The sequence below is a fragment of the Chroicocephalus ridibundus genome, chromosome 13 (genome assembly GCF_963924245.1).
Source record: "Chroicocephalus ridibundus chromosome 13, bChrRid1.1, whole genome shotgun sequence".
Taxonomy (NCBI): domain Eukaryota; kingdom Metazoa; phylum Chordata; class Aves; order Charadriiformes; family Laridae; genus Chroicocephalus; species Chroicocephalus ridibundus.
This window is the reverse complement of record NC_086296.1, coordinates 4,154,237-4,386,522: the sequence shown is the minus strand read 5'-3', so window position 1 is coordinate 4,386,522 and position 232,286 is coordinate 4,154,237. Positions and strand designations below refer to the sequence as shown.

General features: G+C 44.6%; 10 protein-coding genes and 1 pseudogene across 21 annotated transcripts; 6 read left to right on the top strand and 5 right to left on the bottom strand.

Annotated features, from left to right (window-relative positions):
- Positions 1-9,983: 9,983 nt before the first annotated feature.
- BRAP (BRCA1 associated protein) lies at positions 9,984-25,827 on the bottom strand. 2 transcript variants are annotated; one of them, XR_010073220.1, is made up of 13 exons: positions 25,693-25,827; positions 25,325-25,483; positions 24,366-24,567; positions 23,341-23,530; positions 21,704-21,817; positions 21,069-21,217; positions 18,760-18,835; positions 17,987-18,125; positions 17,389-17,498; positions 15,621-15,710; positions 13,596-13,699; positions 10,833-12,345; positions 9,984-10,561 (listed from the first exon to the last, which is right to left on the bottom strand). XR_010073220.1 is itself a non-coding variant. In XM_063351597.1 (12 exons), exons 1-12 carry the CDS (start codon positions 25,772-25,774, stop codon positions 11,985-11,987), a joined length of 1,776 nt encoding a protein of 591 aa, XP_063207667.1. In that variant the 5' UTR covers positions 25,775-25,827; the 3' UTR covers positions 9,984-11,984. The 2 variants fall into 2 exon arrangements, 1 of the variants encoding a protein (XP_063207667.1); XM_063351597.1 differs by having other exon boundaries at positions 9,984-12,345.
- On the top strand, positions 25,773-40,961 carry ACAD10 (acyl-CoA dehydrogenase family member 10). Of its 3 annotated transcripts, XM_063351596.1 has the most exons (16): positions 25,905-26,002; positions 26,395-26,632; positions 26,904-27,070; positions 27,591-27,739; positions 28,569-28,763; positions 30,336-30,494; positions 31,118-31,277; positions 31,720-31,861; positions 32,662-32,730; positions 33,540-33,721; positions 34,301-34,451; positions 35,683-35,828; positions 36,642-36,815; positions 37,743-38,098; positions 40,198-40,266; positions 40,553-40,961. In XM_063351596.1, the coding sequence occupies exons 3-16, from the start codon at positions 26,905-26,907 to the stop codon at positions 40,628-40,630; spliced, it is 2,196 nt and encodes a 731-aa protein (XP_063207666.1). In that variant the 5' UTR covers positions 25,905-26,002; positions 26,395-26,632; position 26,904; the 3' UTR covers positions 40,631-40,961. The 3 variants fall into 3 exon arrangements, with proteins under 3 accessions (XP_063207664.1, XP_063207666.1, XP_063207665.1); XM_063351594.1 differs by lacking the exon at positions 26,395-26,632 and having other exon boundaries at positions 25,773-26,002; XM_063351595.1 differs by lacking the exon at positions 26,395-26,632 and having other exon boundaries at positions 26,860-27,070.
- Positions 40,962-43,939: 2,978 nt separating this feature from the next.
- On the top strand, positions 43,940-53,599 carry ALDH2 (aldehyde dehydrogenase 2 family member). The gene is made up of 13 exons (XM_063351598.1): positions 43,940-44,120; positions 45,234-45,338; positions 46,693-46,833; positions 47,115-47,194; positions 47,402-47,513; positions 48,391-48,519; positions 49,009-49,122; positions 49,501-49,603; positions 50,274-50,458; positions 50,814-50,978; positions 51,284-51,441; positions 52,211-52,325; positions 53,279-53,599. The coding sequence occupies exons 1-13, from the start codon at positions 43,989-43,991 to the stop codon at positions 53,309-53,311; spliced, it is 1,572 nt and encodes a 523-aa protein (XP_063207668.1). The 5' UTR covers positions 43,940-43,988; the 3' UTR covers positions 53,312-53,599.
- A 1,118-nt stretch (positions 53,600-54,717) lies between these two features.
- Positions 54,718-81,397, top strand: MAPKAPK5 (MAPK activated protein kinase 5). 4 transcript variants are annotated; one of them, XM_063351482.1, is made up of 14 exons: positions 54,718-55,331; positions 59,924-59,997; positions 61,291-61,366; positions 62,571-62,668; positions 64,151-64,259; positions 66,935-67,024; positions 67,631-67,726; positions 68,979-69,059; positions 72,860-73,047; positions 75,354-75,474; positions 75,785-75,915; positions 76,539-76,654; positions 77,020-77,124; positions 78,119-81,397. In XM_063351482.1, exons 1-14 carry the CDS (start codon positions 55,296-55,298, stop codon positions 78,211-78,213), a joined length of 1,416 nt encoding a protein of 471 aa, XP_063207552.1. In that variant the 5' UTR covers positions 54,718-55,295; the 3' UTR covers positions 78,214-81,397. The 4 variants fall into 4 exon arrangements, with proteins under 4 accessions (XP_063207552.1, XP_063207551.1, XP_063207553.1 ...); XM_063351481.1 differs by having other exon boundaries at positions 76,539-76,660; XM_063351483.1 differs by lacking the exon at positions 61,291-61,366 and having other exon boundaries at positions 55,316-55,331; positions 76,539-76,660.
- Positions 81,398-81,635: 238 nt separating this feature from the next.
- Positions 81,636-86,982, top strand: LOC134523059 (disintegrin and metalloproteinase domain-containing protein 21-like). Its single transcript, XM_063351480.1, has one exon. It carries the CDS (start codon positions 83,390-83,392, stop codon positions 85,712-85,714), a length of 2,325 nt encoding a protein of 774 aa, XP_063207550.1. The 5' UTR covers positions 81,636-83,389; the 3' UTR covers positions 85,715-86,982.
- Positions 86,983-86,987: 5 nt separating this feature from the next.
- Positions 86,988-89,056, top strand: LOC134523060 (disintegrin and metalloproteinase domain-containing protein 20-like; annotated as a pseudogene).
- A 310-nt stretch (positions 89,057-89,366) lies between these two features.
- On the bottom strand, positions 89,367-103,020 carry TMEM116 (transmembrane protein 116). 3 transcript variants are annotated; one of them, XM_063351488.1, is made up of 11 exons: positions 102,596-102,746; positions 102,279-102,325; positions 102,090-102,153; positions 98,146-98,277; positions 94,101-94,205; positions 92,541-92,590; positions 91,758-91,841; positions 91,538-91,676; positions 90,905-91,049; positions 90,717-90,790; positions 89,467-90,186 (listed from the first exon to the last, which is right to left on the bottom strand). In XM_063351488.1, exons 1-11 carry the CDS (start codon positions 102,641-102,643, stop codon positions 89,986-89,988), a joined length of 1,089 nt encoding a protein of 362 aa, XP_063207558.1. In that variant the 5' UTR covers positions 102,644-102,746; the 3' UTR covers positions 89,467-89,985. The 3 variants fall into 3 exon arrangements, with proteins under 3 accessions (XP_063207555.1, XP_063207558.1, XP_063207557.1); XM_063351485.1 differs by lacking the exon at positions 102,090-102,153 and having other exon boundaries at positions 89,367-90,186; positions 102,596-103,013; XM_063351487.1 differs by lacking the exons at positions 89,467-90,186; positions 102,090-102,153 and adding an exon at positions 90,200-90,536 and having other exon boundaries at positions 102,596-103,020.
- A 1,508-nt stretch (positions 103,021-104,528) lies between these two features.
- Positions 104,529-108,545, bottom strand: ERP29 (endoplasmic reticulum protein 29). The gene is made up of 3 exons (XM_063351489.1): positions 108,380-108,545; positions 106,408-106,546; positions 104,529-105,305 (listed from the first exon to the last, which is right to left on the bottom strand). The coding sequence occupies exons 1-3, from the start codon at positions 108,497-108,499 to the stop codon at positions 104,803-104,805; spliced, it is 762 nt and encodes a 253-aa protein (XP_063207559.1). The 5' UTR covers positions 108,500-108,545; the 3' UTR covers positions 104,529-104,802.
- Positions 108,546-109,300: 755 nt separating this feature from the next.
- Positions 109,301-141,819, bottom strand: NAA25 (N-alpha-acetyltransferase 25, NatB auxiliary subunit). Its single transcript, XM_063350957.1, has 24 exons — positions 141,735-141,819; positions 138,368-138,453; positions 137,287-137,425; positions 135,432-135,550; positions 133,461-133,535; positions 132,480-132,587; positions 131,955-132,033; positions 131,300-131,411; positions 130,166-130,255; positions 129,638-129,807; positions 128,747-128,859; positions 125,817-126,024; positions 125,149-125,235; positions 123,920-124,100; positions 123,165-123,264; positions 118,564-118,715; positions 118,190-118,315; positions 117,635-117,878; positions 117,289-117,412; positions 116,871-116,936; positions 116,290-116,387; positions 115,960-116,070; positions 115,374-115,520; positions 109,301-112,637 (listed from the first exon to the last, which is right to left on the bottom strand). The coding sequence occupies exons 1-24, from the start codon at positions 141,790-141,792 to the stop codon at positions 112,515-112,517; spliced, it is 2,916 nt and encodes a 971-aa protein (XP_063207027.1). The 5' UTR covers positions 141,793-141,819; the 3' UTR covers positions 109,301-112,514.
- A 226-nt stretch (positions 141,820-142,045) lies between these two features.
- Positions 142,046-152,700, top strand: TRAFD1 (TRAF-type zinc finger domain containing 1). The gene is made up of 11 exons (XM_063350958.1): positions 142,046-142,213; positions 143,903-144,038; positions 144,112-144,165; positions 145,349-145,622; positions 147,113-147,382; positions 148,100-148,173; positions 148,367-148,582; positions 150,403-150,529; positions 150,783-151,089; positions 151,667-151,739; positions 151,940-152,700. Exons 1-11 carry the CDS (start codon positions 142,167-142,169, stop codon positions 151,982-151,984), a joined length of 1,623 nt encoding a protein of 540 aa, XP_063207028.1. The 5' UTR covers positions 142,046-142,166; the 3' UTR covers positions 151,985-152,700.
- A 751-nt stretch (positions 152,701-153,451) lies between these two features.
- On the bottom strand, positions 153,452-230,548 carry HECTD4 (HECT domain E3 ubiquitin protein ligase 4). Of its 4 annotated transcripts, none has more exons than XM_063350953.1 (76): positions 230,101-230,548; positions 217,738-218,255; positions 215,106-215,195; positions 214,628-214,758; positions 212,236-212,344; positions 211,443-211,581; positions 210,310-210,480; positions 208,851-209,043; positions 207,334-207,495; positions 207,125-207,238; positions 206,141-206,281; positions 205,523-205,755; positions 204,941-205,086; positions 202,889-202,959; positions 202,109-202,214; positions 201,355-201,475; positions 200,349-200,477; positions 199,014-199,138; positions 198,182-198,335; positions 197,776-197,876; positions 196,535-196,733; positions 195,031-195,177; positions 193,737-193,841; positions 192,765-192,928; positions 192,158-192,391; positions 191,715-191,907; positions 191,439-191,543; positions 191,264-191,352; positions 190,490-190,665; positions 189,891-190,026; positions 189,596-189,737; positions 189,315-189,481; positions 188,592-188,738; positions 188,091-188,275; positions 187,405-187,558; positions 186,795-187,075; positions 186,375-186,564; positions 185,185-185,266; positions 184,288-184,490; positions 183,969-184,104; positions 183,108-183,290; positions 182,664-182,834; positions 182,078-182,247; positions 181,529-181,644; positions 180,683-180,786; positions 180,244-180,405; positions 179,972-180,120; positions 179,621-179,700; positions 179,340-179,503; positions 178,566-178,803; positions 177,985-178,121; positions 177,685-177,811; positions 176,933-177,070; positions 176,668-176,804; positions 176,334-176,494; positions 175,593-175,774; positions 173,933-174,138; positions 173,495-173,625; positions 173,063-173,268; positions 171,883-172,062; positions 170,262-171,565; positions 168,326-168,533; positions 167,247-167,470; positions 167,014-167,165; positions 166,692-166,798; positions 165,691-165,814; positions 164,700-164,890; positions 163,926-164,072; positions 162,640-162,759; positions 162,341-162,496; positions 160,333-160,436; positions 159,153-159,374; positions 158,532-158,698; positions 157,855-158,050; positions 156,849-157,071; positions 153,452-156,399 (listed from the first exon to the last, which is right to left on the bottom strand). In XM_063350953.1, exons 1-76 carry the CDS (start codon positions 230,269-230,271, stop codon positions 156,263-156,265), a joined length of 13,284 nt encoding a protein of 4,427 aa, XP_063207023.1. In that variant the 5' UTR covers positions 230,272-230,548; the 3' UTR covers positions 153,452-156,262. The 4 variants fall into 4 exon arrangements, with proteins under 4 accessions (XP_063207023.1, XP_063207025.1, XP_063207024.1 ...); XM_063350955.1 differs by having other exon boundaries at positions 195,031-195,150; XM_063350954.1 differs by having other exon boundaries at positions 200,355-200,477.
- Between the last annotated feature and the right edge of the window lie 1,738 nt (positions 230,549-232,286).

Here is a 232,286-nt window from a genome sequence, read left to right as displayed (position 1 = left end):
TGGTAAAAAGATAACAAATATTTAACAGCTTTCTTAAATTAGCATTTTTCCCTACAGTTTTGACTGTTGAACTGCTTGCTTTGTTTTACCTTACAGGCCCAAATAACCTTGTGGTTAACGCGTTATTAGCTAGATGACAGATACCAGCCAAAATGGGCTCAGCACAAAGAATTTTTCCGTTGAAAATACTTGCCCTAGACAGAGCCCGCGGTTTTAAAGAAAATACATTTTTCAGTCACTTCAGTGGACTCACAAGACACTCTGTTATTTCACAGCCACGGAACCGAGAGGGAACAATACCGAGGATTTCCGCAGACCAAGAGTTTCTGTAGGAGACACGAGCAGCCGTGGAGCTGGAGGCGGATCACGCTACCACTGGCACAAATTTTAGGACCATTTACTGTAAAAGCAGAAGTCTGTTTGTCTGCACGTGATGGGATAACTAACATTACCTAAGAGAAGCTAAGAAAAGACCTTTAAATATATATATACACGTGTAAAATCCACTAGCATAAAACCCCCTTGCATTTAACCGACCTTTAGGATACTGTTTTGTACATTTTCTATATCTTTTGGTTGGTCCTACTGGACCTCAAGCGGAGGGTCTCCAAGTGCAACCACGCTAGGAGAAATGCAGCAGGGAAGGAACTTGAAGAGCCAAAATATGACTTGAAACTAACTCAAGTAAGCTACAGGCAGCAAAGATTACTTACTCGACAGCACGTGTCGTCAGTGCGCTTTGCATTTTAAAAGAAAGTTAGCGAGAAAAAGCACAAGGAAGTCTGGTAAGAGACTGAGTAGAACGTATCCAGGTCACTTAATAGCTGGGGTTTTTTAAAAGGACGTTACTTCAATGCTTTTTCAGCTAAGAATATTTACAGTGCACAGCAATTAGTCGCTATTTCTGTGGCTAAAGGTTAAGAACTATTAAAGAGCCTTCAGTATTTTGAAGTGGCAGCCGTGCTGTGGGGTCCTGCTGGCGAAGGTGGAGCCCTTCATATTCAAAGATGTCAAAGATACAGAAATAAGTTCCACGGGCAGAGACGGTTTCCAAGACATGATATCAACATACTAAATTATATTTTGGGGTGGCATGACATGCTTGGAAAGCAGTGTATGAATAAGACTTGTGTTTATGTCTGCAGTAATGACTCAAGTGCAGTTGCAGTTTGACTTGTTTTCTCCTTCAATGTAGTCTTTGTTTTGTTAAGCTCTGTTTGCCTGTCGTTGTGCCCTCCCTTTTTTGTTTGTTGAGCATCTTCGTAAAAAAAACACATTAAAGTAAATATGGAAGTGACCCAATATCAAATAGCTCTGGCAGAAGTGACCACCAGAGAACCTGCGGGTTGGTTTCCAGTAACAGCCGGCTTTTTCAGTGACCGCGGGCACAGACGCTGCTCCTCACCTTTCTGTTGTGAGCACACATCTACAGTGGACTACCCAAATTTCCAGTGTAATGGGATTATACTGACAATTAGGGCACATCATTCCCTTTACTTCTACCTGCACATGTTCTTCTTTGATAGCCCACCATTCCCAATATTCTGTATTTATTACTTTATAGTTTGATTCTCTCCATTCTCCCTTTTTTTGGCTATTCCCTACCATTATAGCTACTAGTTTGGCTGCAGATGAGATTGTGACAAAGGACAGCCAGCAGTCGATGCAGTGGTCTAGCTGTAGAAACGTTCAGGATTCGGAATCACTTCCTCTGTGGTTAAGAAAGAAAAGCTACAACAATTTCTAAGGGAGAATCATGTTCTGTTTTGTGCTTTCTGTCCACGTTCCAGATTAGAGCTGCTCTTTTTCAAGACTACTATTTTCATTCAGATTTGTGACTACATGTGCAGGCTGGATTTGCATACGAAGATGAATGAGTCTGATAAGATCATAATTTACCAGGAAGTGCTACGTGATGTAACATTTCCTTGATCTAACCTGCTGTTAGGTGGTGTGCTCTCTTCCTTGAGCTACCCAGGGTGATCCTCAACAGCATTCAACAAGATGAAACACGCATGCCTTCGGAGGGACAACCGGCACGGGCACTCGGCATTTATTTTAAGCGAAAATCAGCTGCTCGAGAAGCTCACAGAACTGAGCATTTCTATACACGTGTTTTCTCTTCCCTGAAGATTTCTGTTATTTAGTCCCATTGTCCCTAACCCTGTTCTTGGAGGCTAAAGCTTTGTGAACAGTGCTATGGGCACAGGGGTCTCCGAACACTTGGAAAGACATTAGGAAAACACATCAGGTATTCTAACAAACGAGAAGCATTTCCCAGAGAGAGATGATATTAGCTCGTCAGCAAAGCTGACATTAGTTTTAACTGATGAACGCTCTACTGGCCGAAACAGAGGGAGATACATACATGACAAGGACCATAACCAAAGCCCAGGTTCCAAACCGAGCAGGCAGGACAACTGCTGCCCACCTCTGCCTTTCCTCCCCACCCTGGTGTCTTCTCATTGCCTGCAGCCCCTCGAACTCACAGCTCGGTTCCAAGCAGAGAACAGCTCCCATCAGATACAGTTTTTGATCCGCACTTGCACTTCTATCGTAGAATCACAGAACAGTTTGGGTGGGAAGGGACATTCAAAGGCCATCTAGTCCAACCTGCCTGCAATGAGCAGGGACATCTTCAACTAGATCAGGTTGCTCAGAGCCCCGACCAACCTGACCTTGAATGTTTCCAGGGATGGGGCATCCACCACCTCTCTGGGCAACCTGGGCCAGTGATTCACCACCCTCCATTGTAAAAAATTTCTTCCTTATATCTAGCGTAAATCTTCCCTCTTTTAGTTTAAAGCCATTCCCCCTTGTCCTATTGCAATAGGCCCTGCTAAGAAGTCTGTCCCCATCTTTCCTATAGGCCCCCTTCAAGTACTAGAAGGCCACAATATGGTCTCCCCGGAGCCTTCTCCTCTCCAGGCTGAACCCCCCCAGCTCTCTCAGCCTGTCCCCACAGCAGAGGGGCTCCAGCCCTCCCAGCATCTCCGTGACCTCCTCTGGCCCTGCTCCAACAGCTCCATGTTTTTCCTGTGCTGAGGCCCCAGAGCTGGATGCAGGACTCCAGGTGGGGTCTCCCCCGAGCGGAGCAGAGGGGCAGATTCCCCCCCCTCGCCCTGCTGCCCACGCTGCTGGGGATGCAGCCCAGCATACGGTTGGCTTTCTGGGCTGCCAGCGCACATTGTCAGCTCGTGTCCAGCTTTTCATCCACCAACACCCCCAAGTCCTCGGCGGGGCTGCTCTCAGGCCCTTTTTGTGGCTATTTCTTCCTGGTTTCTCCCAGCCCACCAGCAGCCCCCTCCAGCTCAGTTCAGGCAGGGTGTGGGTGATGGACGTGCCTGCTGAGCCATGCGTGCCACCCGCTTCTCCCGCAAGCAACAGGAGAGGAAGGGAAATGCTGATGTCCACGGAGCTCAGGAGAGAGGTACAGAAGTGCCAGGGCTCCTTTTACCTATAACCACCATTTTAATGAACCTTGGTCTCAGTTTCCAGTGGCCTCAGACACTAAATAGGGGCATTTCCTTCCTCAGGCGGCAAAGCTCCAGGACCTGTACGGCGATGCTCCAGCTCCGTAGCAATCGTTTCGGGACAGAGCTGCAAACTGGGAGACACCAATTCTGCCCAGCAAACTGCCAGGCAATCCTCCACCAAGCACTTTCTGCTTTTCGATTTTGCATTTTTACAAAAAAAGGTGGGGGGGGGGGAGCACAGCCTAGCTCCTGCTCAGCAGCAGCACACAAAGCAATCGTTATGCCAAGATTTAGCTCTTAAATCCCTCAAGATCTGGTGCTCACGGAGCATAAACAGCCTTTGCCTCACAGCCTCCTCGAGCTCTACCTTCCATGTTTCCCGAGCGCAGCCACACAGACCTGCCGCTACCCACCCTCTCCCCGTCCCTTCGCCGAGACAGGCATGCCAACGAGAAAGCCAGTTGCCATGGCATTTTTTTTTTCCCCCTACAGACAGATGTCCATTAAAAACCAAGTCAGCCTCAGGTTTGCTTCACGGAGCAGCTCTCGGTTATTATTACCAGCCCGCGAGGAATTTCCACTGTGCCCCTTCACCTCAGATGTTTCGATGCGCTTCAGTATTAATCCCCGGGGATTAGAAGGAAACTACTCCAGAACAGGCACAGGTACATTCAAAGGACAAATTTAGGATTGTGATCTTGTTTTATGTTTTTGGCAGATGACTACCACATGACCGCGTTTGGAAAGGGTTGGATTTTTTACCTCTGGCACTCTTTCCCTTGTTTGCTAAGACCCTGTGCTAAAATCATCAGGCAAATTGGAAGCGAGATGCCGAACTTTTTCCCCCTCCTCTGACACGTTACACCTGGGGCTCAGATCTGGGATTTTGGCTTCAGGAGAAACGTCCCTGCCCCAGCCAGGAGCATCATCCGAGCCTCCATCCACGGAGAAAGGACTGCCGCCCCTCCGCACGGCCACCCCGGCCTCCGCAAGCAGGGCTGAGCGCTTCCAGCAAACGCACGTGTGTCAAGGAGTGATGTCTTCTTCCTTGGCTACAAGGCCGCGTTTTTATTTAAGATTGGAAAAAAAAGCTTAATGGATTCCATACTCCTCCTCAGCCCATCCTGCCTCTGGTGGGGGCCAAGGGCTCGTCCGAGGTGTCCCTAGGGAAAAGCAGGGGAGCTTCCTACTACAGTGCTGGCAGCACATCTCCAGCATCTCCGCGGGGGGAGATGTTCAGAGGGAACAGCCCCCGCTCCATCGTCGGTGGGGCATTTTTATTTGGCCGGTATTTTTATTTGGCCGGTAACAGCGGTGAATACGTGAGAATGAAATGCTTAAACTGAACTACACAGCGAAATTAGTTTTCCTTGCTAAAGCACCGCAGTGCTAAGACAACGGGTAAAGAAATCCTCTTAGTGATGTCCAGGGAGGGATCTCCCCTCTCACATCTGGGTCTGAACCTGGCAGAGCTTCAAACGTGTTCTTCCTTGAGGCTGTGGCACTTGGGAGACGTTGGCCTTCTGCGTGGGAGCTGACATTTTGGAGACGTTATTGCAGCTCGGAGCCCTGCATCCGGGCTGGCTCGCAGCGCGTTTTCCACAGGAGCCTGGGTCTTCCAGGGAGCCAAACGCCACCACTTGGGCTGTAGGAAGGACAAATCCTCGCAGCTCTGTCAAACCACCGGCGCTGAGCGCATACCCAGATGTGGGGTCCCGAGGGAACGCTCCTTTCCAGCCTCGGAGTCACTTCCCAAGACGAAGCGTTTAGATTTCTCCTCTCGGTTATGGCTAGCGCAGCTGCAAATATGATCAAAAATATCTAATCCTCTTAACTGCTTCTGCAGTTTGACTCCCATCGCCGCAGAGGAAAATGCTGTGATTTCAGCACGCTGCCTGCAAACCTCGGCTTTTACACCCTTGTTCGTTCCTCCCCGTTGATTTCTTGGAAGGAGGAGTAGGTGTTTGGCGATGATGCTGCCGGGGTACGTTAGCAAGGGAAGGAGGCCAGGAGCTCCCGGGTCCCGGGGCTGTGCTCAGCTCTTGGTGCTCCTTCCCCGAACAGACAGGATCCAGTTGGGGTTTCTTCTTTGCTCCAGCGAAGCCGGAACATGTTCGAAAGCTGCCAAGAAGAACTGTTTGGAAAAAGACCTCTTTGCTCCTTATGCAACCTCTGCACTTGCAGAGGGAAACTCTTGGCACGGCTGTGCTTGGACAAGATGGGCCGGTTCCCCCTCTATCATCACGGGGCCGTTGGCTGCAGCAGCATCCCCATCTCCTGAGGGCAACTCCAGCTCACCCATCTCGAGCTGCTGCATCTCCCGCTCAGCTCCTCCAGCCCTCACAGAAGGTTTTCCAACCAGGACTCCACATAAACCATGGATTCAAGCCAACGGCACTAGGAGTTTCTCCAGCCTACGTTAATTCTGCTTGGACTAAGATTACCAGTATCGTAGAGGGATTGTTCTCGGAGATCCAGTCACGTTTTACACGCTAAACAGATTTGCTGAGGTTTCACTTTAGGTTTACAGAGCTCAGACACGGAGACCATGAAGTTGCTCACACCTGTAGTGGGTGCCTCCCCGCGCCCCAGGGAGAAGGAGCCCACCAAGGTGGGTTTGTTCCATGTGCGCAAAGCCCTCTGTTTTACAGGGCAGGAGCATTCGTTTCGTCACCTAATGGCGTCACACATCAATACAGGGCACTAAATATCACAAAGTCACATATGAATAGAGACACGAGGGAAGGGGAGGCTGGGAGGCAGAGGCATTGTAAACGGATGTCGAGAACATCATCTTTGCACCTTTCCATAGGACCCGGCAGAAAACCAAGGTGGGTCCTACACTGACACTGTCCTCCAAGGCCAGTGCCAGCACATGGGGACACTGATAATAGGCAAGACAAACAGCCAAGCTGCAGCCTGCCTCCAGGAAAGGCCCTCCTTAAATGCATGAAGGCAGCCCGGCCGCTGGGGCTGGGGCAGCCGGGTGGGTTTTGGTGGATGTTTTGCAAACTCCCCTGGCATTAGGTGGAGCACCCGTAGCTCCCTGCCCAGCCCAGGCTCCCGCACACCCCCGGGCACAGGCACGGGGGCTCCACAGCTCAGTTTAAGCACTTGTGAGAGCACAACCCCTTCAGCAGCGCGCAGAAGAGAAGCGTGGCCGCTGAAGTGCCACCTTCAGCCGACAAGGAACGTGCAGGGCCCAGCCCCAGAGACCAGCGCAGCCCCGGGGATCTCAGGTTGGGAATAAGACACACACTTGGCACAAACAAGACAATGGCTCATCCTCCCCCCGCCACCCCCAAACCCAGGTAACCTGTACAACCACCAACCCATCCCACTGCTAACTCTGTGCAAAAGACCAAAACCTCAGTCTCCTGGGGAGCTCACAGGTCACGCCAGTGAGCAGCAAAGCTTTCCACTGCTTCCCAGCATCAGAGCCGCTCAGGAAACCGCCCCCCAAGGACCCCCACCTACCCCAGGGCAAGCTCCAGCTCCAGCAAGGCAGGGGCCGCCCCAGGTGCAGCAGCTTTATAGGAGCTGTTGGCCCTGAAGGAGGTTCAACAGGGACCGGTTTCCTGGTGGGGAAGCAAACATCGCGCTCTCTGGGGTGTTGGATGTTTTTAACCGGCTTGGGATGGGAGGATTTTGACTCTCCAGCTCCCTGCGAGAAGGTGGAAGGAAACCATGTGAGCGTCTTGAGGTTTGTTGGCTAACTCAATTAACCAATTACTTCCAGGTCAAGAAGGGGCAAAGCTATAAATGCTGCTTGCTGCTATAAATAATGTTTGCTCAAGGGGGGTGCGGGAGCAGGAAGTGTTAGGTGTGGGGCTGTAACGTGGGCTTGAAATGAACGCAAATGTCACAAATTGCTTCCTCCTTCAAGCAAAGCTGTCGCTATTTTGCCGTTGCTCCTCGGAGGCTGAAGCGAACCAGCACAGAGAGCTCTTGCCTTGGGAAACGTGGGCAGGAATTCAGGCTGGGGAATGGATACGCAAAAGTCCTTCCCCTGCTGCGAAACTCCCCCCCGAACACCGCTGACTGTCCTGGTGTAGGACCCGCTCCGGGGAGCTGCACCAGCCGGATGTGCCTGCCTTTAAAATGCAGTTATTAGCCCAAAATGCTCACTTATGTAAAAAAAAATATCAAAAAACCCCAAAAAACCCACGGGGGGTGGGGGAGGGAAGCCCAGGAGAAATTGATGTGAATTTCTCAGCGCTCAAACAAGAACAGACAAGTCGGTTGGTGCAAATCAAGGCAGGAATTTTCCACGGGGGCCTTAGAGAATCGGGCTGCGGTGAAAAGGTAAAGGGAGGGGAGAGCAGGCGGTCGGGACGGCAGCGGGCCCCGCAGGGAGCGCAGCATGGCCATGGGTGCTCCAGCTCCTCGGGTGGACAGACAGGCACCCGCGGACCTCTGCCGTTGGGGTGATTCCGTGTTTGCTAGTGGCACCACGGAAAAATTCTTCTAGGGCACTAACCAGAGAGACGGCACCTCACCTGGGTCCTCAGGTCCTACAAGAGCAGAACCCGTGTGACGGAGGGGATTAATTGGTGCTGAGGGACAGGCTCTTCCCAAGAGGCAAATTAGCCCACCAAAAAATTAATGAGTCCCTGGAACCATGTGAAACAGAGCGATGTCAGCCAGGCGTCTCACCCCCAGCTGCGGTACCCGTGGCCAGTGGGGCTGCGCTGGGGGGGCTCTGCAGGCTGCTGCTGGGCTGATCCCGAAGGGGCTCATGGAAACCCACCAGCAGGGAAACCGAGGGCTTCTGGAGCTCAGGTGGCGGCGGGTCTCATGGGCCACGAGTTCCTCTCCCACCCCAGCAGATCCTGCTCGGAGCTTGGGGGCGTACCCTGAGGGTGCTGGAGGTGGCGGGGGGGAAGCCCACCTCGCTGTTGAGTCCCACCTCGCAGCGCTGCTAATCTGGACCTGGTTATTTGCTTGTGGGGAACTTCCCAAGGCACGAAGCAACAACAGCTGAGCCCTGGGCCCCGGCTCACCCCGAGCTGCCCTACAGTTCCCTCCCAGGGAGGGGGACACGGTCCTTTCTGTCCCTGCCGTCCCTCCGGCTGCGGGCGCTGCTTCTCCTGGCCGATGAGAAGCTGTGCTGACCCCTCACCCCGTCTTTCCGCCTCTCCCCTCGCTCGGGAACAGCTGCTGGAGTGAATCATTTCAGCATCCTCAAAGCGCGGAGGACTCTGCCAAGCTTCGTGCGACTTCTGGCTGTCACTCCGCTCCATCTGTGTTTCTCCATGGCCATTTTAAATCCCACAGCCTTTCCTGCGGTCCCCGATGACCTCCTCGCATGAGCGGGTGGGTGCTCTCGCTACAGAGGTGCAGAGCTGCCGTCGGAGCTTTTTGGGTGTTTCTGTTACCGTCCTGCCCACGTGTGCAGAATCACGACTCGTTTTGCTGTCCCGTTCCCTCTCTGCCAGCCTGTGAATCATGGACCTTTCGTGGAGGGAACAGCAGGATCCAGTGAAGTTTACAGAACGTGCTGGCCACCAGCAGCCCTTTGGGGGACAGCAGGTTCCCCGTTTCTCGCTCCTGCTAGAACGTCTCTCCATTACCACCCTGTAGCCAGGGCCAAGGCAGGCTTTGTCCTAGAGCTCTCTTTGATACCACTCCAGCCACCCGACGCAGCACCGATGGAGACAGTAAAACCCCTTTGCTGTTCATTTGGGGGGGGTGTGCGTGTTTCTTTCATGATTAAAAAAAAAATAAATAATAAAATATTATAAGGAGCTTGGTCAATCTCAGCTGTCCAGTGCTTGGGGGAAGTTTTCTTCTGCTGCAACCCTCTACTGTGGTGACACTGAGTCATCAGCCACGAAGCTGACCTGCTGTTTGAGACACGGATGTCAAAAGCTGATGACAGGCCGGAGCGGTCTGAGCACCGCTGCTTTTTCCAGGCAGTCGGGTGTCCGGGTGGTGGGTAAGGAAGAGTCACAGACCAGCCTTCGCTGGGACTTTTCCCTTCACCACAAGCCACGTGTGGGCTGAAGCCACATCAGCGCCGCTTCTGCCCTGCGGCCAGGTCCAGCGCGGTCCCTCCGCGGGGGAAGTCTCGCAGGGGAAGGTGCCCTCAGCCACCCCCAGCAGGAGCCCGGGGGGAGCCCGGTGCATCTCCAGCGGAGAATAAACACCCAGATGGACACTGGAGGGTGCTTCGCCACCTGGGATGATTTTAGGAGAAGCTGGAGGGGACTCAAGGACTGAGGGTAATTTGGTTGAACACAAAAGCATTCAACAACCCTTGTTTTCTCTGCATGAGCTGCCCCCTTCTCGTGAGCCAGAGAGAATTACCCTGCCTCCTCTGCTCATAGCGGCTCAGCTGAACCGAACCTCCCCCCAGCCCAAAGATGACAAAGAGCCCGTTTGGGCAGCTTCGCCTTTGAGTGAAAAAGCAGACGACTTCAGAGAGAATAAGGCGCATGTTTTGTCGTTGTCCCTGCCATCTCCTCCCTCCACTTCCAGTTAAAGACACAAACAAAAATACCGCACGCTGTTTTAATTTTCAATCACATTTTTTGAAAACGAATTCCAAGATATAGTACAGCATCTTAGTGTTCTACACAAAGCAAGCTTTCAGCAAAAGGTCAGAGGATCTTAGATGGTGTAAAAATATATCTCAAATAAAATAGTTTCTATAGGAGAGCAAGCTGTGTTGTACATCTCTAGGTCCTTAGAATAATTTACAGAAGGCAGAGGCCTGGTTGTACAATCCACACACTAGAAAAGAGTTAGTGTACATTCATGCTACAAAGGTAGAAAAGGTCGAAGTTCCAGGCGATTGGGGCAGATCTCCAAACCCAAGCAGAGGATGCAACGAGTGCACGAACAAGCGCCCTGTATTTCAAAGTGAGGAAGTTCAATGCTTCCAGTCCATAACGTCAGGAAGCAGATTTCAACGACTCACCTTCCAAGAATCATTCTATTTATTGTAACTCATTCCTTTCAACTGGCCGAAAAAGAACAACTTCTAGCAATAAAGGACTAGCTGGTCTATTTCTGTGTTGCGCTTTGGAGCTGGTAAGTCAGAGCAGTGTTTTCAGCACTACAGACCAAGATCACGGCTGTTCCTGCGGTTCGAACAACAGAAAAGGATCATACTATGGTCTGGAGAGACAACTGTGGGGCTCCCCAGCCCTTTTTAATAGAGAATCAGCCTTTAAACGCTCCGATTGCTGAGCGCAACACAACAACCAGGACAGGCACTTCTCCAGCCAGGGTAAAACTCTTCCCACCCCAGAGCATCACGCTTGATGTATATTCTAAAGTGAAAACCAACCAAAAAAAAGCCACAAAACCACCCAGATTTGTCCTCAAATTTCCCTTACGGGATCTACATACCTTTGGGGCAAATAACATGAAAGTTTTGCCAGCCGAGATTTTGGGCAGAGCCACGTTTCGGAGCAGAACGGGCAGCGCGAAGTGATGGCAGTAACTGGATACAACAGCTGCATCTAGCGGCGAGGGTCCGGTCGTGGGGCAGCGCGCGCGGCTCGGCCGCAGAGCCAGCACAGCAGCTACTGCGAGGGCTGGGTACAGGCAGGGAGGAAGAGAGTTTTTAAAAACGCCGCGTTAGTCATTCCCCTCACCTCGCTCTGCGGAGAGCGGCACGGGAGCTTATGCCAACACATCCCTCCTGCAGCTCACGGAGGGAAGGCACACACGCCCCGCTCCGGGAGGATCAGGACACCGTGGCAGCCGTTAATACAGAACGTGTACCAGCCTTCGCAAAGATCGCTCTATTTCATTTGTAGAAACGCCTGTAAAATAACCACGTTATACAGTTTCCAGAATATAAAACTTTCACGCTTTCTGCCCCAAAGGCAGCAAGCACCGGCCTTCCACAGGCCATCTTTAAAATGAAGAAAGAGATAGTAGCAAAGTCCCTTAAAGCGTTTAATATCCTAGGTTACAAGCCTGGAGGACTCGTTCAGTTTCTTACGTCACTAAGATGGTTTGTTTTCCTTTTTGTTTCCAAACTACAGTTCTACTCCTGCACTAGCAGTTCTGCAGCATCAGGCCTGCACATACTAAAAGGAGATGTATACGATCTAATTTACACTGTTTATTAAATAAAATCATTTCTTAGTTGAGAATACTTTCAATCCAGGAGAACTGGAGAAGCCTTACACGCTGGGCTTAGCCTACTCTACAGCATCCCCGTAGGGAATGCGATGTTTAACATATACACACCCACCCCAAACAGTACACTCTCCAAGAAGAAAGTCAAACGCATGATGGGAGGGGCTTTGGAAAGGTAGGAAGGCAAAATGGTCATTAAGATCTGCCTAAAAATAGCTAAATAGTGCAGTGAAATGCTTTTAAATAACCACAGACACCTCCACTGACTGGCAGCCAGTTTTATGAGCAGCTCTGAAGACAATTTCTAGCTGAGCTTTAGTGAACTGGGCGTCCCCAGCTGGAGTCCCGAGGGTGAGCCTGGCCTACCACCAGCGCGGCCAGTTTCAGGATGGGAGCAGGGCATTCGGATTTTCATTTGCCCCTCTTGCCGCGGCCTCTCCTGGAAGAAGGCTTGCCCGTGCTCCCCGCGGAGGAGCTGGCAGAAGACGCCACTGCAATGTTGATCTGTCCTTCCTGAATCTCCTGTCGGGTCTCAGCTGGGAGGTGATTGATTTTCTGTTGCGTCTCCAAGTAGAACATGACATCCCGCAACTGCTCCTGGATCTCAGAGATCTGCAGGTCCTTCTGTTCGCAGGTTTCCTTTAACACTCTCTCCTCCTCCTTTAGTTTGTTCTGAAGCAAGGCTTGATTCGCTCGCAAACACTTATTCAGTTCTTGCTCCTCCTTCAGCTCGTTGGAAAGTTTAGCCACTTTGTTGTTCAACTGAGAACACCTTACAAATAGAAGCACAAGTCAGGAAAGCAGCGCACGGTACCAAGATCAAACACCGCTGCATCCTTTATTTCCAATCCCTTTGGGCAACTGACCCCCAGCTCTCCTCAGCCCCACCAAGGCCACCTGGAACTTGGTTTTCTGGCAAAAGATGGGCAAGGGGGGCCAACACAAGAGGACTCTGAAATCCCCCCCCAGGATTTCCCACCCAGCTTAAGGCTTGTCCGTATGGTGTTACCTGCACGTGGAATAGGATGTTGTGAAGCAGAATCCCTTCCTTTGTCCCTCAAACCGCATAACCCGGGAGAATCCCTTCCCTTGCAAGTTGGGCAATTCCATCTGGTACCAAAGGCCAACAGAGGCAACAGGCGGGGGGTGTGGGGGAGCACGGGACTGTAACCTTGAACACACGCTGCAATGCGTGTCACCGAGAAGGGCACAGAGATTACACGGGGTCCTTAGAGAGCTCAGGGCAGTCAGGGACTCCCAGATGCTGGCTCCCGCCACACCCCGAGTACAAGACCCTGAAGATACGACTTGACTGGGAAGCATGATGCTCCCCGAAGGATATCAGTAGCCTCCCGTTTCACAGACAGTGCTTCCCTGCTCCTAACAACCCAGTGCTTTTGCTCTCAAAGTTTGCTGGCATCGTACACAGCCCGGTTTCCACTCAGCAAGGCGAGCCGCGTGAACCACAGCTCACCAGCCCGCGCCTCCCGGCTCCAGGCAGGGCTGCCGGAGGGGCAGCGGTGCCAGGGGCCCGGTGGGCTGGGAGGAACAGGGCCGGCAGTCCCACCTAGGGAGCTGGAACGCGCTGATCTGCACAGCTCCCCACGCTTGACATCTTTCATCCAGGCACTTCCTAAGGTCTACGTTTTTCTCTGCGCTGGGTGAGATGCCTCTGCTGAGCTGCCTTTCTTCTCCTCAGACGTATCCGCCAATTGCAAACCAGACTGGCGTCTACTTCTGAGCAGGCAGAGGAAGGATTACTGAATGCTAAATATGCAGACCATGTAAAAGGAGCCAAGCGCCCGAAAGCTGCGTTCCGCTCAACAGGCACTTTCAATTTCTGAACACCTACAGAAATGAGAGCTTTTTTTAAAAATAAGCTGTGCTCTCAGTATACCAGTTTAAATAGCTCAAAATTGCCCCGAAATAGCAAGATTTTTTTTTTTTTTTTTTTTTCTTTTTGGATGTCAGTGCGCGGAGTTTTAATGGCTGCATGGAGCTAAACCTGGCAGCGGTACCCACTTCCTTTCGACAGACTGCTTTTCTTTGAGCAAGTCATTCAGCCTCTGTTCCAGACTGTCACACTTCTCAATGGTCTCTTTAAATTTGCTCTTCATGTTGTTAATCTGTAAAAACAAACACACAGGCATTTCAAAGAGATCAAAGTCCTCTGCGCTTTCATTATGACATTCAATTTTTCTGGAGTGGTTTCTAGACTTTGCCCAATTACTATATGCAGGTAAACAAAAAACCAACCAAACCAAAAAAAAGGCTTAATTTTGATGAATTTTGATGCGGCCCCTCTGCACTACACCTCGCAGTACCCCAGCGAGGAACCACGTTGCCGTGGAAGCTGCTCACACAGAACAGCAACTCGGGCTGCAAATCTGTGCCAGGAGGCACTCCATTCACACGAAAGCTGCAACTTCTTCTTGACTGCAGTTAAGCATTCCTTTAGCCATTCTCTCAGACTTTTTTTGTATCCGTCAGCAAACTCGAATTTCCATCTTAAGGCTTTACAATGCTGGGCTTTTGCTCATTTTACATTAAACTTCAAATAAATATGGGCAAAGTCTGGAAATTAACATGCTACTTTGCTCAGCACTGACTCAGCAGCCTGCTGTCATAAGGCAGTGACCTACTGACACGAATATCTTACTCATGCTAAACGCCAACTGAAACACACGTACAGTGGCTTCCTCTTCCCCTCTGCTTCACGACTCAGCACTGCTACCGCTGAAAACACCCAAGCTCTCGTTCTCTAGGCACCGCACAGAACACGCCAAAACCTCTAACATAAGACTTACAGGAGATTTATATGCAGAAATACTTGTTTCCTCTGTATTAGTGTCAAAAGCGTGCTTGCATGTAGTGGAGGCAAGAATTTAAAGGAAAAATGCTTTCCTGGAGGAGCAATCTGGATAAATGTCAGTGTCAGCACACATGGTGCCTTCACTGATGCCAGAGTCAATGCAGAGCAGGTTTTAAGCCTTCCGGCCTTAATCACCGAATGTTTATGCAGCTGATGGTTAATTTGGGGAAGTAGCCTGAGCACTGATAATGGAATACACTGCATAGTGGCACCGATCCAGACAAGGCTTACATGGAGGGAATGCCGTGAATAAAATCGTAAGGATCTTTAAACATGAAACCACATTTGGGGCATGTATCATAGTCGTTTCACTTTGAAGTTTTTTTCTGGATCGTGTTTCCTGGTCATGCGCAAGATGATTATTGCTATAGTTTTTCCTTTTATAGGGCCCTCCAGAAGATTTCTGGGACTGTTCTTTAGACCGAGGTCAACGACCACTATTTCAACAGTCCTGATTTCTACATTTACGATGCTACTTAACTGCAGATACTAAATGGTTAATTAAAAATCATGCAGAAAGTTCAGTTAAGGACTCAACCCTAAATCCTGACTCACGTTAAACCTAGTTGAAAGGATCTATGTAGAGTGGAAAGCATTAAAATATTCTCAGTGGATTTTCGCTCGTGACATTTTGAAGCAGTCCTGCCTACAGAATGCTTTATAGGAGGAGACTCTGAACTTCTCCCAAAGGGTGATGAGGAGAGATGGGGGATCAAAAAGAAAGGGCAAATCAATATGCATTTGGAGCAGAAAGACAGCTTCCACTTTCTGCAGCCGAGCAAATTAAAGTCATATTGTCTATGCTACACTAACCATCCCTAGAGACAGACGTCAGTGCGAGACGGATGGCATCGGCAAGCAGGGATCCTGCAGCAGCACAGACTTGTTTTCACCACTGCTGCTGTTTCCTGAGCAGCACATTTAAATCAACCTTCAATCTAGGTGGCAATCTACCTACTTCTGCACCACTGAGCAGCAAATTGCTAGATCTGAGCATGGAGATAAGGGATACGTCTTGGAGCCAATTTTCTCAGCTGGTAGCGAAACAGGCTATGCGAGGCCACGTCACGCAACAGTCAGGCTGTACGAGAGGCTGACTCCATCTCCCATTCAACTGAACAGTGTCCAGGGGCCTGTCTCAGCAGAGTTTCACACAAGCCCACAGCAGAGCTCACCTCTTCCGCTGTATCCTTCTCTATACGGACAATCTTGTTTTCCCAATAGATGCGCTGCGACTCCAGCTGGCTTGTTAGCAAATACGAGTACTATAAACACAGAAGACATACACAGAACAGTCAGCTTTTCCATACGGGTGGCTATGCTGATTAAGAAGCCCAAAGGACTCCAATATACAAATCAATTTAATGAGATGAAATTGAGCATACAGGACATTCTGAACATTCGTGCAAACTGCAGATCCAGCAGATGCGTTTCACCGATTTGATTTTAAAAATCAACATCCCTTGATTTTTTCTGAAGTCAAGAAAAGCCTTTAGAGCACAACAGCAAGGATCAAGTAAAAGTTCCGCCAAGCCATACCCAGTATCATGCCAAGAACTTTTTAAAGATGAGACAGATTTTTCATTGTAGTAGCAAAGCTCAACAAGTTTTACACTCCACAGGAAAAGGAAGCATCAACCATCCCTGTCACGAGAGTCTGAGATCCCAAAGGTTGCTGAGGTCCCCGTTCACAGCCCAAAACCCAAGGCAGAAGGGTAAGTGCACATATCTAGCTTCACTGTAAGAACATCTCTGGGAAAACATCCTCAGCTATGTGTAACTATTCACAATTATTATTCTCCAAAAAGTACGGCCCATTCCAATGTTATTTTGGCATCTGAACAACGATATATGCCTTACATCCCATCTTTTCCCTCCTGGTTCTGCAAATCAGTTACGAGAAGGTTGGAAAACGCGATCATTTCTTATCATCAGGCTAATAAGCACCAAATTAGGCATTCACTACACAATTAGACATGTGCAAAAAGCCTTGAACAATCTCAGCAATATAAGAGCCAAAATACACTGATAAATTAATTCTGTCTAGAGACATTTGGATCTCATAAGCTAGAGAGGTCTCACACTGTTTAAGCACCAACCTCCCAGAAAAAAGGGTTAAAAATAGCTGTTCTAGCATCTAAGTCTTACTCAGAAAAATCACGGAAAAGCAACCAAATATTTATTTGAGCAATAAGCTCACGAAGTCTGGTCTCTATGGGCTGTTCCTCCTCAGATACCCTTGTGTCTAATGCGGCTGAAATCATGCTGCAGTGTATCTGCTCAGCGGAGCAGTAATTTTGAGTTTCTCTCCTTTACCCTTCTAGTTAGGATAGGAGAAGCTGGCCAACAGGTACAAAATAATCATTACCTGTTCAAGTGAAGGGAACAGAACAGGGCTGGTATCAGAGAAGCCTGTCAGCTTTCTTTGATAGCCAAGGTAAGCACACAGCTATGGATTCCTACGTACTTGCCCAGTTTACAAGCTAAACTAGTCGAATTGACAGTTCCGTGCATGTCCTGGCTCCTAAACCACACTAGGAAGGGTCTGGTGAGCGAGTTCGGGCATTCTCAGGGGCATTTCTCTCTCCAGTGACCTGAGTGTTTGTAGCAGCGTAACCAGCTAATCTTCAATCTACTGGTGCACACAGGACGAAACTGCAGCCAGCTTACGCTTAGCTGCATTGGCTCTGCAGAGCCAAGGAGAGGGTGGGTTTTTTTAAAAAAAAAACAAAAAAACAAAAAAACAAAAAAACAAAAAACAACAAAAATCCCCAACAAAAAACACAGCAGTAAAAGCATCCTGCTTCTGCCTGAAGATGATTGCCTACACGCAGGGAGCAGGTCTGCTGCATAAGCTGATGTAATTTTCCCATAGTCATATCTGGATTTGAAACACTTCCACACAGCAGCACAATGCAGAGCCCAACAAGCCAAAATATTTACCTCTAATTGCAAGGCATCTATTTTCTCTTCCTGACACATATCTCCCTCGCACTCATACTGAACTATCTTCCCATCAGTTTTACTTGCAACCAGTCGATGGACGTAGTTATCTGAAAAGAGAAAATTCAACCACAGGGAGTTTTAGCTTCAGAACACCCAGGCTGACACCAGTGGAAATACTTTATGCAGCACAATTAACCATGCAGACTGCTGCAACAGCATATTAGCAAGGCAGAAAGCCAACAACAGATGTATTTGTTATTTAGCAGACTTCACACAGACACCTTACAGGATATTTATTACAACAGCCCATTCCCATACCTCAGGGCAAATTGATGGAAAGGGAGTAACAAACACATTCCACAGAGACTACAGGACCGCCCCGGTTCATTACGGAATCATGTTCTCCCTCCTCCATCTGCTACAGACTCACAAAAACTGCTATTAGAGAGGAGATAGATGTTCCCAAAAGACAAGGTATTAGTACAGATGCAAACCCCTTAATCTCCGAGCAAACTCTACCGCAAGTACTTACTGAAGGGTCCTGAAAGCTGTTTTACAAACAAGGTCATCCTACAAGAGAAGACGGAAAGCTTACCTCCGGCATAGTCCCAGACTCTGTGGTTGGTCAACTGCATTGCGTAGGTGTGCTGGGTCTCCTCAAAGTGTTTGTAAGCGTGCCGACTCACGTATCGGCCACAGCCTATGTGCCCACATATTAAGCAGATCCAAAGGTTCTGTCAACAGAATGAGAAAGCTCTGTACATACAACGCTGTCAAGCAGTGGTATCAGCACTCTGAGAAAGCGTGATCTGACACCGATGGCCTGCTGATGCTCTGCACATCCAGTCACTTCCTTAGAAACCAAGAAGTGTTTGCTTTTCTCCCTCCTTCTTTGAAGCCTTGCTCCGCTGAAAGGCTGAAGAGAAGGAGGTACCTGCTCATCCAAGCCAATTACAAGCCTGCAGGTGCTGGGTACGCATGTGGGGCATGGATGGAAGAATGGCCTCGGCTAACAAACAAATGAGGCACCTCAGCAGGGCCACAAAAGCAAGTCTGAAGAGCACAGACTAGAAGGGACCACTGAGTTCAGTGTTGGTTTAGCTGCCTCCTATCATACTTATCACACACACTCTGATCAGCTTATGTGCTAATACTTCTTTCTAAGAATCAGAAACATTTGTCAGAACAGGAAACCTGGGAGACAAGATCCCTTCCCACTACTGATTCCAACTCAAAAGGAAAGCAGATATACCACTGACTGGTAAAATCAGCCTGAAAGCAGCCACAGAATTAACCCCAAAAGCAACTAGAGCAGCTGCCCAGCCCGATCCAGTCTAGATCTCACTCACCATCCACCCACCTACTTACTTCTTGAACTCCACACTCAAAACACTTGTTCTCTTCCACTGGCTCGGGCGTTTGGCAGTATCTGCAGACAGGACACCTAGAGGGCAATAAGCATCATGATTAGACACAAGGAGCTCCATCTTAATATTACAGTAATTAAAAAGAGAGCCAGAGAGCTCAATGCCTTATGCAGTGAAACACTCCTTATGTGCATGCATCTCTCGGCTCACATTTACCCCACTCAAATTTGCCTCCATTCCACACAAGGCTACTGTTTTTAAAGTCAGTAGGTGACAGAAGAACAAAGAACAGTTCTCCTGAAACCATTTCAGTCTCAGCTTGATCAGGTTTTGCTGCAGTCCAGGTGTAGAGAACATCTGCAACCAAAAGCCTCAGTGAGGCTGCCAGCAACCTCAGCCTCTGCCAGTAAGCAAAAAAGCCAAAACCGAGCTCTAGAAACACTTCCCTGCCTCAGCCATAAACATCGCAAGAAGCACTTGTATAGATGTGTTACACATCTCTAAACATTGCTCCTCCGGACTGCTGCCAAGTGACATCTTCAGTTCTCCATTACCTGCAGGGTTTTCTGCAGCAGGCACGCACTGCTGTGGGAGGATGCTGTAACTACACTGCTGAGGACAGCTGAGTAACAGAGGGAGGTACCGACGCTTTGTAAACATACCTTACTACTTAAAACGACCGTAAGGAGATGAGGAGATGTTTCCATCGCACCTCACCGCAACGGATTCAGTCTCAGCCCTTCCAGGAAGAACGTCCCATAACTGTACCCTTAAAGAATCAGTAGCAGCCCCCCCACTATCATTTCTTTTGAAACTATAGCACTGTGCTGCCAGAAAGACAGAAGACCCAAGACCAGAAGGAACCTTTGTCCAGACCCCAAGCACGAGAAGCTCAGTTAGGGAGCAGGGTAACTGAGGCCGTGCATCCTGTTGCCAAGACTGTTTATGTATTTTTCATTAGCTGCTGGATAAGCTACAGAAATATTCAAGGGAGGAGACAATTGGATTGCAGTCAGCTTTCTATACAAATTCAGGCACTTACAGCCTCCATGGCGCCTAAGCAAAGTGGACAGGGATTTTCTTTTATCGTTCCTCTAGACTGGGAACATAAGTCCTGCTTAAATTGTATATTAGATATTCAAGTGCTATTTTGGATCTTGCTCCTACACTAGCTAAGCTCCACTGCTTCAAATTTAAACTGGTTTTGATTTATGGAGCAAAGCAGCCCATAAACTTGAATAGCTACAAATTTGATTAATCTTACCAAGGTTCTGTTACTTTGGCTTACAAATGATATACAGAGAGCTAAAATTTTCCTCACGTTCCATCATAGAGAGAGAATCAGACAATCAGAGGTACCAGTGACAGAGAAGAAAACACAGTGAAGATCAGCAGCCTTCTGCTGCAGTATCTATGGCTGCCCGATGTGCAGTAAAACAGCAAACAGTGTCCAGAAGAATGTAAAATACGCACAACTGAGAGCAGCACTTGGGTGCCAGCTGGGGGGCTCTGCAGTCTGGAGCTCAGACTCACCAAAACCCCCATGTACAGGGATGTGAAGGATGGTAAGAGCAAGAACAAGAAAGGGTTAGCAGTAGCAAAAAGAAGAGCTGCTTTAAGGACAGAGGCAGGTGTGACCCCCAGCACTGCCCAGTGCCACAAGAGGGTCTCCTTGAGCCAGGGACACAGCCTCCCATCACTCAGCCCATGCTCACCTTGAATAATACAGCTTGTATTATACAGCTGCCTCCCCTTCCCCGTTTACTGAGTGATTTTGTCATTGTCCCTTCCTTCCCCACGTCCCTTCCATCTCACTTTCCAGTCCTGTCCCCCTGCACACCTGCTCCTGGCCAGCTCTTCTTCATCCTCTCCCAGCATCTAAGTAAGACAGCAAGACTGCAGGGCTCCCAAAAGGACTCCTAAGCTCCAGCCAGCTGTGCGCATCTGCCTACAGTGCACCACCAGCTATGCCAAGGGAATAAATGACCAAACAGACACACAAGACTGAGTGAAACAGGGCTGTGTGTGCATACAATACTGTTTACCCCAGTATTTTTATCCTGCAATATTTTAAAATAATCTGCATTACTCTACAACTCCCTTCCTGCCTCCGCAGTGAGGCTCACGGGAAACACTGTTCAATTACTTTTGGTGGGGAGATTTCTCTCTGGGAGTCACTTAATGGGAAAAAAGAGCATTAGAACTGGCAGTAATTCCTGCCCCCGCACTCTGATGAGCAGAACCAGTCTTGTCAGCATGTAACCACCACACTTGGAGTTTTAGATGTGGAAATAAAGAAAACCCTCTTACGTGGTGTCCTCCCACCGCTGCAGACACTGGCTATGAAAGCTGTGGTTACACAGCGTGGTAAGGATCCCGTTCACGGACTCATCCATCCTCTCCAGGCACACTGTGCACTTTGGGAGCTCTGTCAGATCCATCACAGGCAGGCTGGCCCCCTTCAGAAGAACAAGCAGAGACAAATTGCTCAGCACCTTCCAATCATCATAAATTAAGCACCCACGTAAGAAAGTCAAACTTCTCTCATTAGTCCTGGCACTAGGGTACAAAAACACTACAAAGTAACCCTGTGAGATAACTACACGGAAGTTAGAATTTTATCAAAAAAGAAAGTGATCCACCACGACCATTAGACCACAACCAGGATCCTCATCGCAGCACAGGCTGCATCTGCCACCAGCCCCATTCTGTTTTCTGGATTCACTAGATCTACTACCCACGGCAGGTTTAGGTGAGACGCTGCAGTGGTGAGGCATGAAGCCCATGAAGTCACCAAATAAACTCTCCCAGGTAGAAACAGCACTGGAACGGGAAATGGGGTTTGGGCTGACAGAGTTAAGCAGCTCTTGCAGCGTTCTGCCCAGTCCAAATAATCCTGTTAAAAATCTCTGAAGCGCAAGGAAAACAAAACCAAACAAACTTACATCTTCTGATTTGAAGACTTCAGCCCTTTCCACGTACACCAGCTGGCAAACATCCTCCTCTATCGAGTTGAACTGCCGGCCATTGCATGCCATATAAAAGCTATCTGCATCAGCCTATGCGCAAAACAAAGGCAGCCAGTTAAAAAGAGAAAAACTCGCAGCTGATACAACAGAGGAAGAGGAGCAGAAATCTGCTGTATCGTCTCTTCTCCCCTCCACCAAGCCCTGTAATACCAGAGGAGATATTTCAGACAGTCAGCTCCTGCCAGCAGGCATCGCATCTTGGCACTGGGTTTGGCGTTACCACTTGAAGACAAGAAGTTAAGTTCGCAGCAGTGACAGCTACTCCGATATTTGAGCATGCAGCAGGAATAACGGATTTCCCTTCAGCATCTGTTTTGCTCTTTGTCAGCAATTTCAGTGCAATTTGCAAAGCAAATTGCGAACTGCAAAAATTTAAGAGGGCCACATTGCGGGACACTTGCGTTAGGGAAAGGAACAACAATTTAACTGCGGGAAAGGATCCATTTCACCGGTCACAATTGAGGCGTGCTCGGAACTGTGCCCGAGAGTCATTTGCAAAGAGGCAGAACCAAAACAAAACCTGATGATCAAACAGATCATCCATTTTCGCTCAGTAACATCCCCAAACCCCTTTTCTCACAAACGATCGCACCAGATTGAGGCAAATTAGCTGAACGCCACCTTCCCATATTCCTGGTCACTCCTGCCAGGAGCATAAAGGCCCATGAGATCTGCTTTCGCTGCCTGTAGACACAGCCATTAGGGGTCACTGGGGAACAGGACTTTGGGGAATTTCCTCAGAAACAGGAATTTCAGGGTGAATTGAGTAAAAGTTTACGGATTTGCTGCAAGACTGCTTAGCACTAGATATTTGCCCATGTAATTTGATACAGCGATATACAAGATGCATCTTTGCAACTCCTGCAAATAGCACAGATGTTGTACAGATACTGCATCTGTACAACAGGCATGGGAAATATCTCACGCAGCATTCACAGCTGGGGAAAACCTCTCTCCCAGGTCCAAAATAGGTCATTTCCAGTTCAGAGAAAAGAAGGTACCAGGGAGAGGGTCCACACAGGAACTGGAAGGGGGAATGCTCAAAGCTACACAGTGCAAGAAGACCCGTGAGCAGCAAACTGTTATCTGGTTACCAATTCATCCCCTAGACTCTCAGCTTTGTGGGCAACTGGCCTTTTCACACTGTGCTGGCCGTGGCTGGGAGACCACCCGGCTCCTTTGAAAAGCAGAACAAATCTTTCCTAAAATGCAAACAAAGCCCCACTGGCTTGGTCCTTTCTGTTCAGTGTAGTACAATGCACCACTCTCTTTTTGAATATGCTGAGATAGAACCATATATCCTTAATATATTTTTTAAATACCCTGCCAACAAGAAACAGGATAACTAGAACGTGGCAGACACTTGCCTCCAGGTCAAGGTGTGGGACTCATTACAGTCAGCAGCCCCAGGAAAGCTCTGGGCCATAGGACAGGACTGTTTCTCCGAGGGTAAAGTGCAATCTTGGCTCCAGTGAAGCCAGACAGCACTCCTAAACAGCAGCTGTATGTGACAGTGCTGTCCCTTTGACAGCAAAGGGACTTCCAGCTCTTACCTGCGAGCTGAACTTTATCAGCACCATGTACTGGTTTGGAGTGGAATCTCGGATGATTTTCATGTGCTCAATTACTTCGTAGAAAGAAGCCACAAACTTCATCAGGTCGTGGCTGGTCATCGTAGCAGGGACCGTGAGGATACACAGCATGGCGCTGCGCCTTACGTCTTCTTTTAAAGAGGTCATCTTGCTGATGAGACAACAGTGACACAACTTCATGTCATTTCAGACAAGACAAAGGCAGAGCTGGATACATCACCCTTCCAACAGCCACAGTTAAGAGAATAGCTTTGTTGTCAATCTTAACCCTCTTTTGCACAACTGTAAAGACTAAGAAAGAGAAACAAGGGGTTGTGGCAAGCGTCCAGGGTACCCACGTAAAACTATCACTCTTTGGCAAAGGATTAAACCGGGCAGCTCCAATAAACAGTGGTTTTGTCAGGAATAATTTAACATCCGTTTTTCTATAAAAACAGTTGTAAGTTGGCAAGCCCCAGACGCTCAGAACTATTCCTAGAACAAGTGAGCGATGTTTGTTACTATTTCAAATACCCATTTTATGTCTCCTGATAGCTTTCAGGAAGACCCAAAATGGAAGTTCTCACGCAATTATAGGAATGGCATGGAACTGTAATCCCTGAAATATGGGGTGAAACTTTCTGCCTCAGACAGCTCCTCAGGCCTGCCACCAAGACCCCAGAGATCACAATTTAATTGTGGGATCCCCTGAGAAGCTACTTTCAAACATCATTTTTGAGGATCCCACATTTGTCTTATGGTATTACAGCCCCTGGGACAAGCCCTCTCCACCTGGAGTGGCCTCACCCGCCGCTGGGAGACCTGGACCAGCCTCAAGCTCCACCGTTCAGGCATGGCACCGTCTGCCCTCCCAGGTGCGAGTCACCCTTCCTGTTTGTCCCAGCTCAGGAGCCACAGCCCCAGGGTGACCGACTCACCCTTCCGGCTGGCAGCATTATTCAGGCGCACTGTTCCCACTACAGCCGCAATTAGTGAAGCATTCTTACTTTGTTTTGTACAGATGCATAATGCCGTGAACGATTTCAACTGAGGGATTCCCGCTGAAGAAGGAAATCTGGTCAGGGAGCTGTTTTGAAGGCGAGTCTGGAGCAGTCTCACGCTCTTTACTTTGATCATCATGTTTATTTTTGTCCTCGGCAGATGCAGCCTCTGAAGATTTTCTTCCTTCCACGGCAGCTTTTGTTTCATCTTTTACAAATCAAAAGTTTCCACATTACTAATGGCGCACCAGAAATGTCTGCTGTTCCCTGAACACAGCCTGCATGTACACAACAGCACTCCGAAAAGTCAAATTACAATCCTGGAAAGCAGCAGAACGAATCACCTCTCATCTCTGCTGTTCCAGGGGAAACTCCAGAGCTGCCAGACACCCAGTGCGAACCCCTGGCAGACCCCAGTGCTGCGGATCAAGCTGTACTGTGCCAGGTGAAATCCCAACAGGCACCAGTACCAACACAAGGCAGCCGGGACAGCATTGCTGAGCAGAGGCAAGGAGGGGGCTGCTCCTCCTGCGCTGCTCTGATGGCAGCTTGGATGTTTGACAAGACCTGGTGTTCCCATCTTTAAAATTCCTCCCGATCAGGGAATTTAAACATCTACAGAGCTGAACGGTCCCACTGCTATGGGCCAGCAATACTAACAAGCAAAACACTGACAAGCCCGCCGCATAGCCCAAAATAAATTAATTCTTTATGTTTGCCAGCAATAACCAGCTCTCCTGTCCAGACCCCAACGCGCATTCCTCAGCTTCCCTACTTCTTTTCCAAACCACTCGACTGACTCAAAACTCACAAACCCGGCAGCACCTCCACCAGCCCCACACGGACAAACAGTTGTCATCGGTGGGGCCAGCGCCTGGGAAGCCAGGGAAGGGGCCACCACACAAGCCGGGTGGTCGACAACCACAGACCCGAAAACCGGCGCTTTCCCCCCCCAGTGCCGGTACCTGGCCGCGGCTGGATGGTCTCAATGATCACGTCGGTCATCTCCCTGCGGCCGAGGTGCTGGTGGAGGATGGCCGCCCGCTCCCCGGGGCCTTTCCCCTCCAAACAGGCCGGCACAGCAGCCGGGGCCGCCCCGGTGCTCTCCGCAGCCATCTCCGGAGCTGCGCAGGAGAAAGGAGCCGTTGGCACGGGGGTGGTAGGAGCGGAGCCCCGGGACCGGGACCCACCGGCAGCACCGGGACGGCCCCCGGGCGCTTTGGGGACAGGGCACAGCTCCCTCCCCCGCCGCGGCGGAGAGGGCTGACCCGCACCCGATCCCTGTCCCCCCCCTCGGTGTGGAGGGGACCGGACCCGGACCGGCGGGACTCACCAGCCGCGTCGTAAGCGAAGCCCGCGGGCAGCGGGGAGTGCTCGGCCAGCTCCAGCCGGATCACCACCAGGGACACGCTCATGGGCCCGGGCACCGCGGGCCGCTGCCACCGCGCTCCGGGGAGGCCAACGGAGATGAAACACCGCTTCCGCCTCCCGCACCTTTCCCCTCTGACCCCGCCGGGGTCACGCCGGCGACGCGATGACGAAAGAGGCGGCGACAACGACGACGCGGCAACGACGGCGGCGGAGGAGGAGGACGGTGAGGGGGTCCGCGAGCGGCGCCCGGCTGCTTCTCGCGAGATTTCCGGGTGAGTTCTCGCGAGACTTGGGGGTGAAGCCTGCCCTCTTCCTGGCAAGGCCTGGCCTGGACTAGGCCTAGCGGGGGCCGGGGCGCGGACCGGGGGGCCCGGCCCTTCCGGCCCCCCCCCTCCGCGCCCCGAACCCCCTAAGGGTGACTTCAGGAGAGATGGCACACTGGGGGTGGAAGTGAAGGGGGTGACAGCCCTGCCTGTGCAGGCCTGCCGCAGAGTCACAGGCCCTGTTACCATAGCAACGCAGCCAAGCCAGAGGGCCCAGGGCCCAGGCCCCATCCCTTTAGGCCAAAGCACCCTCCCCCCGCAAAAAAAAAAAAAAAAAAACCGACCAAAAACCTTTTCTTGTTTTTCTCTCACACCCACCATTTTGGTATTTTGCCACTCAGGGTCGTGCCAGGCTTTGGGATTGTTCATGCTTAAGTAAAAGAAACTAAAGGACAACCCGGCCCTGGAAATAAAGGCTTTGCTTCATGGCTTAGAGCTGTCTGTGAAGGATAAAGGATACCCCTGCACAATCAGGATAACACCAGCGTGCTACAGCCGCTCTAACGTGTCTTTGAAAGCCTCCCAGCATCGTCTGGCGTCATAGAAAATTAACTCTAGCAAGACTGACTGCAGGGACAGGCAAGCAACAAGAACATTGCAAAAACATGGTCGCTTTGCAAAGTTCTGCTGTGATTAGTAATCAGTAGTGTGGGTGTTTGTGATTAGTGAAATTGTGTTTTACCTAAACGTTTGGAGGGCGTGAGGACCCTGCGTAAAACCACGTTCAGGTGCCTCAATTTCAGGACACTTCATGTGCATGAATAAATATTTACTTTAATAAAGTAATGCTATACTTTGTGTCCCAGTCTCTCTCCTCTGTCAGCATGGGCCTGTTGCAAATTTTCTGCAGCATGTACCTGAGGGGCATTGCCCGCACCCCTTACCTGCTCTGTGCTGGGATCCGGCAGCACCCGCAGGGCTTAATCCGGCGGAGGCGATCTGGATGGTGCCATTATAAAGCTGTGATCTTTGACGCCAGCGGAGTGCTCCTCCCGTCCCCTTACAAGACAGCTGTGGGTGTGTATTCTCATTTCTCATTTGCTCCTCTTGTTTCTGTGCATAGAAGGAAAATAAATTTCAGGTGTCCCTGCCAGCTGTCTCTGGTTCTGGTAAGATATTCAAGAACTTGCGAAGATGACAATAGTACCTTGTTGTGCCATCAGAAGTACTAGAACTGATAGCAACGGGCAAGGGCGCTGGCAGCTCCAGATCAGGGCCTGAACCCATCTCGTAATGAAACAGTCCTGTAATGGCACTGGCTGGTACCGCCCAACATTGGTATTGTCCTTCAGGACACTTTAAGAACTCAGTGTTTTCACCCCAAGTGCACCACACCAAATATAGAGGTGAGGTGCTTCATTTGGGGGAATGCCAAAACTTCTTTTCTTTGTGTCTGGGTCAATTACCCTAGTCCAACACGTCAGTTCTCATGAGTGCTGGTCGATGTATCAGACTTCAGAGGGATTTCAAGCTAGTTTCTCAGTTCTGATGATGCCATACATGCTCTCTCCTGGCTTTCTTACTTTTTTCTGTATAGACTGGGAGGCCCGGAATTGTATTCCAGCCGGCACCATCCAGCAAGCTATGCTCTCTGGAGGGGAAAGTAGTCCCTCTCTGAAGTACACAAGAGGAGAGCTGACGGCTGTGGAGTTTTTGCAGGAATTGGGACAGAAGTGCTTTGAGATTGTAAGCCACTTCCCTCTCCTCTCTTTGTGCTTCCTGACTGCAGGGAAATGGGACCCTGCAATGTGGGAACCTGGTGGTTCAGTGAGGAAAGAGGAGCTTTTTTAAAAGGAATCCTTTGATGGAAGGGTCTGGATTTACCGTCTAGGAAGCACTGCTGTCTGCTCAGGGCAGACTTTTCACTGCCATCATGACTCTGGTACACAAGCAGGATGGTCAGCTGAATTTGCCTTGACTTCCATGAGCCTCTTCCTGCTTATTTCATAACTTTTATTTCGATACACCTCTAGGATCAGCCAAGATGAGAAGTCAGAGAGTCAGAGACCAGCTGCGAGGCTTTTGCTGCTCGTACATGGGCACGCTCAGTGGATGGAGGCCATGGTCTCCAGGGAGGGTTCTAAAGATTGGTAGATGCCCCTCCACCACAGCTCCAGGAACACAGTGCAAGAATCCTCTCTTGAATAAAGTCTTTTTTGAAACAGCTCAGTCTAAAATGCAGTTTCCTTTCCTGCCTGCTGAATGGTAAATCAGTATTTATTTCTGACCTGCCTTGATTTTATGGCAGGCACAGTCCTAGTGCATTTCTCTTTCCAAAAATCAGACTTTTATCACTGCTGCTGCTTGTGTAGAATTAGTAATGTGAGAACACTAGTTTATTTGGTCTGAGCAATTTAGCTGGAAGACTGCCTTGTGCTGCCAAAGGAAGTAGGACAGCAAGATAAGATGTTCAGGCAACCTTCCTACCCAATCACTCTTATTTTCCTCTCTACTTAAAAACAATTTGTGGCTAATTATCCTTCTTGGGGGGGGGGGTGTTTCTCTGGTTTCTCAGGCAAATGTCTGTGTTCCAGTGGACTCTTTTCTCTTGGACTTAATCAGAAATGAGATGATAAAACAGCTCCCCATAATGGCAGAAGCAGTACAGTGTATCCGTGCAGAAGGTCTTAAGACAGCTCTTCTAAGCAACAGCTTCTGTCTGCTGAATGGAGAGAGCTTTCCGCTGCTGGACCGAAAGCACTTTGATGTGGTAAGCCCTGATGGATTCCAAAATGCATTTCTGTAGCTAGCTCTGTAGAAACCTGCAACTGAAGTTCTTTACGTGCAGGTACCAAATGAACAGCAACCAGCAGCACATATTAGTAGACATAAATGTAACAGTCTGTGAGAATGTTTAGTGGTATAATTTGTCGTAGTGATTCAGCCTTGAAGAGGGTCTCAGTGAGTGGCAGGTACTTGTGCATTTGAAAATTCATTGCAAAATGCCCACGCAGCCACAAGTCTACGTGTACCAATGTCGATAAAGGACTTGGAAGCTGGAACACTATACAAGAACTAAATGTTCTTGCCCAGTGCTTGCTTTATATTCAGTCTTTACTCTTTTAAAGCTTGTTTCATCCCAAAGAATTGCAAAGCAGCCCCCATATTCGAAAAATCCCACTACCCCAACGTGCCGATCTGACCTGATGAGCAGGCAGAGACCCCTCTCCCAGCACGCTTTGCTTTTGCAAAGATGAAGCAGAAGATTAGCCTCAAAGCTGGTTCTTGTGGCTTCACTTGAACAGGCAGCTACGAGGACTCACCTCAGCATGGCAGAAAATTTGCTTTTTTGTGTGCCCCAACTCACATCTTTGAATTTCAGGAGTTTATTCGTGACTTAAGTTTGTTTTATAGCCTTGATTGAGACAACAAAATAGGCAAAGAATAATCGTATTGATACATTTAAAACCTGGGACTGCTTAAAGTCATCTTGTCAACATTATGTTATTATCAGCTCGGCTTTCTGTGCATTCTACTAGTGACACCAGTGCCTATGAAGTTCTCTTAGTGGAGCGATGCTCTGTGATACCTTTCATCCCAGACTGTTTCAAAGCACTTTAATAACCACGGCCTATCTGGTGTCATCATTCACGCGGTGTGGCTCTTCTGTAACAGCAGGCAACAGGACTGCACAGTAATTAGTGGGAAAAAAATTAATTGAATGTGGATTTCCATTATCATTGGCTTTTATATCTCTCTAATAGATTAATTTCTATTCCTAGAGTGTCTTTCAGTGCAGGGGTGAATTACTGCTTGAATTTTTGATGGTTGTGAGGCAATGTGAGTATTCAGAGACTGTCTCAAGACTTCTTTGATGCAAAATTGGGCAGATGATTATGGTCAACATCTCTGCTGCTGTGAATATTGCTTTGGCGCAGTTGATAGGTGCGATGGTCAGGACATTGCTTTTCCAGACCATTTGGAAGGTGGTGCAATCCAAGGCTTTCTTGGACAGCATTGAGCAATTGGTTCAGCACAGTGTGGGATATCCAGTGAGTCTCCCACATCGTGACATCTCGTTGGATATCTTCCATCCAAGGACTGGCCGATCCTGTTTAGCTTATTTGAGCTGACAGAGCCACAGCCAAGCAATTGGCACCCACGCGGTCGCTTGAATCACATCCTATCCAGCTCTGTCAGCTCTCCATTCCCCGTGTCCCTTATTTCACATGTTAATTAGACTGTCAGTCTCTTTCCCACCCTCCCATCCTCCATTTCCAACACTGCACAGATGTTTGTGGTCACAGTAGGCTCATGCATAATCCATTTGTTGTTGCTGTAGATGGTTGAATCTTATCGGGAAGGAATGCACAAGCCAGATCCTCGTATCTACAAGCTGTGCTTGGAGCGGTTGGGCGTTCAGCCCCAGGAATCCATCTTCCTCGACAGCAGCAGCCAGAACCTAAAAGCAGCAGCCCAGCATGGCATTAAAACAGTGAAGGTACAAAGCAATGCAACCAAGGCAGGCTTCGTGTATGGTTTCTAAGTCCAGAAGCTGTGTTTGGCTTGAATGGCTCAGGATTTTCAATCGCAGTGGCAGACTCGTGTCGCCAAGCCTTTTGTTTCAGCTTGTCCGTATTCCTACAGGATGTGGCTGGGCTAAAGGGGAGGGTTACTGGCAAAGGCTGCGCTGACCTGTTTCATTCATGGCTCTAAACCCTACAGCCAGTGTAACCTCAGAGAAGTTGCTTCTCCTTTATGCACCTCGGTTCCCTATTAGAGAAACACCCCTAACCGTATGGTTGAGACAACCACATCCATCTGATGTGAGAAAATAAGACACACGCTTAAGACATTTCTAGAAGCAGCTGTGAGGCTTCACGGGTCTTTCAGCTGGGGATTGGTTAACCCACAGGCTTTGGAGATAGTGAGCACAGGGGTTTTACTTCGGTGAGGGGACCACTGGGGGAAGGACAAGCATGGGACTGGTGGGAAGAGTGAACTCTACTCCCCTGGACTGCACACAGGGGATTCCAGCACTTAGCCCAGCCCAAGCTCACAGTGTCTGTGCCAGGCAATTTTATCTTCTATCACCTGGTGTTTCTCCCTCCCTCCTGCTTTCAGGTCAATGATCCAGAAGTAGCATTCAAAGAGCTGGAAACCTATCTGGGTTTTCCTTTGCAAGGGTTTGTTCCAAATACTCGTTCAGTGAGACCAAGCATGGAAATCCCAAAAGATCGTCTGCAAAAGTACCTTGAAAACGTTCTCAGTGACCAAGCAACAGGTATCACAGTGCTTTTTGTTCTTCAGCCTGAAAGCTCACATATTCTGGAGCCATTGGCTCTTTCCATCATATGACAGATGGATTGAAAAATACTATTAATGACAGGCTCCTAATCTCCAAGCAAATGTTGCAGCCATTCAGGTTTCAGTGATCTGTCACTGTTTCCCAGAAATGGGAAACAACACTTTAGGACTTCCTCATTTGGGAGGGGCTGAGCACAAGTTGCCAAAGAGGTGCCAGGGATATTCCTGGCCTGTGAGCCATCTATGAGTGATTGCCATGTTCCCCAGGGGTTTGGGACACAGGAGCAAAGTGTAGGTTCGCGATTGCTGCAAGTGAGATCTCAGACCCAGGAGCAGGAAGGGGAAGTAAAACCTGGGGAAGTGGTGAGAAATAATCCCAGCTCATGCTTCTGTCTGCTGACCTGCTCTCAACTCTTCAGGCCCGCTAGCGTTACGGCAGTTTGGCCACGGACAGTCTACCCAGACCTATTATGTCAAGTTTGGAGATCGCTTGCTAGTGCTGAAGAAGGAGCCCTCTGACAGGCTGCATCCCTCGGGCTCTGCTGTCAGAAGGGAATACAGGTAAGAAGGAGCTGTGCTCCTCATGCCGGCTGAGCAGGGAAGACTCTCGTAGGAGATCCCAAACAACCCCCGTCCTAGGAACAGTGCTCATTCCAGCCTTGGCTGTTCTGTTCCACATCACACACACAGTCCACACACCCACCTCCCGCATTTTCCTCCCCTGTGTTTTGCACAGCTCCGTATCCCAGTCTGTGATCTGTCCGTTTGCTACAGCTTGGGTGAGTAGTCCTGGATTGAGATACGAGGCTGCGCTACCACCCTGCAGCTGGTGGTGAGCGTGTAGTTAGGACCCTGTGCCTGTGAAAAACACTCTCCCCACTCCTGCGCTGTGATCCTTCCAATTCGCAGAGCACACCACAGCTCTCCCGGCACACCTCGGGAGACGCAGGATCTCACTGTCGCGTCTGGCACCTTGGGTGGGAGAGAGATTGCAGCACAACACTGCAGCTGGGCAGCGAGGAGCCCCGCCAAGGGCTAGCCCCGTGCTGGAAGGGTCATGCTGTGCCAGAGATCTCTGCCTCGGCAGCAGAGCAGCAGGACACTTGTGGGGGGGACAGTTGTGATCTCCCCTTGGTTTTTCAGAGCGTGTTAGTCTCAGAGCCCTGGAACATACAAAGATTTTGGTGTGCTGCTTTCCCCTGCCCCCAGCCATGTTATTTTAGCGTGTTTAAAACTGAGCACAGGACTCTTTTTTTTTTTTTTTTTTTTTTTTTGTGCGTCTGCCTAGCAACAATGCAGTTCTAGTATTGATTCCCTAATGCCTTTCTCTGCTGACACGGCTCTCTGGCTCGCCCTGGCAGGGTACTGAAGGCACTCTCTGAGGCTGGTGTTCCTGTTCCCACTGTACTTGCTGTCTGCGAGGACAGAAGGTAATCTTGTCCCTCAGTTTTCACTCTGTGCTTGACAACTTCAGCCAGATTCCCCCAAAGACGAGGAGAGAAGGGATATAAGGAGCCAGACCTCACAAAGTACACCGGTCTAATTAGTGTTCGCCCAGTCTTGGGCTAGAGGAGCCTCTAGAAGTTCAAAGGACAGTAACACTTTCATTTGGCTTGTTTGAGGTGTGTCTTTATTTTAGCAATTAATCAAAATGCTGTCTTCCTTTGAAAAGCTGCTGTAAAACAGTGTTGTATGGCTCCCTGCTGACTCAATATGCTGAGGTTTCCAATAAGGAGGAGGTTTTTCTAACTGCCAGACGTCAGGTTTGCCCCAAGATCTACAGCTGCGATAGAAGCAAGTCTGCAACCAGGCCACCCTGTGCAGCCTGTAGTAGCACGGCTACGCTCAGAGCTCTGCTGGCTGCAGTAATAACGTCTCTGCACTGCAGTTAAATGCGTGTCCGCTGTTCGTGTTGTTCGCATGCAGTCTGACAGCCCGGCTGCAGAGCCCACTGCAGGGGAGGCAGGGAGACGGTTGGTGCTGTAGCCCAGCCCTAAGCTCAGGTTCCTGGGCTGGAGGGAACAGGGCTGGTCACGCCACAGCCGTGTGCCACTGGCTGGCAGCCTGAGCTGGGCTTGAGCCCAGGCCACAGCTGGGCATGGAGCTGTGCTGTTGAGGCTGCTCCTCACCTTGCCATGTGGGTGAGGCCTGGGGGCATGTTGAAGGTGCAGGTGAGATCTGAGGGATGGTAGGTAGCAGGATTAACCTCAGACCCACCAGTTCCACCTTGCTTCCCCAGCACTCTTGGCACACCTTTCTACCTGATGGAGCACTGTGCTGGCCGCGTCTTCAGGGACATCTCCCTCCCCACACTGCAGCCTAGCCAGCGGAGAGCTATTTATGCTGCCATGAGTCAAGTCCTCTCCAAGATCCACAGTGTAGACCTCAGAGCAGCCAAACTGGAGGACCTCGGGGAGCATGGTGAGAGAAGGCTATGTATCCTCTATCACTGTTTTCTTCTCCCGTGTGTCAGCGTTTGAAAGGATAGGCTTGGGTACAGGACTTGGGCCAAGCTTGGGGGCAGCTGGGAAAGCGAAGATGAGTAGCAGGGTGTCTGAATCCCTAGGCATGGTGGGAAGGTGTGGAGAGCTGCTTCAGATCCTCCAGGTCTGTGTTTACTGTTAGTAGTCCCCAGAGCTTCCTGCCATGAGCAAGAGCCGCACTGTGGGTGCAGGATTAACTTGTTTGCTGCCATCTCTGACCAAACTTCCTCGGCTCCTCCAGTGTCTCAGCAGGGCTGTCCCAGCTTTTTGGAGTCAGTGGAGAAGTTACGTTTTTGTCCAGGATCTGGTTATTTCTGCCAGAATATCAAATCCAGTGCCAGTTAAGAATGTATGAGAACCCTGGAAATCACAGTTAAACTCTTGGAGCTTACCTCAGGGTGCTGGACTGAGATCTGCTTGACTGTTTGACTTTTTCTGCATGCACCTTTCGTGCATCTCTTTTGAAGCTTCTTTGTGCCCATCCTTTTCCCTGAGAGCCTTCATTCCCTTTTTGCAGCTAATTACATTCAGCGACAAGTTGAGACCTGGACAAAGCAGTATCGAGCCATGGAAACTCATGTTATCCCAGCCATGGAGAGGCTCATCGAGTGGCTGCCTCTGCATTTTCCTGAATCTCAGAAGACGACAGTTGTGCATGGTGATTTCAGGTACTGCTTGGCTGACAGCACTTCCCTGGAGCATATCCCAGACAGCAGAGAGGGAGAGAGGGTGTAAAACAATACGCAGACTGCAAAGAGGTGATGAGTTGGGCTGGCACAGCAGCTTCAGAGCAGTCTGAAAGCTGGGCTCTGGGTCGTGTTCAGCATCCCCCAGGTAACAAGATCTAGATGGCCACAAACCCTTTGCATCTGTCATGAGAAGCATATCCCGAGAGCTCTGACTGGTTCTGTCTTGCACCCAGAGCTCTCGTATTTTCCCCAGTGTTTATCTGCATAGTGATCTGTGGAAGTTTAAAAACAGTCCCCATTTGAGAGCAAGGAAGCTGGGGACAGGAACTGAAAGCCTGGACTCCTGATGTCCGATTCCAATCCTGCTGCTTCATTGGTGTTTCAGAGTTTCTTCACCCAGCCACTGCAAACACTGGGGTATCATCAGCTGTTTCTGCAATACTCAGAAATCAGTTGTGGTGCACGTTGCTAATGATATTTGGTGCTTAAAGAGTTTGGGTGGCTGGTGAGATGCTGCAGGATGTATGGCAAAACCTGCCAGTGTTACAGGTGAAGTCATGCCGGAGTGTGATGGCTGGGGGCAGAGGTGAGGGATGCTGAGATCATCTTCTGTGTTGTCAGCCCCTGTCTGCCAGGACTGTGCAGCTGCAGTGTAGCTGTGTGCCAACTCTGGGCCAAGGCTCCTTCCCGCAAGGTTTGTCACACACAGTCCCAGTGTGACTGGAAGCTGGTGAGCTCTCTGCACCCTGGCAGGATGGCTGCCCTCTCTGTTTCCTCCTCAGTAGGCTGCTGCCCTCTTCTGGGGCTCAAACGGTGAAGGCTGTACTACCCATAATCTACAGCACATGACAACGCAGGGCCTGGGGTTATTGTGTGCTTTTGAAATGACCCCCTGGACAGTGACTTCCCTGCTTCACTTTTTGGCTAGCCTGTCCTGTAACATCTGTTCATGATCTGGGGCTCTGAATAACTTGGTTTCATTCTTCAAAGCACAGTTCAGTTCATCATTAACCAGAGAGTTCATTATTGAGTAATCTCCGTCCTCCCTGTCCTATGCTTGCAGAAATTAATCTTTCACTTGTGCAGCCTCCCAAAGGACTCAGCAATTTTTGAAGAGAGTGAAGAGCACTGGAAAGCACCTGCTGCTGCTGAGCACTGGGATTTTTTCCCCTCTTGAGACTTTGCTGATCTCTTTTTCCCTCTGATACAGGATGGACAACCTGGTCTTTCATCCAGACAGGCCAGAAGTCCTTGCTGTCCTTGGCTGGAAGCTTTCAACTCTAGGAGATCCCATCTCTGATTTGGCGAATAACTGTATGGCCTACTTCCTGCCACCTCACTTTAATGCACTGAGAGGTACAGAGAGGGGCAAAGTCACATTTTACACACGGAGAGAGGAACCAGAGTTCAGAAACAGATTAGCTCCTGCCCAGAGAGCTCAGCCGGCAGTTGGGCTCATTGCAGCTGGGAGGGGCTGTGGGTCTCGCACCATATTCCCAGCTCTGCCCTTTCCCCCCTCCCTCCAGGACGGAAAGTGCAGTGATCACTGTGCCATGGTCACCCCGTCCCCAGCTTGTCACATATTTGCCACCCATTTGGCAGATACTCTGCCGTGCGCTCCCTGTCCTGGTTGGTACCATCACCCTGTTCCTGCGCGTGGATCTGTTAACAGTCGTGTCAGGGATGGCCCCGGAGAGGAGGGCCCTGCTTCACAGCTTGCAAAACTGCGTTTAAAAATTTGTTTGGATTATTTTCCCTCTCACTTCAGCTGTAAAGCTGGGGAACTCTTTTGGGTGGGAAAGCTGTGAACCAGGCCAGCGCAGAAGGTGTTTTTCCACAAAGTTATACACTCGTTGAAAAGAACAGTATAGGTGTAAACAGAAAGGAAAATCACTCTGTTGTTTAGGAAGAAGATCCATCAGTCATTGCTTTCACAATTTCACCCCAGTGAAGTAAACTGCCCTGTATGCATTTCACCTATGTGGGTTGGTGCCAAACCCCCGTTGTTATATATGGAAACAGCGTGGCAGGAGTGCAGGTGTTGGATGGGTGCAGGTGTCTCTGCTGCTTCGCAGCTGCGTGGCTCAGCCACAAGCCTCACGGCATCCCTAGAAAGCTCTGAGCTCCTTGCTGTCTGCTGCTTCACTGTTGCCTCTTCACGTCTTCCAGGCTTGAGGAAGTGTGATTTGGGACACCTGGGAATCCCTACAGCAGAGGAGTATTCCCAGATGTACTGTGACCACATGGGAGTGGAGCACCCTGAGAACTGGAATTTCTACATGGCCTTTGCCTTTTTCCGACTGGCTGCAACGCTGCAGGGACTCTACAAACGCTCTCTGGCAGGTGAGGAACGCAACAACCCCGGCCCTGTGCTGCACAAGCCTCCAGCCAGAGCACAGACACAGGAGCACTGGCGTGGGGGGAGCCGGAGCGCTCTCACACTGAGCCGGGGGAGGTCAGACCAGCAGCATGTGCTGCAGGGTTCAGGCACTCCTGGCCATGCACCCTGAGAGCTCCAAAATTCCAGGGGGTAGAGCAAAGCGTGGCATTTCTGGCAGTCTTGTGCTTTCAGCATAGAGTTCCCATGGGAAACAAGGGCTCAAAACAAGAGATTCACCTCTTTGTTTGGAGATGAGTGACCTGGGAGTAATCGTGCATCAAGTTATTGCTGCATGTAGACAAGAGGTATGCGAATAGTGTCCTGTAAAGCACAGAGCTCCCTCCCTGCTCCAGCACAGGCTCTGGAGGGTGTAAGGCTGCTGTAACCTCTCAGGCAGGCTGTGTTGTGTAGTCAGGTGTGTCCTGCAACCAAAAAAAAGGGCCAAAGGGCTACACACACAGGGCATTTTCCCAGCGGCTGCTTTTTGCTGGATGCAAGGTCTGGTCTGTTCCTGTTTGCTGCTTGTGGCGATGGGACGTTGCTGTGTGATCACTTTTATTTCATGGGAGAAGTGAGCAGAGGCCAGAGTTCAGAGCTCAGAGCCGTGTCCTACAGGTGGAGCTCTCAGACCTTCAAACTAAGCAGCACCTTCGAAGAGAGACTCCAGGGAGGTGGTGTGAATTCTCGGTGCTGTTTATCTGCAGACATCAGATCTGGACCGGGAGTCTTTATCAGAGAGAACCAAGATGTTATTTTCGTATTCCATAGAGAGGAGTCTCTCCGAGTCCTGCTGGGCTGGCCCAGACCAGGGCACATGGTGCTGTTTGGGACGTGACTACATAACACTGGCTCTTTCAAACAAAGGTGTCCTGTTCCTCTCTTGTCCCCAGGGAGGCCAGCTCCAGGTGAAGGCAGCCCAGAGGATGCAGAGTTTGTGGCCAACCTGGCTTGGGATTTCGCCATAAAAGAAGGATTCCGTGTCTTTGACAGCCTCCCCACCACAAAGCCTCTCACACGTTGTTACAGCACCTTGGCCAGTCGAGGGCTGTTCCTCCGCAGGAGCTATGGTACCTGGCCACGGCCTGGGGCAGCTCTTGAGCCCAGAGTTGCCCTGGTCACACCCCCCAGCAGCCTGCTGGGGATGGCCCAGGGTCTTTCCTGCAAACTGGAAAAGATCATGGGTGTCCAATGGAGTTTTCTGATTTCCCAGCTCAGATGGACTCCACGTCCTCTTCTAGAGTTGAAGGTGAGACACCTTCCTCCCTAAAGCAGCTTTGCTTTGCTGTGCCTGCACGGGGGTGGGGGATTGTGGCATGCCTCTGAGCACTCTTGCTTTCCTGATCGCATTTGACACTTGGCACTCCTAGAGTCCAATGGCTTGGAGAAAGGGAAAGGGGGCTGGGTTCCCAGTGCTGGCTGCATTCGAATAACACAGTTCATATTCTGGGAAATAGCAATTTCAGAAGCCGGCAGTCCCTTCAAAGATGAGCAGATTAACGCCAGCGCAGCTGTCATCGCTGGTGCTGCTCCACCAAGGTCCTGCCGTCAATGCTGATGGAGTCCCCAGAGCTTGGCTGGGCTTGGGCTTTTCAACGCCTGACAGTCCATTGCTTGTTCGTTCCCTGGAATGGGAAAAGCCTCACTGCTACCTCAGTGTGGGAAAGGCTAAGTTAATTCTCTTTGCAAGACTCCCTCCCGCTGCTTCCTTGGAAGGTCCCTCAGATAGGGCAGGGAGCTGCCTGCACCTCCACAGCTTCATTTCCTCCTTTGTGTTCTCTTATCCTGCCTTCCCTGGCAGGGGCTGTCCCTGCAGACCTCCCTGTCAGCAGACAGCCGCCTGCCCAGTGATAAGCCAAGCATGTTCTGCAGTGCAGGCTCTGAGATGCCACTTGGACTTTGGCCCTGCCACCGCCCTGGGCTCTCCTGTGCAGAGCAGGTGCCGCTGCAGCCCTGGAACCCTCAAAACGGAGGGACATTGGTCATTCCTGGTATGGTGGTGAGGAAGAAGAAACAAGCTACCAAACTGACTTGCCCGTGGTCATGTGGTGGGCCAGTGGCAGAGATGGGAGTAGCATCAGGTCTCAAACTGTAGAGTTTTAATTACATGTCTCTTCTTTCTGCCAGTGCAAGGCAGGTCAGGTCAATACGCAGGTGTCAGCACAACTGGGTCCCCTGCCCGGGCTCTCCAAACTGTCTGGTTTCTCTGTGCTTCCACTTCCCAGTGCTGCTTGTGGCCACGGTGTGGCTCAGTGTGCTCGTGGCTCTGGGATGGCTCCTGCTGCAAATAGATTTGCTGGGAACGGTGTCAGAAGTAATCATTCACAGAGTGCGTCATGAAAGCAAACATCTCTATCCTTGGGTTGCTACCGAGATTATATTCTTAATGTATTCTAGGGACATTATAAAATTCTAGTGGGTTACTTAACCGCCTTTTAGCTGCCAAAAAAAAATAATAATCCCATCTGTTGTTCAGCCCTTCAGAAGCATTTCCTTGTGCTCTGGCAGAAACCAGCAAACCCCAACATTTCAGGGTGCTTAGCAGCTGCTCCCCTGAAAAGTTGGGAAAGGAGGGAAAGCAGCAGCTTTGGGGAATTTGGAAGTGCTGAGATGGGTAGATCTCCTTGCCCTTCTTCCAAACACTCATCTTCAGAACTGGGAGAGTCACCAAGTCTCCAAACATCAGGACTGCCATGCTCTCCCTATTCCATGCCCTGGGCCTGTGGTGGAGATGCTGCTCTGTGTCTGAGGGACCAGAGAACCCCCTCATCCCTGCCATCTCCCCATTTATCCCACTGTTCTTTCCCTTGCCATTGGCCCTGCACTGTCAACGTTTGCTGTGGAAGCGTGGTGTGAAAGCCAGGGGAGGAGTCTTGCTGCCCGCGGCAGAAAGATAATGCAGTGGAGCGTTAAACAGCCAAACAGTCCTGGCCTGGGAGTGTCAGGGCGCTCATAAGCTGGGCAAGGGACAAGGGAAGGGGCAAGCCTGCCTCGTGCCAGCTGGCACCGCAGGGGTGGAGGTTTGTCCCAGCGAGCTTGGCAGCCACATGCCCTTGGCTGAGGCACCCTCAGCTGAACAGGGCAGCGTCTCGGCTGATCCTGCCACATCCCACGTAGGGAGCCAGCAGACTTTGCACGCTGGTCCCAAAGGCTGCCTGTCCCCGCAGTTCTCTGGGAAGATCCTCTACAAGGGAGCAGAGCAAAGCTCAGTTTCTCTCTCAGCGAGCATAAGCACATCTGGCCAAAGCACCTGGCACACAGTTGCACTTCCAGCATCATGCCTGGGAGGGCCAGCACCAGGGAAGGGGGATGTAGGAAGATGTAATGTGTCCTATCCTCTTCCATCAGGCAGAGAGTGCCAGGACCAAAGCAGCGGCTCTGATGAAGACTGTACAGGCTATGGATGAGGATAACCAGGTGAGCAGAGACATGCACCTAATATTTAACCCTTCTCTGGCCCAAATAAAGCAACACAGGGGCACCTCCCTTCTGGGGCCTCCTCCACAGAAGGAACGAGGCATTGCAGTATGGGGCTCACGAGGGGTGATTTGTCCTGTCTGTTGTGGGATCCAAGGTGAGGATATTTCCCCAGCACTGCGTTCCCCAGGGCATTTGGAAGGGGCTGGGGCATTTGCTGCTGTTTTTCCCTGGTCCTGCAGCCCCTTACTTGCCCTGCATGGGCTTTGATCTCGCTCTCGCGCAGGTCTCTGGAGCAGAACATCTCAGCGGTGCAGACCCCAGCCTGGTGCTTCACTTGGACCTGAGCTCCATGTCTGGCTGAAGGTCCTGCATGGTTCACAGGACAGCACTCTCCAAACCGGAGCTGAACCACTAGCCACAGCACTGGGGAGCCTCGGACGCGAGAACAAACCAGCCGCTTTGGCATGGGAGAGGTCATGCTAACAGCAGCCTGGGACCTTCTGAATTTCAGCAAACTGTTATCTCCTGTCTGGGCTCAGTGCCTTTATTGCCAGGCTCAGTAGAGAATGGGGCAAAATCCACCCCTGGATCATGCGGCTGCAGGCAGTCACTTGCAGGGGGATGGAGCTGGTCAGGAATGACCGGGTGGGGGTGCAAGACTTGGTTTTGGGAATAAAGAGAATGGAGCAGTGTGTCTCTCCTTCTTCAGCACAACACCTTCAGCTGCCTGCAGATGCTCGAAGGACTCCAGTCACTGGTGGGGGGAACTGAATCGGGTGCTCGAGGACTCTGATCTCAGGGGAGGCTCCAGGGCTGAGGCAGTGCCTGCCCCTGGAGCTGGGAGGAACTGGGAGGACTCCATTATTCCATGGCTTAGTGGATCTCTCAGAGTTTCTTTGGGCACCACAGAGGATGGAGACTGGAAAAATGGGGTCTTTCAGTGCTTCACAGAGGCCAGCAACAAGGGGGTAACTGTGGGAACAATCATGGTAATTCATGTTTACATGAATTACACATGGCTCTTTATGTGTAGTCTAATATTAATTCAGTATTAAAGTGATGGGCACACTTCTTTGAATTCTTCAGCTTCTCCAGCGTGGGCGCAGCCGCACGGCCCACTTGCACAAGGCCACATCCGTCTGCCCAGGGTCACCACCACATCCCTGCTCTCAGGGACACAAGGGGTGCTGCGGAGGAGCCCTGGGGCGGCCGCGCTGGCTGCTCAGCACCAGCTGTGGGGAAGCCTCGTAACCTGAGCTTTCATTTCTTGCAAGCTCCAGGGTGAAATTCTACCTCAACCCCAGGCACTTGGCTCAGCTGTGGGAGAGGGAGGGAGCCTGTATCTGCCCAGCCCCGGCAGTTGGGATGATTTCCGAGCAGGCACCTGGCCTTTGCGCCTCCCACCATCTTGTCTTTCAGGCAGGCTCAATCCCAGCCGGCTATTGCTGAGCTGAGAGCTTGAGGCTGAGAGCTGGGGCTGCCGTGGAAGTGTTTCCTCCATTGCATGTGGTTTTAATCCTTCTGGGTTTATCTGCTAAGGCCCAGGGAAGGGAAGGGTCCTGCTCAAGAGAAGCAAAAGCATTAACACACGGCTAATGCCCGATGTCATTGGTTGTCCATCCAGGTATCAGCAGAAGACACAGAGGAGCTTAGCCCTGAGCGAGGCTTGGCTGGAGCTCAGCTCTGAGAAGTGCCCTGTGGACATGCAGCCTGACCCGGTCCCTCTGGGAGAGGCAGAGTGCACACAGACATGTCTCTACGGGTAAAACAGGTCTTTCTGGCATCTCCCAAAAATGGTTTAATGCATGTGGGTCTGCAACAGGAGGAAGAACGTGTTGGAACAAACGGTCTTCAGGAGTGCCACCTTCTAAAGGGCTGCCCAGGACCCACAGGGGAATCAGCCACCCTTCGGGGGATATGGGCAGCCAAGGACGAGAGAGGCTGAAAGCCAGCGCAAGAGGATTTCTTTCAGCTGATCTAGGAAGCCCACAGCCTAATCTGAGTCCTGCTGGGTAACCTTGGGCAGCGTTTTGCCTCTCTGTGTTTAGTGGTTCCTCCCTGCAAAACAGGGCTGATAAAGCCCTCCTGAGCGATATGCCGGAGACCTGCAGAAGCAGGAACTACCACCAAGACTTTCAGTGACCTGGGTCTTCCAGGACAGTGGGCTAAACTGTTTCTGAATTGACATATTCTACAATTTTTCTGGCCCTTTTAAGAAACCGGAGCCATCCACCCCCGTGACTCTTCACTGACCCCTCACTAAAGAAGCCAAAGAGATGCTGTCAGATACGGGGTAATTACCACAGGTTTATTTTGGAGATTAAAAGCTCTTTGTATTTTTAGTCTGTGGATTCCTTAGTGATGGTGGTGATAGCTTGAGAACATCTCTGCTCCCTGCATGTGAATCTGCACTTTGTCACCCTGATGTGGCACGAGGCATCTTAAGCAAACAAGCAGAAAAGGCCTTTAGCTGTTGTGGGGAGAATTTTTACAAAGCCTCTCATTTGCATGCACCCAGTAGTGTCCTGTTGAGAGCACTTTGCTGGCATCGTTCCATGTCCCCTGCACACAGTAGTTTTGTTTTTTTTGATTCCTGTGCACACACTGACAGCGGCGTGTCCAGGTAACCAGGAGTCCCCAACCATTTACCTCCTCACACCACCTTCCCAAAAAACGAACCAGCGCAACAGAGATGTTTCTGGTTTTCTGCTGCCTTTCTCCTCCTTGTTGCCTGCACAAAGTTCCCTGGGCACAGACACGGTCAGGGACAGTCAGTGCTGGTGCTGGTGCACCAAAACCAAGCCATGCCAGTGTGATTTGATCTGAGCTGGGCTGGCCAGCAGGTCGAGGGAGGTGATTCTCCCCCTCTAATGGTCTCTCATGAGACCCCACCTGGAGTACCGTGTCCAGCTCTGGAGTCCTCAGCACAAGAAAGACATGGACCTGTTGGAGCAGGGCCAGAGGAGGGCCATGAAGATGCTGGGAGGGCTGGAGCCCCTCTGCTGTGAGGACAGGCTGAGAAAGTTGGTGGTGTTCAGTCTGGGGAAGAGAAAGCTCCAGGGAGGCCTTATAGCAGCCTTCCAGTATCTGAAGGGGGGGCCTGCAAGAAAGCTGGAGAGGGACTTTTTAGAAGGGCATGTAGTGATAGGATGAGGGGTGATAGCTTCAAACTGGAAGAGGGCAGATTTAGATTAGATATCAGGAAGAAATTTTCCACTAAGATGGTGGTAAGACATGTGAACAGGTTGCCCAGAGAAGCTGTGGGTGCCCCATCCCCGGAGGTGTTCAAGGCCAGGCTGGATGGGGTTTTGAGCAATCTGCCCTAGTGGGAGGTGTCCCTGCCCAGGGCAGGGGGTTTGGAATGAGATGATCTTTAAGGTCGCTTCCAACTCAAACCATTCTGTGATTCCATGAATGTGGCCGAACTGAGCTGTGCCAGGCTGAGCCATGCCAGGCTGACCCCAGCAGCACCCAGCTGATCCAAACCGCGCTGCCCGAACCAAGCTGAGCCCACCCAATTCCACCAGAACCGAGTCGTATCCACTCGTTTCCCCTTGGGCCGTGCCGATGCGGGCAGAACGGAGCCGGGCCGTGCCGAACCGAGCCCAGCCGGGCCCCGCCGCGCCCAGGCGGGCGGAGCGGGGGCGGTGCGGGGGCGGTGCGGGGCCGCCCCGGAGGAGCCGGGGCCGCTCCGTCTGCCCGGCCCAGCGCAGCGCAGCATGTTGCGGGCGGCGGTGAACGTCTCCCGGCTGTGCCGGGGCCCGGCCCGGCTCGGTGCGCCCTTCTCGGCCACCGCCGCCGCCTCCCCCATCCCGGCGCCCAACCCGCGCCCCGACATCGCCTGCAACAAGGTAGGGCCGCGGCGGGGACCGGACGGGGGGCGGCAGCGGTAGCGGTAGCTTCCCCCGCGGCGAGCTGGGCTGGGACGGGGAGGGGCTGGGGCTCCCCGGCTCGGCCGCACCGGGCTGCGAGCCCGGTTTGGGGCGGGGGACAGCCCCGGAGGCCCCGGAGCAGCCGGAGGTTTGGGCCCAAAGTCTTGCGTTGCAGGAAATCTTGTTGTGAAATAAAGCAACTCAGGGCGCAGCAGCTGCCGGGGGGCAGAAGGTCGTGTGTCCTGCTTTGTCTCTGTCCCCGCGGTTGTTGCAGCTGACCGCTGCCATCGGCGCAAACAGCCGAAGGAGAAAACCGTGCGAGAGGGCGTGCGGAGGGAGGGGAAGGTGCCTGCCTTGGTGGTGGGTATCTGGGTAGACGAGAGCCCCGCTCCTTGCTCGATGCCCTGGGGAAAGCACCGTCCCGTCACCTGAGCAAGGCACTGGTGGAGGGCGAGCGTTCGTTCTCCTCCCCAGCCGCTCCTGCCCGCCACGGTGACAAGGCCCTCGGCCGTTGGCGGAGAGTTCAGCAAGTTCTCGGTGAGCACCACGATCTTTGCACTGACGCTCTCTTGCCATGGAGCTGAAAAAAACAAATTCAGCCTTACTGAGGACAAAAGAGTTGGATAAGCTGCTTGTGCGCCTGGTTCACTTTCAGAACGGTACACGGGGAACCTAAAATCAGCTAATCAGGGAAGTGCTGCCAAAAGCTCTAGTGCTGTTTACAAAATCAACTGTATCATCCCTGCCTGAAGCATTTTCCCAGTGTTCAGTCTCCTGAGCCTCCCGGTGTCCCTGCGCAGCTCCAGCCAGGCTTCCGGGGCTTGCAGGGACCTACTGAGACGGGAACCGCTTCCAATTCACGTGCTGTTTGCTGAGATGTGAATTCTTTTGATGAACTTGAGGCTGTGTCTGTTGCTGTGTACTTTTAGGCTAAAATATCTCCTTCATATTGGCGTGGTTTTGGAGCCCACACAAGTTGAGTCTGTTTTAATTAAACAGCCTGCTAAGATGCCATCAGACAACTAAAGCTCTTAGCGATTTCGCCTAGGTCTGGCTCCAAGGCTTAACACTGCTTTGCTTTCTTCATTGCAGATTTTCATAAATAATGAGTGGCATGATGCAGTCAGTAAGAAAACCTTCCCTACTATCAATCCAGCAACAGGAGAAGTCATCTGCCAGGTTGCTGAGGGCGATAAGGTAAGTGTTCTCTTGATGAGATTGGTTTGTTTTCCGCGTGAGCAGGTATATGGGGATTGCAGAGGAAGACACTAACTCATCTCTCACCGAGGCAGCTCCACCAAGTGCTGTGTTCGCAGTACTGCCTGACCTGTACAAATACCACGTCGAGTGCTGCTTGTGTTCTTCCTCGGCTACCGCTTTCCACAAAAACCCTCTGGCTTTGTCTCTTAGCAGTGGCAAGCCGGGACTGGAAAGGGCGGAGAGGAATAGATGTGGGGAGGCTGGGGAGCAGTTGCGGGTGGAGGTTGCTGGGGCAGGCGGGGATGAAGGCAGGTACCTTTGCAGTCCCATGGGTGCTGTGCTGGCGGTGTGACCCAGAGTCATGGGAGCAGAGGAGACAAAAGGTCAGCATTCACCTGAAGAGCCCCTTTCTGCTGTACACACGCAGTGGGAGACTGTCCCTAGCCCTAGGAAATTAAAAAAAAGAGATGGTGGGGAATAGAGTCATGTAGTCATCCCGTGCCTTATGCAAGGCCCTTCTAGGAGTCTGTGGCAGAGCTGAGGTGGTGTTTCCCAGCAATTTTGGGTTCTTTCTACAGTCTGGAAACTTGTCTGTATTCCCCAAGGGAGGGGTGAGTGAGGGAAACCCTTTGTTGTTTGCTTGTCTGTGGTAGACTGGCTTGTCCTGGCGTGACCATTACAGCAAGCCAGAACAGAGAACCAACTAGAAACAAGTTAATGCCCTGACAGGACAAAATGATGGATTAGAGATATTTGATCAAGAAAAAAAGTTCTTTAGACTGTGTTGGTGAAATCAAAGCCTGAAAAAGTATCAAAACCACACTTCTGGAGCTTTTTCCATGCCTTGTTCTAGGATACAAATATTAACCCAGCAGATGACTTTGCGGAAATACCTTGACAATATTTGTGCTCCACAGAGCTGAAATAACAGAGAGTGTGAGAGCAGGCAGAGGTGGTGGCTGCGCGGCTGTTACACCCTCTGTTTCACTGCCACATCTGCTCCCTCCTCCCCGCGGATGCAGACTGGGAGAGAAAGCTGCCTCTGGTCCAGCAGCAGTGTTTGTGCTGAGGCTGTGCTGCTGTGCCTGGGTTGGTGCTTGTGGGGCAAGTGGGGGTTCAGGGGCTGCAGCCTGTGCGCTCCCCTGCCCTGGGACCAATGAGTGTCTTGCAGTGAGGCATCTGTCAAGGCTGCAAGTTCTTGCCCCTAAAACCATGGCACTAGCGGCCACTTATGCTGTCTGGCTGGAGGCTGTTTTCTCTTGGAGACCAGGGAGGGCTTGAGCTGTGTTTTGAGAGAGTGAGTGGGGGCTGGTTACTCCTTTCTCACCCTCTTGCCGGGACTCCTCTGCAGGCAGATGTGGACAAGGCCGTTAAGGCAGCCAAGGCAGCTTTCCAGCTGGGCTCGCCTTGGAGGAGGATGGATGCTTCTCATCGGGGGAAGCTGCTGAATCGTCTCGCTGACCTGATCGAGAGGGACCGGGCTTACCTGGCGGTGTGTATCGCGCTCTGTGGCTGAGCTCCCACTGCGATCCCTAACTATGGGGAGAGGGAGGCAGAAATGGGTGGTTTGTGCCCAAGGGGTATGATGGGGATTTTGGCTATTGCTAAAACTGTGAGAGAGAGCTACAAAGGATGGGGAAGTAGTTTTGGGAAGCTGAAAGCAAAAAGGCCAACATGCAGAACTGACCTGAATTGCAACTGAGAATCAAATCTAAATCTATATGCCTGACTTTCCCCACCTCACTCTTCAGGCAATCTCATTGGTTTTTGCAGGCGCTGGAGACTCTGGATAATGGGAAACCATACTCCATCTCCTACCTGGTGGATCTGGACATGGTAGTCAAATGCCTCAGGTAGGCATGGAGGCTAGAGCGACAGCACAGGAACTCTTCATGCTCCACGCTTGTGCTCAGCTGGCCCGTGGTAGTTGAACCTCTGCTCGTGCAGAGAGTAGATGCTTCTGAGGAGGAACGCAAGCGGCTGGAGGAAGTGTCTCTTATTTTCTTTTGATGGGAGACTTGTTATTCTAAATTCAGTAACCAAAACTTCATTGTTGCTAGATACTTTGCAGGTTGGTCGGATAAATTCCATGGCAAAACCATCCCGTTAGATGGAGACTTCTTCTGTTACACAAGACTCGAGCCAGTGGGAGTTTGTGGACAGATTATCCCGGTAAGTGAAATGTATCAGTAGTTCCCGCAACATGTCAAGAATTCAGTGTTACCATGAAGAGTTGTCTTAAAATGCAAGTTATTATCTGTTGCGAACTGCTGCTTCCTCCAGTGGTAAGGAAATTATGCTTGCACCAGCTGGGAGGGCTGTTACTTTGCTCTGGCAGTAGAGAACTACCTGTTGATTTCATGGACTCTGAGAGAGATTTACTTTGTATCTGCTGAAAAAAGATTAAAATAATTTAAACCCCTTTATAGGAGTTATCTGGCTCAGAACCACAATTAGGTTTAAATTACTACCTAGCATTAAAACCAAAAATTCTGTGTGATAAGGAAATAGAGAACTAGCGTGCAAAATTCAGCTTTTATGTACCTGATCTTATTTCTGTAACCGGTAGCAAGCCTAGCAAGCTGGTTTGTCAACAACAAAGCCATATTTACACAATGGTCTGTGGATAGTGTTACCTCTTTATAGGAGTAGCCAGATTCTGCTTGTTGCATATTGTATTTGCATGTTTTTCATATTTGCATTGAGCAAGAACTGAATGTAAACGCCTCACCGGTCTGCACTGCCCTGTCATCACAAACAGAATTTCTTTCAAAATGCCTCAAAAGAGGTTAAACTGACAGTAAAGATTAATTCCCCAAAAGTTAGGGTTTTGCAGCGGTACTGAGAGACCTCATACTTCAGAGTACACTTTTCCTGGACAAATAGAAGGCAGTGCTTGAAAAGGAGCCAAGCGTTGAGGAGCAGCTAAGGAAGGATCAAAGACTGCTTCCATAAGTGCTGCAGCTGATTTGAACGAAGCTCACTGGCAATTTACTGATTAATTGGAAACTTTCAAGTTCAGACCAGCAAACACCTCCTTGTTTTTCAGTGGAACTTCCCGCTGTTGATGCAAGCATGGAAACTTGGGCCTGCCCTGGCTACTGGGAATGTGGTTGTGATGAAGGTGGCGGAGCAAACTCCCCTGAGTGCTCTCTACGTGGCTAATCTGATCAAAGAGGTGAGCGAAAAGGCTGGGTTTCCATCTGCTGCCTCGCTGTCGCTGCTGGAGTGCGGTGTGATACAGCCAAACTGGTGAGCTGTGGGGGGCATGTGACAGGAACAGAGAGGGGCTGTCTGATCCGAAGAAAGGCTGGATTGTCTTGGGTATCTTAGCATTTGATTTAGCAAAAAAAACCCACACTTGTCCTTAAAAATGCATATGCAGAGGACATAAATCTTGATTAGGGAAGGACGCTTTAAGGTTCAGTTAAACAACAAACTTCAGGGCAATTAGAAAGCTAACATATATAGCTCCAAACTACGCTTAGGATGTGGGGCAGGGAGTTGTCCTGGTTCTTGCAAACTGAACATTAAAGACCTAGGGAATTAAAGTGAAGGCACTGTTCTTTGTGGGATGCCTCCTGAATTGTTCCTAACAGAGGAGGGTAGGTGAAATCCTTGATTTGTAAAAGGAGTAACATTGCTCTTTCCTGCTCTGATCGGGCAGGCTGGATTCCCACCAGGCGTGGTGAACATCATCCCTGGCTATGGGCCCACTGCAGGGGCTGCCATCTCCTCCCACATGGACATAGATAAAGTGGCCTTCACCGGCTCTACAGAGGTAAGGGAGTACCTGAACCTTTAAGCCCTTGGGATACAGAGGTTATCTCATTGCTCTAATACCCTTTCTATATAACATACTGGAGGTGCCTTGCCTTCTACACCTTGTTTCTAAAAATACAGCTGACTTCAGAGTGTGATACTTATTTTTACTTTACATAAGACTCTTTTTAGGTGCCTTCTTTAGAATACTTCCTGTTGTTTCCCTTGAGCTCCTTCTTACTAGCGGAGAAACTCTAGGCAGTCTTCAGTTGTTCCTGTAAAGCCCTGACAATGAGGGGATTATTATTAAACTGCTGACTGAGATCTAAAACCAGCCGCCGTGCCAGGTGTCGCTGTCTGTAGGAGTGAACTCCTAATACCTGTTCTCACGATGCAGGTTGGACATCTGATCCAGAAGGCTGCAGCAGAGAGTAACCTAAAGAGGGTGACACTGGAGCTTGGAGGAAAAAGTCCCAACATAATCATGTCTGACGCAGACGGTAAGCACCTGCTAGCGTAATATTTGGTCTGTACCTTTTACGTGGGCTTTCTGCAAGCAGAGCTGGAGGTGAAAGGAGACCTCTCTTGTGTTGTACGAGTCTCCGTCTCTGACACCACCTGCCTGTTCTCACCCTGTCTCCGTGCCTCCAGCTGTAGCTGCTGTATTTCTGTATCAGCAGTTCTTCACTCCCACTTCTTTCTCAGGGCTGTGAAGAAGTTCAGTTATCAACAAATAAGAATTGTTTCAGTATCTTCCCTCAGTCTTAGTTCCATTTTTGTTTTCATTGCTTTCTCTTTCTCTTAGTGCATACTGCTTTTTTCTAGTCTTGTGAAGTTCTGGTTCCCTCATCTCTTGCATATAGACTTGGAAGGAAATTCTTCTAGATCTAAAATAACTTGTCCTTACTACCTGATAATTTCAAATGCGAACTCCAATCTCCTTCAGATGAGATTTTTTTCCCTAGTATGGGGGCTTTAATAGACCCTCATACTAATTAAATCTGTATGTAACTTCTGCCCTCCCAGAGCATGGAAAATACCTGTCAACTGAAAGGACTTTGTATCACTGATACTCCAGCAGTCTGCATGATAATTGTTCAAAAGAAGTTACTTACTGACTCTGGTTGATTTTGTTTGCTTATTGGTTTTCTTTCCTCTCCCCAATCTTAGTGGACTGGGCTGTGGATCAAGCCCATTTTGCCCTCTTCTTCAACCAAGGGCAGTGCTGCTGTGCTGGATCTCGAACATATGTCCAGGAAGATATATATCATGAGTTTGTGGAGAGGAGTGTTGAGAAGGCCAAGTCCAGGGTGGTTGGAAACCCGTTTGACTTTAAAACGGAACAGGGGCCTCAGGTGAGAGCAGGAAATGTCCTGAACTGTTATCTTATGAAATAGTCCCAATCTTCAGTCGTTGTGCATCAGGAGATTAGAATGAAAGGTATCCTTTGGTCTCTTGATTAATCTCCTTTGAACTGTGCCAATTATCTCCTTGTGCAGGAGAGAGAAGTTAATTAACTGATCTGATTATTCCAAAACCTCCACTTGACACTGGCATTTAAAAATTATCGTCTCCCTTTGAAGCTGGCTCGGCAGTCTGTTGAAATGAGGAATTGCTAGAGCACAGTCACATGCACAGCAGGTTGTAGTCAAATCTTTTTTTTACCGCCAGTAAAGGTGAAGCTGATCTGTCTGTCCTCATGGCTCCTAGGTAGATGAAGAGCAGTTTAAGAAGATCCTCGGTTACATTAGTACTGGGAAGCGTGAAGGAGCCAAACTGCTGTGTGGCGGGAACCCCGCTGCAGACAGAGGCTATTTCATCCAGCCAACTGTGTTTGGCGAGGTGCAGGACAACATGACGATTGCCAGAGAGGAGGTGAGACCCACAGCGCCTTTCTTTTCTGTCTGTCAGCTTTGCACTTCCTTGTCATTTTGCCCCCTCTGATGCAAAAAACCACAGGTCTACAAGCACTGGACATTCATGAACTGCAAAACTTGATTCTTAGAAAGTTACCATGTTAAACTTCCCTCCAGGTTACATCCTGGGCACTTAGTAATATGGGAAGTGATACTTGATGTCCTGTGTGACTTCTAGGACACATGCATAACTCCAGCATCGGCCACAGCCTCCCCCGTGATCAATTTACACAGATTTTCACCTGCTCTGTTTGGATTTTGCAGATATTTGGGCCGGTCATGCAGATTCTGAAATTCAAAACCATTGAGGAAGTCATTGAGAGAGCAAATGACTCCAAGTACGGCCTAGCAGCAGCAGTCTTTACAAAGGATATTGACAAGGCAAACTATGTGTCACAGGGCCTGCGAGCTGGAACAGTTTGGTGAGCCTTGGCACTTCCTTCTCCCTAAACTGCTGGAAGCTTCCTTATGTGCTGCCATTTCTCATTAAGTTTGCTCTTTGATAGCCTGTCTCTACTTTGGATCCAATTTGACGTGTACATCACTGAATGTAATGTCAGACCTCCAACTGTAATGCTAACTGTTGGTAAAATTTAGGTATATTAAGCTTCCATGCTCCCACTGCGAATTAATGAATGGGATGGGGGGAAGCGAAATCCAGTCCTGCAGCTGGCAGTGAGAGCAGCTGCTGCAGGGCTCTGAGTGCGAGCAGGGATTAGATCACCCAGCACGTCCGCGCGGTCCTGGCTGCGCGGTGGCGGTTGCTCTGTGTTCTGAGGCCGTGCTGAAGACTTTGCCAAAGTCAGTACTTTGACGCCAGTTTACTGTTCTAGCACAAGAGATTTTGGAGATCCAATATTTCACTGTTGTATTTTTTTTTAATGGTGCTGAGTGAACAGATGCTTTTGATATCTGTCCTCTGAAGGCGGTGTGGGTGGCAACCTGGAGGTTTGGTCCTGTGATAATGGGACGTGAACTGATTTAATGATCTTCTGTTTCCTGGTTGATGAAGATAAGGTTTCAGTATTGATTAATTATGTTGGCTGAGAGAACTGACAAATACGGAAATTCTGCCTAGAAATTCAGACGTCCCTCTGTTGTAAACGGCCAAGGTGTCCCTTTGCTACAAACGGGCTCTTCCATTAAGCAGTTCTGAAACTGCAGGTGCTTAATTCTTGTTTTCCATTTCAGGGTAAACTGCTACAATGTGTTTGGTGCGCAAGCCCCATTTGGCGGCTACAAAGCTTCTGGGACTGGGCGAGAGCTGGGAGAATATGGTCTGGAGGCATATGTGGAGGTGAAAAATGTGAGTATGCCTGTATCCAAGGTCTTCCCAACCCTCTGCCACAGCTCCAAATCGTATTTGTGCCTGCTGGTGTAGGCTGGCCTGAGAGTTGCAATTCTTCCTTCTAATGCTTGAATCAAAACTGGAACTGGGCTTCTGAAGTAACCGCAAACGCAACTCCATGTAACTGTATTTAAAACAGAAAGCTAGCCTTGCTTTATACTGCTGAGGAAAATAAGGATAGGTGACCGAATAGATTCCCAATTGCCTGCATCACTTGGCACTATTTAGCTCTTTCTCACTGTAAAGAACGCGAGTATATGGAATTCCCCCTGCGTTTATTTTGTGGAGAACAAGAAGAGCATGTGCTGGGGGTGCGTGCCAGATGGATAGAAGCTTCTGCAGGTACGGACTGGCAGATGAACGCTGGGCACTCGTCAGTCAAGAGGGGGAACCTGAGCAGTGACCAGTACTCGATGCCGCTCCCTTGAGTCTATGTGGGAGATGGAGGTTCCTGGTGTTAGGCAACCCCCTCGCCTCAGGCTGAGTAATTTCCTGTAAGACAAGGAGAAAGGCTGTCAGGCTGTCTGCTTGCAGCTGCAATGTCTAAAGGGTGACGGAGCTCTTGGGCAGAGCCCATGCCCCCAGAGTTACAGTACAGCAAAGTGGATAATGGTTGAGGGCCTCCAGCTGGTGACTGGCAGGGGACTGGTCTGGTACAGGAGCTCCACAAACAAATGTGCCACTCCCACCTCTCAAAGAGCAGTGGCATCTCTGGAGAGATGCTGTGACCCAGCCTTCGAGCTTCTTCCTCTCTTCGAGCCTTCCAGTCTGGTCTCCAGACCAAGGTGATCCCAGTCACTGACTGGGATATACTGTCCTCTGGTTCTGGTATTGCCTCTTGGCCTTCAAGTGAATATAACTGACCACTGTCTTCAGGAAAATAACTTGTGACTTTTTTTTTTTTTTCCTAGGTGACCATGAAAATTCCACAGAAAAACTCCTAAAGGACAGCAGCCTCCCCATGCGTTCGGAAACACCTACGCAGCTTCATGAGATACAAAGCAAGGAAACCTCTTCTTAACACGCACAGAACTTAGGTGGAAAATATGTAACTCTGCGTTAAGAAATGTTTCTTTAAAACGTACCTGAAGGAGCTTTTGTTAAAAAATGTTACTTGTCTTTATCTTTCTAAAATACCAAATACAGTTGAGTACTAATGCATTACATGGGTGTATGCTTGTTGCATCTGTATCTGATGAATATGCTTTTTTTCAGTAAATCGTTTAAATGCTTGTCTAGTCTGGAGGAGGTTTTATAATAATTCTTTGTTGGTTTACACAGGGAGCTCTATACTCCTTGCCCCAAACACCTAACACGTACGTCTCCCTTCTGTAAGCAAAGCGAACTGAGGCCGAGTTGCGTAACCCAGCAGGAGAGCAACCCCTCAGCGTGAATCTGTGAGGTGAAAGTTTGCTCCGGCTGCTCCCATTGTACCTACTCACAATAAATGTTTTTGTATTAGCGAGGTTAACCCTGCCTTTGTCGGAGCAGTTTGTCTCGGTGAGCTGAGCGGGAGCTCAAGCGCGTGCACAAACGCAAGACAAGAGGGAACGGCCTCAAGTTGTGCCAGGGGAGGTTTAGGATGGTTATTAGGAAGAATTTCTCCACCGAAAGGGTTGTCAAACATCAGAACAGGCTGCCCAGGGCAGCGGTGGAGTTGCCACCTCGGGAGGCATTTAGAAGCCGGGCAGACGTGGTGCTGAGGGATGTGGGTTAGTGGTGGCTTTTGTCAGCGTTAGGTTGATGGTGGATTGGGTGATCTGAGAGGTCCCTTCCAACCTAGACAATTCTGTGATTCTAAATTTGTATTTTCTTCCACACGTCAATCACCCCTTGCCTTAAGCAATTTTTAACTTTCTGTGAAACGTTAAAGCCAGCCCTACATCTGGTAACTCTGCCCAGCAAAGCAAGCACAAGAGCTGACCGTGCCAGAACAAAGCAGCGGGGTGGGGGGGGTCTGCGCCTCAGTGAGGGCGTTGGGGCTGCGGTGGGAGACCCCTCTATCGTGTAATCCTTAGAGTGAGCCCTGCGCTGGAGGGCTGGTGCGCTGTGAGGGGGAGACGAGCCCGTGGAGGGCACGAGGCGAAGGCGGAGAGAGGTTTCTTCGCCCCCGTCCGCCCTGTCCCCTCAGCCGCCGCCCGGCCGCTTCCTCTCAGCCCAGAGGGCGGCCGCTCGCGCCGAGATCTCGCGATGCTTCGGTCCCCGAGATCTCGTGAGGCTTCGCCTCGTTCCGCCCCCTCTCGCGGCGCTCCCGCCCGGGGGCGGGGACTCGCGCCCGCGGGGCGGGGCCGGCGCGCAAGGCTTCGCCCCGCCCCTCTGGTCGTCGTTACGTCATCACAAGGCACCCGGCTGCTCGAAGGCCCCGCGGGGGCTTCGATGGCGGCGTCGCGCTTTTAGGGCTGCCGGCGGCCGCCTGTAAACTGCGCCACCGCCGTGGCGGAGGCTCCTAAAATTCCCCGGTGGGCGCGGAGAGGAAGCGGGGGGTGCGCGTTGGCCTCCCTTGCGGGGAGCGGCGGGGTCTGGTAGGGCCTCGGTGGGTCGCGCCGCCCGGCGGGCGTGCCCGGCTCAGGGTGCCGGCAATGCCTGGCTCCCGGGCGGCGGCGGCGCCTCGGCGGCGGCGGCTCCCGGGCTGAGCGGCGGCTCCGGGCCCGCCCGCACCCTCCCCGCGGCGCTCCCCCGCCTCCCCGCGGGGCCCCGGACCCCCCCTCGGCCCGCCCGGCCGGGGATGAGGCGGTGCGGCGGTGGCACAAAGGCTCCTCCGGGGCTGCCCGTCGCTTAGCGCGGCCCAGCGCCCCCGGACCGGCCCCGCCGCCGCCCCCGGCGCCCCTCGCCGCCTCCCTCCCTTCTGCCTCGGCCTCCGCTCTCCCTCGCTGGGGACGGGCCGGCGGCTCCCGCTCCCCGCCCAGCCACCCGTAGCCCCGCGGGAGGATGTCGGAGGATCCCGAGATGGACAAGATGATCAAGGTAGGCGGGAGGCAGCGGGTCCCCTGCCTGGCCAGGGGAGGTGGCAGCCCGGGCAGGGCCCTGAGGCCCGGCGGGGCCAGGTCCCCCCTTCTCGGGCTGAGGCTCTACTCCTCGCTGCCCCTCCGCCGGGACGCGGCTGCCTTCGGGCTCCGGTGTGGAGCGCCAGGCACCGGGCAGGGAAATGGGAGCTGCAGACAGACGGGCTTCCACGGGATCCGGCCTCGGGGGATCGGTGCTGAGACTCTGGGGAGCAGAACCGGGAGCCGGGGTCTCTGCTTCACAGCAGTCCCTGGCTGTGGAGGCAATGCTGTTGCCTCAGTCCATCTCAGAGTTCCTGTTCGGATGCTGTCATGAAAACAAATCTGGCGTGTGGGATGTTTGTGTTTTGAGTGGTGGTGGAGGAGCTGAACAGATTCAGATTTCTTTTTTTACAACGAGAATCAGTGTGTGAGCTTAGCGCTTCCCGGTGAATCCTGCTGTGACCTGGCGGAGCGGATTTCCCGAAGAAGCTGGGGAAACCCTTTTGGGATAAATTGCAAAGCATTTGCTGTCACAGACTCTGGATGCCTTCAAAAATGCTTACTTTAAAAAGATGAGTGGATTTCTTAAGGATGTAGGTAAAATGACCATGTATCTTGGCATTTGCCACCTTTCCTTGGCCCTGCTGTCTACTGCTGTGGGATTTGTCTTTACAAAGCTCATTGGGGGCAAAAATCAATGCAAGAGAAGTAGCAACACAGTCTTGTGTTGTTGAAATCTGGATTGATTTAAAATATGTGGGTCTTGCCTTTTGAACTAAAAAAGCCCAAAGTAGAAGGAAATCTAAGCACTGTGTTCAGGCAACTCAGGTTGTAATTAAGCTGCGAGATCAGGTATCGAAATTGTATACTGTCTCTTCCTGCTTCATTATCAGGCTTTGTAGGTGAAGTAGCTATCCAGGAAGCTGTCAAAGAGGTTTTTCAAGTATTTCTGTGGTATTTCTTGTGAAGGTGAAGATCTACATCAGAGCCGAAGCAGTTGTGTAAGTGTAGGGACAGTCCCGTATCTGCTCCTGCCCCTCAGAACCACACCCCTTGGAGTGGTTCTGACTGAGAATGGATTCTGGGCAAATCTTTTAGGTTATAGGCATTGTCTGAATCGAGAATACAATTTAGTACTTTTATATATTATGCTGATTTTTCTGATACTCAAATACTTAGTTATTGTTCAAGTTTGATTGGTTTTCACCTGCGTCTGCAGGTTTAAGGTCTGTGATTCAAGATAGCAATCGCTGTTTGAGGCAAACTAGCTGGGGCTGAAAGGCTGTGTGTTGGAGCAGTGGTGGTGAAGTAGCGCTGGTTGTTGGCATTTCACTTGCTGAATACGTGGAGTTTGTCCAAGCAGCAGTCTGGATACTTGTAATTGACTGTAGTGAGTATGCATCACTCTTAAAATACCTTCTTTCAAACCTTTTCCCGTTGGTATTCAGCGGAAACTGAGAAGCGCCCGAGCTTTCCCCCGTGCAGTCCTGATGCATGTCTAACTCCGTCTGAAAGCAGTTTGCTGGAGATCAAACTAGGAGAAGTCTCAGAGTGCCGCGTTGCAGGCTGTCAGCGTCCCAGACTGGTGACTGCATGGGAGGGTGCTCCAGCTGTTGTTTTAGGTACCCCGAGCTTGCTGAAAGCGAATTGTGCTGTTGAAGAGAACTCAACTCTCAAAGTTTGTGTGAAACTTCTTTGTCATTGAATACATTTCAGATTAGTTTAATCCCTTTGCCCCCTGGAAATTAATATAAGGAGTGATCAGAAGTTTAAAGCTCCTTTCACAGTAGGAACAAAAAGGTTTACTGTAAGAAATTGCACCACTGCAGTTTTGAGTTTTGGTTTGGTTTTTTTTTTTTTTTTTTTTTTTAAGCGCTCTGTCTGGCACTCTTCTGCCTCCTCTGTTCCCAGACGCAGCAAATCAGTTCCAGCTGACCTGTCAGCCAGTCTACAAGTTCAGTGCTGTGCAGCAGAGCTACTGTAAGGCATTTTATTCTCCAGATGTGGGGCTAAGTACAGGATACCGTACCCTCTGCTGCCTGCATCCACAGCACCTTAATCTAAATGAAGAGGCAAGGCATTTAGGCTCACCAGTTGAAATAGATTTTGATATTTTCAGAGTGCAGTATTATATCTGTACATTTTAAATATTTCACGCTGTTTGAGTGTTTTAAACTCCTGTTGATTTGCAGCTATGTAGTCTTGGTGCTAGATTTGGAGCTCCTGTTTCTGAACTAGGAGGTGTAAGCAATTTTGTACATTGATGGACATCAAAATTCTCAAATACTGTATTTCATATCATTTGGAAATGGTGAATAGTGTTTCTCGATCGCTAGATTATTAATTTTTACTTCTAAGTTGTAAAGCTGCTTTGGAATGAAGATTGGAATCCAAATAAAAATGCAGAAAACAAAAATGTTGGCTTTTTATTTAAAGCACTGGCAAATATGCAGAATATGAAAGAGGAACTTAATTTTTATTAAAAAAGGACTTATTTGTAGTTGTTGACCTTGTCTGTCAGGAGTTGAGAACTATCAGATCTTATTCCCACTTCATTTGATTCATAGATCACAGGCTTTCCAATTCCTAATCAGCTTCTCATTTCCACTCATTCAGCTGGAACGGAGCAAGCTGTCTCTGCGCCACCGCAGAAGTGGCACGAGGCAGCAGAAACCGTTTAGTCAAGACTGTGCTTGTATGTGGAGACAGCATCTCTTTTTACACCAACCTGTGCCGTTGAAAGGGTGGGGTAAGCGTTGAGCCAGCCAGGCCCTTCTTTGGTTTTGGAACAGGAGCAGCAGACTTCAAAGCTCTATATAAAAAAAAAAAAAATAACGAAGAATTGCTATCACTTAATCACGAAGTTGCTCCAGAGTATTTTGGCATTTGCTTCTCCAGTTCGGTGGTTTGACTTTCTTCAAAACACTAAGCGTGATCCTGAAGGTGTGCTGAGGAGGTACTTGCCAGTTCAGAGAAACGCTTTCTCTGCTCATTAATCCTCCTCTAAAATTGTGTTTTCATTCCAACTATGATGCCTTCGATTCTCGGTATCTGAATATCAGGCAAATTAAATTAGTTTTTCCCTAATACACTTCTCACACGTGAAATTTATGTTAGTTGAATTGATAAGGAAGTTTTTTTGTCCTTCTACTTGAAAACAACAAACCGTGCGTGATCCACTATGCTTTTCTTCCCTTTTCGTTTGAAACCCTTCATAAAACTTCTCGTTAACTGTAACTTTTTCCTTTACAGCTTTCGCGCTAGTCACTTATGATTTATGTCATACCCGCTCCAGACTCCGTTAAAAAGCAATTTTTCCTTTCATGTCTGTCTTTTTGCGCTCTCTAATCCCTTAAATATCAGCTTTCCTCCCTTGCTTTGTTTTCTGTTCCTGTGGCTTGGGGTCTGGCTCCAGCCTGGCAGGAGCGTTAATCCATGGCTATTGTCGCAGGGGCTGACAGCCAGGTTAGGGGCTGCCCTTTTCAATACCTTGGTTGAGAGCACGAGTGTTCTCAGTTTTCTCATGGTTTGTAGAGTGAGCCATTCCTGAAATGCTGTGTGTTTTGAATCAAAGTTAACAGAAGGGGAAAATCTGGTCCGAATAAAGTCGCTTTGCGAGCGGTGCGCTCCTCCATTTGTTTTCGGTGTATTTGGGAAGTATTTTACCTCCTTGCTTGCGCTTCTCCGCTGCTAGGTTTTGTTACCACCTCCTTTTCTTGCAGTTTATCAGAAAGCGGGGCTTTCTGAAGGATTAACATAGGTAGCAGCATTCATAAAAGAACAAAGGCAGGTTTTCATGGCGTGTTTTACTTTGGCTTGTATTTGCCCACAGCATTTTCACCGTGCAGCCCTGCTCTGTCGTTAGGTCACTGTCTGTGGAGCAGCACGTGGCAGCGGCGTTAATCAAGATGCTGCGCGCTGAAGCTTCGTTTGCATCCCGCCTTGTGACATGTTTAAGCATGATAGCACCCAAGCTGTGTCATAACACAACCAAACCCTGTTTGTATGGATTTGGACAAAGGGATTATAAACACGAGCCTGGTTCATTATCAGACAAGCTAAAACTAGTCATGCAGGGTTTAATTTACAGGGTAATGGTTCCAAAGGTTTCAAAACCCTAAGAAAGCAGCAAAATAATTTTCCATTGTAGTGTATGACCAAAACTTACATAATAACGTTGAAATAGGGCTCTTGTGTTCAATTGTGATTGATCATTTATAGGTAGGAAGCTGGATTTTAAAGTCAGGGGAAAAATGCCCTTGATACACTTTCTGTATTAAAGGTGCAAGACCTCATTTACTGTTCTCAATAATCCTGTTTCAAAATGTGGGGGTGAGCAGTCTCAGCTGCACAGAAATCATTTTAAATTGAGATATATTATTATGTCAGCATTTGTATTTATGTTTAATTTTCCTAGGTGAAGCAAAACTCCAAACCCCGACTCTCTCTGCTCAGGTATCTTGCAGATCAGGTCTGCTGAGCTGGTTTTTTTGGAAGGGATGTAGTGATTAATTATATACTTTTTTTTTTTTTTTTACTCTCTTTTCCCTCCCCCTGCTCCTTCTTGAATAGGAAACCTCCATTTTAGAGGAGTACAACATTAACTGGACTCAGAAGCTGGGAGCTGGGATCAGTGGTCCTGTTAGGTAAGACAATACACCTGGGGATCTGTACGTAATCTCAGCCTGTTTCATTAGCTGTGGAGAAGTGAGTATGTATTGTAATTGTGATGTGATATATGGAAGCCTCTCTTTATAAACAAATAAATGTCTCTGTACTCCCTGCGGGTGGCAGCTGATGTGCGAGAGAGGTATTGTCTTTTATGGGATATGTTTGAAGTAAAAACTCTCCTCGCCTCTCTGCCTTGCCCTGTCTCACTGCCGGATTCCCCAAGCAAAGCAGGAACGGGGGGTGGCTGTGAAATGGTGGCAGCAGAAAATTTACTGGGACACCTTTGTCCTTTTGATACTAGTAGTGTCAGTGCGGTGCAAAGGTCGCTGCTCCCGTCTACGGTATCATCACTTGGGGCATCAGCACTGTGCGGCCGTTAGCTATTTTTACCAGCTATTTTTTCACATCATCATGTGAGGCCAAAGCAGATAGCGCCATGAGCGCTGCATCTCATACCAGACTTGCCCATTGTGAATTTCTAACCCCTGCAGGAACCGGACGCTTTCTGTAAAACAAAACATACGTTCCCTTTTCAACTAGAACTCTCCCTTCTGGGACCAGGAATTTTCGCAAGCACTGGAAAACAAATGTCTGTGCCTCTCTGTTTCTGGACGCTTGGCAGGACGATTGTCTATCGCCACCATTTATCTTCCTGTCCAAGCAATTGTTTCTCCTCATTCATTTTCTGTTGCTGTGTTGCCTCTGATCTTTATTTAAATATCCCTTTGTCTTTTTATTCTTCTAGCTGCCTGTTAATATGTGGGCCCTTCCCTCTGACGCAGTTCAATTGTTAATGTTAAATGGGGGAAGAAGAGAAAAAAACATGTGCGGCACAGTTGGTGGCCTTGCTAAAACAAGGCTTTCCATTCAGAAACGCTTTATTTATTGCAGGCTCCACCCTCCGTTGGAGATATTCAGACTGCCACTGTGTGGTTTGGGTTTTTTTCATCAGAAGTCTCTCTTCAGGCTGAATGTCCAGAGTGCATTCGGCTTGTCTGCAGTAACCCATTGCTCTGAAGTACTTTTTCTGCATTGCTGAAAATATAACTTTGTGTTAGATGTTTCCGCATAACGTGTTAGATTGTTGTGGAAGGCTGAAAACTGAGGCCTTCAAGCTGGGACGTGGTGACAGGTGCCCAGTATATTCCAGCTTGCGGGCATTCCTGTTCATTCCCATGTGGACAGCAAACTCGTAACTACAGATCAATTGCTTGAAGTGTCTCTTTAACATTCTTGCTGACTGAATAATTTTATTGCTGTAATACTAGAGTCTGCGTGAAAAAATCCTCTCAAGAACGCTTTGCACTGAAAATTCTTCTTGATCGTCCAAAAGCTAGAAATGAGGTATAGTTCCTGTTTATACTGTCTGCCTTCTGACACACCGCAAAGTCTTGCCCTTTTGGTGAATCGTTGTAATGTTTTTTAATTAAAAAAAAAAAAAAAAAAAAAGAGAGTGTTCCGCAGGTCTTGCTGGGCAAGATTCCTTGGGTTTGATCCTCTAGCCTTGCTGTGCTCGGCTTCTAGAGGATGAGGTGGTGGGTGAAACAGGGTCTTCCAAACACTGAGTTTACTGTAGGTGTTAGCTGTGTATGTACAAGTGTGATTTATAGAGATAGAACGTTCTCCCTATGTCCCGTATAACGTAACATGAATAGATGAGAACCGATTTTGTTTCCATACATCTCACTCTTGGATGTCACTACTCTAAGAATGCTTCAAGTTGCACTCTAAATGGTATGGGTTTGTCTGTGCACAAGAAACTCGATAAGCTCACTGATGCCGTTTGTGACTTACTGTGGGTGGCAAGAGCGTGCCAAGGTACCAAACTGTCAGTCTGTTGAAAATGATGGGCAGTCATTCAAGTTGTCATGAAAGTGAAAGAAGCGATAATTGTCCTCAAGGCTGAGGCAACTTCCATTTCTTCTTGAAGAGTAAATGTTAATGAGCAAATTCTCATTTAAAATTCCCAGCGGGGGAAAAAAAATATACAGAGAGCATCAAGCCTTGACTTGATTTAGCAGTCCAGGTAGCTTTAAACTGGGGAAAATTCCTTAGGTTCCTGGTTCAGAAAGTCGGAACAGGAGATGAGGCTTCACATCTTTTGAGTGCTAGATCTTGAGGCTGTAAAAGGAGCCAAATTATGGCATTTCAAGTTTTATTCATGAATTTTCGGTTTCAATCATATCTCTATTGCTGCTTGAAAGCTAGTTCTAGCTTTAAATATATTTTAAAATCCCAAAGAAATTAAAGATTGGGCTTTTTCTGGAACTGTGCTGGGTTTGATTCCATGGTTTGTAACAAGCAGATTGGCAACGTATGATCATTTTGTCCTGCACGGTCCAAGTAGTGTAATGGCTCTTGGTCACTCACATGAACGCTTGTAGGCATTTCTTATTTTTTGACTAGTTAAAGTGGCACGGGATGGGCGCTGAGCACAGCTGGCAGCGCAGGGGTTCGTGTGTGCCGTAGTTTTGGGGGCAGAGGGAGGAGCAGAACCGGTCAGGTGCGTGTCACTGTGTACAGTAACGTTTCTTCCCTTCTCTTCAAGGTACGTCTGCACATGATGTGTGCAACACATCCAAATATTGTTCAAATTATTGAAGTTTATGCTAACAGTGTGCAGTTCCCACATGAATCCAGCCCAAGGTAAGATTACATAGGGTGATTCATTCCCACAGCTTGCTTTCCATGTTTAGGCCAAGGTATAGTGGAGTTTGCTTTTTTTTTTTTTTAATCACAGCGTGACCAAAATGAATATTTATAGGGTGTTCCAGATATGATATTTATACTTCAGACTAAGCAACGCTTGCTTTTTCCCCCGTCAATGCCAAGACCTTTGCATATTTAAATGAATTTGCGTCCTTCACTACTGGTCTTGAATACATCTTCATTTCTTAGGTTTTTTTTTTATTGGTTCAGTCTGTGATACCTGCATTGTCTGAGAGAGTGTATTAGCTTCTAGCTACTGTCCTGCTTTGATATTGCTTTATTGCCTTGAATTGTAACCGCCGAGCCTCCTTCTGCTTTCAAAGCACTGTTAAAGCAGGATTGGAGCTGTGACTTTTGTTGCAACCTAGAAGTGAGATTGTTTTACGTGTCGGTGGTGCCTGTGAGCCACTGGGAAACTCGGAGTTCCAGTCTTCACTGGGCGGGGGGGGGGAGGGGGAAGAAGGAAGAGAAAATTATTTCTAAAAATACTAGGTTCTGCCCTGTAAACTCTCAGTACATTGTCCTGCTGAAAACGAACACAGCAAAACATGAAGCAGACGTCTTATTTTTCATATATTAATATTGCTTGGGATAAAAACGTTGTCTTCAAATTGGATATTAGTTGAGGAAAAAAAATCAGAGCTGGGAGAATTAGAGAGCTGAGACCTGTCTTAGTCTCAGATGTATCTGATTTTGCTGTGTGGCGAGAAGAACTAGAAGTTAGTTTCTTGAGGCTCTAGCAGTCCTGATCTCCACACTTCCTATTCGTTGTCCTTCATAATTATGTCAATAAACCTGTAAATTAAAACAACGAGGTAGAGTATCCAGACTCAAAAGCATTAAAGATAATTCCTCAACCTTCTGCTTCTAAGTTCCCATGAACATCTTTAGCGCCGAGGCAGATCGGCACGTCTACAAGGATGGGCGCAGACCAGTGTGCACTCTGCTTTACACCAGCTCCAGCCTGGAAGCTCTTTAGCCCGTTTAATGCAAGACTCTACCTGCTGTGTTATTCTTTGAGGGCAGAGTTATACATGGATGCATCTAAATGGCTTCCAGGTCCAAACTGGCTTGCTGATGGAAAGCGTGGGTGGAGCTTGCCTGTGTCTGTCTGAATGCACCCATGTAGACATGTCCACGGTGTTTGTTCCAGCTGGATGTGGGAGCCCAACGTCAAGAGCAAACGGTAGATTCCTGGCTGACAGTGAGTCAGGTTGTGCTGGGAGCCAGAAAATCCTGCAGCTTATGTGCTTAAAGTCAAAATTACGGAACCAAAATAGCTAGAACAACTGTAGAAGATGCAAGTACATGTCTCTCTTCTGGCCTGCGTCAGTAGATATGAAGTATGCATTATTAGCTTAGCAATTCTGTTATTTTTTTATTATTTTTAATATAACAAAATGAAATGCTTTTGAACAGGGCTCGGCTCCTAATTGTAATGGAGATGATGGAAGGGGGAGAGCTATTTCACAGAATCAGCCAGCACCGGCACTTTACTGAGAAGCAAGCAAGCCAAGTAACAAAGCAGGCAAGTTAACACCCATGTATAAGCAAATCCGTGAATGACAATGGCTAAAGTATTTAACAATTTCTTGGGGTGGGGGGGTGGGAAAAAAGGAAGCTAAAATAATCCTCAGTTCTGATCCAATGATCATTGCCTGCTTTGTTATAACCTGACAATGCCGAAGTTTTTTAATAGAAGCAAAGAATTGGAAGGTGTGGGCTAGTTCTGGGTTGGGACCCTGGTGTCTCTGCTGTCCGTAGTGATGGTTTTCCTAACCTGGTCTACAGAACACGTCACCAAAGAGAGCTCTCTTCTTGCACAATCCTCCTGCTGTGTCCCTCACTGTTGTTCTAAAAGTGTTACCTCCAACAGTCCACAGGCTCTCACCAGACCACGCGAGGCTCCTGAGCTCCAGTCTGAGAATCGCTCTTGGCCGTGACACAGACTTGGCGTTTCTCTCGCCTCTTGGGCCGGGTAGCAGACGATAACATACATGTGTCCTGGGCCAGTGGTTTTCAAGCAGGGTTCTGTTATTTGGTTTTATGAAAGTCCTGCCTATCATGGAAGAGAACAAGAGGAATGTACCACTAGAGTGCATGTGTTCTGTGCTGTTTGTTCTGATGTCACTTTTCCCTCACTATTTCTCTAGCCAGCTCAGTCTTGAATGTTGTGCTTTACAGCCTTCACGATATTTATCACTAGAGATTTTGGTGTCCATCAGGCTCTTTGTTGCTTAGCAGTGCATCTGGTGTGCCTAGCTTATATCCTGCTAGAGTGGGCAGGATGACGAAGTAGAAGGGCCTCCATGGGATCCAGTGCGGGGATCCCCAGTGTCAGGTCCTCTCAGTTCTGGGGTGAACTTGTTCCCTTTCACTGTCAAGCTGTTGGATGACTTGTGGTGCCCAGTCAGGAAGCTTGGATTAATGGGGAGGTTGCAGGAAAGAGAATATGGCTCTATGTTGGGATAGCCTTTCTAGGGAGCTGCAGCATGGGACCAGCAGGTTCCTGTTAAGGAACCACAACCCAGAAGAACCTTGCTGTCAGAATGGCTGAGCTCTTCTGCATGGCAAATGGCATCATGGCATGAAGCCAAGGGCTGGAGTTGCCTTCGTTTGCTTCTTGCAGAGGTTATATTGGCATTCCAAATGAAAGATACATGAACTGTAGGTGAGAGGCTACACTAGAGATACTAACAGTAAATGTCCTGCTCCCACACCAGTGATCGCTGCAGTGAATAAAGGAAAGAAAACATGAGACAAGAAATTACAGCGTTTGTTGTAGATTGACATGACTTTATGAATATATCCATATCCCGATCACTTGCTTCTCCTGAAGCTGGGGAGATAGTGTCTGGTACTGAGCAAAAACGAGGGCCAAATCATTTAATCTTAATTATCTGTCTTGTGCTTTGACTTGTTTCTAATTAAATGGTGATTGTGTTGTTACCTTTTTGGCTCCATCCAGCAAAGAAATTAGGTGGAAGTACACAGTTATTCTTGACGGTTTGTTTTCATGTCCTTTGGGCCATTTGATTTTTGTCAATGCAAAGCATTCTCCAGGATTAACATGTTAGGGAAGTCTTTAGAAAATATACCAAAGACAAGACTTTGAATTGGATTCTGACTTTGTGTACACTTAAGTTATTCATGTGTCAAGTAACTCTTTAATGTTTATACAGATGAACTTTGAAAGCAATGCTAAAGTCTTATTCTTCCCTCTGGTGGTTCTTCATCACTGTCGAATTAAGGGTCTTAGTTCCTTGTACCCAGTAATAGTTAAAACCTTGTCACAAAGCTGCCCCGTTTTATCTGGGAATGTGTTTGTATTTGTTTCTGAGCTAAGTTAACACTGAAGTTGTCTTGTCACAGTAATTTGCATCTTATAAGGACTCAGCGCTTCACCCAGGGTAGGGTTTGGGGTAGGATCCTACAGAAGCCAATGGGAATACTTTCAAATAAAGGGCCGTGTGGCTCTGCCTTACTTTTGTTGCAGTAATGCTGTTGAAGTAGTTATGCTTTGGTTTTCTTTAAATGAATTGCACTTTCAAATGTACACTCTGAGCTTTCATGGCTGGGTTACTGGTTTCTAAACCACAGCAGGGTAAGAACCTGTCTTTGAAAGAATCAAGTAACGCATTTCTGTGTAGTATCATATGAAATGAGTAAATTGCCGACAATACCACCAAGAATTAAAGAATAAAACTGCCTGAATGTTGACTCTTAAGTCGGTAACAAGTGCAATAAAATATTCACTGGAATATTGAAGCAGGAACTCGCTGTTGAGCACTAAACAGAAGGTAATTGCTGGAGTGCGTGCAAGCAAGTTGAGTTACCCTGTAGGCCTAGCACAGCATGTGAAAGGACACTGTTGTGATCTGTTTCACTTCTGGAGGCGTTAATAACGCCCCGAGTTAGTCAAACTGAAATGGTTGGGAAGCCCAGTACAACTTAGCTTTTATTTTCTCTTTGCCTCGAGTGAAAAGAAAACAATAGGTTGGTGGGTTCCATTTCCCGATCGTTGCTTCGCAGCGCTATTGCATAGTATGGCCTGGCTTGTCTTAACTCAGAATTCTACACAAGTGGATTTAAAATATTTGGGGTCTAAGCTATGTTGGCAATGTCCTTTTTAAAGCTAATATAACTGTCCAGCCTAACGGAGGAGTTCTGTAATTGTAGTTGATTTATTGTGCCCTTTTTCAGATAGCTTTGGCTTTGCAGCATTGCCACTCACTAAACATTGCACATAGAGACCTCAAGCCTGAGAATCTCCTCTTCAAGGATAACTCTCTGGTAAGATGAAGACTTGGTGTTCTTTGTTTACTGCTGAATTCTGTAAAATGGCCCAATGATGATTTTCAGAATGGCTGTAAAATGACATTAATGCAGTGTTTTGGTGACAAAAATTGATGACCTTTTTCGGCTTCGTGCTTTTCCATACTCTGATCTGCTTGGAGTGCGGGCTGTCCGTGTTGTTGCTGTTAAATATGGGTCAGGGACTCCACCTCAACATAGAATCCTGCCCCGTTTCCTCCCCATGCGTCATCATGATGTTTTAACATGCAGTACAGGTTCTTTGACCGACATCTGTAGCACTTGCCTGTTTCTTTCTTCTCCTGCTCTTAACCACCCTGCATATGCAGTGGCCTCCCTACAATGTGCTTGGTGCTTCCCAAAGCTTAGAGGAGGACTGCTTTTGACCCAGAGCACCCAGGAAAACAAAAATGATGGTTTCAAAGATCACTTTATGACCTTTTAACTGCTTTGTGGAATGGTAAGGGTTTAAATACAAAAGAGGAATAAGTGTGGCAAAGGTAAGATGAGTACAAGGCAAGAAGGATGTATTAGAAAACTTGATACAATGAGATTTTGTAATGAAACCTCTTCTCGTCATTTTAGGATGCGCCTGTTAAATTGTGTGACTTTGGATTTGCCAAAGTAGACCAAGGTGACTTGATGACACCGCAGTTCACTCCATATTACGTAGCACCTCAGGTAACGAACGATTACGGTTCTAGGCTAAAGGGCAATAATTATCTTTATTGCCTGTGCCTCCATAACCATGTCATTTTAAAAGCCGTTGCTGTCCTACTGAGTACTTCTGTGTGCAGGAATCTTGAGTATAGTAGCCACCTTTCAAGATGGAGTGCCACTGTGATTAGAGCAATGTAGATAAATCATGAGACAAATTTCCCAGACTGTGTTCATAGCCCTGACTTATTGCTGAAGCCTCCTGACTCTCCCAGGCTTGACTCCCACTGGTGAGATGACTCCAGGATTTTGACAATTGGCCTTTAACCGTATTAAAGCGGTTGGTTTGGAAAAGCTCCTGCTTTGCAATCCTTCTTCCAGCTCAGGCTCATTCAAGATGACGTTAAAAAGGGCTATGCTGAAACAATAAGGTTCTGTAAAGGCAATTACTCGTAAGGAGGGTGGTGCCGGTGGGTGATCTGTTCACCTTGGCCTGGCCCCTGTGTCAAGACATAACCTATAGTTCCGGACAGGCTGTTTTTTGTAGTGCTGCTTTCCCTGCTCTCTTTTGTGCTTTGTGTTGGAGTCTTGAAGGAAATTAAAAGAAAACTTCAGGTAGATACTTAATTGCAGAACTGGGCATGTCGGCAGCCTTTAATGACTAGAAAGAGCAATTGCAGAGATCAGACCATGCAGCCACAGTCGAGTGCCCTCAAAATGCCTCCTTAGCTGGAGCCTGCTGGTGAAGGGCCATGTGCATTCCAGACAGGGCTTTTTAAAACAAGTGAACTACTAAACCTGTAAAAAGCTTTTCTTGAGCGTATTTAAACTGAGATTTTTGTAAGAACCCAGATTTTTGTAAGAACCCAGGAACACAGATTTGATCAGTGAGGGACAAGTTTGATTTGATTTGCTCATGGGAGAGGCTTTGGAGCTAGGGTTACACCCCAAACACAGTTTAAGTTCTAGTTGCAAAGCATGGAAGTGTTAGAGTTTCTTAACAGGTGTGAGCTATTGATTGAATTCAGGCAAAACGGGAGTTTTCATCCAGAGCAGCAAAATGGTTAAGCTGAAATTTTCCCCCATGTAGAAAGTTCCACTCTTAGGAAGAATAGTTTGAATTTGGCAAAGTCTTCAGTAGCTGGAATAAGTCCACTGAATGGAAAAGCATCAGGCATCTTTGGCATAGGTATTGCTGTTTGTGGTGCCAGTAAATGGGATGTATTTTGCCTTTTTTTTTTTTTTTTTTTTTTGTTCCCCCCTCTCATCGCACCAGGTATTGGAGGCACAAAGACGACATCAGAAAGAAAAATCTGGTATTATCCCCACCTCTCCAACACCTTACACTTATAACAAGGTAAGTTATGAAATAGTCCACGAGTCAGTATCTTTAAAGCACAGCGTCTTCCCCACCCTCGCCCCTCGGTGTGTCTGCTGTAGAAGTAGTCTACAGATGAAGTTAATCACCTAAGGCAATAAAACTTATTGCCCTGAAATTACATGCTTATGGCCAGGAGCAATGAAGTTGTTCTGATCTCTGTGACAGGAATACGTCTGGCTAGCCAAATATCTAACACTGAGTAAAAGCAAGATCTACAGAAAGAAGTAGGAACGGTCCTGTTGCTTGCTGTTTTGGGTACACGTGTATTTTCAGCTGTAAGGAAGTAGTGTCTTTGGGGCTGTATTTCTTATAAGTGTGATTCATTCAGCTTTTCTAAAAGAGAGTGACCAGATAGACAGTGGTATTTCTCCTCTAAAATGTATCGGGTTCAGACCAGGTTTCATTCAGTTGAACTGGGAAACTAGAAGATAACAATCTGTGCAGGTCGCTGTGTTTCTCGGTTTAGAAGTGACACGCTGAAAGGTGCTGCTGGCTCTGCATTCTTTCTGATGGAGCGAATAAAGAAACGCACACTTGGTCCAAGCCTAATTAATGATCCTCTAATTAAAGGAAAAATATAACAAACACTGTTAAGGGGAGCACTAAATATTGATTTTGGAGAGAGTGGAATGATTCTGCTGCAGTGTGACCGTGTGGGAAGTTCTTTCACTTCCACAGGAGGCTGGTTCAAAGGAATCCCCTTTTCTGCTGTCAGCCGGAGTTTCTGGATATGCAAAGCCCTGTTTAGGCTGTCTTCTTCAGGCAGCTGTGGCGGTGCCTTGTCTGTATCGGGGATCTCCTGCAAGATGGCCAGTGGTGTATTGTGTGGTCCATAGCAGTAGCCATTGGCAATAACAATTGCTGCTGGAGTCTTGGCAAAGTTACGACTGAAAGTGCCCTTGAAAGGTTGTAATCCTTTTTGGTCATTCCAAAACATTTTCCTGTGTATCATTATCACCGTCGCCTGCCAGCTTAGCAGTGTTTGAACCACTGAGCGTTTTTCTTTCAGAGTGGCAATTTTGATTAAACTTAGCTGGTTTCTGATGGCAGTGCTAAGTATCTACGCTGATTCCAGCTTCGAGGATGGTTGTTTAACCCACCACGTGCTAGAGGGAGTAGTTCGATATATAGTGTTAGGTTTTAGTAGCCTTCTGTAGAGAGCTAAAGCAAAGACAGAGATAACTTTCACTGAATAGTCCACGTGGGTTTCCTAATCACGAATCTGCTGCCTTCAGGGTTGTGATTGTCTCTTCTCCATCCTGGAGAAACAGCCTGATGATTGAAGCCAGGCATTTCTTATAAACAGAGTTCTTGGACAGGTGCCAATGGTCTTTTCAACACAGAGTTTCTTCTGCCTTCTCTCGTGTGAACCCCAGTCACAGGGAAAGTTGTTTTTAATAAATTTTGAAAATCTCACAGTGCTCAAGAGCTCCACTTCTGTGGATTGAAGCAGATTTACTCTCCAGTAACAGCCTCCTCCAAGGGACCTCCCTCTCTTTTGTTGTAAGAGGGTAGATGCAGTTCCGGAGACACCTGGAAGTGGTTGCTCATGCTCAGTGTTGTTCTTTTTGGTAACAGTTTGGCAGCTGTTTTGTTCTTTAATGAAACAAAGAGCCATGGCAACTGTAGCAAAATATGGGCCATATTCTTGTAGAGAATGGTAGAACCTTGAAAACAGATACCAACTGGAGTATCTCACATACCAACAAGGTTCAGCTGCCTTGATCTTCTGGGATTTACAGTGTGATACAGTGATTTTCTTTTCATGTTTCGTTTAAAGAACTGATCGGTCACTCTGAAGTGCTTTCGGTCACGGTGGTACTAACTGGAAAGGCTGCTGAAAGAAGCAGCCTCATCCTTACGTTGCCAAGTGTGACTCACTGCAAAACCAGCATCTGGCATACGCCTGGTTCCCCGAAATAGACTGTGATAAACTCGCAGGTACGCTGTCCTTCCACAGCAGGTCAGAGCCTGAGTGGAAATGCCTGTGATCCACCTTCATGAACAGCAGCTCTATCCCACAGACTTAAATTGGAGGAAAAAACACATCTTTGATTCCCTGAGTATTTTTATTAAGCTGTGTGTGTATGGGATCAACTGGAAGTGTGTATGTCATGGCTGGAGGGGGTTGACTCTTGAGAAACAGAATCTGGCAGCCATATCCACAAGGAGTTTAGACACCTGTTTCCTACTTACATGCCTAAAGTCCCATTGATTTCATTAGAAATTATCTCCGGTCACCAGAAAAATTATAAGAATTTAGGTACCTAAATTGAAATTGAGATGTCTAGAACCATCTGAGATTGGCTTAAACAACTTGCCAAAAAGCATCCATACGTGGGGTAAATCCTTGGAGTTTCTTTTGTTACAAGCATCCACATCTTTTGTAGAAGCCACAGGTATGATTCAATGATCAGTATGAGCTGAGCTCAGTGTGTTCCCTCCAGAAGGAAGCAGTCTTGCCTTTGAGGGGCCCCTTCCTGGGTCAGTGTTTATCCAGTCAAAAAACAGTTACTGGGGTCAGGGATTCTCTCTTTGCTGAGTTTGTCTGTGCAGCTTCGTGAACACCGGTGCTGTCCCAGAGTAGGCGGTGGAATATACAGCCTGGGGCAGACAAGGTGGTGCTGAGGTTGCTTCAGTTGGCAGCTGCACAGACTTCTGGCTGTGTAAAAGGATTGCAGAACCTCCCCTGTTACCCAGATCTGCCCTTGTGGGGTTTTTTTTTCCACAGTCACCTGAACCTGGCTGGAGTTCAGGCTTCTGCTTACACTTAGCTGTGTGTTCCTGTCCATCCTTGTGCTGGCGTCAACCTTTGGGAGTCCCCTGGAGGACTGATAGGGCTGGAAACCAAGCCAGTAAAAATAAATAATTAGCTTTACAAATGCTAGCGTTGGCACAAAAGAAACATTGGGAATGGATGGTCAGGGTCAGAGCAGGTCCTGCCAGCCCTAGCCTGCACCATACCATAACCAAGTGATAACAGAGCTGTGTCCTTACGGATGTGGTCCAGCAGAAGCTTAAATTGCAGTCTAGGCTGTTACGGTCCTCTTCACTTCTTCCGAGTAGGCTCTATGTTGTGTGACTGCACAGAGATCCAGATGGGGAATAGATTTGGCATTCACCTTCTTTACTGAGCTGGTTTTTGGCTGGATGCGTCTCCTGAACGAACTTGTTCTGTATCACACGGGAGCTAACACTCGTGCGAGGGCTGGGGTGGGAGGGCAGGAGGGAGTGCAGCGTGAGCAGCCCTGAAATGCTGCTCCTGGCTTTCTGAAGCTTCTTCATCTCCCTGGCTTTCAGGACATGAGTTTTTCATTACAGACCTCTCTGATTAAACATCTCTGCTAGTGCGTTTGTTTGGTGGTGTTTCTTTTTTTAGTCTCACATTCTAAAAGATGACTGCATTCTGTTTTATGTTGTGATATTGAGAGACTAGGAATCAAGTACGCTGAGAGATGTAATAAATGCGCAGCTCGCTCACGCCTCTGATGCACTGGCTGTTTCCAAACAATTTACCACTGCGGAGCACAGACGTACAGGAGCACTTTCTGTGAACAAGCTGCTTTTGGCTACTTGAAGTAGTCTAGCTTGGCAACATGGAGTTATCTTGTGCTTACATATTTGCCGTATTTATCCATGAAGGTCTTCAGATGGACCTTTAGGAGGGGGCTGAGCTGTGTTTCTGTTTTCTTAGGGAATCGCGTAGAACTTTTAACATAGCTACACCACCGCTTGCTGCAAATTGCGCCCCAAAGTGATCGTTTCCTTGCTTTCAGAGCTGTGACTTGTGGTCCCTGGGTGTCATTATTTACGTGATGCTGTGTGGATACCCTCCGTTTTACTCCAAACACCATAGTCGGACAATTCCAAAGGACATGCGGAAAAAGATCATGACAGGAAGTTTTGAATTTCCAGAGGAAGAGTGGAGCCAGATCTCAGAAATGGCGAAAGACATTGTGCGAAAGTGAGTCAGTTGAGGAGAATGTTGTATTGCTCTTTGCTTATATTAAGAAATTGGGAAGTCACTTGAAAGTGCCTTGTCACAAAGGCCTTATTTTTCCAAAAGCGGGGGGAATTTTCTGTCACATTCAGCACAAATGAAGTCTCATAAATGTTTTTCTTTCCCTCTCTTTTTATTTTTTTTTTTTCCTCCCCAACTGTTGTGTTCAATTTTTGATGTCTCCTGTCTCTGAAGTTGCTCGAGTGCATTGTGCATTTAGTCCTAATTGGGAATGGGTTCGCTACCTTGCTGCAGAGCAATATAGACAACTGGCTGCCGCATCTGCAAGTGCTCTCTAGACACGTATCTCCTATGATAAAGTTTAAACCCCTGTTCAAATCGGGGGACATCTAGGTAGTGTAATAGGATCTGGTAGATCTGTCCATTAAAGCCCCGTGCACGTCATACACAGTCTAAAAGGGGTCAGGAGAGGCCTGGAAAGGGAGGTTAAGATCTGTCACAAGGTGTCAGACTATGAGATAAGGTTTTGCATTGATATTTTATTCTAAACGCTAATGGAAACTGTTTTCCATGCAGTGCACATCGCTCAATTGCAAATGTTTCAAAGACGGGGATCCCTTAGTCCCGTTTGAAAGCAAGAATGTGGCACTGATGAGGTCCTGACCTCACTTATTTTTTTAAAATGTGAGAGGGACTTACTGCTGTTGGTTGTGTCACCAGAGGAACTGGAAGAATAATAACAGCATATATAGAAAAAAAAAAAAATCAAATCAGTTAAATAATTTTAAACTGTCATGGTCTCCTCTGACGTGCTGTAAAATCTCCACGGACTTAACATTGTTTGGGAAGGGTGCCGGGACCTGTTTATAGCAGTGCAGGAGAGCCCACAACCTTTCACCAAATAAACTGTAGATTATGTTGCAGTGAAACTTCTGCTTATACCAAGGTCAACTCTTTATTTTCACTCAGAAGCTTCACAGTCAAAAGATTTCATTGTCTTTTAAATGGCCATGAAACTCGGCTCACAGAAGGTTGTTACTTGGATTCAGTTGACTTCACCTAATTCTCTCACTAATGTTATCAGGACTCCCTTTCCTGCTTGTCTTTTCCAGCCAGTGAGCCTGAATCTGCGTTTATGGTGGAGGAATACACTTAGACTTTATAGAATTCTAGATAAGTTTACATTTTATTTATGTGGACAGCTATTCATGTGCGGTCTTGCCTCTGGAGGTCATATTTTGCATTCAAGCAGCTGCTTCCTTGCGAGCATGTCGAGCTGATTTCTGACCTCAAGCTTTATGAGCTGGAGCGCTTGATAATAGGTTAGGGCTTTGAAAACCTACGGGAAGGGAATGCAGGGATCTTGGGTCTAGCATCAAAACAGAACTTACCCGTTTGGCAGCATGGCCTCGCAAGTGAAATTTATGAGCTAGCCTGTGGTCCTGCTGACATTTTGTGCAAGTTATTTCCACTTTCTTGGTACATTAAATGATTCTGCTTTGCAGCCAGGGAGCTGATTTAGAGTATTGTCTAAGAAAGTGTGACAAACTCATCAAGTCGTTCTGTTTCTAAATTAGACTCATGGGATAACTTGCCAGCACTTTGTGTGAAATTTTACTTTTTTTTATTAAACAGTTGTGATTATCATGACAAGATGAGTTTGTCTGCAAAATCTCTTTCCAGGGTTTCATTCTAGTAAAATTTAAACCCATGGAGTTTTCAGATATCTCAGAATAAAGTTCCTTCTCGCTTTGAGGTGCTGTAGCCTGCCAAAGTGTCCGTTACTTGATGCTTTTGCAGGGGGAGGAAAGCTAAGGAGTTGCATGGAGTTAATTCATCAAGCAGGTTTCCAACTTTGAAACTTTGCCTTACTTCACCATGCCCAGAGTCCTTGGTTTGAGCATAGACTATTACGTGGATGAGCTCTAGATGTGCATTTCCAGAGAGTGTCGGTCTGGATCACTTCCAGTCCATCTGGAAGATAATTTCCCAGCTGGGAGGATGTGAGTGTAGAGTTCAGCAGAACACAAGTATTACTAAAATGGCCGTCAGCACCTTTCTGTTACACTGAGTTGCTGAGCGTAACTGAACGAGCTGTGATAGCATTAAAATATCACTGCAGCAAGGGTCAGTGAAGCTGGTAGAAAGTCAGACTGCCTTTGGGTCAGCTTAGTGTTTCAGATGTTAGGAGGAGTTTCTTTTTTGGCCCCTCTAATGCTTAGAGATTGCGAAGTGCTCTGATCCCAGATGGAGCAGCACACTGTAAATCAACAAAGACCTCTTTATGGACTGATTGATTCCTCTCCCAGGCTGCTGAAGGTCAAACCTGAGGAACGGCTGACCATTGAAGGTGTGCTGGACCATCCCTGGCTCAACTCCACCGAGGCACTTGATAACATCCTACCCTCTGCCCAGCTGATGATGGACAAGGTCTAAACCTTTTGTTTGATCAAGAATGTTGCATAGGAGAGCTGGGTAGCTCTTGGGTGGTTTGAGTGTTTTCTTTCATATGATAGACATGATCCTTTGTCCTGTTCAGCCCTTGTGAGGTCGGCATGTGTTGTCCCACAGTCGATGGCTGTACTTCCAATCATATCTTGCATAAGGCAAACCGGATTTTTGTTATGCACTACTGAAATAAATAGGATTTTGTTTTGTCCATGGCTAACATTGTCCATATATTGTTCTTTGCTTCACATGAAGCTAATTAAAACATCGAGTGCAATTCTTTTCATTCCAGGCAATGGTTGCAGGGATACAACAGGCTCATGCAGAACAGCTTGCGAACATGAGAATCCAAGACCTCAAAGTCAGTCTCAAACCCCTTCACTCTGTCAACAACCCAATCCTGCGCAAAAGGAAATTACTGGGGTAACTCTAAAGCTATTTCTGAAAGATCGAAGTGTAGGCAGCCGTGATGCACGGAGAATGACTTTAAGCATGTTACAAGTTGACTTGATTGTACCCATGCTCCTGAATTTCTGATTTGGCTGACACACTCTTCGTGCTGACGTGGGTAATACACGCTGAAGTCAAGTGATACTTGCATAATATGTTGTGCCTTCCGAGATGTGCCAGCGAGGGCAGGAAGGAATTATACAGGTAGAGGAACAGGTCTGTTATGAGAAGATGGGTCACACGTTGAGTAAGGTAGGGCAAACTGGGAGAAAGAATTCCAATATTTTTTTCTGATCCTGACATCTATTTACTGAAAAAGTCAGGTAATCTCTCTTTGTTCGGGTTACCTATCTGAAAAATAGGATAATGCATTTTAGGATTACCCTTACTTGAATTAATTTGAAGGAATGTTTATTTTTCTTCGTATTTAAAGTGGTCTCATAATGCAGGACGTTGTTATAATGCATGCTAAATCTAGCTCCCAGTGCCAGCTTTCCAGAGAGTGAAAGAGAGCATTATACTGATGTAGTTCTGCAACGAGTAACGGACTTGAGCTGCATTCCGATTGTAATTGTTTCCTCCTTGTTCTTTTGCAGCACTAAGCCAAAGGATGGTGTTTACATCCATGACCCTGAGAATGGAAGTAACGATTCCAACGTGGCTCTGGAAAAGCTCAGAGATGTGATTGCTCAGTGCATTCTACCACAGGCTGGTAAAGGTTGCCACTTTTAAGAAAGTTACATTCCCAAACGTGCAAGGCACTGACATTTTACTGTGCCTCAAGATCAGTCCCTGTCAGTAATGAGGAAGGATAAAGAAAACTCCTGTTGTCCTAGTCAGTCTCAAGAGGAAAGCATTGTCTGTGGACTGTAATTTTGGTGCATGCCTAATATTGGCGTCAACAGTGACATGTAAAGCTGTTAAAGTAACGTTTGAACAGGAGTGTCTGCTTTCAAACAGATTTCCTAGTTTGCGTGAGGCGAGGAGGAATAACTGCATGAACTGTTTACTGAAGCTCTGAATGTTGCTGCGAGGCAGAATGACAAACCGCCTGTTTATCTTTGTTCTCCTAAATAGGAGAGAATGAAGACGAGAAGCTGAATGAAGTGATGCAGGAGGCGTGGAAGTATAATCGAGAGTGTAAGCTGCTGCGAGACACTCTTCAGAGCTTCAGCTGGAATGGTGAGGAACTCTTTCTCTTCCCTGGGGAATGGTGCTAATGCTGGGTGAAAGAGGGGAAGCAGGGACCTTTTTGTATGGAAAGAAAAACAAATTTCTTGAGTTTGTGTCAGACTGATTTAGATTTTGACACTGTTTAAGCCCATCTGCCAGTATGGGTACTCTAGAAATACCTAGAGGTATTTAAGAAACGTCTAGATTTGACACTTCAGGGCATGCTGTAGTGGCAGAGATTGTAGGTTGGTTGTTTGTGGGGTTTTTTGTTGGTTTGTTTTTTTGTTTGTTTGGTTGCTTGGTTTTTTGTTTGTGGGTTTTTTTTTGTTTTGTTATTTTGGTGTGTGTATGGTTGGACTCGATGATTTCAAAAGTCTTTTCCAACCATGAAGATTCTATGATTCTATGAGGTTGAAATTTCTGCTTAAAATGTCTATTTGAGGCTCAGGGTAGAGTTTTCGAAGGCACCAAGCCACGGAGGAACGTAACAGCACAGATGGATCTTTAGAAACCACTGTAGCTGTTCTGAGCTGGTTTCCTTCCAGCTGCTTATTACCCTCTTTCTGCTGGAGGCTGCTGCTCTCATCCGTGTCAGCGCGACACCTTTTCTGCCCAGTTTGTATAGGGATGGCATTAAAGTAGGCCAGCTGCCGTGAGGCTGTTCGGATGGCTCCGTGACAAAACAAGGTGGCAGAGGGGTCAGCCCCCAGGAGCAGATGCTGATAAATATAAGGGGACCAGGGCATCAGCCAGGTTCACAAGGGCTTGGCTGTGCCTCTTCCCTCATTCTGTTTTTTGTTTGGTTGGTTTTAATTTATGTTTTTAAGTGCTCAATTTTATTTTTTTTTAATGGGACTAGAGGCCATAACTCTTTTTGGTTCCCTTGCAAATGTTGTCCTACATTTCTGTGTGAAGTGTTGTTTTGTGTTCAGACAGTGTATGGCTCCAGCCGTGATTGCTTTCCTCCTTGTGCCCAGCTGACTACTTACTCTTCTCTTTTCAGGCAGAGGATTCACAGATAAAGTGGATCGACTAAAACTGGCAGAAATAGTAAAACAAGTTATCGAAGAGCAGACAAACTCCCATGACTCTCAATAGCTGGAGCTTCTTAATCTTATTTTTTTTACCATTTAAGATTTATTCTTTAACTGTAAAAAGTATTTTTATGTAAATTAATAAATCATAATTATTTCATTAAATTTCCATACTGCTTGAAAATGCTGTATAGTTGTAGATACAAAAAAAAAAATCATTGGTACTGTAATATTTTTTTAAAACTCAGTTCCTCGAGGTATATATGATCACTTATGTACTGTTAATCATGAGTCCCCCAGAATGGGGCAAATTATATTGTTAAAGACCATTCTTTTTCTTAATAACCAGTTGCAGAAGCTGCCTTCCATCTGCTATACGTACAGCCAGCTGCAATGACTATGTATGTGAACAAGACAGCCACAGTTTCCCAACACCCTGCTCAGTGAGTACTTGAAGCAAGTGCTGTGAAGCACAAACTTCATAGCTACCCTTTGCGCCTAAACTCTGAGTCTTTATGTAGAGGCAACTGAATAGCCTTCTGTTTCACTAGATGACCCAGGAGCCACGCTTGGCCTTGACAAGGGCACCAAAGTCCATACGCTTGCTGTATTTTTTCAGTTCGAATCAGTAGCCCTCTTTTTTTCTTCTTCCCCATCTTCCTCGGACCTTCGTTAAGGCTTAGCCCTCTTTCTTCTTCCCCATCTTCCTCAGACCTTTTTTAAGGCTGAATTGGCCATTCAGCATAAAACTCTTCTTTTTATCATATTGTTCCACGGCAGAATAGAAGAATGTTCCAATTACTTATGTACAAGTTATTTTTATTTTCATGGTGGGATCTTCTACAGACAACAATAAGGTCCATTTGCTTTGACCCCAGGTCAGCAGTCGTGTGTGTTCCACCCATGTACTCCGTTCTTTCCTTTCTAGAAGATCCAACACTTGGTTTCAAACTTGTCCTCTTGTTTGAAAGAGGTCATCCTGGCAAGGGTCATAGTGCTGCTGTGTGAATCCACTGGTGATCCTTCTCTTGTGTCACCCTCTGGAGTCCAAGCTCCTCGTCTCTTCGATGCCTTTGAGCCCCTCTGGGGGAGCAACAGATGCAGGGCTGCTCCTTGACACACGTCCTTATGCTGCCTGGACCATCTGCCCAGGGCAGATTCTTACACTAGTCTGGAACATTGGCTCCAAAAGCTGCTTTTTTTTAATTTTAATTAAACAAACAAGTGAAAAGAATCTGTACATATTTCTAGTTTTCTACCTTCTGACGCTTTTCTTTCTTTTGAGACTGGTTGAAGGCTTTTTATAGAGATATTTTGGTACCAAACCCGTGCAGACGTTGAATGAGTTTGGTCTGCAGACTGAAGTGCCAATTCAGGGCTATTAGTAATGACTCTTGAACATTATTGTTGTATTTCATAGCTCATTAATTTTGGGTTTACGTTTACAAACCTGAGCCATGAACCTCCCAATTTACTCTTACGGCAGTCCAGCCTTGTTCTTTTTTTGTCTTTTTTCTATACCAGACTTCCTCGCAACCTTTAGCTTGGATGGCAAACCAGCGTCTGACTCTTTCTATAAAATTTTGTAAGCAGTGATTTCGTTTTTCTACATGAAGGAGATACTTCATTTCCCATCCTTCCTCGGCACCGTGTCAGCTTTCTCGTGACCCTCTTGACAGTTTTCCAATGCCTGATTTATTGCAGAGTGAGAACCACAGTCCCTACTTGACCATCACTTTCTCTGATGGAAACAGGGAGTTTTTGTGCAGGCCAGAGTTGTACCTCTGACACTACATGGAATATTTGTGCACTGACATGTATCGATGACAACTGATTTAGCAAGAGACAAGAGTATTTGTAATTTCTTGATAGTATCAGCAAGTTGGCAGGCCTGATTATATGCATTTTTGTCCTTGCCCTAAATTCTAGGTCATGTCAACATCCACACAATCTTTAAACATGATAGATCATTTTCTATTTAACTTGAAATCCATGGGTTTTTTTTCTGGGAAATCTCATTGGTTTGGAACCTTTAAGTGTGGCAAATATAGAGAAATAAACAAGGATATCACCTTTGTTTGAATGGAAGTGCGAAAAATTCCCCCACGAAAGCTTTTTGTAACTCTGCCTCCGAGGAGGAAGGCACTTGGGCAGTTTCTTGGGAGCCAGAACTTCTTAGCAAAAAATGGATCAGATTGTAGCTACTTCCATAGTCAACGCAGAGCGCAGTCGGCAGGGACTACTGCCACGCCATGGCCTGATGTGATCCAAGCACCTTGTGAGCAACGTGGGGTGTAACACGCTGGGAGCTAGTTTTTCCTCTGGCAGGTTGCTGTAGTGTTAAGGATGAGAGTAGTGAGGGTTTTATGCTGCTGTGTGGGGTCTCCAGGAAATGGTTTCAGCCTGTTTCTGCAGTACCAGTGTGCGTTTGGTACGGTGGGGAGCATCTTGGGGTGCGAGAGCAACTGCTGCTCGCCGACATCCAGGGCAGGTCGGAAATAAGCAGAGGAGATGGATCTGATTTCGTTAGAGGGTCCCTTCTCTCTTCATCCTCCCGTAACTTACACAACAGAATAATTTCAAGCTGTTACTGGTAGTGAGGTGGGTCCATCTGACCGTGAAGTATTTTGGTGTCTGGAGGGAAGTCGAATTTCTAAAGGCTTTTGTGAATAAGGAACTGCTTTTTATGGATTTACTATAGATTTTTATTGTCTGTGGTTAATAAGAATGGCCTGATCCAAAACAGAGGTAGGGAGGGACAGATTAAGAAAACACAATTTGAAGATTCAAGGTCAAATGGTTTTATTTCTATGAGAAAGTTGGTTGTTTTACTCTTTAAAAAGTTACGTTTTAGATCTCAAAATTAAATACACTTTAATGGATTCACTTACATATTTTAAAGTAGTATTTTACTTTCTCCTTCCTGTGTTTTTAATTTTTCAGTTGACATAAATGCAAGATACCTTGTCTTGATTATATAAGGTTTTACTTGGTGATAAATCTACTGATCCTTTATAGCAGACTGTGAATATTGTAAATATCTTGAGATGGAAGGGTCGTGTGGGATCAAAGATGACATTCTTTGTATGAACACTAAAAGGGTATGAGAAAGCTCTGTAGGGTTTTTGTTTGTTTTTTTTAGAATTTTATCTGAAATCATTTGACCTTCTCAAAATTTTATGTATATCTGACTTCTCCTGTGACTTGATTATTTTAAGCTCTATATATATATTAAAAAGTTAGAAGGACTTGACTAGGCGAAAGAGTTTTCGATTGGAAATAGCAACATGTCAAAGTTTTGCTGTCATTACTTCAGGTTTTTCTTTTGGAAATCTGAGTCTGTCCTCATACGCCATGTTTAACTTCTCTGTATTAAAAACGTTTTCATTTCTTCTTTTCAGTGTTACCTGTAATATGTTAGTTTATTTTGGATCAGTATTATATTGTAAATATTACGCATCGGTGTATATAAATGATTTTACTAAACTTAAAAGTTACTGGCTGCTTTTGTTTGGGTCCCAAGTCCCTGTAGTACAGAAGCGGGGGAGGACGGCTGTGACCTGGAGGGCTTCTCCTGCCACCCCCGGACCTCTCCTGCCCTGCTCAGTCCTCCGTCCCGTCTCCCTTTACACGTGTGAGTAAGCACTTTGCTTTGTATTTTGCAGGAATGCCGTGAGGCTTTGCGATGAAAGAAGGGCTGACAGGATAGGCTGGATAAAGCCCTAGAAAATCCTGTGCTCTGCCTGGCGACATGTACCCTGAAATTGCCTCTTTCAAACACCGCTCTCCATTAGATGGCAGCAGTACGTGCCCAGTGCCACAGGTTAAAGCCCCCCAGCTCTATAGGATTTTTCTTGTAGCTGTGACTTTGTGCTGTCAGGGAAGGGGGGGGATGAGTTGTTCTGTGTTCAGCGTTCGACATTTCCCCTGTCAGATAGAACAACTCCGTTCTGCCAGGCGTGTTCCTTGGGGCGGCACTGGGAACCAGTATCTTTAGCGTGTTGGCCCTTGCAGGGCGCTGTGCTTTGCTGAAGGTGGCTGAAGCGGGAGCCCTGTGGGGACTCGTGGCCGGACTGGCAACCTGGGAGGTGCCGGTAGATGAGGAAGGGGTTGGCTGTCGTTCAGGCTGGCAGTGCGCTTTGCCGGGGAGCCCTGGAGTGCTTCTCCACGCCTCTTGGGCAGTCAGCCCTTCTGAACACAGGGTAGCGCTCTCAAGTATGGCACTTGTACGCTTCCTGGCTCTGGAAATAGCTTTATTATCCTTGAGCATGGTTTGGCTGGCTTGTGGACAGCAACCATGTAGATGCTTGTCACATGAGCATTTCAGAACAAAAGTGGCACGAGAAGAGGCAGGGGGACACCTGTGTGCACCGGGCCACCTTGTTTGTAAGAGTTAACGTCCATCTGTTTGGTACCTCTGGGGAGTTAATAGTGCGTTGGGTAGTGAGTGACTGTCAGAGCATCCATAGCATTAGGAAAGGGAGAGAGAGAACAATTTCCAAGCATCCTGGGAGTATCTAAGGCAGCCAAACCAGCTGCCAACGCTCTATAGAAAGTGGCACATGAAAAGACTCTCCCCTCCTCAGGGAGGATGTGTGACCCAAAAAACGCTTCTCCCTTTCCAGGAAGAAAACTCCCCTCAAATAGTTAAAACATGCAGTGACATGTGTGAGGAGCCCTGCAAGGACATCTGTCAACAGGCACGGAAGGCTCTCACCGCGGCAACCAACCATTGTTTCCCTGCTGTGTTGCTTTCCACTTATGAAGGCTTAATCCCCTTTTAAACAAATTGCTGCGGCAGCAGTGGCTCCTCACGCTCTCAGCAAACGGGGTCAGCTCAAGCAGGGTGCAGCAGGCTCTCAGCCATGAGATAAGGGGTATTTAACATGCCTGGGGTGTGGGTCCCACCATCCCCGTGGAATGTTTGTGTTTGAAGTGGGGCTGGAGAAACTGTTGCCCCGCAGGCCCCTCCGTTCCAGCCCCAAGAGCAGCTCCCCCCCCGGCTTCCCAGCCCACGCCACAGCTTTCCCTGCGCTGCTTTGCTCCGTTGCAGTTGGACATCAGGCTGGCTGGTGTGTCCTACCTCCCTGGTGACAGGTAGCCGAGGAAGAGCTAAGAGAAGGCACGTTGGAGGAAGGCAGCAGGCGGCTTGAACCTGTCTGTGGGCTGAGCAGGGAGAAGAGGACAGACTCTGGCCGTGAGAAGGGAACTTTGCTGCTGAGTTCCAGGCAGCTTTTCTGATGTCTCCTTGCCCGTGTTTTCCTCTTGTTCCTCCAGCCTGGGAGGCAGTGACCCTGGGTCCAAGCTGGACACAGCCAAGGTGCACCCTGATGGGCCGTGGGGTTCTCCTCCTCGCCCTGGGACTCTCTTTCCTGCTGTGGGGAGTCCTGCTGCCTTGCGCAGACTGCAGCCCCCAGCACTCTCGGGGCTACACAGCCTACGAGATAGTTGTTCCAAGGAAACTTGGCCCCAGGGCAGGGAAAGCCAGCCAGAAGGTAGTGTCCTACATCATCAGCATTCAGGGGTTGAATTACACGATTCACCTCAGGCAGAAAGACTTCATAATAAAAAAATTCCCTATACTTACTCGTGACTCCCAAGGAGAAATCGTGGTCGAACAGCCCCGTGTGCCAACAGATTGCTATTACCACGGCTACGTGGAAGGCGTCCCAGACTCCACGGTGTCTCTGACTACCTGCTCTGGGCTCAGAGGACTGCTGCAGATTGGAAACTCAAGCTACAGCATCGAGCCCCTGGCGGGTTCCACCATGGCTGAGCATCTTCTGTTGCTGAGGGAGGAGGTGGTTCCTGGAACAGTGATGTACAAAATGCCCAAGAAAGGCAAACAATTTCCAGGTCCTGGTACAACGACAGGACAGTTCCAGCCCCGGAGGCACACGCGGTATTTGGAGCTCCTCGTCGTGGTGGACAAAGAAGGTTTTGACGCCTTTGGCAAAAGTATAACTAATGTGACACTGGAAGTTACTGAAATAATCAATCTGGTGGATGGACTGTTTCATTCTTTCCACCTTCGTGTTGTGGTAACTGCACTAGAGGTCTGGGCGGAGAAGAACCCTATCAGTGTTACTGCAAACATAACCGAGGTCCTTCATAGTTTCAATCTTTGGCGGAAGCAGCAAAGCCTTACGCATGATGTGGGGTGTCTGTTTGCCTCGATGGTCTTTGACGACGGTAAGAGAGCATCGCATGTGGATGGCAAATCCAACTTCGCCAGTGCCTGTGATAGACAACGCGCCTCTGCTGTTGTATCGTTTGCAAAAGAGCCTTACATGGACACGGCTGTCCACGTCGCTCGTGCGTTAGGGTATGTCCTTGGTATGGAGCACAATGACAGAGACTGCAGATGTGGAAACACATCGAAATGCATCATGAGCCCAAATGGCACAGTCAACTATCAGTTCAGCAACTGCAGCAAAAAGCACTATTTTGATTTTATAGCTTCAGGGCAAGGATCCTGCCTTAATAACATCCCAGAATCGGTCATGACACTTGCACTGCAGCGCTGCGGGAATGGCGTCCTGGAGGCTGGGGAAGAGTGCGACTGCGGCTCAGAAGTACAGTGTAAGTTGGACCTTTGTTGTGACGATACCTGTCACAAAAAAAAGGGAGCTATTTGCACTTCTGGTGGCTGCTGTAAGAACTGCAAGCCCCTTCCAGAAGGACACGTGTGTAGGGAGAGTGCTGGTCCGTGTGACTTGCCGGAGTATTGCAACGGGATATCTGAGCATTGCCCGGTGGATGTGGCCAAGCAAGACGGGACTGTGTGCGCTGAGGATGGGTACTGTTATTCAGGCAAATGCCAATCTCGCACATTACAGTGTATGAGTATCTTTGGCAAGGAAGCAAAGCCTGCTCCGCTAACGTGTTTCCAGGAGGTGAACATGAAAGGGGATCGGTTTGGCAATTGCAGGGGAGATGGGCTAGATGTCGGCTTTCAGAAATGTAAGGTAGAAGACGTCCTGTGTGGGAGGGTGCAGTGTGTGAATGTTAGACGTCTACCTAAGCTGGAAGATCACACAACCATCATTCAAACCCTGGTGGGCGATACCTGGTGCTGGGGCACAGACTACCATTTGGGTGTGGATGTTCTGGATGTTGGCGCCATTAAGGATGGCACGCAGTGCGGGGAGAAGAAGATCTGCGTTAATCGCACGTGTGTACCCGAGGAGAAGTACTTGACATCCCGCTGCTCTGCCAAGAGAACGTGCAGAGGAAAAGGTGTCTGCAACACTAGAGGAAACTGCCACTGTGACAACGGCTGGGCACCCCCCTACTGCGAATTTACTGGCTTTGGAGGAAGCGTTGACAGTGGGCCTGCCTTGGTCACTACAAAGGGGCTTTTTAGCTTCATCATTGAGATTATTGTAATAATGGTGCTCGCAGGACTTGCCACTGGGCACGTGAGAAAGCTCAGAGTAAGCCAAGGATTGAACAGACTCGTCAGATGCTTTCGGGCTAGAGACCAGGCTCCTGAGGAGGATGCGAAGGACCAGACAGAAGAAGACAGCTCAAAACCAGCTGAGGGTAAAAACCCGCCCGAGTAGGACTTCACATGGCAGCGGTGGAAAGCTGGACCCAGTCAGTCACTAGATTCAGACTCCAGCTGCGGTGGACTCATTTCAAATTGATCCAGCTGCAAGTGTAGAGTTAGGGGACCTCGTTTTTATTTGGTAGGATAGAATAGATTAGCAAATATAAAATAGGAAAATTAAATTGTTTTGCTCGTTCTGTAGAAGAAAAAAAAAAAAAAGTCATTGACAAAAATGACAGAAGCGCTCTGGTTAATTTGAAATCTGCCTGCTGGTTCACGCTGACAGACACAAGGAGGATCCCGCGGCGGCTGAGGCAGAGCCTTTTGCAAGGCAAGAGCAGCGGCCAACTCTCGGCCCAGAGCACGGGGGGCTGCAGCAGCGAGTCCCCCCCTCTGCTAATCCCCTAGTCCCCAAAGGACACCTGCTCTTCCCTCGGAGCAAAGAAACTTCTGGGTCACCGAAGGGGTGCGAACTGTCTGCCACCAGTGTGTAGGACTGTCCCCACAGCCTATGGCCACCTCCACTGACGCCGGGGTCCCAGGCAGAGCCCCACCTTCGAGCCCAACCAGGCACCGGAGCCCAGGAGCAGACACCAAAAACATCAGGCGGTGTTTAAGTAGGAGACAGGAGGAGGGAAAAAAAGGGTTGGGAGGCTCGATTACAGGACAAAAAGATGTGGAATGGATCTGAAAGGAAAGAAGGAGGGGGGGGAAAAATCATTACTGCTCCTATCTGTGGCATCTGTGAAAAGCACAAAGCCGGTGGGATCGTTTGAACAGGAGCTTTCAAGGAAGGCTTTAAGCAAGTAAAGAAACTACTGGCAGCACCCGACCCCTGCCAGGCTGAGCTGGCAAAAAGGCCAGGCGGCCACAGGGGTGTCAGTGCAAGCCAGGAGCAGCACTGAATAGAACGGGGACGGTGCAAAAAAAAATTAAATAAAATCACTTCAGCACATCCCAAAGCAGCAGATGAACACGGGGGAGCAGCAGCCCTTTGTGCTAGAAGAGGGGAATGTGCCCCACTGGAATGGGCTATTGCTCACCTCCAGGTAGACCTGGTTAATGATAAATTCGGAGCCGTGGCGGCGGCGGCTGCTGCCCGTGCTCACGTGTACGTACATATGAAACGTGTTTTTCTGTGTACAACAGGTGCCTGGCACAGGCCGGGCGCGCGGGGCAACCACTGACCGATGGCTGCCCCGTGGGTGGTGTTTACAGCAGGAGTCTCCAGAGAAAATATCAGAGCTATAGGCATATAATTTATAAATAAACATACGTATATTGGGGGTGCATGCTGAGAAAAACTTTACTGATGGGGGGTGTGATTAAGAAAAATAGCTGGAGCCCACTGGTTTACAGACTGGCAGACGAGGCGAGGCGGGGGCCAAGGGGCATCGCCATTTGTAAAGTTAATTTGCTGCGAGGAGTGTTACGGTGGTTAATTCTCGAATTCACAATCCACAGGCCATCGTAGGGCAGGGATCGCCCTTGGGGAGGAGAAGGGGGTGGTGAGGGACGTCTGGCTCCCCCCATCTCACTGAGGAGCAGGGGAGTCGTTCCGAACATCGACTGCAGCTCCCCGGCTGTGATGGCCGCCCCACGGTGCCCCGGTGAGGGAAGGACAGCAGGGATGGGTGCCCTTCACCCCTGTCACCTCACACGAGCACCCACAGCCCCCATGCCACGGCCTCGCTCCACCCCAGCCTCGTGTCACAGCCGGCTGGCAGCATGGCAGCTGGGAGAGACGGCAGCGCTTCCAGAACCTTCTCAAGGGGAATGGCCGCCCCTCAGGGCAGCAGGGTGCCACAAACCCTCATCGGGTCCAGGAACAGCTCCATCACAGCCACCACCTGAGCACCTCAAGGGAGAGAGGGTCAAGATGTCTATGCGAGGGTTGGCAGGACCCTCCCTGAGGTGTCTTACTGCCATTTTGAAGGCGTTGGCAATGAGATGGCTCCAGGCACATCATGGCAGCTGGGGGAAAGCCCTTTTCCTTAGGCCGGGGGTCCGGGCAGCGCTGGTGGCATCTCTCCTCCCCAGGGCAGGCAGCCATCACCTGCCGCCGGGCTATGCTGTCCATGAGATAGTCCGGCTGAGGAACCTGGCCCTCGGGGTGGGAAAAGCCACAGGGGGAGAAGTGTCCTCAGGGTGGAAGGAGAGAACTGCATCATCCACCTCATGCAGAAGAGAGGACTTCTTGTGACAAACCTGCCGGTCATCTCATAGAGCCTCAGGGGGACAAGGGTGGTGGAGCAGCCCCACGTCCCTGAGGAGTGCTACTACCTGGGCTACGTGGAGGGCAGCTCTGGCTCCCTCGTCACGCTGAGCAGCACCTGCCCGGGTCTGGAGATCGGGAACCTGAGCTATGGCATCAAACCTGTGCCTGGGTCCCTCATCTTCCAGCACCTTCTCTATCAGCAAGAGGAGACCCAGAACAAGCCCTTGATGCGCAGATTGATGGATGAGATGATCCAAAACCAACCAGGTGGGACAGGAGCTAACACATCCTTAGGAAAGCATGACTTCTCTCAGAGACTGAAGCACACCAAGTACGTTGAGATATTTGTTTCGGTGAACCACTATCTGTTTTCCTTCCAAAGGAGCAACAAGATCTCCGTGCTCCTTCTGGTTACAGACACAATCAATTTATCCAAAACATACTCTTATCCTCTGAAGATTCACATCTCCCTGATCAGGCTGGAGATCTGGATGCGCAGCAACTTCATCAGGTACAGCCAGGATATAGAAGTTGTTTTTAAAAATTTTAACAAGTGGGGAAATAGGGATCTTTCTCAGAGGATGGAATACGACATTGCACATTTATTTACTTACACGGACTTTGGACTAACTGTTTGGCTGGCATATGTAGGTAGCATCTGCCACCCTGGTTATCAGTCGAGCGTTGTCTCACGCATACGGAGAGATTTCATAAGCTTTGCAATTATTTTTACCCACGAGCTGGGTCACAACCTGGGAATGGAGCACGTGTGCGGAGAAGCCACCAAGTGCTTCATGATGGGGGACTCACTCGATGGCACCAAGCCTTTCAGCAACTGCAGCCGGCAGAGATACTCAGAGCTGATCGGCAGAGGGGACGGTAACTGCTTGTGCAACATCCCAGAGCCCCACAGACTCCTCCATTTTAAATACTGTGGCAACAAGGTGATTGATGAGGGAGAGCAGTGTGACCGGGGGGGGTGGCAGGACTGCCAAGGCCACAGAGAGAAGCGAGACTCCTGCAGATGAGAAGCAGAGTATGGAACAAGAAGTTGTTGTTTAAAATAACGTGAAAGTAGCAGGAAACCCACCAGGTGAGGTTTGGAAAGGACCCCAGGCCCCCTGAAGCTGGACTGCTAGTCCCAGGAGATTTTCCACAAAGTGATTTACACAATGTAACTGTGTAAACTGTACGAAAGTTAATTACACAAAGCTTGAGTATTTCCTCTTCTTGTATTACCTACTATGTAAATAAATTGGGGTTGGACCCAAAAAGTGAAGCTGTTAGAAAACAGGGTGTAAAAGTTAGAGAGTTGCTTTCAATGCTGCCAAAGATCTGTTTTATTTTCTATAGAACGGTGGGACCCTAGTGAATAATTCACTTGCACATCTAGAAGACTATAGACAGATTCATGCAAAGTCCTGCTCATCTGGTTCACGAGAGATGCTCCACTGTGTTGAAGAAGCTTATTTTTGTGTGTATCTATCTTAGCTGGGCAGGAGTTGGCATGACGAACAGAAGGGAAATGTGCAAAAAGTCAAGGCACGGAAGTGAGCACTGATTTTTTGATGCTACTTTACAATTTTTCACTCCTTGCAGTTGACTATTAGTATGGTACCCGTTCTTATTTTTACAGTGAATTAAAAGTCAGAGATTGAAAAATATTCACTTTTGCTTTACTGTTAATTTGTAATAGCATATTACTGAAATACTTAGAGAAGTAAAATATCCTTTGACCTCAAAGGAGCTGTACCAGATCTCTGAGCTGTTACATATAATTTGCTGCACTTCTAGAGCTATTTCCATAAGGACAAAGTCTGTACTAAAGACTTACCACGTTTAAAGAATCCATTTACAGTCCATACAAACCTGAAAAATAAATAGCTATCTTCACGGAAGTGTCTGTCCCTGACTGATCTGCCCAGGCTCCTCCAGCACTACAGCTAACTTTGCTGCTGGCAAGACAGTTCACAGCAGACAGCCCGATATCGGGTCTGGCTGACACTGCTAAAACATAAGGAGGTCTCGTTAGGACGCTGCCTGTTCTCCTTCGACGGAGGGATTCATCAGAGCAGGGTGGACGTGGACCCCTCTGTGTCCGGCGGGCTGGCGGGGAGCGTGCTGGCGTAGAACTTCTTCTGGGAGCGCAGGAGAGGAGTCTGAGTGTCAACGTCCCGGCAGGCGTTGCGTTTGAGGGAGAGGAAGACGTGCTGTGTCCAGCCGTACACGATGCAGTTCAGAAGCCCCTGGGAAGCTGCTGTCAGAGCCTGGGAGAGACCAGAGGGGAGATCAGGGCTCTCCTGCCAGCCAGCACGGCACGGCACTCCGCGGCTCCCTGCCAGGCTGTCAGACCCGTCGTGTTATGCCAAGCCTCCCACTTCCAGCATGATTTTATCTATGTGCATCCCCATGTGATACAGGAATCTCGCGGTTATTTTAATAATCTTTGCTAAATGCTGCCTCAGGCACGGCAAGGAGCCGGACAAGTGTTGGGGAGGAATTGCATTTGGAGACTTTCATAGAAAGGGAAAAAACCTGACTCCTGGGGATCCTTTCTAGTCCCGTTTTCTACAGTTTCCATGATGCTGTGATTTTGGTTGCCGAGACCTTTCCAAGCCTGTGAAAAACATAAACCAGCTAACAAAGATCTCTGCCAACCAAAAGCATAAACCCATCAGACTTATGATCTTTGTGGCTGCAAACATGCTTTGTCTAGCAGAGATCAGAAACAGGCAAACGCTCGTTTTCCTCTTCAAGCAGAGAAGGCAAGACATAGATCACAGAGAAAGATATTTACCTGTAGAATTAGAAGAGCCATGTAGATTTTGCTGTTGGTTGAAACAGTCAGCTTCAGTATTCCAAGGAGGACAGCTGTGAAAAGGGATGGACAAGAGGGTACTGCTTTAAGCCCGCTTCTTCCGAGTTTCATTGCCGGGCACTACGTCCTAGGGGAGTATTGTGAGAGTAACTCAGCTCTCTGCTAACCTGGGGCCCAGCAGCAGAAGAATGCGACGGGGTAAAAAACCACACGTTGTTCTACCATCTTAATCATGGCCCACTGCTGATCCCCCAGGAATCCCGTGGAGTTTACAAACCTTTTGTACAAGCCTCGGGCTTGACTGAGTATAACCTGAAAAAGAAGAAGCATCCATCATTGTTTGTACTTTGTGCACATGCTCTGAGCTGGCTTCATCTAGGACAGAGTACCCCATTTCAATCTATCTAACCTTCTCTCGCCACAGCGTGCTCCCTGGGGGAGAGCAGTTGCTTTGCACGGGACCTTTTCTGAACTGAAGGCTCTGAATTGTTTTGGGCTCTCGTTGACTCATGCAGTAGGTGATCTCTGCAGCCACACTCTGAGCCTCCCCTACCTGCTAAATCCTTTTTGGGATGGGTTGACAGAACACAGGACTCCAGATGGATTTATATGGAGGCACCATGGTATCTTCTCTCCCTGACCGCCCCTTCCAAAAGTGAAGCAGCACCACACAGTTCTTCCCCTGACATTTCCTGGCCTCTGGTAGCACCCAAGCAAACTCGTAAAGACGAAAAGAGGAAAATTTTCTCACTCCGATCATCCGAGTGCAACGACTACCGCGCAAGGACTGAGTTCCTTACCAGAATGGCTATGAAGCTGATCAGAAAGGAAATGAGGAAGACCCCAATGCCATAGAAATGCATCGCACGGCAGACAGAGCCGCTCAGGGTTTGTGGCTCGTTGCTGGGCACGGCTATTTCTGTGTGCATCAAGAGACACCTGGGGGGAGAAAGGGAACAGCCTGAGCTCCTGCCATCATTCATAGGCAGGGGGGCTGTTTCAGAGATGCGTGAAGCTTACCCGTGCTTCTGGCTGAAGTTCTGGTAGCAATTACTGCTGTTGCCCAGGTGAAACACAGGCACCATGAGAAGGAAAGGGATCAGGCTAAGAGGAGAAAGGACAACAGCAGTTATTAGTTACTGCGTTGCACTGCGCCCATCCCCAACTAAACACTACTTGGTTTTTCTCCTGTCACTATAGAGGACTTAAAAATTGCTTTTATCGACACTGCTCTGGAAGAGCATTTTACCAGCTTTACTGACTTCTGCACTTTCATTCACGCAGGCAATATATTGGTAAAGGGAGTGCTTTCTAGAAAACTACACATAGTTAATATAGTTGTAACTAACTTGGTTAGAGAAAGGCCCTTACATCTGAGGCATAGAATCATAGAATGGTTCGGGTTAGAAGGGACCTTAAAGCCCACTCAGTGGCACCCCCTGCCCTGGGCAGGGACACCTCCCACCAGCCCAGGTTGCTCCAAGCCCCGTCCAACCTGGCCTTGAACCCCTCCAGGGATGGGGCAGCCACAGCTTCTCTGGGCAACCTGGGCCAGGGGCTCACCACCCTCAGAGTGAAAAATTTCTTCCTAATATCTAATCTAAATCTCCCCTCTTTCACTTTAAAACCGTCACCCCTCAAGGATCTTGCTCTGAGTTTGTTCGGTCACTCTGCTGTCCCTGATGAGCACCCTGGCAAACGCAGGTTTTAGTAAAAGTCACTTCAGAATAAGTAGGAAGCAGAGATCAGCACGCTACTGTTTACCAAAACCACATAATTCTGCCAGAGAGAATTAAATCTTACCTGGACGAGATCGTTGCTATTCGGCCAATGCAACTGGCATAATCTCCAACCTGCAAAGTCCAAAGAGCTTAATTAAACGATGGTTTCCATACAGCCACTGTTCACAGGAACCAGGTCTCAGGGAGCACTTCAGCAGCTGAGGGTTCTTCAAATGCTGATTAATCCCCAGACCAAATACAAAAGTTTGCTTCCACTTTGCCCTGAATCAACACCCACAAATTCAGTCTGTGCTGATTTGCAGCAGAACCAAACAATGCTTCCACCTGCGAATTGGCTTGTTCTCCTTCAGGACTAGAGGATTTCAGACGAGAACGTGGAACTGGACAAGGAGCAGACTCTTGATGAGCTCCCTGGTGTAACTTACTCATTTTTTGTACTGTTCCTCCACTTAACCTGGCCCTGTTCCTCAGAAACGTCATGTTCTGATGAAGAAACCAGTGTACTTTGGCAGCTGGAATCCACACACCAGCTACGACAACACAACATGGGCACAGCTGTAGTGGTGGGGAGCTTACGGTAGGTGCTGTGTTTTGAATGGGGGTCTGGCAAGAAGAAAACCAGTCCTACGCGTGGATCCAAACCCTATGGACAAGAGCAATTGAAATATAGAGTGATCTGCCCAGCCTGCTGCTCCCGAACCAACACACGGAATAACTGGGATACAAGGTTTGCTGTGCATGGAAAGTTTCTGGGAAAGAGAAAGGCTACATAAGGAAATGGGGCTGATGGGTTCAATGGGAAGAGCTGCATAAGGAATCTGTCGTCTCGCAGCAATACAGGAGCAACACGTCGCTTACAGCGATGACGGTGCCTCGCTGTTTAGCCAGGTGTGAGGAATGAAACAACTGCAAGGAGAGATTTTGGTCATGCGGTAACGTGAAGTGTTTGTTTAGCCTCCAACGTAGAGAGTATTTTTCTGAGTACTATGTCCTTGTTCCTCGGTTCCCAGCGATTATACCGGTTCCCCAAAGGGCTTTTGTAAAGGCCAGCGATGATGAAGTGAGGACTGGCCACCGTTCCCAGAGCCAACTGGTCTTTTTATCACTAGCTCACTTCCGTCACACCTCCTATCTCAAATTCCTAAAATACTTTACTGACGCTCTCAAACACTGTATGACACCTGAGGAGGGCAGAAATTGTCAGTACTCGGTTCCAGGCTGTCCAGGCACCCTCTGCTTTCCTGTCCCTCTGCCGTGCAGTGGCAGAAGGCAGTGACAGCACCAAACCGCTCAGCTGGTGCCAACTGCTCTTCTTCTAACTGTAGAAGAACTTCACCCATACCCAGTCCTGAGCTTTCTTTGCTGGGATGGACACTGCCATTGGCCTTTGTCTGCTTTAGTCTTGCAAACCTAATCTCCCACTGAGACGCTACAGCAGACCCAGCAGTAACTCTGCTGACCTCAGCGGGCAAGATACATCAATTCACACAGCCGTGGGGCAGAAGGGCCTTCAAATCCCTTGTGGTGAGATACACTGTTACGTGTGCACCTCCTAAACCCCACCACAACCCCACAGTTAGACCTTGGTACCCAACAGTTGCTGCACTTCAGTCTTACTCACCTGGGGGGGCATCCTGAAAAGGTTCTGGTTGTATTTCATCTTTAGGTCCATGTACAGATGCCAGGTGTAGTTGACAGTGTATAGAAAAGAGGCCACGTAGAATACCTGAGGAATACAAACAGATAGTGTTTCAGTCCTACAATAATAGCTCCTGTAGCGCTGATGAACTCAAAGCCCGCGGGCCAGGGGCAGGATGCTAAACGGCCTAGCGGACTGCCAGAGGTGAGGTCCCTGCACAGCCCCTGTGCTCACGTCTACTGGGTTGCAGTGGGACACCAACTGGGAGGAGCCAGGTAGAGGAGGGGTTCCCACCTTAGACCACACAAAGGTACCTTCACTTTGGCCTCAAACAGGGGCCAGGAGAATGAATGACAGCAAGACTGCCTTAAAAATACACATCTTTATGACTCAGCTCATTTTTTTGGCCCAAATCGTGGCAACAAAGGGTTCAAAGGCACTTGATCCTTCTCTGTGCTACATCCATTAGGAAACACAACACAGATGTGGCATTTAGATTTGCTTCTCGCATAACAAGCTCACTACACAGTGAATTGACGGAAACAGAAAACAATAGTATATTTAAAGAGAAAAGTGAGGGCAGAAAATATCTGCACTAAGCCTGAGTTAACTTCCCAAGAGCCCTTTTCTCTCCATCGGAAAAAGGAGAAAAGAAAAGATACAGAACACTGCTTCACAGCCCTCGATTCCAACTTGAGGTGATACCAAATATGTAAAATCTCCTGTAAAAAAACCACAAATCTTTCTTGCGTTTGTTTCTGAATCCATGGTTGCTCCAGGCAGTCAAGTATAAACAGTGCTGCCTAATCACACTATATATATGCGTGTGCTGGGTTTGTTTCAGGAAACACATGCTTCAGTGGCAAAAGCAAAGAGGAAGGGCTGGACAAGTGATTTTTTTCCTGTGGATTTGCTATCCTTTGCCAAAGAGGCAAGGAGCACAGGTTTGCCACCCTCGTATCATCTAAGTCCAGGAAAGTAGGCACTAAACAAGCTCGGTCTTCTTCACTGAGGTTGCAAACACTCTCGGCTGATTCTGAAGAGGCTGGAGTCCAAAGGGCTGCTACATTGCAGCAGGAACATTACAGTGACTTTCCAGCTCATTAGACGAGGTTTAATGAGGGTTTGTTGCCCTTCAGTTCCTTCCAGGGAAGGTCATCAAAACAGTCCACAAAGATCGTTCTCTTGCACTTCAAAACGCCTTAGAGAGGCTCACAAAATGTCAGCACTGCCTTCTTTTTTGGAAGAGGGAACCAAAAGCCATTTGTGAAGTTGCCAGCAGAAAGCGAAGGGAGTTCTGCTCTCCTGAGTCCCAGCTTCGGCGCCCTGGACAGCCCTGCAGCGCTCACCACGAGGAGATAAAGCAGGGGCTGGGATACACGAGAGCCCCTCATTGTAACACTTCTGCGGCTCCCCATTGTGCTCACCAGCGTGAGCGGAGCCTGCCAGGACTTTATTAGGCCACTGGAACTGAACTGGAAGAATGTGGAGGAATTGTGCAATTATAACCACAATCTCTATTCTGGACTTTATTATTATAATGCAAAGGCAAGGCAGGGAGGCGGAGAGAACAACGTCAAGGGACAGCAGAAAGGAGCAGTATTTACACTTAATATCAACCAGGAGTCTGGGGCTGAAACAGGGAAAGCCCAAGAAACAGAGCAATCTCCTCCTTTATGACATGGTATGGGTGCTAGAGGAGTCCCATCTGCTGTAACGTCAGCCCTTGGTGATAAAGTGACGGTAAACAGGCTGAATAAGTCAAAATATTGTCCTGCTCCTAAGGCAATACCTTGAGACAACCACATCACACGGACTGTGGCGTGAGTCTCTCCAAGGGCTGCCATCTGCAAACACCACTGCTGAGTGGTCTTCGGCCTGTCCCCACCCTCGTCATTCAGTGCATTTTACATCTTCTAGGTGTTTGCGTGCAAAGAAGCCGTGTGTGTTTATGAGACACCCAGGAATGCAACCCTTGTGAGACTTCTCCGCTCAGTGAGGGCAGAATGGGGCCAGGAGACATTTACTCCTTTCGGTCGGTTACAGATCACTTATGCTCTGCAGAAGCTGCTGGCTAAACCTGTTACGGCTCCTACTTACGCACAAGGTGTGCCCACCACGCAAGAGCATTGCTGGGGTGTTTAGTAAGGAGGTGTCCTGCACCGTGTGACGTGCACCGTGCGGGCACGGTTGCTATGGCAAGTGCTCCGTTTGTTTTAATTTCTTCCCGAGCAAACAGCAGTGACAGCTCTTGCCAGACGCAAGCCGGCTCTGCCGCCCTGGCAGTCCTCCGGAGGTGGTCTGCTGGCGGCATGCAGGAGAGAAGACCTATGCCGAGGTCGGGATGTGGCAGGCACCCTGCCCACCCCACCACAGCACCCTGACTGTCCCCCGTGGGGCGCAGGCAATGACAAGTCCTGCAAGGGCTCACCCAAGGCCAGCTCTGCCCACCCACGCTGCCTTCCCCAGTGTGGATGTAAAGCTCCCGCCTTGCCCCCATCCTTTGCTGGTGTCCCTGAGAAGCGTGGCCACGGGCTGGAAAAGCAAGGGCAAAAAAAGAGCCAGGAATGCATGGGAGCATAGCATGCTCCCAGTGCCTCTGCTGGGACATGATGGCGTACTGTCTACATCCAACCTATATCCTCTAGCAGTGCAGCCTCTCTTCTCCAGGCCATAAAAACATCACACCAGCATTAAGAAATGCTCCCCGGGCAAAGCTGCAAGGGAAACAACTCAGAAATGCCTTCGGTCCCGCGTGCTCCTTCCACCTTCTGGCTCTGAAAAGCCTCTCCCAAGCTCTTCTCATTTTCCCCTGTGCCATCATCTAAAAAACATCTTTGATATTGTTCTGTGTCATTCCCAAGTGGCCAAGTTGCCCCCCCCCCCTGCACTGTTTCCTCTCTCGACATGAACATATTGCGGTGCTTCCACGGCGGCACAGGGGAGCTAGAGAAACCAGAGATAAGCCAGGAGTGGAACAGCTGCTCTCGCCATCATGAGTATTACGGTTTTATCCACAAGAACAGCTGTTGAAACAACCCTGGGCGCCCATGCCCAGACACACAACAGCGCGAACACTTCCATACCGCACACGCAGCTACTTCTCTGCCCTCTCCGAGGTTCGTGGAGAAGCTCTCCAGATCCACATGCTGCCGCTCAGCGAGGACAGGTCCCATCTGTGGGTACCACCACGCTCCCAGGCAGCTGCCTGAGCCCACACAACACACATCATGGCTCCCGACAGCCACATTTTTGTGGGTCCTTCAAAAGGAACCTGTTAAGCCCAGCGATCACCACTTGTGAACCACCGCTCTGGCCCAAGCTTGGCCGTATCCCACAGAGTTTTTTGAGAGCAGTGATTTGCGAAGCCTAACGCTGAAATGGGAACTCAGTGAGACAAAAGCAAACTGTCAGGAAAACGGCATTTCACTCACTCCACTCCAATTAGTCTCCGGCACATGGAATCAGCTGGAAAGCTGCCGAATCGCTGGGGCACGGGGCTGAGCTTGTGCTGATGGATCCCCTGAGCATCCTTGGGATTGTTTGAGAGAGGATAGGGCCAGGTCAGCAAAACCAGGGCTGTTTATATGAGTCATGTTGTGAGTCTGAGCTCAAGCGAATCGCAGAATGTGTCTGTTCCTGCCCAGGATGGAGGAAACATGAAGAGGAATAGAAAAGCAGCCATGTGAGAGGCAGAGAGACCATCCTCGGCACGGGTCCAACAGGAAATAGATTAAGACCCATCTACTCACTTTACACAAGCAACCCAAACGCAGCAACCACAAAATCCCATGCTCTCTTTGCCTTCCTCATTGCCTCTCACAAACCAGAAGTACCTCAAACCAAGCACCGTTATCTCCAGTTTACACACAAGGTGACGAGATCTGATAAGTCAAGTTCACACGGGGAGTCGCTGCCAAAGCCTGTCTAGAAACAGCCCCCCGCCGCCACGCACTGATTACTAGCGAGGCTAATTAGGGAATGGGTGCAAAGTAACAGCATGAATGGGGATGTCAAGGCTACTCACTTGTCCCGTCGCTTGCAGGTTGTAGCAGATGAGATCCTGCTTGGAGGTTGGTGTGCTATAGAGAAGCGCCCCAGCGAGCCAGCACATGCCCAGCAATAGGTCAGAGAGGCTCAGGTAGAAAAGAGGACGAACCTGGGAAAAGTGAAATCGGTCAGCAGGTCTGAGCGATGGTCACAACACTCCCATGACCACCTACAGCAGCAGCTTTACCCCCTCGACTAGATATGCCTTGGTCCTCCAGCTCTTCTGGCAGGGCAGCTCTCCTCGCATGCAAAATCCACGCTGACTCTTGCTCTCAGGAGCTGTTTCAATGCCAATACCCAGCTTTAACTGCCCTTTCTCCCACTAGCAATGCCCCAGGATCCAAGAGCAGCATCAAATCTTACAGAAAATATCTCAAAGGTCCAGAATGTCACAATTTTGCGGAACGGGGCAGGTTGACAGGAAGAAGCGATGTTATTTCTTAAATCAACTGATAGAGAAATCAGACTTTTGATAAACACGAAACCTTCTGCAGGTCTGAAATCACTTGAAACAGACATTTTTCCTATGTGTTTCATGTCGTCTCAGTTGGTGACTAAGGCTGAATCTATTTTACATGCTGGATTAATTTTCACTGTGAGAGCCACTCTGCCGCACTCTGCATCTTGCTGGAACAGAGTCGCATCTCCTCTAATGGCAGTTTCCAGCCTGTTTCCAGTTTGCATGCGCTGGCCAAAAGGACTGTAAACAATGTAGGAAAACATTTGTGCAAAATTCTGGCCAACATTTTTGTTGTTAGTGGGAAAGCAGACACTCTGGAAAAGCAGCCTAATTATCTGGATTCTTAATTGTAGTCTTTGGTACCTAATTTTCAGCATCCTGGAGAGAAAATGATGGCTTTTTTTTTCCCCCCCTACAGAAGATAATAATGCTAAACGCAGCATGGAAATATATCAAGAGGCCTTGATTTTAAGAAGATTTTTTTCATGGAACTGAGTTTTTGGTGAGATTTGCTTCCATATTGTCCTTTAAGTAGAAGTTTGCCACCCGTCGTGTTATGTGATACTTGTCTTGTTCCCGTGAGCAACGAGGAAGAGCTAAGTAAGACCGATAAGCAGTAAGGTAGATCTGATCGAACCAGATGTGTCCTTATGGCACAGTTTGAGGGAGATCTGCCTGGTGTCTTCCTGGTCCCCGCACTGCCATGCAGCAGCGTGGCAGGTCCTCTGCCTTCTGCAGGGTTCATCTCCTCAAACAGCCTTGCCTCCCCACTTACATATTTGTACCATCCAACCCAGCAACACGGCAAATCAAACTGCTACTGCTAACTACATATCTGAAGCTAGTTTGTACATCGTTGCATTTACAAATGCCTTTTTTTAACCATGTTTTTCCTTGCTGGTGCAGAATTGGAGCCCCAGCAGGCAGTCACAGGCAGGAGAGGCTGGGGATATCATCCAGTTTGCGAGCACAGCAGGTTAAAAACGAAGCAGCTCCCAAATAAGCAAAGCAGCAACTTTTGCAATCGAGCAGGTGACCCCTTTCTCTAGCAACAAGTGTCCTTGGAGCAAGGCACCGCTGTTTGGTTGAGGAGTTATTTTGGCACAGACCTAAATAAAGAAGGAGGTGACATAGCGGCAAGGGAAAGGCAGCATGGCTCTTACTTGCAAAACAAAAAAGAAAAAAACAAATGGTATTTATAAAATAGAGGAAGGGAATGTAAAGACGTAATGATTCAGATGAGCTGCCATGCCAGAGCATACATGTTGATTTAGCTCTGTCTGGCCATTGCCCAGGGACATCTGCCTGCACAGAACACGTTGACATGACAGAGGAAATTCTCTGTTGCTTGCCATCATCTCTTCTGAATGATTTAGCTCAGGCTGAAGAGTTTTATTGACCCCATAGAGACAGAAAACAAGCTTCAAGAATGCAATATTTGATTTCCTAGGCTGGGGGCAGGAGGGGAAGTGTTTGTAACATTGTTCTCCTCCCAGCCCCCGGAGCCGTTTATTTTCAAACATTTCACTCTGGAGCCTCATGACTCAGGGAATAAGCTGTTTGTGGCAAGCTTTGATATAGATCTCTTCCAGCCCCTTTGTTTACAAATTTCCACTTAAGGCCAGAAATATGGGGACAAGGCGATGGGGAAGTTACTGAAGATTTTGCTGCTTTTGAAACACCAGCAACAGATCTCTCCTGGCAGCAGAACAAGAGCCTGGAAGCCCGATGCACATGAGTTGCTCCAGCTGGTATCCATCCCTCCTATCCGGATTTGCAGTAATAATCTGAGCAGAAACATCTGGACTGCCTCGAGCAGGAAAGGTCCATCTGTGACCTGGAGCCACGCGTGTGGTTCACAAGCAGCTAGAGGACGGCTCCCACGCCACAGCCACATCATATGACTAATAGCACAAGGGCTCCTGAGTAACGCAGGCTGCTAGCCATGGAAGTAAATGGGACGAAGCTGCTGAGTCACACCGGGACATCTCCCAAACCCAGCTCCATATCATACCAGAGTGGAGGACCCCAGGAGAGAAACCTGTCTGGAGCTCTCCAGGTGCAGGAGATGTGGTAGAGGGAGACTTTGATATGCCCCTTGTGCAGCACAAGCTTGGGAAGGGTTTCCACCCCAGCACTAAGGTGAAGTCCCAGCCTTCATTCTTCCCTGGGATGCACGGAGATCTCAGCAGCTCATTATCAATGTGCTGGGCTGAGCATTTCCAGGAGGCTGGCTGCAGCAGCAAGACTGCCCTGCATGCTCTAAGCAGTGCAAATTTGCCCTGCAAACCTGGACGGATGTTCTCCTCCCCACCCTGCCTCATCCAACGAAGTGTCAGTCGTTAGCTTGACTGCATGCCTTCCTTCTCTGAGGATAACTCACTGAATTCCCTGGAAGTCTTGTTCTCTGGGCTGTGGATCAAACCCTCGATGTACAGAGAACATTGAAGATGAAGGAAGTACAACTACAGCATTGTTACCACATGGCTACTACTGTCCTACTGCTCTTAGCAGTAACCTGTTATCTGCATGGTCCACAGACTGGGCTGCCAGACATCTGCAAATCCTGGACAACAAACCCCACAGATCAGCTCTGTGCAACTGCCCCCGGTAAGTCCTGGACAGACAGAGGGACTTCGTGTGGACAGCAAAAGCCTGGCAGGCTTGGGATGGAGGTCTACGGTTACTGCGCAGGTGCCAGCCACCCGCTCAGCACGTCTGGTACCTCCCAGACACGTGGGGTTCCCTGCACACATGACCTGCACGTGTGATGCTCTCGGGATGTGCCGGGCACTGCATCCATCTCAGACCTGCAGTGCATGTGTTGACGGTCCCACCGTGAGGGAAGTTTGCATCCTGCGAACTGCACCTGATTCAGCATTAGAAATGTTCATGGCTCCTGCCACGTCCAGTGTGAATCCTCCAAAGCCCCACTACGGAGCCAAGCTCAACAAACAGCTTTTCAGCCTGCCGCCTTTTTGTCTGAACTTTGCAGCATCTTTGAGTTGTATCGGCTTTAGTAGTGCACCTGCCTGGAAAAACTACTCAGAGATACCCAGAGATGGACACTCATAAATGCATTTCCAACAGGGGCATCTCCAATTTGCACTTCAGCAGCTTTGTACACAGCTCCTCAGCCCTCCAGGCGTTTTCCCCTACAGAGGGGGACACACTAACAAATCCGCATTCCCAGGAATGACTGGAAGACAGAAAGCACGGGGCCAAGGAACCTGCTTCTCCCTGCCTGGCTGGCAGGTCAAGGTTAGTCATATCACGGATGAAAGGCCAAACACTTGGCAAGCCCTTTGCCTCCCTCCCAGCTGTTAAATGAGGTTTAAACACAAAAACCTGAGACCTGCAGTTGCTCCCAGCAGGGTGCCTGACCCACCCGGGTCCGTGCAACCCACCTGCAAGGAACTGACACCCCGATTTAGGGAGGGAAAAGGATGCCCCGTCCTTACCTCGGGGGACCGCACTGCATTTTGAAAGATGGCATAGGCAATAATTGAGCTGGAACCTATAACACTGAGAAAACAAAGCACAGGTTGGAACTGGGGCACATGTGCCTCGCCGTTTGTCTTTTTCCGGAGAAAATTGTCGTCGCAACAGTAACTCCGTCCCGGGGACGCGGGTTTAGCAGCGCGTTGTACCTGAGCATGGCCATGGTGAACTGTATCCACTGGAGAGCCGAGTAGACCTGGGGAGAAGGAGGGGTGCCCACTCAGCACGACACGCCGGGGAGCGCCCCGCAGACCGGGGAGCCGCCGACCGGGGGGTGCCGGGGGCCGGACCCAGCCCGCAGCCCCCGCAGAGGAGCGGGCAGGGCTGCCGGTGCCGCAGGGCACGGAGCGGGGCTGGCCGGGAGGGGACGGTGGCGAAGGGGCGCTCACGGAGGGGACGGGCAGGGTCCCCGGAGAAGGGACAGCCGCTGCCCCCGGGGGTCCCGGTGCCGGCGGGGCTCGCTCACCTCCTGCCAGCCCCCGTCCAGCCGGGCCGCCTCCGCCGGGAGGGCCATGGGGACCCTCCGCCGCCGCCGCAACGCTCCCGGGGCTGCGGGCACCGCCCGCGCTCCGCCCCGGAGCCACCCCACGCCCGGCCCGCCCCGGGCCCGGCCCCCGCCGTCGGGGCCGGCGACGGGCAGCGCTTGGTCTCAGAGAGGGGCTGAAGAGGGCCGGAGCCCCGGGGGAACAGCGGGACCGGGGATCCGCGCCTCCGCCGCCGTTCATCCCCACCGGGATGCAGAGCCCGACCCGGCCCTGGTGGGGGGGCTCACCGGGGTGGAGCAAACACACGGGGGTCCTGCATCCCCGGTCGCCCCTCCAGGGGCCGACCCGAGGCGACCCTGCTTAGCTTCCCCCGCACGGTAAGTTGGCATGGGACTCCCCATCGCACCGCCCCTCAGCGGCGTCACGAGCGGGCGGGGGCGGCGGAGCTGCTTGAAGGGGCGCGCGGACGCCTCTGAGGGGGCGCGCGAGGCCCGCGGCGGCTCCTCTCTCCTCAGGAGCCCAGCGAGGAGCGTCCTCACGCAGGTGAACTTCTAACGAGCTTATAGATGGCCCAGCCGAAGCCCACCCTGCTTGGGGTCCTTCTTCCTCCCCTCCTAAGGGGCGAGAGGGAGCCAGGCCCGGGGGACACCCTCCCACCACTTCATGTAAACCCCTCATCTCCGGGGCGTCCCTTTCGCTTCTAGGTGGCATCATCGGCCTTTGCCTTCCCCTCCAACTGAAAAATCGGCAGCAGTTTCTCTACAAAGCAATTTAAGAAGCAGCTATTAACTGGAACCATTTTTTTTATTATAGCATTATTAATACATTTTATCTTGCAGCAATATCTGCTCTGCCTACCCACCCCAGGATTCAAAAGGCAGCAAAGCTCCCACAGAAATCAGTTTTGCTTAGCTTAGTGTAGCCTTAAGGTAAAACACACAGGTGTTAAATCTTCTCAATGCTCTATAACCCTGATGAGGAGTACAGCGTCTTCCAGTGGCCATCTGAACTCCACACAGCGTGAACAGCACATGCAGTATCAAGTTTTAAGGACTGACTTGATCTATGGGCCAGGTGTCTCCATTAAAGTTGTACAGAGGGGGCTTCTAAGGACACAAATACTGCTTCCTGTTACAAGACCTCATTTTCAAATATTTAAAACTACCAAATGCTGAGGAAGCTTTAGTTTGACGGTGTCAATCGCTTCTGAAGATGAGGCTGGAGAAGATATTTTGTTTGTGTTAACTATGGCTTGAGACTTTCATATGTCCTTACTGGTCTCACCCCCCCTTATTTTGAACCTGGGAAATGAAGCTTGGATGGGAACGACAGGCAAAACGCACAGCCATTGCATGTGCTCTTCAGCTGTAAGAAAACTCACACAAATTTACCTCTGAAAAAAGACGTTTTTGCACAAACTGGCGAGTCTAAGTGTAATAGCACCTCAAGGAGACTCTGCCCTTGCTCAGAGCTCAAATCACTCGCTCTGTCAGGGTATCACAAAGGATTTCAGGAGAGTGTTTGCTGAGATGGCTGCTCCGGCCAGGAGATGAGGGGCAAGTTGTGATACGCGGAGAACCTGTCTTGACTATGCCTGCCAGCATTTGGCCGGTACCCAAGCCAAACAGAGACAGGAGCCACTGAAGGAGAAGGCAGAAAGAGGAAACTCTGGGTCTCTCAGTCAACAACAGGTAAGGAGAACAAGACTCGGGAAAAGGAGCCCTATTGGGAAAACAAAAGGTAGAAGGTGGGGTAGATTAAAGAGCATAAAACCCAAGGACACTAAGAACACGGAAAGGTGGGGATGCGAGGGGCTCCCAATCTGTACCTTTTACATCATGTAAGATGGAATGCGAGACCGAATTTTGTTATTTGTTTGCCAGGGAATAGCTGTAAAAACCACCAGGAATGTGCTTCAGGCCAATTTAGTATTTTTTTTTTTTTGGGGTCTACTTTAACACTGTTATTGAATAGTATTACACAATACTGGCATCTTGCTTTAAGATGATTTTCCCAACATTTAGAATACTGTGGTTTTAAGGAATATCTTCCTCTCGATCTTCTAAACTAAGAATACCAGAAGGAAATCTGCTGCTCTCTTGAAGTCAGCGGGAAGTTTGCTTGCATAAGGAGAACTGGTTAGGACTCTTGACAGTGTTTCACAGCTTGTACAAAGTTCTCCAACATATTAGAGCTCATCTTTTTCATTATTCTTCTTCAGGAAAGAAGCAAGGATATTGAGGCTTTTCTGGAGCTCCTCCTTTTTTCCATCACTCATTTTGTTCTTCTCGATCAGTTTTGTGATTCGGACGACTTCGTTAGCAGCAAACTCTTCTCCCTGCTCCAGTATCTTGCTCATAATTTTCAAGTATTGCTCAGCTGACTTCTTCTCGGTTTCTTTTGTTTTTTCTAAACTCTCTTGCCCCTTTTTCAGGAGGGACTGGCGTTCCGATTTCTCAGTGGTGCTCACAAACTTGCTGGCCAGCATGTCGTACTCTTTGAGGCAGCCTGGCATCCCCAGGTAGATGCCGTTACTCTTCAGCCAGCGCTGAATAGCCCCGGCCTTGATATGGCCGCTGTAAGGTAAGGGATTGTCAAAGTCACCATCCTGGAACAAGTAAAAAATAGGGAACTTCTCCTTATCCAGCTTGTACTTTTCTCCCAGCTCAGTGTTCAGTTTATCACCGTAATCTGTCAAAAGAAAACAAAAGACACGAAAGCACAGTACGTTAATTAAAAGCAAAAATTCATTTAGGATTCTCTCCTACACAAACTGATAAATATTTGTCTCCAGAGTTTCAACATGTCCTAATAACCTCTAAAAACACCTCAGAAAATCATCTGTGGAAGGCAAACCATCACTAGGTTTTCCAGAGAAAAATACAAGACTCTAATGGCGCTTTGCTGTCACAGCATAAGACATTGGCAGGACCTCTACGTACAAACCCTGTCCCTCCTTTTGGGAGACTAATAGCCATTTTTTCCCTTGTTTTGCTCTATCCATTGATTTTATTTGATTTTACAGTTAAATGGATTTTTTTCCTGATCTACGTGCGAGAGTGTACACTCGTATGCTTTAGTTCTGACAGCATGCCAAGCTACAAGATGTTTTCTCATCTTACATAAACTGCATTTATTTTTGAGGACAGAAAACATAACTTAAAGACATTTCAACTATGCCACTTAGCTAAATCCATGTGTGTTTAGAGACGTCAGTGTGGGTGAAACTTCCCAACTTCACAATTCCTGTACGCTTAAATTCATAATTCTACCTATAAAGCAAGAGTGAGTAAGGTGACAGTGATCCATTCCCCGCTACTTTACTCACAAAACCAATTACAAGAACATGAAGTTACACCAGCCATAGCACAACAGCCACCTTCTGTGCTTTACCAGCGATAAACAGAGAGTTTGCTACAATTAATCAATCATACATTTGCTTTGTTTGACCGGGCTTGTGGCTAAAGCATGACTCTTGTAATGCCTAGAAATGGATGAAAAGGTTCCTCCCAGCACGGAAATGATATTAAAAAAGACAAAAAGTGCTACAAATGAGGGGGGTGGCATCCAGTTTAGCAGTGTGGGCTGACTTGCTTCATTACCCAGGAGATAAGCAGCACTCCTACGCTCCTGGCGGGAGGCAGAGCTCAGCGACCAGCTGGAGCAGGTGCTTTGCTCTGACAGGGCCCGGCCCGTCTCATTTCTCACTACTGGAATTACCTCAGAGTCTGCTTTCATCGGAAATCGCAGTGAATTTTATTTTCTCCACACCAGTCTGTTCAGCGTTCCTCACCTGATATTCCCACTTCAGCCACCAGAAGATCCTCACTGGAGCCTGAGCTCTCTGCCAGCTTTTTAAACTCATCTTGTTTCTCACCGTAAGGATATTGTGTGTCGAATTTCACAAGGACAAACTTATGCTTTGGAATGACCTAAAACAAGAAGAATAAGGGGAAAAAAAAGCCAAAACTTTAATGTTTCAGGTTTGAGTAATCTACACGTCACCTAAGGTTGCTTTAGCTTGTTCTTTTCCCGTGCAACGAGTAGATGCAGAGGGAAAATGGGAATTCTCTAATTACGGCCTTTCAAAAATGACTCACTGCAGTGTGGAGAAAAGACTGAGCTTTGGGTGTAGGTAGTCCTACACCAGATGATAAAGATGGTAAGTCGTAGGTTTGGGGGATCTGATACTGCCTTTAATTATACATGATTTGCTTTTTGTAAATCTGATTAGCATCTTGGAAGGAAGTCAGCCAAACAACTTCCAGTGGGACATTAAGAGGATAGAGGCCAAATCTAATGTCATTCTGAAGTGTCCCAGCATGAGAGCTGAGCTCTTAGCTAAGAGCGGATGCGCTGGGAGGGAGCAGAGGCACTGGAGGTGCGCTGCTGGTTCAGTAAACCGAGAATTCGTGTTTTAATTGATTCCTCTTCTCTTGTGCTGCTGCTTTTGAATTTTGCTCTGCTCGGATGACGCCCTTTCAAAATGAGCTTGGAAATGGATCTGCCACCCGATTTGGGATTCCTTTCTCCCTCCAGCAGAAGACCTTGCAAAATCTTCTTTTCTAGCCAAGAGGGTCAGATTGCAACACAGGTCCCCACCTACAAAGCGCACTGCGAGTGCTGCTTGGGCACTGACTGCTGCAACCGGGAACGACAGCCTTCAGCCCTGGGCCCGCCGATCACTCTATTTACTGTCCTGGCGAGAGGCGAGCATGGCGGGTGTCACCGCTCTGGCATTTCTGCTGGTCCCTCTTGCAGCCAATTACCTCAAATTCTTCTCATTGTAGAAGAGCTGGAAGCTGCTACGATTTGTGGAATGCCGTAGCATTAGAACACCAAAAATGGTTTGTCACAGCAGAAAAATCATGACATGTGGCAAGAAGTACTTGCTCACGCCTGGGCAGTTTTGCTTAGGGCAGATACTTTTCCATCAGCTCAGCCGGCTGTCGTCCCCTCAGCTCTCCCTGCTGCAGCACATGCTTTAATCCCGCCACACAACGGTTCCTTTCGGTCAGGGTCTCGCCATCTGGCCTGAGCTGGGCCCGCGGCACCTGCCACAGCTCTGGTGTCTTCCGAAATGACAGTTCTGCCAGGCTCTAGGATAGTACCTTCACTTCAACGTGATTTAGCGGAGAAAAAAAAACCCGTGCAAGACCTCAGTCTGGTAGAAGCCTGTTGCATTCATTCTCTTTCATGAACGAACAAGAAATGAAACCGGCCCGAGCAGAGCGCGCTCACGGCCCCGACTCGCTCACCGGCGCGGTCCTGCCCATGGTCACCGGCACGGGCAGTGCAGAAGCCAGCCGACAGCGGCTCTTCTGCTCCCTGACCGGGGGCGCGGGGAGCCGGCCCGAGCCCCGCCGGTGCCGCCGGTCGGTCCGGTCCGGTCCGAGCCCTCCGCGCCCCCGGCCGCGGCGCAGCCCTGGCGGCCCGGGTCCACTTGGACCGCGCCGATTGGCTGCCGGCCGCGGCTGCCGCTCTCCTATTGGCTGCGCCGCGGCGGGCCCGCCGCCTCGGCCGTTCCGCCAGCCCCCGGCGCTCCCCCGCGCCGCCGCCGGCCGCGGTGGGGGGGGGCGGCCCCGCGCCCGCAGCCCGCTCCACACCCCAGGCCCCCCCACACCGCCTCCCCGTCCCTCCGGTGCCGCTCGCCTGTTGCTATGGCCGCCGCCACGGCGCACATGGCCGCTGCGCTGCCAGAGAAGCCACCCGCCCCCTTCCGAGCACTCTGCCGGGCCCGGCAGCGCCCGCCGGGCGGGCCGTACCTTGTAAAAGGTGATGGTGTCGAGGGGCACGGAGCCCTTGGTGTGCAGCGCGCTGCCGCCGGGCAGCGCCAGGCCGAGCAGGCAGAGGAGCAGGGAGCCGGCGGCGGCCGCCGCAGCCATGGCGGAGCGCAGAGGGAGCGAGGTTGCCGGGGCCACGTGACCGCGCGGAGCTCCGGCCGCCGCCGGGGGCTCGCCCCGCCCCGCCAGCCCCGGGGCCAACCGGGGACCGGCAGCGCTCCGGGGCCGGACGCAGGCCGCGGAGCTAGGGGTCTAAGCGGTGCCCGTTCCACGCCGGGCAGCCCCTTCTGTCGGCGGGCAGCGCGCGGTGGTGATGCGGCTGCTGCCAGAAAAATAACTACGATGGGGCACCTTCCAGCAGCATATGCATGTAAAATGAAGGCAGGTTGCAAAATCTGGCCTTGCAGGACAGGCTGCAGCGCTACAGCCACTCAGAGATTAGCAGGGACAGCCGGGGACTAGAGAGCAGCTGGTGGTGCATAATATATTTATATGCAGCAGCAGGCCAGCATCACCACAGCTCTTTGAAGCACTTTTTTTGTGCTACTAGAGGAGATATCTCATGCACTTTCCTTATCACTGAAAGCCAGGATGAAGTACAAGCAAGCAATGCAGAAAGCCTCAGCAGCAGATTGACAGGTGATCCTGTCACAGAACAGACACATCCAAACTCCCCCCCAGCAGTCATCATTCTGAACCCTGTCTGCAGGTGGAAAGCAATAAGCATCCCCTCCCCCCCCACCTCTTTCCAACCTCCGTCTTTGCAGGTAACTTGATTTTCTGCTTCCCATGCACCAGGATAATCTGGCTTCACCATGGGGCTGACAAAGTTAGGTAGGTAAGCACTTCAGTTGCTTCCAGACCATCTAGGCAGAAAAATGAAAGAGGCAGCAATATTGATTTGTAACGAAACCGACTTTTATATAAATTATAAACCCATCCAGTTTAAAGCAGATCATTTGCAGTTGTGTCACTTAAGTCTGTAGAAGGCTGAGGCATACATATCTTCTACAGTCATAAATTAACAATGAATAATCAAGGAAGAGAACGTTCAGATAAGGCTGCAGATACATCAACAAAAAACAAACCCTCTAAAATTACTAGCGGTTAAAATAAAGTCATGATTATCCATGATTGCAAAATATAAATGCAATTTTTGAACAGTTAAAAAGTACAAAAATGATGGGCAACACAAACAGGCATTGTACATTTTGTCCTGTATGTAGACAAAGCAGTGTACGACTTCTGACCTTAATCTACATCAGATACTCATTTTAAGCAAAGAGGAGTTAAGGAAATCTGTAAAAGGATCATGGCTCATGATCCCAGTAGTATAAAAGCAGTATTTTTTCAGTCTGTAAACAGTAGTCTTGGTAGCTTCTTCTAGGTATGTTTTTCAATTCATCACAAAAAAAAAAAATCCAAAACAAACAAAAACAAATCCCAAGAGTTGAAAAGGGGCAACAGCAGCAATGGGTTATAGCTTGAATTTCTTAACAGGTCACTGTGGGACATATTCTGGAGGGGAAACACTCTTTTGTAAGAAATATATAATATATTTAACTTTACACAATTTATAGGAGGAGAGAAATTCTCCCTCTCCCTCAACCAAGCCCCCAGTCAGTACATAGTCATTTTTGTACATCGTCTCCTATAGAGAAACTACAGCTTGTGAAAAGATGGCACCCGGTTTTATAAAACACTGAGTAATCTAAAAATTGTTATTTGTTTGACAAACTTATGGTTCACCAGTGACTGCAACTGAAAACAGGACAGCAGCTAACAGCGAGAAGCAGTCAGTATTCACCCTGTGCTGGCACAGGGGTGGTCTGAGTGACCAGCTGACACTGGGCCTGTGCCATGCCAAATGCTGTGATGGGAAGCGAGAGTGAGCCATGGTTCCATCTCTTCTCAGACTTTGCTTCACATCACACATGTCCCCATCCAACCCTCAATCAGTTTCAATTCTGCTTTTAAGAGAGCTGATGCAGAAAACCTTTTTTTAAAGGAAGTTCTGCTTTCAGGCACATGGGAGGATTTTGAAAGCTTGGTTATATTAACCTTACACTTCACTTACATTTTCACCATTGCTTATTGATACGAGTACTTGAATTCAACCTGTTGTAGCAGCAATGAAAGGAAACTCCAGCAAAAATCAGCCCCTGGACTATCCCCTCTGGACGAGGGTGCTGTGTCAACTTCGCATTCAATGCTGGTGCTTGCACAAAGCCCTCTCTAGTTAGCGCTGCCACGGGGGAGAGCAGGGACAGGAATATCAGCAACAGCAATTTGCCTCCTTGAATGAAGAGGGGCAGTGCAGATTTCTGGCTCAGTGCTTCTCTATGAATTGCACCATGTCAGCAGTGGGACTGTTTCCACTTATCCTACACATTTCAAAGCATCAACTTCGGTCATCAGTCTTCATTTAATTTAAGGAGCACACCCTTCTTTCCAAAAAAGGTTCTATGCAACATATAAGAGTTCAGTTGTGGGTTGTTTTTTTTTTTTCCAGGAAAAGAACTACTATAAAACAGACTTAACACATTTTGGTATTCCTCCAGCCCAGAGCACTTACCAGACATTGCAATTAGAACATCAGGACATCCATTACAATTTAGACAACCTGCAGACATTCTTCTTTCCCTTTCAGGATGGGGCAAAGCAAAACTAAATCCAGCAACAGCAGCAATGTGATTTTTTTTTTTTTTTACATGGGATTTATTTTAAAAAAATACTCTCATCAACATTCTAGCATTACTAACAAAACATACTCAGAAGAGATGACAAAGGTAGGATTGTCAGCTCTCTTAAAACTTTAAATATAGACTTCAGATACTAGCTGCTTTAAATCAGAAGATGAGGAATCTGTAAAGTCTGACCTCTCCCTTGTATTGCAAGTACACGTAACTTTTTTTTGCCTACCAATTTTAGGCTGCATTACTCCTTTAAAATAAAAAAAAAAAAAACAAAACAAAAAACAAACCAGCAGAAATGCAGATTCAGTGGGAGCAGATGATGCGACTGCACTTTCTAAGAGACTGCCTAATGAGCTAGTACTTGAATAAACAAAGATCAACTGCAAAAAGCAAGCATACAGTTACAAAAAGTATTCTCAGCCTCATACCACAGCGGAAGCAAAAGTTACCTCTGCCAACTTAAAACCAAAGCCAATAGGATTTAATTTCTATTAAAATATTAAAGTCTTAAAGTTTCAGTAATCTAAATACACTTCTTAAAAGTCATCATGATGATTGCTGTTTTACATTAAACTGACATGAAATCAGACCGCAGTGTCAGACTTCACTGCGGCTATTATATACAAGGTCTCTGGTTTTGTCTTTTTTGCTGAAACACTGATTCCCATCTTTCTCTCTAAAGCTTAACAGCCAAGATTGCTCCTCATCAGGTTTGCTATTTTTCCAAGTGTGAAAACAACCTGTGCATACGCTGCTTCCCTCCAGCAGTTCTCTCCTTAGAGAAACCTGCCTCGCCACCAGGCATGGCTTACTCCCGCCCTGTGACAGAGGGCTGGGCGCTGCTGGAAAGCTGCATGCCGACGGTGTCCCTCCAGCGCAGCCTCACCTCTCTCTGCTGGACCAACACATTGAATTAATTCAGTAGGACCCAGGTGGCTTGCAGACAAAATAGGCAGCTCCAAAACAGGCTCATTTCATTGGTGGCAGCTGAATGTGGGCATCTACAACTTCTGCATTTCTAAGGCAAGGACCATACAAAAATTATAAACACTGTATGGTGATGAAAATACAACTTCTTTGAGATATATGCTTTACACTGGATTTCTATTGCTGCTTCTAAAGACCATCTCCAGTTGTTTCTAGAGATCAAAAGGGAAGAAAGTTAATTTTCTCCTGTTGCAATATGCTTATGAACATGTATAAAAAGTGGTCAAACCCCAATAAGGGTCCCTGCTTCTCATTTATGTACAATAATTTAAATCAGCTCAATACATCTGTAATACCTAAAAAAATTGTTTTATGATTTTAAGTCCTTCATGCATTATGAGGAAGTTCTGGATTAAAGTGATGGTATATTGGATGTTGCTTCTGTCTGGGACTCTGGTGTCACTCCCCTGTGGAGTCTGTCAAGGATGCATTCCTCAAATCTTTAGTTTTTTAATGGTATCGAGTCTCTTTTTCAGCAGCTCTCCAATTTCCTGAACTGAATGATGGTAACTGCTCTGGACCTTCCCTTGCACAGTCTTTGTAAACTTTTTTTCTTCCTGCAAAATGCAAAAAGAGAAATAATTCACTCCACAGCAACTGTTTATTTAAATCCTCCTGTTAAACTTCCCCCACCATCTCGAACACTGATAAGAAATTCATGAGGACCACAGTGTATGTTTACAAAGAGAATGTCATCAGCACAGAATAAGCTGCACCTGCTCATCAGCAGTAATTCCTGCAGACAATGGTATTGCCCAGACAGGGCTGGTAACACATCAATGTTTCTTCAAAACTTCTGGAAACATCCTTGTGCAAAGTATTTGTGGCTAAATTTGAGAGCGCATGTAGCATTTTATTTCAGTCAGCATTTATTAAAATATAGAATTTCTTATACAGAAAAGTGAAGTCAAACAGCAAATGAATGCTGAACAGCTAAGAGACTCTTACATCAAATTCCAAAGCATAGTGACCTGCAGTGCCTGGGACAGGTTTAGATGTCGCTAATTCAGCAACACTGGTACTTAGCTTTCCCAAAGGGATTAGATTCCCTTTAACGTGCAGTTTTCTAAAACCCCCATGCTAAAAGGCTTTTTAGGAGGAGGACCACCATCATGGAACATTGTTGGCATTGCTCCTGCAGGTAGAGCGAGGTTAGCACAGACCTATCATGACCAATGCTGTATTTCTGTATGCAGAAAGAGCAAATGCTGGTACCCAACACAGCAGCCATAACCACTGTTCTGTCAAGAGGTGACTTGCTATCAGGATGCCTTTTGCAGGCACTCGTACAGATAACAGCAGTAAAGCTTGTGAGGTACAGCCTGAATGAACCAATCCAATGTGGGAAAATCTCACATCAGTGGCAAGGTTCAGCTGAGACATTGCCAGCATCACTCCATTCACACCAGAATTTTCACCAATACCTGAACACGAGGACTTTTTCAAAAGCACCTTTTAGCTCTCTAAACATACAGAGCTGCAAACATAGCTCCAGGTCTGAGTAGAGCTATACAGGCTGCGTTTATCAGGATTTACTGCCACAATGTCAAACAACAAACAGAACAGCAAACACGGTGAACAAACACAGGAAAAGCTGCAGACTCCCACAGATGCTTCTGCTCAAATCCATGTGAATCTAACAGTTGGGTTTTGCAGATCTGCTTTGTGTAGTAACTGGATGCTCTGGGGATTTGCTGACTCAGCAAGGAACCAGAAAAATGAAAGATCAACAGTTATCTGAAAATGTCTTATTCCTTTGAAGTGAAGATTCTTTGATGATATTAGGAAAATTTACTTTTTTGGTTTTATTCAAATTTGCACTAAATACAGTCTAAGGGATTCCCTTCCTTTCTATCAGTTTTTGCAGGGTTTTGTTTTATATACAAATATATATTTGAGATACTTCTACATCAGCCTCATACAGCAACAAGAAACGGGGTATTTTAAGTAACATGCTATGAAATAAACAGGACGATGTAACTGAAAAAACAAAAGCTGGCTAACAGCAGCTTAGTTGGACAGACATGCAATTCTGAAACAGAATGCGTGCAGCTTTTAACTCCTCCCCAATTCAGATCTCCCATCTAGACAAACATTAACGCCAATGCCCTGTAAGCCAAGTTTCCCTTTTTAGATAAACATATCAGAGACCTGGTTTTGTCTTAAGTGATGATTCCTGATGAGTTTGTGGGGGTGACAGATAACACGACTTCTGCCTGTGCTTTCTTGAATCAGTCTCTCCCAACCCCCCAAACTAGTACCAGTGAGGAGATGACTCCCCTCTCCAACCTTTCTCCTGGAATCTGCAATCCTTCTCTGACACCACTCCCCCAGCCCCTCTCCCCTGTGTATCAGAAGATGATGCCTATTCCACCACTTTGTTACATTGCACCTTTTATCTCCACCTGTGTTTCAAGAGCACCATACAAGAAATTCCAGTGCTATGCTTTCAAGTCACCTGTAGGCTTTTCAGCTGGACTCTTGACACTGTTTTCAGGATCTCAACCACTGTTTTAAACAAATACACTCATACTAACTATTGAACTGTTAGAAGATTCTTTACAACAGTAACACTAACTTGTCTGTCAAAGTTTAACTCATCTGATTGCCATGACTTAAACAGCCAAGCTTCCTCATTAGGCCCATGCTTCACATGTCTAAATTGGGAATGAGGTTTGGCACGCGTACTAGTGCCTATTACTCCTGGCTTTGGTTTTCCCTATATAGCTGGGGGGGGTTGCCAGTTGTTTTTCTTTAAAGATTAAGTAATTTTTTCCAGGGAAGTGACTAATCAGCAGTAGGTGAATCTCAAATGTTCCCTGGAATAAGTGTTTTGCATCCATTATGGCATGCTAAAATACAGATAAGAGAGTAAGTCATATCACAGACAACAAACTAATGTTAAAAGCATACATTTTCCTTCACTAACATACCACACAAAATGAAAGCATTTTCAAATTCCTATGTTTAAATCTCATTTTTTGAGATTTTTTGCAGTGAGCTAGAGCTGATCAGATGAGGCAAAGTCCATGTCACTATTAAAAAAACCAACCCAACACTGTCACTATAAAAAGACCTAACTCACCACTCTAAAACTAATCAGTCTGGTCCCTAACCTCTGGTTAAGAGCCACTGAGTCAATCATAACAAGTGGGTTTCCCCCCCCCGCTCCCAGTAAAACATTTTGAGGAAGAGAAGCTTTCAACAAAGTTATCCCATAGGCACGTATACACAGGTTATTATCAATCACACACAAACATATAGAGCACACAAATAAAGATGCAAGTTCTTACCTGTAAAAGCAGAGTGTCCTTGAGGGACAGCTCTTCAAGTTTTAGTGCAGTCAGAATTAATTCAAGCCCTTTGATGTGATCTATTACATTGGAAGTTAATGTCTGTAGTTCAGTAACATAATCCAGAAAATGTGTAAATACAGGTGGCTATAAAAACAAATACATTTATAAACACATATTCATGCCTATTCACACGACTACTTTATATGACAACTCACTTTGTAACATCTATCATTCTATTCTTTCCCCCCCAATCTAAACTGTAATCTACCTACCCAGACAAATACTAGCAGTTAACTAGTTTACTGAGCGCATTCAAGGCAGAAAGGCCTGTGACACTCTAAACTGTGTTTCCTATTAAAAAGCTCTCATGTGATGTCAGAGATGTCAGATGTCACCATTTGATTTTAAATACAAAAAGACTGTTAAAAATCAGTACTGAGTAATTCCTAACCTACATAAGCCTCTACAAGGTAAAGTTTATGAAAAACAGTTTATTAACATGTCATCTATGCTGATTTTTCTTTCAGTATAATTACGCTGTGGGATTGGGGGTGAAGGGAGAAAAGAAAGGATTATTGTTTACCGTAGCTACACTGCTTTCCTTTTTTTTCTTCTTCTTTTTTTGCAGGTTGGATTTAAAAGGTCGGAGGACACTGTCACAGTAACTTGATACCCACAGGGCAATGGAGATCGTCTGGAAAAAAGGTACAAATACACTACAAGTTGCATTTACAGGAGGCTTCTAAACTCATTTTAGTGTTCCTACTGATAAGACTCAGAGTAGTTAGAATATGCAACAAAAATTCTGCTTTCACAAGTGACTGAGATCAAAGAGGTTTCACTGTGTTTCAGTCCCAACATTTCTACTTTAAAGTACTCCAAAATTTCTGGATTCCAAAGGAAAAAAAAATACCTCAACAAAGAAGACTAGGTTTTCTAACAGGTTTGGATGAGTTTTCAAGGTGCCATCTCTGACTTCAATCAAATCACCTTTACATTTATTGAACAAGTCTGAAAAGAAAAAGAAAAGCCTTATTCAGGACATTTAGATCAACTTAAAAGCATATTTTCTGTACAGTCAGTATCTCAGTGCAGTGTGCAAAGCTGTCAGAGGACTGACCATTAAGCAGCTAATGACAAATTTGGCCAAAGGCTCTCGAGAAGGTCCAGCTCTGAAGTTTCCTCTGAACTGCATTTCATTACAAACAGTATCTCCACTCCGTTTACTAGCATACCTGGACCAAGTACCAGGGAGACAACAGTTGCTAGGACTAGTCTGGAAGGTAGCGAAATGATAGGACAAACCAACATTCTGTGGCATGCAACAGCTTCACGATCAGACAAGCCAAGGGGAATCTCAACCTTGTTCTCAAGTATCTTTCAAAGGGGTCTGCAGACGCATTAACACACTTCCCCATAATCGCAGCACACTCAGCAGCACATCCTCAGAGCACCACGAAGCACTACCTTAGATACCAGTGAGTTACCATTTACCTGTTAGTCGTTCTACTAAAGACTTGAAACTATTCCCTATCCTCTCCTGGATTTCTGCTGAATCTTCTGAAAGAAAAAAAAAGTAGTTATAAACTATGAGTTTGTGTATTTTCTGCTCCCAGAAAACCAAGAGGCATTTAAGTGTAATTTAGTGTTAGCAGTCAAAAGCAAATGCAACGCTTTTAAAGAGGATCGAGTACTACATCAACATATACTGTACAACAATGAAGACTCACATAAAACATTAAGGTGTTGTCTCCCAGATAACTTAGTCATTCAAAAAATTAACACACAATTAACAGTTTGGGTCCACATCATCCAATGACTAGTAGTTTTCAAACTAAATGGAAACACATCTAGATCCCTCCCACCACACATCGTGCCAATCTGATTAAACCCCTGCCCCTCAAACACTTACCTAAGCCATTGGTATCTAGTTCATAAATATCACTAACAAGATAAAACAAGCTAGTCTGGCATTGACAGCTGCCATTACTGAAGAAGCCAGCCATTCGGGTAGGAGGAGGGCCAAGGACAGGATACTAGGCAAGAAGCAAAGAAAAAGATAAAGGTGTTGCAGCTTTTCCTTATCCAGAACACAGTGTTTGTCTCTGGCACATCTCTCAGTCAGATTCATACACTACAAACTCAGGGTCAGTTAAGTGCATTCTGCAGCCTGCCGGACGTTACAAGATGCATTCAGTTTCTCTGCTTGCATTCACGTTCATTTAATATTTGGGGATAGCTTTTTCCTTAATGGGTACCTGAATTTTTTGTTCTAGAAACTTCTTCCCTGAATCCACTGCCGCTTCCAGCTGCTGAAGGAGGGATCGAATTGTATCGATCTTGGATGAGACGCCGTTCTCTGCAGTCTTTTCAGAGTTCTTTGGTTGAATAGTGTGACTAAGAGTTGGGAGTCCACTTACTAGCCTTAAAGTTAAAGACCGGATTCGCAACCACATGGTTTCTTCCTCCAGTGACAGTTTCTTATGTTCTTCAGAAATGTCCCTAGAGAAAGGCACCAAACGTTTTCAGGCAAATGCTTAAATTTTGCAAAGTAGCAAGCTTTACTCAGGTACAAAAGTCTACCCAAAGTTTTTGAATACTGTACGAAGAGGAAGGAGTGGTCAGAAATTCAGAAAACTGTATTAATATGTAAAAAGGCAGCACTGCTAGAAGCAATGAATGATGTTTGTTAAGTTTGCAGTTAGCCAGCCTAGAGAACATTTAAATATGGCAATTTCCCTGAAAGGATCTTCTTTGCTATGCGTGCTGTAAGGAAAAGGTGTGACCCTACAGTTGAGGATACTCCTATTCACCTGTCTTTTGGATCCCAGTTAAACAAGACTGTCAGGTCTCTGTTGTCACGCAGATCTTTCCATGGAATGTCATCCTCCTCTGGGCTCAGACTCATGGACTTTATACTTTCTTCTAAACTGGTTGATCTGTACATAAGAATAAGCAACATTAAATCAAACATTTGATCACTGGAAAAAGAAATATTACACATACGTAGTACTGACAAGGACACTGAAGGGGAGAGCAAATTACAAGTAGAGAAGTAGCTCACAGGTTTTTGCCAAAGAGCTGCAAATGCAACTCACAAAGGTCTCACTTTGCCAGTGTTCTGCCTGTGCACAAGTCTCCAGTCTTTTCATGTGCAAGATACTGCACTTATCACTGCTGTACTTACATATTTGCTTCAAGTAAGAGGTCTAACAACATCCGTTCTGTGCGAACTTGAGCAAAGTGAAGGGAAGAGTTCAGCCTATTTCTAAATGCAATGAATTCTGGGATCTTCTCAAATGCACCGTACTTGTAGGCTTGAATGATATATTCCGAGGTCTGGAAGAAAACACACACCATCTCTGTATTAGTTACTTCCATAAATTCAGAACAACCAGAGTTTAACAAGGTCACTGTCAAGAAATTGCTTTTCTGTGGTTTTCGTTAAGCCAGAAGTACAGAATCTGGCAGATACTCAAGCCCTGGGAGAAGCTCGCACTTTTGCTTGTCCAAGTCACCCCAGCAATTTTTTGCTACTTTAATTTGAGAATGCCCAGATGCTCCACCGGGCAGTGTGATTTAATAACCAAACTAACACTAAGAAACATCATGTTGCTGTCACCACTGAGACTGAAAAATACTTAAAGGGGGGGAGCGATGATTTTGGAAGGCTTTTTTTTTTTTTTGAGGGGGGGGAAATGCATTATTCAAATCATTGTTCCATTGTGAGAAGTGCTTTCAGACAAAATAAACATATCCCAGATTTTCTGGAACTGACTTGGATGTGCATCACATATTACCACAACATAGATTAAAAAAAAATTACTCACACATTTTTTTATTTTTTTTATTAGATTTTTGAATACAGCATCACAAGATAATACCACGCAGTGTATACACATTACAATACAATCTAAACACCAAAAGAAACAGTCAGGGTCCATGGGGTAGTTTGCTTCCCCTCTGAAGAAATGCAGCAATACAAGGCACGCAACTAATATTTCACATCAGTCCAAGTAATCTCCAGAAGGAGATTTATATGACGAAGGAGCCCCAAACAAGCACTGCATTTTAATGAAAATTTCTAACGGTAGAGACAGAGTGAAAAATTTATGCTCCCAGTAAAGACAGATGGCTGTATTTCTTACATCAGAATTACTCCACAAGTGAGAAATTCTGGCAAATCAAATATTTTCTTCTAAACAAGATTATGAAATGCACTGAAGATCAGACGTACCAAAAAGGCCCCTGGTTCACTGAACTTTATATGGTACTAACAGACTCAACCTGTCTGGAAGGCTCTGAGAGACTAGAAGCTAGTACGAACAGATGAAAGCCACCTTTTTTTTTTCCCCCTTTAAAATAAGAAATGTCCTCTAGGTAGCTCTGGCTTTTTTTTTTTCCCCCTAAGGAATTTGGTTATTTGCACTGTATGAAAAAAATATGCCAAATATTCAACAACATACCCTCTGATAAACAGCCTTGTAGAGTTCATTGTCAGGCTGCGGGATTGCGCTATGGGCGCTAATTCAACTGCATCGACGTGGTTTTTAAATCCCCATAGGATACGTTGGTGTTCTGTTTGCCTGCAGTATCTGGAGAAATTAAAGACGGACGGACACAAGAAAATTAGAGAGATTACTTGTGATTCTGCGTATTTAAAGGAGGACTATCTTGATAAGGATAAAGTTGCCTTTTTAGTTGTAGCCAAATATAGCAATACTGCCTTCTATTCTCCTCCCTGTCCTTGGCATGCTCTCCCAGAGCAGAAATATTATGTCAGGACTGCACAGCATCCTAGATGGCTGTTACTCATGGGACCCACTCTTAAACAGCATTCACTTCAGGCTGTTAAGTTCAGCAAGTCAGAAGGAAAATCATACTTATCCAAAACAACCAGTTTGAATCAGTAGCTATATTTTTATGCTAGATCACTTCGTTTATATCCCACACTTCTGTTCTAAGCAGAGTCCCACGCACAGCGTGCTGCAGGACACATTCTCTATGCTGGAGCAGACATTCCAGCTATCTTGAGTGAGTTACCTCCTCCTCAACCTAGAGAGGAGCAGGCAGTATCTGAAATCATGTAAAAAGGTAACTTTTAAAGGATAGTCCTCCTTTAACATTGCAGTCAGATGCTGTTATGGGACTCAAGTGGGAAGCTGATATCAGGACCCTGAGTATGAAAAGGGCAACCCCAGCAGAACCACAGCAGCACAGAAACTTGTAGCAGATTCTGACCTTGTGATACCTGGGACATGACTTATGGTAAGGAATCCCTTTTTTCATCTCTGCTCTTGTCATGCCATCATCTTAGGTGATCAGTACCCTGAATTGAGCCTTCATCTCCTGCAATTTGCACCTTATGGTTGGTTTAAAGGACACTTGCTATTTGCAAATTAGTACAGCTTTTGATGCACTTCCCAACGAAAAGGATCTTAAGGTGATAACCACTGGAAGTGTCCAGAACACACGAGAGATTTGGCTAGCTCATGGTCCTTTGGTCGCAATACTCTGTCTCCAAGACAAGACATGATGCAAGTGGGTTCCAGAGTCACATCCGTATCTTGTAGGATGAAGAATTCTATAATGCTGATTGCATCACTTTCACCCATCTTCCAGTCTCAACCATTTAAGATGTGGTAGTGAGGCAGGTCGAACCATTCAGGCACTGCCTTTTCAGGATTTCTGGAACACGAGTTGAGTAGCATTTTCCTGGAAACAGAACTTAGAACGTGGCCATCTTCATCTGTGTACAGATATTAAGCTATTGGAGACAGTCAGCTCTTCTCTGCTGCAAGCACCTTCACCATCCATGCCAAAGAGAATAACCTTCTTCCAAGATAACCACACTTCAGATTGTTTTCCCAGGGAAAGATGATTTCTTGATGCTTTACAACACAGCGTTCCCAAGCAGACAAAGTGACAGGCAATAGTTTTTTCAGTTTATTTTTTTCACTTGGCACCCAGCAGTCATGTGTTTTATTCAGACAGTTGGTTCCAGGTATGCTTTTCATTAACATCCACAGAGTGACTTTTGAACAGGACTAAACAAGTTACTCTTCATTAAAAAAAAAAAAAAAAAAAAAAAAGAGAGAGAGAGAGAGAAAAAAGCCACCACTACCAACAACAGACATGTAGGAGAAAGCTGTCTGGATCCAGGGCTTCACTGCAGCACTAAACCACTAAACATTGCACCCAGGAACCCAAAGACTCTTAGCAAGTAGAATCAGTGCTTAAACAATGAGCAACTGAGAGAAGCAGATGAGAGCAAGCTTCCATCGTACAATCTACATGCTCCTCTGTGCATCCCGTTCCCTCCAGTGAAATTTCTGTGTCAGACACAGGTCACAGGAACTCAGCATTTACTTTCCAGCCACAGGCAAATGTCAACTGGTATCTTGTACACAGGAATAACCTGTCCTGCCAACAGAGCAAGGGTACTCTTCTGAGGGGTTACTGTGTGAGCATCTTCACTATTCAGTACAGGCAAGTCTTCCGTTTCTATCGATTTCTGGGATGGTGGGAAAGCAAGTTGTAAGAGTGCAGAGCCTTTGGAGCCAGCTTAGCCCGTGTCTGACTGGAAGAGTTACAATTGGATCGCACCTTCGTTTCTTACAAAGTAAAAATTATTTTCTTCACCTACCTTTCAACAGTGATCAAACTGTAAAACATAAATATACAGGATATATTCCCACTACTCAGAATGGAACTGCCTTCTGGCATGCATATACTTCCCTACCACAGTTCTGGACTATTTCTGTTCCTATTTGCCCAATATATTTCCACCAAGACTTCAAGAATGTGTTTTTCTACCATTCTCCTACCTAACCCATTTTTCATGTATTACATGGGAATTCTGAAACAGAATTAATATTTTCCCTATGAACATACCAGAATGTACCTCAGAGTGTACTTTCCAAGTAAGATTACTGACAAGTACACTTACTAACCAGCCAGCAACAAGCACGATAGATGCCTTGGGCATGGTGTGCATTTTAGGAAGCACCTGATCTCTTTGGAGGAATTCAGCTACTCTTTCCTCACTATCTCCTCCATTCCAGTCCCAAGGTTCTCATTCAAGACAACTTTCTTTTCATTCACACTACTTTTTGGGGTGAATGGAATAAAGCCGGTAGTTCCCATTAGCACAAGACCAGGTTTTGCAATTTCATCCTACTGTTTCACAATAACGTGGTTAGTCATGGGCTCTGCTCCGCCTTCAGTGAAGCTGAGATTTCAAGAGTTAGATTTTCCCTTCTGAAATCCTCCCATGCCTCATTCCTTGCACCTTCCTACCTTTTAAAGTGATGTGCATTCCCAACCATCCCTGTGTGCCCAGGATAGCCATCACTAAAACGTGCTGCTTCAGTGACTGCCATAAAGGATTCATGAGTACACCATCCGCATCTTGACCCACCATCCATTTGACTTTTCAAAATGCTAGAAGTTATGCGACACCAGGATACATTTGCCACATAACATTCCATTTAAATTCTTGCATATTACAACCCATTCATTTAAAAGTAATCATACCTGGCTTTGAGGAGTATTTAAACTGGCTTTTATAAATAGAAAGATAAAGCAAAACCCCACGTAACAGCAAGTTACAAATTCTTGAAAACACAGGCTGAGGCAACATTTACTATAACCACCAAGTTGGACTTATTATTCCTCTTTGTTATCAACCACTACATTTCTGTAAACCCTTACACAGGGCACAGACTTCTGTAAGGCATCTTGACATAACTGCTCTGTTACATGACGCAGAGGTTTCTTTCAACTTACATCTTTCTGGTTGGAGTGGAAAAACCTGAGTGCAAAATTGCAGGATTGGGATGCAGCAGTGTAATGGCCCAGTGCCTCTGCATAGCGGGTCAGAAGATAGCTGCAACACAACACAGCACAAGTCAAATGTCAGCACACAACCCTGGGGAAACACGAATTTCAAACACAGCTCTGAACAGCGAACTGCAGCACAGTCCAGCTTTAATGAAAAGTCTGGAGATTTAACATACGGTAATCACAACATACATATTAAAGTTTAAGCTTTTAAAGAAATTCCTAATTTAAAAAAAAACAAAACAAAAACAAAACAGTATGCAGGGGCTTGGAGTTCCTCTTCTGCCTTGCTAAGTGCACAAGAGCTTTACTTAATTATACACCCACAAACACACTAACCAAGGCATGGCCCTTTGGTATGTTTGTTTTAACTATCGCTCCCAAGTTTTGCTGAGCAATGACACAAGCCAGAACACCAAACCATGACTGGCATCAAGATATACATTTCACAAATTTCTTTCAGGTTCCCTTTAGATAATACTCCAAAAATCCAAAACTGATAAAAATCACACAGGAAAGATACTCCATGAGAAGGGGAGTTTACTTCAGTAGATGTGTCTCGTAATTCCAGAACACTTTTACACACCACCATATGAAAATCTGACAATTTGCTAACTTTCAGTAGCAAAGGAAACTGAAGATCCCAGAACTGGTTACTGGAGGGTCACCATCACCAATTATTCTCAGTATATACTACCCACCCGATGGTGTCATGCTGTATGTGTTTTGCATCAAGGCTGGAATAGAGCTCTGCAACAGGTTCGAATGCACCAAGCCTGCAGTAGATTCGAATGAGCAGCAATTTAAACTGAGCATTAGAAGGACTATGAGATAACCCTTCTTCTAAGAGAGTTAGGCACTGCCACACAGCCGTCTCTTCACCTGGTGACAAAGACAAAATACCCAGACAGGCGTGATCAGAGAGGGGCACTGAACACCAACAGCACAGTTCACTTTGGCATTGATGTTCCTTCCTCAGGTTACACACCTCTTAAAATGCTCCAATGCATTTAAACATGCAGATGGCATTCATCAGCCGCGCTGCTGCCCTTAAAACATAACACCCACCCCAGCGTTACAGCTGCTGACAGAAAGGTGGAGGAATAGTTCCTCACAGGGAATATATCTAGTTCACATTGGTACAGAGCAAAGCGCTCACACAGGGGCTCACTGCAGAAGTGACTTTCCCTGATGAGTTCTGGGTTGTTCAGGATTTCTAGCTTATACCTACAGAGCACTCCCAAGCATTATGCAAGAGAGCAGCAAAGAGTGAGGAATTCAAGAGCCCATGTTCCACCAGTGACCTGCCAGGAACCTGACAATGGATTTACTCAGGTTAAAGACTAAATCTTCCTTGGGGAAGACAAAGACATAGTGACGGCTACGCTGAAGGGCAGGAATATAAACAGTGCCCAAGGACAGCCACCACTGCGGACAGACTGTCTGGGATTAGGAGACTAACAGGCAGAGCAGATGTGGAACTCCTGTACAGGGCAACAGGTCTCAGCAGAAGGTCTAGAAGCAGGGGATCCAAAAGACAAAGTATGTCAGGGAGGGAAAGAAATACTCTCGAAACACCTCTGATATCAGAAGGGAACTGTCATCAGAACTTGTGCAAAGAGAGAGAAAACATTATGTATACAGGGAACTCGGAACAAGCTTCTGAAGACAGCCAGCTTTGAGCTGCAAGAGAATTCTCTGCCAGAATTACACGAATTAATCAGAAAAATTAAATCCCTTTAGAGGTCAGTGAGATTCAGATCAAACACCAACTGAATAGACACCCCTGAAATGCCTCATATTGAGAAAAAAATGCTAGAAAGCTATGGGCCTAACAAGCCATGCCAGGTACACAATGGACACGGGGGACAGAGTTTCCCTAATACAACCATCCAGGGTGGTATTAAGCAAGACAATTTTAGGAACATACCTTCTAGCCACAGATCGAGCAGCAGGTGAACTGCAAGTAGGCAGTAATAATCTGAAAACTGCAATTCAGTTTTCAAACAAGATTTCCCTAAAAGGAAAAAAAAAAAGAGTTACCCTTGAATTACTACAGTGCTGTCAGCTGCTTCTCCCATTGTCAGCATTATCAAATGACACCGCTATCTGACAGACAATAACCACAGCTTAGTTTATAAAATCCAGAGTTGTCTTAAAAACTGAAACAGTTGCATACATGCTGCGTTAGTTTATCACACAAGTGGACTTTGGGCCACTTCATACGTCATCTGCTAGAAGAAGAGATTCTCTTGCAACTGCAAGATTTAAAGATTAATATTCCTGCCCATGTATTTGTTCTACGTACACCAGTGATAAAGCCTGGCTTTGCTTAAAGGCCCAGGCAATTTTGCAAACATACAAATGTATCATGTGAACTACGCAGGAACATCTCGTTTATCTTTAAGATACACAACTGGAAAAAAAAAAAAAGGAAACAGATAATTCAGGTACGCCCAAGGATATAATCACAAAGGAGAAAGCAAAGTATTATCTAGTGGCACAATGGGTACTGTTCCATCCTCCTGAAAAGCTTTGAACTTTTGCTCATAAAAAGCCCAGAATGAACTGCAACATTAGTTTCAAGATTTTTCTCACCAAACTCCAATCCATGGCGGTATCTTAACATCAACTCCTGGACCACAATCAGCTTTTCCTTCTTATCCATGGCATGATAGATACCGAGCAATCTTGAGAGCTGCACCACACACAAGTGTTGTTGCAGTGCTTTGATATCGGCTGGCAGTGCGATTTCATTCTCTGCTGCTGCCGACAGAGGGATTACTTCCAGCAGTTGACTGATGAACTGAAAGAGAAAAAAAACACTGCTGTTAAACTCTGCAGGGCATCTGGGACCGCACGAACGGAAAGCATCATTTCCTCCCTCAAATCAAGCAAAAAAAGCAAGGTGGAAATGTCAGTGTCAACCCTGATGTCACGCTGAAATCAGTGGTTAAAGAGCTGGCTTCAATTTTTTTTTTTTTTTTTTTTTGTGAAAGGCGGTGAGCACACAGTTCTGGTTGCACCCAATAGCTTTTAGTAAGTTTCATCACACAGATGGAGGAAAAAAAATAATTCAGAGACAAGTTTCCAATACATTCACACACAAGGGAGTTCAAGCACCTGTTAACACTCACAGTAATAACATATGAAATTAGTATAATTAGTTACTGAAAGGCTTCACAGCACACTTCCAGGAAACAGTGGTTTTGTACTAGCTATTACATTTTCTCTTAACTCTGAAGTAATGCACTGTACTGAGTGAAGTCGTCATCTTTGATTAATGACTTCTATTTTGAATTAAATTGTAATAAAAGCAGCCTCTCATTGTTTACAAACTTAATAGGAGACAGCAGACTTCTCATAACATGCAGTCAGGGCTGGACAGTGGTTTTTTGTTGCCCTAAAATCCAGCAGTGCTCACACACTTAAAACTGAGTTAAAGCCAATGAATTCAGCTTTACTGCATTTGGTCTTGAAACACAAGAACTGCATCAAATGCACACCCAAGGAAAGAAGCATGACAGCTAGATAGGAGGAACATGTGGCACCATGCACACAAATTCTAGTTTTCTCATGGACTTCGATGAAGACTGTGTTGACAAATCTTTTTCAGTTTGAGATTTTGCCAAGCTGAGCAAGGTCAACCAAATCACTCAGCGGCATACTCCAATTTATGCCTCCAGGAACTCAAGATTGATGTCGTGATGATTATTTCTGGACTATTTTGCATGTCTATTGGCCCAGCAAGATCACCACATTCTCAGCTACTGAACTGTAACGCTATTCATAATTCTTAAAAAAAAATAAAAATCCCCCCCAGTTGTGTATAGCCTGTGTGACCCTGCAACTTTACCTAGCCTACAACAACCTTCAGCATCTTTTGCTGTGAAAGAAGAATAAATTTAAGACAATCCGTAAATATTTTAAAGTCATTTAAACTTCGAGATTTCAAAAACTCATCAGCACTTCAGCACCACTAACCCTCCTCAGCTACACGTCTCCTTGACCAAGTTAAACTGCTGCAGACGCATGCTTCAGAGACATGACAACCAGAAGACAGGCATACACCGGGAAAGACCTTCTAATATTTCATTAGGACATAATATGATATACTCACTAAATCAGCAGCCGTTTTAAGGCCAACCAGAAAATTTTAGAGAATTTATTCAAAGTCATGGTTTTACAAGCACCGCAGCAAAACTGTAGCGTAAACTATCATTTTTAAATACCGTTTCCCCAATTCCAGGTTTAGAATTTGTTTCCTGGAAAGTTAGGATTAAATTTTTTCAGTGCTTCAGTATTTCAGGGTCACCTTGCAATGGCATCACCATTTCCAGAATTGTGAGTTAAATATCCTACTGACCAAATCTCTTGCCAGTGGAGTAAAAACACACCTTTTAAGATAGAACATCAGCAACAACCCATACATGCCAGCGCCACAATTCTCCTTATTAGTGACACTGTGGGAATAGCTCACAAAGTAAAAAAATATTTTAATAAACTAAGAAAACACAACCACTATCTACACTTTGTTTACAAACATTTTATCAACAGCCTCTGGCTGATCCAGGATTCTCTGTCTAGAGCTCCCCAGCTCTGATAATTTTACACAATGGCTTAGAAAAACAATGGGGTGAGTGACAGGATTCCCAGCTGCTGAAGTCATTCAACGAGCTGCTCATGACTCTGCACAAATAGTCTTTTCAGTTAAAAAGAGCTTGTTTCAGAAAGAGATTCTGGAAAAGTTGCCATAGGTCTCTTGGTCCCCCCTTGATCAGTATCAATGTGTCCATTCTCTAGTACTGCAGCAGAGCCAAGCAAAACATCGATGTGACACCCTACCTGCATCGGATGAGGGAGCAGATTTTTCCCATTAAACATAGAACTTTAATGGGAAAAACAAGTGATGAGTGGGAAGGGAAACAGTAGGATGTTCTTGTAAAATAAAAGTTACGGTACACAGCAATGAGAACTGCAAATGAACAAACAGGGGGGTGTTTATCTTTCCTGTTTTCACATTACTCCATTTTTTTAAGCTGTGAACTATAAACAAAGGTGATGAGAGATTACTCATTTAAAAATGAGCTCATTGGGTAGCTTATCAATTGAACTACAATACCTAAGGAGCTTTTAATTACAAGATATGAGCTCATATCTTGCAATTTTCATCAGCGTTACGAGCTTTTCATTTTTGATACAAGAATTCAACCAAGACCATCTCAAAGCACCCTGACACCTTAAAATAGTAGTAAAAAAACCAAATGAAAACTACATCTGGGCCTGAGAATCTGCAGGATCAAACTTAGCTTTTAGTCTCCAGTAAGAATGCTCTGAATGAAATTGCTGGGTGTAGTCAGATGTTCATTATATTTTCTGCAGTGGAAAGAGTTTTCTGAATTTCAAACAGAAGGTAAAAATTTGATGTTTCCAGTCTTTCAAAATGATCCACAGGTATTTTAAGATAAAAGGACCAGAGTGCGAACAAGTGCTGCAGTTCCTGCCACCACTTCTTTATCTTTTCTTACCTTTGTATATTGGCTGGATGGGAGGAGATCCACAAACACTTTGAGATCAGTGAAACAGCAGGGTTTGTCCCCAAATTTTTTGAAGTATTGGAACATTAGTTCTTCTGGATCACCTAGGAAAAAGGCCCGTTCATCTTTTTAATATGCTCCATTAAAAGTTGAATCTGTAAAAATGACTACGAGAAGTCTTTGTTAACGATCTCCCTCCCCCCCTTCAAGATTACATAGCGATTTAGAAAATGGATAGCTGCCCTACTGCAGATTTTAACAGAGGCTCAATGTCTTTGGTAACCAAGGACACATTAAAAAAAAAAACCAACCCAAGAGCTTCATTCAAGCTACTTTGGCAGATAAGAGCTCAGCATAACAGGCATGCATACACAGCCTCCACTTATCTAACAGTAACTTATTTTTCAATGGAAATACAAAAGTAAGCAGCACAGATGTTGCTCTAATCACGTTCTCTCCTTCACCGATTCCCTAAACGTGATTTTTAAATGCAAGCTTTTAAAAAGCAAAACCTGATACTACTGCCAAAAAACCTAAATGAAAAACCACCCAGAGATTACAGCATAACAGCAGGACTTTCTACAAAAGCAGTGCATCAGGAATGTACTTTTCATTACAACGTCAGTGATCGTATGCTCCTAGATCCCATAGGTCCTTTTGAAAGTTTCCATGCTTGCTTTTACAAGCCCTGGAGCAGTCTGGAACTACTTGCCTTTCTTCAGTGCTCATCTTCTACTGCTTTCAAAATGCTTTACATACAGACAACAGAACATACATTTTGATAACATGCATTGTATTTAACTCAATGATTTAGCAAAGAGCTTGTTCCAAGTTTGTGCTCTCTCTGAAAGATTAATTTATCATCCAGTTAGTGGCTCTTACCGAGTTTATATTCATCATTACAACCTCTGTATCGCAAACGTCTAATCAGCTCCAGTTTAGCTAAATATGGTCCCCGAAGTGGCCGAGCGTTCTTAGATTCTTCTGTTATCCTCTCTTCTATAAACTTCACAGCTTGCTCTATAGAATAGTGTACCTCTCCTTCCAACGAGCTGTGCAATTAAAGAGAAAAAAGGTTCTTTGATTTTTCCCATTGCTAGGGCATTGATAACATATGCTCAGCATATTCCCAGGATACTCTTAAGGAAATCTGGCCTGACAGATTCTCTAACTCAATCACCATGAAAAATATGAAGTGGAAGAGTCCTACAGTGTACAAACCACTATTTATACAGCTTCTTCCAATAAACTATTGCCAGCCTGCAAAACAAAGTAGGGAGAAAACACCATTTGGGTCTGATGTCAAGAAGTCACCCAAAGATGCAGACAGCACTGTACTGAATGTATGAATGTAAACAATTTGCTGTAGCACAAAGGAAAAACAAATCCAGGGCAAAACTGTTAACTTACTGCTCGTCTTCTGGTGGAGGTGTCCAGGATTCATCAATGAGTTGAAACACTGAATCAAAGTAAGTTATATAAAACTGCCAATCATCTGAGCTGAAACAAAAATCAGGCACAGAACGAAGTTTAGGGAATTGCCAAAACAGTAACTCACTTCTAAAACTGCATTCCTTGCAAAAGCTGAATTTAAAGAATAGCACATATTCATATTACAGAAAAAACAACTGTAATAAGAATCATTTTTCCTTGATAAGGTCTCACATCTTAAGAACGCTATCATCCTGAACCTCTTGAAGCATATTAAAGGAAACAATTCCAAGACAGAATTGAGGCAAGCTACAAATTCCCCTCTGAACATTTACATTTCAATCAGAGCTCATGAATATCCCCACAAAACTCTAAGGCAGAAATTTCTCCTACCCGTGTTCAGAGCGATTTAAGAGTACAGGAAAGGAGATGCCAAATACAAAGAGGTAAAGCTGAAAATGTCCTTATATTAGTTCTACACGTTGTCAGTGTTGTGTTCAAGTGTCCTGTAAAGCTGATGCTTATTTTCTCCACTTTTTCCCACTGCTAATATACTTAACAAATATGAAATACCAAGAACAACTTCTCTAGAGAAGAAACATCTTGCTGTTCCCACGGGCAGTGGATGCAGACAGAATCTCCTAATCTTCATGCCTCTGTATTTAACTTATACTTAAGATTAAGGCACAGCTAAATACAAAAAGCAGACAACAAATCTCTCTCGACGGTTCCAAGAGACAGATTTGATCATACTGGTATGCTCTCTCCTGATGCATCTGTTCAAAGCATTACATGTATTTCCCAGTATGAAGTCTGGCAAAGCGTGAGAAATAAAGTTCCAGAAAATTAAATATAAATGCAGTTCTCCTCCTCTCCCACCATGAAAGTTAGAGCTGAACAACCAGCACAGCCTTTAGAAATCACAAGGTAAACAAAATTTTATTGCATTAATGTGTCACTAAAGTCAGCCTTCAAAAAGAAGCAACTACAGTCCTGACACTGACTCTCCCTGTGACCTTCACCATATTACAAAAGCCACTAAACAAGGCAATTCACAACTAGCCCGTAAATTTTCTTCAGTTTTTTAGTAGGACTGTAGAAATGTCATCTCACTTTTTCAGTAGCAGCCTTCTCGACAGCGCGTTGCACTCCGGCCACCTACACAGCTTCTTGTACATTGCCATACACTTGTTCTCGCGGCTCTGGAGCTCACTTGTCAGCTTCTCTAAATTAAAAACAGAAGGGAAAATTTATTTAATCGATGCATTTCCTTCTCCACTTCCTGCACAAAGCTGCTTTTTATAGCCAAAGATGCAAAACAGTAAGAGAACAGAAGAGGGGCCCTTGAAGGATAGAAAGGACAGATTTGCTATGGAAACCTTCATATCCCAATTCCTTAAAACTGCAAGTGCATTTTAATCACCAGAAGAAGTCCACAAAAATGTAGGATACTCGGAACTTCTTTCTTTTTTGTGTTTTGTTGGTGTTATTTTAAGATGGCAGCTACGACAAACTTACATGCTACCAATTTACTACCACTAAACATGCTGCTGCAAAGTTCATCACTGAATAACACTTAAATACCATAAGCAGCTGGATGAAACCAGCTTGCACAAGAACATCTCCAGTTTGCATCAATGTCTGTAACTGGTGCTAAGAGTCAGGCTTCTTACAGCCTTTTTTTTGGTAACCAGAGGACAAGTCTGAAGCAAAGGAGAACCGCTGTTCCTTCACACAACTGTGATTATTAACTGACAGAGTAAATTACCTCCTAGTTTTCCTCTCACAACATCCAAGGCTTCCTTATACTTCTCCAACCGTTCCAGAATCATGTAGTACAGCTCAACCTTAAAAGAAAGATTAGACTGTAATGAAATTTGCTAGTAAAACAATATACAGGTGTGCCAAGAAATAAAGTGGCTTGTGTTACTGTCATTAGAAGTAGGAGATAGCCAGGACTGCAAAGCTATCTTTAGCATTCCAGAGGGTGGAGTGTTCAGGAATTTAGGTCTTTTTTCCATTCTCAGTCCTGAAGTTTCTCTTGGGGCCTTCCCAGGGAGCAAACCCAAGTACTTCATCAGGCAACCAAAAAAAATTTCCTTGGCCATGCTCTTCTGATTCTTCTCAACCCTCCGCTCTTAAGTTTTCCTTCAGTCCCACTACATTCACATTTACTTCCAGAACACTACTGATTATTATCTTGGAAAACTGTTAAAATAATCAGCTTCTTTTAACAATGTATTTCTTGTCTCAATAATGTTCAAATTAAGCTGAAAGTATCTGCAAGTCTTACTTCAGCCTCAGCTTCAATCTTATCCTCTTTCACCATTTTTTCCACCATTCTCTCAGCTAGTGGCAAAAACATCGTCTTTGAGAGGTTTTCATCCTGTGCTGAAATAGACTAAGGAAGAGAAAAAATGATCGTAACAGCTCATCAGCTTCTTGTGTTGTTCCACCCACTGCTTTTTCCCCCATAAGAAGAAGAAAAAAAAAAAATAACAACCAGGTGCTTCCATTTGCCCCCACCAAAACCACGCATCCAGAGCTGCCATCTGCCACATGCAGAGCACAACTGCGCTGTTAAAAGGCAGCAATAAAACTAGTGATATACTGAAAAGCTTAACTCTTGATGACATTGTCCAGAGGCTCATACATCTAGGCACACAATACCCACGACAAACACGTACCAAGAACACATTTGTGTTTTCCATGGCACGGTATTTTAGAGAATGTGATTAATGCCTCCATGCTTATTTTTTGCTTGGCTGACACTGTCAGATTGTTTGGTAAGTGCCTGAATCTGTTATCTCAACTACCAGCAGCACAGCTGATCTGCCATCTATTCCTGCAGACCTTCTGCAGTCTTAAAGACATGCTAAGTCCAGAGCTCTCATTTATCTCCTCCTAGAGCCTTTATAACCTAGTTACAGAGAGGAACAGTTGTGCCTAAGGAGCTGCAGATGTTTGAGGATTTATTCATTAGCTCTCTAACTAAAGACAGCAGGGTACTAGTCCAGATAAGAGAATAATTCAAGTTGTATAAATGTGGTAAGGCAGACAAGTTAAGCCACATTATAAAGACACTACAACATTCATTTTGAACCTCATCAATAATGCTGCTTAAGGAGGGCTCCGTTCTTCTTCCAGTATCACACAGGAATAGTTCAAACACACATTTTACTTAAAATAATCTCTAATATTTTCACTCGGAACATTTCTATATTTGCACTATACCTGCAGCAAAAGTCAAACTAATTTGAAACACTGTACACACCTGCATAATCAGGCTCATCACAGACCAAAAATAGTAAGGATTTTTGGGTACAATCTTATAAAGTGCCATTCCAGCCTGAAAAATATAAGACAAAGTTTTATCATTCCTCAAATGTATCTGACAACACAAGCTAAGCAGCAATGATGGCAGCAGACAACACAGAACCAGCAACTAGATGGGAGGACTTTTACAACCCAGGAGCCTTTCCATCCTAACACACAACACCAAAGAAGAAGAAAACAGAGGGCGAATATGTTTCAAAGGTGAAGTACTACGTGTAGGTCTGACAAGGAATGGCAACGAGCATGTGCATGTATGATTGCCTAAACAGATGAGAGCTTTAATTAGAAGTGGTAACTACATGAAGAAGCAGAAGACTCACTCTTTAGGAGTGAGGAGGATACTTCCAGTGCTGATTTTTACCAGTACGCTTAGTAAGTGCTACAAGGCACACGAAAGCACATGCCTCCTTCATGTAAGCCACTGCCCTTCAACACTCATTTCATACATACACACACTCAGATACCCGAAACATGAGGTCACCTGTACATGAAAAGCAGTGATTAAGCAAGGGTCAAGCTGAAAGCTTGGCTATATCAAAGCAGAGCCAAAGTATTCAAGATTCTCTAGCCTAACACAGAAACTGTTATTCACACATTTCTCCTGCAGATTGCCAGTGTCTGTATATAACAAACATTTTTACCTGTACGTAATCTGTAATTAATTTTAGGAAATTACATATAATACAGTCTATTACCAAAGATGAACTTTTGTGCCTTTTTCCTGACTGCAGTCTCAGTTTGCATTTTCCAGTACTTTCAGCTGAAATACCCCAGAGCACAGGATGCCGAGGTTTATTTTCACTCTCCAACCAGTTAGCATCTGCGCACTCTTTGCATCTCTAAGTCCTGAGGCTGAATGCAGAGGCCGATTTGGAACATCCTACACTCACCAATGTCTGAATAACTTAATTAGGAACATGTCTGTATGACATCTTACACATACAAAAGGTCACATAAATGTTAAATATTGTTATCTGTGTAAGACTGGCATTTTTTCCACTTGTGGTTGTAAACAGGAGTACAATCAACATGCAGTCACGTCTCTTGACGTTTAGATTGTCATAAGGTTTGTAATTTCATGTACATTAATAACTTAGCCCCTAGCTAGAGCTGGAACTCAAACAGCATACAAGCTGGCCTACAATGGAGGATAACACTTCTGCTCAATATATTCTTTTAGTTACTTAAACCAAACTTGTGCGAAAATTCAAGTCACCTTAACACAGTGGGAATGAGAAGGAGCTTAGGACTCATTTACTTGGCTCTCTCTGCTTTTTTATACAGAAGAGAGAGCGCGCATGCTTTGAAAAAAATCTTCCATTTATAGGCATTCTCCAGGCACCTAATTTGGAAGGGATGAAAACAAAACTAACCAGCATGACACTGTTCTGCCAACAGAGAAGTAAGATGTACTTAAAGGAAGTGCTTTTTACTTTTTCTTTACTGAACTACAACCAATACAAATCCAGTTATATGTGTGATTCCGGAGGTAAGAGCATGGGCAAAGACAACAGCAAACTAAAAAGTAAATCAAGTCTGAAAACATGGATCAGAAAATCTTGCTAGATCTTTTTCTATCTATTCCAGAATTCCTTGTACACAGCCACCATACTGTTCGCAACAGACTGAGAAAAATCTCCCAAAATAACCAACATATTCTATCAGACCACATATGCACACAAAAGGCACAGCTGTCTTACCCCACGTAAGGAGAAGAAAGCATTTGTCCAGATAACCCATCCCCTAAATAATGGTATTTTAAGCCTTTCTGCAAAAACTAACATAGAGTATAACTTCTGTATTAACACAGCTTAGCTTTCTGGAAGGTTACTTATGATATGAAAAGGCATTGACAGTAAGACAGAAAAAGACATCTTAAAATAATCAGAACACAGGTTGTTGACTGTACCTGTTGCATCTTCTTGTATTCTCCAACCCTGGCATAGGCCATGAAGAGATGAGAGTGATACTCTTCACTGTTGGGAACCTTCTTTACAGCTGCCTCATAAAGTTTAGTTACCAGTTCCGCTAAACCAAAACCAGATGCTTGAGTTAAGACAAATTTGGGAATAATTTTAAAGCACAGCTACCTAAAGATAGCATCAGTGATATTCTGAACAGTAATCTAATTACGCTCATCAACCACAGAAATGGTACTCCCTCCCCCTAGATCCCAAGCACTATAAACAGTAGTCAAAAGAGGAAAGTGCTTAAGAAAACAAACAAACCAACCTCCAAATAGAGTTAACGGCAACAACTGAACTGCTCAGAAGCACTTAAGTCTTTTTCTTAAGCAAGTTTATCTATTTTGGAGCATTAAACTGAATGAAGATTTCTACTCCTGGCAGAATGACTGCTCCACATGAATTATGTATCAAAACACAGAACATTTTCAGAGCCTAATATCAAATTAGTTACTCCTATCGCAGGTTTGCTTATATTAGTCATATCCTGTTATTTCCCAATTGCCTATTTTAGTGCCCTTACCAAGTAAAATAATTCACACTATACTTTTTAATAATTGATCTATCATGACTAAATACTTATAATAAGCAAAACTTTCTTACATTTTCACCCTTTCAGATTTTTTTTCCTTACACATACAATCACATCTCAGTGTAGCATTAGAAAACCAGATGCACTTTATCTTTTGCATAATTTCCCTATTCTTGACACACATACCTAAAACACCTAGCTACAATTTTCTTCCAGGACCAAAAGTGGAAGTGCCTAAGACCCACTCTTTCCTTTCTGAGTTATAAACCTAAAAGTTAGAAACCTGAGCATAACGCTTACACAAGTTGTTTAGAATCACAGAAAGGCTCCTCACATTTTCAGGGGTTTGTGTATGTTGAAGTCACACATACACACATAAATTTCGTATTATGTAAGAAATTACACTTGAACTCCACATATACATACACACAGAGAAAGAAATAAACTGTGAGAGCATAAGGAATTGCTGTATTGCAGATTGACGCCAGGTATGTATTTCTACAAAAGTTGTTTCACCCCATTGTCATAGCTCCAGCAATTCAACAGCAAACGCTCCTACCACCACCAAGAACCACAAGAAGCCACCAGAAACAACAACTGTTTAGAGCTGGAGATAAGCAGTATTTACGGTCTGGCGTCTTTCATAAAACCACATGCAATTTTACTCCGTCACTCAAGCACTCACGATTTAGTATTTTTAAAATACCTTATCACTACAAGGAACTGTACTGAAAAAGCTAATGCGGTTAAATTGAGAGGCCAGGACTTCCCTTCTGTTTGTCGTACAGCTTCTCGAGGCCTGAACCCCTCCACTCCGGTCTCACAGCATTAAGCATGCTCCAAACCACAGACTGTGTGATTTGTCATCTCTACCACATATACTGACAACAAATACCAGTAGCTTTCATTAAAAAACAAGTGATCATGATGGATGATTATTAGCATGCCACTCACACCCCCCATGGCAGGGGGGTTAGAACTAGATGATCTTTAAGGTCCTTCCAACCTAAACCATTCTATGACTTCGGAACTGTGTACTCAATACTGTTAATGAGAGAAGCCTAAACAAGATTCTTCGGTTTATGGTGATCACTAGAGCCTCAGAGGCATTTATGACAGGTGTCATTTACGTTCCCTGAGTCTCTTAATAACACGCCTATACATGAACCCTGCACCTGGCATGTTTCCCATGAAGCTGTGGGTCACATGTACTTCTGGAAGAACATAAAGAATTATGATTTTTAAGAGAGGCAAAGGAAAAAGCTTACGTCTATGCATTTCCCGGTAGAGAATAGTTAGTGCTTGCAAGGAATTATCATCTGTGGGTTCAAGTGCTGCCACTTCTTGTGCCAAAGCATACGCTTCATCTTGCTTGCCCGTTCTCTGCAAGCCAATTGCCTTTAGAACCTATTGACGCAACACAGAGGCAGCTGTTAGAAACAGTCAGCAGTTACCAGTGAAAATCCTCTCATTCCTGGTGAGGAGAGGCTTTGCCCAACCACCTCATTACTTCTACAGAACTTCAGGTTTTATTAAGCTTCTAATCCATATGGCTGTAGAGGAAAACTACCAAACGTAAGCTGCATCAAACACAGTGGCTTTGCATTTCTCAACAAACACACAGGCCACTCTAAGGCATTCAGCCACCACTCAGTTTTCCCTACCTGCAGGCTGAAAACTGACCAGTCCTGCCAATTCTCAGTTTTAATTTTGATAACTGGACAGAGAGAAGTGACATAAATGAGATTCAGGTCAATGACATGCGCTTCAGCTTGGGAAGCTTTCAAAATGTAGAAGTGGTATGAACTGTAGAGGAAAAACCCACAGGGAAAAGAGGAAAGTAGAAAGACAGCCATATGTTCAGAAAACTGAGGAACAGAACCCCTTTACCCTTCAACAGGGGCACAGCGGGGAGGGCAGCGAAAAGGCGGAGGAAGAACAAATGCCTCCAAAATCACCTTGTTGCATTTTACTAAAGACTACATGACACAAATACATGTTTTGGTTCAAACTACTACAGATAGGTATCTCAACCTAAGGTGTAAAAGAGGCATTTTTAAGGCACAGCCCATGTGCCAAGGTTGCTTGCAGTAGCTCTAACAAAGGCTCAACAATTAGCTCAGGTGTAACCAATTACACTCCAGTCATTAGAAGCACTTCACCAAGAGGATCTGTGCAAGTTTTCAGGCAAACACTTGTGTGAATTAGAACGGCCCAACATGTTCCAGAGAGTCCAGAAGATGCTGTGGTCCCTGGAAGATCACAGGCGCTGCTCGAAAGGCCCAGCGAAACACCCCAAGTCTCAGAGCTACACTCCAAACGAGGTCAGAGCACCGCAATCACACTCACCTTTGCACAGTGAAGATCCTTGTGTTTTTTGAGCAGTTTATCCGCTTGCTGGATTGCCATTTTATTATTGCCATTATCGAGATAATCTGCACAAGAACAACATATATAGTATTATACCAGAACACAAGACCATTCCAGAAAGCTATCTCTAATTTTACTGTGGAGTATGCGCCGTTAGGCCAGTAGCGCAAACCGCATTTTCCTTGTACAATTACTACTAAGCCAAATGTTCAGGAAACATGTTATTTTGTAGATGAAGTATTCATCTCACTGTACTAGTTTTAGTCATTCAAACAAACAAGCTTTTGTCATTACTCCACCTAGATCATTACAGCAACAAGAGATGTATACCAGAGCGGGTTCTGCAGCAACAGCTCTTTGCTACCAATGGAGCTTAGGCTCTTTGCGTCAGTAAAAGTAGAAATTAATTTGGTGTGCCTTTGGGAGACTTTCAATGACTTTTAACAGGCAGTAAGTTCGAAACTAAGCACTCACAATCTATCAAAATATTAAGCGAGAAGACCTACTTGTCCATGCGATCCATGCTTCAGGCAGAGCAAACCTGTCCCCGAACAGAGTATCACTATGCTGTCACCAGACTGGTTTTAAAGACAAAAATTTCCTAGGGGGATATTCCACTATCTAGTAAAATTTCAGCAGAAAACCCCTGCCTTGAGACCGTTTTCTCCCTTTTTCAGCTCGGTATTATAATTTTTGGCTTCACCTACAGGGCATCATCATGTTATTAGACAACTAAAACCACGCAATTTTAGATTAGAACACGACCCCTATGTGCTTCCCCTCCCTCAAAAATTAATACTTACTAACCAAAACTTAACGGAAAAGCTTAGTTGCACCCAACGTGCCAACCGGGAAGGGTCTGCTTACACTGTTCTGGCCTCTCCCCTACCAAACTGCGAACAGAACTAGTGCCAGCTAATTGAAATTACATTACACACCTTTTGCTCATCAAGACTGTAGTTCTCATTATGAGAGAGAACTCTTTTACCGAGTAGAGAGGTGACCTTTAGTAATTCCTTGGTATATGGTACAAAGTGTGCATCTATACTAATGAGATTTATATTCGGCAGCTTTAACATTTGCTTCCACAGCCAAGTAAGTGCTGCAGATTTAAAGTAGAGCTAATTGGGCTCCTGAGACCATCCAGACAAAGCCTCAAATGAGGCAGCCTGCCCACACTAACCAAAACAAGACGTTGCTGCATAAAATATAGTTTGAAACTGTAATAAATTGTCTTTACCTGGGTTAGATGGCCATTTTAACTTATGAAAACCTCTGCTTCACCTTTAAACTTAAAGCTTAATCACGGACTTCTCAGTGAAGAGGTTTCAAAACTGTGGAACAGAACATCCTGGTGATCTCCTCATACACCAGCAGAGACTTCTTGATTTAAGGATCGCTTACACACGAATTATCTGCCACACTGCACTGCCTGTCTGGGATTGTTAAACAACTGCACCGATAAGATCTCCACTTTAGCTCTCCTAAAGTAAATCAAATAAACCACAAACCTCTCAAACTGCAGCAGAATAAAAAGATTGTATTTTGCTAACAACAAGTAGGTTTGTTGGAAGCCAAAGTAGCTGGCAACTTCCAAAGGAATTCAAGCTAAAGGAAAATAAACTTAAGCCTACATTAGTTGCAAGTCTGTAGGTGGAGATGTTCGGTGGCTGGAAATGCAACACGTGAACCTTCAGGTGAAGGGAGAACACACCAAGATGAAAGATAAACCTGGCTGTCAAGGAACCCCGAGTAACCAGGGCACACAGTGCGAACTGGAAAGCACTGTTTTAAGTCAAGAATCAGACCTCTGACCTCCTGCTGCACATCTCCAGTTTATGACTTTTATGAAGTTGTGTATTTACCTCTTTAACGATGTACACTTTATTTCTGGTTCTGCAGCACCACAGCCCCAATTCAAATCTTGCACTGCAGATAATCCTTTCTAGAACTAGCAGAAAGCAATTTTAAAGCGCTCTCCCTAATAGCTATACTCTCTGAAATGAACACAGTGAAATACACCTCAAACATCATCTACTTTTGTATTGGCTGAATTTACCAAGCTTTTTCTTTTAAGAACATCTGAGATGTTACACAGGTTATAACACAAATATTGCACGTAAATAAAAATGCCAATTAGAGCACGCACAGAAAATGAAGGAAAAAAACTTAAAATTGTTACATAAAGACAAGCTGCACAGCTGCACATAATTATGCAATGAACTTTAAGACAGCTGTGTGTTTACATTTTTAATCAAACAAAACTATTTTCCTCCATTTCTCTGGAACCCATCATGGATGCCAGTCTATACCGCACTGTCCTCCCTGCCCAAGCGCCACAGGACATTCCCAAAGCATGTCCCTCCATCCCCAAATGAGGGCAGCTCACCGCATCTTTGTAGGGAGAGATTTTTTTATCCTGGCATTGAAAAAGCTGAGAACATCCTCCAAAATCTCTCCCCAATCTTCAGTTTTCGGGAAGAAACGATACCGTAGCCTGGGGAAGCACTTTTCTTTTCTCTTTCTCTATATTTGCATAAACAGAGACAAGCTTGTCTGCAATCTCTTAAGCAATCCCAACTGCATGTAATACCCTTGGAAATATTTGGGGACTGCTTAATACAAGAAGTTTCTTGAAAAGACCGTCTCATTCCAACTACTTCACTCTTGTCTCCCAATTAATTTTTGCAACACCCTAATTAGTCTGTGCCACAACACCTCAACAGACAACTTTAAGGTTCCCGTAATTGCTCTTGTTCCTTTCATGAATTAATCCGTTTCCAGCTTCTCTGCAGCAGAAAATAGACACCGACCGAAGTTACCATGACCGAGAGACACACAACATTGCTCCCCCACCACCCCAACCCTCGTGAGCGGGCCCTGATCCCCCCCACGCCTCCTCCAGACACGGGTGGGGGGTTCCCGAGCGGGGAGACCCCCGGCCCGGCAGCGGAGGGGAGAAAGCTCGGCGAAAAGCACCCGCTGCCGGGCGGGGACGGAGCCCGGGTCCCCCCGGACCCGGCCAAACTCCCGCTTCCAGCCCCGGGCGGGCGGGAGCCGGGTCTGGGCTCCGCCGGCCGCCGCGGGAGGAAGGACGGGGCCGCGGGAGGCTGAGAGCCTCCCCCGGGGGGGACGGCCGGGCTCGGGGCCGCGCTCCCCCTCACCCCCGGAGAGGGCTGCCCCGGCTCCCCCGCCGCCGGGGCCCGCCGGGCGGCCCGGCCCGGCCAGGGCTGGCTGCTTGGCTCCTGCGGCGGGCCCCTCCGCGCCGTCTCCGGGCGCCGCCGGGTGGGACGGGGTAACCCCGCCGGGCCGGGAGAGCGGGGCCGGGGGTCGGTGGGGTCCGTACCGTAGATGGGCCGCAGGCGCCGGTCGTTGGGGTCCTGCACATGGCCCCGCGCCGCCATGATGAGAGCGCAGAACCGCAGTGCGCAGCCGCCGGCCGGGCCGGCCCGGGGGCGGGGGTGAAGGGGCCGGTAGGAAGCGCGGGGCGGGGCCGGGCCCGGTGCTGCGATCGCCGGGTGTCGGGGCAGCGGGGCCGGCGCTTCGCTTTCTCCGGGCTGGGTCCGTCCCCTCCCGCTGCCGGCGGTGCCTCCTCCCCCCCGAGGCGCGGGTGCCCCCCGCCCTCGCCCCCGGCGCAGCGCAGGGAGCGGCCGCCCGCCCGCCGCGCCCCCGGCCCCCGCCCGGAGGGAGCCCGGAGGTCCGCTCCCCGCGGGGACGTGCCGGTGTCCCCAGGGGCCGAGGGAAAGCGATTGCCGGTCCACCAACCCCGGGCAACACCATGGCCATTGCAGTCACCGGGGAGGAGACCCGGCTCTGCGGGAACTGGTAAGAAACGAAACCGAGCGCTGGGCGGGGGCGGCTCGGCGGCGGTGCCGCTCCCGAGGGCAGGCGGGGTCAGGGATTAAATGAGTCAACACCCTGAGCGTGGTGAGGCACGGAACAGGTTGCCCAGAGAAGCTGTGGCTGCCTCATCCCTGGAGGGGTTCAAGGCCAGGTTGGACGGGGCTTGGAGCAACCTGGGCTGGTGGGAGGTGTCCCTGCCCAGGGCAGGGGGTGCCACTGGGTGGCCTTTAAGGTCCTTCCAACCCAAACCATTCTATGATTCTATATTCCCTTGAAACGCTATTAAATACTGGAAGGTGCAAATTACTATCTTTTTAGAAATGTTTGGGTTTTGGTTTTACCATGCATTAATGTCTTATAAAGTAATTTCCCCAACCATTACTCAAGTTTCTGACTTAACTAGACAGAAACCAAAGTATTCAAATAGAAATGAATCCCAGATTGGCAGGGGTTGGAAGGGACCTCTGGAGACCATCTCGTCCAACCCCCCCTGCCAAAACAGGGTCACCCAGAGCAGGTTGGACAGGAACGCGTCCAGGCAGGGTTTGAATATCTCCAGAGAAAGAGATATTGAATTGATTTTCAGTGAGGTAGACGTGAAGTATATGATCGCAAGTTTTTCTTTAGCAGCTGCGTGGCTCAGAAGCAGAGATATAAAAATAGAATCAATAGGCACATATTGTTGCGGCACTTGTTTCTCTTTGATAACAGGTCTCTTTCTTTAGAAGCTCCAGTGTTGATACTACGTTTTCCAATGATGGTGTAAGCTCAGAAGTTGCACCTTGAATACAAGCAACTAAAGAAATTAACTTTTTTTTTTTTTTTTTTTTTTCTCTCAAGGAGACACTGGAATCCAAACAGTTTCTTGTACCATCCTAGTTTGTTTGCAAGCAGTCAGTATGGGCAGTTTAGACACCGCTGTTGAACTTTGTTGCTTTGCAGACTGTTGGCTGCTGGGGACCTGGCAGGGGAGAAAACTGAACAGCTGTAGTGTTTTTGCACTAAGCAATAGGTTATAATGCTAATTTTGGTGTTTTGAAGGCTGATTTCTTGCGTGCAGGGGGGCAATGATACATCCATCTAGAAATGACGCTACCTGTTTGAGGCAGGAATAAGGGCTAAGCTCCTGGTGCCTCAGTTCTTTTTGCACCTTTTGTGTTTGTGAGCCTGACAATCCTCCTCAAAAAAGGAAAACAAGTATCTTAGAAATGAGGTGATGGGGGATTTTGGCTACAAAGTAATATGGTTACTGCTGTCAGTCCCTGAACAGAGCTGGCCTGCCAGGATCTGTTATTTATTTTTTGCAAGCAGAGCACTGTTTGACCTCTCATAGCCAAGATATTTTCAGGAAGAAACTTTTATCTTCTCAGATTAGTTTATTAACTTGAACCTGGTGATAACTTGTTTATGTTGCAAAATTTGTCTTTCATATAGGGAGATAAATCCACCTCGATTTTATCTTAATGCAGTTTGAAAACTGTGACCTTTGTGTGCTATATACATTAATATCCCAACTATAAAGGAACATGGAGGCCTAGTTGGGCTTGTCTTTCAGTTCTCTAAACCATGAATTCATAGAAAGCTTTCTTAGGATTTTTTTTGTTACGAAGAACTGCTTGAAATTGTTGTCAGTGTATTTTCTGAAAAGTAACCTCTGTGACTTTCCCATAGCACAAAGGATATTCCCGTTGCTAATTTCATCATGCATGAAATCCACTGTAGCAGAAATATTGAAGTATGTCGCTACTGCAGTGAATCAATCCCAAAGTCTGAAATGAAGAACCACATGGAATCTGAACACGGGCAGGTGAGAAACAAATTTCTCCTCGAAAATTGCTGACTTCTGTGGCAATGAATCTAACGAGGTCTGTTTATTGTAGGTTACCTGCAAGTGTAGGATGAAGATAGAAAGAAGTCTCTTGAAGGATCATGAGGTTGGTGGACTTTATATTATTAGATGCTTGGAAGGTACTCTGTGGCGTTTCCAAGCACTGATTCTGGAGCCTTTCTGTCAGCCGAGATCTGTATTCCAACCTGTGATTTACGCCTCCTTTTTATTGAACCATGCTTTCGAAATTCACACTCTCTGAGAGAAGGTGGTTGGAAACTGCTGTTAAGTGGTGGAGCCTGCTCAAGTCTTCATGTCAAAGGGGTATCTGTGATAATTGCTGATTTTGCCCTTAATAGCAATTAAGATGAAAAATGGTACGCTATTTCAAAAGTACATTATATGATTAACTTGACTTTTTTTCATTCCTTTAACATTACACGTTTCTGACTCTGCTGTGTGTTTTAATAACTCATCATATCCAAACAGACTTTATAAATGGCTTGTAAAATAAACTAAAATAGGGCACAGTGGGATTTTCTGAGTTTCTGAACCCAGTTGGCTGCTGTCACAGGCAATCTTGTCATAAATGTCAGTACCTTCCCTTCCCATGGGCTCATTTAAAGACAGCTCTGGAAGGGCCACCTAATTCTGCTTATTGCAGAGGAAAAAAGGATTTTCTTTGAAGATAGGTCCGGTTCAAAACACTGGAAGTAGTTTATCCTGCACGTTTGTGTGTAGCGCTTTTAGTCTTGTTAGTGAAGCAAGCAAACAATGATGTATTATTGCAGCATCTGCAATTACAACATGTATTTCACCTATGTTTAACCCCTTTTGAATGACTTACCTGTCATTCAGTGTAGGGTAAAGAACACATGCAAACAATTCTTGTTGAGTAGTAATTGTGCTGCAAATCTATTCCCTAATAGAACGCGCACTAACACGTACTCAAACAAAATGCGATTAGTACTGGATGTCAAGACCATATCTAAAAGCTAACTTCAAAAAGCACTACGTGAATCTGTTGTCCAGGTGTTACAGATTTAAAAAAAAAAACATTTTGAGTATTCAGAGTGCTTCAGCTGGCATGTTTCTGACTACACAGGTTATACAACACATTGTTCTTACATTTCTCACGTAGTATCTTATTGCAGGCTATTCTTCAGCGTAGCTCTGGATCTGTCTAAAGAAACAATAGACGTCTCAACTCTTAAGCAAACCGAGAACCTCCCTCCACCTTTGCCTCTGTCTTCCATATGTGAAGAATAATCCCTCTTTCTTTTTTTCAGGCGTCAGCCTGTCCTCTGCGTCCTGCCCTCTGCCAGTACTGTGACTTACAGCTCGCTTTCAGCAAGCTCCAGGACCATGAAATCTACTGCGGAGCTAGGACTGAGAGATGTGGTGGGTGCGGTCGTAACATCATGATGAAAGATCTGAAAGAGCATCCTCAAGTCTGTGGGCAAGAGGTGAAACAAGCGAGGGGAAGCAGAACAGCACCTCGCTTTGAGGATGAGGATGCAGATCTCCATGCCCTTCGAGACATTAGAAACCGGCTGAGATCAGGTAACTCTGCTGGGCCTTTGTGGAGAATGCCCAGGGTGCTAGAAAAGTAGATTTGTATCAGCTGCGTAGGAGACAAAACACTTTAAGGACATTAAGAGAAGAAATGTTTCAGCAGCACAAAGAAATCAAAATCGAGGCAAGGTGCAGAGAAGAGTAATAATTGGCTTCTAATTTGACATTTGGCAGCTGATCCAAGTATAAGGTTTTATAATTGCTTTACGTGAAAATAGTGAATAATGAAAGCTCCAGAGGCACTGTAAAGTGGGACTGTATTGCCATGGAATAGAACTGCCAAGGTATAAGCCGGCTAAATACAGGATTGCTGAGGTACCTGGTGTGAAAGCCCGGTTCACTGCCGGTTCCTTTCTCTCAAAGCATCTAGCTTAAAAATGAAATAGGAGTTGTTTGCTCACTGCAAATTCTGTCCATTTTTGTTTAGCATCTGCATTCCTCTCTAAGTAGAAGGGTAGGTAGGATCTGGGTGTGGGTTCGCCTATGGAGTGCTGCGCATTTCTGCAGTAGCATCCTGTTTGGACATAGCTGAGGCCGTTATCAATGCCTCTGCTCTTTCCTAAGCCTCTGATCTCTTACCTCCACATGCAGGGGTCATGTCACACTTAAGACATAGCCTTTCCATGAGCTCTCGGATGAATCTGTGCTCTGCTTTTTGCTGGGGGCTACTCAGAGGATTTAACACTGCAGAATATTAAATTACAGTCTTTGCTGCTGAAGGCTGCCTGGCTCATAGAAATAACTTCAGGCCTTAGTTAATAAAGCTGAATAATCTGGAGAGCTGTAACTTCCAAAGAGTGTTCACAAATAGTATTTTTATGCACGTGTAAGATTTGTTTAAAATTCTCGTGTAATCAGTAAAAGTGAACTACCCAAGAGATTTGAAATAGGCCAGCACGGGTGAGGAGCACTTAGCCTGTCTTCAGGCACCATCAGCTGAGTTTCGGGCGCCGTTCTGGAGCCCTGGTTTTCTTTTCAGTGTAGCTCTCCTACCAGAAAACAATTCATGGTTTTCTCCTGTACTTGTATAATTCCCATTCTTGTCAAATGGAATATCATTAAAAGGAATTTGTTTTCCATTGATATACTGAAAAAACAAAGCTGAAATATTTCAGCCTTGTAAAAGGGCCAATATTACAGTATTTTAATTGGAACTTGTTCACAGCGTAGGTCACAGAAGGTTCCTCAGTGACTTTGTAAAGCTCCCAAGAAGCTTAAGTTCAAGGTTTTGGAGTAAGAGGAACAACTTTCTTCTTTTTTTTTTTTTCCTTTTTTCTTGTTAAAAACAAAAATAGGATGGCTATTTTCCTTCTTCCTCCTGAATTCGATACAGGTGTCCTTCTATGCTTTGAAATGCTGACCTCCACCCATGAGTGTCCTGATGTCCACGTGTGAAACCCTCATGGTTGAGCAGAGGTGAGCTGCTTGTTGCGGGTTTAATGTATCTCAAATTTATGATTTTTTTTTTTTTTTTGAAGAGAACGAACTGGAGCAGTTGGTGAGAAATGAAAACACTCATTCTTCACTTTACGAAGAGTGGAACGCCGATTTAGACTACGTGTTGGCTCTTAGCCTACAAAATGAGAATAATCCTCACAACAAGACCGCAGCTGAGATTCCCAGTGACTTCTGGGAAAATTACTACACCAAAGAGTCTGTGCCATTGGCCTGTCTTAATGGACCAGACAAGTCAAATGTCTTCTCCTATGACTCCTTACTGTCTTTTAGCACATCTAACCACTTGAAAAGTAAGTATAAACTCTGTTGTGGTTGGGTTTTTTTCCTCAAAGCTTGAGGGAAGGGAGAAGGAAAAAGGATTCTTGGATTGGGAATGTCAAAGTTTATCTAGGTATTTTTAAATGTCAAAGTGTGTCTCTCTGAGACTCCCTCTAAATCACTTTTAGGTAATTGATACACAGGAGATTACACTCTTCGTCAGTACCGTTTTTCCTTCCTTTCTGAAATGTTATCTTCTGCTCCCTCAAAACTTAGCAATGTTAGTTTAAAATCGTTTCTTTTGAAGAGGTATTACTAAAGCAAGACAGCAAGGGAAGAAGAAATAAAAGCTATAGTGAGTGTCTGACATTTGTCTGTGCTGGGAGCTTTGTAACAACTTTCTTCTTGAAGTAAACAGGACGGGAGGATCTGGGGGAGACCTGAAGAGCCAGCTTATTTTGAAAGGAGAAGTGGTACTAAAGGATTTATTGAAGGCAGGAATAGACTTTCTGACCAGCCCATTGGATATATCTTTGACCCCAAAACATTGCTCTCACTCTGGGTGATGTGATTTTGCTTACGAGAAATTCGGCAAGTGGGGCTAGGGTAACTGTTTCCGGAGCGTTTGCTCTGGTTGCTGTCCTGTGGCGCGGAACGGGGGGCTGGTGCTTAGGAATTTTGCAGATGAGTCGATCCAACTGCACCAGACTTCTCTGTGGGAGAGGATGTAACCGTTACTTACTTTGCAGGCGACGAGGTCACCATGTTGCCGTGTGAATTTTGTGAGGAGCTCTACCCTGCTGAAGATCTGATTCTTCACCAGGTTTAGTACTTCTATTGCATTATCTAGGGGGGGTGCAGTAAAGACTTTTTTGTGCTACCGGGACTGAACAAGGGTGCGGTCTCCGCTCAGTGATACTGAGAGCTCTAGCAATTTTGCCTTTGCAGAGCATGGTTTCTGAAGTCCATCTGCGCTCAACAGGACAGCTAATTTTTCCATGTTTCTTGCATAACAGACAGGTTGTAACCCAGCAAGTGCCTTTGCCTCATTCAGTAAAAGAAGTTCTTCTCCAAATCCACGAGAATACGGTGGTCTGCGTGCTATGGGGTCCAAAAGCTGTAGGTCTCTCTCTTCATCTCAGCCCCAAGGTGTCCAGGCAGAAGGAGACATCATGATCCCATGTGAATTTTGTGGCATCCAGCTAGAAGAGGAGACAGTCTTTCATCATCAGGTACGAACCAGAACTTGACCTGTTGTATCGCATCCAGTTGTTCAAGATCCTGCAGCCGCTTGTTGTGGCACGTTTCAGGAATCCAAGTCACTGTCCTCTGTGTCAGATCTTCCCAAACAAAACCTCTCAGGTCCCACCTGAAATGTTGTGGCTCTTACTGAAAAATAACCATTGTTTTTGAAAGCCCTTGTAACAAAAGCTAAACAAAAGGCCCTGAAATTGCACAATATAAGTGTTTGACTTACACATAAAAGTTATGTTGAAACCAGGATGTATGAATCACAGCTAAGGTGGGAGAGGAACACAAGCGTATGACCTCTGTAAGAGGGGAAGCAGACAGCTCGGACTACAAATCTGGGAGAGGGAGGAATGTCTCAGAGGGTAGATGTAAAGAGAGAGGAAGGGTAAGAGCACGAATGTATCGCGGCCTTGGCCTAAGGGGGAAGTGGTGGGTTTATGAAGTGTCAGGTGCTGCAGAGGGCTCACCAGGGTATTCCCGTTCTTCTACACATCACTGTCTGACGCTGCCGCTATTGAGCGAACACCAGGTCGTGGTACTGCTGAAGCTGTTCCTGCTTTCAGAACGCAGGGCGGACACCAGCTCGACCGCTTGGTGCTGTACTGCTCCTGCGCGCCTCGAGAGCGGATCTGGGGAGCGGTGCGTGTGTGGAAGAGATGGTCCTCTGGAATTTGCTGCTGTTACAGACGAGTTATGAAAACGCTGAGCTCGCTCATTTTCTGTTTCATGGCTGAAAGAATGGGGAAGTTAACAGTTCTTACGTCCCAACTAACAAACTAGTGAAGCTGTATTTTGTTTGTTTCTTTTTCTGGGCCTTTCCTCTCCTAGGTGACAGTAAAATCAGTATTAATAGAAATGAGATCTGATAAAATTCCGTAGCTTATCCTTTGCCAAATAGTTATGCTTGACACTAAGGAGAAGTCCCATCCGCTTCCTATTACAGTTGGCTGTTGGAAGACTTTTCTTTTTTCCCCTCACCCTGTCTAACTATTTTGGAAACGCAGAACGCTAAGACTGCTTTATCTACCAGCTTCTACTATTTTTGGTGAAGTTTGTGTACAATAATCAGGACTTGTTAAGAATTAGTGACAGGAGCTGAGTTGCAACAATATAGTTTGTTTGCAAACCACGAAAAGGACACCCTGTATTTAAAGTTTTGCGTTCCAGGTAGCGTTCCTGGCATCTACCAAAGGAAACAAATGTTCTCCTTTCTAGTTTGTATTTTTATTTTGTATCCTGTCGGTTTCTGTCATCTTGTTTGTTTCTTGATGTAATTAACTTGCAGAAAAACATGACTTTATAACCAGGATAGCCATCAGGGGCACTTCTGTGGGCAGCATGACTTGGAAATCACTTTTAACTTGATTTGTGTCCTTGGATTTGGTTTTTTGATGACACGATACCAGGTCGGTATCAGGAACTTGATCAGAATTACAGTGACAGAACTCCGGGGCTGCTTTCCCCGTGCTCGGGCCTGGCTGTGCAGGCGGGTTTTTGGGCGTGAGATGCTGAAGGAGGGAGCGTCTGGCTGTCGGCTGGGTGGCAGCGAGGCCCCAGGTACAGGCTGGGTCTGGTCAGCAGCGCTGGCTCACGCTGCCACTTCCATTTCTGCTTGGGCCCTGCGGTGGCTCCCGATTGTTCTCTTGACAATGGGAGCGTCGACAAGCCAATACCTGCCTCTTCCTAAACACAGTTTCCTGCTAACCCGAACCTGGCTGAGGGGTGATGCTCTGCAGTCTTTTTACAGGAGTAAGTTCGTATGAGCTGTCATTTCAACACTCAAACCTATGTTTTGCTTTAGCACCATTGCGACCTGCGCCCGGCCAGCCCAGCAGCCGCCTCTCCACCCCAGCAGCTGCTGCCTCCGCAAGCCAACAGAGAGAGACGAGACTCGCCAGAGCTGGCTCGGAGACGAATCAGGCATCAAGGTGCGGGCAAAGCGCAGATTTTCACACGCTCTTTTCCTTTACATTTGCTGGAACACCGTGCATGTTCCAAGCTGAATAGATGCTGTTACCCTGTCCTGTCTCTGAAATTTAAAAATCTTCCATCCTCTACCGTTGGTCTAGTTTTTGGAAAAAAGATTACATCACTGAAATTCGATATCCTCAAAGATCTTGGTTACGAAGCCCCATGCTGCAGTTACCATCCCTATTAAGCACTGTATTCTTGTCCTCGCAGGAGATGTTTCTCCTCAGTGCATAGAGGCCTTTGGGCAGCAGAGGCTCAGCTGTCCTGCAGGAGGGACCAAGTCACTGAATAATACGGCAAATGCCAGGAACGCGCCATTGTCCTCTTCAGCCAGAGCCAGCGATGGTCCCGATGTGAGAGGGAAGCCCAGGAAGGTGACTGGCAGTGAGGGGAGACCGAAGAACAGAGGTACCAGTGAATCTGCAGCTGGGACAACGCCACGTGGGAGACCTACCCAGAACTTCCATTCAGAAGCCTTCACATCCAGCTTCTCGAGAACTTCTCCGACCCAACCAAGGTAACACCTTTCTCTTCCGTTTCCAGCAGCTGCACTGGGGCTGCCCTGAAGCGTAAGGGAGCAGGGGCACCGCAGGGGTTTTGCTCTGCTGGAAGGGGGGGCGCAGCCTTTGGCCTGGCGCGTTCTGATCGTCAGATGGCAGCAACCCAACAGCAGCGGCAGTGACACATCCATTCCAGCCCTCTGCCTCGTTTCCTTATGGTGCAGCTCTGGATTCCCTCCTATTTGCCTGGGGCTGAAAGGGTTTCACTCAACTTAATTTGGCTGCTGCTTTCAAACGGCAAACTTAGGCTTTTGTATCAAAATAGAAGGGACAAAATGGTCACTGGGAAAACATGTAGGGTAATGCCTTGTTATCTGTCCATTGGAGCGCTCTCATCTCAGCTTTTCTCTTTGCTCTTTACACGGGATCTGGTTCTGCTATGAAAATAACTGGGTCAGGTTTCAGGAGAAGACGGAGGGGCTTTTCCTCGACCTTCTGGAGTCTCCCTGGTGGGAAGGACCCAGGTTTGTTCAGCAGGAAGAGCACTGACATCGGTACGTTGCTTCCTCTGACAGTGTCCCTGTTCTTCTACAGTGCCAGCAACGCAGGAGGAAGGAGCCACGGGATGTCGGACGTTCCCATCGGCTTCAGGCGCAGGAGCACAAAGGTAGGGCAGGAGAGCAACGGGGCTTCGCTCTGTCAGGGGGGGACCAGGCACCTCTGTTTTGGAAAGGGCAGTGCTGGCTGTTACCCCTCGGGTTTGCCAGGATGATGAGCCTGTTTTAACAGTCCTTCCTGCTCCAGGGAGGTTTTCATCAAGCACTCTTTGAAAACAGCACTTTTACTACTTCTTCCCCTTCCCTTTAGGCAAAAGCCCAGAGCCCAGCATCGGATTATCCGGAGGAAAAGTGATCCACCGCTTCGAAAAAACCATGTTGAGCACTCTACGCACTATTACTCTGCACTCTAGTACTTACAGGAATTCCCTTGCACTCTGATCAGTATCTCCATGGCATTGAAAACTTTCTATGAATTCAACTTTTTATAGGCAGTGATCATTCTCTATCTACACATTTATGTATTTTTAACGTGTGAGAGTATACTACAGGTTTTTACTTCTGTGATCTCTGCTAGCGACATCCCAAGACAGCAAATACGCTTCTGCCTCGGGCACCACCTGGGTTCTTTCTGTACCGGCTCTTTGTGACAGCCGGTGACAGGGACGTGTTTGACGTACGTGGTGTGTCTCACCGGGGCGATGCCGCGTGTCCCTGGGGGGAGCTGCACCTTGAGCTGCTCGTCACCGGGTGTTCCCAGCCTTGCCCAGGACGCAGATGGGGGATTATCGTTGTCAGTGGATAAGCCCTGAGCCCGTGGCTCGCCTGTTAAATGCTTTTTAATGCAGTATTAGTCCAGGCTTTTTAAATTCCTTGTAATAAAATTTATCTAATGATGTCCCAAACTGATGTGCAGTAAAAATCTGTTACATGAAGTGACGTGGGGCGACAGATGCTCTCTGAGGGTACATCTACCACCCCACCCTCGCGCTGGCCCCTTCAGAGTCAGGGGCAGGGGGCTCCCTTAATTTGTGGTCTGCTGTTATTACCCGCATTAGATCTTTGTTAATTTGCTCTATGAGAGCCGTGAGCATCCCTTGTGCTTTGGGAGCTGGTAATGCAAAAGCTGGAACAGGCAGCTCTTAGATAATGACTGTGGGCATCAGCCTAATTAACTGGGTACAGCAGATGGTATTAGCAGGGATAATTAGCCAGTCACCCTTCTAGGGCAAGGCTGCTGCTGGAGGCCTCGGCTCTGCCGCAGCACGGAAGAGCAGAGAGGGCTGAAGGGAGCTTTTGGGTTTAAAATAAAGACATTTTACAGAGGCTTCCACCAACTGTAAGCATTTATTTGTACAAGAACAGCAGAATAAAGGTATTTAAAAACAGGTGGCAACCAGCCTTGGGCTGGCATTTCTGGGGAAAGCAGCTCGGGCAAGAGCAGGGAATCGTGGCTGGTTGGGAAGGGGAGCAGGAGGCCTCCTTCAGAGATCATTAGTAGGGAAAATAACGACCGCCTAACGACCTAACACCCTAACAACCGCCCTCAGTGGCTTAGCCTGCATTATTCTTCATAATGCCCTTTCTCCCTTAAATATTAGCAGTCCTTGTGCTTGCTTTCCCTTTTGTACAAAATATTTATGTTTCTGGGCCAAGTAAATACAAACTATAGTGTATCAACCCATAAAAGTGGGATTTTAAAGCCGAGACCCTGCAACTTCATTTCTAGCCGTTCCAACCCTCTCAGCAACACGGGAATTTTTTTTTCAAGTTCTTTCCAGCCCCAAATAAGGACACAGAACGGCTGACGGGATGTTGAGAATCTCCTTTATGCAAGTGTACACGGTATGGCCAAGAGCACTTGACAGGTTAATGCTGTGTACGGAACCAAGATGGACACACACCAAGCTAGAACTAACACCCAGCTCCAGAGTTTTGCCATTGTTTAGTATAATTTTACATTCTGAATGAATATATATCTTTTTAAAAAAAAAAAAATCACAAACCAATCTTTGCTTTGACAAACAAGCCTATTACAGACAATGTCAAGTTCATTTAAAGCACGAGGAAGTGATGATGATTAGAAAAGCTTTAATTAAAAGGCCATTTGAGCTACAGTTAAACCACTGCAGCACTTCCTTCTTAATAACGTGAAAAAAACCCCAACCAACACAAAAAAGCCAAAAAACCCCCACCACAACTCATTCTCTTGCAGGGCTCATACCATTCTCCAGAAGAAAACCAAAGCCAGTGAAGGTTATTTATTGGTGTGACATTTTTTCCTGTATAAGAAGCTTCTTTTACACAGCAAGGTGTAAACAGTATTGACTAAAAGTTTGTTATTTGTAATCATAAATAATTAATTGTAATAAATACGTGTCAAGTCACTTTACAGCACGCTTCTCAGGGCCAGGATGCAGATAGGCTCCACCGGGCCGCGCTCTCTGGAAGGAGCAGACAGACATTAGCAGCAGTTTGTGCTCACAGCTGTAGTGGGAGCCCTGGAAGCAGCCGGCCACCGAGCCCCCGGCCCCGGCCAGCGAGAGACACGACCGCGCCGCGACTCCACCCAAAGCACCAAGGGCTCAGAACGGGCCATTTAAACCCAACACAAACCCCCCATCCCATGGCCAGGCAGAAACCCCAAACAGAGCATTGCCAGCAACAACCGTTCTGCCACGAAATTCCTCACGTTTCCTTGTGGCATCTGTTTGGGAACGAACCGGCACCGAGCCATTCCTTCCGCTTCGTTTTCCCCTCGGTCTTGGTGACCTCCAGCTGTGTTTGCGCTTTCTCCCCGTGGTCTCTCAGCTCCACCCACGCTTCTACCAGGAGACGGACAAGAGTCGAGTAAATATTCTTCCCAGATGGATCTGTTCCTTTGAAAGGGCGATACGCAAGGGAAGGGGAACACGGCTTTCCTAACCACGGGATTTGGAGACTCTGAATGCCAACAACTACCTCTACAGCTGTTGCGCACACGTTTTCCCATTCGCTCACAGAAGAACAAGAATATACACACTTGGTTAGGCTTTTCTCTCTTACTCACATTTTATCTTCCACGTACCACACACTCATCGTTCCCAATATTCACAATAATATACAATAAATACAGCTTTTGCAATTCCCATTACACGGAGACAAGCCAAATTAGCGTATGCCGTCTTCTCAAAAGAGACACCAACCTTCAAGTACAGTAACACGCACACCATCGCAGACCCCTCGTGCGGCTGACGTGCGCTGAGCACGCAGGAAGGAAAGTAACGAGCTGTAGCTCAGTATGGCCCTTCCCTCACAGATCGTGCCGAGCCGAGCAGCACAGCAGCGACCTCGGCGTGTTCCCTCGGGTTCTTCAGCACGCAACGCAGGGGACTCTCGCTCGTGCCGGGTTCCGAGCGATGAATGCAGCATCGCCGTATTTTCAAACGCCCCCGCTGCAGGGCAACCGCTTTCATACGAGTAAAGGAAGATACAACGCGGTGACGTGTCATTCGGGAACCACCCCAGAACGCATTTCACAACGTACAAAAGTTAAACCTGGAGGATTGCGCTCTCTCCGTAGTCTGCTATTGTCTTTCTGTAGACAACAGAAGCTTTATCTTCAGAGGCGTAACTTTGCGCCTTCCCCCCACCTCATCCTCCTCTCGGGTGTCACATTTCCAGGATAATTTTTGCTCTTAGATCAAAGATCATTTTTGAGTACAAAAACGAGTTACAGGTGTTCAATCACACGCTGAGTATTCTGAAAGCTTGTTCGGAACTAGGATACAGTCACAGATGAGAAGCTTGAACTGTGGTATCTTACACCATACAGAGAGAAGCCATTTTGTTTCCGCTAACATTTTAATTACAATAAATTATTTTGTTACTAAGCAAAGCAGACATTCAAGAACATCTAGGGCAAGAACCCAAGTGAATTACGGCCCTTTCACTGTTCTTTCAGTTATAAATCTTCCTGATCAAAAGTGTCGAGCTGAAACCCCAAATGAACGGTGGCGGCTCCCTGTGTGCTTGCTTCTAGTTTAAAAAGTTACAAGAAAATGGTGGAAACGTAAACATGCAGTTTGGCAGCGTATCTCCTGCTCCAAGACTCAAGCAAGCGCTAGAAATCCTGCACGATCCCTGCCTGCGCCCGACGAGGCAGCACGCTCTGGTCCTGCGGGTGCCTGGCGGCGATTCCCTCCCCGCACACAATTCCTTCCATTTTTGTACTCAAAAACGTTCCAGGGGAGAGCGAGCTACGAGCCTTCACCTCCGAGTGCTCCCGAACTCCCAACGCCCGCTCTTTTTGTTGTGTTCGCATGGGTAATACCGTTCTAAATTACAAAATTAGAAATGTACATGTTTAAAGGTTTTTCAAAATTAAATTATACACAAACTGGTCTTTACTAAACTATCCTACAAATATTCCACAAACAAGGCAGCAAAAGAACCAGTCCACCACAAAGTCTACAAATACAAAATGTAAGTCTTCCAGTAATTATTGTAACGGGAACAAAAGTTCAGAAAATAAATTAACCTCCAGCTCGTCACACAGTGTTACAGGAGGTATTGTTATGTGAGTTGAAGGGTTTCCATCGTTAGCAGAGTCACCGAACAATCCGGTCCCCTCTCGGCGTCCCCGTCGCCCAGCTCAGCCGCTGAGCGGATCCTCCCGGTAGTGGATGGCGTAGCGGAGCTTTTCCAGCATGATGTCCAGCGAGGAGTACTGGGGAAGCTTGATCATGAACATGCACGTTTCCACGCGGATGTACCGCGAGTCTGGAGAACCTGCGGGGAAGAAGCGCCAGATGGGGCTTGAACACACCCTCCGCCTTTCACCTCATTCTCCAGAAGCGTCTCCTCACCAAGAAGCATCAAAGTAAAGAGATTCCCGCCTGTGTCTCCTGAAGCTTAGATACTGCTGTGCTTCCCAGTCGCTCCTCAGGCCTGTATTTTTCTGATAGTCAATCGTTTTAAAAGCATACGAGACAAATATTATACGAAGATTCTTTTTGTCTCTAGAGGGTAATGTTTTAAATACTTAAAGTTCATTTTAAGTCTTAATTTTTACATGGTTTGAAACAAGGTCTGCTCGCTTCTTATTTACAGCCATAACTACCTGCCTCTCCTTTGTCGTTCCTCCTGCATTAAATACACGTTCAAGTTAAAAACCAGGGGAACTGAAAGCTCGAGCAGAGCTGCTTTTCTTTGCCGTAGCAGACAGAGGGGGAACATACCTGCAGCTCCGTCGGGGGGGGCTATTTTCATGGGGTACGGCGGGACGTGGGCGGTGTCAGGGCCCCCGTCTTTGCAAGGACAGGTGAAGGGGATCCGCTCCTGGTTACAGGCGAACTTTATGAACTTGCAGAGCTCCTCCTGCGTGAACATCTCCAATGCGCTCCAGAAAAACTCGATGTGCTGATCGGTCTCCATCAGCCCCACCTGGTACATGGTGTGTGCCTAGGAGAGAAAAGAAAGCCGGGTGTCCACCGCTGCTTTCCTCCCCCGTCGTAAATCTTCCCCACTTAGAGGACAGAAGGGGAGGGTAATTACACCTCTCTCCCCAGTTCTCCTGCCTTTTCAAAATCATTAGGAAATTCAGCCATGGCAGAGTGTTAATACGCGTGGGTCTGTATCTTTTCAGCCGATGAGCTTCTGTAACAGGGCTGTCTCGGTGTTTCCCCCGCAGTGCGGGTACTGTACACTGCTGTTTTGTGCAATATGCAGGGCTGGGGCCGTTCAGCACTGCTGCTGTTTAAGGAAAACACAAAACAACACTAACACCCATGGCTGAGAATATTCTACAACTTCTGACACAAGAGAACAGTTCTTCTTACGGCATAATTCTTATGGTAATGAGATTAAAGCATTTAGGAGCAGAAGATGCCTGTTACAGATAAACTTCAGATCTTCAGAAGTTATTTGCAATTCAAAATAGGGGTGGTGGCTCTTTCAGCCCTTAGCTCAAGTGGCAAATATTAAATAAATATCAATAAAATGGAGATAGATTTAAAATGTCATGTTAAAAAGTAAATTCATTATTCCTCTCTGGAACAAGCCCCACTCCTAGAATTTCCTCAACCCAGTGAAATCTTAAGTTTCCTTGGGGCCAGTGCTCCCTACGGATTGTCCTGGCTGTATCGCAAGCAGAAGGTTCTCCCCTAACACCTTCCACGTGGGAGGCTCCTCTCCGCCATGTGTCAGAGGGGTGAGTTTTGCCAAAGCAGCTGCAGTTCTTCACACCTTGAGAAACTCCAGGTTAATGTATGGAAGCCCACATGTCCTCAGCTCCATCTCTAGAGGGGTCAGCGTAGTCAGAAGCTGGAGGGGAATGATCGACCCAAGCCCAGCACGCACTGCAGTCATGCACTCCGGAGTCTGCAGCTCACGCATCCTCAAGCTCCGGATCGCTGTTGCGTACACGTCCTTGTTCTCCCATCTGCAAGGACAGAGATTCAGGACGAGAAAGGAGAGCGCGTAAGAACCTTCTTTCCCCAACCCTGACCGTTACATACAGGAGGTATTCATGGGGAGATTCCACTTTTGAACAATCAAGAGTGAGCACTAAGCTATTTGCATTCTGATGCTTCACAATTTAATTCCACTTTCCTGAGCTTCCTCTCCCTCCCTCATGCTTGTCCATCTCTCTCACGCCTCCTACCTGTGGGTGTTTACTGAAGGCAGCGAGCAGCTGATGAGCGCTACTCCTCCGCTGTCTCTTTCTTACAGAACAAGGGGCAGTAAATAGCATGAGTGATTCCAAGCTCCTGCCAACAAATGTAAAGCTTTCCCAGATCGTTCCAGCCTTCAGCTTGTTACAAAAGCATCACTGGAGAGCCCGGTGCTTGGAAAGTTATTCCAGAGACGCTTCTTCCCCATGTAACCCAGTGCAACATCCTGCCAAGAAAGCTGTTGCTTACCCCACCGGGATGTGCCTGCCCCTGGGACAGAGCTCCACCTCCTCCCCCGTCATGGTCAGGTAGGTGAATTTGCAGCACGGCTTGTTGGGACAGTCGGGGCTCTCTGTTGCCAGATGCTGAGAAGCAATTTCTGCACACAGAGCTTCCAGTTCTGTCTCATCGTTTATCTGTCACGAAACACAAGAATAGTACCTGATGACCACCATGTTCGCAGCACGCTATTCTTGTGACTCGCTAAAGGTATCACCACAGTGTACAGAGCACGCTCGTTATATCATCTGGAGACAGCACAGACAGCGAAAGCCGGTAATTGCTTTGGCGGGTTATTTTCTGGTTTAGTACTGCCAAGTTCCAGTAAACATTTCAGAACCCTTAATTCCACTGTGCCTGGCAGCAGAAGAGACTCAGCAGCTTTTCCAAGCCATCAGGAGGTAGAGTCCTGCACCCGTAAGATGAGTCAAGACACTTCACGACCCTGCTCACACGAACATCTGCCAGCAGCGAAGCCAGCCACCACCGCGTAGGGCAGGCAGCGAAGCGAGCAGCTATTAGAACCGTGTGCTTATGGGGGTTACCCTGAAAAAAAAAAAAAGCAGGAGGGAAAAGAAAAAAGTTACTTACATTTTCAAATTTTTTGACGTAGTTGTAGGTGAGGATGTCAGCTTCCTGGAGATCAACGTCCGGATCCAGTGGTTCTCCTACCAGCGTCTTCCAGAAGGAGGGCAGGAGGTCAAGCGGCAGAGGAACATCCGCCCGAATTGCAATACCCAAGAGCTGCCCAAAGAAATGGAATAACTGCTCCTCTGCATAGGTTATAGGGCTCGGCGTCAAAATGTACTTCCCCTTCAGAAGAAAAAACAGAACAGAGCACACAAACCAGTATTTAACGACTGATGCACACGCTGCAGGTCCACAAATTAACAGGCTTGTGCAAATACCGACTTGAACATGACGAATACTGATTAGTTGGCTACAAAAGGATTGGCTCAAGTGTGGCATGGAGTCTGTATAATATGCACCGATGTTCTATCACATTATCCTAATGATCAAAAGCAACACCATTAAGGCGGTTTCCTTACGAGCCCCTGCTTTTACAAGCTCTGTTAATCAGCATTCACAAGACTTTTCGTATTTGTGTTACCAGTTCGATATCTAAACCTTGCAAGTTGTGGGATGTTTCTGAAATACAGTCTGGATATGCAAAGTCAGGTTTGCTACGTAGCTGGTCTTGAAGGAAATGAGCTGTCTTCCTACCTTGTGGACATTGCTAGGAAGGAACTACCTCAACTGCTGTAAATCCTTTGGGCCATAAGCTTTATCTTGTTTCTATAATAGATCTACTGCACAAAATAGGAGGACGCTAAACACGCACTAAATAGCATGGATGGTGCGTCTTATTCTACTATCAACGCAACTGACTCTCCTGGTGACACTCCTTGAGTAATACCAGCAGAATGACTTCACTAGTTTGGGACTGACAATCTCTAAATGAGACAACTGCACCACATTCACTCGGAGTGAACTTTGACCAGGAGTCTTAGTTCTGCTGTATTTTGCCGTTTTGACTACTTGGCTACTTCGTCGAGTACCTGTAGTGCCACTTGAAGTGCAACAGGGGATTCATCAACAGGCATTTTCAGTTTTATCAGGCACGCGAGACCTCTCTGGTGAGATGTGCTAACAGGGGCTGTTGGGCTGAAGCTTCTCTCTGGAGCGCTAACTGACTGTGTCCTACTCCTGCTCAAACACATGCATTCAACACGAGAAAAGCAACTTCGTTTCTTGCATTGAGATATCACACCTTATTCTTATTCACTGCAGAGCTCGGGCACAACAGGAGAAGGGAGAGCGAGGAGCTCTGTAACTCTTTACAAACTTGCCAAAGGAAGTGACGGAAGGATCCACCTGAAAAAGAGAGGGGCACAACAATGAAATGCCCTCTGAGGCCGGTTACCACTGCCTTCTCATCCAGAATTTGTCGTTCTCCTTGAAATCGCATTTCGAGCCTTGGAGTACACACTTCACCCGACTGCACAGAGACGCGGCTTAAACAAGGGTGGGGTAGATGCCAGATACTATTTACATGCGAGTTCACATTTAAGTAGTTAAATTACATGCAAAAAATAAGTCACTGAGTTGCTGCCTGCTGAATTCCTAAGTGCTGCTTTGTCTTCCATCACTCTATGGGTAAGACTAGCACAAACACTTGTTACACCAGTTGGCTTGCAAATGGAATTCGTTACTTGATTAGAAGATGAATGGTGCTGTCTTCGTAACAACAGGCCGTTTCCACAGCCAAAAGCAGTGAGACAATGCCTCAAAAATCACTACAGATGCTGAGCTGTGGCCATAACATTTATCTCTTTATAGATACCGTCAATAACCACCGCAGACCTCAAAAAGAAAGGAATTCCCCTTGAGAGAAGGCATCAAGGAGCCCTTTGTTCAGCTAATAGGTGCACCCTTACAAGAATTTTCCTTTACGCGATTTGATGGATGACACTCGTAGGCAAGACGAGAAGTGCACTTTGGGCTTTTCTGCTCTAACTCCACATAACCCCATGAATCTCCAAAAAGGACCTATTCCGACCAGCACAGACTGCATTCGTTTAGACAGCAGCAATCAATTCTCTTCTTTGACACGCAGTTGATATTTGCCTTGATGCCCTATCAATTATTCAACAGACCTGCAAAGTAAGATTTTTCCCGGCTCTTACTTAAGTCCAGTCTCTTCCTGGCGTACGTGACCCCAGGCACCACCCACGGGAGCCAGCACCCCCAAAGAAACTAAACACCCAATGGGGCTGGACTGCGGCCACATAAAGAAGATCTTACAAAATGAAACCACACAAATTAAAATATAGCATCAAGAGAAGGCATAATGCTCTTGTTTAATAAAGTAAGATTATCGCTTAACGCTTTCTGGTGAAAAGTGGCACTCCTGTGTCCCGAGCAGTCTGTCTGTACTGGTTAGGTGAAGTCAGGGCAGTTAAATGTCTATTCCTTTCTGAGGCTTATTCTTTTAACGAGTCACATGAAAGTTATTAAAATGATTACAAGAAATACTGTACGCTCCTCTCAAAAGTGAGGAAGATGCAATTTTGATACTGTTTACTGCAAAAATTAGGGACAGTTTTTAAGGCAACAAAGCCCTTACCATACTCACTATCTCTTCAGCTTGGCTGGGACAAGCTGGAGTTTGTGCTTCTGATGTCAAGTTGAAAACAATTCTCAAAAACCCCTTGCTTGGGCATGACCATTTTTAATTGTTAACACTCGCACATTCCTTGACAACTACGTTTGATAATGTATCCTATACTACTATCTTAATCTATTGGCTGTGCAATTGCGCATCACTTTATCAATAAAAACCACTGTAGCATTTACCCAGCTCATTACTAATAAGAACAAACTTAAAAAATTAAAAGTCTTTGTTATCAGCACAGTCTGAGTTTACCATGGCTGAGCATCAAAACAACCTCAAGTGACATTCTTACTAAATGCTCTCCCCATGCTTCAAACAACTTATTATAGCTGTATTTACTTGTTCTAGGTAAGAAAGTCGCATGCTCAGGCACTCATACTTCCTGCTGTATTACCTACAATGTGAAAATTAACTATCTGGCTTGCTTAATTCTTGGAACCTTCATTCTCTTCCACCTGCAGGACTACAAACACCACAGAGGTAACGCTGCTCCTTACAGTTAGCAGCAGCCACATCGTGGTGAGAACTTGGACTCCAGCTGGAGTAAGCTCTCACAACTGTACCCGAGGTCCCCCCCGCTGGTAACTCCGTAATCCCGACTTACTTGTGCCATGAACCTCCTCCCCCGTGAAGCGGATGTTGAACGCATACGTAGGGTCTCCACCACTGGCAAGTTTAACACAGAGCTGCGAGGAGGGCACGCAGGCCAGCTGTCTTGCTGCCTGACAGAAATAGGAGTTCTCTGAAGAACGGATCTCCCCTATTTAAAAGCAAATGAAAAAAGAATAAAATCCCCATACTCAGAGTATTTTGCATTAATAAGCATCTGAGCTTGGTTAAAACAGATCTGACTAGTTGCAACGGATTAAAGTGAATTTTGAAAAGGATCAGTGTGTCCTGTACCTCCAACTATTTCCAGGGGATCCAGGGTGATTTCTGGGGCTGCGTGATCAGCAGTTCTTTGGACAGTGGCATTCAGCACTCTGTTCATGACAGTCACTTTTGTGTCATAAAAGATTAAACCTAAATAAACACACACATATTTCAGCGTAGTTAATCTATCCTTCTACAACCCTATTTTCTGAAATTCTCTAACGGACAACGGTAGAGTAATAATTTCATCATCTTCATTAGGTAGCTAAAATATGGCTAATCCACCTTTTTCTTTTTTTTTTTTAAGTATTGTTTCTAATGTTTACTGGAAGAAGCACACTGGGTTAGAACAGTGATGAACACAATTCTAATGTTACATAAATAGATCCTAGCAACTCCACCAGAATCTCTGTAAATCAGAAACACTTTGCCAAATAGCTTTCAGAAATCTGAGATGTTTTGACAGTAATCCTAGAAGCAAGAAAACATGATAAAAAAATAGGGCTGTCACATTGCACCATAAATACGGGCTCTATAAGAGACAAAATCTGAACATTCCTCCCTTCTCCACACTGGGTTTAGGTGGTGGATTTATCTTTTTTTTAGCTAGGAAATCCAAAAGCCTACTCACACACAGACACCTTTGGTGACTTTTCTATCTTCTCCTTCTTCAGAAGGACACAAGTTTGGGAAACATAATGACCTAAATCTTGGTTTTGTTTGTTGTCTAACAAAGGCTTGTAAAAACTATTTTAAATGCTGATGCACGATAAGTATTTTCTTGATCTCTCTAATTCTACAACTTCAAGGACAATGAGGATGCCAACATGTCTTGGAACTTTCACCTGACCTGCTGCTTGTTGACTAACAAAGAATTTTAATTTACGGATACCCCTGAAAAGATAAAGGTGCATTTGAACACCCACAGACAGAAAAGATGGGCCAGCTCCCTCCATGGTCAAGAGAGGTGCACAGTGTCTATTAACTACTTGCAGGAATAATCCCCCTCGCCTTTAAAAAACAAGCCAAGAAAAAAACCACAACTCCCTCACTGAGAAGTGCCCTTGGGTTAAAGCCAGGTTTTGGCTGCCACCTCAGAGAGACCGTATGCCAGCTCATCGGGTGGAGAATGAAGCCAATAAGCCTATGTTAGCACACTGAAACCACTCACTATCTCGCTTCCCCTCTCCCCTCCATGTTCTCCTTTCTGTCACACGTATACACGCACTAAAATCTTCTGCGAAATATGCTAAGAAATTGAGTGTGTTGCAGGGTGCACCCTCTCAGGCCACAACCATGTTCCCCAAGACGCTGACCTTTGGCCTCTTGCAGTAATGCAGCAATACTATTAGTGTACATCTCTGTCTGCCGAAGCTCCACCAGTGGCAAGAAGAAGGTCTCCAACGTTGTATTGAGAGACTGAAGCAGTGCAAACCGTAGGCGTAGACTTTCAACAGGAACATCTGAGGTGGGAAACATCCAGTCAGAGAGAGAAAGAGATTCCCTACCTACTGCAAAGTCTATCTTCCCAGCAGATTCAGGCCAGGAACCACAGAAGCTTCCTTCTAAAGCAGTCCCTCCTGATCTCTGTACATCAAGAGGGCTGAAGATGCAAGAACATCCGAGATCTGTGATGTTCCTTACTGGATCTCGAGTCCCTGGGTGTCCAAGTCCAGTATCTTTCATTATCACTGAATTTGCATTATCTGAAGATCCTCTTAAAGGAACTTAGTGCTTAGAACAGGATTTAGGTGACTGAAGCCAGCCTAGGTCCAGAACTGAAATCCAACCTCCCTTCACCCTGCAAGCTAAACTCACCGGATATCTGCCTGCTCCAGCCTGATCTAGGAAGTACGCTTGGAGAGCGGAGAACAGTTGCAGTGCCTTTCTAACAACCCTGCCAAAGGCACTGTGGTGCCCAAGCACACCCAAGGAGAGAGAAGACCTAGACACAGTGCTCGGCCCACAGAGGCTCCAATTTGCAACCTCCAAAACAATGTCCCAACTACCCGGGAGACAGCCAGGTTGTTCAGGAGCCCGACCCAGCTCCTCCACTCAAGCAAGCCTCTATGCAAACAATCTATACATACTCAACAAACAGGAAATTCTGGGATCTGCTGCATCAGCTGGATCCAAATAAACTTCGTGGGGATGGAGTCGTGCTGGTGTAATTGCAAGGTGACGACAAAGCCTGTTGATGTACTGGACAAGGGCTACATCCATTTCCAGTGTCCATTTCCGGGACGCTTTTTGAGCATGTCTTGCATCAATGCAGGCACACCTGAAACGGAAAAGGCATAGAACCTGTTGAAACCCAAGTGCAATACTGCTTACTAAGAGCAAATACTGCTTACTAAGAGCATGTTGAGCTTGTTCTACTTCGTTCCCCTTTTCTTAAGCAGAGCTGTTTCATTACAAAAATTCCAGTTTGAGAATAAAAACTGATTTATCCCTTACCTTGCCTCACTATTATTAAGTAATAAGAAAAAAGGAACTGTCCTATTAATCTTACTGCACCGTCTTCTTTACACTCCGAAGCAGATACAGGGGAAGGAGATGTGGCAATTAGCTTGTGGCTTGACACAGGGAAATATGGAGGATTCATTTAAGGGACTTTCTTCCTGTACTATATTAACAAGGAAGTAACTGCTCCCTCTTCTACATTACTACTGACTCAGGAATAGTACTGCCAGTATAAACAAACACCCAGCGCGCAGAATAGAAAGCTGTTGTGGGATTAAACCAGAGACAACCAGATGGATCTACAATTCTCGTCAGGCCAGTTTATTATACAGCCTGGAAGCTACAAAGGACAGTACGGCACATAATTTTGTCAGCTATGCTATGTACAAGAAAGTCAGGAACCTGCATTTTGACAGCATAGCGACTCTTTTAAAGCACTTTTTAAGAAAATAATCAACAGTTTTGTCTACAGGCCTTGCAGCCATAGGTAGAAGTTTGCACGTTACTAATACACTGGTTAAAGCTACTTGGAGCAGGAACACTTGGGATCAAGTTTTTTTCTTTAAAGTGAGCACAATCAATCAGTATCACCTTTACAAAGAGATCTGCAAAATTTACCTTTCAAAATGTAGATCATATCCACAGGACAGAATAGCTCTCCACACACTACGGATATCCTGTTTAGATCGGTCAACCACAAATCTGTGAAATCCATCCAGCGTCAAATACTTCTCCTCAGGAACTGGCAGCAAAGATACGACCATCAAATAGTTAAGGACTTACTAAGAAGTCTACACACCACACAGGAAAACGGCTGGTGTACGAGGTGGCTCCCTGCCAGCTTTCTCCTGGTTCACATCCCACCATGGCTCATTTCTTGAGTAGTTCTAAACGTAATGCTATTCAGGTCCAATCTGGACTCATTCTTTCCTCTCAAGGATGCAAATCCCCCAGCTGCCCTCTGGAATAGCTCCACCAATGTATCTAACCAGGTCTTAAGGATCCAGACTCGGCTGAATGCTGGATTCCCCTCTTCTGAGCTAATCTGGCATTTCCTACAGTGAAGAACAGAGTCCAAGCTCATGTCTATTCACTCTTCCACCTGACTAGAAAAAGAAATATCAAGCAAGACCCTGGAACTAAGCTCTGTTATAGCATGGCTGTGCTGTCTCCTCCGTGGGGAGACTAGTTATGAGGCATCTGAAGCTTCTCTTTCATCCTATTTTCCTCTTGTAACTTAGCAATTTTCCTATAAAAGTTCAGAAACAATTTAAAACCATCTAGTTCAACCCCATGAACCTCCCACTGTACAAGAAAAAGCCTTGAAACTATACCTCTTAGGAAGCCAGTTCTCTACCCCAGGTATTCACGTGGCCTGCGCACACTGTTGCGTGAATTGCATGAACACAGTTTGCTCTCACTTACATTGATGAGTCCAGATTTACAGATATACAAATAAAAGCAGCATTTTAAATCACTATTTAAAAAAGTTAAGTTAGCTTCATTAAAAACAAAGTCAACCAAATCTATCAAGGCATCATGTAAGCATGCCAATATAAAAAAAAACATATTTCTTTTCTATGACGTAATACTATAGAAAAATTCTATACAGTTACTACCTTCCTGTTTCTTTGTGGGGGACTTTTCAGGGTCCTTCTCTTCAGGTTTGCTCTTCTCAGGAGATTTTGGCTTTACAGTAGGTTTTTTCTCACTTAAGGCTGTTCGGCTAAGGGACAAAGTGAATGTTAGGATTAAAGTTTTCTTTTGTCTGTTCAAGAAACCAAGACATTCCTTGAGGGACTTTTATAATATCGAAGTTGCATTTCCCTCTTCCAATCAGCACACGGAAATATGGGAGGAGGCGTGGAATAAAAAAAAAAATCTAGATTGTTAAAGAGAAATCAAATGTTTTACAACTGTCACAAGGCTGAAGACACCAACCTGACACTATTGAGCATAGACTTTTCCTTTGTAGGTGGTTTTGTAACCGGGCGCTTGGTGCTCACAACTTTCACTGGATGCTGTTCTTTGCCCGCTTTGTTGTACTTGCTCTTGTCAAATTTCGGCTTGGGCACACCGTATTTCCTTAAAATCTTGCAACACAGAAAGTGAATAATTACCCAGTGCTTTGAAGTTACACAAAAAGATGCTGTAAATAGTTTTCAAAGCATTACCTGAGTAAGCTGATCCTCTAGCACCTTCTTCGGAGGACGGACATTTGTGAAGAACACATGAAGGAGGTTGCCAGGAGTCTGAGAATTTATCTGCTCTTTACTAAGATAGATATCAGCAACCTTAATGGGTTTTGCTGGAGTTAAGCTCAGCATTTGCTCAGAATGGACGCAGCTTTTAAATATTTCTGTGAGGACTTCCCGAGCACCCGGGACCAATTTTTCACCTAATAAAAAAAATAAAAAATAATGCAATACAGTAGAAAATACCATGACAAGCATTTACAATTTGAAACATGAAAAAACCATTCTGCATTCAGCTAAAATATTGTATGACATGCCACTTGCTCCAAGATAAAAATCACTTAGAAAAATTCTACCGGCAGACCTGACCTTTCTGCACCCTAATACCCCATTTATGATAGAAAATGGAATGCCTTCTCCTGTTCTGGCCACATACTGTAATGATTGAGTGACTGTAGTGGTGGTGAAAAAGTAGATTATTTATGATGCCAGTATAAAAATTACGTCACGTAGGTACACGCCAACACCTACCAACTGAACTAGTAGTCCACTGAACTTCCTCCAAGTATTATCCTCCCCTGTCCCCTGATTCAGGATTCTGGCCCATTCCAGGTGTATCAGGGTGTGTACAGCTTTCATGTTGTTAGAGAATATAAACTACCAGCTCTTCTACTTGGACAGTTTCTACTCTAAAATTATACTGTGTCTAACAGTGGTAAATTTTGAGAAAATAGCCACTGTAATAAAAGTCACTGAACAACTCAGTTTTTTCAGTTGGTGGGAAGTTTTTTTTGTGGTTTTGCGTTGTTTTCCTTTTTGATTAGCTGTGATGGCAGTTAAGCAATATTCAGATTGCAAATAGCTGCTTGCCAACTGATGAGAGCGAGGAAACTTGATCTGAAATTACTCCCTGGCTCCCCCTCATTGTCACCCATCAATTAGCGAGTCATACTGAATTTACAAGCAGAATCTGACCCCTGTATGTGTCCTCCCTTCTCCCCCCCTCAAAAAAAAAGCACACTAGAAGTGAGATGTTTGCCAATATGAAAACCACATACCTTTTATTGATTTATCATTGAAATAATCTTCTAGTGCTGGGCTCCCTTGTGTATCAAATAAACTCTGATTTACAGTAGAAACAGTTAAAATCTCTTCGGTTGACATTTCCATCAGTTCATCTTCACCATCCAGACTTGACAAACCAATGAGATCACTACTATTAAATAGACTGGCTCGGATTTTCTCTATTTTAGCTCTTGACCTTATCTGTACAAATAACGAAATTAGTTAACAGGAATTCTGACAAAAATCAACTTCCATTTATATGAATTTGGGTATTAAGCTTTCTCCCCTCCCCATGTACGTAATCACTATTGCATCTCTTCTACCTTTCTTCTACACCAATTATTTGATACCAGAATTCAAGTTCAGCCTAGAAAACATCCTTTCTAAGAACATCTGGCCACTGAAATCACCATGCTGTGAGTTAATCAGGCACAGCTCTGAACAAGCTATTCCATTTCCTGGTCTGGAGACAACCCTTAGAAATATCAGATAAGAAGCCAAAGTTTCAGATAGGTAACCGGTCATTATTTGCAACTCTGCGGTCCTTGCTTCAGTTCTCTATTTAGAAAAAAATGGCTGAATTAGCACAGGCCTTGAAGTCTCAGTTACACAAGCTGGGAACAGGAACAATAACTTCCTTTCATTCCAACAATAATCCCCAGGCATCATTATCAAAGCAGCTACAGACCTGGAGTAGGTTTCAATGTGAACACGCTGACAGCTTTCTGTACTCACTTTATGGTTTATTTCAACTCTGGTGTCTTCATGTCAATTAATAGCTTAAGAATAGCAACTGAAGATTTTCTATCTAAATAAGCTATTTTTCTTCTAAAAGGGAAAGTGAAACAATCCCAGACTATGCAAAAACGTCTCTCTACACTCACAAGCTATCAGAAATGGCTGGGCTTTTGCAAGCTTCTGATAAGTCTGCAGCATGCAGTTAGTGTAACAACAGCAAGGAAGGGTTCTTGTGCACAGCTGAAAACCTGGAGTGATCCGGCATCAACGACAGCCACCTACAGTGTCTTTAAGAATTAATTTGGAACTAGATATCAACAAAACTTATCATCTCTTTAAAGTAACTTTACAGAGAAATCTGTAGATGGTTTAAAATATGTGAAAATGTAGTCATTAAACATTAAATAATTGCCTTGTGGGTCAAATCAAAGGGCCGCTTATCTCTAAATTAGTCTCCAGCAGTGGCCAGTAGCAAGTCTTTGAAGAAAGTTACATGAAAGAGGAAATGAATAGGCCTTTTCCTTTACATATTCTCTCAGTCTCCAGATATCAGCAGTTTAAAGATTTCCTAACTTGAAGGCTGCATTGGCTGCTGTGCTTAATAGTTACCAATTTGCACATCCTCCACGAAGTTAATCTCTTATGAATTAATTTATACTCTTGGCTTCTGCAACCCTTGCAAGCCATGAGCTCTACAGCTTGCAACATGCAAGAAGACTTCCAATTTAAAATTGCCACTTGATAACTCCACTACTAGGTCCGCTCCGTCCTTTGACAGACAGTGAATCCTTCCAAGCCTGAATGATACAGAGAAAGTCAATGGGGAATAAAGCTCCATGTTCCTCAGCCATCCTGTCCAAGCTGAGAACTCCTAGTCTCCTTAGTCTTGTGTGCACATTGATATACATTTATTCTGCACCCATGAGTTATGCTGAGCTACACCTTGCTGACAGTACCTTTAACTCTCCATCATTCAAGTTGTGGCCTCTGTCAAGCAGAATCTTTACAGAAGAAAACATACAGCACACTTTTTCCTTAAGAGTCAGATCACGGTGTTACACACAAACCACAAAAAGTGCAGTATTTCTCAAAGCCAGAGGTTAAAAAAGAGTTACTAGAATCAGATCTCATTCTTTTAGAAAAAAAAAAACTGACCCCAAAGGCACCCTTCTCCTAAATGAAGGCTATTACCTCCACTACAGCAAAACCTTTGATTGGCCGTGACAGAAGCGGCTGGTTGTCCAGAGATGTGACTGTGTACATTGATCCAACATCAGACACAGACGCTGTTTCTACATTGTCAAGCGGTTCCCCGAGGCTCCCGAGGCTGCCGAGGCTTCCAGTACTGCAGTGTGAAAGATCCAGGCTCTCCTGGCTGGAAACAACATGTGGTTCTAGCAATCCTGGTGGGATGGCCAGTTCCAGTCCAGCTTGAAACTGGTCAACTGAGATATCACTAACGGTCCGAGATATACCCTGCGAACTGCAGAGGGAAGCCTGGCTCGTAGATGCTGAAGCACTAACACTCATGGCAGGTGTGACACTGCTGGAGCTGCTGATATCCAAACTGTCTGCACTACTTGAAACAGTTGGTTTTTCCAGTTCAGTTCTGCATTCTCCTCCTTCTGCTTTGTCCTTGACTTTTTTGGGATCCTCTTCCTGCAAAGGGATGAAGATCTCATCTTTGAAGACTCCACCATGTGCATTACATGCCTTTCTGATTGCATTTCTGACAGTACTCTCCTCCAGGTGAGTTGGTATTCCAGAAATGACAAGCAAACGGCTATGAGCTGTGGGACCTACTAGTGCTTGACACGCATCTGCTACAGCATCATTTGTCACACCCAACCCTTGTGGATCCTTTTTAGTCAGGTGCCTGAGAATTATAAGCAGAGTCAGTGCTCTATGAAACCATAACATGTCCTCAGGCTTGCTTCCTCCTATACTGAGGATTGCAGCATCTGTTTCAGCTGCTCTGGATGAAGACCGTTTGCCTGAAGATGATGTCTTTTCCCGCTTCATTTTGACTTTTTTCCTCTTTGACAGCAAGCTTGGACTCTGTGGTGTCTGTCCTGGAGACGATGAAGACGAGGATGAAGAGTCACTAAGATTTGGGGCGCTTGTTGAAGACATCACATTAGCCGTTACACTCATGTTGATAGGTAACGTTACTTCTGCTACAGCAAGGCAGACTTCCATCAGAGCGTGAAAGTATGTTGAAAATCTTCCTTGGTCAGCCGCTCCAACGCCAGACCCACCGCACGCATTTCCGGACACCCAGTTTTGTGTTTCTTCATCGTACAACTTGTGGAGTTCTGACTGCAGGGCCATAAGCATAGCTAGACAGGGATTTAGCTGAAGGGCAATAGAAGACGACAATCCTGCTGGATTTTTTTTCTGCTCCAGATTGTGAATTTTGCGAAGCAATTCAGCCAAGAGATGAAATATTAATTCCTTCACACATGCTGCCATGTCAGTTGTCCAGAGAAAGTTCCCTGTGTGTGGAAGGCAAGACATGGGAGTCATCAGTATGTCACTGTTAGTAGCTTTATTACATGAGTTGCAACAGTAACATTAAAAAAAGCACAAGAAAAGGTTGTTTCAGTGGCTGTATGCCATCAGTAAGACAGACAGGAAGGCTAGTTCAAGAAGTGCGTATCAACAGGAAATTTCTGGAGTTTGAAGAAAATTTCAATATAATAGAAGAGCTCAGAAATACTTTGTGATTGTAATTTTTCTTTTTTTCCTAGAACTCTCCATCTGAGCCAGCACATTATTGGTGCATGTTACTAAGTAAATACTGCACACTCACCTAAAAATTCCACTACTTGCAAGAGAACTGAAGCAGGAATAGTATCCAGTTCATCTTCTGATTTTCCATCCCCGTCTTCCAGTTTCCAAGTTAACAGCTGTTCTGTGAATGCCATCGCCAGGGGGAATTCAAGGGGAAGAGAATGCAAGACCAACACAGCTCCAGGAGGAGGAGATACTCCTAAAGCAAAAAGGTCAAAGAAAATACTTATCATGACTCTAGGCATTTGTAAAATAAAAGTAGTAACATTTTTTAGGATTTTTTTGAGGCTAAATTTATGCCAAGTGAGAATTTTCTCTATTAAATACCTTGTAATAAACAAATAGGAATGCTTATCTATAACGGTAAGTTGATGCAATCTATAGTTATAAATGTACAGATAACACTTTGGTTACATGACATGAAACAGAACTATTTTTAGCCTGTACTTATCTAAATACATATAGGACTTCCACAAAACCATTTATTGGTAGTATGATGTGCCTGATCAGTATTGAGGAAAACAGAGATGCTGTAGTTCAGCAAGAGCACTTGAAGACCTCCAACGGGAAGTTTTAAGAGCTCACTGCAGCTCAGTCACCTTCGCTGCTCTAAATAAATCACACCGTCTCTCCCTTAGGCTGGAAGGGTAAAAAGAATATTAATGATTGCTCTTGCTTGAGGAGCTGGGATGACTTATGTGTTACTATACTGTATATATATTACTTTATGTATTAAAGGACCCTATAATCACCTACAAAAGAAAAAAAAAATTAATCTCCAATCTCCATCTGCAACACGGCACTTCAAATAGCAATAGCACCAACTTGAACACCGCAGTAACATTCAAAAAACACAGCTTTGTCAACTCCTGGAAGACAAAAATCAGGAAACAATACAGATCCTGATGGATTTAACAGAACTAACAAAATAATAGTCAGATGGTTTCAATGTTTATTAAACCATGTCTGTTCACTTAAGAACAATGGCATATTTCTTTTAGGACCCATTTCTTAATACGTTGTACAAAAATACTGTCAAAAACAGTGGTAGGACTGGAGACAATATAGGAATTTCCTACAGAGGCAATGACGACACATGTCTGACTTCTGAGAATACAGTTAAAAAGTTTTGGGGTTTTTTTGTTTGGTTTTTGGTGGTGGTGGCTTGGGTTTTTTTTGTTCTTTTGGGTTTTCTTTACCTAGTTTGATGTGGACCTTGTCCGTAGGGGTGATCACTGAAGGGTATTGATTGGTTGTTGGGGGAGGCGTTAGGCCTGTGTTGGTTGGAGAGGCATCTCGAGGATAGCACACTGCTTCAATTAGGTTTAACTGACCATTCCTTTTAACTTTATGCCCAAGTCCGTAGACAAGCACTCGAGCCCAAGGAGCTTTATACAGGGATGAACTAAGAAGAAAGCAAGAACAATTTGGTTAGATTGTAGCTGGCTACTAAAAATCCCAACCCAATCACAGAAAGATTAAACACTCTGCAGTATTTACCCCACCACCCACAAAATGAGTCTCTGAGAAGAGAAAAATCTAAAAAAAATGAGCACCTACATACTCAGGGCTCACAGAGGCTCAGAAGCACATCTTCAATCTTTGTCACCCTTGGATACTCAATTACTTACTCTTTGCGGAATCCAGACTGACTTTCCTTACAGGACACAATTACAAATGCAGCCCCAGGAAAATTAACATCCATATTGACTTTGGATTCTGAAATTGGGAATTCTTCAGCAGGGAACTGTTCTGGTGCCGTCTGTAACATAGCATTTCATAATGAAAGTCCCCAAGCAGCAGCAGCAAAACACCTCCCTCTTCTTTTCCAAATAAAACATAGCATTGTAAATAACATAGTGTGAGGCCACTTCATTTTAACACAATCCAGAGTATTGCTATCGCTTGTGTTTTCAGCGTGCCCACTATGATCAGAATAGGAATACAAGCCAACCAGAGAAACAATTCAGTGTGATGGACAGTATGATGGCAGTTAGAATCACACACAAAGCAAGGGCTCCTTAGAAAGAAACCCAACACTGCTCATAAAACATGACTAAATATTTTACCTGTAAAAAGGAGCAGATCTGTTTAGTGAGGTCTAACAGACTCTCCTCTCCTTGATGCAGTGTCCGAGTAATGGCAACAGTAAGCCACTCTCGGATGGCTTGTGAATTGCCCTGGTAGAAGAGGTCTGTGGCAGCACAGTTCTGGGAATGGACACAGTGTTGCAGGGACTGGGCCAAAAGAATAGAACTTGAACTGATTGTTCCATCTGTAATAACAAGTAAGGTAAGACAAATTTGGAGATCACTTCAGCATGTTTATGTAGCCTGTGAAACAGACAGTGGAAGGAGAAGTTTGAAAACACTTGGAAGATTACAAGCCTCTACTTTCACTGCTGAGCAAGTGCAAACCTCCTCCCAAAGGGAGGATCCTTTCTACTGCTGACCAAGACCAAACCTGCACCCCTGACACGGTGGTTGCAGATGGGATGGGGCTCTAAATGCCAGCTGTACTCTTCACCCGCCTTAAGCCAACCCTTAGGGAGGCCTGCCGTACATACAGAGCTGTGCATTCACAGCTGCCTCATTTTGTCCCATGTACGAAGGCCGGCGTATTTCAATTTAAGTACCGTGAGAACAAGTGACCAGAAATGCTCTCCTCCCCACTCGTTCTAGAGGAGGTGAAAGCAGCTTTATCCGTTCTCAGGCTTTCTCCAGATACAAACTATATAGCTTTTGGGTGGCCCCAAGTGAGTCACAAACCTCGACATGTCATGGATGTCATTCTGGAGCTAATGGGAGAAGTCAAAGAAAGACAAAGTGTAGTACACAAAGGAGAGGGCAATTCACCAAAACGCCAGTTTGGAAACTGTATGTATTAGCAGGACTTGAATTAGACACGTTTTAAAGAGGGAAAAAAATAAATAAAAGCTTGTAAAATTATTTTAAAGCCATGCAAAGTAGTGCTGTACTCTGCAAGAGGACCATTTACAATGCGGCATCTGTTAGAGGTAGCCAAGTTCCAGAGTAATTGGAGGAGGGAACAGGACTCTTTCCAATGGTAAATAATTACTTTCAGTTATTATTAGCCTATATTGAGCACTTCCTATTTCCTCCTGACGCTCCAGCCACATTACACACATTTCTTTGCATGCAGAATAGCTTTGTCACGATAATTGTCTTTGTTAACACTCACTTGAATTAGCCAAAGATTCTTTTCCATGATTCAGCACATACATTCTCTAATCAGATCTGTGATTCCAGTAGGAAAAGGACAAACCACTTTGTGAAACGAAGAAGAGTTGAATTTTGAAAACTAAGACCCAACTGGCATTTAGTTTTACTACCCTGGATTCAAACTATAAGACATTCTCAACTCCTTACAAGTATCCCATATGGATACTTCCCTGCCCGACCCCCGCCCCAAAAAAAATCCAAACCCAGAAGACCACTGATGACAAAGGGACAGAAACACACTGAATGCAGCCTTAGAAGGGCCTCTGAACTCTCTTGAACACTTAACTAGATCATTAGCAAGAATTTCAGTTTAGTACCCTATCACCAAGGTCAGGAGTCCACTGAGCCATTTTTTCAAATCCCATCATTATTAACCAACTAATCAACAAGTGCCAAATTGATTAATTTTTTTTTTTTTGTCCCCAGAAAACTACTGTACCAGAAAAGAGCTGTGATAAAAAAAATAAAAAAAAAAATCAGTGTTTACCAGGAAGAGGTGGTGCAAGAAGTTGGTTGGATAGCAACTGCAGGTGCTCCAGAGTGATATCACGGATAGCAGGAATATGAAACAGACGAGTAAACATATGTGGAGATTTGGGGGCAAAAATGTTGAGGAGAGCCATGCGGCAGTATAGCTTGGCCAGAGAAGCTTCACTTCGCAAAAGTTCTCTAGAAAACACAAACATCAAAACATAAAATTGCTTCACCATACTTAAAATAAGCCATGTCCAGCAACCTGCCCCTGAATCCAAACATATATGCCTAATTTATTCTTATTTAAAAGGTTCAGGTAGACCAAAATCTTTCTTATTCACCTAAGGTAGCACTCAGCCCACTTAATTCTGGTACCAAATTAAGGTACCTGAATTAGAAGCCAACACTCCACAAAGTCAGTCAAGAGTTCTTGAGCTTTTAGATAGAAATTAATGGTACAAGAAACCTCAGCTTCAAGGAAACCTGTTAGACCAGCATATATAAAAACACTGTTGCATGACTAAGTAAAATCCTTCCAAGACGACAGTTACAACCAAAGAAAAAATATATCAAAACCCTACTACCCATTAAAACAAAGATTCAATGAGTCTTTGTCAGCTTTAATCCAACAACTACAATAAGATTCAGAAGTTTACTACTACTCAGAACAAGGTTGCAGAAAATAATCGTACTATAAGAAATGCTATAGATCAAATCAGATAATACAAACGCCTTCTAACATCTCTGGTTTTACCTGTGAATTTGGATATTGGTGTTATCCAGGGTAACCAATCCATTTGTTGCAGTCCTCCTATAACCAGCAGGTGGCCTTTCTAACATGTCAATAGGATACCAGTATCTTACCAGGACTCCTTCACTTCTGAGATATGTCTCCACTTGTACCAATTCATTTACCTGGAACACCAAAACCAAGACTGTCAATAAACATAGTAATGATGACGATAGTTTGAGAATCCTTTTGAAGGAAAAGAACTAGCATTCTAAGCAGTGTAGTGCACTTAAAACGTATTGCTCACAGATGTGCGATGCTGATGCATTAAAAGCCCTCCCAATGTATCTTTACTCACTGAATCAACATCCAGGACCACACCATGAAGACCAAACGTCTTCAGCATCCCACGAATGGCAAACTTGGGCAAAGCTGTTCCAACAGCACTACTGGTAACATTGTTACTGTCAGGAGAACGAGTCACCACTGTGAGACCTGGGCAAAAAAGGGACAACAGCTTTAAGAACAGCACTTCTCTCAGACTGACATTTATACAGTAGATCCCAAATACTAGAGCCCCTTAGCTCTTATTTTCCCCTCAAGATCCTTTTTTCTGACCTTACCTTTTCGTACTTTATCAATTGTAAATTTGTTTGCTTCATCTTTGATATCCTCAATAGTAGGAAGGTAGAGGTCTCTTGGGATGCCACCATTTTCCTCATAGAGGAATTCTACAGTTTGTCGTGCTATATCAACCATTCCTGGCAGACAGAAGGGAGTGCTAGTTATTTTCCCCAGCCACTTGAAATAAGCTCTTATTCTCAGTAACGTCAAAAGCAGATGAGCTAATTACTTAAATATTCTTTCAGTCAGGCTGATAGATAGGGAGTAGAGCTTTCCTGAGACACGCTTGTACGCTTCTCATTATGGCTCAGAATTCTTACTTTGCTCTTACCGTGACTTTCCCACAAACAGGTCATTTTGCCAGAACTGTATTAATTTACAAACAAACCCCTCCTTATTAAACCGTTCCTCAAAAGTTTTGCATTGATACAGTCACAGACAGAAAACGCACATAGATAATTTCTTCCCAAACTGTTATTCCAAAGTATTTCTGTATCCACAGCACAACAAATTCTACCGCTATTTCTAAAACCATTTTCCCCTATTTAAATGGTCCAACTTAAAGTGTTAAAGAAAAATCATGACGACAAAACAAATTTTAAGTACTTAACGAAAACAGCAAGTGAATTATTTTTTTTTTTAATTTAAATTTTCCAGCCTTGAATACAGTAAAACTTAAGAAACACAGGTGTTATCTGAACACTTACTGCACATCATAAAACAAGACGCGTGGAAATGAACATAGCCATACCTAACTGTAAAGCTCCTTTAATCTGATCCAAGCCAGACTTCCTCTCAGCCTCATTACGGAATCTTCTTCTAATTGTAGGGAAAACTTTAGTTTCCCAGGCTTTAACCAACAGGGCATAGTGATCCTCCTACAAAGACAAAAGTCATTGAGAACACCAAGGAGAAAGAAGAGTTAACGATAGCTATATTTTCCTTAAGGAAGCAAGGAAAAACCTTGTGCGGCAAAACTTAAAAATCTGAATTACAAGATCTGTTATTTAGACTGCAAGTTACAGCAGGCAGAGCTTGCCATGTTCCTCACCCGGGGAATATCATCATCGTCATCATCATCGCTTTCATCATCTGCAATAGGAGGGGGATGGGGATCGGGGCCTGATGTGATGAAGTTCTCATAGCTCAGTTCCATTTTATAGTGGCAAGATGTGTCACTGTCATACTCTGCAAAACGCACATGGAAATAGTGAGATCCTAACGCACGAAACGGCATGCAAAAATATTCCATGAGGTTTTTGAAATATATTGCATTCCATGGTCTCCAATCAGTCTGTGGAAATGTAATGCATTCTAACATAGCGTAACCAAATGGTTGATTCCATCAACTATAATATCTTATTGTATTCAAGGCCCTAATAAAATAATCTCTCATTGCAGTTGCATTAATTGAGAATAATTTGTGCATCCATATAAACGAAGACTAGAGTAAGGGGTTTTTTAATTACCTTGTCTAAAAATCAAATAAGCATGTATTTGACAATGCTTGTTGTACTGCTTCACCTAAATAGGCAGTACCCAAGGACTGCAGCCAGGATGTGCTTAAATCCTATTTAATTGATTACAATTTCTCCTGAAAGATTTTTAAAAAAATGTTAGTCATCACTTTACGTTGTTGAGCCGTAGCAACAGCAGCAATTCTACAGGGAGGTCCATGGGTCCCAGGATCAGAAGCTATGCTGGTGCCAGCATCGTTATCACTATCAGAAGCCATGGCAAAAGGCAAAGCTTCAAAGTTGGCACTTATTTCTTCAGCTAGGTCAATACACAGATCAGCAGCATTCCTGTGAGCCTGTCCTTCAGCATAGGCAAATTGGCGAGATCCAAAGTTAGCACGGACTTTTGTGTTCTGAAAGAAGATACACATAAAAGCATTAAGATGAGTTGTGGATTGTTTTGATCCTTCTCTTTGCTCTTTTTGAAAAACCTCAGCCAAAAGGGATAAGCTGATCTCATCTCCATGCCATACAGTTTTCCCAGCATCACTAGCCATAAAACTAGCTGCAGCAGGGAAAGCATTAAGCTTCTAAACATAAACTTTGAACTTGCCTTTTTTCTAGCTTCAAGATAAAGCATACTTAGCTAGTACACTTTGAAGCAAGGTCACTGCTGAGAAGGAATACTAATAGAAGGGCTACTAGCACAGAATAATGCCATCTCATGGAGCCAGCTACACATCAGTGTCCTAATGGGCAGAAAAAGTTCAAAATAATGACAAAACATATGCACCCGGGAAGGGTAACGGAATACCTCAACCTACCTCAATAAAGATAAAAACTATGGCTCTTTTTCATACATAGGTAAGCAGGCTCAATACCTTCTATACAGTTTTTAATGCTTCTGAAATAATATACATCAAGCAACATATTTCTGTTAAAAACTTGCCTTTTTCTGAATATGGACAACTGGCCACATCCCACCAGAGACATCTTCCAGATACGGCCCAAGTCGCTGCCCACAATACGTAAAATAAACTCTGCCTTTAGCTGGCTGCCCTGGAGGGGGCGGAGTTCCTTCTGTTCTTTCCCATCCAATTCCTGCCACATCACCTGTGGAAATATAAAATCATCAAGAGAAGAATATGGATTTAATCTGTTTTCTCACCCACTGTTTCCCTTACATTTTCTGATTTACCAGGTAAGCAAGTTAGCTGTACTCTTACATACCAGGAGAAAGAGTCACATCCAATCTAACACTCTTCCACTGTAGCAAGCTGGAGCCGTTGTAATGCACTGCTCGCCCATTGCTGAGAAGTAACACAAGAAGAAAATTAGAAAGAGCACTGAAACAAATAAGGATACAACTCACTACCAGCTGAAGTCTAGGTAGCTGCAATACTAACAAAAGGCAAGTCAACTCTCCGTATTTTGATAAGGAGATATTCTAGTTCATCATTTTAACATGTCAATTAAAATGTACGTGTTGCCTACTACAATGCGTTCACAATACTCCTCCCTAAGAAGCTTAGAAGGGTACTGAGCAAGGCCATGATTTTTTGATGTACACCTCCAACGTACTTGTGAAAAAGACAGGTGCCCACTGGGTTTGTCCAAGCACCATCCCGTTTTTCCGCTTCTGTAGCAAACCCAAATGAAACTATTGGCCCAGTGTCATCATCTGTATCTCCATAAGAAACTATTTCAATTTCCCAGTAGAATGATGGTGCCTAGAAATAAAATTTAAAAATTATTTACAAACATAGGTAAAATAGAATATTTTCTTTCCTCTCCTCTTCACGGACTATTGCATATTAAATGACACAAACCGTCATACAGTTGCAAGTTCTTACCTGTACTGGAACTGGTGAAGTAGCATAGATAAACGTGCCCCGAGGAAGCCCTCCACCTGCGCTAGGATCAGCCAAAAAGGTCACAGCTGTGAGATGCGATGAAAACATGCATGCTCGCACAGGGGGAAACACTCTTGATGGACTCCAAGTGATTTCTTTGGGCTACAAACAGGAACAGAGCATTTTATTCTACCAATTACAGCTGAAGCCATCTACTGAAATCCAATGATACATTCTTTTATGAACTGCACATTTAATACAACACATACAACGACCACAATCACAACAAATCACAGCCCATTACAGAAATTCACAGTCAATGAAAGGTTTAAACAAGAATCCAACCAGTTTGGCTCCAAGACCACAGGCAGACCCTCTGCACTCAGTGGCTGGCTTCATTTGCAAGGGGCAGAGGACTCAGCACTGTTTCTGTGCTCACCTGCCTTCTGTCTGCTTGGAGTGGAGGAGGGGGAGGTCGAGCACAGTCACGATACAACATTCGTAACCTTTCACACTGCATTTCTACAACAAGGAGCCTCTCCCCTGTAACAACAAACCAAACCGAGCCATGAGGTCCCAAGTAAATCTAGTTACTCAAGTCCAACAATACAGTCTTAATATGGGTAAATAGAAACAAATCTGACATTTGCATTTTAAGATATCTGATCTAATAGTCTCACTTACCTGATCAACAAAATTAAGGACAAAATCTAAATGTACACAAGCAATCGTTTTCCTCATGTTTAATTTATATGTGGTTAGCAAAGACATTGTTATGTTAAGATATACTGAAAGGCTCTGACATATTCCTAAAACTTGCCCTTGAACTAAGACTTCTGCTGGGCCTATTGCTTAAACAAGAGGGAAGGAAATCAAGAGCTCCATGATAAGGAAGAAAGCATTGTAAAAAACAGCAGAAAGGTCATAAAAAGAAAACATACAAGCAATAACGTCAAACAATACACTAGGTTACAGTGGAAGGAAGAAAAGTGGAGAGGGTTCAGAAGCACGGTAGTAGAGAGCCAGCCTCAGGACTCGCATCTTCTGTGATGCGCAGTGTAATTGTGTTCTGGCCTAAGCTTTATGCCTAATGTTTAAAATGATTTAGTCTGGTTATTAGTTACTCTTACGTTAACAGCTCTGCAGCTATGATAAGACATGCCCTACTGTGCTAGCTATCAAACTCTAAGTAGCTGGAGGACAAAACACTGGAAAGATTTTAAGAGCTGTTATGTCTCCGAACTGAATATGACAATGAAGCTGCAAGAATACGTTGAACACCTACCAGGGCTGCACTCCTGTGCTACCAAATTAAGAACTTCTACAGCAGCTGGACACTGTTGAATGAATTCTTCACAGAATGAGCTGTCTTCTAACAGCTGAGCCATCACCAGGCATGCTCTTAATGGAAAAATAATACGTTTAAAGCATTACAAAAGTGCATGCTGAATTCAAAGTTGTCTTTACATGTATTGAATTCAAGACTATTTTTAAGAGACAGCACACTGGCTGATCTATTTCTTTGTCTGATTGCTTAGCTATCCATGGGAGCTTCTGCAATGACAGCTTCCCCTGTTTCATAACATTTACTTACAAGAAGCATTTGCTCAATGCATTGTCAGTGTTACAGGGGGCACTTTATTTTTGGTGCTCATTTTAACAACATCTAGACACCAAATGTACTTAAGGAAGCAAACAAGAATTTTTGCATTGTCCCCTGCTGTTGCATGTCAATACCCACAGAGGAAGAAAACAAGAACCCATGCAATTTTCTTGAACGTTTGTGTAGGGTATCAGAACAGACTGAGGTGGTACACAAAAACCGACGACTCACCTGGTTCTTATTTCAGCAAGAAGACGGACCACTGCCATTACTGGAGTTGAGCCATCTCCTGTTGCAGGAAGTGAGGTGTGAATAGATAGACTTCCCTCCTGAGGGAGCAACATGGACTGGACTGCCTGTACTACCTTCTCAGTAATGGACAGTTTATGAAGAGGCAATGCCTGATGGTGGGGGGGCACGGTAAAAAGTTAAATTCAAGTAGTTAGTTTCTAAGAAATGAGGGTGTTTTATTACCTGGAGTTAATTCTTATTTTGTACTACCACAAACCCAGCACCAAACATCGGTCAAAAAAAAAAAAAAAAAAAAAAGAACAGAAACAAAACGAAAAAACCCCCCGAACAGTATGCAATGGAACATCCTTAAGCACCAAAAGATGAATATCCATGTTATTTGAATGAGAACTTAAATATATATATTGTTAAGATATGTTTAAAACAATGAGGCAAACTTTACAAATAATTAGTCAAAGATGAAACAAGACTTTTTACATGCTGCAGATTAATTGCAGGTATGCTGTGACAGAAAAAATAAATAATTGATATTATACTTAATATTGGATTCTTAAAATTACCGTACCTCAGATCTTGGAACACAGAGCCTAGATAATGGAATAGTTAATATGTCTGATGCTTGTGAGGTCTTTCTACTGTCTATACTGGTAGGTGGAAATTTGACCGTTGCTATACCTTCCTGTTCATTAATAGATGCCACAACTCCAATGCTTCCTGCTATTCCTTTACCTAAAACCTACAACCAAAGAAGGTCTGTGTAAGATTTAAGGCTTTACAAACAAGAAACACTGAGTGTTTAACATCCCACACCAACTCAACACACAATTAGAGCTGGGTATTTCAGGAAACAGGAGTAACATACAATAGCAGTCTCCACAAGTGACACTGCAACTGCTTCACAATCACAGGCAGTCTGCACACTGCTCCACAAGGATTCCAATGCAGGTAAAACATCGACGAAAGCACCAATTCTCGTTTAAGACATAAAATGTGAAAAGCGCTGAATTACCTGAACTTCAGAACCTATTTTGATAGTCTCCTTAAAGCCACCCAGAGCACAAAGGGCAGCTACTGCTTGCCGAGCAATTCTTTGAAGTTTGGCAAGTTTCCTTCCGCTGCTACTCCCATTCTCCAAAATACTCTCTGCATATTTCCCGAGTTGTGGAATGTACATCAGAGCCCGAGACAGAACCTGAAGACAGAAGCAAAAATACCAGAGAATGACTTCAAAGCACAATTCAAACAAAAACCAACGCCCCAAGCCTCCAGCCCACACACAGTCTCAGAAGAATTATTTTTGTTCTTGAAGAGAATTACATAACTCCGAATATTCTAAGTTCTCTGAAGTGTGAACACCATCAAAGCCAGCTCCATTCCCTAATAACTTTTAGAATCACAGTTACATATAAAATCTTAGCAAGAGTCTTCACTCAAGGATTTAGCCTAAGCAATAGATTAGGAGCTACAGGATTCAGAGGAACATAAAAGCAATGCGCTATATTTTCCAGCCAACACTTCAGACCCTCAGAGGGTCTAAACGCCAAAGAGGACTGAATAGCAAAGGTAGAATAACTACCTGGCAAAGGCAAGATAAGTCCCTAAAAAAACCAACGTTATTAATTACTGAAAAGAATGACAGGTTAATTATAGAATGACAACACATTCTCTAGTGCTGGGTAATTTTTGATTATTTATTCCACCCTAAGACATCAGAAAGGGCTGCTTCTGTGCAGTTACACATCCCTGTTTGAAGTGCTGGAAGTGGTAAATTGGAAGGGAATAGCTTAGGAATTTGCTAATAATTAAGTCATCTTAACTACTCAATACATGCTTGGTGTAGAACTTGATGCTTTATCTTCTGTTTGCTTACTTTTTCAGCAGTTGTTGTCCATATCTGAGCTGCATTTGATTCTGGTGCCATCAACAAGCTATGTAGCAAAGCGATCACCTCTGCTGCCATGCTGTTTGCAACATGACCACTAATGAACGGCCTCACAGGATCCGTCCTATACAGAAGAAAGCGATTTGCCCGTTCATTTCAGAACAAGAAAAGGAGAAAAAGCTTCAATTGTCAACAACAATATACAGCACAAAAAAGGGATGTTTATGAAAACCGAGATATTTTTTCTAGAGCGCTACAAATACTGGTATACTGTCTATACTCTAAGTACAGAGTTGTAGTGACCTACCTGGCAAGCTCAGAATTCCTCTCTCTGCAAATAGATGTTTGGGCGGTCTTCTTTTTGTCCCCAGTAGACAACCCACTGGTAGTTTCTGGATTGACAGTTTCTATGGGTGGCCCAACACTAACTATTAGACCAGACTGCGCCCACTTAGTTGCCTTTCGAAGGGCTGCAGCAGCTTCTTCTGTAATAACTTCACAGCAGCCGCTCTGAAAATAAAATTGCCATAGAAGACAAATACTAATGATAGCTCTATTTGGCCACACTACGTGACGCATTTAACTCTCCTCCCTCTGCGTATGTAAAAGTACCGAGAACACATCAAAACATCCTCCCGTATATGTATTAGTCACAGTCATAAGACAAATTCTTTCTGTTGCTTTTTCTCATCTACAAAAAGATCAGGGATCAATGTGCATTCATTGCCTTTAATATTCTGTTCTTAGCTTAACAGTATAGTTTCTATTCTCTGATCAAAAAGCCACACATGAGTATTACTGGTGCAAATACTCAAGAACATGTCTGAAAATATACAAGAAAATTCAATTTAAATATGTGGTTTAAAATTCGTACTATTAATATGCATTAAACACTTCAGGAAAGAGACTAAAGTGGCTTAAACATGAGCTACAACGGTTGGAAGAAGCCTTAGCTGAAATTATTTTTCATTATTTATCCTTGTATTTACATCAATAACTATATAATGCTAACATTACATATAAAGTTATCTTTCTGAACAGTTCTGTAAATTAAGCAACATTTAAATCCCATTTGTTAATGGGATTTAAATCCTATGTTAAATCCCATTTGTTAATGGGATTTAACATCAGTAAAAAACAAGAATTTTGACTGCCCACTGATTTTAACGATGTTGAATAATTCTTTAGTTATTCCTTTTCTTACTTTTGTCATGTCTCGATCCATTTTCACTACTTTCTCCATATTGGCTCCAGTTCCTAGGCGGAATGGACGACCTTCTGAGCTACTATTACAGTGAAAATAAAAAAAAGCTTTGTTTTCATTGGTGGAAAAAACTATCTGAACTATACAGTCCAATTTAATATTATGCATGTTTCTAAATTATTTGAAAGCAACCCTTGCAACCTAATTGCTTAACAATAATAGAAATACTTGATAGTTAAGGACATACACAATTGCACTGTACAAGAGGAATTTAATACTATTGAATGTAGTTATTTGCATAGCAATTTAACCATTCCCCCCTCAAAAAGTAGTATCATGAAACTGGCTTTTACTGAACACAAATGCCTGAGGGCTCCGAGTTAACCTTTCACCGAAGAACACCCAACAGCTCTACTTTTTAACATCATTTCTGGGGCATGGGTTCAAAACCAACTTGGAGTGGGGGAAGATTAAATAAATAGTACAAAATGCAAGAGGCAATAACGTTTGTTGTTTGACATTCAGAGATCACAAAGTCCAGATGGGTACTAATACTAAAGAAGCTGTAATAGCAAATTATTATCCAGTGTACGCATTATTAAAAGCTAAGCTTTTAAAGCCATTTTGCTTTGATAGTTCTATTTGTTAGTCGTACATAGTCTGTAATACCATAACAAGATACATTCAGTTTTTTATGATGGAGTATCATGAAGTAGCTAATTTTTCATGTGATTGTTTTCAGACAGATTAAGATGTTTTTAAGTTCCTTTGCTAATGTCTTACATGGACGCCAGAACCAAAACATCACACTACATATCCTTTTATATATCTGTATGCTCCATTTCATCTTCGCTGCTCTCATCATTGCTAAGTTGTCTTCTACAAAACAGCCAAGTCAAGGAAGCATTGAGATTTAGATTCTTTCTGCTGCTGCCTCACCATGAATTCAGTATAGTGGTATGCATTTTTATCAAGGTAACAGTATGCTAAGCATCAGCCCTATACGCTATTTTTGCATTATCTTAATATTTTGCAAGTAAAACACAACAAACTGGGAAGACGTTTTGCTTTCCCATTTACTAGTATGTCTAGGATGCATTTTTCTACAGCTGTAGCACTAAAAAAAAAAAAAAGAAGACAGGGTACTGGTGAAATTGGTTGCTAATTCCAATCCAGTGAGTTAAGATTACCTTAGTAATGGCTGAAGGACTTCATGGGATGACTGGTCTTCCCGTTTATGAATAAAAATAGAGAGTTTACCATCCACTGCCTCGCTTTCTTCTCCAGGATCTTTATCACCTTTTATGGAGTTTTTAGGGCTGGCTTTTGCTAAAGTAGTATCCGGCTCAGAGGCAGTTGGAGAAAGAACTGTCTGGCATCCTTGAAGTAGAAAAGAGAAAAAACAAACCACAGAGCTGTGACACGCACCTTAGTCTGAAAAGAGTTAAATTAAGAGGAGGATGGAAAGTCAGACATATCCCATCTTTCAACACTGACATATCATATACCTTTTCCTACTTGAGCTTGCTAAAAATACTAAAGCTCCTTGCAGAAACATGACTTGCTTGGCAATTTCTCAAATTAGCACAACGCCAAAAAGATGCTGGTACCTGGTACTACATAATCCGCCAGTTTTGCCAGCAACAGAGAGGCAATCTTGGAGGCTGGGTCACTGGGATCATCCTGTTCACTGTTCAGAGAGGGGACCGAGTAACTCCAGGGAGGCAATTCCACATTTCCACAGTCCTCAACGCTCATGAGAGGCAACGCAGCACGACACAACTGGAGGATTATAAGGACCAACTTTGGAGAAGGACGCTGATCCAAGAGAAGTGACAGAAGCTTGGACACGCAGGCTGGCTGACTCAGGATTGCTTTACCTATGTGACTCCTGAGAGGGAAAAAAACAGGTAACTTCCATTAGAAAATAAAAAAATTGATTGTTCCATGATGTTTTTTGAATTAAAAACAAATTAAGTTATTGTTGACAAGATGTAATTTAAAAAAAAAATGTCAACGTCTGACAAAACCTTATCTGTAAGAATTCTTACATAACCTGATAGCTCTGATTAAACACTAAGATTGAGTAATGGTCAGTTTACAATCAAATTTTAGAATGGCTTTCGAAATTATCTTACCTTCAACACCGTAAAGAAAATTCCCACCCCCATCTGCTTTCATACATAGAAAAAAAATACTCCAGAGATAAAGGCCTAGTACCTTGAGAGGTCATTAAGAAGACTGAGAACATCCTGAAGTGCGTCATTTCCTGCAGCTTGATTGCCACAACACTCCGTAGCTCGTGCGAGATGGTTGGTAAGAAGGCTGGAGACCTGGCGAGCCAGACCAGAGTGAACAGCTTCTGTTGAACCACCTTTAAAAGTAATGCAAGAATACACAACTGTAATTAACAAAACCAAATGTACACATCTACAAATTCCTTACCCATAAGTTGCAAACAGTAAAAGTTTTGCTATAGCAAGACAAAAATATTTTTTATATATAAAATGTCTTTTATTAAAAGTAAAATCTACTACAACATCTATGCCTCATTAGCCAATAGCAACGTGTCTGCAAGTTTATGTATGTCATGGGTGAGTCCTATCACAGCAGAAATGCGGGTCTTTGAATTCTCTGGTTATATCTAGACAGAACCAAGTGGCAGACTTGAAGTTATCTGCGACATAAACACCCCCATGAGGATGAAAAAAGTTACAATTAAAAATAAATAAAAAACCAAGAAGAAAATCAACTTATTTTTGTATCTACTTGTGCATTCTTTAGAACCCACACAGTATTGAAGCCATGGTGAGTGAATGCCCTATTTTAGATCCATTTAAACCACTTCTCAGGCACTTGAGCAATTCTAAAGCACGCACTGGAAATACATCTGGCAGTGTTCCTACCTTCTTCTTTCTCCCATTCCACACAGCGATTGGCTAGCACCTGGAAGGCAGCCCAAGCCATGGTGGCCACCTTCTGTTTCTTAGTCTGTTTTTCATTCGAACTGGATTCTGTCTGGCTGCTTAAACTGCAAAGCCGGTCCATAAGTTGCACCAGGCCACTACGTACCAAACACTTCTCTTCGCTCCTGTACAGGAAGAGAAATTCAGATTTTACTTCAGTAACTTTTCAGTTGATAACAAAAGACAGAATGAAAATCCAGGACTTGCTGTTAACTCAGCAATTAATTACTTCAATCTGCAGAAAGATGGTTCTGTCTCTCCCTTGCCCTCCCCAGATGAAATTCTGTATTCTGAGAAAATTTAACAGAATGTTCTGAGATGCTCCTTGTTATGAATAAAGGGAGTATTATTTATACTATTATAATGCTTTCCCTTAAGGCAAAACCTACTAAGGACAGCTGTGGATGCCCTCCTTCCCTTTCTGAAAGAATACTTTCATACCTTGTGTAAGGTATAGTGCACAAGAGGCCAATGCTATTTGCACAAGCAATGGGGTAGCGAGCACACAGCGAGACCACAGACGTCATAGTCTCTCCAAAAGCTTCCTGGACTTGTTCCACCATCCCGCCACACGTGAGCTCTTCAATTCTGTTGGCAGTTAAATATTTGAAATGGTAGGCTTTCTAGGTTAAATAAAATGAACAAACTTCCAAATATAGCTTAAAAAAAAAAAATCAGCACATATTAAGAATTACTCAAGGAAGATTTAGAAGCAAAACTGCAAGTCACTTAATGCTTTAACATGAAACATACTTAAACAAGATAGTATGGTAGTTTTACCTCAGACATGGTAAACTGAAATTTAACTACAAACAAAGTACTTACAAAATATTTATCAAAATTTAGATGACAGTATTACTATCAGCGAAATGAACCACTAATACCTAATTAACATGAATTTAGAATTAAGTCAGGAAAGTAAGATACATATTTGTGGACACGTCATCCCAGTGCAAAAGGAAAGCTGATCTACTGCAAAATAGAAGCATTTCTTAGAAGTTTCTGCCTTTTTATCCCACAAGGGCCAAACTGGTTCTCGCAAGCTTTGTCCTGCAAACTTGAGCCCTCACAGCTAGTCACTTCTCAGTTTTTCTTTGCACAAAGCAATTTACTATCTTCTACAGAGACCAAAACATTTAATTGTTTTCAGAGAAATATACAAACCTTGGTCCTCCCTGAAGTACCATGGTCACCGGGCCTACAAGATGCGTCACACCACCAACCCGAACAGCTGCCGTCAGCAACTCTCTCATATGCACCAGGGCTTGCTTCCTTGTATTCCCACGACGCCACCTTGTCTGAGCCGCCAGCAGAAAACTGCTGCTGGATACCTAGGAGATTTTGTTTGGTTGGTTTTGTTAATGAGACACAAGCAAGGCACTTCCCTTCTTTGTGAAAGTTTGAACTTGAAAACATAATTATTTAGCACGTTTCAAGTGACATACCGCTTGGTCAGGATTTGTTCCGATGAAAGCGAATAGTTGCCCCAGTAAGACGCTGTATGTGGGTTTATCTCTGCTGTCCTCAATGGTCAGAGACTGGAGAAGAGTGAAAGAGCTACTTCTATGGCTGGTAACATGACGGCGCCTACGAGAATACAGGATAATTACACCTGGCAGCTCTAACCTCATCCCATGGAAAAAACCCAAACAAAGTCCTATGCTTGCAAAGTTTATGATGATTTTAACAACACAGGCCACATTATTGTAAAACAGCTTAGTGGAATAAACCCTTGTGTACCTTTGACTTGATCTAGCAAACTCGATATCTTCGTTACCAATCATTTCTAAGTCAGATGGTGCTGACATACTGCGAAGGAAGACAGGCTGGCGGACTGCGTGAGATATCACTTTTGTTTCGGATGCTGATTTGCAGGCTGCAACGTTATACAATATGAAAGAATGTCACTCCTGGTGTAGGAGGTTATTTACAAACTGTTTTTAAAATCACTGTGGACATTTCAATGAAAGCTATAACACAGGGTGGGGAAAACACAGTCTAAGCAAGAACTTGCAACTCCATTCTGAGGACTTTCCTGTTTTCAGGTATTGTTTCAAGTTAGTTTTGTTTTGACTGCGCTAAGCATATTTTCCCCCCACTAATTCAGGAGACTAAAGTTTAAATTACACATATTATTACTCAGACCTTAATCTACCATCATTATGACTGCCAGAAAACAGACTCAACTTCATTTACTGTAAGAGAATTTATTTAATTTGAAAAAGTAAAAAAAAAAAAAAAAAGGTTTCATTTTAATTGAAGTGAAAGAGGGAAAATAAGAGACAGGGAATAAATTCTACCTTTAGGAAAAAGAACAATGCTGGTAATGAGATATATACCTGGTGTCTCTGCAGGGGTACCAGATATACTTCTTGTGATACCAGACTGTGCTGCAATGGTGACATGTAATAACAGCTCTGCTCTGTTCATCAAGCTCTTAACTAATGTTTTTGTTTTTGCTAGGGGATGAGAGGTCTTCTGTATCAGTGAATTCACCTCTTGAAAAAACTTCTCCCTAAGATTATGAAAGAAAAATAAAAGAAGCAAACTCAATTATGTTTTAATGCCTTCTGAAATAAAGTGTTACTGTGAGAAAGGTTATTTTAAAGAAGACATATAGCATCAATCTATTCTATGCCAACAAGGTAGAAAGCAGAAAAAAATTAAAGAAATAAACAAGTGATTTGTTAGTAAGTACTCGTAACTGTAAGTACTAATATTAATATATTTAGCACAAATGTTTCTAATGATTTAATCAGATATTGCTAGACAGATGGGAAAATTAAGTTTTAAAGTATTTGCATCCCTCGTTAGAAGTTGATCTGAATGTTCCTGCCCCTGAAGATTGTTTTCTTTCTATAGGTCTATTAGCCTTTAATGGAATTAGACATAAAACTTTTTCAAACATTTAGTGCCAGCTTCTATTTCACATCATTAAGTATCACAGGGTACAATGAGATTCAAGTACCTGCTTCAATAAGCTTTTATGTACGTATGCAACTTTAACCCCGCATACCTACTTTTGGAACTCAGTGGAATTCCACAGCTGCTTAAAACTTCCCTGTCTTTTAAGTACCTTGCCTAAATGATACCCTCCACAGCCAGCTACTAACCTTAATGCCAGGACCACATTCTCAAGATCACTTCCGTCAAAAGAAACTTCTTTCATTGAACACAGAAGTTCTAGTTCTTTCATCTTGCTCTAAACAAAGTGAAGGAAAAGGATGAACATGTTTGATTGAGAGCGCAGCATGAAGCAGGAGCACCCACAGCAGCCACAACGCTTACCTCATTGAAGTGATAATCATAAAAGAATGGGACATTGTTCTCCAGCTTCCCATGCATGGCGTCATCTACCTCATTCTGCCATTTCTGTTCCAGCTCAGCCACACTCTAATAAAGAGACAAAAAAATAACACTTATTGCAGTTGTTCGTCTTAAGGAGTAGATGAGATCTTAAAAGAAGAAATCTGAGTACATTTTGTATTTCTATGTTTCTAAAATGTTGATAATACACCTTTATTCCCAAAAAGGACCTTCTATTTTGTGTAATTTTAGTTTTACCTGCAATTGTCTCTCCATGGCATTTAGCTTCTTAAAGGTCTCTCCCATAATTTTACAAAGTAAATCATATTCTTCGGCATGTTCTTCCTGATATTGGAAATTTATCAGGGACTGGAGTGCATCAACCAAATTCAAATGTTTAATCACACATGAAACTACCATCTCCTCCATTACTTCTGGCTGAATCACTTCCCTAGGGTTATAGGTAAAGCCAAACTGATTAAGCAAGAATAATGGACAAACTTTGACAATTCATATTTACAATTTGCTAGGATGCTGCATTCACAAACAAGTATTTACAGAATATTAAATGCATACCATTGTAGATGACACGCATGCCGCACCCTTATTCATTGCTTTTTTAGCTTGCTCACTTCGGCACCAAACATTACAAAAATTAAAAGTCAAATTGGAAAAATAGAGCAAAAACAACAACTACTTACTTAATACTGGGCCTAAATTGAGGCCGAGCACGTCCAGAAATTTCCCTGAGTTTTATCATGATTCCTGGAGGCAGCCTAATCCTAGGCAAATCAAAATAGTGTCCAACAGGAGGCACAAGAACATCAGAAGGATATGTAAATTCTCTATCTTCATCTATAGTAAGAGGCAATGGAGAAGGACTTGGTGTAAGGGCTGGAGATATTACACCATTTGCTTCCACCTGCCACTGGCACCTGGAAAAATAAATAAAAACAGAAGAAAAAGATTTTCAAATATTTGGTTTTTTCCTAACTCTTCTCCCTCATTCAGAAAGACACATTAGTCAGCAACACATCAGAAAGACAGGCTACATATTAAGGGCTACATATTAAGTGTGGCTGGTACCAAGCATACCTAGCCCAATCCTCCCCTACTTACTCTAAAGAAACCCTCTATTCTAGAGAATATTTCCTTAGTTTTAGGCAACGCAAAAGCGCTGAACAAACTCTGCAGGATAAGTTAACAAAACAACCACCTTAAAATATGAGGCCTGAGCACAAAAGTCACCTACCCTCAGAAAAAAAAACACCCACACAAGGAAACTTAGATTAAATATTGGGTTTTTACCTTTGTAATAGTTTAGATCTTAACAGCTCTTGACAGGTTTCTTCATCTTTGGTAATTTCTGGTCCATTGTATAATATTCGCAGCATAGAACAAGCTAACACAGAAAGGCCAAGTGCCAGGTCAACTAAGAATGGCAAGCCTCCTGACACGTCCTCTGAAGACTCCTGTAGTAGGAATAGTGATAAGTTGCACTAATCAAACAATCATGAAGTCCTTCCCCAACATATTTCAAGATAGGAGATTTTATATTTTTATATATAATCTTATATATAAAGATATATATAGCTCTCATACGTCTCTTACACAGAGGTATACTGAAAAAATGCTTTAACAATTTAAAGCAATATGTAAGAACACCTCAAGACAAAAAACAAAGGATTTAAACATTATTTTCCTGAACCAAGAAAGAAAACGAAAAGTTATTTTTGGTTCAGTCATTTTCTGGCCTGCAGATCTATCATCTCGCAGACCTAGTCCTAGCTTCCTGGTACTGGGATTCAAGTTTCCTTTTGTTTGATCCCAGTGTCCCTTCCCACTCTTCTTTATAGGCTGGAATCATTAATCCCTCATTAGATCTCCAATTTCCAGGTTGTTACGAGATAGCCATCTATTCAAAGAAATCCTGATCTACAAGCAGCAAGTGAGATTTAAAGGGACTTCATCCAAGTCCAGTGCCAATGACGAGAGCTAGGTAAGACATATTTGATAATAACTACCTGAATAAACCCCTAAGCATGCTACAGACCATGCCACAGGCTATCTCTAGCTAAGGAAGCCAAGCGTCTAAAACTTAGGTCCTTTACATTGGAAAAAGATGATTTGTCTTATTGCCAAAATAAATAATCTTATTACTGTTTTAGACTTCAAATGTTAACTTCCAAATTTGAAGTACAATTCCATTTGATCTGAAGTGTGTAACAGAAGATAAATCGAAGCTGAACCTATCCCATGGAATCTGTCATGTTTGAGTACCTGTGCTCGAACAGTGCAAGCAAAGCCCCACATAGCTTTGTCTGGAGTGTTGTGCTCACGACCACTCCGCATTTCAAAGGAGAAGGTGACTGTATCTCCTTCCACCTTAAAATTTTGATGGAGAGGAGGGGGAAAAAAAAAAAAAAAAAAAAAAGAGATACATTTAAGAATTGAGGCAAACAAACAGGCTTCTCATAAAAGTGACTTATTTTATGGATTAATGTTTTTAATGACAGTTATCTAAATAGTATTTTTAACTCCAATTATATACTCCGATTTAAGATTTTTCCCTTTTTGTAAGGATATCTTTTAGTGGACAATTTGATTTCAATTTTGCTGCTGGCTAACTATAGTAAAACAAAAGCCACCACTGTAGTTGTAGAATCAAAACCAGAATATATCAGTCTGTGTTACTTAGCCTTAATTTTAATCAAAACGCTTTCATTATTTGTCTGCAAAAAAACCAAGCAATAATCAACACTTCTTTTCCTGATAGAAGACAGACAAGCTCTTAAATAAGAATGTCAACACATTAATACAAGATTTTGCTGAAAGAACAGTATAAAAATCTGTCTGACAAAAAAAATAAAATCAATGACATTCCATTAATTATGAACAATGGAGTGCTTGTCGAAACTGCTTTCCCGTTTATTACTTCTTGTTTTCCTTTTTGAAATCGTTTTGTTATACACATAAGCCCCGTTTTAGTGTGGGATAGTATAGCAGCACAAACACATAAGAAAAAAAAAATCATACTGCATACAATCTGAGGGAACATACTGCAAAATTACTGAAATACTGAAGTTTCATGAAGTGTAAGGGATTCTTCTGTCTTAGCTTTACTGCCAAAAGCATCTAAAGTAATTTTAAAACTCAACACAAATGGTTGGAAAACTGCTACATTTACTACTTGTTATATTTGTGGGCTAGTGCTAAAAAAATGCAGTCATGCCCACAGACCTTAAGAAAATATGCACAGCCCCAGACTGCACAAGAATTTCTCCTAGGAAGATATACTTATGAGACCAGTTGTGCCATTAGATTCCAGGACTGAAACATACCGATAACGCATTCCAGTAAGACATAACAAAACAAGATAAACTCAAAGAGAAGCCTTACACATAACACAGAGTTTAAAGTTATCCCCCAAGGACATAACAGCCCACTTATGAAGTGATCTCCAACCGTACACTTAAAAGCTTGGACTTCATTGCTATAAGGATTAAGATGGACTCAGCATGGTTTCCAAAGGGGATTTTTCTACACGAAATATTGTTGGATTATAATACTGTACCTTTACTAAGTCTTTCGGCCAACCAGTTCCTAAGACACTACGGCTGCCATATCCCAGTGTATTGCCTCCATACTCAGCAACCTTCCTACTGTTTGTGTTAGGACCAGCATAGATCACCAACTTCAAAACATAAAATACACTGTTAGACTGTAAGAGAAAAACAAGAAAATCTAATAATAATAATAATACTTAGCACTTACACCGCGCTTTATATTTTCAAAGCGCTTTATCAACATTAACAAATCCTCACAACAGCCCTGTGAGGTGAGTAGGCAAGTATTATTATCCCCATTTTACAGATGGGGAAACTGAGGCAGAGAGGAAATTGAGTGACTCGCCCCCAAGGTCACACAGCAAGTCAGCAGCAGAACTGGGAGTAGAAGCCAGGAGAAATCCTAACTTCTAGTCCTCATGCTGGGATAACTAGAACGTACCGCCTCTCTACTAATAAATGGATTACTCCTGCTCCCATCAAAGTTAATAATTTGTCAGTGACTTCAGCAGGAACATGCCAAGGCCCAAAGTTTTCTGGAGGAGTTTAACCAGCAATGGGTGACACTAATATTAAAGATGCTTATAACTAACTAGTGGGAGTGAGTATCGCAGGACTTGCTTTATGTTGACGAACATATGGCAACAATTAGTAAGCAGCACAAGTAGCTCTGATTATACAACGTAAATAAGCACTATCAGTTGTGCTCTTGAAATTGAAAATACTTGTTGATATTAATCCATGTAAACAAGCCATTTATCATCAGGGGGAGGAGGGAAAAGTAACCCTTCCAGTTCTGCCCAGTTTAAACAAACTCTGCTGATCTGAGTCACCATGAAATGAACTATTAAGAAAAAAAAAAAGAAAAAAGGAAGAGTTGGTATGAACAAACACAACAAACTCCCCTGGCCCCAAACCCCACACCTCTGGAGCCTACTACATTTCTCCTATTTCATAACTACCACTACTCCTGACATCTTTTCAGAAAACTTCCTAATTAACAGAGCCTGACTCTTAACAAGAGATCCTCATAACTGATAGGATTTAAACACTGAAACAATCGCTGGATGTTATGCTCTGAAACAATACAAAAGAGGAATTAAGTATACAGTCTTTTTGGATTGTTTCTTCAAGAATAATAGAAATTAAACATGAACCACTTATTTTCATCTTCCTGCCTTTCATGTCAACTCTTTGTACATTTAACATAACATATTGAACGTACACGTAACAGAAGATGAAACTCAAGAATTCTTTTCAAAAAAGTTATTCACACTTGTGCCACACAAGAAATAGCCTCTCTGCGTCCCTGTACTTTACAGCCTTTAAGTAAGTAGACTGGGACATTACAGCATACACTAAATAAGATCCTGTCATTAAAAACCTCCTGCATTATCCTGATCACTGGAAATAAGATGTCATGAAAGACAAGGGGTAGAAAAGATGAAAATGGGAAATACTGCTGACGGAATATATACAAAAAAAAGAATTTCCGAGTTGGCGCTTGCTTACCTTATCATAATCATATTGTGAAGAACATCTGTTGTCAAATCTAAGATATAAACAGCGGGCTCCTGGAATGTGTACAGTTTCTTTAAATTTATAGTTATCCCTGACGGGGTGAACTGTTTCTACAGTCTTCCCAGCAGCCCAGGGAGCAGGGATTTTTAAACCCGTAAGAAAACCTGGCTCTTCTTTCTCTTCCAGCATTCTGAAATTAGAGTGAAAAATTAGTCCTAAAATTCAACATGTAGATTGCTACTATATATTCACACATCAAACTATAAAGCACTTAAAATCACCTCTCAGTATTGATACATAGCAACACAAAGTATTGACTCTTTGTTTTAGGCATAACATGCAGAACTTAAGTAGTGTGAACTCTATACAGAGGAAATAACTATGCCAATCTCTAATCTGTAAAATCTGAACTTTTCCCCACGCTTTCCACTTGGCAAATGATGGTAAACAAGCTAAGTACCACCACAAAAAAGTAAACGGTACTATATATGGATTCTAATGCACAACTGGTAGCATAAAAAAACCCTTCCCTCCTGGGACAGCACCCAAAACCGATTATACTGTCATAAAACAATATGCCTAATATTCCACTGAAGTTTATAATTTGGAGGAGGATTGAAAATAAATCCTTCAGGGTTTTAACACAGTATATTACACATTATCACAAGTTGTTTAACACTACAAACAGCTATGATAGGCATTTTTTATTTAATTTAGCTGCGTGTTTCTGTTTCTAAGCAGAAGATGTGTAACTTTGAGCTGAGACACAAGATTTAAATGCTGAGACACAAGGACTTAGAAAGCATTATATTTCTATGTAAATGAAACCATTAATATCTTTCCAATAGTTTTAATACCGTATCTCATGCTGCCAGAGCAATTTAATCATGATGGTCCTCCTTAGCCCAATTTATTGTAAGAGGAAGATTTAGAATCAATTCCTAATGTTTCAGGTGAGGGAAAAAACAAAACAAACCACACCCTGTGCAAACAACCTGAAGATGTTAATCATTTCATTTTATATGCAGTCTAATTTTAGAACTAATTGCCTTTTGTAAAGGCTTATATATCTCTAAGACAGTGTTACAAACCATTACAGCTTTGCCTTAAAAAAAAAATAAAGAAAAAACCAAGATTGCTGTTTTAAGATTTATCCCACAGCAATGGTCAAATGAACATTACAGCCAAGATATTTTATCCCATGAAGAGACACAAATGTAAAGAAAAATCACCTCTCATCAGATAGCAGCTTCCCTTTCTGTTCTGACGCACTACTGGGGGAACTGTTCAGTTCTGAGAAAACTGGAGACTGAGTTTTAAGCAGCAGTGCAGTCTGCGGCACAAAATATACAGCGTTAGAAACGTGCAAACAGTACATCATTTTAAGATCTTGTTATTGAAATATATTAAAAATCACACTGTACATGTTGTCATTGACAATAAATCATGACTTAGTAGCTGTTGTACCAAGTCAGGTTTAATATTCAGCATTATCAGCTGCTGTAGCTGTTGAGCAATTCTTAAACTATGGTCTGTGAATCACTTACCGCAGAAAGTTAACCAAGATCTACAGCATTTTAGAACATGCATGCCACATCTTTTTTGCTTTGTAGACAACCGCTGACAGAAAGACTGTACCTGACTTGTGTAAAGAACCAGCTGCACCAGCTGAGGCATCAAGGCATCAGCCATAGTTAGAGTCTGCAAATTTGGATGCATCAGAGATGTCAGTAGGACGGGAAGCAGATGACCAAGCATAGTAGCCTTTGTAATTTGCTCCAGGCCTTTTAGTCTGTAAAGAGAGTCAAGGTTTATATAGTAACAATTATTTTCATGGAGTATCCCTACCAGTTTTAGTCATCTGTTTAATCTTGTAACAAACTGTGTAAGTAGGCAGTTCAAAATTCAGCAAACACTCGCATTATATTTAAAAAAAACCAAACAAAACCTTACTATCTTGAAAATATTACAATCTCTCCAAAGCATCCTAGTCTTTGCTGTCAATTCTTACTAAACAATGGTAGACAAGACAGTAACTCAAGAGTTCAATAATTACTTAGAAAATTATAAACTCCCATGGGCAGGGGATTAAAGTCCGCATCAAACACGAATGTATTTGTTCAGCATGTGTATCAGGCTCCTAGCACACGTAGCTCAAAGTACTTTAAAAGAATCTCTATCTACAAAGATATATTTGAGCATAAAACCCATCTGAAAATATCCCAAAGGAATTGCGTATTGTCAATAAACAAAAGTAATCTTGCAGGCACAGAAAGCGTAGAAACCAAAACCTGAAACACAACTGGGAGAGAGAGGTGTTTGTTCAATGAGAGAAAAGGTTCACAGCTTGTGTCTACATCCCATTCAAAGCTTCAGTATGAAGTTATAAAGAATACGTAATGCTAACTGTACTTGCACAATAAGCCACAACAAGCAACAGTTTACTGTAGCATACTCATACTTGTCTTACCTTTGCTCTCTATCAGAAATGTCACTGTTTATTAGTGCTGTAGTGACTTGTTGCAGCATTTCTAATACTTCATCACATCCAGTCAGAATTTGTGTAGCAAGAGACAAAATGCTGGTCTTTAGCTCCTAGGCACAAAGAGAGTTACAGGATACTTACATTCTTAGAGAATACAAAAAAAAGGACAACAGAACAAAACGATGGATTTCCAAATTAAAATAATGATAATGTGACCTGGCAGGCCTGCAGCAGTAGATTCATCCAAGACTTAAATTTGATTAATGCTAAGCCCCAAAGTGCTGGGAGAAACTAGGTGCATGTTTTACAGGATGCACATCCAGTTTCTAGAGGGAAGGAATCCCCAAGTCCAGCACAGGAGAGAGAGCTGTCAGCCAGCCAAGGTACAGCATTGGTGACAGAATGTCCTAGCACGTATGAGGATCACTGTAGAGAGAGAAACTGAACAATGAAAACATGGGTGAATAGTGAGACAAGAAAAGTACTACAATATTTAGCATTTACTCAATGAGCCTGAACAAATAGCTTTCAACTGCAACAGATTACAAGCACACAAAGTCTCAAACAGTAGCAGACAAAACCAGCTTAACAAACAATACCAGAAATTCAGAAGTCAATACCACTATAGAAGAATCATTACTGTTACAAAAACTACTATGAGAATACAGCCTGTGCGCCAGGACAAATCTGGCTTCTATGAGTTCATTAAAGACTATTCCAGCAGTAATACGAAACGACACCATTTTAATAAGCCTTACACTAACAAAACAAACACTGTTCGCAAACGTTGTCCTCTAACAGTTTCCTTGCCACAAACATTATTCACACTATTTCAGACAACAGATGTAGGTGGTTCTACGTAAGCTTTATAAGTTAAAATTGTGAAAAAGCAGACACCAGATAAGTCAAACGAGAAAACCCTTTCCGACTTAAAACTGAAAAATATTTTTTTTCAAGGACCACCTAAATGATTTGGAAAAGAGAAAATGGGAGGGTAATGCATCCAGAAAGGATTCCTGGCACATGAATTTTCTTACTAGCACACATTAATTAAAATGCATTTTAAAGCCTCATTATATGTATATTTAGGAAAAGAAGTATCTGCTCTCACTGACAACACAGAACCCAAGCTGCAATACTGAACACACAACAATTGCAGACTTTAGCTGGAGAACAGGAAAAAACTGCCTATGGTAATTTAACTATATCAAGAGGAAACGAACCAACAAAACAGTGTAAGTAGAATGCGCTGCAGAAACAAGAGGTGTCACAGGAACACTGACTGAAGAGAGCCATACTAGAATAAAACTTGGTGTTTACCTGTACCTTCAATGTCTCTCCCTGCAAGGAGCTGTCACTGTCATCATTTTCATCAGGTTTAATCAAAATAGTGTTACTGAGGAGGTGGTTCTGTACAGCCATCAGATACCGCAGACACGAAGATGCAGCCTTTAACATAAATAAGCACACTTTACATTATCTAAACCCTTTAATCAACCTTGATTCAGGCAATCCTCGTACTTGAGTTGAGAAAGACGACAAGCAAAAGCAAAAAATAATTTCCCTTGAACTGAAATATTTTTTTGCTGATTTAACACAAGCTTGTTAATAGATATTTATGAGAAGAAACTGGTTGAAAAACACTGAATTTTGTGATGTAATTTGCAAGACATATAAAGAAGCAGCACCATTTTATTCAAATATGTACCACTATAGCAATACTCAAGTACTGTAACATTAACTAATTCTTGAAAGATAATGCCACCATAAAGCTAAATTTAATTCACATTCCTGAAGGTGCTGGCAGCGCAGGCCATGACTTCGTGTGCCCTCCCCAGTGCCTGCATGCAAGCTCACCCGCCTTTGCCACCAGCCAGATCAGGGAGCTGGCCCTGCTGAAAACACCTATTCATTCTTTTACCATTAAATAATGTCAACTTTCACTCAGTTTTTTTCTGTAAATGATAATCCTTTCTGATTGTATGAATCATTATACACAACTGTAGAAAGAGTTAATATTTTGTTTTTAAGTCATTGTAATGCTTTGAAGATGGAGATACACAAACTTCCTTTAAACACCTGCCAGAGCAATTGGAAAAATATAACCACATATAAACCTGTTTTATCGTTACTGTATGATTTACTTTGCTGCACGAAATATTTCTTCCTTCCCTGAACAACATAAACAAAAGACATTCTTTTCCTGTATTTTTTAAGACACACAACTATAAAAGTTTCACCTCTATATATTCAGTGAAGATGATGGATTTAAGGAGGAAAAGCCACCAAAGGCAAATATACTTTTATCAAAATACATTTCACTTACAGGCACAGTTGAAAGAAGCCTTTGAAAATCATCTTTAGATACAGTTTGGCACTTGGTGATTAAGACACAAGATTCTCGGACAACAATCTTGAGAATGTAGTGCAACAGCTCATCATTTAGTCTTGAAAAAATGCAAGAAAGATGTTAAATATTAATAGTCTAGTTATGGTGTATTTTGTATAGCTCATCTCAAATGTCTCTGCAAGCTGTATCACAAACTATGTGAAACCAAAACAAGTATCTGTTCAACTTTAGAGATTCAGACATAAAGAAAACTAAGCCTCACATGTTTAACAACAATCAATACAACAGATCCCCAGTGATTTCCTGGACTGCATTGATGTAGATTTATGACATCTAATGACTCCTAAAAAAATACTCAACTTGAACAGGCACTTGAGATTGACAGTTTTGCTGCTGAAAAGTCACCTAATGTGGTGATATGGAGAACAATGTCATAATATTGTAGTTATGAATTAACATCCACATTTACCATAACGATGGTAAGTAGCAGGGAATCCAAAACGAAGTCTGTGTACGGAAGTCTCCAAAGTTTCCCCTAAAATGTCAAACCTCCCTCTCCCTTGCCCTAATGAAATTCCACCCACTATGGACACAAAGATAGTATTTCAGGTCACGCTGCCAGTAAGATAACAAGCAATTTCAGCAGAATTTTACACAAGTTTACCTAAAGCAAATAACAGAAACATACATTATAATTGAGGAGGAGGGGGAGCATGTTGTTGCATTTTACCTATAATGATCATCATCTTCACTTCCAAATCTGTTGTTCTGAAGCTGTTCAGCTAAATTAGTCAGGATAACGTCACGAAGTTGAGAGAGACCTCTGTTTCTCTCTCCTAAAATGGAATGCAAAAACTTTTGCAAAACAGCATTTTACAGAATTATTTTTATTTCCTCCAATATCTTGCTTAATATATGCTACTTCTCAGAAATTACTATATTTACAGTGTAACCTGATTCCCTGTTGATATTACAGGCTGTTAAAACTTACTCTGCACATAGCACTGTTTTAAATTCCAAAGACTCTGACGCACAAACATGTTCCTATGAAGTAACAAATTACTGTGCATCAGCTGCTTCTAAGCCCAGACTCCCATTTCATGGTGAATGCAAGTAGATTATTACTCTTTCACTAAGGACTACAATTACTTCTGGTTACTGTGTAATTGCTGTGGTTAACACTAACTGCTAACTAGGTGTTCTAAAACACAACCTGGACAAGAAGCATTACCAATACTGACAAAGAGAACTTTAATCCTTTTTGATTTCAAATTGCTGCCCAATCGAGACAGATTTTCCTTTTCTACACCTTACATATGCTTGACCATAGGCATTCAGAAGGCGGCTTCAGAATTTGAAGCATTCTATAATTTCCTAGAATAGGAGAAGTTTAAAGCAGACTAGCGCTCAATATTCTGAACTGTTCTCCCTCCAGAGGTTGAGAAGTATTTTCACTTTTTGTTTTCAGTTAGAAAAAACACACTCTCACATGTCAGTAAGACGTTCTCACCTTCAGTTAAGACCAATTTCAACAAATTATTGATTTCTGCTTCCCCAGGATACAGGATATTTAAACCAGAGCTAAAGAAAAAATAAAACCACGTATTAATGAATGTATTTAGAAGTGAAGAAAATAATTTCAACGGACACGTAAAAAATGGCATCACAGAATCTCAGTTTAGTATATGATGTAACATTTAGAATGACTATGTAATAGCTTCTTCGAACTTAGAAAAGCATCCTCCATATTTTAACATTTGCATTAGTCAAAATGCAGCTGTTTTCTCCAGAAATCTCTTGTAATCAAGCATATTTTATTGTTTAGGTCCCAAAGCAATCTTCAAGAGCTGTTTGCTTCCCTCTGAGAAACTCCACATTAATCACTTGTATACATGACAGAAGACTAATTTTTTTTCAGGAAACAGATGATGTCAGAGAAAAAAAAAAAAGGGATGAAGGCTTAGAGAACGACTCAACTCGTGATGGGGTAAGAGCTATGGCTTATCTGGGATAAGAACAATGAAAAATGCAGGAGACAGTAATCAAGAAGCCAATACTGTTACAGTTTTATGCTTATTAAAGAGTGACTCCTTATAGAAGTCTTAGCTTAAGCTAAGCAGAAGATTCTAGAACTAGCATTTTGGAAACAACACAGCTATGCATAAATGCTCCTTGTGGAGATATTTTTCCCCTCTAACTTGTGATGAACTTTGTCCTTTGTACTTGAATTACCACATCAAGATAGAAGATCACAATAACTTAAAAGGAGTACTTCGTGACTGACTGAAGTGCTGAAACTATTATGCATACTTTTTCTTCTTTTCTTTTTCTCTTTCCTTTTTAAATAACACTCTCAGAAAAGAAAACTGGTATGTTTTTCAGCTTCACACTGAGAGCAAAGATCATTGCAGCTTCCCTCCCTCTGGCTCATGCTGACCAACTTATGCTACAAACATCAGGAAAAGTTATCACACGTTGCAAGCTAAGTTTGAGGTTTTTGTTGGTATCAGAGTCCCCCAATGAGAACACAGGAGGAATGAGATATTACCTAATACCCACCTCTGATTTTTATTTTTTTTATTTTATTTTTTTTACAAGTCATTGGAGGATATAGGGTTAAACAAGTGAAAAGTACAGCAGCTGTCCATACAGTTGACAGGATACACTTTTCCCTGTCAAAAATCAAGACCCTGAAAATGCTAGATAATCATACTAAAGATGTGCTGTTCTTCTTCACTTAGAGCTGCATAAAGTCACTGAAATTTGGAATGTCGTGATTCACACACAAAAAAACACAGGTTGAGTTTCAGAAGATTTTGTTCTCAACCTTTGGAGCACTTCCCACTTGAAAGCAGATTATATTTGTACTTGGGACATTTGAGACAGCGTTCCTTGTCCTTGAGATTTACATTATCTCATTTTCGTGATACACAATCACACTTTTTGCTCGCTTCCCCGTACTTAGTCATTCTGCTATTTTGACAAGCCAGAGAAAGGAAATTACACAGCAGCAGGTTCAAGAGATGCAGTAACTAATACGATGTGGAGCTAAAGCAAGTGTTTGATGACCTGGTGTACCAGCCCAGAGACCAAACGCCCACCCCTCTGCCAAAAGAGATTCCCGTTTTCTAAACATAAACCTGGCTTTCTCCAGACAGTCTTACTACCCCCTGCCAGCGTTCTTCCTGTATCTTCAATCTCATAGCATTCCTCAAGTATTATTCGTTCTGCCTCCCCTTACATTCCTTTTGTTTAGGAGACTTTGCTTAAACTTAGCAACTGTATTATAATAAACATTAAAAAAAACCACTAAAGAAAGCAACAAATGAAGTATGGGAAGTAATTACTCTCTGTTATTTCATTGTCATAATGAAAAACACATTGTATTTCCCTTCTTCCACAGATACAAGTCATAGTAATTTTATCATACTATGCTGACCTAAATGTCATCATGTTAATTTTAAATCGAACTGCTGAATACAATTTGAATGTTCACCTGTAACAACATTTTCAAATAATCTAAAATCTAAGTTAAGTTTAATTTGACAAAACAGATATTCACCTAATAGCCAGGCAAACCTCCTTCTGAATTTCAGAGCAAATCTGATCCCTTGGTGCCATCAGTAACTGCCAAAGCAATAAGCCAGACCTTCTAACAATATCTCTGTTTCTTTCAGTTTGTGGACTGAAGAAAAATTTAAAAACCACCTAAGAAAAATTAAACACAACAATATTAAAAACTTAAACATTGTTCACATTAACTCATTTTCTGTAGTCAGTTTCTCGAACTATGTATCACTAGAAATCTCAGAGTCAGAAATTGACTTTGGATTTCCAAAATTTGGGCTAGTACTTTTTCAAGAAGAGATGCACTTTCTCTTTTTCCATCCCCTTGAGAGGAAAGGGAGAAAGAAATAAGGAAGTAAGCTCTCTGGATTTGATTTTAATCTGTAAAGGTGGCAATTACATTTAAATTAGGACTTTTAAATGGCTGTATAAAATACTACAAAGCCACTGCTAGGTCAAATGCAATGGAGAAAAAATTAAAACTAATAAAATCAAGTGGTTGCCTGTATTCTAAACCAGCCTTTTTTTTTTTTTTTTTTAGTGTTTATTGTGAAGTACAATTAAGATGCCCTTGTACCTGAAAGACAACAAGGATGCAGCGTATTATACAGGTATCTCCATTCACCATAGCTTTCTCCATAATGTCACAAATACTGCTGAGATGGTGTGCTTCAATTGGATGTTGTTTGCCCAAAAAATTTGTTATGGGAAGACTGTTGCTGGCTGCAAGCAGGTTGAGTTGGTGGATACACATGGCACCAACATGGTGCAGTAACTGGTTAATAACCTCATTCGTGGTTGTTGCATCCCCTAGGAGGAGAAAAGCAGTTCAAGTGCTGTCTACAAACACAGACTATAGCATTAGCATTTGCTTCTAAAATGCAATATATCATCATCATCTCCTCTAACTTCAGGACATCCACCAACACGATAAACAAAAGAATTACCCTCATCACTTTTTTAACATGCTAAAGGTAGCAAGAATCTGGAAACTTCCAAATACTTCTCGCTTTTGCTTTTTCCTTTCTTAAAGCAAAGACAAACCATGACTAATATTTATATAAACAACTTTTCAAGAATGATATCGACTTTTAATAGAAAGTTTCAGAAGATAGTTTCTGTGTATTTAATTCTACGATAATTGTCCATTTCACTTCCACTTGGTATAAAATGCTGACTTGTAGGTTTACCTCACCTTTGGGCTCTGTAATGACATGACTCACTCCCAATCTCTGACAGACACAATGGAACGCCTGGTTCCCAGGATTACACCACTGATCAATATAATCATTAGAGCATGTCCATATCATGTTATTCATAGTATCATAACAGGCACCTAAGAAAAGGAAAATATTTCACACATCAGATTTTAGAGTGTTTGTTAGAAAACCTGACTAAAGTATTTTTATAGCTTTAAAAGTTCTGTCACATGACAGCAATTTAATAACAAAGTATGAGAATGAAAAACATTTGAAGGAGATTTCTTAGTAAAGGAATGAAGCGAATGCACATCCCTTTTGATGTTTCAAGTAAATGTATAACAGCAACTGTTTCAGGCAAATACTCCAGTGCTCATTATTTATAAGTACATATCATTCCCCCACAAACTTACACTGCCACAGTGCACAAACTAAAAATCGGTGAGTCTGGCATCAGATACTAGTAACTCCTAGAAAACGCAGAAGGAAAAACGTTCCAAATTTATTTTACTACAGCTATTGACAATTAAACACCTTCAAACTTGTTTTGAAGGCCTTGTGGTAAAAACATAATAGCTTTAATAAAACTGACAGTCTGTATGGTGCAAGTGTTAAAAAAAAAAAATTAAGCTTAGAGACTCATCTCCTGAAAAGCTTAAAGCCTACTAACACTAGCAGGGCCAAAACAGTAAAAGGAAAGGTATGAGTGGATTACAGACACTTTACCATATCTTAAAGTTAAAAAATAACCCATTTGTCTACATCTTTCAAATGGCTTGCAAGGGCAAGATACTGGAAGTTCCTTCAGGGAATTCTGAACTTTCAAAAATGTTAAATTTACAGAATTTCACTACAGACATGAAATCCCACCAACTGCAGAGCTGCTTACTGCAAATTAAAATCCAGACAGATTATTTAGAATCTAAGGGTTGGATATGTCTAGTTCTGAAATATTCCCAGAAAAAAGATGTCCTTCTTACCAAGTCCTGGAACTAGAGCACCACGTCCAAGTGAACTTCCTGCAGCATCAATGAGATCTGCTCGGCTCGTGAACTGCCCATCCGAAATATTGAACACCAAGCTTGAAGCAAGAACTACATAGAAAAAAGTCTCCAATAAATTTCTGAGAAGTTTATCGTATTTCAGAAAATCAAGGACTTAAAATCTGTCACAAATGTTTCCAACTTACTTTTTAAAGATGACAAAGCACTTGTTCCCCCAAAGAGTGAGCGTGTTGCAGAACTGCCTGATCCACCTGGGGGTGGGACCAACATCACCAAGTATGTTCCGCATGTGTATATCGGAGTCTTTCTTAATACTTTCAGTGGCAGCCCACAGCTAGTGTTCGCAGCTGAAATATTAAACAGAAAAATCCAACACAAACATGTATTTCTTCACAACATTAAAAATTCGTAACAGGCAGCAAACAAGGCAGATTTCTATTTAGGACTTCAAATAAATCAATATGGAAATTCATTTAAGCTACATTTTGCAGCATTTAGAAGTTGCTTTAAGAAGTTGTATATAAGGATGGCCTCATAATCGCACACATTCAGCATCGATCGATACAAACAGTTTCACAGGTTATTAAACTAAGGAGAATAACTTAAAAATTAAAGACAGTGTCATGGTTTAGGCTGGGCTGGACACTAAAACAAGTGACAGATGCTCTCCCTGGTTTCCAAACCAGGAAAATTAGGAGCCTAAATTTAAGTATAAACGAAACTGTTTTAATAATTGTATGGTGGTAAATACATTGAAAGCAGTTTCTTAGACCCAAACAGTCTTTTACATAAAGAAATCATTTGAGATTCACTATGCATTTACAATTTTAAGTTCTCCTGCTCCACATGAAACGTATACAGTCATAACAATCTAGCTCCTGCCACAACTGATCAACACTTTTCTGAGCACCGACTAAAGAATTATCCAAGAAAAACCACTTATTCTTCTTCTGTAGCACTCTAGTTGTTAACTGGCAAAACACAGCCTTTAAAATAGCTCTTCAAGCTAACTCTCTGCCAGTTTCCCTGTAAGTATATTTATTTCCTGTATAATTTATTTTTATGGAAATATCTTTCATTGTTTAAAATTGAAGAAAGAAACTCATGTACATATGACGGAAGGAGAGAAGTAATTCAGGAAACCGAACAAAATCTTATCTTAAGACAAATCTTAAAGCTCCAAATCACCCTGAAAACCATCAATGCTGTTCATTCACGAATCCCTAATTAACTTGGTAGTTTCAGCAAGCCCACAAATATTGTCCAACTCAAAAAGGCAAAATTACCTCCAATTGACAATATTCAACTTACTTGTGAAACAATAGTTTAATTTTCTAAACTGCAGTCCATTTTTACATAACAACTTGAACTGCCAGCAGCTAAATGCAATTATCAGTTTGATCAAATGTGGCATAAAGCAGTCCTATAATTGAATACATGGGGAATAAAGGCTGCTACAGGTAATATTCCTGTTCTTCATTCTTAAACTTTTTTCACAATCAATGCCTAATTTAGCAAAGGAACTCATAATTCAAACATTAAGCAAATACTGCTATCTTTCAAACACTTATTTCAGGAAAAAAATGCAAACTGCTTTTTTTTTTCTACACGTCCTAAGAGGTTATTAATTACTAAAACTGGTAAGATATGTGTTAAGAAACAAAATATGAACGATTACTGAGTCAGTAAAACCTCTTCTGACCTGCTTGGTCCTCTTTCAATGTATTGGAGATTGTAGAGCCAGTGAGAGCAGCCAACGTTGCTGACGGGGACGCTCTATACCTAGACAGCCTACTTAGAAGCATCTCGTTTATACTCTTTGCAGATTCACCCTCTTTTCTCATTAATATAATTCGTTCCTGTAGAGGATTTGCTATACATACACCATTTTCAACCTATTAAAATAGGAGGGAAAAAAGCCTTTTAGATATTGAAACCTGTAGGAGACAGATTACCTTAATTGAACAGTAAAACTGAACAATACAATATATCAAATAGGATACAAACATAAACCCTGCTGGGAGAATTTCTTACAAGAAAGTGTTATAAAAGCTAGACAGATAAGTATTTGTTTTGTTTGCAACTTTGTCATTCAATATAGTATCTTTTATTTTGTCTGTCCTCAAAGACAGAACTGCTTGTCATAATCTTATTTATGGAACTCTACTTAAAAACATTTAACATCCCTGTGCTCTTAATGATGTTTCACTGGCAAATTTTGTAAAAGGAGGACGTTAAATCATTTGCCAGACAAGAAGCATATGCAATGATTTTTCTTAGACTGTAATATTCAGGGGATATGTTATTAAAGAATCACCTCTTAATGAAGAAAGATCTAATTTACAGCATTAAGCGTTTTCTAGAAGTTGTACTAATATAGCCTACCACTTCCAGCCCCATCAGTGCAGCCGCTGTACAGCAACTGCTGAGCAAATGCACAGACATTGCACCCAAAGTACTCCAAAGCTAAATCCTCGTACAATTTCAATCATCGATACTAGAGATCTATGAATTGCTGTAAGCTCTGCTGTATAAATGAGTAAAATTTTAGACTGAGGTGCTTCATTGTTAAATTAAAATACACACACATATACAAATGCAAGCATATATATGTATATATATACACACATACATAAACCATTAAGAGAAAAGGGTGTTCAAACTACTGATCCATTTCTCTAGACTTAATATTTTGAAATGCATTTGTTTTTACACTAAAAGCAGTGACTGTCATTCAACATAAAAACATTTTAGGCTATAAAATGCAGTGTAGACAAAACAATTGTATTTGTAACTTGTGGCACCTGAGTGGCTTTTAACACAATGAAGCAGATCTACAGTAAACAATGGTTTAAATCCTAATACACTGAATTACTGTCCCAGCATAAAGCTTAATTGCTAATTATAATAAAATACGTTTTATGTTACAAGACAATTTATACTGCTGGAGTATATGATGGTCATACATCCTCTGAATATAGAGCTGACCAATATACCTTCTGTCGTGTTAAAAGATAATTCGTAAGTACATTACAAACAGCTATCCAGATTACATACATGAATACTCAAACCTAATATATTGATTTGAAAATGTTGATACTTAATCAGGCAGTAGTCATGCTACCAACTCCAGACTCATAAAAAACACGTAATTTGCTTACTATAAGTTCAAAAATATCCATAAAAACAGAGTGGCCTTTTGGTGTTTTTTCATTGAGGCTTGCAGGAGACCAAATCCAGTAGAAATATGTACCATCTGAAGAAAGATGCACGGTAGTCATAGTACTGCCAACTGGGAAGTGATTTACTGGCATTGGGATTATCTGACATACCTACAAGAAGAAGAGCATCTTAACATTTCTTATTTTGAAATCTGTTCTTATGAGTACTAACAGTGTGCTTAAAAATAAATAAATAAATTAAGATCAAGTGCAGTTAGTCTGTAAGAGGCTTATTATTGGACATAATAGTACTATTACACTCATTTGTTATGAAGAGCTGTTCTATGATGTTTGCCAAATGGATCTACTGCATACAAAACAGCGTATATATATCTAAAAATTTAACATATCTAAAAATAAAAGGATCACCTCCTCTGTAATGATTGAGAACATACCCATAGTACCATAATGAAAAGATACATGCTGAAGAGTTATCTACTTTCTGCAACTTCTCTGAAACATTACTTGAAACTTTGGAAGAAAAGGGGAATTCAAACGTTCTCAGTTTCAGGAAACACGCTGGACATAAATGTACATATCCAGACATAAAAAACCATGGCAGGAAAAAACCCAAAGTAATTAAACTATCCATTTTTACAAAGGATGACAGTTGTTTATCTACAAAACACAATTAGATCAGAAACAATACCTGAATTTTATTATAGTAGAAGAATAATGAGCTGTTCAGGAAGATTATGTTTTCAGTTTAAGTCGAAGTCCATTTTACTATTGCTTGATTGTTCTATAATGTGACTACACTATAGTCTAGCTCTTACAATACTGTAACATAGTACAATGCAAGTCTGTATATACGCATATATACACACAGATACACATGCATATATATAGATACACACACACTAACACACGGAAAGAGTAACATCTATAACATAACTTCCAAGTTCTATCATGCGATGCTTTCAATGGATATTTATAAAAAGGCAATTTCACAAAGTAAAAAGAAGAAGCTTCAAGGACAAAACTAATTAAAGCTAGAAATTATTGTAATTACTTAAGAACATTTTCTTACTCTACTCTAACTCTGCAATGAACATCCTAACTGTTCCTTTTACCTGAAGGGTATGCTGATCCACAACCTGGAAAAGGGAGTGAGGCTTATTATCAAAAGAGACAGGCCGATGGAGAAGTTTGCCATTGCCAAAAGCAACCCACCCAGTCTCCAGCTCCTCATTACGGCAGTACACAAAACCTCTGGCAAAAAAAAGCAGTATATTAAAACTCTTTAAAACTCTGCTATTTTTTGTTTTTCTAAGAACAACTCACAACCACATTCTTGAACTTTGACTGAACTTAAATTCAAGTCAGCATAAGGCAACAATTGCTAGTGTAAAACACTTTAAGCATAATGAGCCCCATGACTTCCAAGCAATAAAGAAGCAAGAAGGTACAGTGAGTCACATCTGCACTAATCATTTATATAATGAATGACATAATTAGAAAACAAATACATATTCGGCAATTGTACAACTATAAGTAAGTACAAGATGACGCAACTACTCTAAAGTATATTTCTCTCAAAGACTAAACCAACTTACTATCCATTAAAAAAATAAAATCAAATCTAAAATACAAGCTATTCTGCTAGTATCTCTCTTTGCAGGAGGTTGGACTAGATGGCCTTCAGAGGTCCCTTTCAACCTAAATTATTCTACAATTCTAGAGAAAACATACTCAAGAAGAATTTCAGATAAGGAAAAGAAAACATTAAAATAGCATTTAATGATAATGCCTAATACGCTCTAGTCATTACATCTAACTTCTGAAAGGTTTACCAAACCAGTAAATTTTTATTTTTTTTTTTTTAAAACAGATCTGCAGAATAGCAAATATTCAACTGTCACTTACCGCAAAGTACCATGTAATCCAGATCCTAATTTGCTTATTCCTCTGCCCACTGAATTTGTTGTATAAAGATAGAGCCCATCTGCTGCAAGACAGCGCCCTAAGTCTGCATCTGAATCAGGAAGAAAGAATAGAGCAGAGACCTCCTCTGTAACACACAAAGCTGGAAATTCTCCATGGTCATTACTTTTCTGTGGTAGCTACCACAGCAACTGAAAATCAACAGATGCTGATGACAGGTCATTACTGACAGGTCAGAACCATTTTTTTTCCTACCGAATTTATTATTCAGTGTTCTAAGAGCTACTGTAACATAGTCAGAGTCCATTCATTTTACATTACTTTCATGCCTTACAGAGGTGCCCAGATTACACCTAACTCACTCACACTAATACTAGGGCTATTTAAATCTCCTGTCATTGCTAAATAAACTTAACAAGAATTAGGTGCTAGTCATTCAGCTTCTCTTTTGAGATAGTAAGTGACATCAGCACTGTTTTTTCATGATTCAAATGTACATAATCCATTTCTGAATAATTTATTTTTCCTGTGTTGTGTTCTCATTTCAGTATTAAAGACCTGCGTTTTGGTATTATGGCCCAAGCTTCTGTAAAAAAAAAAAAACAAACAAAAACAAAAAACAAAACAAACCAAACAAAAACCAAACAAAACAAAACCCAAAAAACCAAAACACCAGTAAGTTTGAATGGGCTTTTTCTGCACACTATTCAAAACTGTAAATACAGTAGGAACTAGACTAGCATACCCAACCATGCTCAGGAACGCAGGCCTACTCAACCAAAATCAGTTCAAGTGGAAAATTCCTTTATTCAAATATAAAACAACTTGAGTATTTGCTATTAAATGCCTTCAGAATGATGCAAAGGAGCAGAAGACCATTCTCTTCCGGTTTTGCAACAGGTAATGCTGTTCAGAACTCAGAACTGGCATCAAGATAAAATACTATCAAGGCTTATGACTATGCAAGCCTTTCTGCTCTGGACTGCTGGTATAACACACTGTTTGCGAGGAAGGAATAATCTAATATTGAGCCTTGATCTAATTTCTGGTACAACTCTGTGCTTCTCTTAAAGCTCATAAGCAGACCCTTCCACCTCTGAACACTTAAATTAAGACAAAATGTATTTCAAAAACATAGCTTTGTCACTCACAAAGTAGTTACTATTAACAATCAAGACGGGATACACAAGGCAAAGCTTTGTAACAGGAATGTCAATAAACCAGTCAACCTACTTAAGTTCACAGAATCTGAACAGTCAACTAGGGAAAGGAAAAAAAATAAATCTAGTCACTCTCCTAGCAAGAAAGCCTCTTCAAAATACAGATGTCATCAATAAATTTGCAGATAGCCTAAAATGACAATTTGAATTTGTAAATTCCTATGGCTTCCATTAAACTTAATGAGATCTCACCAAATGTTTCTAAAGCAATGTGAACTCTCTTATTTAGCGCAAAAAAGGTAAGCAAACAAAGCAATAAAACCTGAGAATTAATTCAGGGAAAGAAATACAAAAGAAAGCATAAAAAAAAGGACATAAAAACAGACTGGACAGAAACAAAAGTAGAAGGGGAAAAAAGGAAAAAAAGCAATGAATTTTTACTTCTAAAAATAAAGATGCTCTGACAGTGATAGCTAGCTACCGAATACAGTGATACTGTACAGGACAAAAAAGTTACGCTTACTGAGAGACTAACAAGTGGATCATACCCAAACTCAGTTTGACCTCCCTCCAAAATTCCCACTGAAGTCAGCGAGGGTCACTGTATCTACTGCTTTTGATTGTTTCCTACAACCTGATTACTAAACCAATTTAAATAGCATCTGATTTTCAGCAACTGAAAAGCAATGGGTTTTCTGAACCCCATTATACTATCATTAACACACCAGACTTAAGGTTTAGCCTCTTAATATAAAACAGGATAATTTTTTCCGTCTGATCCCCAGATCAACTTTAAAAAAGAAGCAAACAAATAATTTACGTATCAAGTTAGATCAATTTAATGAGAATGGGTATGACAAACCAAACAATGTAAACCATTTAGTATTCCTGTAAATTCGGTCTGTGTTTTCAAAACTTCAGTTCTGAATGTAGACTAAGACAACAAAGTACCCACACAGTTGCTGCCCTCCCCCCTCATTCTATATCAGGCTTCAAGACACTCCTGTGATGCCCAGTTCTCTCTGCAGACGGTCCTTCTAAACCCGTCAGCTTTCGATTATTTGATATGTGCTGTACGTGCTTTTACATTGCTTCCAACAGAAAAGGAGAAATCCTTTCTGTCTCTAAAGCTTTACATTAATTTTTAAACAATTATCACCACTAAAAGCATCTTGTCCTCCCCTGCTAATACTGATAGTCGTGAAATAATTCACCTTTATTTTCACTGCTGGAACTACTGTTGGCATCAGGTGCAGGTAACATGTCCTCAAAGCCCCAAGACACTATATGCTTTCCTCCAAGCAAACAAGAGGGTGATCCAGGTCCTCCCTCCAAAAGCAACAACCTTTAAGCAGAAAATAAAGTAAGATACATAGAGAACAGTGACAGCAAAAACTAGCCAAATCAAAAGTTAAGATGAAGATGTATTTTAAGTAATTATTCTCTGTCAGAGTTCATAAGCCACTTGAAGGAATTATCAATATTTAATTAAAAAAATAAAAACTTAACACCCAAAAACCAATTAGTAAATCCTTTTAGATTTGACTTTCGAATGTCCTCGTTCTGCAATTGACTAAATTTCGATCTTTCCTAAAGCCTTTTAATCATGTTTAAAGACATTTATCTGTAAATGCACTCGCACATTTTCAGAACTGAGGTAAAAGTGCTACGATTAGAAAAGTCACTACAAACCTGTATAATACATCAGACACAGGCAAGGATCCTAGATCAGTTTGTTTCTGTAATAGATGCACTGTATGAACAAAGGTTTTCAGCGACCCTCTAAAAGGATAAGAAAAACATGAATTAAAGATGTCTATCGAAACAAGACTGAATACAGACAGACAACAGCATCTATGTAGAATGTAATATCCAGTACCATAAAGAGAGAATATCCAAGATATGTCATCAAGCTTCTTTTCTAATTTGCATTTCGTTTCTGGATGATTTTCATTCTTTTGTGGAGGAAGTGAAAAGAGGAAGAAAGGGTAACATAAAGGAAGAATGCTGGCAAACTGCCGGTCTAAATCGCGCATTTTGGAAGAGGATGAAGCACCATGCAGGTAGGGAGATCAGCAACCATGGCTGACACAGCACCCAGGCTGAGTCCAAAACAACATGTACAGTAAATGCAATCTAGGCACATGATAAAATACCTCAATCTTGCATCTATTACAGACAGCTACTTTCAGTATTTCTTGTAGCTGATTAATCATATTTAGATCTTCAAATACAATTTGTGGGTCTTCCTGGGGCTGAGCCAAAGTATTAGTAAGAGCTGCTGCAGACATAGCTAGAGATGGCTTTCTGGATTAAAATAGAAAAGACCAAACTAATTAATTTATTATCAAGAGTCTGATTAGTTTTGCTTCCAAACACCAATTTGGAAGCCTTTCCCCTTCTGAAGTGATGCATTTAAATGTATATAAGGACTAGATACTTCTGAAAACAAAATTAAATCTAAGTAGAAGTTGTTTCCAATCTTGCCTAAAAGTGTGTTGCTTTAAAACATTATTGCGATATTTACAAACAGATGGAGTTCGTAACTCTAATTATAATTCTTCATTCATAAGTTGAATACTTTTTTGGAGAACCTATGAAGTCTGTATGTTAATATAGTGGAAAACACCTGGGTTTTTTTGTAGAAATAGGGACATGTAAAAGTCTTTAAAAATATATTTTACAGTTTCTGTTTTAAAGGCCAGGGTATTAGGAAGAAGTCGTTTTCTGAAAGATGTGGTGGCTTTACTTCCAGACATAATAGCCTAGCTATATACAAGAATCCCGACTGCATCTTAGACGTGATAATAGCGAGTTATGAATTGATTTCTTCAAAAGCATGACTGATCAATTGAAAAGATCCTTTCCATGCACTCTGCTGAATATAGCCTTTTGCTTTCTGTCACACATGGTCAGTCTTAGCTCCTTAACTTTCTAGCAGCATCTCCCTCCTCCACACCCCAAATCCTGTTCCGCCCCCCCACCCCATTTTCAGCTCTATGCTCTCACTGATAAACCTCAGCTTAGAGAAAATTGACACTGAATACTTCAAAGCACCTCAATTAATTATTTAAAGCAATATTCACCCTGTTGTTTTATTCTTAGTAATATAAAGCGCCCAAGATTGCAACTAGGAATCTCAGTAATAGTCTAATTTTGCAGGCTTTTTCTTCATAAGCGTACCCAACATACGACTTACATATTTAAAGGAAAAATGCAAGGCTTTCATAGGTGAACAAAGCACGTCAGGGTGTTACAACTCTGTAAGCAATGCAAGACAGATTTGCAAAGAAAACATAAGATCGACCTTCATTTCAAAAGCTGTATTTGAAATTTAGCTCTTAGACAAATTCAGCTGCAAAAGAACATCCCATACTTCCTGAAAACTGACATCTGAGGAAAAAATAAATGAGATCATGTTTATCAAACCCAATTTATCTGAGCTATGTTCAAGTACACTGCCTTTTAGATAAGGCAGTTGGCAGTGCAAAAGAGTTTGCCACATAGAGTAGATTTCTCATTGACTTCATTAGAACAAGTACACTAGAAATTAAGTGCTTTTCATTTGAATAAACCTTTTTCTAAACCAAATCATGACATCTGAGAACGTCAACATCTGAAATCAGATTTAAACTTGACAGACAAGAGTCAAAAGGCAAACAGTGACTTCATAAACAGGTTCATAGGGCTTTGCAGAAGCTGTTTTGTATGCTCCTCCCCCTTGCCCTAAGCCCCATCCCCTAAAGAGTAAGGTTTTATTAAAAGCTGTAACAGCCACTTCATCCTCAGTCACCTGATGCTGTGCTAAACCCATGCAGGGCATGGGATAGTTCAGCCTACACTGGTTGAACTCATCACTAGCAATGCAGTAAAAAAATGCCCCCAGATGTTTCACAGGCAACACTGAAATCTGAAATGAATTGCCCTGAAACTTGGCAGCAATGCCTTCTACAGACAAATGAAGATGCATAAACTACAGGATTAAAGGGGCAGTACAAAGGGAAAGTGAGACAACTTTCCTCTATGGTAAAAACATTTGGAACCATTCCTACAGCAGACCACTGCAGCAGAAGCAGCAATACGCACAAGAGGCATTTATAAACTAGATCCTTCTGGTTTTACATAAGCTAAACACATGCAAAAAATAAATGCTTAGCTCATCAGTTTCACCCTTTCCAAACCAATATTTAAATATTAGAAAGACTAAAGTAAACCAAAAATTAGTAGTAACAAAGCAGTCATATCATTTTGATTCTTATGTTTAAATATAAACACTTACTACCAATATCAACCACAACATGTCATTTCAGTACAGCTTCCTTACCTTGCACAAGCCAAGGCAACTAGGGCAGCAGCAGCATTTTCTTTTTGCTTATATGGAATCTGTTGGCCTGAAGCAGAAGTGTCTTCCAGCCAGGAGCACAGTAAAGACTCTATCCCATTGAGACAGTCAGCTGGTTCCTTAGTCAAACTCAAAGGCTGGCAGTCTCGAAGGCAATTCAATAGCACCTCAGCAGTTATGTTACAGAGAGAAGGGTCTGTTCTACTTTGAGACTGAATGAGGGGAAAGACCAATAGAAGCCCCATCCGTGAAGTAAACGGCGCCTGTTCAGGCTGCTGTAACAAGCCTTGACGCTTGAGCAAGGCCAGTGCTTCTTCATCCCCCGAGCTCTCCCGGTCATGCTGCTCCTCCAAGGCTAGCTGGCGCTGGGCATTCCAGAGTCCACGCAAAGCATTGAGTCGGTACTCCAGCAGCCGAGCATAAGCATTGCTCTGGTTTCCACACACAGATCGTAAGCGCTCAGCAAGCTCCGTCGGATTCTTGGTCTCAAATGTTAATATCTGAAAGAAATTAAAAAGATGGTATTTATATAGGCTTTTATTTTCCTTAAGGGAAAAAAAAAGTAACATATGCCTATAGTAAGATTTCTAAATCAGCTGTCCTGTACAACAGATTGTGGGATTATTTTATATTTTTTTAAAATTTCTGGGCACGGATAAAGTTACACTGGAGGCCAAAGAGCATGCAAGTGGTATGGAGTCTGTTATTGTTGAGTCAGCACTGTCACTGAAGCCTGGGCTCAAGGATTGCTGACAGATTTTTAAACTTTCAATCGTGATGCTAAAACAACAATAATATGGATTGCAAATAAAAATACATATGAAATAGTATCTTTGAAAATAAAGACTCACCTCCCCTGGAGCATTTTTTTTTTTGTTATTTAGGCAATTTTGCTAAGAACTTCAAAAGGACTGAGAGGGTAGAGGGTCCCAAGGGCTGAGTTTAGAGCCCTTCTATGGAAATTAATATGTCAACAATATTTTGTATTAAGAATGTGTATGTTCTAGTTTTAGTGCTTGTCAAATAAACAAACCAGTAATCTAAAATGAACCAAGAGTTTTGTTACACACTCTCCCTTCCCTGTTCTTTTTTTCCCCTCCTCAATTTTATCATGTTGCACTTAGCTACACCTTTCTCAAAATATTTCCAGTTGCTGCCACAATTTAAAAACCTAAAAGTCTCATCATCATCACTTCAGACAGAAGAAAGAGGCCTTTTTGGCACTTCTAAGTAAAACTGGAGACAAAGCTGGAACAACAGAAAACAAGTAAACCATGACAGAAAGAAACATATTTATGGGTTAGTACCAGCCCAGTACTTGAAAGAAGTCAGAATTAAGTAATTTACAGACAACTTTTCTCCCTACAGCATACAACAGTTGAGATCGGCAAAGTCACTTAAGCTATGGCAAGCTCAAGGAAATCAATGAGGCAGACATTTTCTGATACTTTGGATCCAGCATCCACAGGGCTTCTGCCTGGATGCCACACTGCCTCATCTCATCCCACCCCCAAACACACTCTCTTTGGCCCATTGTTATGCTGTAAAACTGTCCTTCCCTAATTTAATTAAAAAAAAAAAAAAAGGCAGGGGAACGTGAGAGATTAAGAGACACAATGGGTAATTTCATTCAGGGTTGTGGGTTTTTTTTATTTTTAATTGGAGGCAGTAGTCATACAGAATACGAAATAGATGTTTATGTCTAATTGTACAATTTTCAACAGCTTGATAAAACGCTTCAGGACAAATCACATCTGCCATTTCTACAAACACCATTACTAAAGTCAATGAAACAGCTTTCAGTAGAACACTTATCATTAGAGTCATGAAAAGTTCACTTTAAAGTAATTCACATAATAATTACACTTGAATAGATGTTCATATAGAGCTCCTTAAAACTCAAGAATCTCTTTTAATTAATTTCTTCAAAGAGATTAAGAATATTAATACCTAAACCATATATTATACATTTAAAATAACTACCTCATATTAATTTGTGTGTTCTATTGTCTCCAAAATAAGTTTAATTGTTCTCTATTATAGATGCAATCTAAAACTTTCTTTTGACTTCCTTGAACTAAACTAAATACATGATGGATCCTCAACTAAGCGATAACAAGCTGCAGAAATGGAGGCAAAAGAGAATGTATGTTTTCACCTGGAGAGTTAAATGCTGAAGAAAATAGGTCTACAGTCTTTGGCTATGCTAGTAACAAAGACACCACAAAAGACAAGTTGTGGTCTGCTTAGCTGGCTTTCCCTTTAGGTGATACTTCCATGAGGCAGGGTGGTGGTAGTGGGAGGCTGCCTATAGTCTTCCCCCTTTCCCATACGGATAGTAGAACCCTGCAATCCATGCCAGATAATAGTTCAAAACATTGTGCCCACCTAAATTATAAGTTTACTACTATGTTAATTCACAAACTTTGTACAACCTCATGTGGACAAATCTGTACCCAGTTACAAGCGAAAGGTTTAAATATTCAAATATTCAAACACATGAGAATTGCTTTATTTCAGCCATATTGCAAATGCAACCAGAGACTGAGTTCCAATTGCAACTGATGAATGTTTTTTTCAGTTTCCTTCAAGTCACCAAGTTATGTTTGATGGGTTCTCATCAACAAAATTGTAACCAAATTGTTGCAGAAAGGTCCGTGTTTTGGATATAGTTTAACCTTGCAAATTTTGTCATTCATTTGGGTCCAACTAAAGGTACACATGAAAACTGGTCGCACTGTGTTACATGCTCTTGTCCCTCAGGTCCCACAGTTTAGCAGAAAGATGGATTGTTTGTTTTTGATACTGCTCTACATCTCTGAGTCTGTCTTGTATAAATCAAGACAAGAAGTCAGTGTCAAATATTTGCAGACGTACTGATGAAAAGCCTTTCCCTACCGAAGTTTTATTTTCTCACTGATCTCGCAGTTTATAATTCACTTTATACGCATAGTATGGTGTGTCTGGAACCGTTAAGAGTGTTTTGCTTTGGTCTTTCATAAAGCAAATTTGCACTAATTTGGGTTAACAATATATTAAGTATACTAGATTCAATAGATTTAGAAGACAGTTCCAAAATGGGACTTACTGATTTTTGAAAATAAAGCAATTTACATCATCTAGTTTTCATACACAGCTTACGGAAGCAGTGAAAAAACCTAACCATTCAACCTCATATGAAGGTCTAAGTAGGCATTCACACTTCCAGGAAAGTAACAGGATATTAGGAGAAAGGCATACGGTCATCTACAGGAACCTTCTGAAAATTTTGTTAAAGTCTGTTTTCCTCAAAAGACATTTTACTGACAAGAGGTAAGTACTCAGAGCTACCTCCAGAAAGGAGCTTCAAGACCAAATTTTCACAGTGACTGGCTGTGACAACCAACCTGGGAGCTTTCACGGTTCAGACACGCTCTTAAGATCTTGCCACACACCAGGGAACCATTCTGGTTCTCACTGGTTAGCAAAACACACCTCTTTCTAACCCAACACTAATGACAGAGCTTCACTTGGCCCATGTTATATATACTGCTTCCCTCTGGATAGCTGAAAGACTTCATAAAGGAATCACAGCCCTTGCCAAGGTTTCCTCAGCACACTGACTAGTTTTCTCATATCTTCAGGCAATGCTTGTTATCTTGAAGCTACATGAAGTCAAAGCAGGTTAAAATAAAATGTAAGAAAAAAGCCCCACAACATTTACTCACAAATTCTGAAATAGACAATACAACTACCAGTGTTTATAAAAGACACAGGTGAAGAAAGGAAATAGAAAATCTATGCTAAAATGACTTGTACAAAGATTGAATCAGAAAGGTCTCCCCCATCCTTTACCCAGCTGATTTACTGCAGACCTCCCTGGCACCCTCCAGCTGTCAGAGGCTGCCATTCTGAACACCTCTTGCCCGAGGCTGCACCCACAAAAGACGGTTACTTCAGGCTATAAAAGCTGGTGTACTCTGCCAAATCTCCCTTTTTAAATCCCCCAGCAAAATTTAATCCTCCCCCAAATTAGTTTATTCTCCTCCTATCCAGAAGATCTGACCATTCTCTTTGTTAAAATAAGCACCAATTCATTTCCCTGCAGATGCACATGTCTGTTACTCAAGCTCTCCTCTACAATACTTCATCGACCAAAACTATTCCTCATTCAGCAAGAGGTAAAACCCCCTTTCCCCTGCCTCCTTGATGTCTCAGTATTTACACTTGAGTTTAAGCTCTGATTTAAGACTAATTTCCAGCATCCTTTTGTTAGTGGTATTTGGGCACCTTGCCTCGATATTTACCTATACTACACTTGGGGAAATCTCGGAAGCAGACAACCAAAAGCGAGCACATTACAGGCAGCCACCTGCACCATAAATAATCAGTGACTTCACAGCACCCATCACTTTTAACTATCAAGGCTTAAACAGAATCTAAGAGGATGAAAAGGATGTAACAATTGCATTGCTTTGCCATAAAAGTTAGCTAAGTATCTCCTTACATCTCAAAAACTCCCTAACAGAAATAGCAGCTTGACAGTAACACAATCAAGCTAAAAACATAAACAAACATATGCTTAAAGGAAGAATACTAAACAAGAACTGAACATACAGATTATATTCAGGATTAGAAAAAGATAACTAGCCAAGCTACAAAAATAATGCAGATTAATATACTATGAAAACAAGAACATGAAAGAGATGCATAGTGGCAGTTAAAATAACATAGTTATTTTATAAAGACTAACATAAAGAAAATTGAGAGAAAACTTAAAATCTGTCTACCTTACGTACATTGTTAGACTTAAAATAGTCCATTTTCTGCTTTTATATAAGATGTATTAACATTTCCCTTAGGAACAATCAATAATAACAAAAACCACCCCTTCATAATAGAAACGTAAGGTTTTCAAGAATAACTTCTAATGAACAACAGCAAAAAATGCTGTGTCAGTGCAAAAAAGTGTAATTCTAGTATAACCAAATAATTCTATTATAAATTATAATGTAACCAAGACACTAGAATTAGGGGAAGAAATAAAACAACATTGTTTTTAAAGATCTTTTTCTATAGCTGATTTTGTAAGTAGGGTAAACATCACATTGACGTTTTTTGCAAATGAGAAACCTGCTCTTCAGTCACTTTGAAATTACAGCTCATGCACCATGACTGTGATCATTACCTATTTTCCAGCTTTGTCTGCTTCCAGTTAGCAAAGACTACCTTTGAAAAGTTTTGATTTTTAAAGTCTCATGCTCAACAGCCTGAAGTTACATATAATTAAAAATTGTGTTATTAAGAAGTTTAATTGTCACTGTTTTAATTTTGCAGTATCTTTTCCTTAAATATTATTTCCCCGTTTATTATTTTAAACAAATTTTAATAAATATTTTAATTAGAAAATGGCTGATCTGAAGTTCAGTCACGCTAATTGGTCATTGACAACTTCTTCAACATTGAGAGACAAGAAAGGTATCTAATTATAGACCATCAACTATGGTGAGGATGTCATCTTTCCTACTGTATCCATTTTTTGTCCTACAACATGACCTTAACCAGATATTGTTCAATGGGAAGCAATATTTTTGCCAAAACTGCTCCAGAAAGTAGTCACTGGCATTCACTATTATTAAGGTAAAGTGTTTCTCCACTGTGCGTACTACAATTAAGACACGCTAATCTACGTGAAGAGTTACAGCCTGAGCTTTTATGACCACATTAAGAAAATCTGGAAGTGAGCTGCCACTTTAAGGCAGCTTTTTCCTCTTGCTAGAACTTCTGCTCCCTTTTCCTCTCCAGGCAGCAGGGCCTGGTTTTTGGTTTTGTTTTGGTTTTTGGGTTGGGTTTTTTTTGGGTCTTTTTTGGGGTGTGTGGGGTTGTTTTATTTTGTTTGATGCTTTTTGGTTTGGTGTTGTTTTTTTTTTAAGTTAGATTTTCTCTTCAGACCAATTCCCTGGTGTGAAACAGCAGATAGAATGGAAAAAAGTAGAATGGAAAAGAAAGAAGAAAATGCATGGGCAGTGACAGATGTGAACAACAACTTTTTGCAATAGCTCTCCCAGCTTTCTAGCTTAAACACTGCTCTTGGAGTGAATATGCTAGTTTCATTGATCAGTTTCAATTCTTCTACATAGGGAACTGATGAGCAACGATGCTGTTCAAAGGTATATTTTTTCCTAAAGTTACATATTGCAAGTAAAAGCTTTTAAATCTCCAGAAGAGCATTTAATTTTTTCTCTACATAATTAAATTGGCTCAACTTCGCACATCAAGAGAACAACTTCTTGAAGATGGTATATTTACCAACATCACTTAGATGCATAATAGGCCCCTGAGTATTCATCTCACTAGAGGAACAAACTATACAGAAAACTATACGCAACCTCAAAATTCTTAACAGCAGCATGAAAAAAATTTAACTATGTTACTTTCAACACCACATTACACTTATAAGGTCATTCCTCTTGCACCACAGAGTTAACGTATAGGGTATACCACTTGATTACTTGGTTCTTTTGTCTCTAGAAATACAAATAGAATTACATAAAAAAGACCAAATGACATGATTTATAGATTATTTTATAAGAGAAATACCAGGATTGATAGTTTTAAGGCACCCTGAAAATTGAAATACACATCAAAATTTAAACTGTTTCCATAAACAACATTGTATACATACTCCTAGTCCTCCACTTTCTGTTGCTCTGCTGGGTAATAACATTTCTACTTATGGCAATTTCTGAAGACACACAGTAGGAAGCTGTCTTAGTGTAAACACTGCCTTGATTTCTTTTAAAACATTTTTCTAAACCCTCTATAAAGGCTTTTTGTTTGATACACCCATGTGTTTGTAAAATATATAAATACGTGCAAACATTTTCATCCTGATGTTTTAGACATTGAAATTTTATAGGTTCTTAGGGGCTGTTGCATACTTTACATTATGCTTTTAGTGTTGCACTTGAAAACTACAAGTTTCAAGATTGTTCTGATTTTTTCTGCTCCAAGAAATTTTAACCATATCACCTTGTTCAAAGCCTCTACTGATTCATAATCTTGTATACAGCAGCACAGCTTTTTAACAACTCAGCTAAAAGCATGAATTATTTTCCCTTGTGAAAGCATCAGAAACCTAATTACTTGCTCAGAAATAATTACTAAGAAACCTGCATCTTCTGCTGCATAAACAACATTGTACCAAATACTTTTTTTTTTTTTAGAACTGTACAAATTTGCCAAACAACCTTGATACCTGAGATGAATTACAGTACAGGCAAGCTGTAAACATATATCAAAAGAATGCTATGAAAGAAACTGTTATTTCTTTGTTCGTTCATTTGTTTATTAAAATATTTCTCTGGCTCTTATTTAAGTAGTGGATAAAGATGTCTGCAAAAGGTAAAGAAAAATCGTCATTTAAACATCCGAGCGTGCAGACCACTAATCAGCTGCAATTGGTAATAAGAACTATATTTGGGAAACATGTTTGCAAAATCATCCTTTAGAAGAAGCTTCCTAGTATTTCTCTACTAGGATAAGTAAAATATGACTTTAAAAATAAAAAGCCAAGAGGCATGTTGTCCATATTATAGAAGTTTAATAAATTCAAGCAATGACAACTGATGATAACAACAGCAACTCTGCTGGAGATTAAATCACACGATATTCGTGGTTTACACAGATTATCTAATGAAAGCGAACTCAAAAGGAAAGCGAACAAGATTTCAGAGACCTCTCAGAAGGCAAGTGAGAGACTAACGGTGATGCCTGAAAGAATGCCATCAACTCCTGTGCAAAAGTAACAGCCAAAGCTCCCATTCATAAGGTTATCTTCCTGCACAGAACTAACTTCAAGAACTACCTTCTACCTGGTGTTACTCTGAAAGCTCTAAACACTCTCAAAGACCAACACTGGAGTATTTGAAGTGGAAAGGGATGCCAAATGCAGGACTAGGAAAGTTACAAGCCTGACATACATGCCTGGGTCAGCAGTTCCCAAGCTAGAGGTCGTAACCCCAAGAGGGGTCATCCACTTAGTAAAAAGTCAATTGTTTATGCTGGCATTAGGGATTTTTATCTTGACAGAGGTGAAGCTTGTTGATGGAAGTAAGGTCACAAACACAAAGATTTGGGAAGCGCTGACCTAGATAATTACAGAGAACCACTCTCTCTTTCAGCGATCAGGGAAGAGTGACAAAACAGTTCTAGTCTGGGAGGAAAATGGATGAAAGCTTCAAGTTTAGCAGATACCTTCAAATCTAAATAATTTGCAATGAAAACACAAGTTAGTCACAGCATCAGTACACCCTGTTAAAACAGCACTGGACTTCAGTTGTTCAACTTCTCCCTAGAGGGCTAGCCTAGACCATACTAGTGGAAGAGGAAACGACACCACTTTTTTTTTTTTTTTTTTTTAACAGTGGTATCTCTTACTCTCTCCTACAGTAACAGAGCTTGACAAGAGCCAAAACATCAGATGAGGACAGATACATACATGCTCCAGATAGCTATTGAGGTAGGAGATACACTTTTAGCTTCTTGTTAAAAATATATTAAAGAGGAAAAAAAAAAAAGTCAGGTATTTAAAACTTTTCCAGGCTATGCAGAAGAGTAGCAAAAACAGCTATCCAAATGACTATTATCTCTGTTAGGCTGTTATGTAAAACAGAGTGCTTATGAGTTAAGTGGAGTGACACATAAGGTTGCTCTACTTTATACTGTGACTATATAGTGAAGATTTGTCTTTCTTCCCACTTATTTCCTTGTGGAAAAAAATAACTGAGCTTATCACTAGTTAGCCGAAAAACTGCCAATGATGCAAATTTAAAACTAATCAAAATACCAGATGCAAATGTGAAGATCAGAAAGAAGGCCTCCTCAAAAGGAAGGATTACAATGGTAACGTATGTCAACCAAACTAAACTGCGTAGAAACAAGCGAATGCTTTTTTGCCATTAGATGGCCTTGTTCCAGTCTACGTGAACAACCACTGTTCAGTACTGCCCTGCTTATTTTGTTAACAAGGGTTAACACATCAATTTATATTGCTGGCACTCTCATAAATCTCAGCATGTTGACTCTGCCACACTGGCAGATTAAAACCACGTGGTTTAAGGGACCTCTACCTTCAGACATACCTCCTGCCCCGCTCCCAGGGGTTATTGTATCTGGGAAAGATGTTTGATAGGGAGGATTGTGGCAGTGCTGCAGTTTCCACTGTGGCACTTTAAAGAGCAGCTCATCTTCCATTAAACTGTCCCTCCTGTGCAGGCTTTGACATCCAGGGCAGAGTCCAGACAAAATGTCATGACAACTTCTTCAGTTGTTAGTCACATAAGGTTGTCTCCAAGAAGCAGAAGACTTTGCACTTTGAAAGTTATTTCTGTGTATGAAAGGCTTTAAAATAAGGGTGCAAAGGCTTGCATATTGGCTAACTAATGTAGGTCTCCTTTGACTTAAAGATTTTGTTGGGAAACCCGTACCAAGAACAGCCTTTCTATGCACATCATTACAAAGTTCTATCAAATAAAAAAATCCAAAGTGCCTCCTTTCTTTTTGGTAATACATATGCTTTGTAAATATGCTGACAGACAGTCTAAGAAGCTGGCATACATCATTTACATCACATGAAAAGTAAAAATAAAACAACCCTCCACACACACTCTTTAAACTTAAAGGTACTCCTAGAACAAGTTACCTTCACATAAAAGAGAATGTTAACACTTTCATAACCTACCATTGAAGAAAAAAAATAATACACACACACATATATAAAAATATTTTAAAAAATTAAAAGTTTCATGGGAGTCAAAATAACAAAATAATAAATTTTCATAAGTCTTTCTTGGTGTAATACTAGTACCGCAATATTTTTCCTCTGCTCTTCTTTTTATAAATAGCAAAATCTTTGAACAGAAGGACAAAGGAAAAACATCCAAATACACTGACATTATTCACCAACAAGCTCTTTAAAGGGATATTTAAGCGAAATAAACCAGAATGATACTTCCCCACTAAAAAAAAAATATCTGTTTAAGTATACTTCATTTTTTAGTTAAGCGTGTGATATCAGAAATTCAGTCAAGGTTCTGACCACCGTTGATGAAGCACAAGAAGTGTATTAAAGAAGTTTACTAATCAAAGCAGCAGCTGCAGCATCTCCTACCCTTGTCCAATAACATATCCCAAGAGACTTCTATTTGGACCATTTTCAAATATATTTATTACATTGCAAGCAGGAGTAGAAGCAGTGCAAATGAGCTATTCAGTGTATTAGTCGATTGCATGGCCACTTCAATAAGATGCATGCACCTATTTCCACAAAATGGCTCCTCAAAGCCATTCCAATTTACCAAGGTAGTCCTTTTCTTTTTTTTATGTTGTTTTTTGAAATTATCAGCTAAATAATTTACACTTACACCACTTGAAATTTCACTTTTTTTTAACCCTCCCCCCTCAATACCAAAAACTACAAGCCATTTCACAAACGAGATCTGAAAAATAAGTCACTTCTGGTCATCAATTCTTCCAGTGGAATAAAATAAAATGCTGTGATATTCTGCAATTTAAGACTGACTATAAATCAAAATAAGCACCATAGCAAAAAGTCTTATTTAGTTAGTTAGTTTAACATTTCACAGTGCAAATATGCACAACAGAAAAAAATAATCTCTGGAACAGGAGAAATTATGTGAATTAGTGGCACTGGATTGCTGAAACGCTCATTATAGAAGTGTCATAAAGGACAAGACACTGTAACACTAACTCCATCCCTCTCTCTCCCAAACAATTATAGTTTCATAGACTTCTCTAGTACTAACAAAAAATTCTCCAGAGCTAAAGCGTTTGTCAAGTGAAGCTGTGTGTCAAGTTTCATGCCGGAACATACTTCTGGTCTAGCTTGCAAGATCTTAAAAATAAGGTTTGGGCTTTTTATTTTTTTTTTTGAAAAGAATATCCTCCTTTATTATGATGTAACACAAATCATGCTGTGGAAGCATGTATTTTTCAAAGACAGTTATTAGACTTGATGCTGCTTCTAGAACTATGTAACGGAATTGAAATATTTTCTTGAATACAAGCTGCGCTGAATGCTAGAGTAGACTCCGATCACAAGAGAGAATCGTTCCATGTTTCTACACATAGAGATAAGTCATCCACCTTAAATTTCCTGATCATGCGGTATTTGCCAACGTCCATTTAATGGGAGCAGCTAATATTCCCATTCCAATCCCCAGTGTCACAACACATAGAAAAGAGAATGCACGTTCAGCAAAAAATATCTTTCCTTAGATAAGGCTGTGGGAAGTTTTCATAAACACCATAAAGACTTCACATCGCAAGGCAAACAATGATGTTGTCACAACTGCAAGTCTGGCTCATGGGTTCTTCTTAGCAACACTCCAGTTAGCAGTCAAAGCCTCACTAAAGGGTTTTGCGGCCTAAATGCTCATGACCTAACATAGCACACAGATAAAGCTCCTGCTGAACCATCCTCTCCCGGCTCACACCACTCCGCTCCTCTGACAAAGACCCTGTGTCATTGCAAGCCACATTGCTGGAGAAGAGGGCGGGGTGAAAGAAGAGAAGGGAGGCATACGGGGAGGGGGAAAAAAAAAGCAGTCTACAAAATAGATGCAACCTACAATCCATGACATTCAGTCCTTCACCATCTCCTCATAAGATAAAACAGCTGTACCATCTGCCTGCAGCCAAAACCACCAGCAGTTCTGAGAAGGTAAAAAGCTGGAATGAAAATCTCATCTGCCCTCCTCACTCTTTAATAATGATCACTGTCAACAGCCTAAATACAACACCCGGACACCCCAGTACCCTAAGCATCTTATTATAAGGCAGATTGATTATAAACGTCCTAAAAGTAGCAGCAAAAAGATACAAAACCATAAACAAAAATAAATGAACCAAAGGCCTCCTTGAAATACATCAGCGTGGCTCAGATTTCCTAATCCTACTGATTCAGAACAAGGAGGTAGCACCAATACTTCACCCTCCATCTTCATTAGCACCTCACCAGCCTCCTGCCCAGTTCCACTTCCATCATTATTTGAAATAAATTAGATTGACTTAAAACAAGTAAACTGCCTCAATACCAGTTGGCTCCATACCCCAGATCTTTCACCCTGCACCCGCAGCTACCATTCTCCATCCCGGCCTCCCCATCCCCCTCTAGTCATTCTCCCTGCGCCCCCCTCCTCCCCCGCCCCCCATACCACCATCCTCCTCCTCGCCTCAGGCCCCCGCTGCCACTATCCCCCCTCCCCCGAGGGCACCCCCCTCACCACCTCCTCACCCCTACCGCCGTCCCTCCCCTCAGCCCGGGGGGCCGCGGGCCCGGCTCACCTCCAGCTCGGTGTCGCCAGGCTCGGCCACCCCGATGATCTCGCTGGGTAGCTCGGCCAGGTCGGTGACCCGGATCAGCCCGTCGTGCAGGAAGATGGTCTCCTCCTTCACCGACAGCCACTGGGCCGAGTCGGTGGCCGCCGCCGCCGAGGCGCCCGCCGGGGACCCCATAGCGCGGAGGGCGGGGGGACTCCGCAGGGCTGAGGCGAGGCGGGTCCCGCTACCCCGCCATGGCGGGGGCAGGGCGGGGGCAGGGGGGTCCCCAGCGGCCTGGGTGCCGGACAGCCGGAGCGCGGTGGGCAGCAGCGAGGAGCGGCGCGTTGCCACCGCGGCGCCAGGAGAGCGGGGACCTGCGGGAGCCGCCGTGCCCGCCCGCAGCCACCACGTCCCGCTCCCTCCTCACACACACAGGTGACAGCGCGACGCCATGTTGGGGGCTGAGGCGGGCCCGGCATGCACCGCGCGGCGAACAATACACCCTCCCCCCCTCCCAGCCCCGCGGGGCCCCGCCCCCGCCGCGCCCCTCCCCGCCGGGCCCCGCCCCCCCGGCGCCCCTCGGTGCCGCCCCTCGCGCCCGCGCGGCGCCCCCCGACAAGCCGCCCCCGAGGGCGCCTCCCGCCGGCCCGCGCCCCGCACCCCGCGGCGGTCCCTCAGCGCCGCGACCCGCACCCTCAGCTCCTCACCCCCGCTCCCTCCCGGGGCCACTCCCCTCAACGCCTCGCCCCGCACCCAGGAGCGATCCCTCACCGCCTCACCTCCGCTCCCCCCCGCCCCGGACTGCCCCCTTCAGCGCCTCCGCCCCCGCATCGAGGGGCGATCCCTCAGTACCTCACCCCAGTTCCCGCCGGGGGCTGCACCCCTCAGCGCCGCGCCCCACACTCAGGGCCGCTCCCCTCAGTTTCTCACCTCTGCTGCCCCCCGGGGTCGCCCCCCTCAAGCGCCTCGCCCCGCATCCGGGGCCGCTCCCCTCAGCGCCTCGGCCCCTCACGTAATGGCCGCCCCCCTCAGCGCCTCACCTCCGCTCCCCGCCGCGGCCGCTCCCCTCAGCGCCTCGCGCCGCACCCGGGGGCGATCCCCTCAGCCCCTCACCCCCTCACGCAATGGCCGCTCCCCGCGGTTCCTCACCTCCCTTCACCCAAAGGCCCCTTTCCTCAGCCCATCCCGGGGAGCTGCTCCCTCAGCCGCAGGGAGAGGGTTCGCCAGGGGAACGACGAGGGTGAGGCCGTTCCCCTCAGAGTTTCCCTCTTCAGCCTCACCTACTTGGCCAGGCAGGGCCCCTCTCCCTTGAGGACCGATCCCTCTTGGTGCCTCACGTTCCCCACAGGGTAGTTTCTCCCTTCCTCGCACCTCTGGTCACCCCTTTTTTGTCTGCCCCCCTCTCCTTCCAGAATGACCTCCCTTTCTCCCGTCCCCTCCGTCATCTCCTCGGAGGAATCCTGTGGCCTCTCGAGGACCCTTTTCATGAAGGACTTGTGAGGAAGCAGGTATGTCCCTTAAAATCCATACCTCCAGATTTATCTGTGTAATGAGGATGCCAGAGGGTGTGAAGCAAAAGGTTCACAACGCCACAGTATGTGGGGGAAAAAAAAGGAGATCCAAAGAAAAACTGACCTTTCTCTCTTTTGGGCGGCATTGGGTAACCTTCCCCATTTCCCATCAGCCTAATTTCACACTCAGTTGCCTCAGACCTCCGCCCGGGCCTGTTCAGAGAGGCACAAAGTGTCAAGGCATCTGTACCTGACTGTTCAGCAGAGTACGTGCTTGTGAGACAAATCATGTTAATGAGAAAGACACGATGATAAATGTTAAATATTTTTAGTGTATAATTACTGTGGGGATTCCCATTGCAAGTGTCTGCTTTTCATGAAACGGTGACTGTGCACAACAGAACAGAGATGGAGCGCTGCAGATTTATTTACCTGTTTGATCAGATTAAATTATTTAATATATTAGTGCATTATAACAAATGTGCTGTGGTATTGGAGGAAAAGTGTATTTGGAGCTGTAGGAAAATGAGATCTATTGCCAATGCTGTATGTCCTATTAAATCTGTTGGAGAAGAAGCATTTTTTCCATGTAATGGACCAGCGCTCAATTTATGACCCCACACAAAGCATCTTCGTATCACTGATTGAGCAGCACGAGCATTCACAAACTGCGCAATTTGTCTTTGAGGCCAGTTCAGA

Coding starts and splice junctions, on each gene's coding strand:
- MAPKAPK5 (XM_063351481.1), top strand. CDS start 55,296: ATGTCGGAGGATCCCGAGATGGACAAGATGATCAAG. Junction 55,332..59,923: donor AGATGGACAAGATGATCAAG/GTAGGCGGGAGG, acceptor CTTCTTGAATAG/GAAACCTCCATTTTAGAGGA. Junction 73,048..75,353: donor GCGAAAGACATTGTGCGAAA/GTGAGTCAGTTG, acceptor TTCCTCTCCCAG/GCTGCTGAAGGTCAAACCTG.
- TRAFD1 (XM_063350958.1), top strand. CDS start 142,167: ATGGCCATTGCAGTCACCGGGGAGGAGACCCGGCTCTGCGGGAACTG. Junction 147,383..148,099: donor CACATCTAACCACTTGAAAA/GTAAGTATAAAC, acceptor CTTACTTTGCAG/GCGACGAGGTCACCATGTTG. Junction 151,740..151,939: donor TCAGGCGCAGGAGCACAAAG/GTAGGGCAGGAG, acceptor CCTTCCCTTTAG/GCAAAAGCCCAGAGCCCAGC.
- ACAD10 (XM_063351594.1), top strand. CDS start 25,773: ATGGGCCCGGGCACCGCGGGCCGCTGCCACCGCGCTCCGGGGAGGCCA. Junction 26,003..26,903: donor GCTTCTCGCGAGATTTCCGG/GTGAGTTCTCGC, acceptor AATTTTCTGCAG/CATGTACCTGAGGGGCATTG. Junction 28,764..30,335: donor ACCGAAAGCACTTTGATGTG/GTAAGCCCTGAT, acceptor TTGTTGCTGTAG/ATGGTTGAATCTTATCGGGA.
- NAA25 (XM_063350957.1), bottom strand. CDS start 141,792: ATGGCGGCGCGGGGCCATGTGCAGGACCCCAACGACCGGCGCCTGCGG. Junction 125,236..125,816: donor CCGCCATGGATTGGAGTTTG/GTGAGAAAAATC, acceptor TTTTCCTTTTAG/GGAAATCTTGTTTGAAAACT. Junction 117,413..117,634: donor TTCTAGAACAAAAAATTCAG/GTACCCATTAAG, acceptor CTTCTTGCCTAG/TATCCTGTCCTTGGCCCTCC.
- HECTD4 (XM_063350953.1), bottom strand. CDS start 230,271: ATGGGGTCCCCGGCGGGCGCCTCGGCGGCGGCGGCCACCGACTCGGCC. Junction 184,105..184,287: donor AGGAATTCTGAGCTTGCCAG/GTAGGTCACTAC, acceptor TCTTCTGTATAG/GACGGATCCTGTGAGGCCGT. Junction 162,760..163,925: donor ATTACTGCAAGAGGCCAAAG/GTCAGCGTCTTG, acceptor GTGTTTATTTAG/GTTTAATCTTTTATGACACA.
- LOC134523059 (XM_063351480.1), top strand. CDS start 83,390: ATGTCTCCTTGCCCGTGTTTTCCTCTTGTTCCTCCAGCCTGGGAGGCA.
- ERP29 (XM_063351489.1), bottom strand. CDS start 108,499: ATGGCTGCGGCGGCCGCCGCCGGCTCCCTGCTCCTCTGCCTGCTCGGC. Junction 106,547..108,379: donor ACACCATCACCTTTTACAAG/GTACGGCCCGCC, acceptor TTCTTGTTTTAG/GTCATTCCAAAGCATAAGTT. Junction 105,306..106,407: donor GGCTGAAGTGGGAATATCAG/GTGAGGAACGCT, acceptor TTCTTTTGACAG/ATTACGGTGATAAACTGAAC.
- TMEM116 (XM_063351485.1), bottom strand. CDS start 102,854: ATGAACGGCGGCGGAGGCGCGGATCCCCGGTCCCGCTGTTCCCCCGGG. Junction 91,050..91,537: donor TCAGCTTCATAGCCATTCTG/GTAAGGAACTCA, acceptor CTTCTTTTTCAG/GTTATACTCAGTCAAGCCCG. Junction 90,791..90,904: donor CTTCTGCTGCTGGGCCCCAG/GTTAGCAGAGAG, acceptor CCCTTTTCACAG/CTGTCCTCCTTGGAATACTG.
- ALDH2 (XM_063351598.1), top strand. CDS start 43,989: ATGTTGCGGGCGGCGGTGAACGTCTCCCGGCTGTGCCGGGGCCCGGCC. Junction 49,123..49,500: donor CCTTCACCGGCTCTACAGAG/GTAAGGGAGTAC, acceptor CTCACGATGCAG/GTTGGACATCTGATCCAGAA. Junction 50,979..51,283: donor TGACGATTGCCAGAGAGGAG/GTGAGACCCACA, acceptor TGGATTTTGCAG/ATATTTGGGCCGGTCATGCA.
- BRAP (XM_063351597.1), bottom strand. CDS start 25,774: ATGAGCGTGTCCCTGGTGGTGATCCGGCTGGAGCTGGCCGAGCACTCC. Junction 24,568..25,324: donor GACCATCCAGCCGCGGCCAG/GTACCGGCACTG, acceptor GATTTGTAAAAG/ATGAAACAAAAGCTGCCGTG. Junction 21,818..23,340: donor TGATAAAGTTCAGCTCGCAG/GTAAGAGCTGGA, acceptor TTTTGCGCATAG/GCTGATGCAGATAGCTTTTA.